Source organism: Rhinoraja longicauda, chromosome 24 (assembly GCF_053455715.1).
Source record: "Rhinoraja longicauda isolate Sanriku21f chromosome 24, sRhiLon1.1, whole genome shotgun sequence".
Classification (NCBI taxonomy): Eukaryota; Metazoa; Chordata; class Chondrichthyes; order Rajiformes; family Arhynchobatidae; genus Rhinoraja; species Rhinoraja longicauda.
The window spans coordinates 16,372,967-16,661,324 of NC_135976.1; the positions used below are offsets into that span (position 1 = coordinate 16,372,967).

The window sequence follows — 288,358 nt, forward strand, 5'->3', positions numbered from 1 at the left end:
GATTTAGAGAAATTATTTTTCAAAACTGTTATTTATTCTGATCTAAGATAGACACAAAATGCTGGAGTAACTCAGTGGGATAGGTAGCATCTCTGGAGATAAGGAATGGGTGGCGTTTCGGGTCTGAAGAAGTGTCTCGACCAGAAAATGTCACCCATTCCTTCTCTCCAGAGATGCTACGCGTCCCGATGAGCTACGCCAGCATTTTGTGTCTATTTCAGTGTTACCCAGCATCCACAGTTCCTTTAGTAGGAAAGAAAACTGCAGATGCTGGTTTAAATCGAAGGTAGACACAAAATGCTGGAGTAACTCAGCGGGCCAGGCAGCGTCTCTGGAGAGAAGGAATGGGTGACGTTTCGGGACGAGACCCTTCTTCAGACTGAACTTTTCCAGTTCATTCCTACACACTTATTCTGACTTGTTGATCGCAGTGTCCGGGAGTTTATATTTCAGGAAACCTTGATTGAATGGATAGGCTGTTGGCAAGTGGAGTTTAAGGTGAGTTTATGGACTTTGGGAGAAGGTTGTGACAGGTGGACATCTCAATGGAGAGCGATTAGAAATGAGAGCAATGCAGACAGATCGAGGTGGCTTTCTTATCTCTGGCCTTTGTTCCAAACGTCTGCCTGTCACAAAATCCCCCTCACCTGTGTCAACCTATTACCTGCCATGCCTTGTCCTGCCTCTCCCCTTTTCCAGCTTTCTTCTCCCCCCGTAAAACCACTGAAGAAAGGTCTCGAGCCGAAACGACCTATCCATGTTCTCCAGAGACGCTGCCTGACCCGCTAAGTGACTCCGGCACTTTGTGTTCTACATATACATTAAATCAAACAGCTTCAAAAATATTAAGTTAGTTAGTTTAGTCTATTGTCACGTGTACCGAGCGAGGTACAGTGACAAGCCTTTGTTGCGTGCTAACCAGTCAACAGAAAGACAATACATAATTGCAATCGAGCCATCCACAGTATACAGATACAGGATAAAGGGAATAATGTTTAGTGCAAGATAAAGTACAGTAAAGTCCAATCAAAGATAGTCTGACGGACTCCAGTGAGGTAGATAGTAGCTCAAGACTGCTCTCTAGTTGTTAGTAGCAGCAGTCCTGAGCTACTTTCTACTTCATTGGAGACCCTCAGTTAATGAACAATAATTTATTCAGAATAAAACATTTATACAAATCAGAAACTGTGCATAAAACGTTAGACATTTTCAGTGTCTGTACATTCCACAGAGTCATACTCAGTGGTGTTCACATCTAACTTTAAACAAAACACCCTTGCCACTCATGTGGCCCCCCTGGTTTGATATCCCCTCCCTTGTTTGAAGGGTGTCCCCACCGGACTCTGCCCCTCAATGTCCAGCAGTGGAAGGACCCGAGGCTGTGGTCTTCCCCCACAGAGCCTTGGCGTTGGCTGCGTCGAGCTTCAACGCGTTCCTCAGCACGTACTCCTGTAGTCCCACTGAGGAAGGGGATGGGAAAGTGGGATAACGTAGAGCCAGTGTGAACGGGTGATCGATGGTTGGCGTGTACTCGATGGGCCGAAGGACTTGTGTCTCCAAACTGAAAGGAAACTCAGCTGTTCATTTGACCATATCACATACAGCGAATTTATATAAGAGTCACCAAAGCTGTTTTAGAGTCATAGGGTCATAGAGTCACACAGCGTGGAAACTGGCCCTTCGGCCCAACTTGCCAACGTTGACCAGCATGTCCCATCTACACTAGTCCCACCTGCCTGCATTGGCCCATACCCCTCCAAACCTATCCCTTTCCATGTACCTTTTGCTATGTTTTCTAAACGTTGTGACTGTTCTGCTCAAGCATTCAGGTCCTGACACCTGCGGTGATTAATTCATGACCAGTTCCAGGCTAACATGCTGACACGATGACCAGTATTGATAATCCATCTGAAGAAGGGTCCCGACCCGAAACATCATCTGCCCAATCCCCTATGCAGATGTTTTTATTTTTTAATTTCAAAAATAAAACTTTATTCAGAATAAAAAATGTAAAAACTGGAAAAAAAGCAAAAACTGCAAAAAAAAATCAGACATTTTCAGTGTCTGTATATTTAACAGAGTTATACTCAGTAGTTTTCGCACCTAGCTTTAAACAAAACAAAACACCCTTGCCACTCTTGTGGCCCCTGGGGTGATATCCCCTCCCTTGTTTGAGGGGTGTCCCCAATGTCCCTCTAACCCTCAATGTCCAGCAGCAGAAGGACCCTAGACTGTGGTTCTCTGCCACATATCCTTGGCGTTGGCTGCACCAAGCTTCACTGTGTCTCTCAGCACGTACTCCTATAGTCCTACTGTGTTCCTCCAGCAAGTTGTGAGCGTTGGTGGCAGATAGTTGAGAGCGATGATTATTTTCTCTCCCTTCAGCTCAGGAATTTTGGTCACACAAAGTGCATTTCCCACCCAATACTCCGACAAGGACAATTCACCACTCATCAAGAGTCGAGTCTGAAGGAGGATCCCAACCCGAAACGTCACCTATCCATGTTCTCCAGTGATGCTGCCTGACCTGCTGAGTTCCTCCAGCACTTTGTCTTTCCTTGGTAAACCACCATCTGCAGTTCCTTGTTTCAGACATCAACCGTTGTTTGTTTCTGGTCTTCAGAATACATTTTAAAATATATAGAACAGCACTTCTAAGGACACTTTACAAGTAGATGGATAGGAGAGGTTTCGAAGGATATCATATCATATCATATCATATATATACAGCCGGAAACAGGCCTTTTCGGCCCACCAAGTCCGTGCCGCCCAGTGATCCCCGCACATTAACACTATCCTACACCCACTAGGGACAATTTTTACATTTACCCAGCCAATTATCCTACATACATGTACGTCTTTGGAGTGTGGGAGGAAACCGAAGATCTCGGAGAAAACCCACGCAGGTCACGGGGAGAACGTACAAACTCCTTACAGTGCAGCACCCGTAGTCAGGATCGAACCTGAGTCTCCGGCGCTGCATTCGCTGTAAAGCAGCAACTCTACCGCTGCGCTACCGTGCCGCCCAATATGGACCAAATGTGGGCAGGTGGGACTAGCACAGATCGAGCATTTTGGTCGAAATGAATGAGTTGGACCAAAAGACCTGTTTCTATGCTGTAAGACTCTATAACTTTACCAGACCCCATGCTCAAGGGCTGATCTAGCATATTATCCAATCTGATCATGACATCTTCTCCCAGTAACAAAATGGCCCGGTGTTTTAACAATTAATAAGTGATTTTGAATTGAGGATATAAGAAACAGCAGATGCTGGAATCGTAAAACAAAATACAAAGTGATATGTGAACTCAACAGGTCAGGCAGCATCTGTGGAAGGAATGGACAGATGACATTTCGGGTCGGGACCCTTCTTCAGACTGTATCGAATTAGTTGGACATGCTCAGCATTAAGTTTATGACAGAGTTCTTTGACAACTGTACTATATACACAACTTTCATAAGTTCATACTTTCATAAGTTCATAAGTTACAGGAGCAGAATTTGACCATTCGGCCCATTAAGTATACTCCGCCATTCAATCATGGCTGATCTCTCTTTCCCGCTCAACCCCATTCTCCTGCCTTCCCCCTAGATCCCCTCACACCCATACTAATCAAGGAATTAGAAATTTTCTATCAAGACACATCTGTCCTGTCATTTTTATGACCATTACATTTTATTGTACATTTGCATTTATTAAATGAATACACCTTACTGCTTTTCCAATGCAAGTATATTATTTAGATTTGTGAATTTGATTGATTGATTGAAAGATCCAGCATTGCAACAGGCCCTTTGCCCACTGAGTCCAGGCCAACCATCGATCATAGAACACGAGTTCTACGTTATCCCACTTTCATATCCACTCACTGCACTCTATGGGCAATTTTACAGAGGCTCAATTAACCTACAAACCCTCACGACTTTGAGGGATGTGGGAGGAAGCCGGAGCACCCGAAAGAAACCCACGTGGTCACAGGGAGAAGGTGCAAACTCCACACATAGACAGCAACCAAGGCCATGATCAAACCCGGGTGTCTGGCTCTGTGAGGCAGCAGCTCTACCAGCTGCGCCACTGTGCCACTCACATTTTAAAAAGATTTAACGGACGTCTGAAGAAGGGTCTCGACCCGAAACGTCACCCATTCCTTCTCTCCAGAGATGCTGCCTGACCTGCTGAGTTAATCCAGCTTTTTGTGTCTATCTTCGGAAGGTCTGACAGTTCTTGTCAGTATCTAAAGTTTTAGTAAATTTGTCGAATTTATTAAATTATTTTGACATCATGTGCGAGAAAATGGCTGGTACAATGTGTTAATAGTGTGCAATGTCGGACTGGTATGAAATGCCTGATCCTCGTGTAATTAATGGTGTGTATTTAAAATGCATTAACGTTGCATTGAATGTACATAACCACCAGATAGCAGCAGAGAGCAACTGGTCTGAAGAAGGGCGTCGACCCGAAACGTCGCCCATTCCTTCTCTCCTGAGATGCTGCCTGACCTGCTGAGTTACTCCAGCATTTTGTGAATAAACTGGTCAACATAAGTCAGGCAATCCAGATCAAAGGTTCTTAAACCTTTTGATGTGACCACGCAAAAGCAATGGGCCGAACGGCTCAGATCACAGTGACTGTCGGCACCCACCCTATGCTTGCATGAAACATTTGCAGCCAGTGTCACCCAGACAGTAAGAATGTGCAGGGAGGAACTGCAGATGCTGGTTTAAGCCGAAGATGGACACAAAAAGCTGGAGTAACTCAGCGAGTCAGGCAGAATCTCTGGAGAGAAGAAAATTCCTTTTCTCCAGAGATGTTGCCTGAGCCGCTGAATTACGCCAGCTTTTTGTGTCCAGACGGTAGGAGGTCAGCTAACTACTGTCTAGCTAACAGGAGGATATCTAACCAACAACTCTCCCCATCTCTCCCCCCCCCCCTTCTCTATGCCCCAGCTGGATATGCACTAATTTCTCCAACTATCCTGCCCTCCTTTTTGCTTTTACCCCATCTCCTTCCACCAGGGTTGCCAACTGTCCCGTATTAGCTGGGACATCCCGTATTTTGGGCTAAATTGGTTTGTCCCATGTTGGTAGGATTGTCAACTTCCTCACTCACAAATAAGGGACAAAGGGTGACGTCACCACCCAGCACCCCACGTGACCTCACCCAGCCAGCGGCCATGTGCGCCCGCAGTTGCAGTTGCCTATATAGAAGGGTTTCGACCTAAAACGCCACCTATCCATTCCCCCCACAGATGCTACCTGACCCTCTGAGTTCCTCCAGCACTTGGTGTTTTGCAAAACATGGTGAAAACTGGTTGCTCCTGTAGCTTTGGAAACAGAACATTTTGGAAATAATTCACATTTTAAAACTCTTTTGAACCCTGTTTTCCAGTTGCGCATTTCTTATCTACAATAATCAATTCTGAATATTTTTAAGATAAGAATCTGCACAGAGCAGCATATACAAGCAATGCACCTGTTTGTGTGATGTTATTTGCAACATAGATAAGTATTGGTAAAATATGTTGTCTTTATGTTGCCGTTACCTAACAAGATCGTTTGCTGAAGAGGTTCAAATTCAAAGTGTGTTTTGGAAGATTATGGATTCAAAATTGACGTGATGATCAACATTAAATCAACCAGAGAGTAGACACAAGGACCCGCAGATGCGGCAATCGTGCGTAGAACACAGTAACTCAGTAACTGGGTCAGGCAACATCTCTGGAGAACAAAGACAGGTGACGTTTCGGGTCAGGAAACTTTTTCAGACTCCAATTTTTCGGGTTGGAACCCTTATTCAGACAGAAGATGGGTCCCTATCAGAAGCAACGCCTACCTGTGTTCTCCAGAGATGCTGCCTGACCCCCTGAGTTACTCCAGCACTCTGTGTTCTACATATACATTAAATCAATCAGCTTCAAATAACATAAAAAACTTTCTGGGTGTGACCAAGCTTGAAACTAACAGTGACTGCAATTTTTCTTTCTTTTACTTGTTAGGACTTTAAAAATACATCAAAATCATGCCCTCCATAATTTGCACATGACAGTTGCTACTAAATTTGCATCAGTAACGCTTTTAGTTCTAGAAATAAATAAGCTATGTAAACCATGGCTTTTGTGAAGTAAATCAGCATAGAAACAGGCTCTACAGGGTAAAGGCATTCATTCAATGTGTAATTTCCAGTAAATTCCACTGGCCATTGTTTACTGACTGTGCTGATTAAGCTTAGTTTAGAGATACAGCATGGAAACAGGCCCATCGGCCCACCGAGACCATGCCGACCAATGATCAGCCTTTCACACTAGTTCTATGTTATCCCATTTTCTCATCCATTCCCTAAACACTAGGGGCAATTTACAGAGGCCAATTAACCTACAAACCTGCACGTCTTTTTGATGAGGGAGGAGACTGGAGCATGCAGAGAAAAACTACGCAGTCACAGGGAGAACGTGCAAACTCCACACAGACAGCGCCCAAGGTTGGGATCAAATCCAGGTTTCTGGTGCTGTGAGGAGTGGGAAGAAGAAGGAATGACAGGAGCGGGAGAAGTCTTTGATGAAGAAGAAACAACTTTTATAACTCCAGAGACTAAATCTTTGTCTACACTATAGTAATTTATTAACTTTATTTATATGCTGTAACTGTAATTCTTTTTTGTGCACAATCCGCAGGCATTGCCACTTTCATTTCACTACACATCGTGTATGTGTATGTGACAAATAAACTTGACTTGACTTGACTTGAGAAATAAGGAAGTGCAGATGATGGTTTAAAAAAGTAGACACAGAGTGCCGGAGCAACTCAGTGGGCCAGGCAGCATCTCCAGAGAACATGGATAGATGACGTTTTGGGTCAGAACCTTTCTTCAGACTGACAGTAGGGGTTGGGGGGAGCTGGAAGCAAGAAAAGGACAAAGGGCTGGCAACAGATGACCTCAGGCAGGGAGGTTCCCTGATGGGCCAATTGTTGGCTAGGGTCAGAGTGATCCAAAGAAGGATACATAATTGAAAAGCGCAACTACTGTAGTTAACGGAATCAGTGTAGGAAGAGGGGGCAAGGGAGGGGAAACCGGGGGGAAGGGGTGTATGTAGAAGTGACCTAAAATTAATGAATTCAACGTTCAGATATATCTCATTGAGGAACACAAGGTGCTGGAGTAACACAGCGGGTCAGGCTGTATCTCTGGAGAATGATGTTTCAGGTTAGAACCCTTCTTCAGACCTAAGTTTCTAAGTTGCTAAATATTTTTCATTGTTTTTTCCAAATCACGGACCTTGATTCTCACTGCCTCATACTGAGGATTAGTCATTTCATCTCCTGGTGGTTTTCAAACACTTACCTCCACATCTTTATACGAACTTCTGAACTTGCAGAATGAGTCACCATTTTGGCCCTCCGTACTCTAGTTTCCTCTTATCATTTCAACCGTTCAAACTTGCATTTCATCTAATGCACTGATAAATCTTTTTAACCTCAAGTTTTAAATGTTATTCGTTACTCTTTCTTTGACGGAGAACTTAAGTTCCAACGTAAATTTCCTTCTCTTTTGTTTAATTTAGTTTAGCTTTAGTTTAGAGATGCGGTGTGGAAACAGGCCCTTCGACCCACCAAGTCCGTGCTGACCTGCGATCACCCATACACTAGTTCTATCCTACACAATGGGGACAATTTGCAGAAGCAAATTAACCTACAAACATGCACGTCTTTTGGATGTGGAAGGAAAGCGGAGAACCCGGAGGAAACCCACGCGGTCCCAGAGGGAACATGCAAACTCCACACAGAATGGCACCCACAGTCAGGATTGAACCAGGGTCTCTAGCGCTGTGAGGCAACAACTCTACCGCTGTGTCACCTGTGTCTCCCCGATTTTATTGACCTGTTTACTTGCGGAATGCCACATATTCTCACTAGTACTTCTGGGTATCAGATGGAAAATGATTTCAGTGCTTATTCTTAACACTGGTTATATTCAGAAGGTTATATTCACGGTTACATTTATAATGATATCAAAGGTGGTGACAGTGTGAATGCTTTGTGGATGTGAATAGCACTCTTTGCATTAATATTAGTTAATTCCTTATGACAACAAAGTTTCTCTTTCTAAAGAGTCTCTCTCAAATTACACTGTCACAGAAAGATTAATTGATTTTGAAAAATATAGAAACTGCTAAAGCAGGTAAGATAGCTGATGCTGTATTTATCTATTGATCAAAGACAACAAACTCAGCCAGTCAGGCAGCATCTATGGAGAATATGGATATGCAACGTTTTGGGTTAAGACCCTTCTTCGGATGGGGAGAACATAAAAATTCTGTACAGACATCAAGTGAAGTCGGGATTGAACCCGGATCTCCGGCGCTGTAAATCAGCAGCTCCAACGCTGCGCTACCATGCCGCCCTAAGATGAAGTTTTCTTTCTCAGAGACTTTCAGGGTGTGCTCTGTCACTCTTGTAACAAAAACCCTTGTTCTCAACATGGGGAAGAACAGATGGTTCCAAAAGCAGAGTCAACTGTAGTTTGTAGGCCTGGGTAGAATTGTGGGCTTAGTAATTATACAAGTGCATTCTGTGAGCCTGTTGGACTCCCCGAACATTGGGAACATGTTTCCTGCCTCTAACATGTCCAACCCCTTAATAATCTTATACGTTTCGATAAGATCCCCTCTCATCCTTCTAAATTCCAGTGTTTACAAACCTAGTCGCTCTAGTCTTTCAACATATGACAGTCCCGCCATTCCGGGAATTAACCTAGTAAACCTACGCTGCATGCCCTCAATAGCAAGAATATCCTTCCTCAAATTTGGAGACCAAAACTGCACACAGTACTCCAGGTGCGGTCTCACTAGGGCCCTGTACAACTGCAGAAGGACCTCTTTGCTCCTATACTCAACTCCTCTTGTTATGAATGCCAACATTCCATTGGCTTTCTTCACTGCCTGCTGTACCTGCATGCTTCCTTTCAGTGACTGATGCACTAAGACACCCAGATCACGTTGTACGTCCCCTTTTCCCAACTTGACACCATTCAAATAATAATCTGCCTTCTTATTCTTACCACCAAAGTGGATAACCTCACACTTATCCACATTAAACTGTATCTGCCATGCATCCGCCCACTCACACAACCTGTCCAAGTCACCCTGCAACCTCATAGCATCTTCCTCACAGTTCACACTGCCACCCAGCTTTGTATCATCGGCAAATTTGCTAATGGTACTTTCAATCCCTTCATCCAAGTCATTGATGTATATTGTAAATAGCTGCGGTCCCAACACCGAGCCTTGCGGTACCCCACTAGTCACTGCCTGCCATTCTGAAAGGGACCCATTTATCCCCACACTTTGCTTTCTGTCTGTCAACCAACTTTCTATCCATGTCAGTACCCTACCTCCAATACCATGTGCTCTAATTTTGCCCACCAATCTCCTATGTGGGACCTTGTCGAAGGCTTTCTGAAAGTTGAGGTACACCACATCCACCGGCTCTCCCCTGTCAATTTTCCTAGTTACATCCTCAAAAAATTCCAGTATATTAGTCAAGCACGATTTCCCCTTCGTAAATCCATGCTGACTCGGAACGATCCTGTTACTGCGATCCAAATGCTCCGCAATTTCGTCTTTTATAATTGACTCCAGCATCTTCCCCACCACTGATGTCAGACTAACTGGTCTATAATCTCCCGTTTTCTCTCTCCCTCCTTTCTTGAAAAGTGGGATAACATTAGCTACCCTCCAATCCACAGGAACTGATCCTGAATCTATAGAACATTGAAAAATGATCACCAATGCGTCCACAACTCCCCTCAGTCGTTAAGAGAATGCTGCTATAGAAAGTAGTTCCTGACAAGTTGTTGTCACCTTTTAGAGTTGAAGTATGTGTGAGACTCAGTGTTTATATGTTGTTTGCTGCTGGTTATAGATTTAAGTGTGGTTTTACTGTGGTTTTACTGTTCAGTTAGTTTATTTTAGAGATAAAATGCGGAAACAGGCCCTTCGGCCCACTGAGTCCGCCCCGAGCAGCGATCATCCCATACTCTAGCACTATCCTGCACACTAGGGACAACTTACAATCTTTACCAAAGTCAATTAACCTACAAAGCTGTACATCTTTGGGATGTGGGAAGAAACTGGAGCACCTATGGAAAATCCGCGCGGTCACTGGGGAATGTATAAACTACGTACAGAAAGCATCCATAGTCAGGATCGAACCCGAGTCTCGGCGCTGTAAGGCTGCAACTATACTGCTGTGCCACTCTACCACCCCAATTGTTTTAATAAATGTGTCTTTCCTGTTCCTTTGATATTATCATATCATATATATACAGCCGGAAACAGGCCTTTTCGGCCCTCCAAGTCCGTGCCGCCCAGTGATCCCCGTGCATTAACACTATCCTACACCCACTAGGGACAATTTTTACATTTACCCAGCCAATTAACCTACATACCTGTACGTCTTTGGAGTGTGGGAGGAAACCGAAGATCTCGGAGAAAACCCACGCAGGTCACGGGGAGAACGTACAAACTCCTTACAGTGCAGCACCCGTAGTCAGGATCGAACCTGAGTCTCCGGCGCTGCATTCGCTGTAAAGCAGCAACTCTACCGCTGCGCTACCTACCACACCACACTCCATATTACTTGAGTGTTCTTCATCCATCACTGATCTGAATCCTTGAAACCTGCTTAAATCTCGTCTACCTCCACACCACACTCCATATGCCACCCAGCCTGCCTACCCTCCCCTGTGAACCCTCTTATCACTGGTTCATCTGATATGGTTTCAAGAGTGCCTGAGAAGTAGAAGAAAAAAAACAAGAAGAAAAAGCGGTTGTCTGATGAAAAAAATGTACTTTTATTTAATTCAGTTTAAAAGATAAATGACACATGGCAAGAAAGAAACTCCAATTTTAAATTCAACAAAGTAGTAGAATTACTTGCATTTATAGATTAGCAATCCAGGAGCTCAAATGTGACTCATAAGATCATTCAGACTAACCAAAGCTTTAGATATCTTCACGGTTGTATTCACAGTTAGAGAGTGGCATGAAGATACTTCAAATGTCTCTGCAAAAGTCACAAAGTACGGAGATTTATAGATTTTTTCTTAAGATGGCACCAAACAAGGCGACACTTTGTGTGCCAGTCTCAGAAGTGGATCTGCGATCATTCGTTTCAAAGGTCCACTCTTTTAAATCTTTATTTCAACAGCCCTTTATACCGTATCTGTGCACTGTGGACGGCTTAATTGTCATCATGTATCGTCTTTCCGCCGACTGGATAGCGCGCAACAAAAAGGCTTTTCACTGTGCCTCATTACACATGACGATAATAAACTAAACTAAACTAATCTTCGGCTTTGGTAAGTCTGCATGCTTTTTAACGAAAGGCTTTATTTGTGCATCTCCTCAGTTGATGCAGTAAGGCTTAGAGTTTGCACTTTCTGCAAAGGTGCTGCTTTCTGTGGGTATTGACTGGGAGCCAAAACTGTTACTTCTCTTCCTGAGGCTGCCAAAGACACAAGTAGACAGGCGGCTGGTTCTCAACCTGAAATTCTGGTCAAGAAGAGCGTAAATGATTGGGTTCATGCAGCTGTTAATGAAGGCCAAGCAAGAAGCGATGGCCAATCCACGTGAGATGATAGCCCGGCAAGATGGGTCTACCTCCTTGAATTGCAAGCTCAGATCGATAGCCTTGAAAATATTAAAGGGTAACCAAGACAGAACAAACCCAGACACGATGGCAAGGATGATTTTCCAGGAGTTCTCTCTTCTCTGGAGAGGTTTCTTGCTGTGAACATAATGGTCCCTTAGTCTGTCAAGTATGGAGCAGTAACAAAACAGGATGACAACAATAGGCAGTACGAACGTCAGGCAGATAACAATCAGGCTAAACCCTCGGTAGAAATGAGAAGTCGAGTCCTCCTTGCAGTAGGTTGCGTCCAGTTGATGAAGTTGTCTGAAGTAGGCGGAAGGAATGGCAAGCACCATGGACGTGACCCAGACCGCAACACTGATTTTCATGGAGTAGTTCTGAGTCCTGATGTGTTTGAAGTCCAACTGTTTAACGATAGACAGGTACCGGTCTATACTCAAGCAGGTGAGGAAAAAGATGTTGGAGTACTTGTTGACGGCAATGATGTAGCTGCTAAGTTTGCAGAGGTCTTTGCCAAAGCTCCACTGGTGACCGCGGGCAGCTGAGGCCCCCCATAGGGGCAAACTGAAGACGAATATCAGGTCTGCAATGGCCAAGTTGATCACGTAACTGTCCACCAATCTCCTCCGCCTCTTCTCTTTGAAGGACATGATCAGAATGACAAATACATTTCCCAACGAACCAACAATGAAGATCACATAGTAGAGGACTGAGATCCAGATATTTAGCAGAGGTAACTCCTCGTACAGACAGAAATGTCCATTTATGTCATCGACATAATCATAATCAGAATCAGTAGTTTCAAAAGATGGATAGGCATCGCTCTGGTTGAAATATTCTTCAGTGGGCATCTTCGTTCAATTTGTTGCAAGTTTACTCTCCACTTTGAGTGTAAGATTTCGATGAACAACGAATATCAGCGATTTCCTTGAATTCGCCCCACAGAGGTGAAACAGAACAGTTTTTTTGAAGTGCAGCGATCCTTTCAGAGCTACTATGTCAGGCTGATCTTGAGAAGTGAAGTAAAATCTAAAGGATCGAGCTGGCTTTTTAAAGTCGTTTCAATCTAACCACGCTGATGCTGTTTACACCACACATGTATCAGAAGAGGCTCGGCTATGCAGGATGTGTCAGTAAACCAAAGGGAAGGGGCACTTCAGCAATTAAGACACACACTTCATTACATTAATTTCTTTCACTTCTTTATAGATATTCAACTCAAAGCTAACTTTTGTTGAGCAATTGTTTATATGGGCCAAATTTAAAATGGGACTACAGATTTAACGAATTATTTTAAAAATAAACTAAAAGGAAATATTACATTTTGAAGGGTATGGAGGAATTGCTTCAGTCAGAGGACAGTGGTGACCCTGTGGAATTCATTACCACAGATGGCTGTGGAGTTAAAATCAATGGATATATTTTTAAGGTGGAGATTGATAATTTTTTGATTAGTACGGGGGTCATGAGTTTTGTGAAGTAGGCAAGAGAATGGAGTTAAGAGGGAATGATAGTTCAGCCATGATTTAATAGTAGAGAGACTTGATGGGTCAAATGGCCTAATTCTGCTCCTTTAATTTATGAACCTTATTATGCCCCCAACTTAAGCTGGAAAGAGGTGCAGGGAAGATTTACGAGGATGTTGCCAGGACACGAGGGACTGAACTATAGGGAGAGTGATCTTATGGAAGTGTATAAAATCATGAGGGGAATAGATCAGGTAAATGCACAATCTTTTACCCAGGGTAGGGGAATTAAGAATCAGAGGACGTAGGTTTACCGTGAGAGTGGAAAGATTTAACAGGAACCTTAAGGGCAAACATTTCACCTGAGTTATTAGGTGTATGGAATGAGCTGCTGGAGGAAGTAATTGTGGCAGGTACTATAACAGCATTTAAACAACATTGTGACAGGTAAATGGATAGGAAAGGTTTAGATGGATATGGGGCAAATGTGAGGAGGATCATACGAGGAATTTGATTTGCCATACCGTCATACCAAAAAAGCAACAAAACACGCAACCACATAAAAATTTAATATAAACATTCATCACAGTGGTTCTTCCGCATTCCTCACTGTGATGGAAGGCAATAAAGTCTTGTCTTCTTTCCTCCTTTTCTTCCGCAGTCGGGGGAGTCGAACCATCCACAGTCGGGGCGATTGAAGCTCCCACAGCCAGTGATCGATGCTCCCACGTCAGGGACCGCGAGAGGCCGCCAGCTCCACGATGTTAGGCCGCAGTGCAGACGGAGATACGATACGGAAAAAAGTCGCATCTCCGTCATGGGAAGAGATTTAAACAGTTCCCCCACCCCCCACATAATACAAAACTAAAGATACACTAAAACAACATTTAACTACAGACTAAAAAACAACAAAGAGAGAAAGGGACGAAACAGACTGTTGGCGAGGCAGCCATTGTACGGCACCACCCGATGGAGTGAGTCCCACCTGCCTGCCCCACCTGCATTAGTCCCACTACTTGTGTTTGGCCCATATCCCTCTAAACTCATCCTATCCATGTATCTGTCCAAATGTTTTTAAACATTGCGATAGTACCTGGCTCAACCACCTCCTCCAGCAGCTCGTTCCATACATCTACCACCCTTTGTGTAAAAAAAGATAAATCTTTCTCTATAAGACAGAGATAAATCTTTCTCCTATAAATCTTTCTCCTATAAATCTTTCTCCTATAAATCTTTCTCTCCTCACCTTAAACCTATGTCCTTGGTTCTTGATTCCCTTACTCTGGGTAAAAGACTCCGTGCATTCACCCTATGTATTCCTCTCTTGATCTCACAGACCTGTATAAGATCAGCCCTCATCCGCCTGCACTCCAAGGAATAAAGTCCTAGCCTGCTCAACCTCTCCCTACAGCTCAGGCCCCCAAGTCGTAGCAACATCCTCGTAAATCTTCTGTGTACCCTTTTCAGTTTAACGACATCTGTGCACAGACATGATTGGAATATGGCTGCAAATCTCAAGAAATGATACAAATAATTCTATAGTTATGCTATAGTTATTTACAGTGAAAAGTGACAGAATAAAACCTCATAACCACTGCACGCAGATAAGGTGCCAAGATGCAGTTATCTGTGGTCATGACTGCAGTTTGGTACTAACATTTAAATATTTGCACCATGCATTATTTTAACCCTTGACTTGTTGACTTGTTCACAAATAGTTTTGCTCATTCGGTAGAAATGACCTTATAAGCATTTATATGTCTTCAAGAAGGATCGCGACCCGAAAGGTCACCCATTCCTTCTCTCCAGTGATGCTGCCTGTCCCACTGAATTACTCCAGCATTTTGTGTCTATCTTCTGTCCTTATAAGCACATTGGTTAAATCTGTTTATTGTTGCCTTCTATCATATAAAATCAGTGTCTTATCTGCGTACATAATACTAAAAAAACAAAAAACTATTATTAATATTAGTATGCAAATTTTAAATGTATTTACTTGCTTATGAAGAACAACTCTGAATACTTGTGTAGGAACTGCAAATGCTGCTTTATACCGAAGACCGACAAAAAGTGCTGGAGACAAGGAATTGGTGACTTTTTGGGTCTGAAATGTCACCTATTCCTTTTCTCCAGAGATGCTGCCTGACCCGCTGAGTTACTGCAGCACTTTGTGTCTAACTCTGAATACTTTCTTAATGACATAAAACTAGAAGCCTGGTTCAGTTCAGTTCAGTTTAGTTTAGTTTAGTTTATTGTCAAATGTACCGAGGTACAGTGAAAAGCCATGTTTAGTTTTGAGATACAGCATGGAAGCAGGCCCTGACCCACTGAGTTACTTTGTGTCTTTTATTGTTCCAGATCTGACTATGCCTTCTTTCCCATCAGAACAGGAACATACTCATTAAGAAAGCACACTTCCAAAATCCTTTTTCTGCTCTGCTGTTAGGATCATTGGTTCCCTGATATCACTATTCTAATTTTTGTAGGTAATCTACTTTATATCCTTCCCACTAATTAAAACTGTGGGTCATTAAATTAGAAGCACATTTAGTCCATGAATTCAACTGCATCCAATAGGTAAAGTACTTGAACAAAGCAACAAAGATCCAAATTATGAAAAAATATTGCAAAAAGACTAAGCATCATAAAACTTAAAATTTAAATGCCAGTACCGAGTGAGATTTGAGTAATAGATATACAGTATGTCGATGCCTGAAAACCAGAGGCATTTTCCATGTCAGTTTTACATTTGTAGTACACTATTGCTTCTGTCAACATTTAACCACAGGTTGTCAAATAAGTAATTTTCATGTGATTGGAATACAATACACGGAAACGCTAATAAAACAAAGTTATTTTAATTCGTTAAAAGCATTGTACAAACAGCTAATTAAACAGCTTTACTTCTTTGCTCCAATAAACCCATTCAGGATCCGGTCACATTCAGTTAACTACAGTTTCTGTGCAAACAGTTATAAAATCATTGGGATATCGGGAAAGCGATATAGTTGTTTAGTAATAGGTATCCTGACCTGTCGTAGATTATAACCCACGATAAAATGGTTTATGTCTGGCAAAAATGACTGAAACAAAATTTTAAATAGTCTGCAGCTGTGGAGAAACGTACATGTAAAAGGTTGAGAACAACCAAATCGATGGAACAATTGCCAGATGATAAAAATGATTGATGCTCAATTTTGGGCACAGTTGTGTTTGAAGTGAAATGGGCCAAATGTTGACAGAGATCAGACAGTTCAATGTTGGAAGTGATGCTTCTTCTCTGCCATGACCCCATGGACTTGGATAGATAGCACTGAGGCACAGCACATGTTGATAATCATTTCATACTTGACTAGATCATCTGGCCATTCTCTGCACTTCCTTTCTTTGTTGGCCTCAATGTTTCTTTGATTTTGACAAACTCTGGCACGTTCTCTTGTTCTTCCAACTTTTGCTGTTCCTCTGCATACTGTCGATGAAAAGTGAAGCGATTTTCAAAAACAATGTGAATTTTAAACAGTTTAAAAGAATAATATGCATGACTGCAACCCCCCCACCCTCTATGTAAAGGTGAACGTGCAACTTATACTGAAGAGAAGCCGTGTACAAGTAACTCAAAGTGGAGTTGGACCTTTTACTGATGGGGAGAAATATTATTGTTTTGTTGCGTGCTATCTAGTCAACGGATAGACTTTACATGATTACAATCGAGCTATCCACAGTGTACAGATAGTGTAGTGGACTAGTGTAGATGGGAAACGTTGGTCGGCGTGGGCAAGTTGGGCCAAAGGGTCTATTTCCAAGCTGTATGACTCAATGACTCCAGTTCACTCCCTCTCCGCTTTTAGTAATTGTTCTTTCTTATCAGTCTTATGGGCTTTTGAAGCCATTCTTTATTAGTATATTGAGTGATTTTTTTTTGGTCTTATTTTCCAACTTGTGGACAAAACAAACTGAAGGATGTTTTGACCCCGAGCTGAGGATAGATTGTACTGATTGTGCAGGGCAAATCAGATTGTCCCTTCTAATATGGGGCCATTGGCAGTCCTGAGGTCATAGAATCCAATGCAGGAAAATTCAATAAAGCACCAGCATTGGTCACAGGAAACATGAGCGTTAAGAAATTTGGGGCACAGCTTACTGAGAATTCTGCAATCTTTGCATCAATTTAGACACTTTCATAATCATGGAAACAAGTGGAAAAATTATTCGGTGAACTTATATTGTGCATGTAGTTTAAAAGCTAAAAAAGCAGCAAAAACACAAGTGGAAATTGTCGTTGGTACTTTATTCATTTCTTAGAGAATGATAGTAGATTGCTAAGTATACAATTGAGAAGCACTGTGGGATTGAAAGTGAAGAATGGTTTACCCCAGTTAAAATTCATGTATAAATGTATACACATATGTATCAACACCTGTGTCTTATCAGTAACTTTTGTAGTATGAACTGTCATAGAAACTTTGAATAATTGAAACAGCATTATTGATTTCGGCTTTGGTGAAATGATGGAGTCAAAATATACCTGCTCCAGCTTCTGGTGTCTTTTGTTAAGTTCTTGCTCAAAATCTGTTTTGGGTCTCTGAGCTTTTTCCTGTTCCCTTAATAAATCATATTTTCTCTGTTCCATCACTCGTTGGAGTTCGGGTTTGTTCGGGAGTGCAAAGCCTCTGGGAGAGAGAATTTTAAAAGTTGTACTTCTTTATATAGCAGTTTCTAAAATACTTGAATTGACCCTTAAAGTATAAATTCAATGTTTGTTAAGTCAGCTTTAAGTTACACACTGAAGCTGCAAAGTTCTCGTTAGCATTTTAAAAGCAGCATTTAATTGCTGAGAAATAAAATAGAATTGACAGTTTATTTTTCAAGCAGATCCACCCCAACGAAAACAAAGCCACACCCTGCTGTATTAGATAATAGTTGAGATAGGTGCTGTTGTCCTGCAATCAATCACTCCCTTCCACATGTCATAATACCTCCAAAGCAAATTCCAGTATTAATCTTTTTTTTACTGCGATGAGTTATAAGCAACTGTGATGAGTTATAAGCAACATATTCCATGAATTTGATAAATGGGAAATATTTTCTACCCAGGCATCCATGTTCACACTAAGTCGTAGATGCATTTCTTCATCAAAGTCCCAAAGTCCGGCACTGGCATAACTTTAGAATACTGGCATTCTTCCCTTGCATTCCTTGTGTGGACTTCCCATTGAATCCAACCAGACAGCGGAAATATCCAAACATTTCCACACTTTCAGGCTGGGGAAATTCTGCACACTGAGTCTGTGTGTACATCTCCATCGAAATGAATGAGAAGAAATTACTACATTTTAAGTAGACATTTTTTTCCCATTTAATTCCATTAGTTGTAGACTAAGAGAATCATAGTTACCCAATGTGGAAACAGGTCTTTCTACCCAACTTGCCCATTCTGGGATAGTCCCATGTGTCTGCATTTGACCCATATTCATTTAAACTCTTCCCATCCATGTATCTGTCCAAAGGTTTTGAAGGTTGTAATTGTCTCCATTTCTATAGCTTCCTCTGGCAGCTGGTTCCAGGTACAGTCTACCCTCTGAGTGGAAAGGTTGCCTCTGAGGTCTCCCACTTCAAATAGAGATGGGGGCAGGACAAAATTTGACAAATGATAGGTGGATACAGGTGAGAGGGCATCTTGATAGGCAGATGGTTGGACAAAGGACAGAGATGAAAAAACAAAATGTGTGAGATCAGGATATAAGGATAGAAGAGATATGAAATCTGAAACCAGAGGAAGGAATGTTGATGGAGGGTATGGGGGATAGGGGAGGGGAGGGGGGGTGGAGGAGAGAGGAGGAGTGAGAAATGATTGTGCATCAACGTTGGGCACAGAGGAAGAGAGTGGGGTCAGAAAGTTGGGCGGAGGTGCTCATTGTAGGTTAGTTAGCTAAAATTAGAGAATTTTATGTTAAAATGTTATCGGTATTACCTAATTTAATGTTATCCACTGATTCCCCAAGTCTCTGGCATTTGTGTAAACAATGGCAAGAACTAAACGCAATGGTTTTGTCTTTGCAATGTTTAATTGAGAAACATTCACAGAACCAAAATAAACATCACAGCTCCAGTATACAAAATCATCCATTAAGTAGGACTCACCTCTTGTGGCTTAATACTAATTCACAATGAAGAGCCCGATAACTCTTGGAGTCTTTCACAGGATTATAGAGCTTCCTGGGTCTAATGAGCTCAGTATTGCCATCTGGCTGAGTTACATCAGCTTTGCTTAGTCCCAGTTCAATTTCTTTGTTACCATTCCAGGCATATCCTATAGTGAACAACTAGTGTTATGCAGGTGTTGAGAACCAGTGTCACGTACATGTTACTATTGAACATTGGCTGCGATAATTTGTTTGAGGTAAAATCATTAGGTGGAAGACTGCGTATCAATTCTGTGTATCAATAATTAAATTAAGCAATTTTAATTATTTGCTAAATTAAAATACAAGGTAAGCAACTCAACATCCGATGTATCAGAGAAAACAATCCAAGTCCAACCTCTCTCATTGCCAGGACTCGAGGGCCAGAGCTATAGGGAGAGAGTGAGCGGGCTAGAACTTTATTCCCTGTTGCACACAAGGATGAGAGGTGATCTTCTAGAGGTGTATAAGATCATGAGCGGAATAGACAGGGTAGATGCACAGTCTTTTACCCAGAGTAAGGGAATCAGGAACCAGAGCATATAAGTTTAACAAGGCACATTCCTTGTATATGCACATACTTGGCTAATAAACTTATTCATTCATTCATTAAGGTAAGAGGAGAAAGATTTAATACGAACCTGAGGGCTAAATTTTTCACATAGAGGATGTTGGGTACGAGGAACGAGCTGCCATAGGAGGTAGTTGAGGCAGGTACTGCAACAACATTTAAAAGACATATGGACAGGTATATGGATAGGAAAGGTTTAGAAGGAAATGGGCCAAATGCACGCTTGTGGGACTAATGTAGATGAGGCATCTTGGATGGCATGGGCAAGTTGGGCCAAAGAGCCTGTTTCCATGCTAATAAATCTATGATTCTCCTTAAGATCATTAATTGTGCATGCCAGTACATTTGTGTGTACAAAGAAAGCACTGCTTTTGGCTATTCTGATAGCCAAAGGTCTCAGCCTAGTGTCTATCCCCAAAATATTTTATGCTGATGTTGTCAGTTTGACAACATTACTTTTGACTCAAACAGAGAAGAATTAAAATAAAAAACAAAACTGAGGTCCCTATAAATCTGAAACAAAATTTCTGGAAACACTTCAGAACAGAGGAAAACCATGCGGGTGCAGGCATGAGGATATGAAGACATGTACACGCATGCACATATAACAACATGCAGACATGCACAGAGCTGAAGAAAGCAGGTTTTATAAATTGCTTTAGTTATAATCAGGGAATGTTTTAATTATAGATGTGACATTATTAGTGCCATTTTAGTGACATGTATAAAATCATGAGAGGAATAGATTGGGTAGATGCACAGAGTCTCTTGCCCAGAGAAGAGGAATTGAGAACCAGAGGGTGTAGGTGAAGGGGGAAAGATTTAAGAGGAATCTGAGGAGTAACTTTTCACACAAAGGGTGGTGGGTGTGTGGAACAAGCTGCTAGAGGAGGTAGTTGAGGCAGGGATTATTGCAACATTTAAGAAACAATTAGACAGTTACATAGATAGCATAGGTTTAGAGGGATATAGGCCAAATGCATGCAGGTGGGAGTAGTGTAGATGGGACATGTTGGGCGGCGTTGCCAAATTTGGCTGAAGGGCCTGTTTCTATGCTGTTTGACTCTATGACTCTATTAGCCATCCATAGCTGCACAAACAGATAAAGAAGGCATATGGTATGCTTGCCTTCAATGGTTAGGGCATTGAGTACAAGAGCCAGGAAGCCAATATGCACTTTATAGGACTTGGTTGGACCTCATTTGGAGTATTGTGTGCAGTTGTGATCCTCCATTGCAAGAAGAATTCAGTGGCTTAGGATAGAGGGCAGAAGAGGTCTGAAGAAAGGTCTCGACCCGAAACATGACCAATCCTTTTTCTACAGAGATGCGGCCTGACCCGCTGAGTTACTCCAGCACTTTGTGTCTATCTTTGGTACAAACCAGCATCTGCAGTTCTTTGTTTCTGCTTAATAGAATATATCTATATATATATTATTAAAACTCTCTGTCCATTTAAAAATTCACTTTCTAACCCATTTCCTGAAACTCATCAGCGTCTGACGTCACAATGCTCCACGTTCGACTTCATTTGCTCCTCACTCGCCAAAACAAGATGGCCGCCGGTAGCGCCACCGCCCACCCGGCCTCAGTCATTCCCTCTCCCCGCTCCCCTCTCCCCTCCCCCCTCTCCCCTCTCACCTCACCTCTCGCCTCTGGGTGGAGTGGGTGGAGGAGAGAGTGCGGGTGGGGGTCGGGGGACGGGGAGAGTGGGGGTGGGGGGAGGGGGAAAGAAAGAATGGGGTGGGGGGAAGGGGGACTGGGGGGCAGGAGAGAATGGAGGAAGGGAGAGTGGGGGTGGGGGAGGGAGGTGGGGGTCGGGGGAGGGGGGGAATAGGGGTGAGGAGAGGGGAATGGGGTGGAGGCAGGGCTGGGGGACTGGGGGTGGGGGCAGGGGAGGGGCAAGTTGGAGTGGGCTAGGGTAGATGGAGTGTGTCAGTGGGGGGAGGAGGGGGCATAAGAGGGATTGAGTGCGGGGGGGGGGAATTGAGGGTGCTACACCAATGCAGGAGAGACTTCGGGTCCAGGGCTCACCCTCTCAGTCACATCCTCTCCCCTTCCCTGCCCCCCCTCTATGAGGAATGGACTCAACGGGTCCACTTGGTCTAGTATGAATTAAAACTGCAAAAATAACTCTTTGGAGTCGCTCAACACTGAAAAGGATTGAAATGATTCTATTTGCTTTTAACTTGTTTTAAAATGTTACACATCGACTTTGTTTATCGTACAGCACTCTCACTCTACTTGCTTCTGAATATTATTTTGAATTTAATTGGTGTGGACGGCTGTTATTTCCTGAGGTGTACATAATCAAATGATTAAATCTGACCACAATAACACCATGAAAAATAAAGGTACAGGTTTCAATTCATACGAAATGTATGAGAGTAATCTGGGTTTTTTGCTGTTTGTGACATTTCTCTTTTAGGTTTAGGTTTAGGTCTTTTTATTCTCACGTTTACCAAGGTACAGTGAAAAGCTATGTTTTGCATGTTATTCAATCATATTAAATAATAGTATACATAAATACAATCAAGTCAAACTCAAGTACAGTGGGTAGAGCAAAGGGAAAGATACAGAATATTGTAGAATGCAGAATATTGTACAGTGCAGAATATTGTTCTCAGTACTATAGTGCACCAGTTCCATAGACAGAGTCAGATGTCTGCAATGGGACTGAAGTGAAGTGGGCAGTGTGCTAGCTTATCGAAGGACTGTTCAGAAGCCTGATAACTGAGGGGAAGAAGCTGTTTCTAAGTCCAGTGGTGCACGCATTCAAAGTTTCAATTCACAGAAACTCACATCCACTCATCACCTTTAATTCAGGGATTTGCATAGATAGAGCTCTTAAGGATAGCGGAGTCAGGGGGTATGGGGAGAAGGCAGGAACAGGGTACTGATTGAGAATGATCAGCCATGATCACATTGAATGGCGGTGCTGGCTCGAAGGGCCGAATGGCCTCCTCCTGCACCAATTGTCTATTGTCTATTGACATGTCATTCTGAGTACTCTGCTATATTCTGTCAGTCAAAGTGAGACAGCTATCATATGCAGAAGCTATAGATTAGCAGAGAATGGGTGTTACTAAACTGGGACTCTGCAGGTCTTTATATTTGCAAGCATTAAGAAATAAATGATCTCAATATTAGGGGGTAACTATGTGGACATACCTACATAACCACACATTACTCGGCCAGGCACACATGCATGATTACCAAAATATCGTGACCTATTTTCTCCGGGCAACAATCATTACAGAGAATTATGTTACTGAACAGGCATCTGATTAAAAAAATGGTGAATTTGCAAGAGCAAGAGATTTAATGTCTTAAGTTGTATTTTTGCTTTAGTGCAATATTTAAACACAAATTCTACTTCTGCTCCAAAGCATTATTTTTTTGCATGAAGTGCCTAAGCATTCATTGGAAAGCTGGGTTGTACAACATTGAGAATTTGCAATTTTCGGTTTAAAGGGTCCATGCATCCAGAAGCAACTGGTAAAGGACTGAGTCGCACTAGTTTCCTAACCTTTGCAATCTTACAAAGATGGGGCAGTACCTTCCCAGTGAATGACAAGGCCCTGGGGAGTGTTGCAGAGCAGAGGGATCCAGGAGTGAGGGTAAATAGCTCTTTGAATGTGGCATCACCGGTAGATAGGGTGGTCAAGAAGGTTTTTGGTACCTTGCCCTTCATCAGTCAGGTTATTGAGTCAGGTACTTGACCCTGAAGATGGTTATTGACCCAAAATGTCACCTACTCCTTTTCTCCATAGATGCTGCCTGATCCACTGAGTTACTCCAGCGTTTTGTGTCAATCTACTGAGTGTAGCAGTTAGGTTACAGTTGTAGTGCAGGTGGATGAGGGATGAGTCGTCCTTAAGTACAAGAGAGGTGCCGGAAGACAGGAGGGTCGCAAATGTTGTGCCTCTTTTTAAGAAGGGTTGCAGGGAAAATGCTGGGAACTATAGGCCGGTGAGCTTAACATCTGCAGTTGGTAATTTACTGGAGAGTATTCAGAGGGATAGGTCAAACAGGCATTTGGATGGGCAAGGGCTGATTAGGGATACAAACGTTAGTGGTTTTGATGAGGGCACAGCTGTAGATGTTGTGTACATGTACTTCAGTAAGGCATTCGACAAGGTTCCACATGGTAGACTGCTCTGGAAGGTTAGATCGCATGGAATCCAAGGAGAGTAGCTGAATGGATAGCAAATTGGCTCCATGGAAGGAAGCAGAGGGTGATGGAGGAAGGTTGCTTCTCAGACTGGATGCCTGTGACCAGTGGTGTGCCTCAGGGTTCAGTGTTGGGACCATTACTGTTTGTCATCTACATCAATGATTTGGATGAGAACATACAGGGCAGAATTAGCAAGTTTGTTGATGATACAAAAGTTAGTGGTTTTGAAGCTAGTGAAGATGGTTGTGAAAGATTGCAGCAGGATCTGGATCGGGTGGGTGGAGGAATGGTTGATTGAATTTAATATGGAAAAATGTGAGGTGTTGCATTTTGGGACGTTGAACAAGGGCAGGATCTACACAGTAAGTGGTAAGCATTCTGGTAGTGTTGTAGAGCAGAGAGATCTAGGAGTACAGGTGCATTGTTCCTTGAAGGTCGAGTCGCAGGTAGATAAGGTGGTCAAAAAGGCTTTTGACTCTTTGGCCTTCATCAGTCAGTGTATGGAGTATAGAAGTTGGGAGGTCATGTTGCAGTTGTATAAGACATTGGTGAGACTGCATTTAGAATATTGTGTTCAGTTCTGGGCACCATGTTATATGAATGATATTGTCAAGCTTGAAAGGGTTCAGAAAAAAATTACGAGGATGCTGCCAGGACTAGAGGGTGTGAGCAAAATGGAGAGGTTGAGAAGGCTGGATCTCTATTCCACGGAGCGCAAGAGAATGAGGGGAGATCTTACAGAGGTATACAAAATAATGAGAGGAATAGATTGGGTAGATGCACAGTCTTTTGCCCAGAGTAGGGGAATCGAGGACCAGAGGACATAGGTTCAAGATGAAGGGGAAAAGATTTACTAGGAATCCGAGGGGTAACTTTTTCACACAAAGGGTGGTGGGTGTATGGAACAAGTTGCCAGAGGATGTAGTTGAGGCTGAGAATATCCCATCATTTAAGAAACAGTTAGACAGATACATGGATAGGACAGGTTTGGTGGGATATGGACCAAGCGCAGGCAAGTGGGACTAGTGTAGCTGGGACATTGTTGGCCGGTGTAGGCGAGTTGGGCCGAAGGGCCTGTTACCACACTGTATCACTCTAAGACTCTATGACTAAGATGTTGGTGAGACCACATTTGGAATGTTGTGTTCAGTTTTTGTCACCCTGCTATAGGAAGGATGCTGTTAGGCTGCAAAGAGTGCAGAGGAGATTTACAAGGATATCACCAGGGCTCAGGCCTGATTTATAGGTAGAGGTTGGACAGGCTAGGATTTTATTCCTTGGAGTGCAGGTGGATGAGGGATGATCTTCTCGAGGTGTATAGGATCATGAGGGGAATTAATAGGGTAAATGCATAGGGTCTTTTACCCAGAATAGGGGAATCAAGAAACAGGGGATATAGGTTTAAGCTGAGAGTGGAAAGATTTAGGAACCTGAGATGCAACTTTTCCACACAAAGGGTGGTGGGTATATGGAACAAGTTGCCAAAGTAGGTAGTTGAGGCAGGTACTACAACAACATTTAAAAGATGTTTGAACAGCTACATGGATAGGAAGACTTTGGAGGGATATGGGTAAAATGCGGGCAGATAGATTAATATACATAGGACATCTTGGTCGGCATGGACAGGTTGGGCCAAAGGGCCTGTTTCCGTGCTGTATCACTATGACTCTCTGTACTTTTGATGTTTTCTTTTTCATGTTTCATTGATTACGATTAGAATGAATAAAATATCCATTATCCTATGTTAAGTTTTTTAGAAAGAAAATGAATTGAATTTTAACCTTGGAATTTGAATGAAAGTAAGAATCACTACTTTTGAACTGTATTAGTAAGAAACAATATTTCATGGAATTGGCTTTTAAACATAGGACAATTATTGCTTTAGCTTTTGACGCAAACTTTTTGAAAACATGAATTGTTGCTTACCAGATCTTGCCCCCTCTCTCATGCCTCTGAACCCAGTCTGTAGAAGTGGACAAACAAAAGAAGGACAATTAATTAGACTGATTCAAATGCTTTTAACTATATCTCAGAGCTACTGGTGATATCTTGTGAAGCTATCATATCATCAAAGGATTGTTGAATTTTGCATTCGTTACCTCTTGAGTAATTTTTTAATTCTTAAGAATCGTGTTTAATTGCCATATGTATTGACACCGAAATAATGAGATTCTTACCTGCAGCAGCACAACAGGGCTGCAAATACGATACACATAGATAATATATAACAAACAAAAAATCTAGTTTAGAAACATTGTGCTTATTGGTAAGGCTCACCATAAAATTGGCAAGTCCTATAAATCTGTATCATGAATGTGGCCAGTTTATACCGTTAAAATCCAGTTTGCTTCTGTTTGCAATTGATTGAGAAAGTTCTTTTAAGTTAAATTATTTCTTTTAGGTCGACACCCATTAATGGAAACATTTTGAAAATATTAAAATATATTTAATTCATTAATAAACTGGCTTATGTCCACTAGTACAATTTACAAAACAGGTTCAGATTTTTTTGTCATTTTCAGTATTGATAATAATTCAATAATAAACTAAACAAAACTATTTTAAATTAAGCTTTTTTTACAGTGAGGGGGCGTTTGGCTGTTTTAATAAAACAAGCTACCACTTGCAAACATGTGAAAACATATTGGTGAATGCAAGAAACAAAAACAATTAAGTGCAATCATGCAATTTGGGTAGCACAGTGGGCAGCTGGTAGACCTGCTGCCTCACAGTGCCAGAAACCCGGGCAGTGTTACAGTGCTAATTGTTTAGGTGCCGGAGCTGTCACTGCTGTTGGAGCAGCCGCTGTTAAATTCCCCGCTAGTTAAAATTCCCCGCTGTTTATTTGAGGGTTTTTTACAGAGGTGCCGGAGCGGCGCCCCGGTGAGCTCCGGCAGCACAGTACAATCCTGACCTCGAGTGCTGTCTGTGAGGAGTTTACATGTTCTCTTTGTGACCGCATGGGTTTCCTCCAGGTGCTCCACTTTCCTCCCACATGCCAAAGACATACAGGTTTGTAGGTTAAGTGGCCATTGTAAATTGCTCCTAGTGTGTAGAGAGAATGTGGGAAAGTGGGATTAGTGTGAACGGGTGATCATTGATTGGCGTGGACTCAGTGGACCGAAGGGCCTGTTTCCATGCTGTATCCACAAACTAAACCAAAGTCTATTCTTTTAATCTGTTGAGCTTGCTGTGATTAAGCAACTCAGTTGGGCTGGAAGTTAAACCAGAAATTTAATTCAGAAAAGTATGAAAAAAATATTTCAAGAGTCTTCATAGAGGACACCATTAAGAATTAAAGAATAATTACATCTCTAATAGTGTTTTATCCACCAGGCTAATTTCTGTATGGGCATTTATATTGCTGTCTTCAGCAAAGCACAATCTGTGATGAAATTAAAAGGAACAGTAGATGTTGGTTTATACCAAAGATAGACACAAAGTGCTGGGGTAACTGATCTTTGATGCAGACGTTTCAAGTCAAGACCCTTCTTCAGACCCACTACGTTAATAGTTTTAACAATGCATACCTCTTCAATCTGAGAAAATGTCCCGGCGCGAAACGTCACCTATCCATGTTCTCCAGAGGTGCTGTCTGACCTGCTGAGTTACCCAGCACTTTATGTCTTTTATTTCCAAACTTGCATCTGCAGTTGCTTGTGTCTCCATAACTTTTTTCAGTGCTTTTTAACCAGTAAATTGCCCACAGTCAGTGGGTAAACATTACTGTTATAAATGGAAGTTAAGCAACTTGCAGAAAGCTTAAATAGGTTTTATATCACCATCTACTGAGGAGAATGGATAATTACATTATTACAAAAAACTGAATAAGCAACCTGAAAGTTATGGTATCACATGGGGACTCAAGAACTACAGATGCTGGTATCTTATGGCCGACACACAGAGTGGAGAAGAGGGAATGATTGGCATGGAAATGGTCCTTGATTATCTTGGCGGCTTTAGCAGTGGAGAGTTAGGGCAAGGATTCTGTGAAGAATGGTCTAGGTGATGACAGGACAAGGATCACTTGGCTGACAGGACGGGGGAGGGATCAGCATTGAGTGATGTGTATGGATTGGAGAGAAATGGCACACATGCAGGCAGAGATTAGTTTAACGGCATCATGTTCGGCATGGGCGCGGTGGGCCGAATGGCCTGTTCCTGTGCTGTACTCTTCTATGTTAAGTGTTGCACAGACTCAGTTTATACACAAATGGTCAGTGGGGGACATGCTGGTGTGGATGAATATACTGAAAATGGGATACAACTGCTTGCCACTGAATGCCATCAAATATGTGAGGGCTCTTCCATTCATTTCCACATCATGGAAAACCATGAGCTTTGTGCCCTTTGCATACAGGCCCCAGTTTTCCATTTTATTTTTCATTGAAATTGAATTATGCAAAAAACAAGGCTCTGTGGCCAAAAAATACAGCAACTTGACATTGGACTGAATATGTCCTTGAATACAAGAAGTTTGGGAGATCTAATGGTTGGATAGGATTACCTGAAAATCAATTGTTAATTATCCATTAACAATTTAGTAAAATGGTGTTGGAGTAGTAAAAAGTTAATGGGATTTATAGATGTTGGAAAAGGGAACTAGGTCAAATCCTGACAACTATTGGTCAGCGGTTTAATGTTGATGGTAGAAACCTATATGTTAATGGAATCCTATATTTTAGTCACCTTGCTCGTTTCCCTTCCTTCATACATCATCTCCCATCCGTGAATTCCTCATTCACTTTTATCCCCCCCACCCCTCCCCTTGTCCCCTTCCACTGTATCCCTCCATGTGGCTTTACATTTCACTCCTTCTCTACTCTCCTCATCTGACCCCTTTTGTCCCCTTTTCTCCTCTAGCTTTCTCCTCAGGGGTGAGCTTTTTTGCGGTTGCAGCTCCTAGACTGTGGAACAGCATCCCTCTCCCCATCAGAACTGCCCCCTCCATCGACTCCTTTAAATCCAGGCTCAAAACCTATTTCTACTCCCTAGCGTTTGAGGCTCATTGAGGAGGCGCTGTGAACTGTTTGCGTGCTACTGTATGTTTCTTTTTTTTTTCCATTGGAACCTAATCAGATGTACAGCACTTTGGTCAACGTGGGTTGTTTTTAAATGTGCTATACAAATAAAATTGACTTGACTTGACTTGACTTACACCACCCATTTGCAAAGCCCCCGCACCTGTAACCACCGATCAATTGCTAGGCTTTTTCCTGCCCCCTTCTCTCTTTTTCAGCTTTCTCCTCCCTACTCCAATCAGTCTGAAGCTTACCAACCCTCTACATTGTCTGTCCATTTTGTATTTTGCCCTATATATTATACATTTATTTCAAGCAAACAGAAAATCAAATTTGATTTGGTTCACTTAATTTAAAGTTGTTCATTTCAGATTTTCTGATTAACATTTCAAGAGTGAATTTCTATTGCTTTGTTGGCTTGTTTCTAGTTAGAATGTTGAATATTTCTAGTGCCAAAACAAATATAAATTATTTGGGGCAGGTTGTAAATTAAATAAAACTTGCTTTGATCTGTGTAAGCAATTAGAAGCTTTTGGAAATGGCTATGAATCTCTTTAGGTCTGTTTCAGATTGATTGAGGGATAGAAACAGCCATTGAGACAGGTTATCAGGCTTCTGAACACTCCTTCCATAAGCTAGGGTACTGTCCAATTCACCTCCACCCCATTGATGACATTGGACTTTGTCTATAGAACTGGTGCACTACAATGCTGAAAACTATATTCTGCACTCTGTATCTTCCCCTTTGCTCTACCTATTGAACTTGAGTTTGAATTGATTGGATTTATGAATGGTACATCTGATCTGTTTGGATAGCGGGCAAACAAAACTTTTCACTGCACCTCGGTACACATGACAATAATAAACCTAAACATAAAAATCTAAACGAGACAGGAGAAAATTTCTGCAACATTGCAAATTAAGGGGTCATAAACTCAGCTGGGATCAAATAGAGTGCAGAATTTGCTAATTGGACATGTTCTCACTTGAAAATAAATTATTGTGCTTGAAATTCTAAAGAGATGAGATTGTGCAGACCATAAAAACTATTTCACCCTGTTCAGTACAGCTGAACCCAGGCATTGCCATGCTTCAAGGGATAAACTAATTTGCAGGAAAAAATGTGAAAGGAATTTTAATTACACAGATGGATTGGACAAATTGGATTCTGTGTTAAATTATTTAAAGTGAGAATCTCAACTTATGCAACTTTGAACATAATATCTCGAGTTTAATTGGGAAGAATTTGCAATTGGGTACTCAATGTTTTCTCAAAGGGTAACTTAAATAGCTGCCAAAATGTAAAAAACAAGGAACTGCAGATGCTGGTCTGAAGAAGGGTCCAGACCCAAAATGTCACCAACCCAGATATGCTGCCTGACCCGCTGAGTAACCCCAGCATTTTGTGTCTTTTTCAGATATCTGCCAAATAGACTGAACAGTCAAGGGGTGTCTTGGTTCCAGAATCCTGCTATCAGAAGGGACTCCACAATTACTGAATCCAAACGGGTATGTTCTTTGAAAGGAAAAATTCAGCTAACAAGCTTGGCTGTACCAATCAACCTTCTCCATGATTAAATGTCCTCCTTTTTTACCACAGTCAAACCTTCAACTCCTCCCAAGTCAAACTTCATAATCCATTTGAACTTCATTTTTCATGGTATCTGAACCTCACCATACTTGTGCATAATTGTACCTGTAGCACCCGAAACGTCACCCATTCCTTCTCTCCCGAGATGCTGCCTGACCTGCTGTGTTACTCCAGCATTTTGTGAATAAATCGATTTGTACCAGCATCTGCAGTTATTTTCTTATATTGCACCATTATTGCATATGTGTTTGTACCAACATTGTATCTGTACTTCTCCATACCTGTGCACAATGACAATGAAGTCAATTTGAACATAAACCAACCTCTAAGCTTTGTGTCCCTTCTCTCCAGAGATGCTGCCTGTCCTGCTGAGTTATTCCAGTCTTTTGTGTCTACCCTAAGCTTCCCCAGCCTTGTCCTCTCCTTCCTTGACCCTTCTGCTCTCAACATATCAAATGGTAAATAGAAAGACAATTTCAAAAGAGCTTGTGCTATTAAATGCAGTAAGTCAGTCATAATTTTCTCATTAAATTGGTCATACAAACATAAAAAGCAGGAGCAAAAACCAAATCTGCTCCACCGTCGATTAAGATGGGGTTTGACTCAAAACATTGTCTATCCATGTTCTCCTAAAGATAGACACAAAATGCTGGAGTAACTCGGCGGGTCAGGCAGCATCTCTGGAGAAAAGGCATAGGTGATGTTTCAGGTCGGAACCCTTCTTCAGACTGAAAGATAGAATGGGGGGTGGAGGGGAAAATGGAGGTAAGAAAAGGCCACAACAAATTGGGGTGGCAACAGATGACCTCAAGAAGGGTGGAGTCCATAATGGCCCATTGTTGGCTGGGGAAGATCTGCTGACAAGAGGAATACAGAGAAGGATACATGTTCTCCTGGGATGCTGCCTAACCCGCTGAGTTACTTCAGCACTTTGGGTCCACTATTCATTAAGATCGTGCTCTTGAACCTTTCCAACACATAGATGTTGGGACCGTATCTCAATGAGCAAATGGTTAACCCCTGTACCAAGCTTCCTATGGAGATGATGTAGCAGGGAGACTTGATCTATTCAAATATGAGGTGACTATCAGAAAATAATACATTGATAGAGTATATGAGTGTTTTGAGAAAATATCGTGTGCTTCAACGTTTGTTTCATGTATCTTGTGCGTTTCATGTATCTTGTGTTTTATGACTGTTGGCAGACCAATTTCCCTCCTGGGATAAATAAAATTCTATCGTATCTTAGATAGACACAAAATGCTGGAGTAACTCAGCGGGACAGGCAGCATCTCTGGAGAGAAGGAATGGGTGATGTTTCGGGTCAAGATCCTTCTTCAGACTGATGTCAGGGGAGTGGGCGAACGAGAACCTGGTGGGTCGTGTGTTTTTATTTTCTCTAGAAATGTCTATATTCTATATATGGTAGTTAGACAACTTTAAAAAAGCTTTCTGGGTACCCAAATAGAAATTTTAAAGTATGACTTAAATCCACTTATTTACATCTAAAGCCCAGGTTGTGTGAAACTGCCTCCTAGAATCAGTCTCACATTTTCCGAGATTATACTCCAACTTTGCTTGAATGCACACTGGTAATCTTTTTGCTTTTTCTCAAGAACGTAAGTACAAACTGTGGTGGTAACTACTTTATTCCATGTCTAAAATCATGTCAAACATGATGATACGTCAAGACATTTCCAAATTGATTAAAATTTGTACTTGTCAGCTTTTTAAAATTAAACTAATTAATAGGATGGATTATTTTAGCTTGAACGAGTTTAAAAAATACAGCAGATGTTTCTTGAGATTTTGATGATTGCCTTAAAGCAAATACCTTATCTATTCAATGTAATTGGAGTGTACAGTAAATTTACTTCCAGAAGAGGAGATTTCATGCTACATTTAATGCAACAATTTTTTCATTTGTAGAATTTATGCAGGGAATCTAGTACTCTGTAGAGAGGAATGCTGTATGATCCAATCATGTAGCATTAAACAGAAGTAAACATTAGTAGGTATTGATCTGGGAGACAATTTATCTTTGTACTCTGGCTTCAAGACAATAGTTTATACACTAGTCAACATTTCACTCACTTTTAGTTTCACTTAATGATGATCAAAGTTGATCAGGTAAAATCCAGGATTGGTTAAATGAATGCCCTTCAAACTGACACAACTGTAGAGTTACAAGAAGCAAAACACAGCCCGAAAACAAAAGTATATAAAAAGCTCAAAACACAAGGAACAGCAGATGCTGGTCTACAAAAACAGTACTGCAGAATGAAATGTTCGCGATAAGGCTGGAGTAACTCAGCGGGTCAGGCAACATCTCTGGAGAACAAGGAAATCTGAGGAAGGGTCCCAACCCAAAACGTCACTTATCTATGTCTCCTAAGATGCTGCCTGACCCTCTGAGTTACTCCAGCATATTGTTTTATAACATAAAAAACTTGTAAAATTCAGCAAATCAGGCAGGACATAAAAAATAGACTGCTTTACTCTCAGACTCTAGTTCCTGAGGAAGTGTTTCATACTGGAAAGGTTTTCACAAAGTAACTATGAACAAGTTGTTGCCATTGATAGAAATTTTGGGAACCTGAGGAAACAGATTTGTGGTGATTAATAAATCAAAAGGGTTAGGATGAAATTTGTTTAAATGGTTGAGGAATATTTTCTGAAATGCAAAGGGCTAGGCTGATTCTCAAAAAACTGGCATAGGCAGGATGGGCAGGATGGGCCAAAATAGACCTCATCATGCATGGATTCTCATCTCTGGTCCTGTAACATTATGATTCATAGAACATATAAAAAATAGAATAGTACAGCACAGGAACTGGCCCTTCGGCCCACAGCGTCCATGCCAAATATGATATTAAATTAAGCTAATCTCCTGTCTGCATTCTCTCCATTCCCTGCAAATCCATGTGATATTCAGGTAAAATTAAAAAATTTGAAACGTTAAATGCTGGAACTCTAAAATGTTAAAAGGACTGGAATGATAACACTATCGCAATGGCAAATTTATTTTAATAAACAATAGTTGAAAAAATATCAATGATTGTAAATATATCAGCAATATACAATTGGAAATACACTGACATAGACAAGTTTATTTATCAGTCTAGACTTCAGCAGATTCTAATGATATGTTTTAACTCAGTTAAAATAACCTATTATTAACGTGCTAAATAAACGTGCCAAACCTACCAATTTAAGTTTACTTTTTCTGTGTCCTGAACTGAATAAGCCATCAATGGATACAAAACAATGTTCTAATGGATTAATAAATGTGGCTAAAATATCACAAAGTGGGAATCTGTATATTGCTGAAATAATCATAATTGTGGATATTATAAAAATCTTTGTATACAGTACTAATGTGATTTTGCCAGGTGCTGCTGTTGAATCACAACACAACGCTTATCAGCATTCCAGAATAAGTCAACAGCTACTGTACTTACATTGTGTTTTAATAAAATGTATGTATACTAACAAGTAAGATCAAGATTTTGACTTACAAGTAAAATAGGCACAGGGAAAGTATGTTGAGGCAGGCCATATGAAGTGGACCTTCTGTGTTATGTTATTCCATAAAAGACCATGAAGCTAAAATGTAAAGAAATAAAAGGTAGATCCAGAGTATATTAGAGAATAGGGTAGAGAGCATGGGTGAGAGAGGCAATGTTTAAAGGAGATGCGCGGGGGACATTGTTTTTTACCAGAGGGTGGTAGGTGCCTGGACTGCGCTGTCATGAGTGGTAGTGAAGTCCGATACGACGGTGGCTTTTTAGAGACTTTTGGATAGGCAAGTGGATATGCAGGTAATGGAGGATATGGATTTTGGATATGGATTTTGATATGGATTTTGTGCTGGCAGATTAGAATTGGTCTTAGCATCATGTTCGGCACAGACATTGTGGGCCGAAGGGTCTGATCTTGTGCTGTACTGTTCTGTATTCTACAGGTAATGTGGATGACCAGAGTATTGACTGGTGGGTACAACTGTACAGAATGGGTGGAGGTAAGAGTTTTTGTTCCTCTACGATCTCGCCTGACCACATTTTTTTGTGTAGAAGCAAAGAACTGCAGATGCTGATTTAACAAGGAAAGGCTCAAAATGTTGGAGGAACACAGTGGGTCAGGCAGCATCCTTGGAGCGCATGGATATGTCACGTTTCAGGTCGGGCTGATTCTTTAGACTGATTGCAGGAGTAGGGAAAGGCTAGCTTTCTCCCCCAAACCCTGCAATCAGCCTGAAGAAGGATACTAACCTGAAATGTCACGTATCCATGTTCTCCAGAGATGCTGTCTGACCCGCTGAGTTACTTCAGCACTTTGTATCTTTCCACAAAAGTTTTTTGTTCACTTCATAGAAAACTATTGCATCTAGTATTTTGCAGATTAAAGGGATGAAGGATTAGTCTGGTGCAGAATTTCTTCACTGGTGACCTTAGCTCCATGACTTCTATTACTAATCCAAGCAAGTAGAGAAGGTTCCATCATGAACTCTGGGCTTACGCCTTGTATAAATGCTTTGGGATGTCAGGAAGTGAGTCTCGTATCTTCAATATTAGTCTCGCTGGTTCATTTCTGGTCAGTACCCAGGATCTTGATGGTGATAGTCTCAGCAATGGTAAACCCATTTAATGGCAATGGCAGTGGTTAGATTGTGTGAAGGACATGGACATTCCCCAGGGTTTTACTGGAGCAAATGCCATCTGCCACCTATCAGCCTATGCCTGAATGTTATCCAGGGTCTTATAATATGTGGACATGAACTTTATATGATTTGCTGAGGAGTTATGAATGGAATTGAATATTGTGCATTCGTCAGTAAAGATATTATTGAGGAAAAGTCTTTGGTGGAAATACCTGGAAATGGTTTGGCTGAGGAATATCTACAGCAATATGTTGGAATTAGGATTGTGGGCCTTCAACAATCACAACCATTGTTCTTTGTGTTACATATAACATCTACTGTTGTGGTCTTTATGCCCCTTGACTTTTTCCTAGGATTCTTCAAAGACAGTCTAGGTCAAATCCTGCCTTGATATCAAGGCCAATCATAGCTTCCTCACTGAGTCAGGGGAGTCAAGAGTCAAGGTGGTTTATTGTCATTTATTCCAACAGATCGCTAAACATATTACTCTGTTATTTCAATTGCAATGAGGTCTATAACTGAGTTGTCCTAGTAAAATAACATACTGGAACAGCTTAGAAAGAGATGTACCATGTTTGCATGTCGCCACAGTGGCGCAGCAGTAGAGCAGTAGAGCTGTAGCTTCACAGAACCAGAGACCCGGGTTCCATCCTGACCTCGGGTGCTGTCTGTACGGAGTTTGTATGTTCGCCCTGTGAACACGTGGGTTTTCTCCGGGTGCTCTGGTTTCCTCCCACATCCCAAAGACATGCAGGTTTGTAGGTTAATTGGCCATTGTAAATTGTCCCCAGTGTGTACGATAGAACTGAGGTATAGGGAGAGGATGAGCAGGCTAGCACTTTATTCCTTAGAGCGCAAGAGGATAAGGGGTGTACAAGATCATAAGAGGAAAAGATACGGAAAATGCAGAGTCTTTTACCCTGAGTAGGGAAATCTAGAATCAGAGGTCTTTGGTTTAAGGTGAGGTCAAAAAGATATAATAGGAACCCGAGTGGCAACTTTGTTACACAAAGGGTGGTGGGTGTATGGAACAAGCTGCTGGAGGAGGTAGTTGAGACAGATACTATCACAATGTTTAAAAAACATTTCGACAGGTACTTAGATAGGATAGGTTTAGAGGAATTGGATAGGTTTAGAGAGACATGGGCCAAACACAGGCAGATGTACTTGTGTGGCTGGGGCATGTTGGTTGGCACGAGAAAGTTTGGCCAAAGGGCCTGTTTTCAGACTCTTTCCAGGTGAGACAAAGATTCACCTGAACCTCCTCCAACCTCATCTATTGCATCCGCTGCTCTAGATGTCAACTTATTTACATCGGCGAAACGAAGCGCAGGCTCGGCGATCGCTTCGCTGAACACCTGCGCTCGGTCCGCATTAATCAAACTGATCTCCCGGTGGCCGAGCACTTCAACTCCCCCTCCCATTCCCAGTCTGACCTTTCTGTCATGGGCCTCCTCCAGTGCCATAGTGAGGCCCACCGGAAATTGGAGGAACAGCACCTCATATTTCGCCTGGGCAGTTTGTAGCCCAGTGGTATGAACATCGACTTCTCCAACTTTAGATAGTTCCTCTGTCCCTCCCGTCCCCTCCTCCTTCCCAGATCTCCCTCTATCTTCCTGTCTCCACCTATATCCTTCCTTTGTCCCGCCCCCCTGACATCAGTCTGAAGAAGGGTCTCGACCCGAAACGTCACCCATTCCTTTTCTCCCGAGATGCTGCCTGATCTGCTGAGTTACTCCAGCATTTTGTGGATGTATTTGTTATTTGTTCTGGAAATACAGCCAAAATGGTACATTATAGCGCGATCATTTTAGGCCCACCTTACTCACCATTGTCCTGGGGTTCAAATGTTTGTTATATTTTAAAGGTTTTTCACTTTTTAAACTTTAAAAATCCCTTTTTAAAGTTTAAAAAATCACTTTTCTGTTCCCCCTGGCCTTCAGTCATGTTCGACGTCACAATGGGAACCCAACGTGTCCGCGCCTGCCTCTGTTTTTGACGTCACAATGGGAGAAGGTCCGCGCATGCGCAGTTGGGAGCTCGGAGGGGGACGGGACCCGCCCGAGTGACGGGAGTGGCAGGAGAGCTCTCCTGCTGCTGGCCGCCCGGGGGGAGGGTTAGTGGTTCCCTCTCCCCTTTCCTTTCCCCCCTCGCCCGGCCCCGGGGGAGTTTTATGGGGGGTTGAGGGGGGATGGAGTGGGTGAGGGGGGGGGGGGGGGGTGGAAGAGAGGATCTATGGGGGCGGAATGGCAATCAGGAGATCTGGACACAATGCGCAGTTCCTCTCGCTCCGCCATTTTGTGCGCACCTCCCGCCGCCCGCCAGGTGTAGTCCCCACTCCCGCCCGGCCCAAGCGCCCCAGACCATCACCGGACTACAATCCCCAGTGGGCTGTGTGGCACACATACACACACACACTGAGGCCGCTCTCCTTCTTCTCCTCCTCCTCCTCCCGCTCTGCCATCTTGTGCGTGTCTCCTGCTGCTGTGCTGCCCGCCGGGAGGTGTAATCCCCGCTCCCACCTAGCCCCAGCGGTTGCCGCCCAGGGCCGTGGTGAGTGGCTCCCTCTCCCCTTTCCTCTCCCCCCTCGCCCGCTCCCTGGTCCCGGGGGAGTTTTAAGAGGGGTAGAGGGGGGATGGAGTGGGTGAGTGTCGTCAGTCGGGTGAGGGTTGCCGGGCTCACAGGAGAGGTTTGGACGGAGGGTTGCCGGGCCCGCAGATGTGGGCCCAGCCGTTCCACGCCCGTCTAGTGACTATAACTATGAGAAGCGTTATTGAATAAACATACAAAAGCAGTAGATACAAAATTGTGTCCTTATGTTTACTTATTGTAGAGTAAAATTTAGATTAGTTTAGTTTAGAGATACAGCGTGAAAACAGACCCTTCGGCCCCTGGGTCCACGCCAATCATCGAACACCCATTTCACACTAGTTCTATATTATCCCGTGTTCTCATCCACTCTCTTCACCTTGAAGGCATTTTACAGAGGCCAATTAACCTAAAACATTTTTTGCAAAAGACAAAAAAATATTTTTAAAAATGAAGAAATTATTTATTCTCTCAAGCTTTAACCAACTGCAATGAAAAGTTATTTTTTTAATAATATCCCAATAAAATAATAATAGCAAATAAAAATGAATTAAAAATGTAATCCTTAACATAATATATGTACTTGCATAAATAAATAAAGAAATAAAATCAGTTAATACATTATACAAAAAATAGTTAATACATTATACAACAGTAAAATGAATCAATGTACATCACAGATTTCTGGCATATTATATGCGTTAACTTACCCTTTTGCCTTGGGATCCTCCCATGCCTTGGAGTGAATCTGTATTTTTGCTTCTATGTTGGTACAAAATCCCCTCTGAAAAGATTTATTTAACGGTTTCTGATATATTTATCCTGAGCTGTCCCTGATCTGGTAACCAACCATGACTCGAGAAGACAAAATTTGAGGAGTAGGTTTTATCTGTAAGCAATAAATTATTTTAAAACCGTTTCTTCATCAAGTGCAGAGTGAGCTTTTATAACATGCTTGCACTGCGGACTAACAGTGATATGGGTCAGGCTTCCCAACAGTAAGTCCCTTCCTGTGATCAACATGTATTGTTGTGCAGATAGTTGTGTAATGACTGTAATCGCATTAGCTCAGCCACTTCATTCCAGTACATCTGTTCCAGGCAGTGGATGCACAAATACACTGGAATTATGTTAATTGTCCATGACAGTACAAGACATCACCATGGTGCATTGAAATGAACTGCAAGACTTCACAGGCCAGCCCCCAGTTCAGTGTTTCTGGATGAAATAGTCAGTCACAAATAAAACTCACAAAACTACATTTTTTTTAACATTCTTCTCATTTTCACTCATGAGAACATTTCTACCAGAAGCTAATTCATTCCATAAATAAGCAAAAATGTAAATTGATGTCAGATACAACTCTCATAATCTTGCTTGGAGCACAGGTTTGAGATTCATTTTTAATTGATCACAAATTCATTTAATTTAAATAATGGATTGAAAGTCGGATTAATTAACAGGTTTTTCAATATGTTTCTTCTCACATCCTAAAGACGTGCGGGTTTGTAGGTTAATTGGCCTCTGTAAAATTGGCCTAGTGTGCAGGGAGTGGATGCGAAAGTGGGATAACATAGAACTAGTGTGAATGGGTGATCAATGCTTGGGGTGAAGTCGGTAGGCAGAAAGGCTTGGTACCATGCTGTATCTTTCAACAATCAATGTTTCAGGTCGGGCCCCTTCTTCAGTCTAATGAAATGCCCCAAACTGAAATGTCACCTATCCATGTTCTCCAGAGATGCTGCCGGAACCACTGAGTTACTCCAGCACTTTGTGTCTTATTTTGTAAACCGGCATCTGTAGTTCCTTGTTTATCTATTAATCAATGTTTCAAACCACTCCTTGACAGTAATATACATGAATAAACCCTCGAAAATAAATGAATCTTTTTATTTGAAAAATATTAGCACCAGATTGGTGTTAATCATTAAATTTATGAATTTAAAATTATGAAGTAAATGATAAGGTTGTCAGAAGAAGCATATTGCCAGGAGTTAAGATATGTGTGAAGCACAATTGTTGAAATGGAAGTCATTTGGAACGTAAAGCTCCTTTATACAGAGAAGCTTCAGACTATAGATTTCACATTGAGAATTTGTGGTCAAAGTAAAAACTGTTTCATTCATGATTACAATGCAGGAAAATGGATTAAAGCCGGATATGTGCTAGCTGAATGGCTGTGTTCCTAGATGAGTAATCCAGAGAAAGGCCCTTCGGCCCAACTTGCCCACACCGGCCAACATGTCCCAGCTACACTAGTCCCACCTGTTCTTGTTTGCCCATATCCCTCCAAACCTGTCCTATCCATGTACCTGTCTAACTGTTTCATAAACGTTGGGATAGTCCCTGCCTCAACTGCTGCTCCTCTGGCAGCTCCATACCCCCACCACCCTTTGTGTGAAAATGGTACCCCTCAGATTCCTATTAAATCTTTTCCCCTAAACATGCCCTCTTGTCCTCGATTCGCCTACTCTGGGCAAGAGACTCTGTGCGTCTACCCAATCTATACCTCTCATGATTTTCTACACCTCTATAAGATCAACCCTCACCCTCCTGCACTCCAAGGAATAGAGTCGCTGTCTACTCAACCTCTCCCTGTCACTCAGCCTCTCTAGTCCTGGAAAAATGCTCATAAATCTTCTCTGTACCCTTTCCAGCTTAACAACATCTTTCCTATAATGTGGTACCCACAACTGAACACAATACTCTAAATGCGGCCTCACCAAAGTCTTATACAACTGCAACATGACTCCACACTTCTATACTCAATACTGACTGATGAAGGCCAATGTGCCAAATGTCTTTTTGACCACCCTATCTACCTCCGACTCCACCTTCAAGGAACCATGCACCTGCACTCCTCTACTCCACAACACTCCCCTGTACTGTAATCAAGAGATTTGAACGAAGGAACTCAAATAAGTGAATTTATAAAGTAATGAGGTGAAACTGCAGATGCTGGTTTCTACTAAAGATAGACACAAAATGCTGGAGTAACTCAACGGGTCAGGCAGCATCTCTAGAGAAAATGGATAGGTGATGTTTTGAGTCCGGACCCTTCTTTGGACTTCTTAAGAATGAATTTATAACCCACCGTCATTATTGAAGTTAAATTAATTTTATTAATGAAACCTTTAATGAAAATTTTTACTGGCATAAATCGTAATCACAGTACTTAAGTGAACCTCAATTTGACAGTGAGGAAAGTAATTTACCAGGAGATACGGATGAAAGGCTGGCTCCATTTTCCACCATTTCTAAAGTTTATTAGAGTTTTATTCATTCACATTCACAATGAGATCCATCTGTTGAAATTAGTCGCATTATAAGACATGCTTGTACCACACACCTCGACAAACCCTCAGTTTGACAGGAAGCTGTGTTTACACGGCAGATTTACACAGGCAGTTTTTGCCAGGTTTATTATGGAAAATGTTGGCAAGATGGTCAGACTTTTTGTACGTTATAAATACAATCAGGTGTTTCAATTGCAGGGCAAAACCCAAAGAATGGTAATGGAATGAACTAGAATGAACAACTCATTGTGATCTGCAAAGGCCATAATTTTGAGGCAGGGAGTGAGAGAGGAATGGTGGCCAGAACGCAATACAATCTTACACAAAATATATATTGCATTGGTTTCCATTTTACAAATTAGGTATGTGGTTAGTAATAATTAATTCAAGGCTGAAAGGTAGGAACTAAAACTGTGCATAACTATTAATATTAAACATGTGCAAAATGTTGCACTGATTTAAACCTAGCTAGTTATGCTTCAAAGAATTATATTGTGCAGTCTGTACTTGAGTTTGAATTGATTGTATTTATGTATAGTATATCTGATCTGTTTATATAGCATGCAAAACAAGGGTTTTCAGTGTACCTCGGTATATGTGACAATAATAAACGTAGACCTGGGGTACAAGGCTCTGACTGTCCAGCCTATCTATGCCTCTCATAATTATATAAACTTCTATCAGGTCTCCTGTCAACTTCTGACATTAGCGAGAAAACAATCCAAGTATGTCCAACCACTCCCTGTATACCTATTGGACAACGGTGCTGCCACTCGATCCCAGGAACCGCCTTATCCTTCAAGCAGGTTTACCAATTGGATGACATAGCTGCCACTCAATACAACAACCCGCCTTCTCCCACAATTACATTTACCTATTGGACGAGGAATCTGCCACAACCCTCGAACCATGGGCATTGCTTTCAAGACCACTGCATTGCTTATCCTAATTACCCTTGGAAAGATGAGCTGACCTTTCCAACTGCTGTTGCCATGCCTTGGTTTGATTTATTTATTGTCACGTGTACAGAGATACAGTGAAATGCTTGTTCTGCATGCCATCCAGTGACAATAAAGTATTATCGTATCGTATCGTATTAAATCATACCATACATGAGTACAATAGATCCTCTTCTGAAGCAGCACGCAGAGTCGGCATGTTCCAGTGCCTTCTTGCAACTCCCCCAAATGTCTGAAAAGTCTGATCTTGGCCCAAGGAGATGTGCAGCTCCTTCTACCGCCGCTTTATGCAGCTGCCGCAGGTTGCGCTCGATCCGCTCGCTCGCCCGGCTGCTGTAGGGCCTCCCGTGGCCGCCTCCACCAACACCATGAGTCGAGACCATCTTAACCACCCTGTCCGTTGTCTCCAGCAGCTGCCCCTCCACTTCCACATTCACAAGTTATAGGTGTAGATTTAGGCCGTTTGGCCCATCGAGTCTACGCCATCCAATCTCTGCCTGCTAATCCAATTTCCCTACCTTCTCCCCATAACCCTTGACACCCGTTCTAATCGAGAATTTGTCTATCTCTGCCTTAACAATATCCATTGACTTGGCCTCCACAGCCCTCTGTAGCAAAGAGTTCCTCAGATTAATCACCCTCTGACTAAAGAAGTTCCTCCTCACCTCCTTTCTAAAAGAGCACCCTTTAATTCTGAGGATATGACCTCTGGTCCTAGATTCTCCCACCAGTAGAAACATCCTTTCCACATCCACTCTATCTATGCCTTTCATTATTCTGTAAGTCTCAATGAGATCCCCCTCAACCTTCTAAACTCCAGTGAATAGAGGCCTAGTGCTGTCAAACCCGTGCTGTGGTTGTTGTGTGCCATTTACCGATCCAATCATGGAACGTCAGCACGTTTCTGAGAGCGTGGGTGGCGAGTTTGTGGACTGTTCACAGCCACGGAATTTTCCCTTAACATTCCACTGCTGCCATCTTAGAATCATCACATCAAATACCATCAACCTGACGATGGCAGTCATTTAGTGGCTGCTGTTTGGTTGGTCAATCAAAGTGATTCATCTCTCATGGATCATCTCACCCTCTTTGGTCAGTTTGTCTATACTCCCTTGAGGCAACCTTATAAGTTCCTCAATAATGACAATCCCACCAGGTCTGCTAGCATCAACAAACTTGAAAATATGTCATTTGGTCCCCTCAGCCAATGTCATGGATGTAGAATATTAATACTATTGGCACATATCCTGATCTCCATGATACTCCAGTAGTCTGTCACTCCAAGAATGAGGCGGCACAGTGGCGCAGCAGTAGAGTTGCTGCCTCACAGCACCAGAGACCCAGGTTCCATCCTGACCTCGGGTGCTGTCTGTATGGAGTTTGTACATTTTCCTGGGACTGGAGCCTGAAAACTGTAACTTCCAGGTTCAGGAACAGCTTCTTCCCTGCAGCCATTCGGCTATTAAACACTACAACCTCAAATAAGCTCTGAACTATATAGACTATTATTGTTTGTTATTGCAATTATTGATTGTTTTTTGTCTGTACATTTTTATAGAATGGATGTGGAAAAACGTGATTATATATATATATATATATGTGTGCATTGGTGAGTATGTGCATATACACACGCTGAACTTTTTTCTCTCTCGTTTATTATATTGTTTACAGTGTACTATGTTTACATAGTCTGGTGTGCTGCTGCAAGTATGAATTTCATTGGTCTATCTGGGACATATATGACAATAAAACACTCTTGACTTTCTTGTATGGGTTTTCTACAGGTGCTCCGGTTTCCTCTCACATTCCTAAGACATGCAGGTTTGTAGATGAATTGCCTTCTGAATATTGCCCTAAGTGTGTAGGATAGAGCATATATGTGTAATCGATGGATGGAGCAGACTTGATGGGCTAAAGGGCCTGCGTCCACACTGTATCTCTAAACTAAACTCTAAATATCTTTATTCTGACTCTTCGCTTTCTGTCCAATTGGTATTTCTCTTTGCATTAGACCGCCCCAATCCACGTACTCCAACCCTAACCAGCTCAGTTACTCCAGCGCTTTGTGTTTAACTCTTACCTTGTTGACCAATCTTCTTGGTGGAACCTGATCAAAATTCTAAGACAGCTACTTGTCTCCCTCCCCCCACCCTATTTATTCTACTTCTTATCCTCAAATATCTCCAAAAGATTAATCAAACATGATTTTCCTTTCATAATTCCATGCTGACACTCCTCAACTTATTAGTCTTTTCCAGATAAAGACACAAAGTGCTGGAGTAACTCAATGGGTCAGGCAGCATCTCTGGAGAACATTGACAGGTGACATTTTGGGACAGAACCCTTCTTCAGACTGGAAGTATATGTGTGTGTGTATATATATATATATATATATATATTTACACACATACACACGTGTGTGTGTGTGTGTTTTATTAGGTCATAAGTGATAGGAGCAGAATTAGGCCATTCGGCCCATCAAGTCTATGCCATTCAATCATGGCTGATATATCTCTCCCTCCTAACCCCATTCTCTTGCCTTCTCCTCATATCCCTTGATACACATTATACCTGTATGTGTGTGTGGGTGTGGGTGTATATAAGAACTTTTTTTTTCGTTTATTATATTGTTTACATGTTTTGTTGTGCTGCTGCAAGTAAGAATTCCACTGTTCTGTTTGGGACATATAACAATAAAACACCCTTGACGCTGCCAAAACTGTTCCTTGTTAAGATTTTTGCATTTCCTACGATTATTTCCCAGAGAGATGAGCAAATTCCCAGCAGTTCAGCGTTTGATCCTTGTCCTGAATAGCCCGTCTAAAAAGCCCGGCGCAGAAGGGGAGAGCAAGCGAGCGCGGAGCGAGGAGATCGATGCGGAGCGACGTGTGGGGGTGTGAGCGGGATTGACTGCTTGCGCCTGCCTGTCTGTTTACCGCGGGCGGGCGGGCGGCGGGGCGCGAGCGGGCGATGAGCGCGCGGTGAAGGAGCGCGAGGCGGACGCTTCCAACTGTCGCCATGACCAACGGTAATCCTCCCCCGTCGTCTGGCTGCGGCCTTCGCCCCCCCCTTCCCCCTCACCGCACCTGAGGGGAGCTGAGGACGTGGCCGCTCCCACACCGGCGTTAGGCCTCGGCGGCGGCCCGGTGCCGGACAGGCAGGCAGACAGAAGGTAACGGGCTCCGGGCCGTAGCGGCCCACAGTCCATCCCCAGCCGGACCTGGCGCCGCTCGCCTCGGCTTTGACCCGAGCTACAGAGCGCTGCCCGGTAAACCAAACTTAATCGGCCAGCTCCTTGTCAAACCAAACTGGATAGCGCGAGAGGGCGGGACGCGGGGCTGACTGACGGCTATGTCGTCCAATAGGGAGGTGTACTTGCGGTGGAAGGCGGGTCAACGGATAAGTGGCAGCGTCCTCAACCAATAGGCAAATGCATTTGAGGAGGAGGGCGGGTCGATGGGCGTTTTCTCGACCAATGGGCAAACGTAGCTGCGGGAGAGGGCGGGACGCGGGACTGAGTGGCAGCTGCCTCGTCCAATAGGCAAACTGGATTGAGGGCTAAGGCGGTTCCCGAACTTGAGTGGCAACCTCGTCGTTCAACAGGAGGACTGTATTGCGGAAGTGTTTTTTTCTAATGTCAGAGTTTGACAGGAGACCAAATGGAAGTTCATCAAATTATCAGAGGCATAGATACCGTAGACAGTCAGAACCTTTTTTTCCCAGGTTTAGGTTTATTATTGTCATGTGTACCAAGGTGCAGTGAAAAGCCTTGTTTTCCATACTGTCCATACAGATCGGATCAAGAGACAAGAGTGTTTTATTGTCATATTGTCCCAGATAGAACAATGAAATTCTTACTTGCAGCAGCACAACAGAATATGTGAGCATAGTATTCTGTATACAATATAATAAACGAGGGTTAAAAAGATAACACTATACATAAATACAAGCAGGTCAAACTCAAGAGCAATAGATAGAGAGAACTAGAAGATACAGAGTTCAGAGTATAGTTCTCAGCATTGTATCCAATCAGGGCAATGGTCGTAGCGGGATAGAGGTGAATCAGACAGTACTGTAGTTTTTGGAAGGACCATTCAGAAGCCTAATAACAGAGGCGAAGAAACTCCCTGAGTGGTGGTGTGCACTTTCAAGCTTCTGTATCTGTTTAATGGGAGTGGGGAGAAGAAGAAATAACCGGGGTGGAATAAGTCATTTATTATGTTGGGTGCTATTCTGAGGCAGCATAAAGTGTTGATGGTGTTAGTGGTGGGAGGTCTTGGTTGTGTAATGGACTGAGCTACATCTACATCTCTCTTCAGTTTCTTGTGGACTTGGGCAGAGCTGTTCCCAAACCAAACTGTGTTGATACCCGACAGTGTGCTTTCCAAGGCGCATCTGTAGAAGTTTGTAAGAATCTTTGGAGACATGCTGAATTTTCTCTGTCTCCTTGGGAAGCAGAAGCTTTGGTGTACCTTCTTGGCAGTCACATCATTGTGGTTCATCCATGTCAAATCATTGGTAATATTAACACCAAGGAACTTGAAGCTGTCAATCATTTCGACTTCTGCACCATTGATGTTGATTGGGGCGTATAAGCCACCATGTTGCACCAGGGTGGAAATATAATATACTAGAGGGCATAGCTTTAAGGAGAGAAGGACAATGTTTAAAAGAGATGTGCAGGGCAAGTTTCTTTTTTACACGAGAATGGTGAGTGCCTGGATCGCACTGCCAGATGTGGTGGTGGAGGCAGACATGATAATGGTGTTTAAGAGGCTTTTGGATTGGCACACGGATATGCAGGGGATGGAGAGACAAAACAAATCTAAGTTTTACATATTTGCTGTCAGTACAGGTACATTGTGTGTACATATTATTACAGTTGTGCATTGAACGATTTAATCGCTCTACTAAGTCAATGTTGTTTTTCCATGTTGGAGAGAGAGGTTTAGGTAGGTGTAACATTCCTCAATGGCGATTTGTTTATCTTAAGCTGAAAAGATTAATCAGATAAGACTTTTTAAAAATAATGGATTGTTCTTGGCCTGTGTGCCAATTCCTCATTATTCGGATGGCGTGGCACAGTGTTGAACACTCCTGAGCAATGGCTTTGTCAGCTCCCCAACCCCAGGCTCATTGTTTTGCAGCAAGACCAGTGAATTTGATTGTTTATGAATGCCAAAATCACTTTTACACAAAATAGCACTATTAAAATGTACTTGCAAATGATTATACTAGAAATGGAGGGATGTGGATCATGTGCGGGCAGATGAGATTAGTTTAGTTTCATACAGATATCCAGAGGGTCTGTTCCTGTTCTGTACTTTTCTATGTTTCATATGTTTAAACTATAAGTGAATCAAATAAAATAAGAAATTATTCTGAGCTTTGCTGTTGCAATTCAGCCATTTCCCCCCACTGATTTCATTGGAGCCACATGCCCTGCAGTAGGTCTGTCCTAGCGCAGTCTCTGGGAACCATTTTCCCTGGAAATCTGGAATATCTTGTGGTTGGGGTTTAGCCTGGAGGGAGGGCAGAATTCTGCCTGCATTCTGGGCCTCTGCTTAGTTAGATAAGACTGAAGCCAACATAATACCTCTACTGCACTGTTTTCATAAACTAATGTCTTGACAGATTTAATTCTGAAGTCAATAACTTCCTTTGTATCTTTATGTCAACTTCATATTTGAAATCAAGTGTAATATAGGAAATGGTAATCCTAAATATACCATTTTGGATTGTTGAAATATATTTCACTACGATCATAAATCTGATACCCAGTTCTTTCAGGTAAAAGCCTCAAATGCATCAATGTTTCTATTTGTAGAACAAGGAAATGCAGATGCTGGTTTACCAAGGAAAGACACAAAATGTGGATCAGGCAGCATCTCTGTAGACGATGGAATGTGATGTTTCTTTATTCTTCTTCAGAATAAAGATTGGGCCAAAACCCATGAATCAGTCTGAAGAAGTTTCCCGACCCGAAACGTCACCTATCCATGTTCTCAAGTGATGCTGCCTGACCCGCAGAGTTACATCAGCACTTTGTGTCTTTCTTCAATATTCCTGTTTGTTCACGATGAATTTGCACACGCACCTGCAATTTCAGTTACACTGAAGTTTGGAGCAATGTTGTCTGCCCAGTTTAACCAGAATATTCTTCCTTGGACTTCCCTTGTGCTGTTGTTTGTCAAAGTGTTAAGCCAATAAAATTAATCAAGTTAATTAATTTTGTGGGTTTAGTGCTGTGGCAGTTTTTTTCTTGGCACAATTGAGTGAATTATTGTGTAAACAATCTGCTTGTGCATGAGAATTTGTCGCACACACCTACAGAGAACAGCACAAGGGATGCTCGGATGAATATTTTGGTTACAAAATGATACACTAAACATTTAAGTGCCATTTTTGCTAAGTTCTGTATTAAAACTATTTAGTGTTAATCAATTTATTTTGTACAAATCAAGAAAGAACATAATTTAAAAAAAAATCTTTTAACTTCAATAATAAACTGCTGAGATTTGATTATTCTTTTGTTCAGCGATATTATGTATTTGATGACTGTAGGTTATCTTTTGTAATCATGTCTGTTGTATAAATTTTTGAACAAATGTATCATAAATACTTTATTTGATTCTACGGTTTTAACCAGACTTCTTGTTGTGTTTTACAGTATATTCTTTCGATGGGCTCCTGGTCTTTGGCTTGCTTTTTATATGCACTTGTGCATACTTAAAGAAAGTTCCACGGCTGAATAAATGGTTACTTTCTGAAAAGAAAGGGGTATGGGGTGTATTTTACAAAGGTAAACCTATTTGTGTACTAGATTTGATGAACTAAATCATATACGTATCATATTGGTAATAATGAACATGATAAAATATTATCCTTGGAGAAAAATAGAGTGGCACAGCAGTAGAGTTGCTACCTTACAGCGCCAGAGACCCGGGTTCGATCCTGACTACACATCCTGTATGTACGGAGTTTGTACATTCTTCCTGTGACCGCGTGGATTTTCACCGGGCTACAAAATTCCTATTGCAGCTCTCCCAAGCTAAGAAATGAGGGGTAAATAAGACATAAAGTTAGAATCATAGAGTCATACAGCGTGGAAACGGGCCCTTCAGCCCAACTTGCCCACGCTGACCAACATGTCCCATCTACACTAGTCCCACCTGCCTGCGTTTGGCCCATATCCGTCTAAATCTGTCGTATTCATGTACTTGTTGAAATGTTTCTGAAATGTTGCAATAGTACCAGCTACAACTACCTCCTCCGGCAGCTCATTCCATACACCACCACTCATTGTGTAAAAACAAAAAGGTAACCGTCACGTTCCTATTAAATCTTTTCTCCCCTCAGCTTAAATCTATTTAATCTGGTTCTCAATTCCCCCACTCAGGGCAAAAGACTGCGTTCACCCGATCTATTCCTCTCATTATTTTGCACATAAGATCACCCCTCATCCTCCTCTGCTCCAAGGAATAGAGTCCTCGCCTGTTCAACTTCTCCCTATAGCTCAGACCCTCGGGTCCTGGCAACATCCTCGTAAAAAAACTACACAAACTGCTGGAGTAGCTCGGCGGGTCAGGCTTACAATCACATTATTTCAAGCACTTCAGTGCCCCATGCACTGGTGTCCTGCTCTATCCTTAGTACAGCTGGGACTCCAGGATAGACAGTGCATTGTGTTAGATGCTTGCTGATCATGTTCTCAGCCCTCTCTTCCCTTGCTGTTTCCTTTACCTTCCCACTAGCCTTTTAAACAACTGATCTGCAACAGATGGGAGGGAGATCCTTTAAGCAACCATGGTCTTCCCAGTGCGGCAATGATACAGTAACTGCGCACTTGGTTTACAACTTCCTCTGAGACTTGCCATTTCCGTCTCAAGATGGGAAACAAAAGGAAATGATGAAACCATTGATTGCCTCAGTAAATGTGTAGCAACCCAAAACCCAGGAATCAATCTGAAGAAGGGTCCCGACCCAAAACAGTTTTATGCAACTTCTACTTACTCACCTCCTCCCTTGCCCCTAACTCCACCCAATTCATTTAACCAGTTCCACAGCTCTCCATTGCCAACAATGGGCCTACCAGGCATCGCCCTGCCTGAGGTCATTTGTTGCAGCCCCTGATTGATCCTGGTCTTTTCTCCCCTCCAACCCTTCACCCCCACACCCCCTCACCTCCTACTTTCAGTCTGAAGAAGGGTCCCGACCCGAAATGTCGTCCATCTTTTTTCTCTAGAAATGCTGCCTCACCCTCTGAGTTACTCCAGCACTTTGTGTCTATCGTTGATATAAACTAGCATCTGCAGTTCTTTGTTTCCCTATCAAGTTCTGAACACACATATTTTGAGATAATCCTGAACATAATTGCAGTTAGTTCAAAATTGCTGTGTTTGTAGACAATAATAAAAAAAGTTAACATCATTGCATAAATTACTAAATAAAACTTTTGTTTCCTTGCAGCTGCAGTAATAGGAACAAGGCTTCATGTACCTGTTGCATTCTCTTGCCTTGTCACGGGGGTTTACATTTTGTTTATTAAATGACACCGGTAGTCCAAAGTTGACCCTGACTCTGAGAGGAACAATACATTTTGAAGAACCGTTCAACAAGGAGTAAGATCAGAGAATGTTTTCTTTCTGCAAAAGAATCAAACACTATACCATTTACTCTTGTGCAATCCTGGAGGTGCTTGGATGGGATGCAAGCCGATGGGAAAAGTAGTTAAGAGCCGATGTATGTACATAGTCTGTGTTAAAGATGCAACAACCGTCAAATCTTCTATCTCACTTTAAAACATTGTGAAGGACGGGTCAGATAATTAAACAAGATATTTGATTATTTTAGTTTTAAAGGAAGTATTTATGTCGTTTGGTAACCGGGCTAAATTTATCTTTTTAATTGAAGTAACCAAAGTAATTTTAGTTTAGTTTCTAAGTTTATCAGTATACCAAGTTTCCATGTTTAATTAAATGTTTGTTTTTACTTTTTTTGTCTCAGATAATGAGATTGTTGTATCTTGTTCCAGTTGACTGCTTCTGTCTTCCTAAAATGATGTGCATTATAGGTTAATAATAAAGTTAATGCTCTATTCATAATTTAGTGCTGAAAACTTTTTAAATTTGGCAAACTTGAAGAGAGAATATAATTATTTTGGTTCCAGTGAAATCTGTAAATGACATTGAGGCTTAAAGAATATCCACCTGTCTTGAAATAATTAGTTATGCCAGGAGCATAGTGACTGCATCGGTTACTGAAAGTTAAAGTGGTGATTTTCTGAAAGTTGTCTCATTCAAGTTTCCTGTTCTTTCCTTTTAAATAGACGTGGAGTATATATTCAAGGAAAAGGTTAACTACACTTTGAGACATTATGATTTTGGACAGGGGAAAAAAAAAAAAAAACAACCATTACGTGGACAATTTGTTTTCAAATATTAATACCGATGGTCTTTTTCTTTGGCATTTCAAGAATAGTATCTTATTCTAATAGAATGTAGAACAGCACAAGAACAGGCCCCTTTGGCCCCAATGTATGTGCTGAGCATGATGCTGTCCATCTCTTATCTATCTGAACTTAATCTATATCCCTCCATTTCCAGCATATCCAATAGCCACTGAAATGCCACTATTGTATCTGCCTCCACCCACCACCCATGACAGCATGTTTCAGGTACCCACTACCCTCTATGAAAAAATTAAAACTTGACCTGCACGTCTGTTTTAAACTTTGCACCTTAAAACTATCCTATCTATACCACTTATCATTTTATATACCTCTATCAGGTCTCCCCACAACCTCGGATGTTCCAGAGAAAACAATCCAAGTCCATCCAACCTTTCTCTGTTGGTAATGCCACCTAATCCAGGTATCATTCTGCTAAACCACCTTTGTACCCTTTTCGAAGCCTCCACATCCTTTCTGTAATGGGGAGACCAGAACTACATGGAATATTCCAGGTGTGGCCACCCAAAATCTTATAAAGATGTAAAATGTTCTTTTCAAAATAAATTAATTGTTTATTTCTTCTCTGGTACAGCATTGGGTTTGTTGTTTCAAGTCTGATCCGAAAAAGCGTTTCTCTGTACTGCTAATATGTGAAAAAGACTGTTTCCACAATTTATTATTTTCAAATCCCTTTCTGAACTTGATTTTTTCTTTTGCAGCTCCCAAATTTTCTATAACTTTCCAGGAACAACAGAAGGACATTTATACCTCTAACACTTTGAATAATTATAGGAGGATATCTGTAGAATAAGGCAAAAATATGACTTGAATTTATATAGTGCCTTTCAGAAATTAGGAAAATTATATTTCAAATTTTAATACTGATGTATTTTGTTTGGCATTTTAAGAATGGCATCTGAATCTATATTATACATCATGCAAATTTCTTTGTTAATAATGGAAAATATTTTGAAAAGTATCACTGCCTCATAACGGAGGTGTTTGCATGCGAGAAGACTTCATTGACAGCAATGTGATAATGGCCGATTTTATTGCCTAAAGGTTGGGGGGGTGTAGTGCTTAATTATTTAGCAGTGCAGGATACAAAACATTTAACCAGAAATTATTATAATTTCTCCCAGAGATGAGTGTTGCTGCAATCTTTGCAAAATTGGTCCAGACTCTGGTCAGGATCCATCATACCATATCTGATCCATCATACAGCATTAGACATACTTGCAATGATACAAGACATTTGGAACTGTACCTTTCAACCTTACTATCCAAAATTGGAACTCCCTCATCGAGAGAATAGATGATTTTGATTTAACAATTACAAACATAGAGAATATAAATTCCTGAGATCACCAACACAGGGGGAACTCAAGGTTCACAGTGCTAGCATCAATATATTGAACAGAATGTCTGCCACTGTCCTCTTGCGATGTTCAATAAATTTGGAAACTGTCAGTGGTTAGTATCAGACGTCCATAGAGTGGATGTGGAGAGGATATTTCCACTAGTGGACGAACCAGGGGACACAGCCTCAGAATGAAAGGGCTTACCTTTAGACTGGAGATGAAGAATTTTAGCCAGACGCTGGTGAATCTGGAATTTGTTGCCACAGATGGTGGTGAAGACCTAGTCATTGACATTTTTAAAGGAGATTGATATGTTCTTCATTAGTAAGGGCATCAAAGGTTATGGGGAAGACAGAAGAATAGGGTTGAAAGGGAAAAATAGATCAACCATGATCAAATGGTGGAGCAGACTCAATGGGCCGAAGGCCTAATTCTGCTCCTATGCCTTATGATCTTATGGTTACAACTATTATTTTAAGCACTTCAGTGCCATATGCACAGGTGTCCTGTGCTGCCCTCAGAACAGCTGGGATTCTAGGACAAACAGAGCATCGCGTAGATGCTTGCTGACCATGTTCTCAGCCCTCTCTTGCCTTGCCATTTCCTTTACCTTCATGCTAGCCTTTGAAACAGCTGATCTACAACAGATCGGAGGGAGATCTTTAAGCTCCCGTGGTCTTCCCAGTGCGAATTGTGAAAGGCTTGGATAGTGGATGTGGAGAGGATGTTTCCAGAAATGGGAGAGACTAAGACTAGAGGTCAAAGCCTTAAAAGGAAAGGACATTCCTTTAGGAGGATTAGGGATTTCTTTAGTCAGAGGGTGGTGAACCTGTGGAATTCTTTGCCACAGAAGGCTGTGGAGGCCGTCAATGGATATGTTTAAGGCAGAGATAGATAGATTCTTGATTAGTACAGGTGTCAGGGTTACGTGGAAAAGGCAGGAGAATGGGGTTAGGAGGGAGAGATAGATCAGCTATGATTGAATGGCGAAGTAGACTTGATGGGTCGAATGGCCTAATTCTGCTCCTATTACTGATGACCTTATGACACAGCACCTGCATGTAGCTTCCGCTGATACTTGCCTTTTCTGTCTCAAGATGGGAACAAAAGGAAAGGATGAAACCATTGATTGCCTCAGTATATGTGTAGCAATTCCAAATTAAAAATGAGCCACAACCCAAAACCCAGGAATCAGTCTGAAGAAGGGTCACGACCTGAAAAGGTCACCTATCCGCGTTCTCCAGGGATGCTGCATGACCTGCTGGGTTACTCCTGGACTTCGACTTTTTTTTTGGTAAACCAACATGTGCAGTTCCTTGTTTCTCCCCCAAAATTTGCTTTAATTTAGGCAACGTTCTGTTCACATTAACAAGACGTTCCCACAAACATAAACTTTGATGACCTATGATACTGATTTTATGCACAAGGTGCACAGATTAAAATGTTGTGCAATCATCAATTGTTCTAGTACTGTATGGTGTGATTCATGGCCACTTTCTCTCAAAGCATCCAGGAACGAGAAATAATTGCAGCCTTTCCAACTCATTTTGTTCCCCAAGCAGTATTGTGTCATTTTACAACTCAAACTAAAGACACAAAAATTCCTTCAAAATTAATCCTTACGCTTCCATTTAAACATCACTGCAACAACTTGGCTGCCATTCCATAGCAACAGGATATGCAGGATACAATACACCTTACCATTGATACCAAACAGACAGAAAAGCTAATGGGAATTTAAAGCATATGCTCTATGGAAGTTCTTTTGATGTTGAGCCGTGTTAGAGTCATATAGCATGGAAACAGGCACAACTTGCCCATGCCGACTAACTTGCCTCATCTGCACTAATTCCATCTGCCTCTTCGCTGTACCCTTTCCAGTTTAACAATATTAAACAAACAATAACAACATGTTATACAAACAGCACAAATAAATTATGTTCAAAATCTATCAAAGAGATGTTCAACAAACTGTAACAAAAGTTATTACATCATTCTGTACTGATTCATTTCTCATTCTGTGATAATTTATCTTTTTTTGCGATAAGCCTTCTTACAATCAGGCAATCTTACAATCAGACAAGATTGTGCCAAAGTGTGGCAACTCTTTACAAGCTGATCACTGGATATACACTATCTTATAATACAACCGTGCCACTCTTTTAAATCTCTCTTGCATTTGGAAATCATCTGTCGTGGTGTATAGCTTGATTGTACTCATGCATAGTATTATCTGAGTTAATTCGCAGGAGAATGGGGTTGAGTGGGAAAGATTGATCAGCCATGATTGAAGGGCGCAGTAGACTCGATGGGCCAAATGGTGTACATCCGCTCCTATGATTTATGAATTTAGGAATTGGATAGTATGCAAACAAAATCTTTTTCACTATCTCTGTACATGTGGCAATAATAATCCAATAACTCAACAGTATAAAAAGACACAAAGTCTGAAGTAATTCAACGGGCCAGGCAGCATCCTTGGAGAACATGGATAGGTGACATTTTCGGTCGGGACCCTTCTTTGAAAACAGTTTGATGAAGGGTCCCAACCCGAAATGTCACCTTTCCATGTTCTCCAGAGATGCTGCCTGACCCACTGAGTTACTCCAGCATTTTGTGCTTTTATTTTATAAACCAGCATCTGTAGTTCTTTGTTTCTACAACTTTAACTGATATTTCAAAATCCGATACTTTTTATCAAGGTTATGAGTTTAGTCTTAGGTACACACAACCATTCAATGGTCAGCATGCTGATGATCTGCTGATATTTGTTCTCTGATGACTGACCAATTTCCCTCTTCATCGTGCAGTGTTTTTATATCTGTTTTTATATCTGTAGCCAAATGCCTGACTTGAACAATTTTTGATTTGACCTTTTGGTTGTGAGATTGAGCTGAGTCAGGGGTAATGGGGACAATGTAGGAGCATTGGTTTGAGAGGGAAAGATAGATCAGCCATGAATTAATGCTGGAGTAAACTTGATGGGCCGAATGGCCTAATTCTGACTTGAGAGAACTTTCCAACGATTGGGTGACACTCTGCCATCTAGTGGCCGACCAGATTAGCTTTGTAGCTGAGACCCATTCCTCTCAGGACAACACTTTCCCTTTGATCTCCACCCTCACATGAATGGCTGTTTTATAGCCATTGGATTTTATCATGCTTTAGGGGCTCCACAGTGGCACAGTGGTAGAGTTGCTGCCTTACAGCACCAGAGCCCTGGGTTCAATCCTGACCACGGGTGCTGTCTGTACGAAGTTTTTTATGTTCTCCCTATGACCGTGTGGGTTCCTCCGGGTGCTCCTGTTACCCATCCACATTCCAAAGACATGTAAGTTTGTAGGTAAATTGGTTTCTGTAGATTGTCCCGAGTGTGCAGGATAGAACTAGCGTACGGGTAATCACTGGTTGGCACGGACTCGTATGGCCGAAGGGCCTGTTTCCAAGCTTTATCTCTAAAACTAAAACTTATCAAATTTTCTTTTCATGCTCCAGCACATTGTATCTTCTTTTACAAAACCAGTATCTGCAGTTACGTATTTCCACATTCTTCCAAGTTGCACTATTTCTAAGTTGCATTATTTATCACACTTTGCATAAGAATTTCCCAGCACCAGTGAAAATATTAATCTTTGAGTGAGATTTGGGCAAACAATCATCTTCCCCAACAAACTCTATACTGAGGTTGAATTTATTCAGCCCTTTTACATTGACAAATGATTTAAAAACCAGTTAATCAGGCTTTGTTAATTTCTTTAGGTTGGGGAGTGTGTTCCTCCCAGACTAATTACATCATTTTCTTCCAACACATTTTCTACTTTTTAATTCACTTTCCCAGCAACATTACTTATAAGTTCCATACAAATAAATGGTTTGTCTGCATTTGGAGTATTGCATGCAGTTCTGATTGCGCCATTACATTAAGAATGTGGAGGTTTGGGAGAAGGTGCAGATGTCGCGTAGATTAGAGGGTATTAGCTACAGGGAGAGATTGGACAAAGTCCGATTATTTTCTCTGGGGCATCAGAGGTTGAGGGGAGACCTGATAGACATATATAAAATTGTGAGAGGCATGGATAATGTCGACAGAACCTTTCTTTCTTATCAGATTTCATCATCTGCAGCTCTTTGTTTTCTACACTTGACCTCCAGCCTTTGTGACTATCTCCACTCTTCTTTCCACCAGCCCCATCCTCCCCTTCCCTGAGACATCGAGTCATAAGCCTCCCCCTATCAACCCCTCCCTGCCTGGGTCCACCCATCATTTGCCAGCTCTTGCCCCAACCCTTCCCACTTCTATCTATCAGTCATCTGCAGGTCACCTCTTTCTACTAGGCATCTATGGATAGAAGTTTACAGGGATATGGGCCAAACATGGGAAAATGGGACGAGCTTAGAAAGGCAAGTTGGGCTGTGCTATTGACTATATGACTCTATCTCCACTCTAGTCCAGTCTTGAAGGAGTCCCCACCCATAATACATCTGTCCATTTCGCTCCACAGATGCTACCTAACCCGTTGAGTTCTTGCAGCAGTTTGTTTTCTACCGAGGAAGGTGGTAGAAACAGGTACGAGAGCAACATTTAAGAGACATTTAAACACATAAACAGGCAATGAATAATGGGATACGGACTATGTGTGTGGGCAGATGAGATTAGTTTAGATTGGGATCACACTAGGCTGAGACATGCAGGGCTAAAGGGCCTGTTCCTGTGCTGTGTTGTTCTATGGTTCTGTGTTCTCTATGTTAAAGCAGACAATGCGAGAACTGCGCAACAAGTCAGGCAGCATCTGTGAAGAGAGAAACAGAGTCATGGTTTCAAGTCAATGATCCTGTATGGGCACCTCATGGGTTACATGGTTGCACGCCTGAAAAGCAGCGCATGAATCAAAGATATGCCAGGCACCGCAAGTGACTACGCTGCCACACGATATCGGGCATCAATTCGAGTGCGTTACTCCCAAAATTGGAGCACTCAAATTAAACTTAAGTGACAATTAGACAAGCACGTTATTCTAAAAACACGTAAATCAAGCACATGTAAAACCCGGGGTGACTACATCCAAATTATTAATTTAAAAGTGTCGATATCGTATTGTTACCATTGCTTAGGGTAGGCAGATCCTTTTTCCAAGGGTGGAAATGTCAAAGGTCTACAGGGCATAGCTTTAAGGTGAGAGCGGCGAGGTTTAAAGATGTTTGGGGCAAGTTCTCTTTTACATCGAGTGGTTAGTACGAGCTATCGGGGGTAGTGATGGAGGCAGATACGATAGTGCCATTTAAAAGGCTTGTAGATAGGCATATGGATGCAGGGAATGGAGAGTATAGATCACATGCAGACAGAGGAGACTAGTTTTAACGACATTATGTTCGGCATGGACATTGTAGGCTGAAAGGCCTGTTCCTGTCCAATATTGTTCTATGTTCAACATTGGAAAATGTGCAGCCCCCTTTCCCCACATCAAAGGCTCCCCAGAGCAGCATGGCAATTGGGGAATTAAATTATTTAAATTATGAATATTGCTTGAGAACACCAGGAAATATCCCCTCTACTTCACAAAATAGTCCCAGTGATGTCTTAGTGAAGGTAGCAGCCACAATCTCCGCAGATGCGGCCTGACCCACAGAGTTACCCCGGCACTTTGTGTTTTGCTCAAGATTCCTGCATCTGCAGTCTCTTGTGTTTCTGCCATCTCTGTTTGTCAGTTGATCTAATCACGAAGCTTAGAACAGTGGAGCACTGCTTCAGTATTCCCCGGCACGTCATAAAGATTATAAAGCCACAGAGTCATACAGCATGGAAGCAGGCCATTCGGCCCAACCTGCCCACGCCGCTCAACATGCCTCTTCTACACCAGCCCTACATTTGGCCCATATCCCTCTAAACCTATCCTATCCATATATCTGCCTAAATGTTTCTTAAATATAAATAGACAATAAACAATAGACAATAGGTGCAGGAGGAGGCCATTCGGCCCTTCGAGCCAGCACCGCCATTCAATGTGATCATGGCTGATCATTCTCAATCAGTACCCCGTTCCTGCCTTCTCCCCATACCCCCTGACTCCGCTATCCTTAAGAGCTCTATCCAGCTCTCTCTTGAATGCATTCAGAGAATTGGCCTCCACTGCCTTCTGAGGCAGAGAATTCCACAGATTCACAACTCTCTGACTGAAAAAGTTTTTCCTCATCTCAGTTCTAAATGGCTTATGCCTTATTCTTAAACTGTGGCCCCTTGTTCTGGACTCCCCCAACATTGGGAACATGCTTCCTGCCTCTAATGTGTCCAACCCCTTAATAATCTTATACGTTTCGATAAGATCTCCTCTCATCCTTCTAAATTCCAGTAAATAGGTTGGGAAATTATAAATTGCATCCTTGTTTCAATTTATCTCAAAACTGAACTTGCACCATCTCCGCAAAGTCCTGCAGTGAGTTTTAATCTTCCTGTCTCTGATGCGAAAGCGTAACAATAGAGTTAAAGCTGACATACTTGGAAGGGAGTTTTCAGACTAACGCCCAAAGTTTTGTTGAATAATTCACTAGGAATCACGTGAGAAGATTGCATCTAGCTGTTGGCATGTAATGATGGCTGTGACAACTGTAAACCTCGTTCACATAACAGCGCTGAATCTCAGCCTCTTTTGTGCTTCGCTGAGAAAATAAGTTACAGGAGTTTTGATTGATTGAAAGATACAGCATGGAAACAGGCCCTTCAGCCCATCCAGTCCGCGCTGACCATCGACCGCCTGTTCACACCAGTTTTATGTTATCACAACTTCTCATCCACTTATTACACACTAGGGGCAATTTTACAGAGGTCAATTAATCCACAAAACCGCACGTCTTTGTGGTTTGGGAGGAAACTGGAGAAACCCCATGCAGTCACAGGGAGAATGTGCAAACTCCACCCAGAGAGCACCCAAGGTCAGGATCGAACCCGGGTCTCTGACGCTGTGAGGCAGCAGCTCTACCAGCTACACCACTGCTGGCGCTTGCCCTACAATAATAAAGTGGCTGAATTATGATTTATTTTGTTAGCTGTAATGCACGAAATATGCCACATTCACAGAGCTAAGCATAAAAGAAGATGTGAATTGGCAAATCCAGACTTGTGATGGAGCTTTCATTCCTATTGGATAGGACAAATGATCAACAGGTAATAATTATAGGCTTAAATCTGCCTCTGTTCTGTTTATGCACATGAAAAAAATTCAGAAGACACAAAGAACTGCAGATTCTGGAATCTTGAGCAAGACACAAAGTGAGTCAGTCTGAAGAAGGTCCCGACCCAAAACGTCACCTATCCATTACTCCACAGATGCAACCTGACCTGCTGAGTTACTCCAGCACTTGTGCTTTCAAAAACAATGCTCTGGGATTGCAAATGTGCACATTTTTGTAAATGCGCCATCACTGCGAGTTCGTTGAATTTAGATAAGAGGTCCCTGGTATTGTGAGACAGCAGCTCTACCAGCTGTGCCATTGTACAAATGTTTTTGTTAAATTTTCAGTGTGACATCTCTACCTAGGACCCATCAAGATGAGTGGCACAGTATGGCTCAGCGGTAGAGTTACTGCCTGACAGCAACCTGGGTTCAATCCTGACTTTGGGTGCTGTCCGTACGGAGTTTGCATGTTCTCCTTGTCACTGCGTGGGTTTTCTCCGGGTGCTCCGGTTTCCTCCCACATTCCAATGACATGCAGGTTTGTAGGTTAATTGGCTTCTGTAAATTGTAACCTGCGTTGGGTAGAGCAGAATGTATGGGGTGTTTGTTGGTCAGCATGGACTTGGTGAGTCGAAGGGCCTGTTTCCATGCTGTATCTCCAAACTTAACTAAACTATCAAGATGTATTCTATTTTGGAACAAAGGATACAAATGCTGAAAAATTGCAGCAATTTAATTGTACAAGCAGGAGAATGTTTCTATTTTAAAAATACGTAGCGATAAGGTTGAAAATGATGACATTACTGTTCTCAGCCAGAATACAGATGAGGGATAATTCATCTGTCAAGCACTGCTCCAAATGACTGGGATTGAATTTAAAGTACATAATTTGCATCTAATTATCCTTTACATTGCCTTTATCTGGAGAAATCTCTTTTAGTTTAGTTTAGAGATACAGCATGGTCTTTTGATCTTAATTTCCAGCAATAGTTCTCATTCACATTTCTCAGCTTTTACATGTTCCTTTGTTTATTTATTCTCTCTCTGCAACTGCCACCATCTATTAACAAGATGGCTTCATAAAGGTCACCATGGCAACTGTGATCTCTCCTGATCAGAGGTCTTCCCTCAGTCCTATCTACCATCTACCTAACCAACTAACCAGTGTGAGTTTAGATTGGAATGGAGTGGAAATGAAATACATCTGTTCACATTAGTTTCTGTGATCCCATTTTTGCATCCACTCCTTACATGCTTGGGGAAATTTACAGAGGCCAATTGACCTACAAACCCGCACTTCTTTGGGATGTGGGAGGAAACTGGAGCACTGGAGGAAGCCTACAGGGAGACTGTACAAACTCTACACAGACAACACCCACGGTCAAAGTTGAGGTCTATCGCTGTGTGCAGCAGCTCTACCTGCTGCACCACTGTGCCGCCTTGGATGTGGGAGAAACCAAGAGCATCGGGGGAAACACAGACACCTCTAACATCATGGCTGATTGAATTATTGTAAAAACTCATCTGATTCCCTCATGGTTCAATGGTCAAAGGTACTTTAAAGTAACATGTACTGAGGTATCTTTTTTGTTCCTTTTTTGTATACAGTTCAGTAAAAGTATTACTATACATAAGCTCAATCATAGTTAAGTACAAGTGTATAGGAATAGTAGATTACACTGAGACAGTATACAAGAGTCGCCATGTTTCTGGCAACATATTTCATGATTCAAGTTTAAAGTTGTGATAAATGTCGAGTCTGAACTTGGCCTTTAAAGGCCTGGTATCCTGGCTGTGTTGCACGATCAGCCTGGCCAAGTCAAGTGTTGGTGTCCTCCACCGCTACTCCACCACTCCATGGCCCTGCAGGCCACGTCCGATCCGTGTGCTTGAGCAACACATGATCTAAAGACCAGCACCTGATCTAAGTACCACACCCTGCAGTGGAGAAATCCTGTCATCCTTAACTGCTCCGGCACATGTGTGTCTCCAGATGCATGTAGGACATGGACTTCAGGTTCAAGGCTAATTAGAGATGGACAGTAAGATTCAGGTTTAGGTTTATTGTTGCCATGTGTACCAAGGTACAGCGAAAAGCTTTGTTTTGCATGCTATCCAAACAGATCAGGTATACCATACATAAATATAATCGTCTAACTCAACTAGAATTGGAGATAGAGCATAGGAGAACAGAGTACAGAATATAGTTCTCAGCATTGTAGCGCACCAGTTCCATGGACAAAGCCCAATGTCCGCAATAAGATAGAGGTGAATTGGACAGTACCCTTGCTTATGGAAGGACTGTTCAGGAAGCTTGATTTTGCCCGTTTTTCACTGCAAAACAGTTTAACCTCCAATTTAGTTTGAAATGCTCATTTCAGAAGTAATTAAATTAAATCTCTTTGGAAACTGCATCTGCTTCAGCCCAGAAAAACCTGCAGAGACATTTCAGATTAACTGTAATTGACTGGAAAAAAAATTAATAATGGTTCAGATTTGAAAACATTTTATTTTATGAGCATAAAGAACTGATTTATCACGTGATGGATTTTTAAACTCGTTCCTCCTTCCCTACCCCCTACAAAACAATCTCTGTTTTTTTAAAATCTAAAATAATATATTGACAAATTAGGCATGAGGCAAAAAATGTTGTTCCCCAAAGAAGACAAATCAAACATTTATGATAAAGACACAGGAGACTGCAGTTGCTAGAATCTGGGGCAACAAAGAATTAGGGTAGCACAGTGGTGCAGCAGTAAAACTGCTGCCTCACAATGCCAGAGATGAGGGCTCGATCCTGACCTCGGGTGGGTGCTGTCTGTGCAGAGTTTGCATGTTTCCCCCTGTGATCGCAAAGGTTTCCTCTGGGTGCTCCAGTTTCCTCCCACATCCTAAAGACGTGCGGGTTTGTACATTAATTGGCTTCCGTAAATTGCTCCGAGTGTGCAGGATGTGAAAGTGGGATAACACACAACTACTGTGCGGTGATTGATGGTCAGTGTGGACTGTAGGAAAATAACTGCAGATGCTGGTACAAATCCTTCTCCTGGACTGCAACCTTGACGTGGTGGAGAGGCTTGCGTACTCCAGCGACCCTGTGAGCTATGCTGGATGGGGTTTTATATTCCTGGCAGGTTCAACAAACCGGACAGGTCATGGGTGAGGAGGCAGACAAAGCAGTCCCTGGTCTTCCAAGTTGGGGGTTGGGCGTGAGGTTAACTACCCCACCCTGGAAAAAAGTGTGAGTTACAGAAACATTGACGAATGAAAACCAAATTACACACTTGGTTGAAGAAGGTGCCCCAGCGATGGGGAATATGACGCTTCCCAGCCAAACCCGCAAGGGCGCTGGGAAGCTGACACACCTTCTGACGCCAAAGAAATCCATCCTTGTGGGGACATGGAACATCCGAACCATGTTCCAGGCTGGCAAGGCTGCCACTGTTGCCAACGAAATGGTGCGCTACAATCTCTCAGTCCTGGGCTTGGCAGAAACAAGATGGACACAGTCAGGAGAGATCAAATTGGCCAGTGGGCAGTCCATTATCTACTCCGGCAAGGAAGATGAGAGCAAAGTAAGCAATGTGGACCTATGGAAAAGAACAAGCCAGGATCCCATTGACTTACAAATTCGAAAGAGAAAATGGAGTTGGATTGGACACACCCTCAGAAAACCTGCCACAAACATCACCCGGCAAGCCCTGAAATGGAACCCCCAAGGAAAAAGGAAAAGAGGTGCCCCATGAACAGCTGGAGAAGAGGTGTCCAGGCAGAAATGTCTGGGACTGGGCTCAACTGGGGAGATCTCGAAAGAACCGCCAACAACCGAGTGAGGTGGAGGACATTTGTCAATGGCCTATGCTCCCTAGAGGAGCCAAGGGCTTAAGAAGAAGAAGAAGAAGCTGGTACAAATCGAAGGTATCACAAAATGCTGGAGTAACTCAGCAGGTCAGGCAGCATCTCAGGAGAGAAGGAATGGGTAGCGTTTCGGGTCGAGACCCTTCTTCAACCAGTATGGACTGAGTGGGTTGAAGGGCCTGTTTCCATGACATATCTTTAAAACTGAAAACTAATATAAACTATCTGCTGGAGGAACTCAGCGGGTCAAGCAGCATCTGTGGAGGGAAAGGAATGATCAATGTTTTCCTTCTCTTCAAATATTGGCCAATAACCCATTCCTAAATATTTTCTGTACCTGCATGCTAACCTTTTTTGTGTTTCATGTACGAGGAATACCAGATCCTATAATATACCACATCGTTTTCTGGTCTCACTCTGTTTAACTAATAATTTTCTTTTTGGCGTGGACTCGGTAGGCCATAGGACATGTTTTTGTACTGTCTCTAATTAGTCCAAAGACTTATTGCTGAGGCTAATTGTACTACAGCTCCCTACTTTGCATCTTCCTCATGTCCTGAATAGTGATGTTATATTTATAGTTTTCCATTCCTTTGAGATGTTGCACAATCTCGGGCACCTTTCTCATTGGAATAAAACTCTGGTAATTTTCCACTGTGCATTTTGTTAATCCAAATATTACCCCAGAAAGTTTCTATTAGCAGAAAGGAAAATAAAATCACTGTGCCCAAATTTAAAAATTGCCAATAACAGGTCAGATATTAATGTGCAGGTTCAACTAATTTAAGTTCTCCTTTCAATAAAACATGATATATTTCCCAATAAAAAAATGGGCCAGAGATTCACTATGTAGTCCTTGGCCTTGAACATGTCCAAGGCATGTTGCTGTAGCTGAATGGACAAATCCATGTGCATTTGATACCAGGCTCTCAGATTTCATCACATTGGCACTGGCGAGTTGCAGCATGTTGTTTTTCATCCCCAGTTAGCTCGCTGGAGAAGAGGCCTCAAAGCTGGAGCTGCCACCTCATTGGCAGCTAACCCGTTCGAGTGCATTATGGAACAGGGGAGCGTGGCGGGTGTGAGAGCAACCGAACAATCTCCAGAACGGAATAGAGTAACTGAAAAAGGGTGATTGCAATGATATCTGGTGAATCTGTGGAATTCATTGCCACATACGGCTATGGAAGCCAAGTCATTGGGTATTTTTAAAGTGGAAATTGCTAGGTTCTTGATTAGTAAGGGTGTCAAGCGTTAAGGGGAGAAGACAGGAGAATGGGATTGAGAGGGAAAGACATATCAGCAATGATAGAATGCCAGATCTGGTTCGATGGGCCAAATGGCCTAATTCTGCTCCTATGACTTATGAACGTATAAGGATGGCAAAAAGGGACTGCAAATGCTGGAATTTTGAACAAAATCCAAAGTGCTGGTGGGTCAGGCAGTATCCGTGGAGGGAATGGATAGTCGATGTTTCAGGTCAGGACCCTTCTTTGGACTCAGATGACATATCGGATCGGGACCCTTGGATAGTGAAAATGCAGTTTCAAAATGCACGTTTCAAAAATGCAGATCAAATCTGTCATTCCCAATAAACTGAATTTTGAAATGTTTGATTTTTGAGTCATAGAGTCATAGAGCTATGCATCACAGAAATGGACTCTTCTGCCAAAATCAACAATGCTGAAAATGATGCCACTCTATGCTAACCACATTGCCTGCATTAAGCCAATGTTCCTCTATTCCTTTCCCATTGCAAATTCAAATGCCTTTTACACATTGATAAACTAAAACATAGCACAAAAAGTAAGGAAATTTGTGTTTGGTAGATTATTTCTTTGTTGTAACAATGCTTCTTGGCAATAAATCTTATACCGTTGGAAAGCCTGTTTATTTCCCTTTTAAATGGTGCCACATTTGTAAGGAACATGCATTTGTGGGATGAGCAGCAGAGCTGAGTATATGGGTTGCGCCCATGAAAAATTTGCCAAATCTTCTCTGCCAATGCCAAACAGCTTATTCTGCCATTGACACTTGTTCGGTGTTGTTTGGTGGATTGGATGATTGAAGTCTGAAGAAACAAGACATATTGGCAATTTAACAATTTATTCATTTAATAAACAGGAGCCACAGTAGCGTGTGGAAGAACCATACACAGCCATAACAGCCTGGCACCTCCTCCTCATGCTGGTCACCAGCCTGGTCACACACTGTTGTGGGATGGCATCCCATTCTTGTCAGCACCTGGGGGTACCAGAAGCTGAAAACAAGAGTCAATAGCAACAGCAGAATAAGCTGTTTGGCATTGGCAGAGAAGATTTGGCAAATTTTTCATGGGCGCAACCCATATACTCAGCTCTGCTGCTCATTCCACAAATGCATGTTCCTTACAAATGTGGCACCATTTAAAAGGGAAATAAACAGGCTTTCCAACGGTATAAGATTTATTGCCAAGAAGCATTGTTACAACAAAGAAATAATCTACCAAACACAAATTTCCTTACTTTTTGTGCTATGTTTATATCTAACTCTACCACCTCCTCTGACAGCTCATTCCATATCAGCACCGCGCTCAGACATTCCTCTAAAATCTCTTTAAAGTTTTCCCTTCAGCCCAACTCACTCATGCTGACCAAGATGCCCCATCTACGCCAGGCACGTTTTGCCCATATTCCTGTAAACCTTTCCTACCCATGTACCCGTCCCAAATGTCGATGTTACCTATCTCAACTACCTCCTCTGGCAGCTTGTTCCATACACCCACCAACCTTTGAGTGAAAAAGTTGACCCTCAGGTTCCTATTTAATCTTTCCAATGGAGCTTGCCAACCTCCCCTATAGCTCCCTACTTAACTTCTCTTCCTTATTCACAATGCACACATGGAAAATACCTCAAGGGAGGAATTTAAAAATCAACAGCGAACTTGGATTTTAAGTTCTAAAATCATATTGGCATTAAGGGGCAAGAATCTGTTATGAACCTTGAGCTCATTAAACCTTTGGGTCATGCACTCCCAGATGAAGCTTAAATCTCACTGCTAATTGGAATCACTGAACATAGTGAAAATCTTTGGATTTTCCAAGGAAAATATGGACACGGTTGTTCAATGGGAGTGATTTGTTTCTCATGTAATTTAGTATTTCTTGATGCTTTGAGTGGTAATGGCGCAGCGGTAGAGTGGCTGCCTTACAGTGCTAGAAACCAGTGCTGGGTGTTAGGGGTCGGGGAGAAGGCAGGAGAATGGGGTTAGGAGGGAGAGATAGATCAGCCATGATTGAATGGTGGAGTAGACTTGATGGGCCGAATGGCCTAATTCTGCACCTATCACATGACCTTATGACCCAGGTTCGATCCTGACTACCGATACACTCTGTACGGAGTTTATACGTTCTCCATGTGACCGTGTGGGTTTTCTCCAGGTTTCCCCTTGCAGAAGATTATAATGGACGATTATAATGCAAAATAGCATTTTAATTTAAAAACACATTGTTATGTCCTTCCAGTAGAAAACTAATTTAAAAATACATTTAAAAATAATTCTGGTTTACAATGGCCTACTAATTTGAACTATTTTAAAGGCTGATGTGTTTATATCGTTCAAAAAGGATTGACGATTTCTAAATTCTTTAATTGTTTTAATTACTCTTTCTGTGACCACTTCAGGCCATATTTGGGCAGGTCTGTCCAAGGATATTAAATTTTGTTTGTTATTTTTGTGGGCGAGGCTAGAATTGATCCATGCCATGTTGCATGTCTTAAAGACTTGAAATGGCATTGAAAAGCATACCACAGAAAAAATCGTGCAACACTCTGACCAAGTCCACATGGGAAGAGAATGTGTGCTTTAATCAAGTTCCTTCCTACCCTATCGAACTACAGATGCTGGTTTATACCAAAGATAGACACAAAGTGCTGGAGTAACTCAGCGGGTCAGGCAGCATCTCTGAAGAAAAATGAAGGGTAACCTTTCTCGCTCCTGACCAAAAACATCATCCATCCTTTTTCTCCAGAGTTGCTGCCTGACCCGTTGAGTTACTCCAACATTTAGTGTCTATACTTCCTACCCTGCATTGCTGTACATACATGGAGAAGATAGATGGTGTTGACTTTTAGTTGCACCCATTACTGTTTTCAATACGGAGTCACGGATTCATACAGCGCAGTCACATGCCCTTTGGCCCAACTCGCCCATGGCATCCATGCCCCATCCAAGCTAGCCGCATTTGTCCACGTTGGCCTTTATCCCTCTAAACCTTTCCTATCCATGCACCTGTCCAAATGTCCTTTAACTGGGTGGCACAGTGGTGCAGCGGTAGAGTTATTGCCTTACAATGCCAGAGACCCAGGTTCGATCCTGACTACGGGTGCTGTCTGTACGGAGTTTGTACGTTCTGCCTGTGACTGAGTGGGTTTTCTCCCACACTCGAAAGACGTACAGGTTTGTAGGTTATTTGGCTTCTGTAATTGTAAAACGTGTTCCTCGTGTGTAGGATCGTGCTAGTGTACCGGTGATCGCTGGTCAGCGCGGACGAAGGGCAGAGCGGCCTGTTTCCATGCTGTATGTCTAAAGTAACATTTAAAGTCTAAATTGTTTTTATAGTATCAGCCTGAACTACCTCATCTGGCAGCTCGTTCCATATACCCATCACCTTATATACCCATCACCCACAATCTAAATGAAGAATAATCTGATCCACGTCCAAAATCATGAAAGAGATATAATTGAGAATACTTGTTGCTTGGAAAACCTTTGCCCATTTCTTAAGTAAAACAGTTATTGGAATTTTTAAAGCATTATCACTTTCAGTCGTTACTGAACTGTGTTGAAGGAAACTTTCCCCCTTACTGGAATGTATTATTTGGCTATTTTGAAGGAAAACAAAAGCCAGCAAATGGGAACAAGATAATATCAGTTAAAGGTGCCACTACAACTGCTCTTGCACCATGATAGGTGGGGACACAAGCAGATGCTGAAATCTTGAGCAAAACACAAAATGCTGGAAGAACTCAGTGGGTCAGGCAGCATCTGTGGAAGGAATGGAGAGGCGATATTTCAGTTTTGGTTTCCCTTCCACAGATAGGCAGCATGGTGGAGTAGCTGGTAGACCTGCTGCTTCTCAGCACCAGAGATCTGGGTTCGATCCTGACCTCGGGTGCTGTCTGTGTGGAGTTTGCACGTTCTCCCTGTGACTGCATGGGTTTCCTCCCACATCCCAAAGCCACGCGGCTTTGTAGGTTAATTGTCCTCTGTAAATTGCTCCTAGTGAGAAGGGAAGAGATGAGAAAGTGGGATGACATAGAACTAGTGTGAATGGGTTATCGATAGTCGCTGTGGACTCAGTGGGATCAGGATTGAACCCGGGTCTCTGCCGCAGTGAGGCAATGGCTCTACCAACTCTGCCACTGTGCTGCCAAATCTTGACCCATATTAACACCACGGTGTCCTGCTGTGAAAGCTCATTGGTTGGTGTGGACTCGTTGGCCTGAAGGGCCTGTTTCCACATTGCATCTCGAAACTATCCTATCTCATGTACAGGCAAAACTACAGCAGAGGGGCATGGGGCCCATCCACATATGATATGTTCAACCTGGGCTTGACCTTGACTAGGATTGGAAGAAGGCACAAGTTGGCCCTATAGTTTTTCCACATAAGCCCCTTCTCTTATCATCTCCCCCACCTGACTCTTCTCACTCCACATCAGCAGTGTAATAATGGGTGATCAAAGAAAGGAAACAATATATTTGTCAGCGTGGATGGTGACGGTATAAGAAAATAAATCAGTATACTTGTCCAAATCTTGCAACACCCTCAAGCCAGATGGTGCATTGAATCGAACACCAATTAATTACAGCAACAACAACAAAAATCAGATTCTATACAAGTGCACAGCTATTGTAAGAATCCTACATATTTCAACTGTCCTTTGCTAATGATAGAAACATAGAAAAATAGGTGCAGGAGTAAGACATTTGGTCCTTCGAGCCAGCCCGCCATTCAATATGATCATGGCCAATCATCTAAAATCAGTAACCTGTTCCTGTTTTTTCCCCATATCCCTTGATTCCTTTAGCCCTAAGAGCTAAATCTAACTCTCTCTTAAAAACATCCAGTGAATTGGCCTCCACTGCCTTCTGTGGCAGAGAATTCCACAGATTCACAACTCTCTGGGTGAAAGTTTTTCCTCATCTCAGTCCTAAACGGCCTACCCATTCTTAAACTGTGACCCTTGGTTCTGGACTCCCCCAACATCGGGAACATTTTTTCCTGCATCTAGCCTGTCCAATCCTCCAATATTGAGATAACATGCATTCTTGCAAAGGAATGAAGTCCAACAGCTTCTAAGAAATTGCCCTAAGCAGAAAAACATTAAATCCTGCTTTTCACAAGAATGCTCGAATTTAGTTCACTCTTCCACAGAAAGCAGCCCAACAGTATCCTTGAAGGAATAGGATAAATTAAATAATCTCCATCTTATTACATAAGCCTGTAAAAGTCCAACACACTCTTGATTATCTATAAGTATGATGCAAGGTGTGAGATAGTGTTGATAAATTATTTTCATTTACAAAATGACTAATCATGTTGAATTTTAAACATTTCAGCATTAATTACAGTTCCTGTCCAATGATTGTGACCAATCAATTCCTTTGATGCATAAAGAGTAAAATATTAAAGCATTGCAGTTAGCAAGTTTGTTTAGTTTAGTTTGGTTTAGTTATAGTTTAGTTTATTGTCACGTGTACTGAGGTACAGTGAGAAACTTTTGTTGTGTGCTAACCAGACAGCAGAAAGACTACGCATGATTATAATCGAGCTATCCACAGTGTACAGATACAGGATAAAGGATATAATGTTTAATGCAAGATAAAATCCAGTCAAGTCTGATTACAGATAGTCTGACGGTCTCCAATGAGGTAGATGGTAGGTCAGGGCTACTACTCTAGCTGGCAAGAAACGGAGCATTACACACGTGACTCTGACTCTGCCTACTACAAAACTACAGACATTGTCTGTGCTTGTATCTGTCCTACTTTGGTTGGCTGATCTACATTACTTGCACAACATCCATTGTGAGAAAAGTTATTTCATGCAATTTCCCATTTCGGGAGCCGTTTAAATTGCAAAACTTTCAACATCTTGCGAATCCAATCATGACACTGGCAATGCAGACATTGTAAAGCCCTATCTGTTAAAATTGATTGTCTCAGCTAATACAATATTCTATATTGTGACAGTGGCACAGTGGGTAGAGCAGCTGCCTCACGGTGCCAGGGACCCGGGTTCAACCCTGACCTTGGGTGCTGCCTGTGCCTGGAATTTCCAAGTTCTCACTTTAACTGCATGGGTTTCCTCCAGGTGCTCCAGTTTCCTCCCACCTACCAAAGGAATACAGGTTTGCAGGTTAATTGGCCCTCTGGTAATTGCCCCCTAAGTAGGATATCTTAGAACTAGTGGGAATGGGTGATCGATGGTCAGCATGGACTCGGTGGGCCGAAGGCTTGTTTCAATGGTGTATATTTAAAATCAATTCAATTCAATTCGATTCAATTCCATTCCTTTTCATTCACTTCCATTTAATTCAATTCAATTCAAATTAACTTTAGTTTAGTTTAGTTTAAATTAGAGATACAGCTTGGAAACAGGTCCTTTGGCCCACGGTGTCTGGGCGGACCAACGATCACCCATATACTAGTTCTATCCTACACACTAGGGACAATTTACAGAAGCCAATTAACCTGCAAATCTGCACGTTTTTGGAATGTGGGAGAAACCCAGAGCGTCCGGAGAAAACCCACATGGTCACAGGGAAAACATGCAAACTTTGTACAGACAGCACCCATGGTCAGAATTGAACCTGGGTCTCTGGCGCTGTAAGGCAGCAACTCTACTGCTGCACTACTGTGCCACCCGATTCAATAATCATTCAAATCAGTTCTATAATAGCACATTCTTTTCAATTCCAAATATGAATTTCGAATTATTTTCCCTAATAATATTTTGGCTGCTGTGATCAATACCTCAAACATACAACATATTGTGACATGACATTGAAAGCAATGTGTACCTGCAGGAAGCTGCCAGAAACATACTTACACATTGACCTGTGAACCCGGGCCAGGTTCAGCTCAAACTCCATCATTAAGTTTGCTGATGACACTGTGGTGGTGGGCCGGATCTCCAACAACGATGAGAAGGCCTACCGGGAGGAGGTGGCTGATCTGGCACTCTGGTGTCAGGACAATAGCCTCCTCTTGAATGTCACTAAAACGAAGGAGCTGATTGTGGACTTCAGAAGGGCTAAACATCCAAGGACGTACACACCACTGAAGATAAATGGGTCTACTGTGGATAAGGTGAGCAGTTTTAAATACTTGGGAGTCCGCATCACAGAGGATCTGACATGGGCAATGCACATTGCCGCCCTGGTGGGTAAGGCAAAGCAGCGCCTTTACCACCTTAGACAGCTGAGGAAATTCAGAGTGTCTCTGAGGATCCTTCATTGCTTCTACTCTGGGGCTGTAGAGAGCATCCTGTCCGGCAACATTACAGTCTGGTTTGGGAACAGCTCTGCCCAGGACAGGATGGCCCTGCAGAGAGTAGTGCGTTCGGCAGAACGCACCATGGGAACTACACTCGTCCCCCTGCAGGACCTATACATCAGGAGGTGCAGATCCAGAGCAAGCAAGATCATGAGGGACCCCTGCCACCCCAGTAACGGACTGTTCCAGATGCTACGATCAGGCAAGCGCCTCCGCTGTCACGCTGTGAAAACGGAGAGGATGAGAAGGAGTTTCTTCCCACAGGCCATCAGGACTGTCAACTTTTATAACTCCAGAGACTAATTTTTTGCCTACACTATAGTAACTTATTAACTTTATATTTATGCTGTAACTGTAATTCTTTTTTGTGCATGATCCGCAGGCATTGCCACTTTCATTTCACTGCACATCTTGTATGTGTATGTGACAAATACATTTGACTTGACTTGACCTTGCATTCTCATAAAATACAAGGCACTGGAACATCCGTTGTGAAGTCTGGAACTCGTAGACCACCATTTATTTCCAAACAGAAATTTATGCATAGCGTCACCAAGTACTGGAGTATCTCAGCAGTACAGGCAGCGTTTCTGCAGAACATGGATAGTTAACATTTCAGGTTGGGACCCCTCTACAGACCTTCCTCAGTCTGAAAAAGGGTCCCGACATGAAACGTCACCTTTAAGTTCCTGAGTAATTTAAGTTCCTTGGCACCATCATTTCCAGGGACCTTAAATGGGGGGCCACCATCGACTCCACAGTCAAAAAGGCCCGACAGAGGATGTACTTCCTGCGGCAACTGAGGAAACACAATCCGCCACAGGCAATGATGGTCCAATTCTATACTGCTATCATTGAGTCCATCCTCACCTTCTCTATCATGGTCTGGTTTGGCTCAGTCACCAAGCACGACATCCGGAGGCTGCAACAGATCATTTGATCAGCTGAGAAGGTTGTTGGCTGCAACCTTCCCCCCATTGATGAACTGTACACTGCAAGGGCCAGGAAGCGAGCGGGCAAGATCATCTCTGACCCCTCTCACCCTGGCCACAAAATCTTTGAAGCACTTCCCTCTGGAAGGCGACTCCGGACTGTCAAAACAGCCACAGCCAGACATAAAAACAGCTTTTTTCCCACGAGTAGTAGTTCTACTCAATAACCAAAGTCTGTAGTCTCTTTTTTGCTCTGGTTTATTTTCACCCACATGTTTAGACCGTAATGTCGTATCCTTATTGTTTTGACGTGGTTATGCTTTATTCTTAATTGTTAACTGTATGTTTGTGTTGTCATTTGTAAGCGGAGTACCAAGGCACATTCCTTGTATATGCACATACTTGGCCAATAAACTTATTCATTCATTCATTCCAAGTTCTCTAGAGATCCTGCCTGACCCTCTGAGATACTCCAACATTTTGTGACCTTTTGTCCACACCAGCATCTGCAGATCCTTGTTTCTACATTTATGCATGAGGTGGCCGTTCCTGCATAATTCTGTCTTAGAGCAATAAAAATTAAAAGCCCCTTTCCTAAAATATGTAGCCTGTTAAACTGGATTTGAGCTTCTAGTATCCCCTGCATTTTCTCTTTCTTAGTTGCTTAGTTGACAAACGAAAACAATCCAATGGAATGCCGACTTGTGCTTCCACTTTATAGATCAAAATAGTTGCCTCAGTGCCAATGTTTTATTTGAACTTATTTGTCAACATCTTGCTATGCTATGGGCAAAGATTGTTTGCAAGCACTGTAATATTGTATTGATTACTGAGTAGGCAATTTTTAACAATATATTTAGAAATACAGCGTGGAAACAGGCCCTTCGCCGACTGAGCCCATGCCAACCAACATTCACCTGCTCACACTAGTTATATGTTATCACAGTTTCACATCCTAGACACTGGGGGCAATTTACAAAAGCCACTTACCTATAAACCTGCACATCTTTGGAGTGTGGGAGGAAACCCTTGGGGATCACAGGGTGAACGTGCAAACCCCACACACAGTATCTGACGCCAGGATCGACCCGGGTCTCAAGCACTGTGAGGCAGCAGCTCTACTACTGCACCACTGTGCTGCCCTTCGTGGGCATATTTCTGATGTATAGATGTATATTTCTGATAAGAATGTGTTGCTGTTGTTCTCGTTCATCACTCGTTCTCCATTAAAACCCAATGACATCCTGTCTAAAGTGTTGCAATGTGTTCAGAAGTGGCTGAAACCAATCTGTGCTTGCTAGATCCTTCCTCTCAGGGGATGTTTAGGGATGATATGTTATCACTAATGCTTGGTTCTTGAAATTCTCTTTTCCCATTGTTTCCTCATAGAACATCGAACAGTACAGCGCCGAACAGACGAACACGATGCCAAGTTAAACTAATCTCCTCTACTTGCACATGATCAATATCTCTCTATTCCCTGCAATCCATGCGCCTATCTGAAACCCCTTTAAACCCCACTTTAGTATCTGCCTCCACCACCAAGGCACTTATTCATTCAGCGCATGAATGAATGGCAGCCCGTTCCAGGCACTCACCACCCTCTGTGTACAAAGACTTGCCCTGCACATCTATATGTCTATCAAGTTTCCCCTCAGCCTCCAATGCTCCAGTGAAAAAAATCCAAGTGTGTCCAATGTCTCCTTATAGCTAATACCCTCTAATCCAAGGAGCATTCAGATAAACCCCCTTTGCACCCTCCCTAAAGCCTCCACATCCCTCCTGTAAAGTAGCAATCAGAACTGCATGTAATGCTCCAAATAATTCCATTCTACTCCTTTGTAGACTCCAAAAGGGAGCACAATTTTTTTAATGCAGGATGATCCTATACTTTGTTGTTCCTAATGGTGGTTGTCAATGTTGAAAGGCCTTCAGGAAGGTCTAAGAGATACTTTGAATCTCTTTGTCAACCACCTGATCATTCGCCCTTGGTCAGCTCTCCATGAAATACACCACTGATTATCCAGCACCCTTGATTCCAGAGCCTTTCTGGATTATCCACTTTGCTGGACCAACAGAGGTCACAGCCTCCGGGAGGAGTCCAGCGGTACCGGAATGGTTCGCCTTGGCAGCTAAGGAGCCACGATGCAAAGTTGGCCTCGGTAGTCGACCCGCCGTTCGGCTGCGGAAATCCCGATGAGGTGGAGGTCAGGCGCCTCACCCAGCCACATTTTCGGGTAGACTTTGGGGGAGTTGGGGAAGGGGGGGGGGGGCGGATTTTAAGCAAGCGTACTCTCCTAACTTTGTCCAGATTAAAAGAAGTGCCAGAGAGCACCAGTTGCCAAAAAATCGGTGGTGGAGCTATTGCTGCTTTGGTACTCAGTCACCCGACATTCTTTGTGCAAGTGCTGATTTACTAAAGAAAAACGCAATATGCTGGGGTAACTCAGCAGGTCAGGCCACATCAAGGGTGGCGCAGCGGTAGAGTTGCTGCCTTACAGCGAATGCAGCGCCGGAGACTCGGGTTCGATCCTGACTACGGGCGCCGTCTGTACGGAGTTTGTACGTTCTCCCCGTGACCTGCGTGGGTTTTCTCCGAGATCTTCGGTTTCCTCCCACACTCCAAAGACGTACAGGTTTGTAGGTTAATTGGCTGGGTAAATGTAAAAAAATGTTCCTAGTGTGTGTAGGATAGTGTTAATGTGCGGGGATCGCTGGGCGGCGCGGACTCGGTGGGCCGAAGGGCCTGTTTCCGCGCTGTATCTCTAAATCTGATCTAAAATATGGTCAACTGACATTTCAGGTCGGGACCCAAAACGTCACCTGGTCACGATCTCCAGAGTCGCTATCTGACCTGCTGAGTTACTCCAGCGCTTTGTATCATTCTTCGAACATACGATGCCCGCCTGCACTGTAATTCTTCCAGCAACGTGTAGATGGATGCTGGGGAGGTTTGTCCGGGGAAGTCTGTGTACCTGGAATCTTGATTTCCTACTTGATGTGAGGTATTCCAGCCTATTTTTGTGCTGTGTGACTCTATGAATACGTCTGTCTGGTATCTTGTCTTGTCGCTCAATGTGAATCTCCGCAGACAGGTCCTGTGGAAGTAATTAAACTGTCTGGTATGTCTGCTGTACACTGCCCATGTCTCACAAGCATAGAAGATATACATAAAGTGTCAGACTGAATCCAACTGATCCCAACCCAAAACATCACCCATCCTTTTTCTCCAGAGACTTGCTGAGTTACTCCAGACTTTGAAACATAGAAAATAGGTCCAGGAGTAGGCCATTCGGCCCTTTGAGCCAGCACCACCATTCAATATGATCATGGCTGATCATCCATAATCAGTCCCCCATTCCTGCTTTTCCCCCATATCCCTTGATTCCATTAGCCCTAAGAACTAAATCTAACTCTCTTTAAAACGTCCAGTGAATTGGCCTCCACTGCCTTTTGCAGCAGAAAGTTGGTGTTATTTTTAGTAAACCAACATCTACCGTTCCTTGTATTCACAATTGATTTTGTCTCCATTTAAATGGGTAGTAATTTGGGCAAACTACTACAATGGCACAAGGTCTGAAATCCTCTCGTTATGAAGGCCAACATGCCATTAGCTTTCTTCACTGCCTGCTGTACCTGCACGCCAATTTTCGGTGACTGGTGTACAAGGATACCCAGGTCTCGCTGCACTTCCCCCTAACCTAACCTGACACCATTGAGATAATACTCTGCCTCCTTGTTTTTGCCTCCAAAGTGGATAACCTCACATTTATCTATATTATACTGCATCTGCCACGCATCGGCCCACTCACTCAACCTGTCTTAAACTGTGCAGTTTAATGTAGATAAGTGTGAGGTTATTCACTTTGGAAGTAAGAATAGAAAGGCAGATTATTATCTGAATGGTGTCAAGTTAGGAGGAGGAGGAGTTCAACGAGATCTGGGTGTCCTAGTGCATCAGTCAATGAAAGGAAGCATGCAGGTACAGCAGGCAGTGAAGAAAGCCAATGGAATGTTGGCCTTCGTAACAAGAGGAGTTGAGTATGGGAGCAAAGAGATCCTTCTACAGTTGTACCGGGCCCTGGTGAGACCGCACCTGGAGTACTGTGTGCAGTTTTGGTCTCCAAATTTGAGGAAGGATATTCTTGCTATGGAGGGTGTGCAGCGTAGGTTCACTAGGTTAATTCCCGGAATGGCGGGACTGTCGTATGTTGAAAGGCTGGAGCGATTGGGCTTGTATACACTGGAATTTAGAAGGATGAGGGGGGATCTTATTGAAACATATAAGATAATTAGGGGATTGGACACATTAGAGGCAGATAACATGTTCCCAATGTTGGGGGAGTCCAGAACAAGGGGCCACAGTTTAAGAATAAGGGGTAGGCCATTTAGAACGGAGATGAGGAAGAACTTTTTCAGTCAGAGGGTGGTGAAGGTGTGGAATTCTCTGCCTCAGAAGGCAGTGGAGGCCAGTTCATTGGATGCTTTCAAGAGAGAGCTGGATAGAGCTCTTAAGGATAGCGGAGTGAGGGGGTATGGGGAGAAGGCAGGAACGGGGTACTGATTGAGTGATCAGCCATGATCGCATTGAATGACGGTGCTGGCTCGAAGGGCTGAATGGCCTACTCCTGCACCTATTGTCTATTGTCTATTGTCTATTGTCCAGGTCACCCTGCAACCTCCTAACATCTTCGCAGTTCACACTGCCACCCAGCTTTGTGTCATCCGCAAACTTGCTCGTGTCTACCTTTGGTATAAGGCAGCATCTGCAGTCCCTCTCTACACATTTTCTCAAGCATAGAGTGGGTTGGTAAGACAACAACACGATGCACCTTCAGCTTCGTCTTTCGACTAATTGCTCTTCATTCCCACACTTGACTTCAAAGTTTCCCAGAGCAGAGCTGCCTTTTGCTTTCCTGTTGTTGACTTTGTGTACTGAGGTACAGTGAAAAGCATTTGCTGCGTGCTATCCAGTCAGTGGTATGACTATACATGATTACCATCGAGCTTTTCGCAGTGTACAGATACAGGATATGGGGAATAACATATAATACAAGATAAAATCCAGTAAAGTTCGATTAAGTCTAGATGGTTTAATTGCCCGATGGCAGCTGGGAAGAAACTGTCCCTGAATCTGGAGGTATGCGTTTTCACACTTCTGTACCTCATGCTTGATGGGAGAGGGAAGAGGGAGTGACCGGGTGAGACTGGTCCTTGGTTACGCTGGTGGCCTTGCCCAGGGTTTACTTCTGTGAGTGGGGTGTTTGGTGCATAAATTTCTGTTTTCTTTCTGCTAATTGTGAGGCCAAAGCTGCCCCAGGTACTGCCAAAATTGAATGATGCTGGAATCTTGAACAAAACACAAGACACAACGAGCTCAGTGGGTCAGGCAACATCTGTGAAGGGAATGGGCAGGCGACGATTCAGGCCAGGACACTTCGGATCGAGATATAATTGAGGGGTCTACTCTGGTCGAGATGCAGCTGTCGTCCAGGTACAAAGAACGTATCTCAAATAATATTTGTATTTATGTAAAATACAACGCCAGAAAAGTCACGAGAAATGAGACGTATACATTTGTGTACTTTAAATAACACTAGAAGCAAACACATCGTCTGTAGACTTACGCAACCCAGCGTAATGCAACACCGTGACTTTCCACAGTGTGAGAGAGAAGACTGTTCTCACCAAATCAACAATCTGAAGGTAAAAGTTGAAAATTAAGGTGTGTATCATATACGCTTTGCAACTGATTCTGAACAGACACTGACTATCGACAGGTGCCGTGGGTTTGATTTCGGGCATTATCAATGCAACCCCTGCAATAAATCACATGCAACAATTGCAATTCAATACAATTCCTGCATCCGGTTTCCAAGCCTCTGGCTAGGATGACTATCGACAGGTGCCGTGGGGTCTTTTGAATGCATCCCTCCTGCAATAAATCACATGCAACGTGCAATTCAGTGCCATTCCTGCAGACAGTTTCCAAGCATCTGCCCGCAGCGTGGGAGAAAGGATGATTGACAGGTCCCCCGCGCCGGCGTCGCCTCCAGCATCAATGCCAGGAAGCATGACGTAATCCCCAGAACTGCACGCGGAGGGGGGGTGAACTGTCTGACGTCACTGCGGCGGAGGGAGGGTTACGGTCGATGGCGTGCGCGCAACCGCCTGACGTCACTGCGGCCGCAAGAAGAGGAAGGTGGGGAGGGCGGGAATACCGACGGTCGCGCATGCGCTGTTGGGGCTGGGGTTCTGGGTGGGCGTGGAATCGGTCACGCGGGCGCGCGCTGTCTGACGTCACGGGAGGGGGGAAGAGGGCAACGAGCTTGAGGCTGCAGGACCGGCGGCCGCCTGTCGGGGGCGCGCTCTGCTCGACGCGGGGACGCGCACCGCTTGACGTCACTGAGGGGGTGGGGAAGCTGGAGCGCGGGCGGGTTGCTGTCGTCGTCGCCGCTCCGGCGCGGCCGTCTCTCCGCCTCCCTCCCTCCCTCAGCAACCATGGCGGAGCTCGGCTGCAGGTCGTGACTGGCGGCGCGCACTTAGCACTTGTTTTAAACAAGGCGAAAGGAAAAAAAGAATAAGCAACCTTTTAATTTCCTCTCTCTTTACATTAATTATTTCGTTAACCTCCCTCCCTCCTTCCTTCGCTCGCTCGCTCGGCTGGGCCTGACCTCCGCCGCCCCGGGGCTCTGCACCATGTCAGGAGTCAGGCCGCACTTCTACCGGCAGGAGTTGAACAAAACCATCTGGGAAGTGCCGGAGCGATACCAGAATCTCTCGCCCGTCGGCTCCGGCGCCTATGGCACCGTCTGGTACGTGTCTTCGCTTGCTTGTTTTAAACATTTATTTACTTCTCGCACTAGTTGCACAAGGAAGAAAGTTAAAAAACACTTTTTTTTGGTAACAGTATAGCTTCTACTTTGCAACCTCGCTAGGCCCAGAAATGTGTCCTTAGTGTTTGCATTTTTGACCCCCGAAATATGTCCTTAGTGTCTGCATTCGCCCTCCGAAATGTCCTTCGTGTTTGCATTTTGGCCCCGAAATGTATCCTGTGCTTGTAATTTGCCCACCCGAAATATGTCCTCAGTGTTTGCATTTTTGCCAAGAAATGTGTCATTAGTCTTTGCATTTTGCGCCTCCCCCCCCCCGAAATATTTTGTATTGTATCCTCCGAAACGCCCCCGGTGTTTACATTTTGCCCCCGACACGCCCGCGGTTTTTGCATTTTTGGCCCCGAAATATTTCCTTAGTGTTTGCTTTTTTTGCGTGTTTAGGTTGGATTTGTGCATGCTTTACACCAATGACCATTTTGCAAACAGTCATTGCATTAAGCGAAGGTTGTTCTTATCCACTCCCTCCGCTCTAAATGGAAGAAGGTCGGAAGTAGGTTGCTCGGGAACATGTTACAAAGGAGATCGGGTTCTCCTGGTCTAATGACGGCCTCAAGTTATGTCGCAACAATAGTGTGAATTAACCAGAAGCTGGCCAAAGTATGCAGTTGTTTCTTTCGTGATTGAATCAGAGATATTGATCCAAACGCAGGTTAAACTTTCAAATACAGCACTACAAAGATTTGTAATGTTGCCCCGAACCCGGCTGCATTAATTTGGACAATCAAGCATTAAAGTGATTTTATTTTTCCTTGTTACTTATTGACACACTTGACTCTCAAGAATTTTGATCACATTATTTCTTAGTACAAGTGAATTGAATAACATTAACATTTTTTTTCTTGGGAATCAAATTGTAATCTGCTGGCTATTAATGATTTAGCTTATTAAAATGTTTCCCCTTTTTTTGGGGAACACCTGAATTGTTTGACGGTGGTTTGTAATTTGCTGAGTTTGGCAAGACTTGTTTTTGTACGTTTTGTTAATTACTTTGCTCATCCATGCCAAAAAAGTGCTCTAGTCTGAACTGTTGCAGGAACAAGACTGAAACTCGCTATATGATGGTACAGTAGATGGGTACTAATCTCAACAAATTTAAGTAAAAAACCTGGCTTGTGGATCTTGAATGTTAGGGTGGAGTAAGACTGCAGAGGAACCTGTAAATAAGATGGATGCTGTCTTTCGGGATATGGAGTTTATTTAAAGTGATGAAAGAAAAATGTAGATTTTATTCAGACCAGGTGGAGCACTGTTTTATCGTAGCTACTGTTTTCATTTATGTTTTGTGAAATTATCTGCAACGGTGTGCAGCAACTCAAATAGCTCAATAAATAGACAACACTGATGGGGAGAGGATCCCCCCCCCCCCCCCCCCCACGTTGTTGATCAGCTTCTGCCAGTTTGGTTGTGCTACCTCATAAATTGGACCTATGTTTTGAACAGGCAAATTCGCTTATAATTAAGTTTTACATTGAGAAATCCTGCTGGTGCCAAGGAATGCTGTGATTGATGACAAAGTTGCAAAAATATATAATTATTTGCAATAGTACACACCTTACAATTGGACAGTAATCAAAACTAAATAAAACAAAGGGAATGTGAAACAATGCTGGCAGTGCATCATAGGTGATGCAGCATCTGTGGAGATGGAAACTTTTGTGAATACTTCTAGGCTGCAAGCTGTCTTCGTTTTTTCAAAGATTTTGTCGGACCTGCTGAGTTTTATATAATTGGACACATTTGTTCATTACAGTAATCAGTCGAAACACTTTAACAGGCTGGGTAATAAAATAAGGTATGGAATGGCAATTGGGTGTGCTTTTAAAGCCTATGCTTTTTGAACTTTTCAACTACTATTTGGAGGTTATTCAACTTTTACCTGTAAAGTTAAGGTGAGAAGGTGCAAGTATGGGGAATAACCAATTAAGAAGATTTTTAAAATGTACACATCCAAGATCCTGTATCTAAGTTTTATCGATCTGGATATTTGAGTAAGTTCTTAACCTCTGCAACATTGCTAAATGTGAAATGTTGAATCATGAAACGTTTTAATTTATCAGTGCTGCAGGGTTTAAGAAGATCAAAATTAATAAAACTTAAAATTTATGATAAAATATTGGTGGACCATTCAAGCTGCTTTAATTTATGAACAAATTGTTTTGTGTGCAAATTAATTCATTTGTTTTGAATGCTTTTATCAAATGACTAAAGAAACGGATACCCTTTTCAATGATTACTGCTGTTTATCACAGTAAGTAAATATGCAGCAATTAATGTTCACTTTTTCACATAAGACGGTTGCAGTTTGTTTCCTGTGGCGTAATGTTAGTACACCTGATTTATATATTCGATTCCAAAACGTCACATGATCATGAGACAATCCACAGTAAGACCCTATTTAAAATTTTGCAGCTATTAGGTTATGCAATACATCTGCTCGTGTTAATTAATTTTCATACTTGCTAACAAGCTGATGCCAGTCATTTCATAAACAATATTGAGATTGAATCTTTTTTCAGATGCTGCTAAAAGTCTTCCCAATGAATGAATAGGTTTATTGGCCAAGTATGTACACATACAAGGAATGTGCCTTGGTGCTCCGCTCGCAAGTAACAACACAAACATACAGTAAAGTAAACAATTAGGAATAAAGTATAAAATATTAAAACATTAAGAATACAACATTACAGTTTAAACATGCAAGTGAAATAAACCAGAGCAAAAAGACTGCAGACTTTTGGTTATTGAGTAGAGCAACTACTCATGGAAAAAAGCTGTTTTTATGTCTGGCTGTGGCTGCTTTGACAGGCTGCTTTCCCACTTCCAGAGGGAAGTGCTTCAGTTTGTGGCTAGGGTGAGAGGGGTCAGAGATGATTTTGCCCGCTCGCTTCCTGGCCCTTACAGTGTACAGTTTGTCAGTGGGGGAAAGGTTGCAGCCAACAACCTCAGCTGATCAAACAATTCGTTGCAGCCTCCGGATGTTGTGCTTGGTGGCTGAGCCAAACCAGACCATGATGGAGAAGGAGAGGACAGACTCTACAATGGCAGTATAGAATTGGACCATCATTGCCTGTGGCAGATTGTGTTTCCTCAGCTGACGCAGGAAGTACATCCTCTGTTGGGCCTTTTTGACTGGAGTCGATGGTGGTCCCCCTTTTAAGGTCCTTGGAGATGATGGTTCCAAGGAGCTTAACTCCACAGATGTGACTGTGGTGTTGTTGATGATGAGTGGGGGAGGGGGGGCTCTCCTAAAGTCTACAATCGGTTCCACTGTCTTAAGAACATTGAGCTCCAGCTTTTTACGAAGACACCAGGATGCCAGCTGTGTCACTTCCTGTCTGTAGGCAGATTTCGCCCCATCCTGGATCAGTCCAATCACGGTTGTGTCGTCCACAAATTTGAGAAGCTTGACAGCAAAGTCTGTGGAGGTGCAGTCGTTGGTATAGAGAGAGTAAAGGAGAGGGGAGAGTACGCAGCCTTGCGGTGCTCCTATGCTGAGGGTCTGCAGGTCCGAGATGTGCTTTCCCAGCTTCACATGCTGCTTCCTGTCTGTCAGGAAGTTGATGATCCACTGACAGGGCTTCAGGCACAGTAGACTGGGAGAGTTTGGAGTGTAGAAGCTCTGGCACAATGGTGTTAAATGCAGAGCTAAAGTCCACAAACGAAATCCTTACATGGGTCTCCTTGTGGTCTAGGTGCTGGAGGATGAAGTGCAGGCCTAGGTTGATTGTGTCATCCACCGATCTTTTGCCAAACTGCAGAGGGTCCAGCAGGGGCTTTGTGATGTTTTTCAGCTGGGCCAGCACGTCTTTCAAAGTCATTAAGACCAGTGATACTTGTCTTTTTGGGTACAGGGACAATAGTGGAGACTTTGAAGCAGGCAGGGACAGTGCAGGTTTGCAGGGACTGGTTGAAAATGTCTGTGTAGACCGGTGCCAGTTGTTTGGCACAGACCTTGGGGGTAGAGGGGGAAACATTGTCCGGTCCTGGAGATTTCTAGCTTTTCTGCCCCCTGAAGATCCTTTCCACCTCCTCAATTTCTATTGTTGGAGATGGAGAAGTGGCCAGACTGATTTTGGTTTTGGGCAGCAAGGAGGAGGAGTCAGGCTGTAAGTGGGTGTGAAGTGGTGATTGCAGATGGGTTGAAGGGGGGAAGGGGCCAGTCTTTGCAGACTGGAGTCAGGCTGTGGGTAGGTGTGAAGTGGTGATTGGGGAGGAATGGGTGGGGAAGGGTCTACACTATGCAGAACGAAGTCGGGCTGTGAGTAGGTGTGAAGTGATGATTGGGAGGGGAAGGGCTTCCAGGGTTATGTTTCTGTTTCTCAAACCTGCAATGGAACTTGTTACTTGTTGTTGGTCAGCTGATGATTGTCCAAGGAGTTTATCCAATGTTATGACCAGTTAAAAAAAATTCTATAGTAAGAAAAAGTTATCTTAGTTTAAGCACCAATTTGCAATTTTTTTTCCTGATCTATATAATTGCTGTTATAAACCTCCAACGATAGTTCACGAGATACAAGGCAGTGAAGATGCTGGAATCTTAAGCAAAACACAAAGTGCTGGAGTAACTCAACAGATCAGTCAGCATCTGTGGAGGGAATGGAGAGGTGATGTTTCAGGCACCTTGTGTGATGCCAAACATGTTTACATTTACACAGTGTCATCATTATAGCAGGTGTTTCAATGTGTCATGTAAATAGAATACCAAGCCGCCGAGTAAATGGGGGCACTTGGAAAGATGAATTTTGGAGTGTATTTAAAAGTAAGGATGTGAATATACCTGGCAGAGTATGAATGGTTCAAGGACCATTACCTTTGAATGAGAAGCAAAGAACAATTGGGATAGTGCATGACAGAATGTAGAGTGCTGAGCTTTGGATGAGCTGGAAAAAAGTGGCATATCAGAGACCAATATCAAAAACGTTCTTGGGACCAAATCAAGAAATGCAAAAAGGATTTTTGGTAATGCCAATTGAAGAATGGCTGGAAATAAATGTGTTTTTGGTAGGATACAAACTTGCTTTTGTGAATGGCAAAGTCTGCTTTGAGCTGGGTGTTGCTGGTATATGAAACAAGCAAGTGAAATTTAGTTCAGTCTGAAGAAGGGTCTCGACCCGAAACGTCACCCATTCCTTCTCTCCCGAGATGCTGCCTGACCTGCTGAGTTACTCCAGCATTTTGTGAATAAAGTGAAATTTATGTTAGCTTGATTTTCTTTCATTTCCATCAATGTGCTAAAGGCACTTCTTGGACTATTTATTTAAAAAAAATATTTTCCTGTTTCATCTGTTCATCCACACATCGAAAAGGATAATGATGCATTGTGGTGCACAAAGTGATGGTCCTATTCCAGAGGGTGTCATAAATGAGGCAGTTGCATTAATGCAATGCAGGGTGAATGCAGTACTACATAGATGATTTGTTCAGGCTTAATGTGTGCTCGGCCTCTGCAGAACGATTTGGACAAAAGATGAGAGTTCTCCCGAGTGAGCCGGTGTTGCCAATAGATTCTCTGATCATCTCCTTTACATTGCGAACTCTGATGTGGAAATTTGCCATTACACTTCCTATATTGCATCAGTAATTATACTGCGGTTGTTGAGTGTAAAGTGATTTGTGATGTACTGACATCATGGAAAGTACAATAGAAGTGCAAGTACCTAATTAATTTAAATTATTCTTAAATGTATATATTTGGACTACTGAAAATCTGTTTATTCGTGTGGGGCTGATTTGATTCACCTTTTTACCAATAAGAACCTGCATGTTGTCTGTCAGACCAATGTAATCCTGTTCTAGGTCATATCTGCAAATGGGTTTAGTTTAGTTTTTAGTTTAGAGATACAGCGCGGAAACAGGCCCTTTGGCCCATGGAATCTGCACCAACCAGTGATCCCCGCACATTAACGCAAGCCGACACACACTAGGGACAATTTTTACATTTACACTTAGCCAATTAACCTACAAGCCTGTACGTCTTTGGAGTGTGGGAGGAAACCGAAGATGCCAGAGAAAATCCATGGGGTCACGGGGAGAACGTACAACTTCCATATAGACAGCACCCGTCGCCGAGATCGAACTCTGGTCTCTGGCATGACAAGCACTGTAAGGCAGCAGCTCTACATCTGTGCCACTGTGCTGTTCAGTTAAATCTAGAGAATTCAGTTAATAAAGATACTATTCAAAACCAGTTTTTTTTGGTTGAACATTACATACGTCAGCGACAACAGCTCGACGTTAAGCACCATTATACCCTCTAAACGTCGCAAATTCACGGAACTGAATCTTTGCTCATCCTTCCGCAATTGGATCCTCGACTTCCTCATCGGCAAACCTCAATCAGTGCACATCAGTACCATAACTTCCTCCTCATTGATTATCAGCAAAGGGGCATCTTAAAGCTGTGTGCTCAGCAAGCAGCTCTGCTTTCTTTGTACCCGTGACTGTAGCCAGACACTGCTCCAATGCCATCTTTCAGATCGTTGATGATGCCACTGTTAGAAGAGATAGAGGAGATTAATAATCTGATTGAATGGTACCAGAATCCCAGTCTTGCTTTCAATGTTAGCAAGACCAAGGAGCTGATGACTTCAGGAATCAAAAGCCGAGGATCCATGAACCTGTCTTCATTGATAGACAATTCTACTTCAAAGGCAGTTAATAACAGCATTTATATTTAACTGGGAGAAATGACCGACCTTGATTTAATTCTCATCTTTTATGTCATCTTAGATTCTTGTGTGTAATTGGTAGTGAATCCACTGTACCCTAATCTGGGTAGAGTGTCAACTGAAATCATATTTGACTCACATAATGGATATGGGGGCCATTTGTTTGTCCATTAGACCCTAGTCACATGCTGCTCTGCCATCCTCCAAACTGCAAGTGCTCCTGTTGCTACATTGAGTATCTGGAAATGAATGCCAAAGTTCATGGATTTATAGTGGGGGTAATATATAGTGGGGGTAATGGTAGCCCTGCTTTCACAACTGTGCTATTGTTATTTGTGTAATGTTGCTACAATGTGTTTCAGCTGCAGAATGGTCTGAGATAACACAATTTTTACCTTTTTGGAAAAATAATCCTGTGCTTAGTTGTGTACATTATAGTTGGTCCATTTTAGTAACACTACATGTAGAATTTAAACAAATCACATTTGTGCCTTTTAGCATCTTGCATTTGTTTATACTTTCAAAGCACATGATGTCTCTAGCTTGTATTTTATGTCTTCAGCATAATAATATATCCATAGTGCTTAGGTACGTTATCAAACATAATTTGCCTGTAAATCACACAATGATGTAGTAGGACAGGTGTGAGAGGCAAATTTAAAAACAGTGGCAACCAGATTTTGGCACCATATCAGCAGATAATTTGACTTTCAGTGGAACAGTAAAAATCCAGAAGAAATAAAGACTTGCACTTTTTTTTAAAAGCAGCATATGCTTTAAAAGGTTTCAGAGTCTTGAATCCATGGTATTCTTTGAAGTGGTCACTGTTGTAATGTAGGACTGAATATGGGCAATTTGTACACTGTAAGCAACCCTAACGAGTAAAATGATGATTTTTTCCAAGTCATTAAAAATTGTTTAGAGTAATTTTCCTGCTCTCCTGCAAAGTAGACTTTGGAATTTTTTTGTAAGCAGTTGAGAGAGCAGACAATACTTGTAATAAATGTCTTAAACTATATGACCGCATGTTTGATAGTGTAGCACTCATTCAGAATATGTTGGCATTTTTAGCAGTGTTTTGAGATGACATGGAGAACAGGAGTTGAATTCAGACTGTAATAAAGTGCTTAAGTACATGCTAAGATACAACGCATCATAGGACCTGCAGTACATTACAGCTACAGACCATGAGTTCAAAGATCTTTGGTGGGGAGCATTGTGGGTGGTTGTTAAACAGGAGTGGATTGAAAGTGTTGGGGATAAACTCGGGTTCGAAAATAAGTTGAAGAATTTTTAAATCAACTCATTGCTAGACTCTATTTGACAGCTGAAAATAGGCGAACAATACCGGCTGAAAGTCAGAATATATAGCAATTCTTGAACAAAAAAAACATATTATGAGAAGTACTAGGCAAGACAGTATCTATGGAGGGAAATGGACTGGTGACATTTGTGTTGGGGTCCCTTCAGTCTCAGTTACAGTGAGGTGGTAGCTGGCACAGGGAGGCAAAGGTGAACAGAGTGGGGTTTTACTTACGTGGTTGGCTGTGGGAGACACCTGCAGAGAATGAGGACTGAGTGATGGCCGGGTGAGGGATGAAGGTTCACGGGTCAATGATTGAGGGGTTGGTGGAGTAGGCCACTGGAGACCCTGGAGCAGCCTGTGGCTTGATTAGATTGTGCATCGCTCCAGGGGCCAAGCGCGGGGATCGGATGTAGCCTGTTAGAAGACGGACGGTGGATGATGCCAACAACCGCTTAGCCAGACTGAATCTGCAACACTGCCTGGACAACGGGCTCTTATGGCAAAGTCGAGTACTCGATATTTGTAATTATCTCTGGAGAAAAGGAATAGGTAATGTTTCAAGTCGAGACCCGAAACAAATTTTCTTGCAACTAAATCCACGTTCTGTACCCTAGTCAGGTCATCCAAGATATTAATACCCAGGAACTTGAAGCAGTTGCCTCTTTCTCACTGAGCCACCAATGAAAACTGTTTCAAGTCTCCTGACTTCCCCTTCTAAAGTCAATGGTTAGTTCCTTGGTCTCCTATGTATACTTTTTCCAGGTGAAGATTTTAGCAGAGGGGAGGGTGACTCATTGTTTAACGAAATGCATACAATTCTAGGTTTGGAAGAGTGAAGTAGGTTTCTTCCAAAGATATTCAAACACAAATGCCTTGGATGTAGGAGTTGAAATGCGGCTCATTATATCTTCACTCGGGTGAGGGAACTTGTTTTACTGAAGTTAATGAATTCAGAATTGGAGAATTTTTTATAAAACTTGTCTTTTATGTCTCACCCCATCTTTCTTTTTCAAAACCTCCGACAAGTTCACTCAAAAGCTTGTAAACCGCATGTGGTTAGTTGTTAATGAAGTGGCTGAGCATTTTTCTTTGACACTGACCACAAAAGTATCTATGGCTTAACTAGCTTTCTGATTGTGTGGGTGTGGTGAACAGAGAAGTTGTGAGCCTATGGAGTAGAAGGATAATCTTTGCTTACAAAACTGCTGTAAAAACTTTGGCAAACAGTCCAAATATTACCCTGTGCCCGAGATAGATTTCAAAGTTGTCGAGAAGCTGGAAGATTAGACTTTATTGCCTTCCATCACAGTGAGGAATGTGGGGAATCTGCTATGGTGGATATTTACGTTAACTTTTATGTAGTTTTGTGTCTTGTTGCTTTTTTTGTATGGCTCTATGGTAATTTGAGTTTCACTATAACTTAATTGGTACACATGACAATAAACTGACTGTTGAACCTTTATATTTAAAATATTCACATTCATTCAGATCTGTTTTGCGATTTCAGCTCCTAGACTGGAACAGCATCCCTCTCACCATCAGAACTGCCCCCTCTGTCGACTCCTTTAAGTCCAGGCTCAAAACCTATTTCTACTCCCTAGCGTTTGAGGCCCTCTGAGGGGGTGCTGTGAATTGTTTATGTATGTGCTGTTATGTTTGTGTGCCATTGTATGTTCGTTCTTAGTACCTGAACTGATGTACAGCACTTTGGTCAATGTGGGTTGTTTTTAAATGTGCTGTACAAATAAAATTGACTTGACTATTTAAATCAGGATATTTTAAAGATCAATTATTACTATTCAACAAGTAAAATATAAAATAAATGGGCGGACACAGTGGCACAGCGGTAGGGTTGCTGCCTTGCAGCGAATGCAGCGCCGGAGACCTGGGTTTGATCCCGACTACGGGTGCTGTCTGTGTGGAGTTTGAACGTCCTCCCCGTGAACTGCATGGGTTTTCTCGGTTTCCTCCCACACTCAAGATGTAAAGGTTTGTAGGTTAATTGGCTTGGTAAATGTAAAAACGGTCCCTAGTGGTGTTAATGTGCGGGGATCTCTGGTCGGCGCGGACCCGGTGGGCCTGTTTCCGCACTGTATCTCTAAACTAAACTAAACTAATTACAAACACTTAAAACATTTGGGGAAAAAAAGAAATAAAAATGTAAAATTGCACACTTGATATCTTGCAGCTGTTTTCATCCATTGAAATGTAAGGGGATTAACTTCCTGATTGAGTCAAAATGTTACCGGAATTCCCACTCGGTCTGCAAATTGAATGCAGAAACTAGTTTCTGTCAGTTACACCATGAAATGTTTTGTGATGATTTCTCTGCAAAATCTAGACTACCTAGAGAACAGTGTTACACCTGAAAGTCTGACCTCGTTCACATTTGAGTGGTAACCAGGACGTTACTTATCATAAAAGCAATATTTAGGGATTGAAATATCTGTAGTTTTTTTACCTTTTAATTCCTTAATCTATTAGCCTGGTTCATAAGTGTTGTGTGCCAATAAATCTAATCAGTGTGCTTTATTAGCCTTTGGTATTTCACCAAGAATCAAATCCTGACCAAAATAATACACAAGGCTACAAAGTAATAATTGTCAAGATATGTGTTACTGCTAATTAAGCAGCAAATATTTTATTTATTGCCTATCCTATTTATACTTAATAAATCCATAAGTGAACACTCCATTATTAAGAAACTATACAACATGGATAATAACTATTTTTGTAGTAATTTCTTTAATTTATTGCAGCCATTACTTTAGTTATTTCATTTGTTGAAACAATTCAGAATGATAGTTTGATAAGTTTTAAATGTTTTGGAATTGTAAAATTTCTCAATTTTGAGAATTTCATAATGTTTATTGGACAAAAAATAAAATAAATGTTAAAGAGTCCATCTGGCCATTAAGTTTATTTAATTACTTTGAGCTAAGGGTTGTACACTGTTACCCTGCGTATCGTTAATCGGCAGAATGTTCATTTGCTCTTGGTCTTACTCCGAACACACAGAATAATTTAACCTCTGCCCCTCCCTACCGGATCGCTCATTAAAGCAGACTTCCATACTGTCAGTGTGTGCTGCTTTGCAGGGAAACTGACGTGAAATATTGCCTTGATTTGTGTTCCCTCAGCAATGAAATGGTGACCTTATCGTCACGTGTCTTGATGACCACCAAGCTAGTGTGCAGAGCATGCTTATGCCAACTGCTGTTGGGACAAGTGGAACAGCTGTTCATCGCTTAGGTGTGATGCTCAGGGCTTAATCCTGGTCAATTTAGTAAGTAATGGCCATTGTTGGGGACTAGCATTGACTGTTCAATGAACTACCATGGTCTCTCACTGCTTCCTGATGGATATGATAGAAGCTATTGTCTACCTCTTTGTTTGGCTGCACAGCTCTCCTGAGCCTTGGTTTCTTGTTGGTGATATGCCTAGATGGGGAGATGGCGTTTTCCATCATATCTCATAAGGGGTGATAAAAGGGACCTTGGGACCGGACAGTCTGTCAGCACATGGAGCAGCCACTGCTAGTCCACAGCTAGTCTCTCTCTTCCTCTCCTTGCCACCTTCCCCTCTCCCTTGGATAATACAGATGGGGTTTCAAATTGCTATTACACAATTTATTTTGTGTACTGCATTAGGGGCTTGTTTCATAATTTGGAAGGCTTGTTTTAGAGACTTACGAGGAAATGTTAAGTAAAGACATTCAGATGACTAATCAATATTGATAGTCAATAAATGTACAGTAAAATCCTGATAATCTGTCTGTCCATTTTGGAAATTCAGATGATTAAGTATCTGGCTGTAAAGGTGGATGTTTCCTGCGCTCCCCTCCCATGCACTGTGGCCTTGGCTTATGTGCCTCCTTCATACAACCTGGTGTAATGTAAAACTATAATACTATGAAAAGAAGTGAATTGAATGCAGGTTGGAGCAGAGAAATAACATTCACAAATCCAGAACATCTACTGGTCTGGTCCTGTCAAAGTCCAGTGTGTGCTGCATTGAGTTTTACTTTAAAAGCATAAGTTTGGACAAATACTTTGTGTGCTTAGTTGTCTTTCTGTCACTGTCAGCTAAATCTTGGTTCTATTTCAAATTGTGTATCAAGCCACTAAAACTGCTTGAGCATATTGGGGTTTTGCAGATTTGTCAAAGTAATTTGTTCATGAATGTCTGTTTTACATTTCCAGAATTAAATTCTGTTTATTAGAGAGCACTAATGACCAATTACAAATTATTTTCTAATTTAAGTAGCTAACTGTTCAATTAAACACAGGTTTTTATGAGGAGAGAGATAAGGTATTCCCGCTATAAGCTAACCTCTTCTGGTTTACATGAAACCTTTTGTCGTTTACATTGTGTGGTTATTTCGAGTTACATGGACAAATCAATGTTATTTAGAACAAAGGTATATGACCAATCTTTTGGGGATACGAGCAATCTTGTGTGCTGTAATTTGCACCTTTCTACCCTTTGGTAGCAACTTGTATTTTAGTTTAGTTTAGAGATACAGGAAACAGGCCCTGCATCCAGAGTCCGCACTGACCAACGTTCCCCGCACATTAACACTACTATACATACACTAGGGACATTTTACATTTATACCAAGCCAATTAACCTTCAAACCTGTACGTCTTTGGAGTGTGGGAGGAAACTGATGATCTCGGAATAAACCCACGCAGCTCACGGGGAGAACGTACAAACTCCATACAGACAAGCACCCTTAGTCAGGATCGAACATGGGTCTCTGGCGCTGTAAGGCAGCAGCTCTACCGCTATGCCACTGTGCCACCCATATTGCTTTAAAATGTACTTGATCTGTCTTCATGCAATGTTGAAACCGAACTTTATTGGGGTTTCACCATCAGAAAGGGCATTATATTTAAACATACAATTCAATGCTAATGTCGATGTGAACTTGATGGGCTGAATGGCCTAATTCTGCTCCTATAACTTATAGGAACAGAATTAGGCCATTCGGCCTATCGTCTACTCCGCCATTCAATCATGACCGATCTGTCTTTCCCTCTCAACCCCCTCTCTCCCCATTCACCAGCCTTCTCCCCATGGCCCATGACACCGTTCTAATCAAGAACCTATCAATCGCCACCTTAAAAATATCCGTTGATTGCCTCCACGGCCTTCTGTGGCAATGAATTCTACAGACTTGCCACCCTCTGACTAAAGAAATTCCTCCCCATCTCCTTTCTAAAGGTATGTCCTTTTATTTTGCGATTATGTCCCTAGATTCTCCCACTAGTGGAAACATTCCCAATTCACTATATCCAGGTTTTTTTGCTCTTCTAGTAAGGAGTATGCATTTGAAATCTGAAGTAAGGTTGAATATGGGCCAAAGATTGTTGCAGTATGGGCACTATTTTATGCCACTAAGCCATTTAAAAAAAAAAAAATCAAAGTCAAACAGGTTTTGCCCAAACTTAATAGTAAAATTGTGGTTAATCTGCCTTTTGTTATTTTGTTATAAGCAAATTAATGCTGAGTACAGAATATTGTGCAGAGGTCTTAATGGTTAAATTGTTAATATTTTTGTATCGTATGGTTGTACAAATGGATTTTATTTGTATTTTTATAGTTCTGCTTTTGACACAAAAGTTGTTGGTCGAGTGGCAGTAAAAAAACTTTCCAGGCCATTTCAATCTATCATTCATGCAAAGCGAACGTACAGAGAGCTGCGTTTGTTGAAGCATATGAAACATGAAAATGTAAGTATTTACCGATATGCCGAATGTATCAAATTATATTCTGACATTTCAAAGTAATTGGAAAAGGAAACATTTATATTTGTGCATATGATCAAACCTCATGTTCATTGGTGCCATGGATACTGCAACTTCATTGTTAAATGTAACTTTGTAAAAATAGTATTTTTGAATTTTAAAATTTGTAGTCTTTAGTCAACTTTGTTCCAGTTAACTTATTGTGCCATAGTTTGTAATTGGGAGATTTGGGTGTTTACTGTTACATAGTGAAATTGTTTGCAGTCACTGTAATATGAAACTGATAAAACAACTGTAGTTAAATGCAGAAATCCAAGTGATTTCCTGCGCCTCCAAAGGTTCTGCTATTTCACAAAGTTCTCTGGTGTAATTTTGAGAAATCATAAACTGAAAATAAATTTATGAACAACATTTAGCCTAAAGTATCTTAAAAATTATGTTTTTAAAAATTAAATTATGTACAACTTTGTAATGATTTAACCTTAAAAAAAATAAAAAATTGTGTAGTCTATTATTTCGATAATTATTTAAAAAGTCCTAATCAAAATAAAACCCACAAGCAAAATGTTGCATGTGCCAAATAGAGCCTAAGATATTAACTTTCCCCTGCCAGACTTGCTGAATATTTTTTGCTTTTGGGTTTATTTTTAGCGTTTTAAATGTTTTCCCCACAGTTGATTTTCAGCTTTTACCTTTATTCATATCAATCTTTACTTCCCGCTTTGTAAAGTAATTCGTTAAATATTGTGCAATTTTCACTCTGTTTGCGTAATTCTTCATGGTGAATGACGGTTTAGCTTGTTTTGATTGGATCGTTATTTGAAACTAAAAGCGGTGCCTGACAGCCCCTGGCATTGGAAAATATTGAAATCCACACCAGAGGTCACTGGATCTATGCTTTTCAAGATCAACAGTGAACACTGCTGTGGATTACAAACTAAGGACTCATGGCATTGCTGAAATTAATTTAATACGGATCATTGGGGTTTAATTTAGTTGCTGCATAATTGAGAACTGCTAATTTTTAAATATTGTGACTGTTACATGTTTGTATCTGAATCTTCTTCCTTGCCCACCACCATCTACCCAAACTGTAACTTGATTAGCAAACTGTTATGGTGGCACCCTATTTCCATAGTACAGGTGGTTAACTTAATCAAATATTTATAGAATCAGATCATTTTGATCTTTGCTCTTTCAGAGCTCTTCAATTAATCCCACTGATGTACTCTTTCCCCAGAGAACAGTGGTTATTTCCTGCATGCACATATCAACTTCCCTTTTTATATTTGCAATGGAATCTTATTTTCAACCCATTCAGTGCATTTCTGATTTTAGCAAGTTTCTGCATTTAAAAAAAAAAGCCTTCTAATTCTTACCATTCACCTTAAATCTTAAATGTTTGGGTTACAAATTGTGCTCCCATCCATTGCTTCCCTTTCTCTGCTCCTTTGGTGTGGCACCCTTTCATCCCTACCTGTCCTCCACAGTTCCCACCATTTGGTAATGGTGTGCCTGAAATTTACCTGATAATCTGTAAACCAATGGTACCTAAAAATCCATACAACATATAATCGTACAGCCCAGGAGCAGGCCTTTCATCCCACAATGTTCGTGCTGAACATGATGCCAAGTTAAAATTATATCCTCTGCGTGCACCTGATCATTATCCCTCCCTTCCTTTCATATCCGTATATCTATTGCCTCGTGCATGCCCCTTTTGTATCTGCTTCCATCACCATTCCAGGCCATGCATTCCAGTCACTCACCACTATCCAAAGCACAATCTTGCCCTGCTCATCTCCTTTTCACTTAGCCCATCTCACTTTAAATCTATGCCCTCTGGTATTTGGCATTTCCACTATTGGAGAAAGGTTCTGACTACACCATCTATGCCTCATAATTCTATATACTTCTACCAGTTCTCCCCTCAGCCTCGGACGCTCCAGAGAAAACAATCCAAGTTTGTCCAACCCCTCCTTACAGATAATGCCCTCGAATCCAGGTCTTGCATATAATCCATGATTGAGCATGTACAATTTTCCATGGTCAGATATTCAAATAATTGTCTGTGCACTGAAATTGTTCATTACCTTGGTCTTAAATTTGGATAATTCTTCCTGATTGAAACATCCACATCTCGGGTTTATTCACTTGACCTAGTTTTATTTTTTTTAATATATAGGTGATCGGCCTGTTGGATGTGTTCACACCTGCTATGACTTTGGAAGAGTTTACAGATGTGTAATTATGCAACTTTATAAATTTGTTCGTTTGCATGGCTTTATACATTGTGAACGCTTTTACGTCATCTTCTTTTCCTGTTCTATCAGTTGACAAAAGATTAATATCCATTATTTAAGAGTTACCAGAACTGTAAATAGAAGCTATTTCCTGTGTGGAATTAGCTCTGAGTAATCATCTAACAAATGAACAATTTGAAATGATGGAAAACATTACTCAATTTTCCTTCTGATTTTATTTTGAGGGCGATTTGTATACGCCATTCTTATAACTAAGAACCACTGTAGTACTCTTGCAACAGAATTCTGTTCACTCTTAACATAATTGATTTCAGGATGACAATTGCTGGATCACAATAAAATGGTGGTTTGATCGCATTAGAATCAAGTGATAAATTGATTTTTGAATGTGGAAGCAGTGTAAAGCAGAGTGATCCATCAGGAGAAAAGTAACAAACCTGTAGTTTATTAAAATTGTTTTTCAAGCTGTCAAAACATTTGTTTAGATTATGAGCCGTGAAGCCTTGTTTCGGTGGGAAAAAAAATCACACCTGAAGTGTAATGAAAGGTGAAGTGGGGGAATTTGACCTGGAGTTTACAGACTAGCTTGCTCCCTGCATTCTTCACTCACACAGGTTCACTTTTATGAAGCTCAGAAGGCTACTAACACCAGCACTGACAATCTTAGAGACAAATGGCCAGGCCCATAGCGAGTGGGGACTGACCCATGTAATGGTGGCATGCAAGTTGGTCAAACGTTCCAGAAGGCTTTTGACAACAAGCAAAGCGCACTAAGAGTCTCAGTCTGAATAAGGGTCTCAACCCGAAACGTCACCCTTTCCTCCTCCCCAGAGATGCTGCTTGTCCTGCTGATTTACTCCAGCATTTTGTCTATCTACACAAAGTTCTTGAGTACCTCATAGGAAAATGCAGTACTGCAGGGGAAATAACTGTTGGCACTCAGCCATTAAGTTCAGGACCTATGCTTGGACATTCTTAAATGTATAGTGATTTAGGCAGAGAAACGTTGACAATTCTGCACCTTTTGCTCTTAACCAAAAACCAAAGATTATGGATAGTGAAGAAGAATCACTTTCATCTGAAGTAATCTGGACATGTGCTAACGGAAAAGAATAATGGAGCATGAGTGAGCACAAGATTCATTAAAAAGTTTTAAATTAAAATAATGTCTACCTGTTACATCTTCAGGCAGCCTTGCAGTATGAAAAATGTTACGTGCTTTCAATGGTGACAATTGATGTGACGTTTTGCCTATGATTTAAATTAATTTCCCTGTACCTGCCCTCACAACCCCTCCTCAGCCATTAATCAAAGTTCTATCGGGAATCGAACACACAATTCTTCATATTTGGCACCAGCGTCAAGTGAACTGTTTTGAAAAGGCATGAAGCATTGAAGAGACAAATATTCCAGGGCTGAGTGCTCCAGTGTAATTTTTATTTCCTTCATGCCAATCTTTTGACTAAGATTAAGACTTTAGTGCTGAATTATGAAGAGTTTTATGGAGTGATCCTGTGTCAATTAGAATCTGTAAAAACTCTAAAATTAATTCACCCCATGAGATTTGAGATAGGCAGATTTTATGGCCTGCCACTGTGGGCTAAATTTATGATTTCAGTGGTGGTCATAGGAGGGTTTTCCACCCATTCCAATCAGTTCCTCACATTACTCGCTTGCTTAGATTTAAATTCAAGTGTTATAAAGTGTTTTTGCTTTTGAAATAAATTACTCTTGAAATAGAGGAAAAATTAGGATGAAAATAAGGCCCGTTTAAATATATTTATGCTTCTATATCTTTTGAATGCTTAATTGCCAGTGGGGGTTTCTTTGTATGGTAGATCATAGCTTGAAATCTATTTTTATTGTTGTACTTTGACTTTGATGTTTTGTTCACAGGTATTTGGTAACACACCTAATGGGAGCAGATCTAAACAATATTGTTAAATGTCAGAAACTCACAGATGACCATGTACAGTTTCTAATATATCAGATACTACGGGGCCTTAAGGTGAGTTCATCTCCACAATTCTCTCTTTCTGGAAACAGTGACTTGCATGGTATGGGTTTGAGTTTAGTTTATCATCACATGTACCGATGTACAGTGAAAAGCTTTTGTTGTGTGCTAACGAGTCAGCGGAAAGACAAATCATGATTACAATCGGGCCATTCACAGTGTACAGGTAAAGGGTGGGCCTAAAATTGTAGTGCAATCGTGTACCGTTTTGGCTGTGTAGATGGCATGGTACACAAACAAACTAAGGGTTTTAATAGTATTATATATAATATATAGATATATGTTACGCCACTTAATACAGACAAAAAGTCTCAATGTCAGTTCTTGACATTCAGTGACATCACTAATGCTGGATCTCCAACTGTTGGAGATTTTGCAGCGTGATTTTTCTTCTGGTTTTTATCCTGTCTACGAAGTTTGAGTACAATGGAATACTGTTCACGTGCAAGGACAGTAGTATTTCCAATGTTATTAGAAATGGTGCAAGCAGTTCATTTCATTGATAGCCACCCTAAATATTCACATTCTTCATCTTTTGCTCAGGATTCCATTATCTGCAGTTTCTTGTCTCAGCCCTCATCACTATTCTGGATCAAAATCTTCAAACCCTCCCTTTCCAACATCATGATAAATGATGTTCACCATAAATTCTAGCTAGAAAGCACCTTCTCACTGTCGTTTGGGCACGAGTGTTAAATGTTGACCGTACCAGTTTCATCGACATCTCGAGTACGAAGTAATTTGGTTTAAAATTTTCAGTTGCATTACTTTCACATCCCCTGTTGACATCAGTCCCTTTGAGAAGAGAAGTAAAAGCAAATACTTACTTGCTGCCTTCAAAAATCATTATTATAAGTCTTCATTGTGAATAATATCTTGTATTTAATGTGTAAAACATAGTTTGACTTTAAAACTTAAACAATATCTAATTTTGCTTCTTTACAGTATATTCATTCTGCAGGAATCATACACAGAGTAAGTAGTTTGTATTTTGAATGGGAAGATTTGTGTTTACTGCATACTCTTTGGAAATACTATGAAAATAGAATCCTTAGTGCTTAAAGTTTGGGAGTTCAATAGACTTGGTATGCTGGCATTTACAGTGTTTAAGACACTGAAATTTCCAGTATAAAAAGTTGTTTAAATTTAAGATCTAATAAATATTTATCAGATTTACCAAAGAAATTCAAGGGATTGATAATTGTCATTTCATCCAACAATGCAGACACGTTCTTGTGGATTTTGTTGTTTTGCTTCCATGGAAAGTTGACGAGGGAAGAGTCACTCTGCCAATTAGCCTTTTGATTAAACAAAATAAATGCCCATTGTAATTATAAATCAGCCAAGGCATACTGAGAAGTTGTTTGAATAGCCACTATTAATCTAATTGTTGTGGCCACATTAACATCTATGAACCAAACCTGCTTGGAGGAGGGGGGGGGGATCTTTAGTTTTCCATCTCCTTACTGATGAACTAAACCAGAAACATTGCAGGCCTGCTCTTATTCTATCCTTGAGGTTGATATTCATTGCCATTTCCAAGATATCAGAAGCTTGCATAGTGTCGTAATTAATAGACGCTTCCTCCAAACCGGACATTATCCCACTATTAGGCCAGTTTGCCATTTATCAGTTGAAGCCCATTAATTAAGCTGCCCCAAAATCTATATCCACCGATATGTTTTCTGTGTATTCAGTTTGGAGTGCTTTCTTTTTTCCCCAATGGAGATGTCTGGAGAGCTTTAAGTAATCTCTCAAACTGTATGTTCAGTGCATGAATTCTGAATATTTTGAGCAATCTACTATGTAGCTATAATAGATTATTTGAAATTTGTTTTCTCTGATAGGATTTAAAACCCAGCAATCTAGCAGTGAATGAAGATTGTGAGCTGAAGGTAAAGAACTGCAATATTTAATGTATTTCAATTATTGGAATCATAATGTCGAGAATGTCTTTATCTGTTTCTAAATGGATAATTGGAGATAAGATTACTTGAGAAATGGAATTAAATTATTTTGATTCCCTTGACCATAGTGCAGAGAATATTTTTCTGTTTCCTTTATGGATAATTGGAGATGTAATTACATGAAAACTGAAATTAATTTTTTGTTTAAAGAAAAATTCTTTGTTTGGAATCTTTCTTGCATTTTTTAGTGGATTTCACTACAGAAGAATCATTTATGGAATAAATTGGTTTGATCAGCATGTGCTGCGAGATGCTTCTCCCACAACGAATGCTGCTGCAAGACTTTGTAGCAATGTTAAAACCTTTGCAATAAATCAACATATTAGTGATTTGGTTGTAATAGCTTACTGTATTATACAAGTCATGTTTTATTTTATCCTTTCCACTCTTCATCTTCCTGTCTATCCCACCCTTTCAACTAACTACAATCTCATTTGAAAATTAAAAAAAAAAAAATTGCCAGCCTCTGGTTTCTTTGGATTTGTACACCAAGAACTTGCTTAACACTTACCAGCCTCATTATCAACAATACCCACCAATTGAAGGCTCATCTGCAAACTTGCTGATCTTATAACATTAGGGTCACAGAAGCAACCCTCCACAATCCTCCACCAACTTGTTAACTTGACTTGATCACGTGGCTTCTAATGTTTTGGACACATTTTCCGCTTGTCGGGTCTTGTGAGAGGTCTACATTATGTACAAGTCTGCCCTTGTCTTTATTTCAAGAGAACTCTGTTAAATTAATCAGACAAAATCTCCCATAAATACTATCTCTGATCCATCGCTGCCTTTCCAACTGTAGATTAGTCCTGCTCTTCAGTATTTTTCTGTTTTCCTATGATTGGCACTAGACTGGCTAGCCTATATTTACCTAGCTTTTCTCTTCTTTCCCTCTTCAATTGGCAGTAAAAAAAATGTTTGGGCTTTTTACTCATTTATGGGTCTGCATAATCACATCAAATTGGTAGATTCTGTATTCGTCAGCCTCTAAGCAGGAACTAGCCAATCCTTTGGTTTAGTAGCTATGTATGATAGCTGCTCTCCATCCCTAGGCAGTATAACACAAGTTTGCCATTGTAGATGTATCAAATTACTACTCGAAACTTGAGATAAAGAATAAAATACATTCTTACAGAATTAGTGGTGCGGGGAAAAAAAGATAAATGAATACAGTTTATCCTTTCTGGACACACGTGCAAATGACATGGCTTCTGCATTACTGAAAATCACAATACAGATCAATCTCTATGATGGCAATCTCATGATTCGCCAAATGTTCCATATCATTAATATGAAGTATGACAAATCAGATTTTCTGAATGTCCTCTACCCTCTTCCTTGATCCTTTGAATGAAAACTTTAAATACACTTCAATCACTTTTTCGAGAGTTAAAGACTTTCAGTACTCTTAATGAGTATGCCAATTATATGACTCCTATTTCTGGCAATTTGGGTGTGAGCCTAATTTCTCCAATTTTCCAGCATATGTTAAACTAACTCAATGAAAGTGGGATAGTGATTATTGTAAGAAACGAAAATGTTTTTCCAGCAAAAGCATAGGTAGATGATAAAATAATTTTCTTTAAAATAAGTATTTTATTTATTTTGTGTTAGATCAATTCTTTTTACATAAGGTGCTCTCTAATAAAAAAACATAGTTCAATGCTAATTTAATGCTAGCATTTATTTCAAGAGGGCTTGTATACAAAAACAGGGATGTAATGTTGAGGCTCTAAGGTGCTGATAAGGCCACATTTGGAATATTGTGAGCAATTTTGGGCACCAAATCTGAGGAAAGAAACATCTTACCAGAATGATCCCAGGAATGAGGAGGTTAACCTGCGATGAGCATTTGTCAGCACTGGCCCTGTACTCTGGAATTTAGAAGAATGTGGGGGGGACCTCATTAAAACATACAGAATAGTGAAAGGCTTGGATAGAATGGATGTGGAGAAGATGTTTCCACTAGTGGGAAAGTCTAGGACTAGTCATAGCCTCAGAATTAAAGGACGGAGAGTCCTTTAGGAAGGAGATGAGGAGAGATTTCTTTGGTCACAGGGTTGTGAATCTGCGGAATTCTTTGCCACAGAAGGCTGTGGAGGCCAAGTCAGTGGATATTTTTACGGCAGAGATAGATAGATTCTTAATTAGTACAGGTGTCAGAGGTTATGGAGAGAAGGCAGGAGAGTGGGGTTGGGAGAGATAGATCAGCCATGATTGAATGGCATAGTAGACCTGATGGGCCGAATGGCCTAATTCTACTCCTATCATGATAGTTCGATCCGTTTTCCGGTTATTTTCGGATCTCCTTTACATTGATTTTTGACTCTTCAGTGATTACTTTCTAATGCTAAGATTTTTTCAACTTTTGATATGAAATGACATGAATCTCTATACGCAGTTTAGTTTTAGTTTAGAGATATAGTGTGGAAACAGGCCCTTCGGCCCACCGAGTCCCCACCAACCAGTGATCCCCGCACACTAACACTATCCTACACCCTAGGGACAATTTTACATTTATAACCAAGCAAATTAACCTACAAACCTGTGCGTCTTTGGAGTATTTTGATTTCCAGGAGTATTTTGATTTACAGTGTAGCTTCTTCGTGATTAATTCCCCCCCCCCCCTCCTTGTCCTTCTGCAAGTTTAATAAAAACATTCCTTTATTTTTGGTTCTTTAAAATTCTTATAAAATGTAATCATTTTATCACTGTAGATTTTGGACTTTGGATTGGCTCGTCATACAGATGATGAAATGACTGGATATGTAGCCACAAGGTGGTATAGAGCACCAGAGATCATGCTAAATTGGATGCATTACAATCAAACTGGTATGTTGTATCAGTCTTCTTGCCAATGGTTTCTATATTTTATTTTGTATTGTTTCTAATAAGTTGAAATTAGCGGACAGTGTTTTGCCTCTTTCTCACAAGGGAAGAGGACTTTGAATTATCCATCTCCCACTTCTCATTTATGTGAAACCACATTACCACTTTTTCCCAGACAAAAAAATAGTACTATTTGTGTTAATTTTTGAAACTGCTGGCATGGGGCTTCTGTCTACTTGTAAGATTAGTCTTTATTTTTGTAGAAGTATTTGGTTGCCAAACCAACCGAGTCATGTTTTAACAAGACGGTAACTGCGGTTTTCTCCAGTGTGTTCAACATAACTCTTTGGAGCAGTAACCGTGTATCTTTAAAAAAAAGTTTTACAATTTAGTCAATACATGCTGGTTTCAACCACATGGACCTGCATTGTAAGATGTTAAGTGTATTTTTAAACACTGAAAATCTGTTTAATATTTTCTATGTTGACTGATTTTTGCTGTCAGGTTTTTTTGATGAATTTTGTTGACTGCTGACACTTGTTTTAGTTCATTTGATAATTTTTCCACTCTTTGAAGCTTGTAACAGTGCTTTTTTTATTGTGCCAATTAAGATAAAACTTTATCAAATTCATTTAAATTGTCAGACTTATTAGCATTAGGCATGCCTGCCACAGTTCAGAATCTGCACCAGTGACAGAACTTTACGATTTCCAATGTAAAGAAAATACAAATTTAGAATATATTACACAATATAAAGAATGTTTCTGTATAAAATATTTCTATATAAGAACCATTAAACGTGGTTTCAAGTTGCATTTGTTGTACATGTAATCTAATATGGTAGAAGTTTGAAGAGGACTCGTGGATGGGCTGTGGATCAGGCAAAGGGGAATAGTGTGGGCCCCAAGGAGCATAAGTAGGATGGGGATGGGTTGGCCGGTACTAATTTTTTGCATTGACTTCAACCAACCAGTTTAATAACCTTTTATTTCCCTCCCCCCACTGAGTTGGAGGTGGATTAAAATGTGAAGTATGGTAAAATGTGTCCTTTTAATATGGTCTTGAATGGACCCAAATACTGAATGTCTTCTCTCTCGTCTCCAGTTGATATTTGGTCTGTTGGGTGCATTATGGCGGAGCTACTGACGGGGAAGACTCTATTTCCAGGCACTGACCGTATCCTTGTTTTATTTAAAAATACGCTTGATATTTTGTGTGGGCAGGGCAAAGATTTATGCTTTGTTTTCATAAGACACAGGAGCAGAATTAAGCCATTTGGCCTATCGAGTCATCGAGAAAATGTATGTTGTTCCCTCAGTAAGTGTTTTATTGAATATCTGCCCATTAAATTGTCTTAATATCTTTTCAATGTTGCATTTAATAATTGAACTATTTTCAAATGTAATCACTATTTAAATACTTTTATTTTACCATTGTAATCAAAGTTAATTGTAGCAAAAAAGATTTTTTTTTCATATTCCTCTGCATCTGAGTTTGAATCCAAACTCTGATTTTAAAACAGATGTTCCCATTTCAAAATATTTCATATCATCCCCATGAAATGAGTTTCAGGTGCAATATTTATTTTAAAAGGGATGTTTTGGGAACTAAGTTACATCGTTGCTAACCTTTTGGTAATTACTCTGCTGAAACTAATTCTATAAATGCCTTTTCATGTGTACAAAATTAATGTTGACCTGCTCCAACATGGAAAATACTATTGGAAAAGGTAAAAATCTTGTTGGAGACCCAACTGGCTAGTTGCACTCAAATTCCATCTAATCCAGAACTCAAATCATGTATAGAGTATCTGGTTCTTACCAGCTGTTAAAGGGCTGGTCATCAACACAAAATGTAATCTAGTATCCTCTGCCTTGTTTTCACATTCATTTGACTCTTCCCTGTTCCTTTTTCCACCTATAATTTCTGAAACAGTATTCGTTATCGAAAAATATCACACTCATTTGACAATTTGAAAACATTTTGGCTTCTATTGGCAAACAGTTTTTTGAAAATCTAATATGATAAATCTTCACTTTTTTGATTGAAAATTGGTTTGCAGTTTATTTTCTAAACAGGAATTTTAGTTAAGAATGGCATTAAGTTGCTACCTATTGCAAATATATCACCCTTATAATTGACTACTATCAAAACAAGCAATGCTTTCCTGAATATTAGTTACTCCACTGCTTTTTATAAAACCTGTTATCCATTTGTGCTAATGCCAAATGTTTGTTTTGAGCGAAGGTTGCTAGAAAGGAAACTAATTTTTTTTTTAACTTGTGCAATTTGGTCGTTTAAAAATGTGCAAAAATATTTAATTTTGACATGCACATTATCAAAAAATTAATTTTATTATGTTATAAGCAGTTCTATGTCAAAGTACTTGAAAAATATTTGAAATTATTTTAATTTTACTTTTACTTTGGTCCTTACGGTGGTATAAACCCCTTTCAATAAGGGTAGTTAAATGGTTAACCCATGTGATTTCTTTGCAAACAATGGTAATTAATTATAGTTGATCTGTTCCTAAAAAAAACTTCTGTTAATGCATATTATGTTTCAGATGGAAGTTTTTTATTTCCATGTTGTACAAGATTTTTCTCCAATCCAGACTCTGACCAGTAAAGCTTGCACAAATGCAATAAAAGAGCTGTTTGCCAAATGAAACTAATCATTGTTCAGTTGTGATACCTGAAATTATTTTAAAGAAAATGAAATTCCTTTTCTAAGATGATCCTTTGTCTTGGTTCTCCCTTCTTGTAACCACTCTCTGTCTACACCATTGGATTAAATTACAGGTCTCATATACTTTGGAGTGCAATAATAAACAAGTGACTTAAATTCTGATTTCTATTGGAAAAAGAAGTTTCTGTGGGCACGGTTTAATAATGAAAACGCTTTCATGCTTTCTTAAATCTGATTGCTTCTGAACTTTCAGCTTTTGACATTTTATGTTTGAATTTCTTTACACAAATGTAATATGTGGTATGTGTCTAGGAAATTGGTCAATTTGCCAGATTTTTTAAAGTGGGCAGTCATAATATAAGGGATATTTTTTTAACATTTTCTTGGTGTGATGGTGTGGTAATTACATTTGCATTTAATCATATTTATCTTGATTATTAAACGATTCTATAAATTGCTTATCGATTAAAAGATGTTAAATAACATGATTCTGATAACAATTATTCAAATGTTTGAATTTCCTTCTTATCAAATTGCTATATTTTTGTGTGCTGGAATTGTATTAAAATATTTTTCAGATGAGCTTTAATTTTTAAATGATTTAAAGGTTTGTTAACACTTTATGCATGAGTCCATGCTTTGTTGCTTTGGAATGTTTTGCATTTAACTATTTTCTCAATGCACATTCATTCTTGATTTAATCTTTATTTTGCTCAGAAGAAAGTTTGCATTTGCTACTTCACCTGTGCAAGTCACAGACTGTTAAAGGAAAGTGGCCTTGTATTATAACTCAATGGTTATTTAAACTTTGCATGAGCCCATAGTTTCATCTGTTCCCACTCATGCTTTGTGTTATGTCTTTACTAACCTCATCCTGCACAGACAAACATTTCAACTACTTGCTAGAACTCTTAATGCTTATACCCCAAGAAAATTAACAGCAGGTTACCTTTGAATGCAGTTATAATCAAACTTGCATGTTGAAAGTAGTATTGAAGGGCTGAATTCAGGTTTAAGGTTTTATGAAGCAAAAAATTAGGCAGGGTATGATAGTCTAACATAATTAAATTCACCAATAATGATCTTCAATTTTTTTGATAGTTCAATAAATTAGTTCACTTTTAAGATGTTAAGGTTTGGAATAATATTAAATAAGTTGACTGCAAAGATGTTGCAGAGCTTCCTGATAAGTTAATGAGTAAAGGCACTTTAATGACTAGGCAGCACAGGTTTTAAGGTGATTTATTTCCAAGTTCAGTTTTCAGTCTGTACACAGCTTTTCTCAGCAAGGGCAATAGATCAAGTAATGCTGATGTCTGGTTGGAGAGGAATGTTGGTTGGGGTTCTTGCTCTTCATCAAGTTGATATTGTAAATAGGTACATGGAAATTAGATGGCAAAGGTCAGGCTGCTTCTAATTGCACTAAAGATTGAAAAGAAGGCATGTTTAAAAACTACCAAAGAATGGGTAAGAGTGCAAGTTATGTAAGAGCTAATCATGCTGAATGGAACTGTACGCTAACCCGAATGAGCACATGAAACAGATTTTAGTGTGATTCTAACATTTAATTGAAGAAACAATTAATTCTGTAGTTCATAAAATAATACTAATAACAATTTTGAATTTTCTTGTCAAATCAAATGTGATTTAAAATTATGCATCACAGATGCTCTATTTTAAACTTTTTTATGGGACACTTTTTGATAATCTACTAGCACTCTGCTTCTGTTTAGTAAAAGTCTGGCTTGAATACTTGATACATTGATTAATATTATGACCTGGCTGCTTCACTAATGTGCACTTTCAATTCCTTTTCTGATGCTGCAGACTATAAGCCAATAAAATAATGTTTTTTGTTTCAAATATTCAAAGGAAATGTACAGCAGTTAACAGATTTATCTACAGATCATGAAGATTACTTCAAATAAATGTAATTGTAAATATGCCAAAGTGCACCTGACATCAATAGGATGTTTTGGAGTGCAAACCTTAAGCATTTATTTTTGATGATTTAATTCAGTTGTAAAATTCAAGGTAAACTGACTTTGTGCCTTAAACCATGTTTAATCTCATTTGAAACACCTGGAGAGTAATACTTAATAATTTCAACCATATCTCTGGAATGGATTTCCCAAAAGGCAAATATTAATAATATCTAGTTCTGTTAGCTTACTTTCCAGTAGTAAGATTTTACATTTATCTGATATTCAGTTTGTGATTGTTGCAAGAACATAAAGGTCCCCAGAAGGTAGGAAGGTGGAGAGAAATTTGAGACTGGAGTAAAGTGTGTCTGAACAGGATATTTTTATTTTGCCTCTGGTTTAGAGTTGTATCGGTGATATGAAAATAATTCTGTGATGAAATGGTCCTTCAAATCCTGCAAACATTTGTACAGGTTACACACATTGGCTGTCATTTCTAATCAATGTGGATAAATAAGGAAAAATATAGGTTTAAAGCCAAACTTCTACAAATAATTTAAAGCATTGGAAGAACCTGGAAATGCTATTCTCAGAGGGACACCTCTGTCGTCATTAATCAGATTGAAAATTTTCAGTGCATACTTTGAAGTAACTTCAGTGTTAAGCTGTATGCGTGTGAAACTTGTTGACAAAAAAAGGGGAAATTTTGGCGAATCCAAAATGAAGATCTCAATTGACTTTTCAGAGAGTCAGTTGCAGTAGATAATGCCAACTGTTAATTAAACTAATATGTTAATAACTATCATTTTTTTAAATTAAGTAGCTACTCCAGATGATGAGACTAAGTTCTACTCGTAATTGAATTGTGCTCCTGCCAATACAATTTAAGACAATCAAAACTTTCAAAAATTGACAAAGCATAAGCAAACAATTGTCACCTATGATGAGCAGGACATTGGCTGATGATGCCTTTAAACTCCATTATCGTTACAACTCTAAAGTACATGGGCCGTTTTTGTTATAACCTGTCCCCTATGTTTTCCTTTATGTTACAATGTTAGATATTGATCAGTTGAAGCTAATAATGCAGCTCGTCGGAACTCCAGGGCCAGAACTTTTGATGAAAATATCATCTGATTCTGTGAGTTGATGTATTGCCTGTACTTTCTGCTGGTGGTTATTGACCACTCCTGGTAAATGATTTCTTGCAGTGCTTCAAACTAAATCACCAAAGCACAGATTCACCAACATTGATTGGCACGGTTTGATTTACTTCGAGAGGTGTTTTTTTTGTTTGTTGATGTGAATTTAGTTAATGCAGAAATAGTTTTGAAGGTGATGTTTTAACATATTCTATAACAAGCCAAAATTAACAAAACTTTTTGATTAATCTTCACTTTTGCTAAATGTGAGATTTGGTGACTCGTAGATTGTTTGTAATTTGCTTATATTTGAAGTGCTCTTTACCCTTACAAAATATAGTAACATACATTCAACGCTAACAAATCTAATGCCATAGCATGCCTTGTGGATATCACTGCTATCACCCTTCAGCCTTGCATGTTTATGTTTTTTATTTTCCTCTGCAACCTTTGTACTTTTCTAATGTGGCAACCAGCAGCACATGAATTTTGCTAAAATTGTTATTTAAGTGGATGAAAACAGTTTTTCCAAACTTCTTGAGTATCCTTTTGACAAATGGATAAACGCCTTGACCTTGGCGTTTAAGATATTAATCAGCTTCAGCAGATCATGAGATTGACAGGAACGCCTCCAGCATCCTTAATTAACAGGATGCCCGGCTATGAGGTGAGACAGACAGGCTGTCAAATGAGCTCCTTACGGGGAGGCATATTGATGTCATGTACTTTCCATGTGTACAGATCAATGGAGCAATTATCTAATGGTGTCATTGTAGTGATGAATAGATGCCAGTTATTTGTGCCTGGAATGATGTCTATTTCCCTGCAAATTTGTGGGTTAAATGCAAAATATGACTGAAGATTTTAATGTATCAACTTGATGACAAGTTGTTTGTGGGCTAGAATGTCCATGTGGGTTTTCTACGGTCTAAGTGTTCTATTTGACCCGTGTTCATGGTAAAGCGACTCAGAGTAGCGTGGTGGTTAGGTTTGCAACAAACAAATAGGCGTTTTAAATTGCTATTTTTATTTCTAACATCTTGGGAACATGATTAGCTACAATTATACACGTTTGAACTTAATTTGTGATATATAGGAGGAGGGTTTTTTCCTGGCTGTTTTCAGTTCATTCAGGCATTTTGTTATTACAACCAAAAGTGTCGTTTGAAGGAAGTGATTTTTCTCTCGTTTGTTTCGTTGGGCATTGAGTATATCTTTTGCTGTGGAGGCAGTAGTAAATCATTTTGTTTGTGTAGTCTAGTCTGTGCCAGGCAGTTCGCGTCACCATTTTAAATGTCTTAGCATTTAGCCAGGGAAGTGCTTTGTATGAATATTTAAAATGTAACCCTTTTCAGAAACTGAACACAAGATATTTAATTTTAGAAAGACTATGTACATCCAAGAGTGAATGAAATAACCACCCACTATCCATAATTCCTTGTAAATTTAAATATCCCAGGGAATAAAATTGTACATTTTTATTTTTATGTAAGGTGTCAATGTATTTAAATTCCTCTGATTAATTGCAATCATTAATCTATTAAAGTTAGGCCCTACTCACTAGAATGCTGCTCTGGCTACCAGATCTGCCAAAGCTAATAGTAATTGTGATTCTGTCAAAAATAACCAAGAAGCGTTTTTGACCAATATGTACCATGATATTTATCAGCTCCTTTGTGCAGCATTAAAGGAGAAATGCTTTATTCCATTTATTTAAGAATGGGAGACCAAAATACATGTATGAAAGCAGGCATAATCTGGATTTGGTTTGATCAAGATGAATTAAAAGTTTGAGGAAATATTATTCAATTTTCCTTTGGTCTGATTTACCAACTTTCAGTTTGTTTTCTTTGTAGTCTAAAATCCATCAGCGATAGATTAATTAGATCACATTCGTGGAAATTCCTAAACTACCCGTGAGCCTTGTCCAGTTAGGAGCAGTAAAAGATCTGCTTATCCCTGATGATGGCTATCATTATGACTAGACACCTATAATCCTTCCCAATACGATATACTAGCACAGATGTAAAAATCCCATTGTTGATAAAGGGTGGAGGGGGTGAGTGGAATATATTGATGAACTTCTGATTAATTCTTGGGAGATTGAGACCATTTCAGAGAATCACCGTAACCAAGTGTAATCTAGAAAAGTGTTGCTTACTGTATTGTTGATCAGTTCTTGAACTGACCCAGTTTCCTTGTAGAAGCAGGCAGTTAAAGACTAATTGATGTTCTATTTCACTTTTTTAAAGATGGAACTAATTCAGTATGTAAATGTTGTGCATCTAGGTAATCGTAGCCAAATAAATAATCGCTCGGCATGGCTTTTGATCCAGCACTTTTACCTTGTTTTACTCCACCTCCAAGAATTTATCCTTAGTCCCCACTTGTTTATCGTCAAAAGATTGCTGCTTAAGACCACTATCCAAAATAGTGTCAGATCCCCCTTGTACATTGACACATCCAGCTCGCTTGATCCATCCGGCTCTAACTTGCCACATTACTTGTCTGGGAGAAAGTAATGAATGAGCAGAAATGACCTCTGGAATACATGGAATATTGGAATACAGACGCCATTTTCTTTAGTATGTTGATTGCATTCCTTAGCATATTCTCCCCGCCACTGCCCGAGGTTGAATGCAATCTTGCAGTCACATTTATGTGTAATGACGGTTCACACTATCACTAAATCCATTGCCATGCTAGGCATCAACACCTGACTGCATACCTAGTCCAGGTGTCACTGAAGCCCGAAGAAGTCACTTTGAAAAATTAAAACTCTGACTTGCTTTATTTTACTTTCTGTAAGCTCGTGTTTTTGCAAATCTCTGCTACTCAAGCCGTTTGGCTTGTTCCCATATTCTTACTGGGCAATTGGCCAAGAAAATGTTTTTTCTGTTTTAGAATTTTGGTCTTTAGTTTCTAATACATTTGTAGCCGTGCCCTTCCCTAATGTCATGTTGTGCTACAGTTCTCAGATATTTGTTCTTTTCCAGTTCAAGCATCTTGGGGATCCTTAATATTGATTCCCCATTGTGTGTGTGCCTTCAGTTTCCAAGGGCACAAGCTCTGGAATAATGAATTTAAACTTTTTTGCCTTGCTATCTTCCATTAAGGCAATCTTCAAAACCTAACTCTTTAACCAACTTTAGTCATCCCTCCTAAAGTCACGTTTAGTGCCTTGGTGTCCAATTTTGCTCCAACATCTTTGCACAGTCCTTTTATTTATTTTTTAATGTCCTCCAACACAGTAACTTGTTATATTAAAGATGAGCAGTGATTACGTTGAATGCATACACAAACTAAATGGAATGGCTTGTAAGGAGGTCCATTTAGTGTTAATTTTTAGGCCAAAAATCATCAAAAGATTCAACATTATTGTCCTGTTACCACCAAGGTAATTAAGCATTTTGCCCTTTGGCAATTGTAAATGCATTCGACTGGAACAAATTAGGCAAATATTAGCATAAAGATGTAATTCTCCTGGAAAGTCTTTGTTTGCCAATGGCAATTTCACTTTTAATATTAGTAGATTAAAACAATTTTCCCTTGTAGATTTGTCACAACTTTAAAGAGATAGTTGGGGTTAACAGCTGTTAATATGTCCCATGGTATATCTTAGTTGCATTATCAAACTGACACTGAGCCATTATGAGAAATTAGGGAAGATAACTGGGATCTTGGTATGAATTTAGTAGCTGAAAGTACAGCTGCTACTGTTGGAGCAATTTAATTTGTGGATGATCAAGAGACCAGAATTGGAGGAGCACAGTAAACTCCAATTCAATGTATCTGAAGGAGATTAATGTTAGAGGGGCAACATCTTGGAAGAATTTAAAAGCAGGTCTGGAAACAGTGACCCAAACTTTACTAAATGCAATGTAGGCCAGCAAGCACAATGGTGATAGATAAAAGGACCTTGAGTTATAGGATTTAGGTAGCAAAGTTTTGGAAGGCCCAGAAAATTGAGGCACGAAGGTTCAAAGGCGCCTGGCCTGGAAGATTAACACACAAAGGATCTGCGACTTGGTACCCGTTGCAATTTTACAAGGACGTGGCAAGAATAGAAAACTGATTGCAGTTTAAAAAAAAATGGGCAGCACTATCAACTACAGAAGGTTGGGTGATATTTTGGGGAGAAACAGAAGGTTGCAGATGGGAAAATAATGTCTATTGGCAGTTTTATGGAGATAGGTGGCAGTTAGTTTGTCGGACAAGAGACCAGTATTAGGGGGGGGGGGTTGTGGTGGAGGAGTTGGACTGCTTAAAGTGAGAATAGGCTTGAATAAATAGCATGCGAGTCTCGTGAGCAGATTAACCTCAAAGAGCATGAAAAAGATGAGGCATAATCTGACAGGTGCAGTTTGCCTAGGGCAGAGGAGAACTTCATAGTTTGGGCAAATGGATAAAGGCATGACTCCAGATGCTGAATCAAGACCTTTTTTGTGTATTTCACCTTTTCCCTTTGACTCAAATTGAATGGGTACTCTAATCTTTGTATGCATGGTCCCTTCTTGGCAGGCTCTGGTTATGGTTACCCATTTTACTTCTCTGCATAATCACCACCTTATCTCTTCAACTTTAAATTCCCAAACTTCCATATTGAGTTTTAAACTCGTCTCTGGATCGATTAACCCAGAACTCCAGCAGCTAGTCCACTAGTATGTTACTAAATTTAAATTTATTTACATATTTTGTGAAAAGTTGCTCCTTAAAGTTTATCTCTGGAGAGAAGGTATGTAGGTTAATTGGCTGGGTTAATGTAAAAATTTGTCCCTAGTGGGTGTAGGATAGTGATCGCTGGGCGGCGCGGACTTGGTGGGCCGAAAAGGCCTGTTTCCGCGCTGTATATATATGATATGATATATGATAAAATTGATTTTATCACAATTTTTTTTAGCATAGCAGCTGAAAGGTATTAACCTACTCTTGGGATGTGACCTTCATGTGGGCAGCTAAGAAAGAATTCTGAAATATAATCAAAGTGCTGGATCAAAGCACATGTTGATCTGCATACATACCGCTTCAAAAAGCTCTCCAAAACACTTCTAAAATTGTGTCTCAATCAGTCTTTAAAACTAAGATATTGCCAGTTAGCATTTGGGAAATTGCAATCCCCCTGTAAAATAATCCTATTTTTATGCAGTTCTCTGATGTAAGCTTATGTTCCTCGATTTCCTTTTGACTTGGGAGATCAATAAATTATCCATATCCATTTTGTCCTTAACAGATGAAGCATTATCTTTGGGAATAGAATCAAGAATTAACTTTTAAAAGTGTAATAAGCAAAATAGATTAATTCATTGATTTAACATGTGGTTCTACAATATTGTTGCTATCATTGAGATATGATTGAAGGACAGGCAGGTGTAGTAACTCGGTATCCCAAGATGTAGAATTATCAGGCGAGAGCGTGGAGTAAAAGGGAAGGAGGTATGGCACTGGCCGTTAAAGATGGCATTAATTGAGTAATGAGGGAAGCTATAAACTTTACTTTAGACTTTAGAGATACAGTGTGGAACCAGACCCTTCGGCCCCCAAGTCCATGCCAACCAGCGAACACCCCATACACTAGCACTATCCTACACACTCGGGACAATTTACAATTTTACTGAAGCCAATTGGCCTACAAACCTGCATGTCCCTTGAGTGTGTGAGGAAACTGAAGTACCCGGGGAAAACCCATGCGGTCACAGGGAGAACGTAGGTACACCAGACAGGCAGCACCCTTAGTCAGGATCAAACCCGGGTCTTTGTCGCTGCATCACTGCTGCTGAGAAGGCATTTCATGAGGCCATACAGATAACGTTTATGAACAAAAGGGATATTGTTGCTATATTTGGGGTGTGTTACTGATCTCCCAATAGTCAACAGGAGAGAGAGGAACAGATGTATAGGCTTATATCAGATAGCTGCATAAAAATAAGATTATTGTACTGGGGAATTTTAATTTTCCAAATGTCAACGGGGGTTATCTTGGTTTTAACGACTCGGAGAGGGGCGAAAATGTTTAGGTGTGTTTAGGAGAGCTTTTCGAAGCAGTATGTAGATAGACACAAAATGCTGGAGTAATTTAGCGGGCCACGCTGGAGAGAAGGAATGGGTAACGTTTCGGACCAAGACCCTTCCGACGCGAGTTTAGCAATATCCTCACTGCTCCCCCTCTGTGATTCCTCCTTCCCTCCGACTATGAAAATCTGACGATAGATCAACAGGAAAGGAGTATTACTGGGCCCTACCTTGGGGAATGTAGATGGCCAAGTGGAGGGAGGAGTGTTAGTTGAACTATGGTGTAACTGCTGGAAATTGGAGCATTCTAGATTTTCTTGATAAATAACCATTTTAAAGATTCCCTCCTAAATGTTTGAAATTTACTCTTCATGAATATGCAATGATTTTTCAAGTTTTAAGCATTTCACAAATTCAGAACAAAATTGAACAACATTGTAGTTTGACCTGCACAGATAGTTGTGATGGTAACATATTTGGTAGGTAACCATAACTAATTACTTTTCCTTTAATATAGAGTTTTGATTGTTTGCAAAGTGTGTGCAGTGCAGAAACTGTTCTGTCATTTTGTATGATCCCAGCATGATTTGTATGCCTGTAAAAGAACAGAGAAACTAATCTACAGTAGAAATGTATAGATTATTATTTATATTCACATTTTATGCCTTCAGGCAAGAAACTACATCCAATCTTTGCCACACATGCCAAAACAATGCTTTGAAGATGTATTCATTGGAGCTAATCCTCAAGGTACTTATATATTTTTAATATCCATATTGAATCATTTTTGGAGATCTGGGCAATATTGGCATTTATTGGCCATTGTAAATTGCCTCGGGAAGGTGTGTATGGTTGTAAGCTTCAATTACTGGAGTCTTTTTGATGATCCATCTATGATGCTGCCAGGGAGGGAGTTTTAAGAATTAGGCCCTGCAACTATAAAGGACCAATGACATAGGAGGGCTGCAGCCATTGAAGGCGGCAAGAAGAGACTCACTACGAACTCATGTAGGGCGATCAATAAAATCAGGATGCCATGCCGCTTGGAGGGGATACCTTATCTTGTACATCCACTGCACTTGCCCTTGAAGGTAGAGATTGAGTTTGGAAAATTCTGTTGGAAAAGCATAAGAGAGTAATTGCATTTTACAATGCTACACACTCGGCTATTGTCCACCAGTAATAGAGGGAATGCATGTTTATGTTGGGTGATGGCATGCCAATTCTCTTGTGGCTCACAGGTGTTGAAAAAGCTTTGGGCTGAGACAAGTGAACCAGAAGGCACCCAAGTACCTCTGACCTGCTCTTGTAATCATGGTATATATGTGCTTGGCCAGTTGAGTTTCTGGTGAATGGTAACCCTCAGGATGTTGATTATAAAAAAACATAGTCTGGTGCTGGAGTAACTCAGCGTGCCAGGCAGCATCTCTGGAGAACGTGGATAGGTTACATTTCAGGTCGGGACCCTTCTTCGGACTGATAGGATATTGATGGGAACACTTATTAATGCCATTGGACGTAAAGTTGGCTGACTAGATTCTCTCATGTTGCAAATGGTCAGCATATATTTTCATATCCTTATCAACAGGGTTCTTCATTCCAACATTTTAAAAGAAAATAATTCCTATTCTCCAGTGTTGTCACATTGGAGGTGTTGAGAGTAAGAGTAAGCTGGATCATCTAATTTCTTTTAGAAAATTACAACTGTTAGCGCTGCAGGTATAAGCTTCGTATCCCTCCATTTGATAGTGGTTTTGGACATGCTAATTATTTTCCCTCTTCATCTATCACTGCCATATGAACAAAACACAACCAATAGATTTTACTTCCAAAAAAGACGATGCTGGAGTAACTCAGCTGGCAAGGAGACCATGGAGATAGTCCCAACACTAAATGTCACATAGGTCCCAACCTGAAACATCACCTATCAATGTTCTCCAAAGATGCTGCCTGACCCGCTGAGTTACTCTAGCACTTTGTCTTTTAGGAAGCAGTGTTAATTTAATGAGTTTAGCACCTAATACCATTAACCACCAGTAGATGATGTAAATTACAAGGAGAGTATTTAGGATTTTTAAAAATTCTCCTTCACCTACATGGTTCATCTTTAAGGAGAAGGTGATGAGAAGGAACAAACGATGTTAATGTCTTTCACATGGATACTATTTCAAGGGTAACATTTATCTTGCTTTGGTTAAAAAAAATGTAGCCATAATTCAATGATTCTTCATTGTCACGTGTACCGAGGTGCAGTGAAATGCTTTATTTTGAATACAGCCCGGTAAAATCATACAGCAGTCATCACCTAGGCTACGTTCCACTTATCATGCTACGTTTCTGGCACTGACTAGCATGAAGTGTGAATAGTTAATTAAAATAACATGCCTGTAATGCTGCAAAAGTGTCTTTTTCATATGTTTTGCCTATGTAGCTGTGGACCTTTTGGAGAAAATGCTTGTGCTGGACACAGATAAGAGAATCACAGCAGCAGAAGCCTTGGCTCATTCTTATTTCTCTCAGTATCATGACCCGGATGATGAGCCAGAAGCAGATCCTTACGATCAGTCTTTTGAAAGCCGAGAACTTGAAATAGAAGAATGGAAAAGTAAGTGCAGCAGTTATTTTTTATGAAGTGTTGCGTGAAACATTGTGCTATACACTGAACATTTTTTCTCGTTTATTATATAGGGTACAAGGTATTATGTTCACATTTTCTGTTGAGCTGCTGCAAGTAACAATTTTATTGTTCTGGCTGGGGCATATTACAATAAAATACTCTTGAGATCATCAACTTTTAGGAACAAAACCGTGCTGGAGTAGCACAGCGGTCAGGTGTCATCTATGGAGAGAAGGGATAGGTGTCATTTTAGGTTGAGTGCCTTGAGATCAAAAGGTCCTGACCTGAAACGTTGCCTATTCATTCCCTTCACAGATGCTGCCTGACCCATCGGGTTACTCCAGCACTTTGTGCTTTGGTCAATATTCCTGCAGTTCCTCATGACAACTTCCTCCAGAAGTTTGTTTTTTGCTCTGCAGTCTCTTGTCAGAACCTTTATGCTGTCATTGCTTCTTTTAGTCTTTGCTTGTTAATTGGACTGATGGAAATCTGACTTTATTTTGAATTGGATTGCATCCAATAATGTAAAACCACATTGATCAATAAGCTCAAAACAAGTAGAATCGGTAGGCCTTCGGGCCCAGTGATCCTGTGCCATCGTTCAAGATAATGACCGACGTACCATATTATGTCATTTTCCTGGAGAATCTTTAGAGGCCAATCTTGGCCATGAAGAGAATTGTGCTGAGAGATTCTAAGTTGTTGCAGGACTTGTGTACCTATGCATAACACAAAATGCTGGTGGTACTCAGCAGGTCAGGTATCTGAAGGAAATCGACCCAGCGTCGCCTGTCCATTTCCCTCCAAGAACTGCTGAGTTTCACTGACACTGTTTTGCTCAATACCCCAGCATCTGTAGTGTCTTGTTTACATGTGGCCAGTTTCAGAAAATGCAGACATGTTTCAAAGAAGGTATTGGGAAACTAAAAAAATTATAATGCAAGTTTAAAATCTGCAACCAATCAAAGGCTTCACATGAGTGGAATAATATTTTCCTGGCATAAATTACCAAAATGTTGTTGGATCGGTTGTCACCCCTGAACTGCACTATTTGGTCCTGATATTTATCTAACAATGACGTTCTTCCATGCTAACTGAATTGTCCAAAAATCCCTTAAATTATTTGTCATCAAGATGCTGGCCCGCAAAGTTGGCCGTGGAAGTCAGCCATGGGGATGTGTCTGTCGGCTCCGGCCGGGCTGGAGTTCCAGAGTCCTGGCTGCAGGGGACAAATTTGACCCGCCGATCGGTGCAGAAGTCCTGATTAGGTCGAGATCTAGGCGCCACATTTGTGGGGGTCCTCGGGGGGGGGGATTTTGTTTGGATTAAACAGAGATCCAGACCACCAGTTGCTGCACAAATCAATGGTGTGCCTGTATACCACATAAATATCCATTATTTCCTTTGAATGGAGGTTTTACAATCTAGGATCTGAATTCACACTCGTGTCTGTTCAACTGGATAGTACAAAATATGAATCTTCATTATGACGCAGTTCATTCTGTTTTTGTTTGTGCTTCAAATTAATCTCAAGATATTTAAGATAATGCTCTTTCCTGTTCAGGACTAACCCACGAAGAAGTGATGAGCTTTGTGCCGCCGGAGCTAGTCTCTGAGAGTATGGAGTTGGAATCATGAAAACCTTTTACTACCACATAGATTTTTTTTATCGCATCACTGTGAGGACTTGACCAGTTTGACTGATGGTCCTTTCCAATATTATCAAGTGCCTATCAGGGTCTTGATGACAGATAGTGTATGGGTGAGGGCAAAAATGAAACTTTCATAACAATTATTCTACATCCTGCATGTTTTGCTAAATCCTGGGCGACTGCCAACTGTTTGTATATTGCCATTTTCATCCACTGTGAACTCTGCTTACAAGAACTTTTGCAAGCGCGTATTCGAACTGGTAAAATTTTGTGTATTTGTATGCCTTATTTTTAGAATTGCATACTATTTTAAATGTTTAATTATATGTACAAAAGCCACACATACACACACCCAAAAACATGCAAGCAGTAATTGTTACATTTATATAAAGTACAAATGGGATGTACATTAATTTATAGATGTATTTGCTGTTAACAGCATAAAAGAGGCAATTGTTTTTATTGTAATTTCATTTTTGAAACCTACTTGACTGTTCAGCAATACTACTACATACTAAAAAAGTGCATGTTTCACTGTTTATAAGGGATTTGGAATGGGAATGTCATGGCACAAATTCAACGGTGTAGGTAAATATACATATTTGTATTAATATTCTCGCCACTCTTGTGCTAGGTTCAGTAGAATTATATGAAAAATATTTTCATAATTACTCCAGTTGAACTGTTCTATGTACCTTTAGAGTTCTTGTTGTGATTGGACGTGACTTACCATGTGTGATATTGTAGTGAGACCATACAATAAACTATTCTGAAATAAATTCAATGCTTTTTCAAAAATAAGTAGTTATTGTGTCTTGGAAACTGTAAAAACGTTTTCTTCATCCAAAGCAATGTAGTTTTGATGAAAAAGAAATGTGATTATTGCTTCTGTCATTTCATGGATGATGTAAGTTTTGATTAATATTGCTTAATATCATATGTTCATTATTGATGACAGCATTAGTGATTCCTTTTTTAATGATGTTCAGAATGTGTACAATACAAAGGTAAATTATGAGTAGTCTTTCCACACCTAGTTATAATTTTAACATTACCTCCTTTTAACTAATAATTCTCTTCTCCCTGACGAAACATCACCTAATCCTTTTCTCCAGAGATACTGCCTGACCCGCTGAATGCTCCAGCATTTTGTATCTATCTAAACCCACCATCGAAGGGATCTATGGGAACAGCTGCCTCAAAAGGCAGCTGATATATTCAAAGACTAACCACTTTGGCCACACTCATCTTGGTCCTACCATCAGGGAGAAAGTAGAGGAGCCAAAGAACAGTTACCTTCAGATTCAAGAACAACTTCTTCCCATCTACTAGCAGGCTCTGGAACCACTACGCAATGTTACCTCGGCACTAAACTACCATGGACTTTGTATGAGGTTATACTTATACAAAGTCCAGGGTAGACTATGTACTTCGGCTTGCATTATTATGGGCTAGTTACCTAGTATAACTGGAAATTTATTGAACTGTTCATTGCATATTTATTTGTTGCTTTCAATTGTACTTTATTGTCACATGTACCTAGGTACAGTGAAATTATTTGTTTCTGCATGCAATCTGGTAAAATCATACAGCAGACTTCACTTAGGCAGTACACATAGTCACCACTTTTCTGGCACTGACAAAGTTACAAAAGGTTTTTCAAATAGTCTTGCCTCACAGCAGGACAACGGGTCCTTTGATCTCTGTCCGTCCCCGCCCCAGATCCCTCCTTGATCTCAGCGGCTTGGGTCCCTTGCTGTTGGTGACCTGCCCGTTGGGTCGTTCGACTCCATGGCGCATCTTGGGAGCCTTCTGCTGTGCACCGCATCTCTCATTCTGTGGTGCAAGAGCCAGACCTGCCATTGGGAAGGTCTGTGGCTCGCTGGGATCTCTTTGGCAGCACATGGCTTGACGGGATCTGTAAAGCTGCAGAGGTAAGAATTTCATTGTTCCACACCAGGTGCATATGACGATGGAACATTCTTGACAGTCGATTTCAAAATCTTCCTTTGTTCTTGAATCACCTGCCAATGTACACAGTTCCCTGCTGTCTAATCTGACTGAGTTTGTATAACACTACTAAATGTTCTCTCAATATTTGATCCAAGGGGAACAATCTGTTCTGTCTAATCATGTTGCTGAAATCCCTCCTGCCTGGAACTAGTCAAGTAAATTTATTTTCATTCTCTCCATGGCCTTCCCTGTTTTTTATTCTCCACGTTTATTTATAAATTCCACGTTTAGCTAATGCAGTCAATCTGCCTTGCAGATTGCAGGGTTTTCTCCGGGTGCTCCGGTTTCGTCTCTCACTCAATAGATGTGAGGGTTTGTAGGTTAACTGGCTTTGGTAAAATTGTCCCTAGTGTGTAGGATAATGCTAGTGTACAGGGTGATCGCTGGTCGGCATGGACTCCATGGGCCGAAGGGCCTGTTTCCATGCTGAACGTCTTAAAGTCAAAGTAAAGTCTAGATCACTTCTGGCTGCACTGTATTAAACTTCATTTATCACTTACTCATTCTGCGAGCATATCTCTGCCACTTGCACTCTGTTGCCATTCTCTTTCTTGTTTACCACATTTCCTGCTATTTTCCACAAATTTGGAAAATGCTATCTCACATTGCCATCTCCCAAGTCATAAATGTAATCAATTCAAAGGACTAACCCCTTGGGAACATCATATTCCAGTCTGCGAAAACGAATGTTTATGATTTAGTTTCTGCCTTCAAGCCAATTCCACATCCATGTCGCTGTTGACCTTTTAATTCCATGCAGCTGAATATACAAGGAAGATGAAGAATTTAGCTTTAGGGCACAAGATGCGGATATTTGAACTGCAGTGGTGAGACTTGGGTGCCATGTCAGCAAAAAATAGGCCGCTTTGGCAAAAGTGAAAAATGGGTATAAGCTGTGTAACCACTTGATGTGTAAGTAATGTGGTGCTGAAGCCGTAAATGGATGATGGAGACACAAGGAAATGTAGATGCAGAAGCTGGGGTGCACAATAGATTTTGCCTCCAAGATTGGCCAGAGCTCTTTAACTTTGGATTCTACTGAATGTAAAGACACAAAGAACTGAAGATGCTGGTTTAACAAAAAGGACAGAGTGCTGGAGTAATGCAGTGGGTTGGGCAGCATCTCTGTAGAGGGTGTGGATAGATGTTCCGGTTCGGGGCCCTTCAGATAGTGGAAATGCAACATGTTCATCATTCAGTTGAAATCGAGGTTTTACTTGCCTTTAAGTGAACAGCCAAGGCACGCAATATTTGTTGCATTTGGCATTGGAGCGGAGCGTTTGCATGGTGTAGGCTGCATGGGTTGCTCACACAGTTTTTGCTGTAGTGAATGGAGCCTCTCTTAAATATATATTGCAAATATCTGAAATGCCAGGATAACAATGACATGTCATTTCTCTTTTTCAAGAAGATCCAATTACATGTTTCTCATCAGCCATTGGGGAAACAGCCTTGATCTAAAATATCAAGTTAACCAAAAATGCAAGATTATCCAGGTTCTCTTGACTAATGCCAACATTTAAGGTTAGTTAGTTTAGTTTATTGTCACGTGTACTGAGGTACAGTGAAAAGCTTTTGTTGCGTGCTAATCAGTCAGCGGAAAGACATTACATGATTACAATTGAGCCGTCCACAGTGTACAGATATAGGGAAAGGAGCACTAGGTCAGTGCACTCGATGACCTCCCCATCACAATTCTCCGACACAGACGGTTCCAAAGATTCATGACCAAGAGAATGTTTTCCTCAACTCCATCTGTAATGGATGATCATTTATTCTGAAACACTTTAACTGGTGAATGAGCACCTGAGAGGAGGAGCAGCAATGGAGACTCAAATATGAATCATTAATGTTTGGGAGTGACTGCTCCTAGCGGGTATGATAGGAAGGCGGGCATGAGTGGGGCGGTGGTTTTAGGAGAAGCTGTGAGGTGAAGTACTCTGAGGGCAAGTGTTAAGGCTTTGACTTGAGAAGCTTTGATGAGGTGGATGTGTGGAGGTAGAAGGTAAGATAAGGAAATGTCTATTTTTCCCACTGGTTCTTTAGTTTTGGTCCAGTTGGAATTGCATGGCATTGGTATGCTCCTGCAGGATGTGGTGGATCAGGGAAACTTTCAGTGTCCTTGAGGACTACCCACATCTATGGATGCATCCAGCTGCAGCTCCTGACTGACTGTACAAGACATTGGTGAGGCCACACTTGGATTATAGTGTTCAGTTTTAGCCACCCTGCTGTATAAAGGATATAATTAAGTTGGAAAGAGTACAGAGGATTTACGAGAATATTGCCAAGACTTGAGGGCCTGATCTAGAGGAAAAGCTTGGGAAGGCTAGGACTCTATTCCTTGGAGCGCAGGAAGATGAGGGGTGATTTTAAAGAGGAGTGTAAAATCATCAAGGGAATGGATAGGGTGAATGCAGTCTTTTACCCGGGGTAGGGGAATCAAGAACCAGAGGACATGGGTTTAAGGTGAGGCGGCAAGATTTATAGGACACTGAGGGACAACGTTTTTACTCAGGGTGATGGATGTATGGAATGAGCTGTCAGAGGAGGTAGTTGAGGCAGGTACTATAACAACATTTAAAAGATACTTGGGACAGGTACATGGATAGGAAAGGTTTAGAGCTTAAATGGGGCATCTTGGTCGGCATAGACGATTTGGGCTGAAGGGCCTGATTCTGTGCTGCGTAACTATAACCTCTGAGATATAGGCAGACTGGAGGAGGCTATAAAGGATGGTGTAAGGAAAATTATTCCAGGTTGTATGTAATCAAAACAGTTCAAGACAGAAGTTAGTTATTTATCACATTTAAGGGCGTTTAGACAGCTTTACAGCCCTTGTTTTTACAAGTGTTGATGTAGATCATGCCAGCCAGCTGCACAGAGGAGCCCACAAAAAGCAACGAGGTATTGGTATATTATTGTCACATATACTCAGATATAGTGAAAAACTTTGCGTGCTATCCAGGCAAATACCACCATATAATGAATTCCTATGACAATTGTGCAAAAAGGGTAAAATAATGTGTGTAGCAGAGTGTTTTCGCTAGAGAAAATGCAGACTTTTAAAAAGTGCTAAGTCTGCAGCAATGGAAATTGGGAGATCGAGAGGTCATCCTTGGTTTGAGAGGTTTAGTTTAAAGACTAGACCAAGTGGACCCGTTGGACCCAAACTTCTCCTGCATTGGTGCAGCACCCGGTCCTCTTCCTTCCCCCCCCCCCCTCTCCTCAACTCCCCTCTGCCTTCTCCCCCACTCCCTCCCCCCTCCCCTCCTTTAAACTTTAAAATGTGAGTAACTTAAAAAATATAACACCTATTTCAATAAAACTACTTGCATTATCACTAAAGTGACAATGGTGAGTAAGGTGAGCCTAAAATTGTTGCGCTATCGTGTACCGTTTTGGCTGAAGTTCAGTCACAAACAAGATAACAAACAAGAGTTTTAGTAAACATAGCACAAAAAGTAAGGAAATTTGTGTTTGGTAGATTATTTCTTTGTTGTAACAATGCTTCTTGGCAATAAATCTTATACCGTTGGAAAGCCTGTTTATTTCCCTTTTAAATGGTGCCACATTTGTAAGGAACATGCATTTGTGGGATGAGCAGCAGAGCTATGTGGGTTGCGCCCATCAAAAAATTGCCAAATCTTCTCTGCCAATGCCAAACAGCTTATTCTGCTGTTGCCGAGCCAGCACTGCCACTCAATATGATCATGGCTGATCATCCAAAATCAGTACCCAGTATTCAAGAGTTAGATACAGCTCTTAGGGCTAACCAGCTCTTAGGGCTAACGGAATCAAGGGATATGGGGGAAAAAAGCAGGAACTGGGTACTGATTTTGGATGATCAGCCATGATCATATTGAGTGGTGGTGCAACTCTACCACTGTGTCACCTGTTCAAAAGTCTGACAACAGCAGGGAAGAAGCAGTTCTTGACGGTTTGTGCTTTCAGGCTTTTGTATTTTTTTGCCTTATAGAAGAAGGTATGACTGGTGTGAGTAAAACCTTGTTCATTTTGTGTGCTTTCCTATAACAGCATGAAACGGAGGTGGAGTCGATGAGCGAGAGGCTGGTTTGTGTGGATGGACTGGGCCGTTTTCATACCTTTGCACTTTCTTGCAGTCTTGGGCCAGGCAGTTGTCGTGCAGGCTGTGATTCATCTGATTGGTTGCTTTCTACACTGTCTCTAGAAATTGCTCTGAGTCATTCGAAACGCCAAATTTTCTTTATCTTTTGAGGGAGTAGAGGTGTTGGCGTGCTCTTTGGCTTTAGCGTCAGGGGAAATTGTTGGTGACATTTACGCCAAGGAACTTGAGGTTCTCGCTCATCTCCATTTCAGCACCATTGATGCACTTAGGGTCATTGTCTCTATGCTATTTCTTGAAGAAAAAAAATAATGTGTTTTAGTAATTCTGGCTAAGAGATCTGCGTTTTAGGTAGGTGTGGCAGTGTAGCACCACCATGTGTATTTGAAATTCAACCAAGACTTTGTCCTTGTTTCGGGAGTGGGTGTTGAACCTTGAACCCTCTCACTCAGAGGTGAGAGGTCCACCAGCTCACCACAGTTGGTTTGTGTGTTTCAGAGAAGAAGCACACCCTAGACCATACCACACAAACCAACCCCTCTTGCATTGACTCCATCTACATTTCACGCTGCCTCGGCAAGGCCAGCAGCACAATCAAGGACCAGTCTCACCCGGTCACTCCCCATTTCCCATCAGGCAAGAGGTGTAGAAGTTTGAAAATGCACATCTCCAGATTTGAGGATAGTTTGTTCCCATCTGTTATCAGACAGCTGAACCATCCTCTCGTGAGCTGGAGAGTGGTCCTGACCTCCCATTGACCTCATTGGAGAGTTTTGGTCCATTTTTAATTGGACTTTATCTTGCACTAAACATTTATACCATCTATCCTGTATCTGTACTGTGGATGGCTTGATTGTAATCGTGTATAGTCTTTTCACTGACTGGATAGCTCACAGCAAGAAGCTTTTCACTGTACCTCAGTACACGTGACAATAATAAACTAAAACAGGAATTGGATGTGTGGAATAGTGTCCTCATAGGCTATGAGATACGGGAGTTTATTGCCCCTGAACCAAATCATTTCAGAGGGAAATTAGTCATCAGCCACACAGCTCCAGTCCACAGCCCAGACCGCGCATGTTTGACAAATGGCGATGAAGGACATAACTGAATCGCATTAGGGACAACATTACAACTTGCAGAAGCCAACTAATCTACAAACTTGCACATCTTTGGAGTGTGGGGAAGAAACCAGAGCTCCTGGTGAAAACCCACACAGGTCTGGGAGAACGTACAAGCTCCGTACAGACAGCTCCCATAGCCAGGATCAAACCCGGTTACAAAATTGAGGCCCATGCAATGGTAGTTTAATTTTCCAGACTCAATCTGGTCTGAATCTGTCTAATTTAATTCAGGAGAGATTTTTAAGGATTTACATCTCAAAATAAAGCAGAAAATATGCAGAATACACTAACATTCAAAGGACTTGGCAAGTTCATAAACTGTCCAAGAAACCCAGTTGGGCCATATTGTACCTGACTATGCAATGGATTGGTGTCTCACTCCACCTGGTGGGGAGGCCAAGGATTCGGGGATGGCTTCTTCCAACGCAAGTTACCATGTGGCTTCAACTTAAGGAACTGCCATGGTGAGGTGAGTGGGGGGAGGAGTGAATGGGGTGTGGGTGGCTCATGCTAAATTCTGTGGTTTAAATTTTTTTTAAAATTCAAAGTAGAAATTAATGTGCTTACAAAGCATAACTAGAGAAGAGTTCAGTTGAAGTTTCAGACCGGCCGGCACACAGTGGCACGATGCCAGAGACCTGGGTTTGATCCTGACTACGGGTGCTGTCTGTACGGAGTTTGCACGTTCTCCCTGTGATCACGTGGGTTTTCTATAGGTGTTCCAGTTTCCTCCCACATCCCAAGGATGTGCAGGTTTGTGGGTTAATTGGCTTCTGTAAATCGTCCCTAGTGTGTTATATACTGTATAGAACTAGTGAACGGGTGATCGATGGTAGGTGTGGGCCGAAGGACCGGTTTCCTTCCACGCTCCATCTCTAAGCTAAGCTAACCACGCATGTTCTTTCAGAATGTTAATATATATTACAAAGAACAGAAATTCCTGCTCTAATCTTTGTAGAACACCACTGGACACAGACCTCCAGTCAAAAAAACATCACTCTAACACTACTCACCGTCTTCTATAACCAAGACAAACAATGTTGGCTGCAATTCATCAACTCACTAAAAGTCCTTGTCACTTAATCTGGATCGGTCCGCCATGAGAGACCCTGTCAAATGCCTCACTAAAGTCTACAGTATATGGACGACAGCTACTACCTTGCCCTCATCAATCATCTTCGTCACTTCCTCACTAAACTATCATAAAATGGTGCTTTGTTGCAAATGGTTTTATTCAAGGCTGTAATGGCAGTTTCTATACCATCTCGAAATCCCACTTCGATAGCCATTACTTCTCGGGGATGAAATGTAGTTATAGTTTACGCACACATCGCACCCTGATATGACAAAACGAATCTTCCAAACTCCTTTTCTTCATTAATTGGTTTTATTAAAGCAGCACAAATCATAGAGTAATTCATCAGTTTCCGTACTTTATCAACTGTTTCTTCTTCAAACAATATCTAGAAATTCTTGCAGTTATTACCGTATGGTTCTTACAAATATAGCTGGTGCGGGCGCATGGTAAAGAACTATGCTCACCATCCTCCGAGTCTAAACTGACCCACAACCTCTGTCGACACACTCGCCACCTCCCATCTAGACACTCCCCATTACTCATTAAGTCATACCCACAAGCAGGCAAAATAGACATAAACTAGAAATATTAAAACATAGCTGTACCACAATGGCAATAACTGAATTAAGCATAAATGGCTCCTACAAAGGCATTGATTGTGGATTTCTGAATCCAGGTGAGATGGTTCATTGCCCAGTGCACATGTCAAAGGTAATGGGCTCTAATAGTTTTATAGTAGTAGAAAGTAGTATTATAAGTCCCGCCAATATATTGTGGCAGCACAAGTCTTAAAATTAATGTCTAACTAAAGCTATGAAACAACCAGACAGTAGAAACTAAGAACTGCTGATGCTGGTTTATACCAAAGATAAACTCAAAATGCTGCGTAACTCAGCAGGTCAGGCGGCATCTCTGGAGAAAAAGGATGGGTGATGTTTCTGGTGGGGACCCTTCTTCAGACCCTCCTTCACCCACTACTTTCAGTCTGAAGAAGGGTCCCGATCTGAAACGCCACCCATCCTTTTTTCTCCAGAGATGCTGCCTAACCCACTGAGTTACTCACACACACACACACAAGTCTTCTGAACCTTTTCACTAAAAGGGATATGATATTAAAGTCAAGCCCAAGCACGATGAGGTAGGTGGAGTGGCTGAGGTTAGCAACTAAATGATTGTGTGTTTGGTGATGGCGAAACAAAAGCCAAACCCTGCAGGGCGGCGAACCAAGAGAAATAAAGTTACACAGATGGGATTGATGCTGGTTAAGAGGGCTTGTGTTTTGCAGCTCAGCTCTGGAGGAGGTATAAATGTAGGGAGACAGGAGAAAATGAGAGAGAGAAAAGAGTGTTGGATCTGTTTTAAAAAAATCCGTTTTAGATTAGAGACGCATCATGGAAACGAGCCCTTCGGCCCACAGAGCCCTCGCTGGTCATCAAGCACATGTTTGCACTAGTTCTATCTTATCCCGCTTTCTCATCTACTCATCAACCTGCAATTTTCACTGTATTTCACTCTCCACAGACACTGCCTGATCTATTTATTGTTTTCAGTGTGCACATTTGTTTCTCTTGGTTCGCCGCCCTGCAAGGTTTGGCTTTCGTTTCACCATCACCAAACACACAATAATTTAGTTGCTTACCTCAGTCACTGCACCTACCTGCCTATTCATCGTGCTTGGGCTTGACTTTAATATCTTTCCCTTTTTAATGAAACGGTTCAGAAGACTGTGTGTATATAAAGGGTTTGACATGTGGAACCGGTCAGTTATTGCACAAACTAGGAAGTTGATCAACTTAAATTAACAAATTCAGTATTGTGCCATTTCAAGGGGTCCTGGTTAAGCATGTTTAATTGTCATATGCCTCTGAACTGGAAGAATGAAATTCTTGTAAATTGACTAAATGAAATTTACTCCAGATTATCTCTGGGGTTTTTTTTTTGGAGGGGGGGAGGGGTTATTATCACTATTCGTTCGTCATTATCACAGAATTAAATTCTTCCTTGTTGCAGCTTTACAGGCACAGAAAATGCAAAAACACAACAGATAAATATACATTAAATTATCAGTTCTCCAAGATAAACCAGCCAAAGTACACAGTGCACCTTAGTGCAAAGTCCATGGTAGATCATTACTGAAGTAGGGTTGTGGTTAGTGTTGTGCAGGGCGATTAAATAGCTCGATAGTTGAGGGGAAGACGTCCTTGAACTTAAAGAGTTCACATTTCTCGGGCTCCTGTACCACCTTTTTGATGGTAACAGTGGGATGAATGTGTGGCCGGCGTGCCGCGGTTTGATGACTGCCTTCCTCAGACAGCGCTGCCTGAAGATCCCTTCAATGGCGGGGAGGTCGATACCTGTGATGGTCCAGGCAACGTCTGACACTTTCTGTACTTTAGAGATACAGCGCTGAAAGACTTGAGTCTGCACCAACCATTGATCGCTCAGATTAACACCATCCTACACACTGGGGACAATTGACAATTTTTTCCCGAAGCCAATTAAACTACAAACCTGCACGTCTTTGGAGTGTGGCGGGGAAACCAGAGCACTCGGAGAAAACCCACGCGGTCACAGGGAGAAAGTACAAACTCCATACAGACAGTACCCGTAGTCTGGATCGAACCCGGTTCTCTTGCGCTGTCAGGCAGTAGCTCCACCGCTGCGCCCCCGTGCCACCCCACCAGCTGCCTGCGAATATTCAATGCAATAGAGTAACATGGAAGATAGTACCAGGGGTCACAGCTTAAGGATAAGGGGGAAGTCTTTTAGGACCGACATGAGAAAACATTTCTTCACACAGAGAGTGGTGAGTCTGTGGAATTCTCTGCCACAGAAGGTAGTTGAGGCCAGTTCATTGGCTATATTTAAGAGGGAGTTAGATGTGGCCCTTGTGGCTAAAGGGATCAGGGGGTATGGAGAGAAGGCAGGTACAGGCTACTGAGCTGGATGATCAGCCATGATCATATTGAATGGCGGTGCAGGCTCGAAGGGCCGAATGGCCTACTCCTGCACCTATTTTCTATGTTTCTATGTAAGTGATTGGTACTTCACGTGGAAGGTGTTTGGGTATCTGAGGGGTGAAAGGGCAGGTGTTGGATCTTTATATAGAAACAATGAACTGTCGATGCTAGTTTATACCAAAGAGGGACACAACGTGCTGGAGTAACACAGCGGGGCAGGCAACATCTCTGGAGAGAAAGGATACGTGACGTTTTCGGTCCGAAATGTCACCCATCATTTTCCTCCAGAGATGCTGTCTGACCTGGTGGATCTTTATAGTTTGATTGAAAAATAAAGCATGGAAAAATTGTCCACGCCGACCATTTATCACCCGTTCACAGTAGTTCTATGTTATCCCACTTTCTCATCCACTCCCAACAAACCAGGAGCAATTTACAGAGGCCAATTAACCTCCGAACCTGCACACCTTTGGGATGTGGGAGGAAATGAAAGCACTCAGGGCAAACCCATGCAGTCACCGAGAACGGACAGACCACACAGACAGCACCTGAGGTCTGGATCGAACCTAGGTCTGTAGTGCTGTGAGTCAGCAGCCGCCTCACATGGAAAGTGCTGTGATAATGGGCGCTTGTTGGAATGGTGTTCCAATGGTGGAATAATGTACACTGTGGACGGCTTGATTATAATCATGTACAGTCTTTCCGTTGACTGGATAGCACGCAACAAAAAGCTTTGCAATAATAAACAGCCACTCCCTCTTCTCTCCCCCCCCCCCCCCCCCCATCAGGCAAGAGGTACAGAAGTGTGAAAGCACACACCTCCAGATACAGGGACAGTTTCTTCCCAGCTGTTATCAGGCAACTGAACCATCCTATCACCAGCGAGGATATGGGAGCAGTCCTGACCTCCGATATACCTCACTGGAGTCGTTGGAACAATCTTGAATTGGACTTTATCTTGCACTAAACGCCATTCCCTTTACCCTGCATCTGTACACTGGGTGGATTGAAAGCCATCCAGTGTACGGATGCATGTACAGTGTGCAGATCATGTAAAGTCTTTCCGCTGACTGGATACCATGCAACAACAAAAAAAGCTTTTCACTGTTCCTCGGTACACGTGACAGTAATAAACTAAACTCTGAGATGGAGGGATGTCTAGAAAAGGGGTTAGTAGAGGATGAGGAGGGCAGACTGAACATTGGCAGCAGAGGTACAGTTCTGTACCAATATCGTGTATAAGGAAATAACTGCAGATGCTGGTACAAATGGAAGGTATTTATTCACAAAATGCTGGAGTAACTCAGCAGGTCAGGCAGCATCTCGGGAGGGAAGGAATGGGTGACGTTTCGGGTCGAGACCCTTCTTCAGACTCGAGATGACACTGTACCAATATCAGTTGATTCGCTGTGAATATGAACCAGTTACTGAACAATCAAGGCGACTGGATAATGAATAATGATTCCCTTCGCCAGGCTGTGATGTTGATTTGCCTCCTAACCTGTAGAGCCTTGTCTTCGGTGTGTGCTAGCTCCAAACATGTTCTTTCAAATGCTTGCCTTGTCTTGTGACACACACAACACAACACACACACACACACACACCCACACCCAACCCCCGGGGGCGGTTCACATCTTCAGAGGCAGGAAGCGTTTGTTCCCATTGCTTTACCATCTCCCTGGACTGGATTGCCACTCCGCTGCTCAAGGAGGTGTCGGAGAGTTTGGTGGCTTTGCAAACATGTGTGCTGCCAGTTATAACATCGAGAACACGCTGTGGGAAGTGCGGGAGCGCTATGCGAACCTCTCTCCCATCGGATCTGGAGCCTACGGGACCGTGTGGTAAGTGAGTCCAGTCCAAGGTGTGTGGAACATGTGAAGACTTGGCCACTTTGTGAGCAATGCAGGGGGGAAAAATAAACTCGAGCTAGTGTCCTCTCTCTCTCTCTCCCTCCGTGCAAATGAAAGGCCAAGTATCAACACACAGGGGGAAATATCAATATTTATTTCAATTTACATTTTAACTTCAACAGCTCGGCGACTGACAGGCGGACGGGACTGAAGGTCGCGATTAAGAAACTCTACCGCCCCTTCCAGAGCGAGACTTTCGCCAAAAGAGCTTACAGGGAGCTCAAACTGCTCAAACACATGAAGCACGAAAACGTAAGTCTGGCAGCGACCCGCCTGGCCCTTCAGGAACCCCCCATCTGCTCGGCATTCCTAAAATAACAAGTAAAGTTACATGGGGGCGGTAAAAAAAACCCATTGAAGCCAAAACGAGTTTTAAACATCAACAGAGTCTCTGAAAACAGATCCTAGATTACATTTGTTCATCCGTGTCCCGCCTACTGAGGCACAATGAAGAGCTTTTTGTTTGGTGCTCTGCGGTTAAATCAGATCATGTTGGACAACCAAGTCATATACAAGTCCAAAAGAGTGCAATACCAGAGCACAGAATGTAGTTTTATAGCTTTCTAGCGTTACAGCTACAGGGGAAAAAGTCCAATGTCAGGAATGGGGTAGGTTGGAAGATCGGGACCACATCCTGACTTGTTAGAGGGCCTTCGGTGGTCTTTGGGGATGGCACAGTGTTGCTGGCATATGGTGGCGGAGACCTGGGTTTGATCCTGACTACGGGTGCTGTCTGTTCAGAGTTTATCCGTTCCCCCTGTGACCACGTGGGTTTTTTCCGGGTGCTCCAGTTTCCTCCCACATTCCAAAGACATGCAGGTTAATTGGCTTCTGTAAATTGGCCCTGAAGTGTAGGGAGTGGGTGAGAATGTGGGATAACATAGAACTAGTGTAGACGGATTAATATTGTTGGCGTGTGGGCCGAAATGCCTTTTTCCAAGCTGTATCTCCAAACTAGTAGATGCACATAACCAGCTCACTACATAAAGATCAGCCCTGCTCAGTTAATTTCTGATCTAGGTACACCTACTGCTTTAGATTTCCCACAGCTCAGGGTGGCAGTCTGAAGAAGAGTTCCGACCTGAAACATCGCCTATTCCTTTTCTCCAGAGATGCTGTCTGACCTGCTGAGTTACTCCAGCACTCTGTGTCCATGTGTGGGATTTCTCTGCTGAGCCTGTACTGAAACCTGCCATTGTGTTTACAGGCCTACTACCACGGTTCTGTTGTCAGAACATATGACAATTAGACACTCTTGACTAGTGAGAGAGAAATGGGCACAAAGGTATATTATTGTCACGTGCATGGTGGTACAGTGAACAGCTTTGTTTTGCATGCTATCCAATCAGATGAGATAATAGGTTAGTTTAGTTTATCATCACGCGTACTAAGGTAGAGTGACAAGCTTTTGTTGCGCGCTAACCAGTCAGTGGAAAGACAATGCATGATTACTATCAACCCATTCGCAGTGTACAGATGCATGATAGAGGGAATAACGGGAATAACGCATAGTGTAAGATAAAACCAGTACAGTCTGATCAAAGATAGACCGAGGGTCTCCAATGAGGTAGATAGTAGTTCAGGCCTACTCTCTAGTTGTGGTAGGATGGTTCAGTTGCCTGATTACAACTGGGAAGAAACTATGCCTGACACAGGAGGTGCGCACTTTTGCTCTTCTATACCTTCTTCCTGATGGGAGAGTGGAGAAGAGGGAGTGGCCATGGTGCGACTCGTCCTTGATTAAACACTATCAATACAATCATGTCAAAGGGGAAGATACAGAGTGCAGAATATAGACACAAAGTGCAGGCGTAACTCAGTGGGTCAGGCAGCATCTCTGCGGAAAAGGAATATGCGACGTTTCGCGATGAATGAATGAATGAGTAAGTTTATTGGCCAAGTATGTGCATATACAAGGAATGTGCCTTGGTGCTCCGCTCTCAAATGACAACACAAACATACAGTTACCATTCTTCAGACTGAAAGCCTTGGAACCCTTGGAACCCTTCTTCAGACTGAATGCAGAGGAAGGATTGGGGGACTGTCGGGGTTTATGGGGAGAAGGCAAGAGAATGGGTGACGATTCGGGTCGAGACCCTTCTTCAGACTGATGTCGGGGGGGTGGCGGGACAAAGAAAGGATGTAGTTGGAGACAGGAAGACAGTGGGAGAACTGGGAAGGAGGAGGGGAAAGAGAGGGACAAAGGAGCTATCTGAAGTTAGAGAAATAGCGTGGTCGTAGGGTAGGAGGGCAGGAGGAATCACAGAGGGGGAGCAGTGAGAGAGCATGTTGCTAAACTCTCGTCGAAGAGAGGAGGAGAACTTCAAAGTAGACATACCTTGAGGAGAAATCGCAGTGGAACGGCAAGTTGTGTAGGAAAATAACTGCAGATGCTGGTGCAAATTGAAGGTATCGCAAAATGCTGGAGTAACTCAGCGGGTCAGGCAGCATCTCAGGAGAGAAGGAATGGGTGACGTTTCGGGTCGAGACCCTTCTTCAGACTGATGTCAGGGGAGGGGGCGGGACAAAGAATAGATGTAGTTACAAAATGCTGGAGTAACTCAGCGGGTAATGCAGCATTTACAGGAGTTACAAAATGCTGGAGTAACTCAGCAGGTCAGGCAGCATCTCAGGAGTTACAAAATGCACTCGGGAAGTGAGTTTCAGTCACGTATGTCACCTCCTGTCAGCTCATTAGCTCAATAAAATGGTTCACTTACTAATGTGGTTTTTGTTCACTCCCTTAATTGGCTTGTGTTAGAAATCTGGTGCATTCGGAGTCATCTGCATCAGATAATGTGTGGTAATGACCTACTTGCTCGAGAAAAGTGCAAATAATATATAACCTGTGCAGCACAGGAACGGGCCTTTCGGCCCACAATGTTTGTGCCAAACCTGATGCCAGGTTAAACTGATCTCATCTGCCTGTACACAATCCATATTCCTCTATTCCCTGCACACCCATGTGCCTATCTAAAAGCCTCTTACACATCACTATCATATCTAACTCCACCATCACCCTTGACAATGCGTTCCAGGCCCAAACCACTCTGTGTGAAAAAAAAACAAGTCCCGCACATCTCCATTAAACCTTCCCCCTCTCACATTCAAGCTATGCCCCCTAGTGTTGGACATTTCCACCCTGGGGGGGGAAAGGTTCTGACTGTCTACCCTATCTATGCCTCTCATAATTTTATCTGCCTCTATCCTCAACCTCCGACATTCCAGAGGAAACAGTCCAAGTCTATCCAAACTCTCCCTGGAGCTGAAACCCTCTAGTTCAGGCATTATTCTGGTAAAGCCCCTCTGCACCCTTTCCAAAGCCTGCACATCTTAGCTGTAATGGGGTGACCAGAACTGCACGGAATACTCTAATGCGGCCTAACCAACGTCCTATGAAGCTGGATCATGATTTCCTGACTCTTCTATTCAGTGCCCCTCGCAGTGCCAGCACGGCATATGCTGCCTTTACCATCCTATCTGTCTCCCCTTTGATGCCTGGTCTGGTTTGCTAATCGGGGATGATGGACACAAGGTGCCGCAGCAACTCAGCGGGTCAGGCAGCATCTCCGCAGAACATGGATAGGTGACATTCAGTTTAGTTTATTGCCACATGCACCAAGGTACAGTGGAAAGCTAACTTTGTGTGCTAACCAGTCAGTGGAAAGACAGTGGGTGATTACAATCATGCCATCCACTGTGTACAGGTACACGATAAAGGGATTAATGCGAATAACGTTTAGTGCAAGATGAAGTCCAGAAAAGTCCGATTAAAGATGGGCTGGATGAGGTACTCCAAGAGGTCTCGGGGGGGGAGGGGTCGATAGGCTGCAGGACTCGACGGTTGCAGTAGGCCTCGCTGGTCGGGCCAAGAATTGTGTTGGGGCCCTTCTTCAGACTGATTGTAGTGGTGGGGTGGGGGGGGGGGGGGGGGGGGGGGGTGGGGTGGGGGGGAAGGGGGGGGGGAGAAAGCTGGAAAAGACGTTCCTTGTGGCTGCAATTTGGATGGTTGAGAACCAAGTGCCCTGACATCGGGTGCACGCTGACTGAAAGAAACAGCTGAGGTGAGGATTTTGAAATGGATTTTCACAGGCAACAAAACACTCAAGTGGTGAGCGTCAGAATATCGATATTCATGGTGAAAGATATATGCCCTACATTGTCTGTTTATAAACAACGGTCTCTGATCTCCTAGTAACCTCCTGTTTTTTTCCACACACTTTGCCAATCTCTTTCTTTAGCATCAAGCACAAACTCCATTTCCGTTCCCTGGGACTGTGCTTAAACATAAGGCAGAATAATAGTTATCCGTGAGAACAATGAAATTATTTGGGCGCAATGTCGCTTTGTCAAAAATTGCAGCAGGATGTTGACCAGGTGGGCTGAGGAATCTGGAGCTGACCACATCCGGAGTGTTGTGTGCAGTTTTGGTCTCCTGATTTGTGGAAGGACATCCTTGCTATTCAGGCAGTGCAGCGTAGGTTCACGAGGTTAATCCCCGGGATGGCGGAACTGTCGTATGTGGAAAGATTGTAAAGACATGGCTTGTATTCACTAGAATTTAGAAGGATGAAAGGGGATCTTATAGAAACGTATACAATTATAAAAGGACTGGACAAGCTAGATGCAGGAAAAATGTTCCCAATGTTGGGGGAGTCCAGAACCAGGGACCACAGTCTAAGAATAAAGGGGAGGCCATTTAAAACTGAGATGAGAAAAAACCTTTTCTCCAAGAGAGTTGTGAATTTGTGGAATTCTCTGCCACAGAAGGCAGTGGAGGCCAATTCATTGGATGAATTTAAAAGAGAGTTAGATAGAGCTCTTGGGGCTACCGGAATCAAGGGATATGGGGAGAAGGCAGGCACGGGTTACTGATTGTGGATGATCAGCCATGATCACAATGAATGGCTCGAAGGGGCCAAATGGCCTCCCCCTGCACCTATTTTCTATGTTTCTATGAATGGTTGAAGGAATCTAATAGAGAGAAATGTGAGATGTTGCATTTTGGAAAGTCTAACATGGGCAGGACTTACACTGTGAATGGTAGGGCTCTGGGGAGTGTTCTGGAGTAGAGGGATTGAGGAGTGCAGGTACATAGTTCCTTGAAGATGGCGTTACAGGTAGATAGGGTGGTCATAAAGTATTGGCCTTCATCAGTCAGAGTATTGTGTATAGAAGTTGGAAGGTCATGTAACAGTTCTCATAAACTGGTAGTCTAACAGAGGGGAGGAAGCTCTTACAGTTGCTAATTGAAATGCACTACATTTTTGATTTAAAAATGAAAAAGAAAAACACCAGATCCCTGGGGCACAGCAACATTCCACATCCAGCCCAAAGCACTGACATCTATTCATTCCAGCTCCATCTATTTCAAGACTTTACTGACTTCACTCCCTCATCTTTACTACTTCACCTCCATCCCCCACCAGGAAGGCCTCCATTTCTTCCTCGACCGCAGAACCATCCAATTTCCCTCTGCTAACACTCTACTCCGCCTAGCGGAGCTAGTCCTCACCCTTAACAATTTCTCCTTCGACTCCTCCCACTTCCTCCAAGTCCAAGGCGTAGCTATGGGCACCCGTATGGGCCCCAGCTATGCCTGCCTCTTTGTAGGATACGTTGAACAATCCCTGTTCTCGGTGTACACTGGCCCTATCCCTGAACTCTATCTCCGTTACATTGACGATTACATCGTTGCTACCTCCTGCACCCATGCAGAACTCATGGACTTCATCAACTTCACCACCAATTTCCATCCTGCACTCAAATTTACTTGGACCATCTCAGACTCCTCCCTCCACCTTCTTGATCTCACAATCTCCATCACAAGTCAAGTCAAGTCAAGTCAAATTTATTTGTCACATACACATACACGATGTGCAGTGAAATGAAAGTGGCAATGCCTGCGGGTTGTGCACAAAAAGAATTACAGTTACAGCATATAAATAAAGTTAATAAGTTACTATTAGTGTCGACAAAAATTTAGTCTCTGGGGTTATAAAAGTTGACAGTCCTGATGGCCTGTGGGAAGAAGCTCCGTCTCATCCTCTCCGTTTTCACAGCGTGACAGCGGAGGCGTTTGCCTGATCGTAGCATCTGGAACAGTCCGTTACTGGGGTGGCAGGGGTCCCTCATGATCTTGCTTGCTCTGGATCTGCACCTCCTGATGTATAGGTCCTGCAGGGGGACGAGTGTAGTTCCCATGGTGCGTTCTGCCGAACGCACTACTCTCTGCAGGGCCATCCTGTCCTGGGCAGAGCTGTTCCCAAACCAGACTGTAATGTTGCCGGACAGGATGCTCTCTACAGCCCCAGAGTAGAAGCAATGAAGGATCCTCAGAGACACTCTGAATTTCCTCAGCTGTCTAAGGTGGTAAAGGTGCTGCTTAGCCTTACCCACCAGTGCGGCAATGTGCGTTGCCCATCACAGGAAATAGACTATCGGCTAGCGTCTATTACAAACCCACTGATTCCCATATCTATCTCGACTACACTTCTTCCCACCCTGCTTCCTGCAAAGACTCTATCCACTACTCCCAATTTCTCCGTCTATCCCGCATCTGTGCCCAAGATGAGGTGTTCCATACTAGGACATCCGAGATATCCTCATTCTTTAGGGAACAGGAGGTCCCCTCATCCATCAGAGGTGAGGCCCTCACTCGTGTCTCCTCAGTACCCTGCAGCTCTGCCCTTGCTCCCCCTCCCTCTAGTCGCAACAGAGACAGAGTCCCCCTAGTCGTTACCTTCACCCCATCAGCCGTCGCATACAACACATAATCCTCTGAAATTTCCACCACCTCCAATGGGATCCCACCACTAGCCACATTTTCCCATCTCCACCCATTTCCACCGACCGCAGAGACCGTTCCCTCTGCAACTCCCTGGTTAACTCATCCCTTCCCACCCAAACCACCCCCTCCCCAGGTACCTTCCCCAGCAACCGCAGAAGATGCAACACCTGTCCCTATACGTCCTTCCTCGACTCTGTCCAGGGACCCTGACAGTTTTTTCAAGTTCGGCAGAGGTTCACTTGCACCTCCTCCAACCTCATCTACTGTATCCGTTGTTCAAGATGTGGACTCTTATACATCGCCGAGACCAAACGCAGACTGGGTGATCGTTTCGTTGAACACCTTTGCTCAGTCCGCCTGAACCTACTTGATCTCCCAGTTGCTAAACACTTTAATTCTCCTTCCCATTCCCACACAGACCTTTCTGTCCTCGGTCTCCTCCATTGTCAGAGTGAGGCTAAATGCAAATTGGAGGAACAGCATCTCATATTTCGCTTGGGCAGCTTACAGCCCAGTGGTATGTGTAGTGATTTCTCTAACTTCAGATAGCCGCCACATTTCCTCTCTCTCTCTCTCCCTCCCCCACCCAAGACACAGTAGCTTCTCGTTTTCACCCAACAAACAGCTAACAATGGTTTGTTTCCTTTATCATCTTTACTTTTTTGCATATCTTTCATTCATTGTTCTTTATCTCTCTACATCATTGTCTATATCTCCCGTTTCCCATTATCCCTAACCAGTTTGAAGAAGGGTCTCGACCCGAAACGTCACCCATTCCTTCTCTTCAGAGATGCTGCCTGTCCCACTGAGTTACTCCAGCTTTTTATGTCTGTTTTCCATCTATTTCAAGACTGCTTTTGGTTACATTCTCAGGGTTTTGCAATTTTCTCACAAGCCCCTTCTCTGGCACTTCATCAAACTTCTAAAAATACTTCAACAAACATTCCATTATTTTTCTCTGTATACACTGCTGCAGCTTCAAGAAAATTGCTCTTGGTCAACCATGATCTCCTTCAGATGGAGGTTATTGCCAATTAATTTAGCTGTTTACAAATGTTATTACAGATTATGAATTCTAGCAACTTGTCCAATATTTCCTTGTTAACTTGTTTCCTTGTTAACATCTTCCCTTTCCACAACTGTAGCATTTGCAGTCACTCAGTTCTTTGGCACAATTGCTATTTCCAAAGATTTGGAGAATTTTCTGCTTTCATCCTTGTTAAGTATTTCCATTTTTATACATGTCTGTTTTTTCCCCCTGTATTACCCAAAGACTTCTCTCCACTCCATTTCCCATGTTAAACTGAGATCATTTATTGGGTATTTCTAGGCTTCACAGTACGGGTTAATTTGTCCCAGTAAATTGCCCCTGGTGTGCAGGGAGTGGATGAGAATGTGGGATAACATAGAACTAGTGTGAATGGGTGACCGATGGTCGGTGTGGACTCAGTGGGCTGACGGGCCTGTTTCCTTGCTGTATCTCTAAACTACACTTGAAATTAAAGCTTAGTTGGGCAGCAGAGTGGCGTTGCTGCCCTACAAAGCCAGAGACCTGTGTTCGATCCTAACTGTCGGTGCTGTCTGTGCGGAGTTTGTATGTTCTCGCCGTGACCACACAGGTTTTCTCTGGGTGCTCGGATTTCCTCCCACGCTCCAAAGATGTGCAGGGTAGATGAGTAGATTAATTGGAGTCAGTAAAATTGTCCCTAGTGTGTAGGATAGTGCTAGTATACGGGGTGTTCGCTGGTGGGCGTGGACTCGGTGGGCTGAAGGGCCTGTTTCTGCACTGTACCTCTAAAGTCTAAAGTAAAGTCTAAAGTTATGTTTGAATAATTTGCAGAATTGGCGACATTCCAGAGTGAAATCTCTGCCCTCCTTGTGAACGCAGGGGGGGGGGGGGGGGGTTGATAACTTGGAGTCCAGGTTGTCCACACCAGGAGAGTCCTGTGGTCATGCAGAATTCACTTACACTATGCTTTGCTATTACTGTACATTAGATTCCACTGAAATAAATGTTCACAGCACCTCATTTATTTTAGTTGCAATGTACATACATACACAAGGGGCCCTGTTTCTAAATATCTGTCTGATAACAATCGACAGAGAAAGTTTTACTTTGCATGAAATACTTAAGAGAATTTTTTTTTTCCCTAACGCTTGCAGTAAGAGTGTTTTATCTGTCCAGGTGTCATGGAAAGGAAATGTTCGGTGAATGCATTTATTGAGAAATATTTGGCAACGACAAAGAAAGTTTATCCTGGTTTGGTTTCTCGGGTTTCATCAACTTCTATCCATTAGCCAAGAAAAAAGGACAGGGTTCATAAGTTCATAAGTTCTCTAGGAGCAGAATTAGGCCCATCAAGTCTACTCTGCCATTCAATCATGGCTGATCTATCGTTCCCTCTCGACCCCATTCTCCTGCCTTCTCCCCATAACCCCTGACACCCGTACTAATCAAGAATCTGTCAATCTCTGCCTTAAAAATATCCATTGACTTTGCTGCCACAGCCGTCTGTGGCAATGAATTGCACAGATTCACCACCCTCTGACTAAAGAAATTCCTCCTTTTAGCGTTCTGAGAAACCTAACAATACATTCTGTCAAGCTGTAATCTTTTTCCTCCCTCCTCCTTGATATGGAACATAGGATTGAAGTGGAGTTGGCGTACGTGCTTGCATCTGAAATATTTCACCTCTTGCAGGTAAATCAAGCCTGTTGTCTAATCTCTTCTGCCTTCTGCATTGTTGCTGCCTTGCCAGTGTGTGCTCCCCTCAGTCTCTCTGCACCCTGAGGCCTGCATGGATGTAGCCTTCTCCATTCCGATGAGAAGCCGTAGAACTGAAGCATTGTGTCGATCTCCATGGATACTGCCTGACTCGCTGTACACCCCCAATGTCTTGTGTGTTTCTTTCAGATCTCCAGTGGCCTGAGAAGTTTATTTCATTAAACCAGTTCCTTGGGATTGAATGTGTAGGAAGGAACTGTAGACGCTGGTTTTAAATCGAAGACAAATACAAAAAGCTGGAGTAACTCAGCGGCTCAGACAGTTGCCTGACCTGCTGAGTTACTCCAGCTTTTTGTGTCTATCCTTGGGATTGAAGGTGACTTGTTCTGTGTGTACTGAAGTGGCTGTTGAAATGTAGAACATCGAACAGTACAGCACAGAAACAGGCCCTTCGGCCCACGATGACCGTGCCGGACATGGTGCCTGATCTCCTCTGCCTGACATGATCCATATCCCTCCATTTCCCTGCCTATCCAAAGCCTCTTAAGCGCCACTATGGTATCTGCCTCCACCACCATCCCCGGCAGCAAGTTTCACGCATCCACTACTCTCTGTGTAAAATAAACTTGCCCCACACATCTCCTTTAAACATTGATTGATTAATACTTTATTATCACGTGACATGTCACAGTGAAATTCGTTGATTTGCATACCCTCCACAAGGTATGCAAAGAGTGGCCACGTAAAGGGCGCGGGCAAAGTTACAAACCATTCATTATAGTCCCCAATGGTCCCTCTCTGTTCTCAGTGCCCCCCCCCCCCCCTCACGCCAGGTCAGAGCGGTGGCCTCGAGTTGAAGCCAATGTAAATTGAACAAGGTTTGACACAGGGGGGTGGGCAGAAGGTGCTTGATGTGAGGGAGAGAGGGGGTCGCAATGGGAGGTGTGGGGATCTTGGGGCTTCTGTGTATCATGGAGTCAAGATTCCCAGTACAGGTCCACCACTGATTTCCCGGCATGCTTGGATTTTCCGTTTTGCTGGACGAACAGAGGTCACGGCCTCCGAGAGGAGTCCAGTGGTACCGGAATGTTCCGCCTAGGCTGCCGAGGGGCCGAGAAACCGGCCAGCCAAGTCGGCCTCAAAACTTGGCCATGAGAACGGATCTGCCGGCTCTGGCTGGGACGGAGTTCCAGAGTCCCGGCCGCAGGGGGCAAAGTCGACCAGCCGATCAGCGTGGAAGTCCTGATGAGGTTGTGATCGGATGCCTCACCCGGCCTAGGTGTCACATTTTCGGAGGGATGCGGGGGAGGAGATTTCATATACGCACTTTTTTATTTATTTTATTTTTATATTTTTAAATTTTATTTAAATTTTAACAAAACAAATACATGTATGAACTCATAGTACGCGATGGTACCTACATTATAAATTCGATTATACATTTAAATTCGATTATACCTGTATTGTTCTGTATTATCTCCCCACCCACAACCCCCCTCCCCCCACCCCCCAGTTAGAAAAAAGAGGAAAAAGGAGAAGAAGAAAGATAAAGAAATAAAAATTTTAAAAAAGGAAAGAAAGAAAGAAAGAAGAAAGAAGGGAACCTGGAGACAAGAAGGAAACACTTCCGGCTAATTTCTTATTAAATTCTTTTTAGGGGTATCAAAACAATCCTGAAATTAAATATTTCCAATTCTTAATCCTAGTAATTGTAATTTTGTCCGGATTAAAGGAGGTACCGGACCACCAGTAGCCGGTAAATCGGTGGTGGACCTGTGGTATCTTGATACGACTTCTCCATTGAATGTGGTCACAAACTATCGATTTCCATAGGGATTTTGCACCTTTTCACAAGAGGGGCTTTGAGAACATTTCGGGACGTACGGTGGCACAGTGGTAGACTTGCCGCCTTACACGCCAGAGACCCAGGTCTAATCCTGACTACGGGTGCTGTCTGTACGGAGTTTCTACGTTCATCCTGTGACCGCATGGGTTTTCCCAGGTTCTCCAGTTTTCTCCCACAAACACCGCCAGGTGGAACTGGTGTAGCTGGGACATGTTGATCGGCGTGGGCAAGTTGGGCTAAGGGCCTGTTTCTATGCTGTTGACTCTATGACTCTCGGCTATTTTGACCTTGTTGTTGTATCTATCATTACTATAGAGAAACAGAAAATAGGAGCAGGTGTAGGCCATTCGGCCCTTTGACCATTTGGTCATTCAATATGATCATGGCTGATCATCCAAAATCAGTACCCTGTTCTGGCTTTTTCCCCCATATCCTTTGATTCCCTTGCCCCTTAGAGCTAAATCTAACTATGTACAGTTTACTCTGAGCTTCACACAAATAAGGAACTTCATTGCATCCTTGTGTATAAGACAGTCAATTGATCTAAATGTCCAGCAATGTCTTTGAGTCTGATTGCCATTATTATCACTATTATTATTACTATGAAGGAAATGGCTGATCCCAATGCAGCAATTGTGGTGAGTGTCTGCCCTCTTGTGGCAACACACGTTAGTGCCGATTGATAATGTTTTACCCATCAATGAAAGCATTACTCCTGTCATCTAAGTATTTCCTAAACAATACATCTCAAAGTGGACTCAAAGAACTGCAGATTAAAAAAGCTTACAAACAAAAAAAGGCGCAATGTGCTGGAGTAACTCAGCGGGTCAGGCAGCATCCCTGGAGAACATGGATAGATGACGTTTCGTGTCGGGACCCTCTTCAGACTGATCTTTTTGAAGGGCATGCAAAACGCCTGGTACATGCGACAATAATAATTTTAAACCTTCCTGCTTCTGTTTTTTAGTCCACAGGTCAACTTGCAGGTCAGTGAGTTTGTAGGTTTTTCCTCAAGTTTACAAAATGTGCCTTTCCCCTCCCCACTCATAACTTCATCGTGCGCGAAAGAGATGTAAATAGGTTTTTAGAAACAACAATTGAACTCATTCCTAATACAGAATTAATGTTGGTCTTTACAAGAAGTTGGTAGAAGCTGGTTATTGTGATGTCGAACTTGGCTGAACAATTTATCATTCACTTGCAGGTCATCGGTCTCATTGATGTTTTCACGCCCGCTGTCACATTGGATGAATTTCATGATTTGTAAGTGTTCTGGAAATATATAAAGAGCACAATATAGTGATCAAAACTATAAAGAACTTGGTGTTACATAAAATCCGGTAACAAAGAAAGATCATGGAAACAGAATCATAGAGTCAAACAGCATGGAACTTCAGCCCAGGTTGCCCATGCCGACCAATATGCCCCACCTGCTCGTGTTTGGCCCATTTCCCTCTAAACCAGAGCAAATGTTACCAGTTGAGATGGGGCATGTGGGTCAGCATGGACAGCTGGGCTGAAGTGCCTGTTTCCGCGCTGTATGACTCTGACTCTGTGACTCTAAGAGCTTGTCATAAAGCTTAGCTTCTAAGTTATGGAGAGTGTTGCAGTGCAGTGATGTCCTAACTGGAGTTTCTAACTATCTGTGTGATCCGGCGGCACGGTGGCGCAGCGGTAGCGTTGCTGCCTTACAGCGAATGCAGCGCCGGAGACTCAGGTTCGATCCTGAATACGGTCGCCGTCTGTACGGAGTTTGTACGTTCTCCCCGTGACCTGTGTGGGTTTTCTCCGAGATCTTCGGTTTCCTCCCACACTCCAAAGACGTACAGGTATGTAGGTTAATTGACTTGGTAAATGTTTTTAAAAAATTGTCCCTAGTTTGTGTAGGATAGTGTTAATGTGCGGGGATCGCTGGGCGGCGCGGACTCGGTGGGCCGAAGGGCCTGTTTCCGCGCTGTATCTCTAAAAAAAACCTAATTGACAGAGAAAGTTTGTGAAACTCTATTGTATGAAATAATCAAGAGAACAAAGAAGATTTTTTTCTAACACTTGCATTAAAAAATCGTCCAAGTGTTGTGGAAAGGAAATGCTTAAGTGCTTTAAAAGCCTCACTTTCCCATCCATCTACCTGTCCAAATGTCTTTTAAAAGCTGCCTCCTCTGGCACCTCGTGCCATTCACCCACCACCCTCTGTGTGAAAAGGTCACCCTTTGGGTTCCTATTACATTTCCCCCCCCCCTCGCCTGAAACCTATTCCCTCTGGTTCTTGATTCTCCGACCCTCGGTAAAAGGCTCTGTGCATTCACGCTATCCATTCCCTTCATGATCTTATACACCTCTGTACGATCACCCCTCAGCTTCCTGTGCTCCAAGATCTACATTCCTAGCCTAGCCAACCTCTCCCGAAAACTCGGGCCCTTGAATTACGGCAAAATCCTTGTAAAAAATCAGTTACACTGTCAACATCAACTGTGAGAGTGTATTTGGTATTGTTTGTGTAGTAACATTTGAGAAAATGTTAGGCCCTCACAATTCTGCTCAATTTGCCATTCCATCCCCCCCCCACCCCCGGACTGTGTACAAAGTGTTTTCTCCTTTAGATGTCTAGACAAGTTATTGTTCTGGCACCAATTTAACATTCATTGCCTGGAATCAATCCAGGCACTTGATTAACAATAGCATGTATTCTAAGAGGTAAAGCCACCAATCTCCCCACAAACTATCATCCGCAGAGGGATCTTGGGGTCCAAATCCACTGATCCGTGAAAGTAGCAACACAAGTAGATCGAGTGGTAAAGGGGGCAGATGGTATGCTTGCCTTCATTGGTTGGAGCACTGCTTGTGAGAGTCAGGAAGTCATATTGCAGCTTCATAAAACTTTGAGCCAAACACAAAGTGTTGATCAGCGGGTCAGGCAGCATCTTTGGAGGGAAATGACAGTTGACGTTTCAGGTCGGGACTCTTCCTCAGACTGATCGTAGACGGGGGGAAGAAAGCACCTCTGTGCGAATCTGGTTGTCCCATTACAGAAAGGATATGGAAGCTTTGGAGGGTTATGGGGGATGCTGGGAATGGAGGGAAGTGCAGGTAGTTTAACTTGGAATCATGTTCGGCACGGCATTGTGGGCTGAAGAGGCTGTTTCTGGGCGGCACTGTTCTGTGTTCTTAAATTCAGTAACTTGTTTCTGCAGTCGAGCGGGTAGTAGGAACAACAAATTTAGAATGAGACTGTTTTTGATCTTTAAAGTTCACTTGAAGCAGGTAGAACTCATTGGACATCTGGCCTTCAGGCTGAGGTTCTGGGAATTCCAATTCAGAATCGCATGGGAACGATGTGACTGTCCAGCGGAGGTTGCAAAGGAGATTCTCCAGAATGTAAAACAAAAGACCAAGTGCTAGAGTTACTCAGCGGGTCAGGCATGCTGGAGAACATGAAGAGGTGACGCTTCTGGTCGAGACTTTTCTTCAGCGATTGTGTGGGGGTGGGGTGGGGGGGGGGAGGGGGGAGAGAATAAGGCTGGAAGAGAGGTTGGGCAGGACAAACCTGTCAAGTAATAGGTAGATGCAAATGAAGGCAGATGGTTGTGCAAAGGCCCGAGCTGAAAAGACAGAAGTTGAGAGACAAAAAGATTGAAGAATCGCAAGTTGGGAAGCTAGAGGAAGGAATATAGGGGGAAGGGGAGGAGTGGAGAGAAATAAGTGTGAGTTCAGGTGGGGCACAGGGAAGTGAGAGGGGGGGGGGGGTTAAGGGGAAGAATCTCTGGTGAATATCGATCATAGGAGCACATAGGTGACACTTCGGGTCGTTTCTGAAGAAGGGTCTAGTTCCGAAAAAAATCACCTATCTATTTTCTCCAGAGATGCTGCCTGATGCACTCAGTTACTCCAGCACTTCGTGCCCTTTTTTGTAAACCAGCATCTGTAGTTGCTTGTTCCTCCAGGATGCAGCCTAGACTGGTGCACTTTAGTTCCGAGGAGATTCTGGTTCGGCTGGGTTAGTTGCCCTGGAGTGGAGAAGGCAGAGTGGCAAACTAATATAAAATTCCGATGGTGATACATAGGAGAGATAGTAAAAATCCTTTCCCCAAGGTTGGGGTTATGGTGTCACAGAGTCTTACAGCACGGAAACAGGCCCTTCAGCCCAACTCATCTATTCTGACCAACATTTATGCTAGTCCCATCAGCCCATTCTTTGACCCAAACGCCTCCCAACTATTCTCTATCCCGAGGACAAGGGCAAGATATCATAGGATTGAGAAAGGAGGTTTAGAGGGAATCTGAGAGACATTTAATTCACAAAGGATCGTTGGAGTCTGGAGTCTGGAACGTTCTGCCTGAAGAGACGATGGAGGCAGATACCCTCAACATTAAGGAGCCATCTAAACAAGTACTTGAATGGTGAAGGTGTGGAAGGATACGGAGCTGATATGGGTGGAAAGGCAGTGGAAACGTGGTAATTGTGCACTGTTTCAGCCTAATCCACTGTTTCCACACTCTTGCACTTAAGTATGGTGGAAGCTTTAGACAGAGCTGTATGCAACAAAGTAACTTTACTGCTACAGGTGCTGTCTGTATGGAGTTTGTACGTTCTCCCCGTGACCACACTCCAAAGACGTACAAGTTTGTAGGTTAATTGGCTTGGAAATTGTCCCGAGTGTGTGTAGGATAGTGTTAATGTGCAGGGATCACTGGTCGGTGCAGACTCGGTAGGCCGAAGGGCCTGTTTCGGTGCTTTATTTCTAAGCTAAACTGTACCTAGGCACATGTGACAATAAAGTACCATTGAACTATTGGTACACAAGGGGTCGTATGGACAATGTGGTGTGAAGGGCCTGTTCCAGTGCTGTCAGACTGTGACTCACATCTCAACCAGATAAACTGTGGAGAATGAGAACCACACCCATTCGTGTTGCTAAGGGATGAGTTGTCTCTCGGTAAGTTTTAGAACTTGTTTTCAAGCTGTTGTGGCGCGTCGATAAAGGCCCGAAATAAAGGCAAGGAATTTTGGAACCTGCTACAGTGGAAGGAAAATATTGAATTGAGAGCCGGTTTTGGCCCGTCTAGCTGCTTTCTCAGTGGTCACCATTGCTCAGAACTTTCTGATCAATGATAGAAACTGGTGCTTAACACCTGAAACCCCAAAGAATTGGAGTGAATTAACATTAGCAGAAAACAAAGTGTTAGAGGAACTCAGCAGGTCAGGTAGCATCTCTAGAGGGAATGGGCAGATGGTGTTTTGGGTCGGGGCCATCGTCAGATTCATGAAGGACCCTCCCCAGATGATGCCTCACACACTGAATTCCTCCGGCACTTTGGGTTTTGTTCAAGATTCCAGCATCTACAGTTCCTTGCGTCTCCTTTTAACATTACAACGCTATGACATAGAGTCCCTGCATCATACAGGCCCTTCGGCCCAACTTGCCCACACCGGCCAACATGTCCCAGCTACACCAGCCCCATCTGCCCATGTTTGGCCCATATCCCTCCAAACCTGTCTTGTCCATGTACCTGTCTAACTGTTTCTTAAATGGGATAGTCCCTGCCTCAAGTACATCCTCTGGCAGCTTGTTCCATACACCCACCACCCTTTGTGTGAAAAGGTTACCTCTCAGATTCCTATTAAATCTTTTCCCCTTCACCTTACACCTATGTGCTCTGGTCTTTGATTCACCAACTCTGGGCAAGAGACTCTGTGTATCGATGTGCCCTGTAGGTATGTAGAAAATAGATCAGCACTGCACAGTAACAGGCCCTTTAGCCCCACGATGTATGTGCCGAACATGATGCAAAGTTAAACTAATCTCCTCAGCCTGGACATGATCCATATACCTCTATTCCCTGCATACCCATGTGTACATCTAAACCCCTCTTAAATGCTCCTGTCATATCTCCCGAACAGCAATTCTTTTATGACCAGGAGTTGGCACAATAGATCTCCACAACTGCATACAAGCTAATATTCCCAAAGATACTTTGGTTTCAACTGTGCAGTGAAGGCTCAATGTACTTATCCCACACTATTTTATTTTTAGCTACCTAGTTATGCCATTCATGGATGCAGATTTGAGTAAAATCATGGGAAAACTGACAGACGACAGAATTCAATATCTTTTATATCAGATGTTACAAGGCCTTAAGGTAGGTAACAAAAGGTAAAGTTAACATGTTAGAATTTTTGGAAAATTTATGTGGAAGCAGTGTGATAAATACGGTGGCGCAGCGGTAGAGTTGCTGCTTTACAGCGAATGCAGCGCCGGAGACTCAGGTTCGATCCTGACTACGGGTGCTGCACTGTAAGGAGTTTGTACGTTCTCCCCGTGACCTGCGTGGGTTTTCTCCGAGAACTTCGGTTTCCTCCCACACTCCAAAGACGTACAGGTATGTAGGTTAATTGGCTGGGTAAATGTAAAAATTGTCCCTAGTGGGTGTAGGATAGTGTTAATATACGGGGATCACTGGGCGGCATGGACTTGGTGGGCCGAGAAGGCCTGTTTCCGGCTGTATATATATGATATGATATGATATTAAATGTTTGGACTCTTGAGTATTTTGCTGAAAACCTAAACCATGTAATTGTCAGAGTCCATTAGCGGTGGATTGTGAATCTTATGGGTGGTTGTCATTGCCACCAGTGTGATGTCATCATTGCCACCAGTGTGATGTCATTATTGCCACCAGTGTGATGTCATCATTACCACCGGTGTGATGTCATCATTGTCACCAGTGTGATGTCATCATTGCCACTAGTATGATGTAATCATCGACACCAGTGTGATGTCATCATTACCGCCGGTGTGATGTCATCATTGCCACCAGTATGATGTCATTGTTGCCACCTGTATGACGTAACCGTCGCCACATGTATGATGTCGTCATTGCCACCAATGTGATGTCGTCATTGCCACCAATGTGATGTCGCCATTGCCACCAGTGTGATGTCACTGCTGCCACCAGTATGGCATCCTAATTTCCGCCAGTATGGTGTCACCATGATGTCATCTGCCCGGTGTCACCATGATGTCATCTTCCCGGTGTCACTCTGATGTCATCTGCCCCGTGACACCTCGATGTCATCAGGCTGAGTAGGCCACTTATAATAGATTCTTTATTCATATCAGTAAGGAAATTGCTCAATATTTAGCTAATATGTTAAACCCTTTACAGAAAATGATATAATGCTTGGAATATCTCATGAGTAAGGTCAGAGTGACACGGCACAAATAAACATTTTATAAATATGAAATCTGTTATTTTAAAAAATATCAATGTACTTGTATAAAATTATTTTCTGTAGGTTGGGGAGTTTACTGTGCAGGATTATTACACCATTTAACATCCCACTTAGACCTACAACACAGGGAAACATTTTGCCAAGGAATTTTGTGGAGCTGCAAATGTATAAATACCTGTGTTCTGATCATTTCAATGATGGACTGTGATGATAATTGCCACAAGGCAGTTTTTGAAGAGGAGCTGAATCACTGACTTCAGGATTTTGGCACTAAATTATGTGGAAATGGGCACGAGTGCCAATAGTCATATGTCATCCATACAATTGCAACACCGAGGAAATTCGTTTTCCAGGCAATGCAAACCATGACCTATGATCATGAGAAAATATATTCTACTTATGGTCTTGATGTGTTGATTCCTAGTGGAAATCAATTAGTTAAATATTTTTAATAATGTTTTTAATTAGTTAAACGGCAAACCATTCTGGCCATGAAAGCAAATTTCTTACCTTTGGTATAGAAACATAGACAATAGGTGCAGAAGTTGGCCATTCGGCCCTTTGAACCAGCACCAAAATTCAATATGATCATGGCTGATCATCCAAAATCAGTACCCCGTTCCTGTTTTTCCCCATATCCCTTGATTCCATTAGTCCTATGAACTAAATCTAACTCTCTTGAAAACGTCCAGTGAATTGGCCTTCACTGCCTTCTGTGGCAGAGAATTCCACAGATTCACAACTCTTTGGGTGTAAAAGTTTTTCCTCATCTCAGTCCTACCCTTTATTCTTAAACTGTGACCCCTGGTTCTGGACTCCCCCACCATCGGGAACATTTTTCCTGCATCTAGCCTGTCCAATCCCTTGAGAATTTTATATGTTTCTATAAGATCCCCTCTCATCTTTCTAAATTCCAGTGAGTACAAGCCCAGTCGACGCATTCTTTCATCATATGTCAGTCCCACTATCCCAGATGTGGATTGATTAACAGTTATTACAGAAACGAAAAGAAAATAAACATCTGAGAAACACACAATGAAATTTTGGTTTAAACACACTTTGTAACATCTTATTTGTTTTGAGTATTTGGCTGAAGGGAAATCTTGCGTTCTTCCACTAGCCATTTAGATTCGGGAAGAGCGATGGGAAGAATTTCTTACCAGAATGCCTGCAGGGAAGTTTATAGATTATATCCCTCTTCCAAGTACAGTCTGTTAATTGTATTGGTGTGATTAAATGATACCTATTTCACCTCTCCTCCTCATTAGAGGCTTCTACAATATTCATTTCGACAAAAGACTTAAAAATTCCAATCACACTTTTTTTTAGTTTAGTGTAGAGATACAGCGCGGAAACAGGCCCTTCGGCCCACCGAGTCCTCACCGACCAGCGATCCCCACATATTTGTACTACCCTACACACACTAGGGACATTTTACCATTTACCAATCCAATTAACTTGCAAGCCTGTATGTCTTTGGAGTGTGGGAGGAAATCGAAGATCTCAGAGAAAGCCCAAACTCCGTACAGACAGCACCCGTAGCCGGGATCAAACCCTGGTCTCTAGCGCTGTAAGGCATCAACTCTGCCACTGCGCCACCGTGCTGCCCACCGTGTGCTCTTTAGAAAAGAACAAAATGCTATAACTGTAGCAAAGGTCTGATTACTCTATTGCTCTCTCCCTTCTAAAAGACTGAAGGAACGAGGAGTTCACAACATATCGGATTGGGATTATGTAATTACTATGTGACAGAGCATGTTATTGTATCAAAGCATCATATCGCATGTCAGATCGAATGAACCCTTTCATTATGCCTATTTTAATACTACATGTGCTCCAATTTCACAGTTGTCATTTCTCAGTTAATGAACTCGTTATAAATAAATGACAAAAAAAAATTAAATGTTATAACAATATTTATGATAAATACTACTCATTTTGTTGCAGTATCTTCATTCAACTGGAATTATCCACAGGGTAAGTCTTTTTTAACAGCCTGATATGGCTGTTCAGAATGCTATTCAGAAGAATGTGGAGAAGGGTGGGAAGGGGCTACATTTATGCGCGTTTTCTATGAAGTTGAATCCACACGCCTATATGGGTTATATATTCCCGCTTCAGTACTGGAGGTGAAATGAGGTGACGTCTTGATTATATTGGTGCTGAATGTACTGGAAAGTATAAAGCCCACTTTACTGATGTTAATATGTTATTGAGCCAGTAATTGCCTGTGTCGAGACCATAAAAGTCGTTTTCTGACTAGGGGGGTCTTGCATAAAGAGCTCCTGTGATTTTTATTCAACCCGAGTGTGTTTGTGGTTTTCTGAAATCAGAAAACTGAGAGTATCTTAAAATACGTTGACCTAGAAATGTTCTTATGCCTGGAAAGTGCATTGAATTGGTGTTGTGAAAGGGAAACTACGGATGCTGGAATCTTGAACAAAATTTGCTGGAGGAACCCAGTGGGTCAGGCAGAAGGAAGGAATGGACATTTGTATTTTCAACAGATTAACTTAACGTACAAACGTACAAATTAGAGGCAGGAACAGGGCACGAAGATACGGGCATTTATTTATTTTGCTGCCAGTAGGTGTGGCCTTGCCAAAGCTGGCTGCACACAGAAGTGGTTCCTTCACTGTGCAGCGCTTGGACATGCTGGAAATATAGTTCTATATCATCCCACTTTCGCATCCATTCCCTACACGCTAAAAAGCAATTTTACAGAGGCCAATTAACCTACAAACCCGCACGTCTTTGGGATGTGGGAGGAAACCGGAGCACCCGGATGAAAACCACGCGACCACAGGGAGAACTTGCAAACTCCAAAAGGACTGCACCGGAAGTCAGCATCGAACCTGGGTCTCTGCTCCTGGATGTTTCCACTATCGGGAGAGTCTAGTACCAGAGAACACAGCCTCAGAATAAAAGAACGTACCTTTAGAAAGGAGATGAGGAGTAATTTCCTTCGCCAGAGGGTGGTGAATCTGTGGGATTCATTGCCACAGACGGCTGTGGAAGCCGACATTGGGTACTTTTTCAGATGGAAATTGACAGATTCTTGATTCGTAAGGGCGTCAAAGGTTACGGGGTCAAGGTAGGAGAACTGGATTGGGAGGGAAAGATAGATCAGCCATAATTGAATGGCGGAGTAGATTTGATGGGCCGAACGGCCTAATTCGGTTCCTATGACTTATGAATTTCTGAACGTTGGACAGGCAGAGACAAAACCCTGACAGTGAAATGCCCCCAAAAAAGCTTTTGATCAGCTAATTCCAAACCAAGATGTGTAGCAAATTTTAAAATTTTGCAGACTGCGATTGAAAGTAGGATTCACACTGTCTGACATTGGCCTTGTGCAGCAACAAAACATCAATGTGACATTTGCCTGCTGGTGACCGGAACAGCGGGGACAGTTTCCAATAGCAACAGCCTTATGGGTTCCGAAGCACACAAGCAGAATCGTGCACTGATTAAGATTTAGTACAAATTGGACCTGCCTGTAAGATTTTACCATTAAAATGATTTGCTTGCAAAAAATTATCAACAACACAGAAAATGGTGGCACGGTGGCGCAGCGGTAGAGTTGCTGCCTTACAGCGCTTGCAGCACCAGAGACCCAGGTTCGATCCCGACTAGGGGTACCATCTATACGGAGTTTGTATGTTCTCCCCGTGACCGCGTGGGTTTTCTCCGAGTGCTCCGGTTTCCTCCCACACTCCAGAGACGTACAGGTTGTAGTTTAATTGGCCTGGTATAAGTGTAAATTGTCCCTAGTGTGTGTAGGACAGTGTTAATGTGCGGGGATCGCTGATCGGTGCAGACAGGGTGGGCAGAAGGACCTGTTTCCACGCTGTATCTCTAAACTAAACTAAACTAACATAATAAATTCAATTTATCACAGCAACTTTACTAAATAGAAGGGTCCCCATGCAAAACATGTCTGTTCATTCCTTCACAGATGCTGCCTGACCCATTGAGTTCCTCCAGCAATTTGTGTTTAGTTAAATATGATTCTTCCAAATATATTTAATTTTGCTGAGTACACATTGAAAATGATTACTTATGAGGTTTGGAAAACGATAAATCAGTAAAAAAAATTATTAGATGGAGTTTAAAAAAAAAAAGCCCAATATATTAAACTTGAAATTATCGAATGTAATGAATAGCACTGTAAATGGCCTCCGTCTGGACTGTGCTGATTTGAAGCTCCTGTTCTGCAGCAATCCGAAGTAATTTGAATTGAATTTTTTTTACGTGACATTTTCTTTAGTTTTTGACATTTCCATCTGAAAATAGTACATCTGGTTTGAATGTTCAGGTATTTGCAGTTACATTTTCATCGCCGATTTAAATTCAAGAGGGTTCATGTTAGTGAAGAGCAAAAGCACCATTCAGCTTGTCAAAGCTTCCGAGAATGGCTTTCCAGTTATTATATTGATCTTTTGATGTTAATTACATCCCAAGGGCAAAATACACTTCACAGAGAATAATTTACAACAGTCAAACTGAAAAGGGCTTTTTTGTATTAAGCACTACATTTAACATTTCTACATAATTGATCATAGTTTAAAATTGCATCACCGTTAAATGTTAACCTAATACAAAGTAAAGGTTGTAATTATTATAAGTATTGGTTAATTTATTTGATGTCTAGAATTAATGCTCTTTTTTTTTGGTCTCTTAGGATTTAAAACCTGGCAATTTGGCCATAAATAAAAATTGTGAATTGAAGGTAATGCACCTATTTTTATTTAAATAGGTAACTGGACAGGTGGGAGAGGGATTAGATTAGATTTAAATACCAATGCATTTAATCTCAAAGTATTATAGTCGTATTTTAGACAGGATAATCAAACATCAACTATAAGGTGAAAACGAGCTATTATGATAATTCAGTCCATGCTGTTGTTGTTGTTGTTGTTCTACCAACATGTAGCAAACCAAAGATAGACACAAAATGCTGGAGTAACTCAGTGGGACAGGCAGCATCTCTGGAGAGAAAGAATGGGTGACATTTCGGGTCGAGACACTTCTTCAGAAGAATCACCCATTCCTTCTCTCCAGGGATGCTGCCTGTCCCGCTGAGTTACTCCAGCATTTTGTGTCTATCTTCGGTTTAAACCAGCATCTGCAGTTCCTTCCTACACAGGTAGCAAACCAAATACTGTTTCCTGTATTTTCCATACCATACCATTCTCATTCCCTCAATGACTTGTCTCACCTATTTTTAATTGTTGACATAGTTAGTCTCTGTTCAGTCATTAATTCTGCAACCGCATTCCATAGTTAGTTTAATTTATTGTCATGTGTACCGAGGTACAGTGAAAAGCTTTTGTTGCGTGCTGACCAGTCAGCAGAAATATAACATATAACATATAACAACTACAGCATGGAAACAGGCCTGTCCGGCCCTACCAGTCCACGCCGACCATTCTCCCTGACCTAGTCTCATCTACCTGCACTCAGACCATAACCCTCCAATCCCCTCCTATCCATATACCTATCCAATTTACTCTTAAATAATAAAATTGAGCCAGCCTCCACCACTTCCACCGGAAGCCCATTCCATACAGCCACAACCCTCTGAGTAAAGAAGTTCCCCCTCATGTTACCCCTAAACCTTTGTCCCTCAATTCTGAAGCTATGTCCCCTTGTTGGAATCTTCCCCACTCTCAAAGGGAAAAGCCTACCCACGTCAACTCTGTCCGTCCCTCTCAAAATTTTAAAAACCTCTATCAAGTCCCCCCTCAACCTTCTACGCTCCAAAGAATAAAGACCCAACCTGTTCAACCTCTCTCTGTAGCCTAAGTGCTGAAACCCAGGCAACATTCTAGTAAATCTCCTCTGTACCCTCTCCATTTTGTCGACATCCTTCCTATAATTTGGCGACCAGAACTGCACACCATACTCCAGATTTGGCCTCACCAATGCCCTGTACAATTTCAACATTACATCCCAACTTCTATACTCGATGCTCTGATTTATAAAGGCAAGCATACCAAACGCCTTCTTCACCACCCTATCCACATGAGATTCCACCTTCAGGGAACAATGCACAGTTATTCCCAGATCCCTCTGTTCCACTGCATTCCTCAATTCCCTACCATTTACCCTGTACGTCCTATTTTGATTTGTCCTACCAAAATGCAGCACCTCACACTTATCAGCATTAAACTCCATCTGCCATCTTTCAGCCCACCCTTCCAAAAGGCCCAAGTCTCTCTGTAGACTTTGAAAATCTACCTCACTATCAACTACTCCACCTATCTTAGTATCATCTGCATATTTACTAATCCAATTTGCCACACCATCATCCAGATCATTAATGTAAATGACAAACAACAGTGGACCCAAATACATTACATGATTACAATTGAGCCATCCACAGTCTCAAACTTCTGTGCGCAACAAAGTTTTTTCTGCTTTCTACCCAATACCTCTTCAGTACAGCTTACATCCATATTCTTGATTGATACGTCACTGGGAAATAGCTTTCTTCAAAAATCTGGGAGGGTATGTACGACTGTTGGTCTGACTTTAGGCACAAAATGCCAGACTAATTCAGCGGGACAGGCAGCATCTCTGGACAGAAGGAATGGGTGCCTTCAGACAGAAGAAGGTCTCGACCTGAAGAGTCACCCATTTCCTCTATCCAGAGATGCTGCCTGTCCCACTGAGTTACTCCAGTATTTTGTGTCTATCTTCGGTGTAAATCAACATCTGCAGTTCCTTCCTACACATGTTGGTGGCTAGGGGGTGACTGTGGAATATGGGTGCTGGGGAGCAAAGATACTAGAGGAACAAGATGGACCACTCCGTTGAAATTGCCTATACTGAAGTGTAGTACGCAAAGGAGCCATTTTAGTAGGCAAAACCCGCCGTCTGTTATGCCTCTCGCAGTGTAATCAGTGTTTTGGGGAACAGTATGTGTGATGATACCATTAAAATGTAGAATATATCTCATCTATCAATTCACAGATTTTAGTTATTTTTCTTTTAAAATGTTTCTGCAAGTTTTTGCCTACTAAAATGGCGTCATGACGTACTACGGTTTTTAGGGTCGAGTGGTCTACCTTGTTCCTCTAGTATCGTTTGCTGGGGAGTGCAGGGAACCGGGAAGGTCGAGGAGATGGAAGAACTATCAGATTTAACGCGGAGAAAGTCATATTTGTTTCTCTGTTTTCCACAAGTTAATTAGCCGCTGGATGGAATAAATTAGCAACATTAGCCCACAGCTGTGGTCTAAAAAGGTCATGACAATGAGGGCAGGTGGTTTAAGATTAGGAACTTGAAAGGTGCAACTATTGGAGAAGGGGGAGCAGAGGGAAGATGGGTGGGGGGGAAAAAGTGGAGATGGGCAATGATTGAAGCTGAGGGAGAGGGGATTTCAATGGCAGGAGTTAAGCTAAGTGAAGCATTCTGCTTCACCTGGTGCTATTGTTAAACATAGGCATTCTCTCCTAGAGGGCCAATGTCAACCTCCACTATCTGTTGTGCACCTGCCTTTCATATTCACCAAATCCAAAGAAACGAGAAGGGCAGAAATCTTAGAATAAATTGTTCACACTCCTATTCTGCCCCAGGGAAGCTTCTTGCTGTCATTATCACATACGATGCAATCAAAAATTATAGTCCTTGCAGACGTAGTTTGGAAATCTTGATGCCTGCCACTGTCAGTCACTTGTAGAAAGCATCTTATTGGGATGCATCACAGCCTGGTTCGGGACAGCTCCATCCGAGATTAAGAAATTGCAGAGAGTTGTGGACACAGCCCAGACCATCACGCAAACCAACCTCCCTTCGATGGACTCTATCTACACTTCACACTGCCTCTGCAAGTCCACCAGCGTAACCAAGGACCAGTCTCACCCCAGTCACTCCCTCTTCTCCCCTCTCCTATCAGGCACCATGAATGTGAAAACACATACCTCCAGATTGCGGAGACAGATTCTTCCCAGCTGTGAACCATCCTACCAATAACTAGAGTGGTCCCGATCTACTACCTATCTCATTGTGGACCATTGAACTATCTTTAATTGGACTTTGCTGGACTTTATCTTGCACCAAACATTATTCCCGTTATCCTGTATCTGTACACTGTGGACGACTTGATTGCAATCATGTATTATCTTTCAGCTGACTGGTTAGCATGCAGCAAGATGCTTTTCACTGTACCTCAGTGCATGTGGCAATAAACAAAACTAAACAACGTATTGCAAGCTGGTGGAAAAGCAACTGACATTTGTGGAACTCGCACAGAGATTTGTGGAAAGTATCACTCAACCTACTGGGAAATTGAACTGTCAGTCCCAGAACACAGATTGATGGAAAATTGACAAAAATTTCATCTGTGCTAAACAGGTGCTGTACAATTGACCAGACATATCACTGTCCAGGTATTTATTCCAAGTCAATGAATATGTTTTCAGGAGGGTATTTAACCTTTCGAATCCAAGACTTTTACAGAAGCCTGCACTCTTTAGATTTCTATCTTTTGAGGATTTGCAGATATGATTCACTTCCAGATCTTTGACAGTCTAATCTGATTCTTCTCATTAAACTTATTTTCATTAGTATTTCATGTATTGCACTTATTACTACAATGGAATTCAATTTTTTTTAACGGGGAGTTTTCATGCAACAGCAGAACTCAGTTTTTTGACATAATATTTTAAAGTTATATTGCAAAATGACCTGATCATACTGAATTGATATCAGCTGGTATATTTGCTACTTGCACTTTATCACAATCTGGATAAAACAACTATTTTGCTGTATCCATTAAATTTTAACTACTTCTCAATATTTCTGTAAACGGTTCGTACATTAGACTTGCAATTTTGTTATTTATTAATTTTGCAAGGAGTTAATAAGATAATAAAATACCAAAAATCGTTGACATTTTGGATGTTGATTCATTGCACAAAATTGCACATCTCACCAACTCCACTCTTTTTTTCTAACCTCTTGTTATGAAAGTAATGAATCAGGTTTCAAAGATGCCAATAATCCACACTCTCCATATATCATTCATCCAATGAGCCTAAGCCTGGTCCTTATTGTCTTATCTTACTTGGTTTTCATCACAGACTTTGAATGGGAGGAAATGTTGGCTGGAAGGAATTTACTTTAATAGACTTAAGGAATTTACTTTGACTTGAATTGACTTGAATTTAATAGACTTAAGGAATTGGAAGGAATAAGGGCTTATTCTGTGTCACTATTGACGTGTGGGTGGTTCAGCATGTGTGTATCTCGAGGCTGGTCTTGTATCTCAATTGCAATTAAACTGATACTTGCTGCACCATTCAACTAAACCTTTTGGCTTCTTCTGCTGGCCAAAAAAGTTGGAGGACTTCCTTGCTTATTATTTATAAAATGTGATGCTGGTGTATAGGAACCTGAGGGGCAACCTTTTCACTCAGACGACATTGGGAATATGGAATATGCTACCAGAGGAGGTAGTTGAGGCAGGTATGGCAATGTAGCAACTTTAATGCACTGCAACCAAATGTCAGCTTCGTTCATTATTGTCACATGTACCGAGGGTACATTGAAAAGCTTTTTATGTTGTGTGCTACCCAGTGAAGGAAAATACTATACATGATTACAATCAAGCGTCCACAATGTACAGATACAGGATAAATGGAATGGGTTTAGTGCAAGATAAAGGTAGTCTGAGGGTCTCCAGTGAGGTAGATGGTAGGTCAGGATTGTTCTCTAGGTGGTGATAGGATGGTTTAGTTGCCTGTTAACAGCTGGGAAGAAACTGTAGATAGACACAAAGGTGCTGGTTTATCTCAGCTGATCAGACAGCATCTCTAGAGAAAAAGGATGGGTGATGTTTCTGGTCAGGACCCTTCTTTAGACTAAAGGTAGGGTTGGGGGAGGTGGGGTGGAGTGAAGAGCCGGAGGTAATAAAAGACCAGGACTAACCAGGGCTGGCCATAAATGACCTCAGGCAGGGAGGGGCCCTGGTGGGCCCATTGTTGGTTTGGGGAGGTGTGATCTCAAGACGGATGCAACCTGGAGCTGGTTAAATGACAAGGGTGGAGGAAGAAACTATCCCTGAATCTTGATAGACACAAGTTGCAGGAGTAATTCAACGGGTCAGGCAGCATCTCTGGAGATAAAAGACGAGTGGCGCTTCGGGTTGGGACCTTTCTTAAGGCTCAGTCTGGACCGAAAGCCCACCCATCCTTTTTCTTTAGAGATGCTGCCTGACCTGCTGAGTTACTCCAGCACTTTGTGTCTATCTTTGGTATAAACCAGCATCTACAGTTCTTTGCTTTTACCTGAATCTTGATGCTTGACGTCCAGTTTATCAATGTTTAAAAGAAATTGTCCAAGGATTATCCAGAAAGAAACGTTTCAAATTGGATCTGCATATTTGTAGATCATCGACTTTGGTCTTGCCAGACACACTGATTCGGAAATGACCGGCTATGTGGTTACAAGGTGGTACCGTGCACCTGAAGTCATCTTGAATTGGAGGCATTACACTCAGACTGGTGAGTCCCCATCACATCTGATCACACAAATTATTTGTTCTCGGGCAAAAATGTTTGTATCACAACACGATTAAATATTTATACTAAATCAATGCTCCTTGCATTAATATATGGGAACTAAAAATGTAAACTGCTGATAATACAGAAGTAAGCCAATATCTAGAGGAACAGTAAGCCTATATCTCAAAGAACAGTCAAAGTTTAGATATTAAACTCTTCGCTTTACAGATAATGTATTTTTTACAGACAGTGTTTTTGGTTTCAGAATTCGAGTGTTGGTAGATTTTGTTACATGATAGTAAAAGCTACTTGAAATGGTTACTGAATATTGTTATCCTTTAGTTTATAATTATTGTCACATGCTACAGTGAAAAGCTTTATGTTGTGTGCAATCCAGTCAGCGAAAAGACTATACATGATTACAACACAAGCCGTCCACAGTGTACAGGATAAAGGGTATAGCGTTTAATGCAAGATAAAGTCCAATATTATTGTGTTCAGTAATGGTACTAAAATGGTTTGAAAATGCTGCTTGGTCAGCTATTGCTGACTGAGCAAAGCAATTTATTAGCAAATGAAGCCAATCCCAGTGAATACAAGGCATGGTTTAGGTGAGATTTCAAGCGTCCTACTAATAAAAATATTTTACGAGAACAGGCCGTTAAACTGAGATTCAGCGGCTCAGTGAATTGATTTGCAGCTCTTCAGTGTTTCTCACTTACTGGAATCCTCAGGCACTTTTACTCTCATCAACATTGAACATTGAGTCAGTTTGTTTTACAGATATGTTGTCTATCTTCATTGGACCTTCTTTTAAAATCCATTTTAACCCATACCCTCTTCGATGGCTGGGTAACATTCATTGCAATGACAGGACTCCAAGTCATTAGTGTAATGCAGAACTTTTATATGCACGAGACCAATAATAAACTACTTGAGTAAGTGCTTTTGTTAATCTGCTGCTCAAATCATAAATGGCCAATCCATTTGGGTGGCACAGTGGTAGAATTGGTGCCTCACAACGCCAGAGACCCCGGTTCGACCCTGACCATGGGTTCTGTCCTTTCGGAGTTTGCACGTTCTCCCTGGTACCGCGTGGGTTTCTTCCAGGTGCTCCGCTTTCCTCCCACATCCCAAAGACGTGCAAGTTTGCGGGTTGATTGGCTTCTGTAAATTACCCTTAGTGCGAAACTGGGATAACATAGAACCTGCGTACGGGTGAATAATGGTCAGGGTGGACTCGGTGGGCTGAAGGGCCTGTTTCCACACTGTATCTCTAAACTAAACTACCTCTAAACTAAATGCTGTTGATATGGATATCAAGATATTTTATATTCATTTTTAAAAGTCTGATAGGAAGATTAAATAAACTAATGCACAATTGCTACATTCTAGCTCTCTCTCTCTAAGTATCCTCTGGATGTAAGAGACACTAACAAGGCTGCTTTTATTACACATCTCTTCTTGTGATGGGAATAGGCCAATTCTGAGGGGATTTATTTTTATAACTGAACCGGACAATTTCCTATCTCTCCAGAGGCAGCCGGTTCATGAAGGAACCAAAGGGGGATGGACCACACTGTGAGTGGATGGTGTGATTTTCCGAAGGAAAATCGACCGATGGAAATAATTCACCTCAGAGAGGCAAAGTAACCGAGCCTGAATCTGTTCACAACAGAGATCTTTTCGTTATGTATGAATTAACAACACACAACATCTGGTTCAAAATTCAACACAACAATTTTGTCAATTTTACAATAATTTAACAGCTCTCTCTATTGGTTTTCAATTTCAGTTGATATTTGGTCCGTTGGTTGCATTTTTGCTGAAATGATGAACGGCAGGATTTTGTTCAAAGGAAAAGACTGTATCCTTTTATCCAGTGTCGCTGAAGTAGTTCACGATTACTTGACTAAAGCCTCACCCATTAATACTGGTATCTTAACTATCATAAGAAGCAATTATGTGACTTAAATTGTGGTAGGTTATTTATTAATCTCATACATCACAAGTGATAAAGATAGAATCTACAATGTAAGCTTGTTTTTGTCAGCAATATTCATTAAATGTTATTTACAGAAGTATCATCTTGTTAAGTATATATGAATGGTGAGGAAGGGTTGGTAATGTAATAGAGTTGAACAGATCAGAAAGGAAACCAGGTTCAAATCTCTTGTAGTGCAATCTGAAGTATTGCAAACAAGAAAAAGAGAGTAGTAGTGGGATATCTAATAATATTGTATAAGAGTATGTGGCAGCACCTCAAGGAAGGGAGTGTGAAAGGTGCTGGCTGGAAGGGCTGAATGGCCTACTCCTGCACCTATTGTCTATTGTCTATTGTCTATTGAAAGAGGCGATTGGTTCAGGAGTCTGATAGCAGTAGGGAAGAAGTTGTTTTTGAAGTATTTTTGTCCAGGCTTGCAAACTCCTCTATGCTCTCCCGGAAGAGAGAAGCAGGAAAAGGGAAAGGCGAGGGTGGCTGGCATCTTTGAAGATACTTCCAAACTTCCTGATGCAACACCCTGGATGGAAGGAAGTGACAAGCCTGTGATGGACGAGGTTGTGTTCGCCACTCTCTGGAGGTTCAGGCAGCCAGAAGCACAACTGTTGCCATAGCAGGCTGAGATGCATTGTGTCGGAATAGTTTCAGTAACGCATCTGCAGAAGTTTGAGAGAATCCTTGTGGACATGCTGAATCTGAACTCTGAAGAAAGAAAATATGCTGTTGTGCTTTCTTGATCACCTCATCAGTGTGAAGGGACCAGGTTAGGTTGCTGGTGAAAAGGATGCTGAGGAACTTGAAGGGGTCAACCATCTTTACAGCAGGAGGGCAGGGTTGTGTTGACCTGGTTCTTTAGGTTAATAACCAACTGTCTTGTTGCGACAAGGGTCTCAATCTCTTTCCTGTACTTTGTCCCATAATTGTTGTAGATTTATCCGACAACAATGGTATCTTTGACAAATTAAAGGAAGAATTGGTGTGATCCTTGGCCTTACAGTCATGGGTGTACAGGGAATGCACAAACCTGAGGAGCACCAGTGTTGATGGTCAGGGTGGAGGAAATGTTATGGGCAATTCCAGAGTTCTGCCGGTCAAGAAGTCTAGAAGTCTGTTGCAAATGCACGCCCCAAGGTCTAGGTCCATAGGTTTAGGTCGGAGGTTCTTTGGTATTATCGTATTGAAAGCTGAGCTGTAGCAATGAATGGCATCCTGCCATAAGTGTTCTTATTGTGAAGGAGATCTGGAGCTGGTTGTAGTTCAAAGGAAATGGTGTCCTCTGTGGACCAATTCTACCTGTACACAAATTGTAGATCTAGAGATCTAGATTGTCCAGGAGACTGGCATTGATATACACCATGACCAATCTCTCAAAATACTACCTTATGGTCCATGTTAGAGCAATTAAGTGTTAGTTATTGACACAGATCACTTTACTCAGTCTAACTGTGGCTACTGTGCTGAATTACCACCGTGTATTCACTGACTGCTGGAAATTGGGATATTACAGTTTTACCTAATTTTATTACTAATTGTGGCCAAACATTTTAATGGCAATAATTGATTCTTGACCAAAAGAACCAGACCTAGATCAGCTAGCACAGATTATGAAGATTACGGGCACTCCTGGGACTGAATTCATTCAAAAATTAGAAAGCATTGAGGTAATGCAGCATTTCAGACTTTGCATGGTTTACACTGCTCTCACTTTAATACCTTCTGCAATACTTCATCTTATTGCTAGCCTTTAAAAATGTTGGATCTTTGTAAGAGTGCACGGTATTATTCATTAAGTGTAATGCGTAAAAGTCCTTAACAGATGCTAGGATTTTCAGTGTACTTACGTTAATGTTGAGTGCTATTGCAAGGCCAACCATTGCAAGGCTACACCCTACATTTCTAAACATTCCCTGATTTGAGTTGATAAAAACCATGATAAAATATACTTGGATAATGTGGAACATTGAAGATACCATCTGTAAATGGACTGCACACTCACAATACCAGTACAATTCACTCAAAATCAGTTAACCCATCTCCAAACTCAGTAAAACTCTGTTACTTCACCTGTTCGGCACTTTGATCTTGGACTGGCAGATTGTCAGCACAATTGCATATAACTCCCACTAATATCATAACATAGAGTCACAGGAAACTGCAGATGCTGGAATCTTGAGCAAAACCCAAGTGCTGGAGAAGCTCAGTGGGTCAGCCAGCAGGACTTTATGCATTGGAGAGCAGGAGGATGTGAGGTGATCTTACAGAGGTGTATAAGCTCATGAGAGGAATAGATAGGGTAAATGCACAGTCTTTTACTCAGAGTAGAGGAGTCATACTTGGGTGCACTGATGAGGTTAAAGTTTTTTAAGTTTTAGCTTCAGAGATACAGCATGGAAACAGGCCTTTCGAGTCCACGCTGACCATCGATCACCGATTCACACCAGTTCTATGTTATCCCACTTTCACATCCACTCCCTACACACGAGAGACAATTTTACAGTGGCCTATAATCCTACAAATCCGCACTTCTTTGGGATGTGGGAGGAAACTGGAGCACCCAGCGGAAACCCGTGGGGTCACAGGCAGAACGTGCAATCGGCACAGAAACAGCACCCGAAGTCATGATCGAACCTGGGTCTCTGCCGCTGTGAGGCAGCCGTTCCACCACCTGATCCATGGAGTGTAGGAGACGTGACCTGGTGAGCCAGATGTCGACCCATCGAGATTTATAATGGAAGAGCAGATTATCAGAATTTTATTGTGTTGGAAAATTTTGAGTGCCAATTGCATTCAGGGTAATTCTGTCATCTTTTACACAGAAAGGAAGCACTGCTTGCAAAATTGGCCTGATTGTTCATTGCTCTGGATTGCAGCAGCATCTTGTGACTGTAGCTATTATTAGCACTTGGTCTGCATCCATGCCTGTATGGCTTCGTTGAGCATTTCTGTGTAACATTTTAAATACTTTTCTCAGAGATTTTAAAATGAGACCACCCATCACAATACTTTCCCATCCCATCACAATACTTTCGACAGTACATCTATAGATGTTTGAGAGAATCCTCTTGGACATGTCGAATCTTCTCCTATGACAAAGTAAATAAATACGTTGATGCTGTTTCCTGATCACCCCTTTGTTATGAAGGGACCAGATGACAGTCTCACAGCCATCGATTTCCAACTGGCTCCAGAATAACATAAAATTGCTAACTTATTAGGTTTTCCAACATTATTTAAGATGTTTGCTTTCATTTTTAGGCTCGAGAATATATTAGAACTCTCCCCTATATCAAGAAAACAGACTTTTCTTCCCTATTTCCCAACACCAAATCTTTAGGTAAGTTAATATTTTTTCTTTCATGAGTGATGTTTGTTTAATTCCACAAATTGATTTTTCCGTTTGACTGAGACTAACCACTTGAAATTGTTTTTTAAAAGGTTTAAAGTTTTATGCTTTGGTGAAACTTTTATGGTCAAAAGGGGAACAAAAGCAGTGCAGGGCTTTTTACATTTGTAGTCTTGCAGCCTATATATTCACAGTGTCAGTGGTGAATGGTGTTAGCACATTTTTGTGTACATGGTACTCGCGTGGCTCCCTGGGGTGATACAAACTTTAGGTGTTTGAGGGTCCTCGGTGTCCAGTGGCTGGAGGCCCCTGGACTGTAGTCCTTTCCCACAAACCCTTTGCTTAGGCTGCATCAGTGCCAGCATTCTCTTATGGATGTCTCATTGTACTGGAAGATTCAGGCAGACCAAAGAGTATCTTTCACTGAGTTAATGATCTTGCAGCAGGAATTGTTTTAGAGTGAACGGGTGATTTATGGTCAGATTGGACTCGGTGGGCAGATCCCATGCCATATCTTTCAATGGATTAATCAATCAATCAATGATAACATGGGTGGCGCAGCGGTAGAGTTGCTGCCTTACAGCGAATGCAGCGCCGGAGACTCAGGTTCGATCCTGATTACGGGCGCCATCTGTACGGAGTTTGTACGTTCTCCCCGTGACCTGTGTGGGTTTTCTCCGAGATCTTCGGTTTCCTCCCACACTCCAAAGACGTACAGGTATGTAAGTTAATTGGCTGGGCAAATGTAAAAATTGTCCCTAGTGGGTGTAGGATAGTGTTAGTGTGCGGGGATCGCTGGGCGGCGCGGACAACGGTGGGCCGAAGGGCCTGTTTCTGCGCTGTATCTCTAAATCTAAATCTAAAAAAAAATAACATGGCTAGCGAAAATATTAAGAATGTGTGTTAAACATGCATCTTAGTGAAACATATTCAAAATAATTATACACATTATTTTATCAGCAGAATTGTTTTAGAATTGCTGTTCAATCCTGTATTGCATGCAAGATTGCAAAATACGTATATTTAAAGGTACAGTTATACATTTTCTCAGTCACATTTATTAGTGAAAGTATTTGCAGTGGATGCATGCCATTCTTGGTCGCAAGGGACTGCCTCAGAAGAGAGGAAAAAGATACTACATCAGCAATTTGAGATCACTTGCTTCCGCATATATCACTGTAGAATATGAATCACATCTAATGATAAATTGTGGCACTCTGTCTGTAAACCAGGATATGGGAACAGTGTACAACATAATTATGCAGAGATTAAGAATGGATGCTTTGTTGTTCCATCGGCTATTTTTTCCTATTGGGACCGAATGAAGAGAAAGGGCATCAGCTTATAAAAATTACACATTCCACCTTTGCCCTCCTGCCCCTGTACTCTACTTTTCTCATCAGTTGTGTATTAGTTCGACTATCTGGATTTCCAGCCCGGACTAAATCACCAGTGGTGCGCAATAATGTTTTAGAAGAAATTGCAGTTTTTTCAACTCGTTAAAATTAGTCACTCAACTTGCAATAAAGCAGTTTTATTCTCTTGTTGTGCATCATTAAAGATTACTAATAGTAATTACTTCTTTGCACTTAAGTGCAATGTTGTGGATTGATAGAATCCTGAAAATTCAAAGATTTTATAAATGTTCTAATTTAATCCAAATCTGTCAACATTAACATTGCAAACAATCTAAACGATTTTAAGCTTGCAGTCACAAAACGGTCCAGGTTATATTAGTTACTGGGCCTTTCTATAATTCTCATTGGCAGGTTTTCCATTGGGAGCTCTGAGCCAAACAGAAATCAACTCCCACATTCCAGAAGCATTTTCTGGCCAGCTGGCCAAAGGCATACTTAAAGTTGTTTTAGACCTCTCAGAGCAAGGTTACTTATCATCCTTTAATTTCCAGGGCGTTGGATGAAGCAATATGTAACGTATGAGCGAGACAAGGCTGCATATTGCCAAGGCAAATGGAAGAGGTGTGGTGTGGTGGCACATTGGTACCGTTGCTGCCTTACAGTGTCAGTGACCCGGGTTTGATCCTGACTACGGATGCTTGTTTGTATGGAGTTTGTACGTTCTCCCCGTGACTTGCGTGGGTTTTCTCTGGGAAGCTCCAGTTTTCTCCCACAATCCAAAGATGTGCAGGATTGTAGGCTAATTGGCTTGAAATTGTCTCTCTGATGTGTAGGATAGTGTTAGTGTACAGAGATCGCTGGTCGGCGCAGACTCGGTGGGCCGAAGGGCTTGTTTCCGCCCTGAATCTCTAAACTAAAGGTGAGGTCAGGGTGGAAACTCATGACAGTAGTACTTTAAACCTTTCCTACCTTCTCAAATACCCTTTAAGATTTCCCCCCTCTTGCCTTAAATCACTGCCCTCTCGTTTTAGTTCTCTGCCCACAGGAAAAAGACTGTGACTACTTATCCTATCTACACCCATGTAATGTTAAGATCACCAATGCGCCTCTTATGTGCCAGAGGGAACAAACCCAGTCTATCCAGTATCTCTTTCTAACTGACGTCTGCCATCCTGATGAATATTGCCACTTTCTTCCTGTAGTGGGGTGACCAGAACTGTATAAAATGCTTGGTGTGTCCAAAAAATAAGTGTGGCCTAACCAATGTTTTGTGCAGCTGCAACATGATGTTCAAACTCTTATGTTTAGTGTCTTAGCTTCTGAAGGCAAGTATGCCCTATGTGTTCTATACTGGCCTTTCCATCTGTGTCACCATTTTCAGGGAACATTAAACTGGAAATGCCAATATTTTTATGTACACCAGAACTCTCAAGGTCTCTGCCATTTACTGTATATGTCCTGTCAGATTTGATATCTCAAAATACATTACCTCATAAATGTCTGCATTAAATTCCATCTGCCAACAATTCATCTAACTTTCCAGCTTATCTATGCCCGACTGTATCCTTAGCCAACCTTTTCTGCTGTCTAGGATTCCACTAATTTTCACGTTGTTTGCTTATTTACTCATTTTAGTTTCAGTTTTAAAGATACAGCGTGGAAACAGGCTCTTCAACCCATCGAGTCCGTGGCGACCAATAATCACCTTATACCCTAGTTCTGTCCAACACACCAGGAACAATTTACAGAAGCCAATTAACCTACAAACCTGCACATCTTTGGAGAGTGAAAGGAAACCGGAGCACTCAGAGAAAACCCATGCATCACAGGGAGAACGTACAAACTCCATACAAACAGCACTCGTAGTCAGGATTGAACCCAGATCTCTGGAGCCGTAAGGTTGTGCAACTGTGCCGCCATACAATTTGACCTCCTAATTTCCATCCAAATAATTTATGTATAGATGTTGCAAACAGCAAAGGTCAGCACCAATCCTTGTGGTACACCAATGGTTATAAACTTCCAATCAAAGAAACTCTTCCCCACGACCCTCTGTTTTCCTGGTACCAAGTCAATTTTGGATTAAGTTTGTCAACACACCTCGGGTCCCATGTGGTTTAATCTTCTGATTAATCTGTTGCGTTGGACCTTGTCACAATCCTTGCTTGTATATCATGTCTGCCAACTCACCATCAAAAAACTCGGTTGGACATGCGAGGATTTCCCCTGCACAAACGATGCTGACTCTTCCCAATCAATCCCTGCCTTTCCAACAGAACATAATTTCTTTCCCTTAGAATTTTCTCCAGTAACTTCCCTACTACTGCTGTAAGATTCTTTGGCCAGTAGTTTCATAGTTCATCCATACTACCCCTTTTGGAATAAGGAGACAACATAGCAACAAGGGAGAAAAATCTGCAGATATACCTTAAACTTAAACAATTAGCTCAGTTTTACTATTATAAACAAAACAATTAAAAACAAAACAGTCAGCCGGAGCATCCAATGTGGATCATCTTACAAAAAGCATTATCCATCGAGTGCTTTTGAGAATTCACAATTTCCTTGAAGACACTGAAAGATTTGAACTTTGAGATGAAAAAAAACCCAAGCTTTTCATTAATCTGCCAGTTATTCATCGTTGACATCAATCTAACTCATGGGAGTGCGATCTGCATATTTCAATTATCCCTGTAACCACTGTGACCTCGGGCAGCTCCTGTGAGCATTCCTGACATTCTTAACAGTGCAGTACCGCAACTGCAGAGAAATTGTTTATCGGAGAATCACCAAACTTTACTGAAGTTTGTTCTTTGTCAGAAAAAAATAGAAAGAAAGAAAGACGAAACTATTTTAAATATTTTAATAGAAAGAGTTATTTACTTGTGTTTTGCATTTCAACTATTGCTTAATCAGAACAAAGCTATACGTTTCAGATCAAATGGAAGCTCTGAATTACACTTTCATATGGAGTATGGCCACTGGCATGTGTCCATTTGGACCAAGAATGGGAGAGTATTTGACATGCACATACAGTACCATAGTTTGCAGCATTTATTTAACTATTTGAAAGAGTTGCTTTATAAGAGTTAGCGCCAAGTGTCATTGGTTTGATTTCATTCAGCTATTGAATGGGATAGATTTGCCATCATGATGTTTTAAGACCAGGTAAATGTTCATGAGAATAAGATTAGTTTAGTGAAACAATCTCTTTATATGTGGTATCTCTTTCCTTACTGGCAAATTATTCATTGCTAGTGCTTGTGGAGGAACAGGGCACAATGAGAAATTTGCACTCATTGGTCCTGAATACAAATTGAGTAGAAATCCAGTTCATTCACTAACTCAGCATTGAGCAATAGAATTGACAACTTAAGAGTGACAAGATTTAAAAAAATGTCATTATCAAGCAGGTAGTTCAAGATCAAGCGTGTTTATTTATCGTAAGCACAGGATATGAATGGGAACAATGAGATTCTTACTTGCTGTAGCTTTAAAGGCTTATTAAATGCAACACCATCAAAAATAAACATACAATAAATTATTTGTTACTCCATATAAACTAGACTAATATAGTGCAAAAAACTAAGTTTGTAGAGCAGTCATAGTGTAATGACCACAGTGATTTGGTGCTGAGGTAGGTTGGCGTTTAGGTTAGAGTTGTGCAGATTGGTTCAAGAATTATGGCGATGGGAAGAAGCTTGAACGTGAATGCTGAATCTCCTCAAACATTTGAGGAAGTAGACAGTAGAAAATCTTTCTATTTTGATGGCATCATTGTGTTGAACCCATGACAGATCTTCAGAAATGTGCACACCCAGGAACTTGAAGTTGTTGACTCTCTCCACCACCATCCCACCAATAAAGAAAGGCACGTGGCCCCTTGATTTTCCTTTCCTGAAGTCAACTATCGGCTCCTTGGTCTTGCTAATGTTAAGAGCAAGATTGCTGTGCTGGCACCTCCCAACCAAATTATTGATCTCCCATGTTGGACATAAGCTAATCACAAATCAGGAACTCTATCACATTTAAAATATCAATTACTCTGGGAATATATTGCACAGCAGTAAATGAAGCTGTTTATCCTTGGGAGCATTCTGGATTAAATTGTTCAATTATTATCAGTTTCAGCTTAATGCTGAAACTAGTACTGGTATTAGGTTGTCTAACTGTAACTATACTAAAAGTACTGGTATTAGGTTGTCTAACTGTACTAATTTTCAACATTGGTAGCCTGGATAGGATTTAATTTAAAATTATGTTTTCCTATTGCACGGAACTTGTTCTGATGAAGAGATCTGCACCCAAAATGTTAACTGTTACTCTTTCTACAGATAGTGTCTGACCTCCTGAGTGTTTCCAGCATTTTTTGCTTCCAGTACCTGTAGCTTTTATTTGATACCACTTGTCGCAGTATTCCTTTTCTACAGCATGCTTTCTATTTGCTTTTCCCTTAAAGAAAATCTAAGTTTGTCCAAATAATTCAAATGTTGTGGTGAGGTTGTGTTCCATGTCACTTAAGTGGATGGTATTGTAGACAGTGAAGATGGTTGTCAAAAATTGCAGCAGGATCTTCATCGGTTGGGCAGGTGGCCTGAGGAATGGTTAACGGAGTTTAATATAGAGAAGTGAGAGGCATTACATTTTGGGAAGTCAAACCAGGGCAGGACATACACAGTGAATGGTAAGGCTCTGGAGTGTATTGTCGAGCAGAGGGATCTAGGAGTGCAGGTAGATGGTGTGGTCAGGAAGTATTTCGGCACATTGGCCTTCATCAGTCAGAGTATTGAGTATAGAAGTTGGGGGATCATGTTACAGTTGTACAAGACATTGGTGAGGTCACATTTAGAGTATTGTGTTCAGTTTTGGTCACCCTGTTATAGGAAAGATGTTAAGCTGGAAAAGGTGCAGAAAAGATTCCGATGTTGTTGCCAGGACTCAAGGGCCTGAGCTATAGGATGAGGTTGAGCAGGCTAGGACATTATTCTTTGGAGCGCAGGAGGATGAGGAGTGATCTTAGAGAGGCGTACAAGATCATGAGAGGAATAGACAGGGTAAACTCACAGTCATTTACCTAGAGTAGGTCAAACTAGAGCAAATAGGTTTGTGAGGGGCAACAGTCTTTACACAAATAGTGGTAAGTGTATGGAACGAGCTGCCGGAGGAGATAGTTGAGGCAGGAACTAGCACGTTTAAGAAACATTTAGACAGTTACATGGATAGGACAGATTTAGAGGGACATGGGTCAAACGCAGGCAGGTGGAACTAGTGTAGATGGGGCATGTTGGTCGGCATCGGCAAGTTGAGCCGAAGGGCCTCTTTCAGTGCTGCATAAAGACCCTGTCTAGCATCAAACCAGTCTTCCAATTGCAGGCTGGATTGCCTGGGCAGATCTTGCACCCCTCCAACATCAAGAGAGGATCTAAAGCAAAATATTGGAGAGATATTAACCAACTTCCACTCTGAAAGTACTACTCCTGTGGCTGAAGATGATGCAAATACACTATCCTACACCCACTAGGGACAATTTTTACCTTTACCCAGCCAATTAACCTACATACCTGTATGTCTATGGAGGCAATTTCACAGAAATATTTGTAGCATGCTGTACAGATATTTCTGATGGTAACTTTTGGATGAAGAAGAGTTGAAAGTTCTCCCTTATTTAAAAATATCAATGATTTCTCTTAGCATTGGACCTCCTGGAGAAAATTTTGGTGTTGGATGCTGACAAACGGTTATCAGCGACTGAAGCTCTGAGTCATCCTTACTTTGAACCATTCAGAGACTCAGAGGATGAGACCAAACCTGAGCCATTTGATGATTCTTTGGACCAGTTGAAATTGACAGTTGATATGTGGAAAAGTAAGTGATTGTTGAATAGTTGGTAATGAAGCTGCATCACTTCATTTCACGTTAGAAAGTATTTTATTTTCTAAAACAAATGCTGAAATATTACTAGATTTCCAGATTAACAAAAACGAAGGACTATTTGTGGATCTGTTCATATGCTTATTAATTTATGGGATACTAACAACCTTAAAAAATATCAAGGAATTATTCACATGATACACAGAATTGCTTTAAGCTTGTTACTAATTTTAAAATTTAGTAACTTTAATGAAGACTTTGCAAATATATAAATAAATCAAAAGGCTTGGACATAACATGTTAAATATCTGTATGTAAACCAGAAAGACATTTAATTTATTACTGTTATTTTCAGGACATGCATTTCAGGAGGTGATGAGATTTGTTCCGTTATCAAGTCTAAACAGGATTCCTAAGGAAACATCATTGTAGCTCTCTGACCACCACTGACCCATGCAGTCCAACTCGTATGTGTTGAATTGAAAATCCTAAATAGTACATGCATGTTTATAAATTACAGAATTTCATCCATTTTATCTTTTGAACATTTAAATCACATGTATATGTTAATAGTAACTTCAGTTGAACATTCTGTACAATCACTGACATTCAGAGTAATTGATAGGAAAACTAGATGTGAATATAATTATTTCTATAATGTCGCCAAGATGTCCAATAAACAATGTTCAATGTATGTTCAATGGAATATGCTTTTGTTTCCTTTGAACTTAGGCTAATTTTCTGTGATGACTATGGATAAGTTGCTCACAAATTTACATCTCCACCATCAACCACAATAAACTGTCATTTCCTCCAATATTCTAGGTTGGGTCAAATGTGGGAATAACTGTTCTTGGCATATTCTGCACTTCCCTACCTTTCTCTTTGCTTTAACTGTTGCACTTAAGTCTGAACTGATTGTATCTATGTATGGTATGTTTGATCTGTTTAGATAACACACAAAACAAAGCTTTTCACCCTACCTCAGTACATGTGACAATAATAAACCTAAAACTTAATCCCGGTTTAGATTAGCCACAATGTGTAAGAAGGAACTGCAGATGCTGGTTTAAACCAAAGATAGACACAAAAAGCTGGAGTAACTCAGCAGGACCGGCAGCGTCTCTGGAGGGAAGGAATGGGTGATGTTTCGGGTCTCGACCCAAAACGTCACCCATTCCTTCTCTCCAGAGATGCTGCCTGTCCCGCTGAGTTAATCCAGCTTTTTGTGTCTATCTTAGATTAGCCACAATTGGGTCAATTTATTCCAAGCAAACCCCTCTGCTTTTGAAGCAGATATCGTGTCAGATGCATACCTTCAGGTCCCATTTAAATTTCAGCAGTGTCCTACATATCATATCATATCATATATATACAGCCGGAAACAGGCCTTTTCGGCCCTCCAAGTCCGTGCCGCCCAGCGATCCCCATACATTAACACTATCCTACACCCACTAGGGACAAATTTTTTTTTTAAAACATTTACCCAGCCAATTAACCTACATACCTGTACGTCTTTGGAGTGTGGGAGGAAACCGAAGATCTCGGAGAAAACCCACGCAGGTCACGGGGAGAACGTACAAACTCCTTACAGTGCAGCACCCGTAGTCAGGATCGAACCTGAGTCTCCGGCGCTGCATTCGCTGTAAAGCAGCAACTCTACCGCTGCGCTACCGTGCCGCATGATTCAGAGATGGTCATAAATAAATCAAAAATGCTGAAAACAACTTGGCAATATACAATTTAATTTGTAGGCGTTTTTAAGTAGAATTTATTAATTGTCGATCTTCTGAGAAATTTGAGGTTATCACAAAATGCTGGAGTAAATCAGCAGGTCAGGCAGCATCTCAGGAGAGAAAGAATGGATGACATTTCGGGTCGAGACCCTTCTTCAGACTGATGTCAGGGGGGCGGGACAAAGAAAGGATATAGGTGGAGACAGGAAGACAGAGGGAGAATTGGGAAGGGGAAGAAAGGGACAGAGGAACTATCTAAAGTTGGAGAATTCAATGTTCATACCGCTGGGATGGAAGCTGCCCAAGCGAAATATGAGGTGCTTTCGCTTGGGCAGTTTGCAGCCCAGCTGTATAAACATTGACTTCTCCAACTTTAGATAGTTCCTCTGTCCCTCTCTTCCCCTACCCCTTCCCAGTTCTCCCTCTGTCTTCCTGCTTCCACCTATATTCTTTCTTTGTCCCGCACCCCTGACATCAGTCTGAAGAAGGGTCTCGACCCGAAACGTCACCCATTCCTTCTCTCCTGAGATGCTGCCTGACCTGCTGAGTTACTCCAGCGTTTTGTGATACCTTTGATTTGTACCAGCATCTGCAGTTATTTTCCTTCAGAGAAATTTGGGTGGCTTCCTAAATCAATCAGAAAGTTTATAAGTAAAAGCAGCAAGCAGTTAGGAAGACGAGCTCTACATTGCCCTTTATTGCAAGAGTGAAGAAGAGCCCATCCTACACATCATTGTCTAATTCTCCCCACAGATGTTGGCTTGCCTCCTGAGTTGCTCCAACTGAGTTGATATTAGTTTTGAATAAACTCAATGAGTGTTTCCACAGTCCTACGAGGTAGATTTCCAAAGATTCACCACCATATGAGGTAAGAAATTGTTCCTTTTCTCAGTTATAATTAGATTGCACCTTATTCTCAATATGTCCCCCTGTACTAGAGTCTTCAGTAAAAGGATACATCCTCTCTTCATCGTCCACTAAATCAATAGGTCTTGCCTCATACTTCTGAACTCCATAGAAAAGGTTAATTTATTATTGTCAGATATATAAAGAGATAGGGAAAAAAATTGGTTTGCATGCTATTGTGTCAAAGAAAATACTGTACATGAGTATAATCAAGTCGAATGGATGAATACTTTATTGTCACATGTGACAAGTCACAGTGAAGGGCACTTACGAGGTTACAAAGTACCCCCGTGCCAGGTTCCCCTTTGTCCCCCCACGCCGGATCCTCCATTGTCCATTGTTCTTCCCCCTCCCACACTAGGTTCCCATTGTTCTTCCCCCTCCCTCACAGTGGCACCCCCACACAGGGTCCTCCATTGTTCTTCTCCCTCCCTCACAGTGGTCCCCCTACACCAGGTCCCCATTGTTCTCCCCCCTCTCTCACAGCAGTCCCCCCCCCCATGGCGGGAACTCCTTTGTACCTTCCCCCGGCAGTGGCGTCCTCACTTCTACATCGTCAAATGTGGACATTGGCCAACTTCCACATGGCCAAAGGTACAACATTTAGTACAACGATAACATTGAAGTTCGACAAAGTTCGATATCCCACTCTACTTGCTCTCACCTTGTACGGTAAACCCACCACTTCTGGATTCAGTCCTGTGAATCTTTACTGCACGCAAGGAGACAAGAAAGTGAAGTGGTTTTACCAAGGCTCTATGGAATTGTTATAAATTTTCCTGTCTGCTGTAATCCTATACTCTCGCTAAGAATACCATTTGTTTTCCTAATCACCTGCTGGTTTTCAGTTACTTGTGTACAAGCACACCTACCTCCCAACATGTAGTTAAGGCAAACAGCATTTCACCCTTTATTGTGAATGAGTTAGAGTTTAAAAATAGGAGGGGTTTGTTACATTATGTAGGGTATTAGTGATGCCATACTAAAAATATGCTGCAGATTTGGGCTCCTTACTAAAAAAGTACAAAAATTCAACTGGGATTAGAGTTGTCCTATCAAGAGACTAGTCAAGTCAGTCAAGTCAAGTCAATTTTATTTGTATAGCACATTTAAAAACAACCCACGATGACCAAAGTGCTGTACATCAGTGCAGGTACTAAAAAAGAACATACAATGGCACACAAACATAACACATACATAAACAGTTCACAGTGCCCCCTCAGAGGGCCTCAAACGCTAGGAAGTAGAAATAGGTTTTGAGCCTGGACTTAAAGGAGTCGATGGAGGGGGCAGTTCTGATGGGGAGAGGGATGCTGTTCCACAGTCGAGGTGCTGCAACCGCAAAAGCGCAATCACCCCTGCGCTTAAGCCTAGACCGTGGGATAGTCAGTAGCCCCAAGTCGGCTGACCGGAGGGACCTGGAGATAGAGTTGTGGGTTAGAAGATTTTTGATATGGGGGGGGAGGCAAGCTCATTTTGGGCTTTGTATGCGAATAGGGGGAGCTTGAAGTTGATTCTGTACTGTGCTGGGAGTCAGTGGAGAGAGGCCAGAATCGGGGTGATGTGGTCCCTTTTACAGGTACCCGTCAGGAGTCTCGCTGCGGCCTTTTGGACCAATTGCAGGCGAGACAGGGATGATTGGCTGATCCCAGTGTTTAGGGAGTTGCAGTAGTCTAGGTGGGAGGAAATGAATGCGTGGATGATTTTTTCAAGGTCGTCAAATTGGAGGAATGGTTTGATTTTAGTTATGGTATGAAGCTGGATTTTACCACAGCGTTGACTTGCTTGTCAAACATTAATGCAGAGTCAGATATCACGCGAAGGTTTTTGACATGCGGTTTGACTAGGAAGGATGGGCTTCCAAGGCTGCCTGTTATCGTTTTGATGGAGTCGGGGGGGGGGGGGGGGGGGGGGGTGGGAGCTAATAGGATGACCTCAGACTTGCTCTCGTTTAGTTGAAGGAAGTTCTGTGCCATCCAACATTTTATGTCCTCAAGGCAGTGCATGAGGCTGATTAAATTTGACCGGTTATTGGGTTTTAGGGGGAAATAAAGCTGTGTGTCATCCGCATAGCAGTGGAAAGAAATGCCGTGCCTTTGAATGATTTGGCCGAGGGGGAGCATGTACAGAGAGAAGAGAATGGGGCCTAGGATGGAGCCTTGTGGAACACAGCAGGAGAGGCTAGCTGGGGAAGAGGCAGTGCCATCAACGCCAACCCCGTACCGGAGATGGTCCATTAGGATGGTGTGGTCCACTGTACCGAACGCTGCGCTGAGGTCGAGAAGGAGCAAGATTGCAGTCGCTGGTGTCGATGGCGAGAAGCAGCTCGTTGTGTACCTTCAACAAGGCAGACTCTGTGCTGTGGTGGGCCCTGAAACTTGACTGGAAACTTTCCAGGATGGTATTTTGGTGTAGGTAAGGCAGTAGTTGATTTAGAATTACCTTGTCAAGGACTTTTGACAGGAATAGCAGTTTGGACAGTTTGCGACTGTGTTACTTGGAGTTTGGAACAATGAGGTGTGATCTTATTCAAACATGTTGACAGAGTAGATTAAAAAAAAGGACACAAAGTACTGGAGTACCTCAGCAGGTAAGGCAGCATCTCTGGATGGATAGAAGACGATTCGGGTTGAGAACCTTCTTTGATAGATGTTGAGAGATTCTCATCGACAATCATGAACACAGGGTCAGAGTTGCAAAATAAAGGGCCAGTGATGCATAAGGATGTCTTCACTCAGCGAGCAGTGAATCTCGGGAATCCTCTGCCCCAAAGAAAGGTGGCCAGATCATTAGAAATATTTAAGGTGGAGATAGATAAATATTTGAAAGATCAAGAAATCATGCATTATGAGGAACTGGTGCACAAGAGGCAAGGCCAGCATAGATATCAATCTGGCGGCCTACTCAAGTATTGCTATTTTCTTGTGATTTTGTGTATTGTTTGCACATCACTGTCCAATCTCACATCTTTTAATAAATAATTAGCTTTTTTGTTGTTCATCAAAGTGGAGGATTCCCTCAGTTTTCTGCATTATACCCCATGTGCCAGGTTCCGGTCCATTTATTTAGCCTAAATGCCTCATGTCCATGTGAAAACATCCCTGTCCTATTCGCATCAATTACCTTCTTGATAAACTCAATCAAGTTTGTAAGACACGGACTAAGCCATGTCCTAATTATTCCTTTCCTAATTATCCCATTAATTTCCAAATCTATCTTGGTATTTTTGTTTTTGTTACTGTTGACATTAAATCCGGAAAACATCACAGCTGATTAACTAATTGTATTTCTTAATTATCTATTTGAGCAAAATGCAAGAGTTTGTGGAAATATGTAAACTGAAGCTTGTAATGTTTGTAAGTGCCCGAGGCAAAGGGAATCTCATGAAAGGATTACAACTCAAATTGTAAACAAGCAAAATGAGAAACTTAAAAAAATGTAATCCCTCTGTTTACAATATGAAACTTAAACTATACTGACAAGACTGTACAGTGGGTCTTTTACTTCAGCAGTTAATTAAATCTACACCATAATAATTATTAATCTGACTTAATGTGGATTGTAGGATGGAATTTGGTAGAACTAATTTTCCTTACGCTAATAACATTTCAAGCTGTGCGGTGCCAATGTGTTGACATGCCAGCCAGCTGAGCACACTTTCAGTGAAGTGGGGTCAAAATAACATTCTTAATAATTGTTTAGCACCAACCATTCGATGTGATAGTTTGAAAATCCAATTGACTCTGAAGTTTTCTGCAACTGGGTATATAGACACATCGAATTTGGATTTTTACACCTTTTAAATTGACATTTTATAATCGGCTTAATAGCCAAAGGACCGAATTTTCACTTAAAAACGCAATTAGGCGGTGTGTGTCCCGTTTTATCAGTTTACAGATCTGGATCAGTGCCGGGTAATTTGATATTATGCAATACGAATTATGCAAAGCGAAATGTGTTAACGGAACACAATAAGCGCTATTTCTTTCCGTTTTATTTTCAGTGAGACTGGCAAAAGAACAGGTGACATCACGTTTTAAAGTTTCACACCTTTTCCATGACATATTTTGAATATTTATTTTCATCGAATAATAGCAATGAGTGAATACATTTAAACAAACGAAATCCTTGAGCGGAAAAGCACGTGACATAAACATTTGAAGGCCAAAGACAAAATCTGGATTCGAGTTGTGAATGTTTTGATTGAGATACGAGTCTGAAGAAGCTGGAACCTGGAGCAAAAGATAAACTACAAGAAGAACTCAGAGGGTCAAGCACCATCTGTGGAGGCAAAAAGGGAGTATTGATGTTTCGGGTCCAGACCCTGCCTGACCCGCAGAGCTCTTCCAGCAGTTTTTTTGTGTTGTGATGCTTTCTTGCAAGTTACTAAGTTGCATCCTTGTGGAAGGATCCGGAGATGCGTAGCAATTTACTCCTCTAAATACAATTTATTTAGAACCTATCTCATTGGATTGAACTTTTGAATTCGCAATTATCGCTGCCAGCGGCGTTGCGTTAATATTGAGTGCAATCAGTACCTCTGGTTTGAGTGGAGATGTAGTTGCTGGAATCTCGAGGGAAACACAAAGTGCTGGTTGAACTCAGCGGGCCAGGTATCATCAGTGGAAGGAATCGAGACAGCGTTTCAGGTCCAGACTTTTCTGCAGATTACGAAGTCCGGAGTTTGAAGAAGGGTCCCGACCCAAAACGTCCCCTACCCATATATAACTTTTTGTTTTGTTTTATGATCCACTGAGTTCTTCCAGCACTTTGTGTGTTCCTTAGATTTGATAGGACAGTCAGCCCAAGCTGAAAGCAGAGGAGCTGTTGCAGTGTTCCAAACGTCTTTTTAAAGTTCTTAACGGCCGTGCATTGATGTGACTAAAACACAGTGTTGGAAGAATTCAGCGAGTCGGGCAGCATATGTGGAGGGAATGGACAGACCGGTCTCTACTTTGCATTGAGTGTTCAGGCCGGCGGACAATTAAAACCACTCCTTTACAGGAGTAATATTATTGTAGCCCGCCCAGCTCGTCTCCTCCGCTCAAAGGAATCCCGAGGTTCGGTGCAAGGGAAGCGATTCTTGCCCAGGAAGAGCGGACTGGCGCCGTGGCTCAGGCAACGTTCGCCTTTCGCCACCCTCCCCAGCCACGCTTCGCCATTGCTCCCTCGCCGTTCACTCGCCCCCGTCCTCCGTTGTCCCTCGCCGTTTGTCACTGTTGTCCGCCGTTCGCTATCATTGTCCCATCTTGTCGCTGCCCTGCCCTACACTCGTCCCTGCCGTTCACCCCAAACCGTGCGGTTGCTGCCGCCCTCCCCACCGTCGGCCGTTGATCTCCCCGCCAGTCCCCCTCCACTGCCCCCCCTCCTCCTCGTTGCTGTCCCCTCCAATGCCCCCTCTCCTCGTTGTTCTCCCCTCGACTACCCCCTCTCCCCTCCACTGCCACTCTCCCCGTTGCTGTCCCCACCATTGCCCCCCCCCATCCTCGTTGCTGTCCCCACCACTGCCCCCCTCCTCGTTGCTCTCCTCCGCTGCCCCCTCCCAGTTGCTCTCCCCTCCACTACCTCCGCTGCCCCCTCCACTACCCCCTCTCCCCCTCCACTACCCCCTGTTCCCCTCTCCACTACCCCTCTCCCTTCCGCTGCCCCCTCTCCCCCCCCGCTGCCCCCTCTTCCCCCCTACTGCCCCCTCTCCCCTCCGCTGCCCCCTCTCCCCGGCCGGCGCACGGGGTTTCCCGTTCGCTCGGGTCATGCGCAGGGGCGTGTCGGGCCTGTGATTGAAAAGATCTTCCCCCTCCCCCACCCCTCCCCCCGCCAGCAGCGCCCAGCGCTCGCCTTCCCTACCGCTATCTGACGCACTCAAATCTCCATTAAAGTCCGTCTTTTGTTGACGCCGGGCTCCCGCCGAACACCCTCGGGCGCACCATGAAGCGCCCCGGCCGCAGTGGACGACATACGAGGCGGTGAACGACGGCGGGGAGCAGGCGCTGCCGCTGCCATTAATAATTATTGCGGCCCGCAGGAGGATTTCTTTGCTCCCCTCCCCCTCCCCTTCAGCACAAAGGTAAATGGCGTTTGTTGTGCGCGGTTGTTTGCCTGTGGTTTGGGAAGGGGAGCTGCGAGGCTTTGTGACGGGCTCGGGTCGGCCGTTAGAGGTCTGTAATTAATATGCGTTGGGGGTCGCTTGTTGTGGAAAGAGCCGCCATCTTGTTCCACTGTACATTCTCTCCATGCAACCCAACTTGCTGGCCGTTGGTCCCGCCTCCGCCTCACGCTCATTGGTTGCCAGGGGAGGACGCTCGCCCCTGATTCGGGCATTTCAGGCCGCCCACTGGGTCCGCTCCGCCGCCCATTGGTCGGCGCGGCTGCTCGTAAACCGTCCCCCGGCTCCCATTGGTCCGCAGCGCTGACCATCTCGCGTCCGTCCGCCAGCAAGGTTGGTGGCGCGCTGGGGGAGGGGAGGGGAGGTTGTTGGCTGAAGAGGATAAATTCCTCCTCAGATTAGGCCGGGGTGCCTCCTGTAAGTATTCCAATGGCGAATTATGGATCGTGCTGTGTGTGCGGGGGGGGGCAGTCAATATGGATTTCGTGCCGATATTTGGACGGCTGCTTGCACCGGCAGCGGTTAAATTCAAATGCGCCCGGGAAAATGGTTTGCTGCAGTGACGTCAGCCACCTTTTGACCCCCCGGTGGCCTCTACGTCATGGATCGGCTGAGCTTGCCTTGGTGTGGATGCAAATGGGAAGCAGATGAAGCCAATACCATGGTGCTAAAGCACTGAGCAAGTCAAATAGTAAACAAAAGGCTGAGCAGGGAGCTGGAGCCACCTCAGAAATCTCCTACATAATTGCACACATTGGTGTGCGTGTTTGTTAGTCTGGTTTATTGTCACGTGTAACGAGGTACAGTGAAAGGCTTTTTGTTGCATGCTATCCAGACAGCGGTAAGACTATACATGTGTAGGAAGGAACTGCCGATGCTCGTTTACACTGAAGATAGACCCAAAAGGTTGCAGTAACTCAGCAGGACAGACAGCATCTCTGGAGAGAAGGAATGGGCGACGTTTCGTGTCGAGACTATACATGATCACAATCGAACCATCCAGAGTGTACAGATACATGGTGGTGTTATTTTTAGAGATACAGTATGGAAACCTGCCCTTTTGACCCATTCACACTAGTTCCATGTTATCCCATTCTCTCATCTGCTCCCTGCTCAGTAGGGGCGATTTACAGAGGCCAAATAACCTACAAACTTGCACGTCTCTGAGATTGATTGAAAGATAAACATGGAAACGCCCTTTGGCCCATCGAGTCCATGTCAACCATTGATCACCCTTTCACTCTAGTTCTATGTTATGTTACTTTCTTATCCACTGCACACTCAGGGAAATTTAAATAGGGCAATTAACCTACAAACCTGCACATCTTTGAGATTGATTGATTGAAATGCACAACATGGAAACATTGAATAGATTTCACAAAGACGCAAGTTTAACCCAAGTTCTTAATATTTTTGCCAGACAGCGAAAAAGCCGGAACGGGGTATTGATTTTGGATGATCAGCCATGATCATATTGAATAGTGGTGCTGGCTCAAAGGGCCGAATGGCCTACTCCTGCACCAATTTTCTGTGTTTCTATGACCTTAATCCACTCCGACTATTGATCACCTGTTCACAGTAGTTCGATGTTATAATAATAATAATAATGCATTACATTTATATAGCGCTTTACAGAGATTTAGAGAACATAGGGAAATGAATAAATAGATAAATAAGTAAATAAGTAAACGAACAGAGAAAGGAGACAGAAGGTGAGGTGACCTTCAGTGGTTGAAGGCAGTACTGAACAGGTGAGACTTCAGCGATGTTTTGAATGTGGTGAGTGTGGAGGAGTCTCTAACGGTTTGGGGTAGTGAGTTCCATAGGGTGGGAGCAGCGATGGAGAAAGCCCTGTCCCCCCAGGATCTGAGTTTGGTCCGGATGTGGGGGGATAGGAGATTGGCAGCAGCAGAGCGGAGGGTGCAGGTGGGAGTGTGCCTGTGGAGGAGGTCGTTCAGGTAGGATGGGGCCAGGTTATGGAGTGCTTTGTAGGTTATGAGGAGGATTTTGTACTGGATTCTCTGGGGGATGGGGAGCCAGTGGAGTTTGTAAAGGTCGGGGGTGATATGGTCACGGATCAGGGTGTGGGTGAGTAGACGGGCAGCGGAGTTTTGAATGTATTGAAGTTTACTGATGGTTTTTGAGGGTGAGACAGGCGTGGATGAGGGTTTCTGCAGCTGTGGAGGAGAGGGATGGACGGAGACGGGCAATGTTTTTGAGGTGGAAGAAGGCTGTCTTTGTGCCATTTTTCAGAAGCCAATGCACCTGCCTGTCTCAGAAATTGATTGAAAGATACAGCATGGATAGAAAATTGGTTGACAGACAGAAAGCAAAGAGTGGGGATAAATGGGTCGCTTTCAGAATGGCAGGCAGTGACTAGTGGGGTACTGCAAGGCTCGGTGCTGGGACCGTAGCTATTCACAATATACATCAATGACTTGGATGAAGGGATTAAAAGTATCATTAGCAAATTTGCAGATGATATAAAGCTGGGTGGCAGTGTGAACTGAGGAAGATGCTATGAGGTTGCAGGGTGACTTGGACAGGTTATGTGAGTGGGCGGATGCATGGCAGATGCAGTTTAATGTGGATAGGTGTGAGGTTATACACTTTGATGGTAAGAATAGGAAGGCAGATTATTATCTGAATGGTGTCAAATTAGTTAAAGGGAACGTACAACAAGATCTGGGTGTCCTAGTGCATCAGTCACTGAAAGGAAGCATGCAGGTACAGCAGGCAGTGAAGAAAGCCAATGGAATGTTGGCCTTCATAACAAGAGGAGTTGAGTATAGGAGCAAAGAGGTCCTTCTGCAGTTGTACAGGGCCCTAGTGAGGCCGCACCTGGAATACTGTGTGCAGTTTTGATCTCCAAATTTGAGGAAGGATATTCTTGCTATTGAGGGCGTGCAGCGTAGGTTTGCTAGGTTAATTCCCGGAATGGCGGGACTGTCATATGTTGAAAGACTGGAGTGACTAGGCTTGTATACACTGGAATTTAAAAGGATGAGAGGGGATCTTATCGAAACGTATAAGATTATTAAGGGGTTGGACACGTTAGAGGCAGGAAACATGTTCCCACTGTTGGGGGAGTCCAGAACCAGGGGCCACAGTTTAAGAATAAGGGGTAGGCCATTTAGAACGGAGATGAGGAAAAACTTTTTCAGTCCGAGAGTTGTGAATCTGTGGAATTCTCTGCCTCAGAAGGCAGTGGAGGCCAATGAATGCATTCAAGAGAGAGCTAGATAGAGCTCTTAAGGATAGCGGAGCCAGAGGGTATGGGGAGAAGGCAGGAACGGGGTACTGATTGAGAATGATCAGCCATGATCACATTGAATGGTGGTGCTGGCTCGAAGGGCCGAATGGCCTACTCCTGCACCTATTGTCTATTGCATGGCAGCAGGCCCTTTGGCCTACTGAGTCCACGTTGACTATCACACTAGTTCTGTGTTATCTTACTTTTGCATTCACTCCCGAGACACTTGGGGCAATTTGCAGAACTCAATTAACCTACGAAAATACGTCTTTGAAATTGATTGAAAGATATGCATGGAAACAGGCCCTTGGGCCCACTGAGTCTATGCTGACTATTGATCATTCATTCATATATGTTCTGTGTTATTCCACTTTCTCATCTGCTTTCTACACATTAGGAGCAAATTTACAGAGGCCAATTAACCTACAAACCCACACACCTTGTTGTTATGGGAAGAAGGTGGAACATTTGGAGGAAACCCACACCATCATAGAGAGAATGTACAAAATCTATAGGCAACACCCAAGGTCAGGACTGAATGGGTCTCTGGTGCAATGAGGCAGCAGCTCTACCAATTGCACCAATGTGCGCCCTGTTTGGACAAGCCTCGAAAACTAGACCAACTGAATTATGTACATGTCCTGTAAGGCAGGGAATGTTTTATTCCTACCTTCATGGATAGTTAGTGAGCGCATTATAATTTTGGCAAGTGTGGATTTAGTGTCCAACTTTCTGAGCAAAATGCACGTTTATGCACAATACATTGTCGCAGCTTTCATTTATTTGTGGCCTTTCTGGGTGGAAAAAGAACCAAAATGCTTCACAGGGACATTGTCAAGCGTACTAAATGAATGAGGTTGAGGATATTTATGAACCTAACAACTGATTTAATTCTGGTGTCCGTTTTGGTATGCAGTATATTTTACTCTGTTTAAACATTTCTGAGTTGGCAATTCATTGTACCCAACATTTTATTTCTATGTGGAAGTTTATGCAGGATGTAAATAACTATTCTTGTTGTAATAATAACTTTCTAGCATTAAACCTAAATAATTTGTAACAATGTAAATGGGATCTTTTGAAGAAAACCTTTGAACTGCAATCATCATAGATTGCTAGTGTTTCCTATGGGGAAAACAGAATATTATCCAAGGAATTTCAAACAGTATATACATTTAGTAGACGGTTTATAATTTGGAAGCCTTCTCAACCATCTGTCTTCATTGAAGTTGCCTGTGATGATAATATAATGGTGCCATTAACTTCCAGATACAGATTTCTTTTGATCCGATGTAATACACATTGATAATGATCCAATATTAGTGTGTGTTTGTCAGTATGCAAGAACTGAAATTCAAATATGTAAGGCCACCCATTGGGAAATGTTTTGTCAAAGCAGAGATGTTTTAATTTTTGCTTTTTAGATAGTTTGGAGTAAAAATATTTTAATTTTCACATGTGGATTTAGTGTTCCTTCTGGAGCAGGGAGTCAGAGCAGAGATGCACTTTTCACACAGCGGTGTAAAATTAACATCCCATTCTGATCCCCTGTCAATATTTTCAATGTTCCACTGACTTGATGTACTTCTGATTCAAAACTTTATTTGAGGAAGATCACGCTTTAAAATAATACAATTTATATGCGTTTCCATATGTTTTCTTCGGAGCAGCGAATCAAGAGTGTTTAATTGTCATATGTACCGAACTCGGAACAATAAAATTATTCCTTGCTGCAGCTTTAATGCTTGTAAACTCAATAACACACAGAAAATATAATCCCAAAACAATAACCTAATGACAATAATACTGGTTAGCCGTAATGGTGAAAAGCTCCATGGTGCAACCAAAACCAAATCTCCAAGTTCTAGTTTTGTCTTAATGTGAGCTATTGAAACCAAACGAATTTGCAAGTCAATTGTATCTTTTAATAATTTTTAAAATGAGAAGAGTTTTATGCTCTTACCAAAGCAGAAGTCATGCAGTCACTGAAAAGTTCCCCTCTTTCTAAGCCAATTAACCTATAAACCTGTACGTCTTTAGAGTGTGGGAGGAAACCGAAAATCTCGGAGAAAACCCACGCAGGTCACGGGGAGAACGTACAAACTTTGTACAGACAGCACCCGTAGTCAGGATCGAACCCGAGTCTCCGGTGCTCAAGTTGTTTGACAATTTTGCACATAGTTGTTAATAGGGAGAGAAATGTAAATGCAAACCTTTATCTAGAAAATGTATATTTACTGTATCATAAATTTCTTGAGAAAACTTCAACCTGCTCGAGTGCTCGGTCAAAATTAATTTTGCTTTCCAAAATCAATTACTTTAAAAATAAAAATCACATTTATTGAATGGATTGAAAGTTGGATAGAGAAAATACCTTTACATGTTGCAATTCTTTTTATCAATTTCTAATTCTTGCATTGGTAAATATCTTCCCTGATAGTTATTATTGTTGAGTCACTTTTATTTTAGAAAATAAATTGGTCAAGTAAATTAAAGTAGTAGTTGAGAAGAGCATGCTGAAGTGAAAATAATTGCAGCTTAAAGAGCTGTAAATAGAATTAAAATGTGTATACACCAATGCAGGTTACAGCTAATATACAGTCTGAAGTCACCACATTATTTATGTCAGTTTTCTTGCCTTAAATATTTAATTTTATTCCGTTTATAAAGGTTTATTTCATTTTAACTATTTCATTTGTAATTGCCACCTTTCAGTATGGTGAAACCTTCAGTAGACACAAGGAACGGCAAATGCTGGTTTATATTTAAAAAATCGACACACATTGAAGTAACTCAGCGGGCCAGGCAGCATCTCTGGAGAACATGGATAGGTGATGCTTGGGGTCTACGCCATTCCATGTTCGCCAAAGATGCTGCCTGAGCTGCAGAGTTACACCAGCACTTTGTGCCTTAAGAGTAATATCCGTCATAACTTGAAAAGGAAAAGAAATGCATATGTCTTCTTTGTTAATGTTTCAGCCTGAAACATTATTAATGTTGTTATATTTCTTGTTTATATTTCTTATATCCGTCAACCTTCTTGTACATGTCTTTTAGTTCTTTTTTGCCATTTTTCTGTACTCAAATTATTTAAAATTAGACAAATGTGACATTGTTTAATGGTGCTATAATCCACTGAGATCTGTTTGTAATTAAAATAAATATCCATATATTTTGGTTCACCCAACACTTGGTGTTATTGAATTAATAGCATAAACATATACTTGAAGAAAGTGTGAAGTTTGATCTCCAGTTTGTTGCAGTTAGTCAGAAGTTAGTTGTAAGTGCCTAAGAATTGTCTCCAGTTTCCTGGATTAGCATGCGAAAGAGTGGTCAGGATTTTAATTCCTTGAACCAACACCGTGCCTCTGTGGATGCCAAAATAAGGATGGAACTTGGCTACTTGTTGAATAACTTTTTGGTGCTTACTGGGGAAGTCTATTTTTGCATTAATACTTACCATTGAAGTCTAAACAAATAATCGATTTTTAGTTGAGGAACAATAGCATGCTGGAATTTCTGAATCAATAAATGCTGGAGACATTGAGAAAGTTGGCAAGATGTGACAATGTGGTGCTGGAAGTATTTTCTGTAGGTAGGCAACAAAAGACCCTGCCACTTTCATGTTGGTGTAAATGCATTGCTAACGTTAGTATAATTGTGACTTAACTATCTTAGGCCAGTTTACTATAAGGAGCGATGACTAATGCATATGAGGAAAGAGATACTTTGCAGTTGCAAATACAATGCTGCTGTCAATACTTACCTTGTTTGTCAACATTTTGTTGTTTGGCAACATTATGTATTCTTGAAATCCATTATCTATTTTTAAATTTTAAACACCTACATCATAATCAAAGAAAAGTTGAATGCTTGGAGCAGTAAACTTTGAATGAACATCTGTAGTTTCTTGTATCCAGATTAATTTGATACAAAATACAAGAAACTACAGATGCTCTAATCTTGAGCAAAAAAACAAAGTGACCATAAGACATAGGAGCAGAATTGGCCATTCGGCCTATCAAGTCTGCTCTGCCATGCCATCATGGCTGATTTTTACCTCTCAACTCTATTCTCCTGCCTTCTCCCCATAACCTTTGACACCCTTAATAATCAAGAACATATGATCTTGAATATATGTTCTTGATTATTGACAACAAGAATCTCTGTTTCAAAAAATACCCAATGACTTGCCCTCCACCGCCATCTGTGGCAGACAATTTACAGATTCACCTCCCTCTGACTAACGAAGTTCGTCCTCATCTCCATTCTAAAGATACTTCCTTTTATTCTGAGGTGCTGGAGGGACTCTGTGGATCAATGCTGCCTGACTCGCTGAGTTCCTCCAGCAATTTGTTTTTTAAAATTTGAAGCAAGTTTTGTAACTTGATACATGTAGGGTATTGGATAAGATGCACTGGTTTGATTATATCTGACTCCGGTGTACTAGCGTAGATTGGGCATCTTGGTCAACATGGACAAGTTGGGCCATAGGACCTGTTTCTGTCCTGTATGACTATGAGGTTTATTCAATGCATGCTCCCTTATTGACTATTATTTTGGCATAATGAGTTTCTATCAAACATTTTGTTCACAGATTGCATGTGATGATGAAGGGTTACTGGGTGAAGTCTAATTCTCGCTGTAAATTTACAGGCCGTGCTATTTTCAAACAGGACTTTTTAACCACTGAGATGATTAAAAAAAATATTCTCATCTGTTTTCAAAAGCTAAATCAAACAAACTAGCAAATAACAAATGCAAATGATAATAGGCTAGCTTAGCATGACAGGGAAGGAGTTAATTTAGATATTGGGGTGAAGAGAGAATTATTTTTTTCCTGCCTTTTTTCCTTGATTTACAAATTTAGTTTTGTTTTTTCTTTCCTTTGGTATTACAAATATTCTGTTTTATCATGATCCTCACACTCTTCAACCTACTCCCTATTGGTATCAAAATTGTACTGTTCATTGATAGTTGTCTGTTATTCAGTGAAGAAAAATGTGGATTAGAAATCTTAAGGTGTCTGATATCATATTACATGTCAAAATTCTTTTGATTTATCATATCATATCATATCATATATCTACAGCCGGAAACAGGCCTTTTCGGCCCTCCAAGTCCGTGCCGCCCAGTGATCCCCGTACATTAACACTATCCTACACCCACTAGGGACAATTTTTACATTTACCCAGCCAATTAACCTACATACCTGTACGTCTTTGGAGTGTGATCAGTGATAAGGGATAACATTTCAAAATCTGTAAATATTAACAAGTCTTCTCTACATTTTGAAAGTAATATAAAGTCATCAAGGCTTTTCACAGCCATGTGGCTAGTCCCTAACTTCCTAATTTATATAGTTACATATACTGCTTGGTTGAAGTTCTAATTGTCCAGCTATTACACATTGCAACAGGCTCTTCGGCTCTCTTGAGTCCATGACATCCATCGATTACTCATACACTAGTTCCATGTTATCCCACTTTCTCATCCACTCTCTACAAATTAGGGGCAATTTACAGGGGCCAATTAATCTACAAACCCGCACGTCTTTGGGATATGGGAAGAAACCGGAGCACCCAGAGGAAACTGGGAGAATGTGCAAACTCCATACAGACAGCGCCTGAGGTTAGGATTGCACCGGCTCTCTGAGGCAGTTGCTCCACCACCCGTGCCATTGTGCTGTCCCAAACTTAGTCGAGAGTTTTGAATTCAGCAATAACCTAATTGCGGATTCATTGAATTTATCCACTTCACATTTCCTCCAAAGCTATCAATCTGGATCAGGGAAGACTTGAATGAGTGGATATTATTAGTAAAACTGGATAGACTGCATGAACTTGCCACAACTGTTATAATACAGTTATTATCTAATTTCCCTTTTTTAAAAAGTTTGTAACAGTTTTAGGGATACAATGCAAAAACAGGCCCTTTGACTCACCGAGTCCGAACCGACTGGCCATCCCTGCTCGCCAACACCATCCTACACATGCTAGGGACAATTGACGATTTTACCAAGCCAATCAGCCTACAAATCTGTACGTCTTTGGAGTATAGGAGGCAAACGGAGATCCAGGAGAAAACCCACACATGTCACGGGGAGAATGTACAAGCGACCGTACAGACCCAGCCGTAGTCAGGATCGAACCTGGGTCTCTGGCGCTGTGAGGCGGCAAATCACACACAGCGAATAAGATCAAATTTTGTGTTGATTGCCTGCCATTTGTTACAGCCACTATCTTTGCTTTTGGCATTACATCATGAACCGTCAATGGAGGGAAGGCCACTGTGAAAACTTGCAAATGTATATGTTGAATGTGTTACATTTGTGCCTCTGTTTAATAAACCTACATCATTTCATGTTTAAGTTTACATGAAATGATGCAAGATATAGAACACCCCAGTGCCTGCTCCAATATATGTGTCGCTCGATACTCCCACACCCTTTCTTGTCTAATTCTGTTAGCACCACCTTCCCCTTCCTTATCCCTTATGCTGACTTGATTTCCCGTTAATGTATTTATGTATTGATACTATTTGCTTCAATTGTTCCTCTATTTCTTGGAGACTACATTCATGCTGTTTAATTTGGTTATCCTTTTGCAAAAATGTTTTGCTTCAAAATGTAATAATTTTAAGGACATCTGGCAATTGTCCATTCCGTCAGTGGTGATTTTCTGACAGGAACAGGTTAGCAGTTTAAAAAAATATTTTTAAAGATTGTTATGGATAGAGTTAAAATCGAGTTAAGTTTGAGTTCAAATTCTAAATTGGGGCAAGGCCAACTTTGAAGGTATTAGACAGGAACTCGCTCAAAGTGATTGGAGCAGGTTGTTTGAAGGAAACGGGACGAATGAGGAAAATAGGATGTTTTAAAAAGTGTTCTGACAAGAGTCCAAAACATGCATGTTCTTGTTAGAGTGAAGGGCAGGGTAGGTGGGTGTAAGGAAGCTAAGAGGATGAGAGAAATTGAGGCTGTGGTCAAGATTAAGGAGGAGGTATGTGGCAGGTGTGGGCAGCTGGGATCAAGCCAGGAGGAGTTTCGGGAACTGAGGAGCTAGCTGAAAAAGGAAACCAGAAGGGAAAAAAGAGAGGGGACAGGAAATTGCTCTAGCAGATAATAAGGATAATCCCAAGAGATTTTATACAGGCAATAGAGTAACCAGAGAGAGAATAGGATCCCTCGGGAATCAAAGCAGTCAACTCTGTGTAGAGCCACAGGAGATGGGCAAGGTCCTTAATGTGTATTTTTCCTCTGCTTTTACAGTGGAGAAAGACTTGAGGACCGGGGAACTTGGGGCAGTCAATGGAAGTGTCAATAGACAATAGGTGCAAGGGTAGGCCATTTGGCCCTTCGAGCCAGCACCACCATTCAATGTGATCATGGCTGATCATTCTCAATCAGTACCCCGTTCCTGCCTTCTCCCCATACCCCCTGACTCCGCTATCTTTAAGAGCTCTATCTAGCTCTCTCTTGAAAGCATCCAGAGAATTGGCCTCCACTGCCTTCTGAGGCAGAGAATTCCATGTCTTGAGGGCAGTCAGTGTATGGTCGAGGAGGTGCTGTTCCGATATATCGGAGGACATTGTGGGATGCTAGAGAGGAAATTGCAGGTGATTTGGCTACAATTTATGAGTAGTCATTAAATGCGGGTAAGGTGCCGGAAGACTGGAGTGTGGCAATTGTTGTACCTGCATTTAAGAAGGGCTGTAGGGAAAAGCCTAGGAACAACAGGATAGTGAGCCTAACATCTGTGGTCGGAAAGTTACTGGAAAGTATTGTGAGGGACAAGATATCCATGCATTTAGATGGACAAGGGCTGATTAGAGATAGTCAACATGGTTTTGTACTGGGGAGATAATGTCTCACAAATCTGAGTTTTTTTTGAAGAGGTGACCAAAAAGGTTGATGAGGGCAGAGCTGTAGACATTGTTTATATGGATTTCAGCAAGGCATTTGACAAGGTTCCGTATGGTAGGTTGCTCTGGAAGGTTAGATTGCTTGGGATCCAAGGACAGATAGCTGACTGGATAGAAAAATTGGCTTCATGGATGGAAGCAGCGTGTGATGGTGGAAGGTTACTTTTCCGACTGGAGGCCTCGTGGTGTGCCTCAGGGTTGTGTGCTGGGCCCATTGTTGTTTGTCATTTGTACCAATGATTTGGATGTGAGCATACAAGGCATGATTAGCAAATCTGCAGGTGACACGACAGTGGGTAGTATTATAGATGGTGAAGATGGTTGTCAAATTTTGCAGCAAGACCTTCATCGGTTGAGCAAGTGGGCTGAGGAATGGTTGATGGAATTTAATACTGAGAAGTGCGAGGTGTTGCATTTTGGGCAGTTTAACAAGGGCAGGACCCACATAATGAATGGCAGGGCTCTGGGGAGTGTTGTAGAGCAGGAGTGCAGGTAGATAGTTCCTTGAAAGTGGCATCATGGGCAGATAGAGTTGTCAAGAAGGCTTTCAGCACATTGGCTTTCATCAGTATTGGGTAGGGAAGTTGGGAGGTCATGTTACAGTAGTATAAGACATTGATGAGGCCATGTTTAGAGCATTGCATTCAGTTTTGGTTACTATGTTATAGGAAAGATGTGAGGATGAGCTATAGAGAGAAGTTGAGCAGGCTAGGACTTTACTCGTTGGAGCACAGGAGGATGAGGGGTGATCTTATGGTGCCCAAGATCATGAGAGGAATAGATCAGGTAAATGCACAAAGTCTTTTGCCTAGAGTAGGGGAATCGAGAACAAGAGGACATGGGTTTAAGGTGAAGGAGGAAAGATTTAATAGGAACCCGAGGGGCAACTTTTTTGTACACAAAGGGTGGTGAGTAAACAGAATGAGCTGCTGGAGCAGGTAGTTGAGGCAGGTACTATCATAACATTTAAGTGATATTTGGGCAGATACATAGGTAGGATAGGTTTAGAGGTTATGGGCCAAGCACGAGCAGGTGGGACCAGTGTAGATGGGGCATGTTGGCTGGCATGAGCAAGTTAGGCTGAAGGGCCTGTTTTCATGCTGTATCTTCCTCATGATCACTTTGCTTTCCATCCATTTAGATTCTTAATTTCCTGTCAAATAAAGTATGCCCTACTTTTTATTAAATAAATACATTACCTTGTATGTTGCTAAATTTAAAATTAATTTGTAATTTCTTGCCCTTTCAAACGTTATTTTTAATATCCTCATGTACCTGGTTGTGACCCTCCTCGAATCATTAATCCTTCCAATTTTGGTGTTGCCCAAGAGGTAGTCAAGATGAAAAACTTGATTGTACCCTAACCATTTGCCAGTTTTTGTTCCTGATTTCTAATTGAATTAGATTAAAAAATATAAAAGGAAGAAATATCCAATGGGAAATGGTACACAAAGGTGACAAATGTTGAACTTTTTCTGTATTAACTAATGTAGCATAAATGCACCTATTCGTTCATGCCACAAGCAATAAAATAAATGCAGATCTAGTCTCTAGGGTGGTTTGAAAGCAAGTGAAATGAGTAATAGAAATCTGATCTATACAACACACTTATTGTTTGTGAAACTGATGTTTATATTTGCAAATGAACCATGCTGAAATTCAAGCAAGTTAGTGGATTAAATTACCCAGCTACCTAAAATTCATTAGTCATACAGCACGGCCCTTTGGCCCAACTTGCCCATGCTAGCCAAGTTGCCCCATCTACACTAGTCCCACCTGCCCGTGTTTGGTCTATATCCCTGTAAGCCATTTCTATCCATGTACCTGTCCAAATGTATTTTAAATGTTTTGGTATCTACCTCAACTACCTCATATACCCATCACCATATATATGTGAATATGTTTGCCGTCTGGACAATGCTTGGGTTAATAGTTTCCAAAAACTCACAGTTGGAGAGTGAGTAGATTTTACCGCAACAAAAAACAAAGTGCTGGTGGAACTCAATCGGTCAGGCAGCATCTGTCGAGAGAAACGGACAGTTAACAATTTGGGTAAAGGCTTTTCATCTGGTCTGAACGAGTAGAGGGAAGAGGGCAAGTGTAAGGAGGTGAAGAAGAATGGTGGGGCCAGAGCTGGCAAATAATAGGCGCTTCTAGGTGAGGAGGGGTTGATGGACAGTCAGGAAAGGGTGGAGAAGGTGACTGAGGGTGGGAGGTGATAAGTGGACATGGTAAAGTGGTGCAGTTTATGGAATATGATAAGTAAGGGCGAGTGGAGCCAAGTAAGGGTGGGGCAGAGAGAGGGAATGGAGGACCCAGTGGGAAGAGTATGAGGGGATGGGCAGGTGCTACAATAAATAAAAAATGATAGGAGATTTCATGTAATTTTTTTCACCTGACCCACACTAATCTCCTTTTGTGTAGTGTAAAGAGTGAGGAGGAATGGTGGGTTGCAGCAGAAGAATTGGGATGTAAAGTGTTCCCATTGTCACTCCCACCGTCCCAGTATTATAAATTCCGTCCCGGAATTATAAATGGTTGGATGTTGAAATAAATATAGACGGTGTTGAAAAATACGCTTAACAAGGCTTTTCCTGGGCTCGGAAAGACACCATTAAGAAGAGGCAAAAGGACACTAAATGCCGGAGTAACTTAGCAGGTCAGGTAACCTCTATGGAGAGCATGGATGGGTGACGATTTGGATTGGGACCCTTCTTCAGACTACTATCCATGTTCTCCACAGATGCTGCCTGACCTGCACTTTGTACTCTTTTGTGTAAACTAGCATCTGTAGATACTTATTTCTACATTTAGAAAAGACAAAGTAGCCAGTACATTTTCTTGTAAACTAATAAGTACTAATAAACATGGCTCCCAATAAATAAATTATTGTCTATATATTCAAGTGCATTTAATAGTTTGGGTTCTGATGTTATATTTTTGGGTGAACGGTCTGTTTCTCTTTAATTGAAATAATAGGGGAATGGTGAACTTGTAGAGGAGTGGACTTTTTATTCTTTTGGACACATACTTTAGAATACGGGTGACTGGACTTGACAGTAAGTTCATGATAAGTGTATTAAAGTACTACCTTTTCTATTTGGATCTGGCTACCAGTTTCAAGAACAGCTTCATCCCAACACCCACGAGGCTCTTGAACACTACACCAACTAATCTATGAACTGCCAACTGTTTGATTCCACTAAGGACTAATTATTTTGTTTAATATTGAGGTTCTAACTTTATTGATTTTTTTTGCGAGTACTATGTTTACAAATCTGTTGTGCTGCTGCAAGTAAGAATGTAATTGCTCTGTTTTTTGGTACATATGACAATGAAACATCCTTGTCTTGACTCCTGGAGGTCAATCAAAATGAGATGCTTCTTGTTTGCAAATAGTCATGCAAGATGGAAGGAATCTATGCATGTTTGGCCAGGTACATTCGTCAGATAAGTGTGTTAGTGACGGCTGTAGTCTGGACTTGTGTGTCTTTCATTTCAATCTGTCATAGTTTTTTGTTATGAGAGAATGAAAATCCATCCAACGATATGATCAGAGAAATACTGAATTCTATCTGACTGGTTTCAATAAAACTATGGCAAACTTTAAAAAACAATTGGGTATCTACATTCATTATTAAAATTATACGGCTTTATATAAATCAAGGTCACGAATGAAATTGGAGGATTTGGACTTTAGAGATACAGCATGGAAACAGGCCCTTCGGCCTACCGAGTCCATGCCAACCAGTGATCACCCCATATAACTTAAACACACTCGGGACAATTTTACAACTTACAGAAACCAATTAACCTACAAACATGTACATCTTTGGAGAACCTACGTAGGGAGAACATACAAATTCCATGCAGGCAGCACCCGTAGTTGGGATCGAACCCGGGTCTCTGGTGCTGTATGGTAGCAACTCTACCACTGCTCCACTGTGGCGTTGTTTCTCCAACACAATGCCTAGCATTCTTGTTTACATTTTGTACTTTTTTAAAACTCAAATTAAATTTATCATTTCAGTAAACAGAATGGTGGAGATGAAACCTGTAATGTCTACATAAACATTTTGTTTATGGAGTACATGGATAAGAAAGGTTTAGACGGAAATGGGCCAAACACAGGCAGGTGGGATTGGGGCATCTTGGTTGGCATGGGCAGGTTGGGCTGAAGGACCTGTCTCCGTGCTGTATGATTCTATGACTCTAAACCAGAATATGGATATTTGAGTAATTATATTATTCCTTCATACTAGTTTGTTTAATTTAGTTTAGTTTATTGTCACATGCACCGTAGGTGCAGTGAAAAGCTTTTGTGACATGCTAACCAGTCAGTGGAAAGAATCATGATTACAATCGAGCCAGCCACAATGTATAGAGATATGATTAAGGGAATAACATTTAATGCAAGATAAAGTCCAGTAAACAACACCCAATTAAAGGTAGTCCGGGGGTCTCCGACGAGGTAAATAGTAGCCCAGGACTGCTCTCTAGTTGTTGATGGTTTATGCTTGGGTGAAAATGTATTTTTCTTTTGTAGAAGCATTATAAAGGAGAGTTCTCCAGTGATAATTTTGTTCTTCATGCAATGTAATGTTCTTGCTTCACAGGTTGTCTATAGATGATGCGAAATTCACGGCGAACGATGAGAAATAATTGTGGAAGTCGTCGTTCTCCATCTCCCTACGGACTTAAATGTTCACCAAGCAGAGAAACATTGACATACGCTCAAGCACAACGGATGGTGGAGGTGGACATTGATGGCAGGCTGCACAGGATTAGCATATTTGATACCTTAAAGATTATCGCTGAGGATGATTTGACTGCTCAAGAGATTACAGAATGTAACAGTAATAAAGAAAACAGTGAACAACCTCTCTTTCCTTCCAAGTCCAAAAGAACAGTTTGCAAAGACAAGAGGAAGGAGACCACCTCAAAGCATTCAGCTGGAGCCAGCACTGAATTACCTCAACCGTCTTTTAGGATTATTGATTACAAGCTCCCCAACGCCTCTCCCCTGCCATCCGCATATTACAGGTACATTGAAAAATCAGTGGAGGAACTGGATGGCGAGGTTGAGTATGACATGGATGAGGAGGATTATGCGTGGCTAGAAATGATCAATGAAAAGCGTAAGAGTGATGTGATTGGCATAGTGTCTCAAGAGATATTTGAGTGCCTCATGGACAAACTGGAAAAGGAATCCTACTTTGAAAGCCGGAATAAAGGTGATCCTCAGTCTCTAATTGATGAAGATGCAGTTTGTTGCATTTGTATGGATGGTGAGTGTCAGAATAGCAATGTGATCTTATTTTGTGATATCTGCAATCTTGCTGTACATCAGGAATGCTACGGAGTACCGTATATTCCAGAGGGACAATGGCTCTGCCGCTGCTGTCTTCAATCTCCTTCTAGACCTGTGGATTGTGCTTTGTGTCCAAATAATGGTGGTGCGTTTAAACAGACAGACGATGGGCGATGGGCCCATGTGGTTTGTGCACTTTGGATACCAGAAGTTTGTTTTGCTAATACAGTGTTCCTGGAGCCAATAGACAGCATTGAAAACATTCCTTCTGCTAGGTGGAAGTTAGTATGCTATATTTGCAAACAAAAGGGTGCTGGTGCCTCTATTCAGTGTCACAAGGCCAATTGCTACACTGCCTTCCATGTGACCTGTGCTCAGCGGGCTGGATTATACATGAAGATGGAACCCATACGAGAAACTAGTGCCAACGGGATGACTTTCAGCGTCCGAAAGACTGCTTATTGCGACGTTCACTCCCCGCCGGGGTCGGTGAAAAAGATCCTCGCGTTAGATGAGAACGAGGTGGAGGAAGACGAGGAAGAAAAAGTAGGTGATGTAGAGGGTGGAGAGAGTCCAAAGAAAGTGTCACCTAAAAAGACCAAAGCCAAATCGAAACAGAAAACGAAAAAAATAAAAAATTTCCTCGAAGAGCGACGAGCTGCAGTACCTGTGGTTACCGTGCCACAGATACCTACTCACAGGTAAGGCTTTTCAAAGTTGGCCACAGCATTGTTTTTGGCTAGCCATATCAGACATGGTGATCTATCTTCACGTCTTCTTCTGAGGCTGTGACCAGAGGGCACACCTTTAGAATAAAAGGACATACATTTTTAGAATAGAGATGAGGGATTTCTTTAGCCAGAGGGTTGGTGAATCTGTTGAATTAATTGCCACAGATGGAGGCCAAGCCATTGGGTATTTTTAAAGTGGAGATGTGATGGGTATTTGGTTAAGAAGGGTGTCAAAGGTTATGGGGAAAAGGAAGGAGAATGGGGCTGAGGGAAAAATAGATCGGTCACAATTGAACAGCAGAGTAGACTCGATGGGACGAATGGCCTAATTCTGCTCCTATGTCATATGAACTTTATTGTAGTGTTTAGAAATAGCTTTCTGCTGTAGAACTGCAACTGATTTAACTTGCAAAATAAATGCCTAGGGCATATCATAGCTCTCTTGGTGTGTGTCTCCTTTGTTGGGCTTATGCAATAAACAAATGTGAAAATGCCCCATGCCTTTTTTGTATGAGCCTTGTTTTGACGTTCAGTCCTCTTAAAGTCCCAAAATGCATTTTTTAAACTAATTCCTTGTTTTCCTTTTATTCATTTTTTTTCAAGGCATACCCTTCAGAAATTGCTTTAAAATTTTGGAGTTTTAAAGTTTTTTATTGCTCAAAATGATTTAACCCCATAGAGGTGTGTTATAATTACTTTGGATAGGCTCAGATGTATGTGTTATGTATGATGTATGGGTTATTGAAAAATATGGAACTCAAATGCCAGAGTTCATGATCGTATGAGTTGTATACAGGTCAAGTAAAAAGGCAAGGACTTTCTAGATGGATAGGACAAACTAAGTCATTTTGGTTTGTAGCAGGCCCAAGTGATCTCAATGTAGAGCTGTCTGTTCAATACTGGATGGAGAATGATGTGTAGCTGGAGAAAGGGGCGAGAGTTGTTGGAGCTCAAAATTTGACTACTTCTGAGACTTTTGGGGGTTTATGAATACACCTTTCACAAATGGGCTGAATAATCTTTGCCCTCCACACCAGGTATAAGTATTTGTTCCAATTGTCTTTTCTGAACTGATCCTTGTTGATGTCACAATTGAATTCTGGCCAGTCACTTTAAGGAAACATCCGTGAGGTTTACAACAATGAAATTTGATTCCTTGCAAACAGTTGCTTTGTAGAGCAAAAACTTTTTTGACCATATTTTAAACATATTGAACAATACTTTTGCACCAAATAAACAAAAGATCCATCCCCATCAGATTCAAATGATGAAGGTGCAATATAATTTGTATTGCAACTTGCATGGCTAGGATCTTGCTCTTACAATTTTTTACGACGCTCTAAGTGTATTTTAAGCTATAAGATGTTATAAGGTGTACCACGGGAGTAATTTTAGAATATCCCACGCAGTGCAAATTTTGAAGTCTGCTGGTTTCATTTCCTCTTTTCCACAAAGTTGTAAATAATGTATCGAACCTATTGGCAATTCCTCTTCTGCCATGTACAATTTCCTTGTAAATATTTCAGTAGTACTTCTCTGTCAAAAACCTACTGTTCCACTGTGTCAACAGTCCAAAAGCAAACTAGTGCAGATGCTGGAAAACTAAAATAAATAGCAGTCTTGCATCACCTGTAGCAAAAGTAGTGGAATTGGTGTTTTTGGTCAGCGAGATTGTCAACCTGAAATTGGCAGAGTTGACAGGAAGAGCTGGTGGAGTCACTGCAACAAACATTGGCACTTGCATTTTGAGTAATGCCAATGTGAAACGTGGACCCAGTTCTGCATACTGTTTGCCGTTCTAATTGTACAGCATCAATCCTTAATCTTCTGCGACATGTATATATTTGGGGTATTAATTAGCTTTTGGTTTCTGACTGGAGCCAAATTTCTTCAGTTTTGTTCCCAGGCCTTTCTAAATGAGGTCCAGCTTTTTATGATGTACATTGGGGACTAGATTGTAGTCACCTCGCGTTTTATGCGTATTTGATTTACACATTTTTAGAATAATGCACTTGTCTAATTACTACCGAAGTTTACATGCTCCTATTTTTGGAATAACACGCTAAAATCTATGCCTGGTAAACTTGCACATCAGCTTTCAAAGTTATCATGTAAGTTCAGTTTTGCTTAACAGAAAGAAAACTCAAATTGTAATAGCCTGCAGCTATTAAGTTATATGTTTAAATGTATCTGCCTTTGTAATATATTTTTCTAATGTTCAGTGTCTGGCTTATGTTTGATTTACGCTCTGTTTATTAAGCCTGTAACCCCCGTGTAAAATGTGAGTTGCCTGTGTTAATATTTGCTACTTGAACAAATCTCGGTGGAAAAATGATTTGCAAGGAAGATGTGAATGGAATGCAAAGTGGAAATGGCTTCTGTAAGTGGGCAAGAAATGGAAGATGGAATATTATAAGAATGTTATGATTATTTACTTTCATAAGAATGAACAGAATACTTTGTAAATGGAGTGTTCTTAGATGCATGAATCGTATGAAGTATGCAACTACAGCCAACAAATATGAAGGCAAATTGCATGTTGCCCGATATTGGGTTTCAGTGTTTCGGAGATCTTTTTAGAATTACTCAAATCTTTGTTTTCAGGTTTGGTCTTTTACAGAAAGTCTATTTATTCCTTGGAAGCAGGAGAGTGAAGTTTAATATGTTTCCTGGAGTAAGATAAATGAGGAAAAAATAAGCATAACCGATCCAGGCGCTCTGAAATTTTAGAGAAAATAAATCATCTTTTGAAACATTCTCGCTGATGAAACTTACACCTATGCCTTCTTTTGAAACATTCTGGAGAGACTCGAGGATGCTGAGAAGTTTTCAACGGTCAAAGTCTAAAATTAGGGATGATGGTCTAAGAACACGTTTAGGAAGAATTTATTTGCTTGGTGCATTGAGCCTTAGGAATTCCGTATCCCTGAGATTCAAAGATATGTCATTAATATTATTTACAATATTCTATTAATTATTATTATTATTTTATTCCAAAGGTCTTTCAAATATTAACCTTTGGAATCCACAAGGGTACAAGAATTGGATAGGAAAATGGATTGAGGTGGTTTAGTCATAGTCAAATTGAATGATGGAACAATTTTTATTAATGGGAACACTATCTCAATATGGGATGGGAATGTTATTCTACGTGAGAGATTCTGCTCTGCCTCCACCACCACTCCTGGCAATGTGTTCCAGTCCCCCACCACATCTCTATTAAACTTTCCTCCTCTCACCTGATAGCTATGCCCTTTAGTACTGGACATTTCCAATCTGGGGAATAAGGTTTTGGCTGTCTATCTATGCCTTCCATAATTTTATATATTCCCTATAGATCTTTATTCTAATTTGTTCTAATTAATCTAATTCTGTCCCTTAATTTTTCCTCCTAAACTGTCTGGTTTATATTAACCAGGCTTAACGCAAAGTGCTTTTTAAGCAGTGATGGAAAAAAAGAAACTTCCCACTTATTGAGCACCATCCCTGAATTGGTTGACATTTGGAAGATTATGGGTAGACCTATACTATTTCCCCCCAAAAATGCATCCATCAATACAAAATTATTGTACCTTTCTAATACATTTTCTTTACCATTTCCATGGTTCACCTAGAATTTCAATTGCATCCTTTGTGGAGACTCTGGCTGGATTTACCTCCTACATGAAGCCTCATCTCTTCTCTTGTAGTTCTTTTCCATGTTCACTTGCCCGTAGAATATTTTGGGATTCCTTTTCATGATTACTGTCTCAATTATCCCATGCTCTTGCTTTGCCGGCTTTTTTTTTGTGTTTTTTTTTAAACTTCACCGAATCCGCCTAGTTCTCACTTGTGTTAACAATTTGGCATTTACTAGTTGTATTTTCAGTCAGTTTTTTTCCCCCGCTCTTATTCATGAAGTTCTGGCCTTACTTTTCCTGTCCTTCTCCCACAGTAGTAGGCTGTAACTGAAACATTTCTACTTTAAAAGCCTTTTCTTTAATTACAGTTTTGTGTGCCAGACTTTGATTCCAGTTTGCATCTGTTTTCGTCCCATTAAAACTGGCTCTTCTCCAAATGATTATTTTTATCTTGGAGTAGTTCTGTGTCTTTTTCCATGCCTATTCAAAAACTTGTATGTAACAGGAAATGCTGAGGCACTGAGCAGCTCAGTACACATCTGTGGAAAGAAAAGCAGTGCTAACATTTCAGTCATGTGGCATGGAAACGGGGCTTTTGTACCACCTTCATGCCAACCAAGATGCCCCATCTAAGCCAGTCCCACTTGCCTGAGTTTGACCCAAATCTCTCAAACCCTTCCTATCCTTGTACTTGTCCAAATGTCTTATAAATCCTGTTATTTTACCTGCCTCAACCACTTTGTCTGGCAGCTCGTTCCATTTACCCACCACCCTCTGTTAAAAATGTTGCTGCTCAGATTCCTATTAAATCTTTCCCCCTTCACCTTACACCTATGCATTCTAGTTCTTGATTCCCCACCCTGGGAAAAAAAACTGCATTCACCCCATCTATGCCTCTCATGAATTTATACACCTCAATAAGATCATCCCTCAGGCGCTTGTGCTCCAAGGAATAAAGTCTTGGCTTGCCCAATCTCTCTACAATTCAGATCCTTGAGTCCTGGCAACATTCTCGTAAAATTTTCTGCACTCTTTCCAGCTTAATGGCATCTTTCCAATGGCAAGCTGGGTGGCCAAAACTGAACACAATCTTGGAACTGCAGCTCACCAACTGTAACATAACATCTCAACTCCTGTACTCGGTGCCTTGTCCAATTAAGGCCTTCATGTTCTTGACACCCTTTCTTTCCAGCATTGCAATATTCTTCCTCAGCCTTCCATTTCCTTCCTTACCGTCCTATCTTTCCTGAGCACCTTGCACTCAGGAATATTCTGTACCTATTCCCGCTCTTCCTTTAGACAGATGTCTGTTATTATCACCACATTGTAGTCACACACGGTTAATTGCATCAGTATCTCGCTAACCAGGTGTCATATGCTCCTTGCAATAAAGTTACCTTAAACTTCCTAGTTCTGTCTAAAAACCTTCTATTTTATATTCTGGTGGAATATTTGTTATCCAATCCTGTGCTTTTGTTTTTCTTTTAACAATCATCGTTCTATCAAATTAATTTCAACTACTTCCCAAATCACGTGAATCTTATGAGTACACGGCCTACATCTCCTGAGGTCACAATCTGCAACTCTTCAAATCTAGCTCACACGTACTGTTCTTATCTCTGGTGCAGGAAGGAACTGCAGATGCTCCGAAGATAGACACTAAATGCTGGAGTAACTCAGTGGGACAGGCAGCATCTCTGGCCTTTGTTTCAACCATTTGCTTGTCATAAAAAAAACCCCTCGCCTGTGTCGACCTATTTATCTGAGCTATCCACCTATTTCTACACGGCCTGACATGTGGCAGGTAGGAAGGAAATGGCTAGACTTTTGTCTTATGATAAACCAGGAGAATTTGTGCTGTTCTACTCCAAGGCTATGTATTCTGATTTATTCATTCAATCTCCACTCTAAAAATGCCCGATGACGAGCCTCCGACAGGGTCTGTGCAATCAGTTCCACAGATTCACCACCCTCTGGCTCAAGAAATTCCTCATTTCCATTTTGAAGGTACGTCCTTTTATTCTGAGGCTGTGCCTTCTGGTCCTAGACTCCTACTACTGGCAAAAAGGATAATCCAGAAAGGCTCTGAAACTGAGGGTGCCGGAAAATCTATGGTGGACCTATATTTTCAAACCTTAAAAACAGATAATAAGCATTGCACTAAATTTGTATCTGGACCTAAGCTTTTAATGAGAAGAATGTTTATTTTGTTTATTCCAATATTGAATGTAAACCAGTTTGTCTGTGTAGTGTATGGCTTCCAAAATCATTTTCATGACCTAGATTATTTGTTGAAATTAATTTAAGAATTTTGCACTTGATTCTTAATACTTGTTTTTCAGCAGTTATGTATTATGCAGAGATGCTCTCACTAGGTTAATAAGTATGTGTAAAATCATGTACAGTGCTTTCCCCTCTCGTGATACAGTAGTTCGGGTAACAGAAATTTGCCTTCACAGAATTCACAAATTATCACCCAAAATGTGAGACTAAATAAAAAAGAAATGTTGCTCCTATTGAATTTATGTGAAAACACAATGTATAATGTAACTTTGTTGTTATCAAATGGAGCCCATTCATCACCACGATATACACGATCAACAGTTCTTTGAGGGTTGAAGCCATTTACGAGGGAAACTGGATGCTGGGATCGAGAATGTAAAACGCACAGTTGGAGGAACTCAGTGGGCCAGGCAGCATCTGCAGAGCAAAATTTACAGACGATATTTTGGATCTGAAGAAAGGATCAGACCCGAAATTTTGCCTGTCCATTTCCCTCCACAGATACTGTGCGACCCATTGAGTTCCTCCAACAGTGTGCTCTTTTTTTCGGCCACCCGAGCGAATTGCTTTGGAAGCTGAGAAAGCAATTTGTTCTATTGATGCTTTCGATATAATTAAAACAACAACCTTTCTCTTCTGCCTACATTCAATTTAAATTTCCTGTGATTTGTTCAAGCTGTTTAACTTAAATATTTGATATAGTTGTATCGTTTTAGCTTCCTTGAAAATGTAGGTTGAGACTTTTAATGAGAATTATTAAAGTGATATGTGAACTCCAGTTTGTTTTAATCCAGCATTAGTGAGTTGCTGCATTTTTGATCAGTATATATATTGTTTTAGGAATTAGCGTAGTATAATTTAGTTATACAGTGCGGAAACAGGCCCTCCGGCTCACCAATCACCGTACACTATTCACACACATTAGGGCCAATTTACAATCTTTACTGAAGCCGATTAACCTACAAACCAGTACGTCTTTGAAGTATGGGATGAAACCGCAGCATCTGGAGAAAACCCATGCAGTCATTGGGAGAAGGTACAAATTCTCCCCATTTTTGGGGACATAGAAACATAGAAAATAGGTGCAGGAGTAGGCCATTCGACCCTTCGAGCCTGTACCGCCATTCAATATGATCATGCCTGATCATCCAACTCAGTATCCCATACCTGCCTTCTCTCCATACCCCCTGATCCCTTTAGCCACAAGGGCCACATCTAACTCCCTCTTAAATATAGCCAATGAACTGGCCTCAACTACCTTCTGTGGCAGAGAATTCCACAGATTCACCACTCTCTGTGTGGAAAAAAAACCTTTCTCATCTCGGTCCTAAAAGACTTCCCCCTTATCCTTAAACTGTGACCCCTTGTTCTGGACTTCCCCAACATCGGGAACAATCTTCCTGCATCTAGCCTGTCCAACCCCTTAAGAATTTTGTAAGTTTCTATAAGATCCAGCACCCATAATCAGGATCGAACCTGATCTCTGGCGCTTTTAAGGCAGCAACTCTATCGCTGTGCCAAAGTGCCGTCCCTGGCGTTGATTTACTAATCTAGATAAATCTTGTGTTTCGGTAACACGAGACGTTCAATCTGCTTGTTTATAAACATCTGATCCGGAATTCAGATTTTTCTCATATTTGTGCTTTTTTTCCCCATTTCCTTCCTACCACTTTCCCTGTAGATATTGCCATGGGAGTGTGATGTATTTTACAGAATAAAATACATTTCAATAAATTAATTTGAAACTGCGATTTCTGCACAGGTGGTCTTGTTGTGTGTCCATTCTTTAACCAGAACAACACCTGGCTTTTTTTTTTTATTGTAACAAGATACTTGTAACAAGTGTACATGTTGAAATATAAATTTCCCATTCGCTTGGCTGAACATGTTGAGGAAAATAAAATCAATCCAAGTGTCTCGTTTCATAATTCCCTTGCCTATAGACCGCACATTTTACTGTTGAGAGAAAAAATATCCTTTAGGAATGCATCGCTAGTGAAAAAAACGTGTGATCAATGGGATTCATATTATGGAAAGTCGCAATACGGATGGATTTCTAGGAACGTTGCCACTCAGCTTAAAGCAGGGGCCACCTGTACTTGGCTCTTTATGTAGAATGCTTGTACTTTTTTTTTCATTATTTAAGTTGAATGTGGTTTGGTTAAACTTTAACTCTCGATAAGATCTAATTTTTTATCTTTGGAAGTGAAATTGGTGTTGCAACTGAATGGAATATTAATTCATAATTACAGTACAAATCATTTTTGATTTGCTCTCCATAAAAAAAGTAGGATAATGTTTATCTGCTAAAGAAGTATAAAGATATATTCAAGCTGGATGGATTTCTAGGAACGTTTCCACTCAGCTTAAAGCAGGGGCCACCTGTAATTGGCACTTTATGTTGAATGCTTGTACTTTGTTTTCATTATTTAGGTTGAATGCAGTTTGGTTAAACTTTAACTCTGGATAAGATCTAATTTGTTATCTTTGGAAGTGAAATTGGCGTTGCAACTGAACGGAATATTAATTCATAATTACAGTACAAATCATTTTTGATTTGCTCTCCATAAGAAAACAGGATAATGTTTATCTGCTAAAGTATAAAGATATATTCAAGCTAGTGCCAAGTAGTATCAGCAAATCTAACAAATCATGTAAATTGTTTAGTTTAGTTTATTGTCACGTGTACCAAGGTACAATGAAAAGCTTTTGAGTGCTAATCAGTCAGCGGAAAGACTATATATGATTACAATTGAGCCGTCCACAGTATACATGATACATGATAAAGAGAATAACGTTTAGTGCAAGATAAAGTCCTGTAAAGTCTGATTAACGATAGTCCGAGGGTCTCCAATGATGTTGATAGTAGCTCAGCACCGCTCTGTATTTGTTGATAAGATGGTCAAGTTGCCTGATAACAGCTGGGAAGAAACTGTCCCTGAATCTGGAGGTGTGCGTTTTCACTCCTCTTGCCTGATGGGAGCGAGGAGACGAGGAAGTGACTGGGGTGAAACCCATCCTTGATTATGCTGGTGGCCTTGCCAAGACAGCGTGAAGTGTAGATGGAGTCAATGGAAGGGAGGTCGGTTTGTGTGATGGTCTGAGTTGCATCCACAATGCTCTGTGATTTCCTGTGGTCTTGGATGGAGCAGTTTCCAACCATGCTGTGATGCGTCTATAGAATGCTTTCTATGGCGTATCTGTAGAGTTGATGACCTGCTGTGTAGGGGAAGGGCTGCAGAAGTTTGGGGGCAATTTCTAGTATAATTTGGACATTTTGAGAAGAGAATAAAATCCTATAGACAGAATTTGGGTTGTGTCATGGGAGTCTCATGCAGGGAGAATGGGTAAGAATCCAGGAGTGTCTGAGGTTAGGGTTCATTTAATAAAGTGGGAAAGGCTTTTGAGAGAGGATGGTCAGTTACTGTGAAGAGAACACTGCAAGCCTTAGGAAAGAAAATTGTAGGAAAAATGGGCGAGTTGCTTTTGGTCTTCATTTAGACCATCTAGACATTACCTGGTGTGTTGGTGAGAATTAATGAGGAGTTAATGGGAGTGTAGGAAGGTTAAAATAGGATGCTTGATGGACAGCAAAAGACAGTGCTGGAGGAACACAGCAGGGTCAGGCAGCATCAGCGGAGGGAATAGACAATTGACTGGTAGCTCTGACATTCACCATCATTTGAGAGGTGGGTCATGGCAAACATCAACTCCAGCCTCCCAGATGGCCTTGTTCCACTGCAGCTCACCTACTGCCACGACAGGTCCACAGCAGGTGCTCTATCCTCATCCCTGGAACATCTGGATAACAAAGCCAACTGTATCAGTCTCTTATTTATTGACTACAGCTTTGTCTTCAACTCCTTAGTTCCAGCCCAACTCATCTCTAAACTCCTGGAGGAAAGGTATGTGAGATGCTGCCTGACCCGCTGAGTTACTCCAGCGTTAAACTCTTGGATCTCAGTCGCAGCATCCACCTCGGCAACTGTATCCTTGACTTCCTGACCTATAAGCCTAATCAGCAAGGACAGTCAACCAAACTTTCTCCCCGATAATTCTCAGCATTGGTGACCCACAATGCTGCGTTCTCACCCCATTACGATACTTCCTATGCGCTCAAGACTGTGTGGCCATATTCAAACTCCAGCTTAATTTACAAGTTTGCAGAGGACACCATCTCAAACAATGGCGAGATGGAGTTCAGGAAGACGATAGAGAGTTCTAGCACGGTGTCCAGACAACAACCTCTCCCTGAATGTTAGCAAAATAAAGGAGCTGGTCAGGAAGCAGTGGAAATGATCGAGTAGTTAACATTTGTGGTCATGAATAGCACTGAGAATTTGTCCTTATCCACTCACGGCAAAGCCATAGCCAGGAAGGCGCACCAACTTTTTCTGAAGGCTAAGGAAATTTGGAATGTCTCCAACGTCTCTTGCCAATTTCCACAGATGCACCATAGAAAGCATCCAATGCTAATGCGTCACAGCTTTTTTAAAATCTGTGCTTGCTCTGTAGCTGTAACACTCTTGTCTGTTTATTTTCTCTTTTGCACTTGTGTACAGTATGATTTGCCTGGATAACAAGCAAAACAAAGTTTTTTCACTGTATCATGGTATGTGTGGCAATAATAAACCAATACTAATAACACAGCTTATGGAAAAAGAGCCAAAACATGTTGAAAAATTGTTAAATATTAAAAATGTGAATTGTGCAGTATGAAATTTAGGGAATTTGAATGTCTGTGGGGCGCAGGGGAAATAAACATCCTCACAAAAAAAGGGTGATTGTCACCTACTTCTGTACTGCAAGACCCGACTTGTGCTGGGAAACTGAAAATTGAATTCCCACTTGAAAATAAAAGCGTAATTTGTATCTTCTTCATCCCATCAAGTTTTTGAGATAGCTGATACCATTAAAGAACATGTATTATTGATGTATATGTATAATATAACCCATTAATTGACATGGTGTGTTTCGTTTGATTCTCTCCATCCCTAGTTTAGTTTAGAGATACAGTATATAGTGTGGAAATAGGCCCTTCAGCCCACCGAGTCTGCGCCGACCAGCGATCCCTGTACACTAGCACTATTCTGAGGACAATTTGCAATCTTTACTGAAGCTAATTAACCTACAAACCTGTACGTCTTTGGAGTGTGGGAGGAATCCAGAGCACCTGGGGAAAACCCACGCGGTCACAGGGGAACGTACAAACTCCATACAGACAGCACCCGTAGTCTGAAGAAGGGCCTCGACCCAAAACGTCACCCATTCTTTCTCTCCCGAGATGCTGCCTGACCCGCTGAGTTACTCCAGCATTTTGTGGCACCCATAGTTAAGATTGAAACCGGGTCTCTGGCGCTGTAAGGCAGCAACTCTACTGCTCAGCTACTGTGCCCCCCATGAAAATTTGGATATTTTGAAAAAATTTACAAAGAGGGAAAAAAATGGTAGATATATTTTCCCCAAAAGCTTTTCGAGCTATTTCATTTAAATTACTTTCCTTTGATTAAATTGACATCAGGCAATGAATCTAGGGCAGTTGATAACTTTGATGGTCATGGGAATGTGTTGCATATTTAACAGCTGACATATGACGCTATGATGAATACCAAGCAAAGAAATGAAATACAGGTTGGTGAGGCCAAGGAGGAGCTCTGAATAGAAATGCAGCATGGAAACAGACTCTTCGGCCCACTGCGTGCGGTGTGAATAGCAATCACCCATACACCAGCACTATCCAACACACTAGGGACAATTTATAGAAGGCAATTAACCTACAAACCTGCACGTCTCTGGAATGTGGGAGGAAAGTGGAGCACCCAGAGAAATCCCAAGCGGTCACAGGCAGGACATACAAAGTCTATAAACAGCACCCATAGTCAGGATCGAACCCAAATCACTAGCACTATAAGTACAGAACGGCAAAAAATTAGTGCAAGAATACTTCACCGAGGCAGTACACAAAGGGTCGCCACCTTTCTGGCTCCATATTGTACTCTTCAAGATTCCAGTTCTGAAAAGTATAGAGTCTTATCTTGGTCTTGAAGACCCGTTGTCCTGGCGGTGGCACTGGGTTGGTGTTGTAGCGGTCGGCTTGGCGTGTTGTCCGTGTCTTCCACTGTTGTTCCACCATTCCATGTCACTGCAGGCCGTGATGGATCCATGTGCTCGTCTGACCTCTGTGGGGTCTCTAGCGGTGTTACAGATGCTGTGTTGCACCGAAGACTGAATCAAAATGCTGGAGTAACAAACACAGTGGGCCAGGCAGCCTCTCTGGAGAAAAGGAATAGGTGATGTAGAAGGGTCTCGAACCAAAATGTCACCTATTCCTTTTCTCCAGAGATGACCCACTGAGTTACTCCAGTAGTTTGTGTCCATCTTTGCAAGAATCAGTAATACTAGTTAACCAGATGTGTCCATCTTTGCAAAACCAAAATTCATAGTTCAAAGTCTGTGGTAGGTCATTGTTGCTGAGATAGGGCTGCGGGTAGTGTTGAGAGGTTTCACAACATGTCTCTTGTTGAGAAGCCAGCCTCCTCTGGCCCATTCAGTATCTGGAGAAAATGGATAGGTGACATTTCAGGTGGGGACCCTTCAGGCGGTAACAAAACCTCGCCTATCTATTTTCTACAGCGATGCTGCCTGACCCACTGAGTTACTCCAGCATGTTGTCTTTTTTAAAAATAAACCAGCATCTGCAGTTCTTTTCACCACCGTGCGGTCTCCACATTTATGGAACTTTGCACTTGTGCCCTTTGGTCTCTCTGTTCTACAACACTTCCCAGCACTCTGCCATTTACTGTGGAAATCTTGCCCTGGTGTGTCTGACAAAAATGTGATACCTTGCATTTAGCAGAATTAAAGTCCAGGGTATAAAGAAGGTATTTAAATAGCAAACATTTGTTACCCCTTGGAAGTATCCTGCACAATATGTTTTGGAGATATTGCTGGAAGAATCTTTTACAGGACCAATGTTTGCTTGGAGTTGCAGGCTGGTTATTTTGGCTCTCAGGAATACAGTTGGCATTGTGATGGTCAACATTCCTCGTGTAAACATTATGCCTTACTGAACTGTGAGAAGAACTGCTGGTTGCAGAGACACATTGGCAGCACTATTAATTATGATGCCTAACCATGACTATTAACCGAAGCTACTATTAACTATGCTTGGGTGACTTGCATGTGTGAACCTTGCCCCCAACACACAACAAATCTATTCTGGTCTTCATAGTAATTCTGTTGTCAAATGCAAGTAAAACAATTGGGGTTCCAACAAAGAATTAAGTCCAACACGGCAGATGCATGGCTTTCTTAAAATCTGTAAATATTAATATGTCAATATATTTTTTTATGTTCTCATTATGCATGTTAATCTTAAGGTCGTAGCACAACTGTTCTCTTCATAATTTCATATTTTCACTACAGAAAAGATACTAAAATACTTTCAATGTTATGTTTGTAACATTATTGGAATTATGTGTCTTGGTGCCCAGTGAATGGATTTTTCTTTGTATTAATTAACACAAATGTCCTCTTCCACCAATGTCCCCTCCGCCAGCTTTACAATTCACTCCTCTTCTCACCTTTTCTAACACCCTTGTATCTCCTTATTTAGCACTGGTCTTTGTCCAACCCCTCTCTCACCTATATCCATCTTGCCAGGCTTTGTCCTGCCCCCACTTCTTTTCTAGCTTTCTTCTCCCCCCTACTATAATCAGTCTGAAGAAGGGTCTCGACCTCAAACATTAACTATCCATGTCCTCCAGAGATGCTGCCTGACCTGCTGAATTACTCCAACCCTTTGTGTTTTTTTTTGTTAACCAGCATCTGTAGTTCCTTGTGTCAACAAAAATATGTATTATGTTATAATATGGTGGACCCGACATTGTTTATATTTGCTTGACAGACTTCAGTCTTTCCTTTTTACCATCTTTATGAAAATTGGTGTACTTTCAGCAGTTCCTGCAATTCGCATGCATTTTCAAATTTATATGAACTCTTTGGATTATTATTGACAGAATATTTTAATGTCGAGAAGTTCCTAATTATTTGAATAATGTAAAGATTGGGTTGATTATTTTGATACTCTGTTGGAATCTATCACTAATGTGAATTGAACTAATCTTGAAGGGCATACGATACGATACGATAGAACTTTATTTATCCCAGGAGGGAAATTGATCTGCCAACAGTCATAAAACACAAAATACATGAAACATGAAATTAAAATGAAGTAATCAAAATAGCATATAAGCTATTTTGAAAGATGCTCCATTTGATCAGATGTGTAGATCATCAATTCAGTGCTTTATTTGTTGCTTATTATTTACTGTCAGAAATCCCTTGATATTTGGATATTTGAAATGGTCTTTCCTTAAATTTTCTGCACAGTAATCATGTATAAAGCTAGCATTTGATTGCAGTTTGTGCAAGTATCTGTCTCTTGCATCATATTCTAAAGAAGGGACCTGACCCGAAACATCACCTATCCATGTTTTCCAGAGATGCTGCCTTTTTTGGTAAACCATCATCTACAAGTTCCTTGTATCTCATCATATTTTATGTGGTATGTGTACAGCAAGTTTTGTATCAAATGAATCTTTTTTCGCTCAAACTCAATTGCCAAGGCACTGAGTTCACCTAGAACGATTCCAAATGTTTCATTATTGAAATATAATTGGCCAAGTTAAATAGTCAGCATTTGCATTCGCAGTTGTACTCTTCTCTCTGCTGGTGGAATTTGGCAAGACCAAATTTTTATAAACATGTGCAAGATCAGTAATTCCTGCCAATCTGTGCAGCAGTTTCATCTGATTGAGAGAAAAACATAACACCAGGTTGATTACAGAGTAAAACATTGGGTAATCTTCATGATACGGCTGCTATTGATTATCAAGGAAGTCAATTTTGAATTGAACTGAATTGAAAGATACAGCATGGAAACAGGCCCTGACGAGTCCACCCTGACGAGTCCACGCTGACCACCGATAACCCGTTCACACTAATTCTGTGTAATCCCACTTTCTCTGTCCGACTGTGCTGTGTATATAGTTTATTCTAACACTTTACTCCGTGATTGCATCGTAGTTTTTGCTTTAGAGATGGAAACAGGCCCTCCACACCAACCATCTATCACCCATCACACTAGTTCTGTGTTATCCCACTTTCTTATCCACTTACTACACACTCTGAAAATTTACAGTGGACTAGTTAACCTACAAATCCACATGTGTTTGGGATGTGGGAGGAAACCCACGCGGGCACACAGAACGTGCAAACTCCACACACAGACATGATTGAATGGCGGAGTAGACTTGATAAGCTGAATGGCCTAATTCTGCTCCTAGAATTTATGAACACAGACAAAGAATGTTATAAAGTAAAGTAGTAATAAAATGATTGTAACATTTTTAGGCTCCAATTGGTAATTCTGAGAATTCCTGTTTTAAGGTTAAGTAAACTATGCAGCCGGTTGTCAATCCAGAGGAAAACCCAGTTCATGCAAAGGCTGCATAATTACTGGATGTTGAAAAGGCAGTCACGGAACGGTGTGCCGTTACTTCGGCGATTGCATTCACATTTACAAACTCAAAGAAACGCGGAACAGGTAAAGCATTCTTTAACTCACTTACTGATATAATAGCTTTTGCTTATATGTTGGAAACTTTTTGAAAAATGCTGAGAAACTCTACCTTAGAAATAAGTGCATATAACATATACACGCACACACACACTATTTAAATATATATATATATATATATAAATGTTTGGGACAAAGACCCATTATTTATTTATTTGCCTCTGTACTCCACAATTTGAGATTTGTAAAGGAAACAAAATCACATGTGGTTAAAGTGCACATTGTCAGATTTTATTAAAGGGTATTTTTGTACATTTTGGTTTCACCATGTAGAAATTACAGCTGTGTTTATACACAGTCCCCCCATTTCAGGGCACCATAATGTTTGGGACACATGGCTTTACAGGTGTTTGTAATTGCTCAGATGTGTTTAAATGCCTCCTTAATGCAGGTATAAGAGAGCTCTCGGCACCTAGTCTTTCCTCCAGTCTTTCCATCACCTTTGGAAACTTTTATTGCTGTTTATTAACACGAGGACCAAAGTTGTGCCAATGAAAGTCAAAGAAAAATGTTCCCAATATTGGGGGAGTCCCGAACCGGGGGTCACAGTCTAAGAAAAAAGGGGAGACCATTTAAAACTGAGATGAGAAAGAACCTTTTCACCCAGAGAGTTGTGAATTTGTGGAATTCTCTGCCACAGAAGGCAGTGGAGGCCAATTCACTGCATGACTTTAAAAGAGAGTTAGATAGAGCTCTAGGGGCAAGCGGAATAAAGGAATATGGGGAGAAGGCAGGCACGGGTTACTGATTGTGGATGATCAGCCATGAATGGCGGTGCTGGCTCGAAGGGCCAAATGGCCTCCTCCTGCACCTGTTTCTGTTTCTAAGCCAATACAAGTTCAAACAAATGCCTCAAAACTCATTGGCCGGCGGTTCATTCTGCAGCAAGCCAATGATATCAAACATACTGCTAAAGCAACAAAGGAGTTTTTCAAAGCGAAGAAATGGTCAATTCTTGAGTGGCCGTCAATCACCCAATCTGAACCCAATTGAGCATGTCTTTTATATGCTGAAGAGAACCCTGAAGGGGACTAGCCCCCAAAACAAGCAAAAGCTAAAGATTGCTGCATTACAGGCCTGGCAGAACATCACCAGAGAAGACACCCAGCAACTGGTGATATCCATGAATCGCAGGCTTCAAGCCGTCATTGCATGCAAAGGATATGCAACAAAATACTAAACATGACTACTTTCACTTACATAACATTGCTGTGTCCCAAACATTATGGTGCCCTGAAATGGGGGGACTATGTATAAACACTGCTGTAATTCCTACATGGTGAAACCAAAATGTATAAAAATAGCCTTTGTTAAAATCTGACAATGTGCACTTTAACCACATGTGATTTTTTTCTATTACAAATCTCAAATTGTGGACAACAGAGGCAAATAAATAAATGATGGGTCTTTGTCCCAAACATTATGGAGGGCACTGTATATTCCTTGCATCTATATATTTTACTTTTACTGTCTGCATATAACGAGAGTATTCAGGTTTCCTTGGTTTAAAAAAAAAAATTAATGTTACTATAAAGTTCAAGTTATTAATGTAAATTGTCAACTCCTAAACAAAATGCTCATATTTTATTATTTTGGATTGTTTTGATGGTTCCTCAACATATTCTTCAGAATATATATATACACATACATACATACATACATACATACATACATACATACATACATACATACATACATACATACATACATACATACATACATACATACATACATACATACATACATACATACATACATACATACAAACAAACATACATACATACATACATACATACATACATACATACATACATACATACATACATACATACATGCATACATACATACATACATACATACATACATACATACATACATACACAGGTCCACTAGATTTTCTAGCAACAGGTGGTCTGGCCTCCCCATTAACCCGGCCAAAATCCCCATCCGGAAGTCCCCCTGAAAATGTGGTGCCTGGGCCGGGTGAAGCAGCCGATCTCAACCTCATTGGGACTTCTGTGCCAATTGGCGGGTTAAACTTGCCACCTGCGGCTGGAGTTCCGGAAATCTAGGCCGGATGCAGATCCGTTCCCATAGCTGACTTCCATGGCCGACTTTACGGGCTGGTAGCTTGGCCTCCCCAAGGCCGTGACCTCTGTTGGTCCTGCAAAACAGATAATACGGCACGGCCCTGGAACCAAGGGTGCCGGAAAATTGGTGGTGAACCTGTATCTGCAATTTTAACACAATATTAAATACATTTGTATTTGTGATGAACTTTTGGTGGTTTCTGCTTTGCAGATTCCCTCACAGTTTCTTGCACTGACCCGCCATTTAACCACTTGCATTTCATAATAGTGATGATCAATTGTTGGCTTTACCAAAGTGCACATGCATTTTGTTCACTTTGCAGAAAGAACAGGATGAAAAAACCAGTGCAGTAAAAGAGCAATTGAAATACTGGCAGAAACTGCGACATGATTTGGAAAGGGCTCGTCTGCTTGTCGAACTGATTCGCAAAAGAGAGAAGCTCAAGAGAGAAGAGGTGATTGATTTATTGTTAATACTGGGACACTGAAAAGAACTAGTGGGCATAATAGGTAATTAATGTAGTGGATAGGTTTTCACTGTGACTTTATTTACAACTATAATTATGGGATTGGTTCTTGGGTCCCAGCTATTCGCAATGGATGTCGACATTTTTGCCGAGGGACTTGAATTTCATATTTCCAAGTTTGCTGGTTGGTTTGGTTTACTATTATTGCCTCATGTACTGAGTTAGTGAAAAGCTTTGTTTGCGTGCTATCCAGGCAAATAACACATAAGTACATCAAGGTAATGAAAAAGAGAAATAGAAACAAGAATGCAGAATGTAGTGTTACAGCTGCAGAGGAAGAACACGTAAAAAAATGTTCAAGGGCGTAACGAGATCAGAGGTTCATCCTTGACATTTAAGGGTCTGATAACAGTGTGAAAGAAGCTGTTCATCAATAGGGTGGAAGGCGTTCTCAACCTTTTGTATCTTCCGTCCGATGGGAGAGGGGAGAAGAGAGAATGACCAGAGTGTGTGGTTCTTGATTGTATTGGCTGTTATGCCGAGACAGCGTGAAGTGCAGATGGAGCCAATTAGGGAGAGTCTGGTTTGCGTAGTGGACTGGGTTATGTTCACAACTGAAATCTCTTTCGGTCTTGGCTAGAGCCATTGCCAAACCAAGCTCTGATGCATCCCAAAAGGATACTTTGTATCGGGCATAATAAAAATTGGTATGAGTCATTGGAGACATGCTAAATTTCCTTAGCTCTCTGAGGAAGTAGTGTGAGCGAGCTTTCTTGATCGCAGCGTTAATGTGGTTGGACCAGGACAAATTGCCAGTACAGGTCCACCACTCATTTTCTAGCAACTGGTGGCTCGGCCCCCCTCTTTAATCCAGACAAATTCCCCACCCTGCCCCCAAGAAGACCCCCGAAAATGTGGCACCTAGACCGGGTGAGGCAGCCAATCTCAACCTCATTGAGGCTTCCTTGCGGATCAGCGGGTTGAATTTGCCCCCCGACAGATCTGGTCCCATAGTTGACTTCCGCGGTTGACTTTGTGGGCTGGTATCTCGGCTCCACCAAGGCCGTGACCTCTGTTGGTCCGGCAAAACGGATAATCCAGCAAGGCTCTGGAATCATGGGTGCCGGAAAATCTGTGGTGGACCTCTAATATTTGCACCGAGGAATGAGAAACTCTTCACCATCTCCACATCAGCACCATTGATAAAGACTGTACTCTACCTTTGTTCCTGAAGTCAGTGACCAGCTCCTTCAGTTTGCGGTCATTAAGGGAGAGGCTATTGCCTTTGACCACACAACTAAGCTTCCTATCTCCTTCCTGTATGTCGTTATTTGAGATCCGGGCCACTAGGATGACGCCATCTGCAAACTATTAAATCCCAGTTACCAAACAACAACTTGTCCAGATTCCTTTATATTTCAGTTGCTCATTTCCGAATTTTTCAATTTCTTTCCATGTTCTCTTTTATCCTCAGCTCTAAATCGCTCACATGGAAATTTCTCCCCTCCATTTGAACCAAACGATAACTAGCTGGCGATCATTTGCCGTGTCAGCACAATTTAGTTTGCAGTCAACTTTTGCCGCTGCTGACTTAGCAATTTTTAACGCACTTCAGAAGTTTGCCTTTTGTTCCACACCTTCCTGCCTCGGTGAGCCATTTGTTTGTGTACCACATTATTAGTAACTTTCTGATACAGAAAGTATGTTGTTGTTAAGTTACGCAATGAGTTGGCTTTAGTTGCGGTGCAGATTATTTTTTAGTCAAGTGCTTCTGAACCACGAGAATGATGGAATCCAGACTCCATTTAACATCCATTTGTTCAGAATAACTGCCTTTGAAATGCAGTTTTCTTCTTTACGTGAGAAAACACCATATTCTGACGTTATAAACAACGGGTGCCAATTAACTCTTTCCTCATTTTGACAAAGACTGGATTAACTTATCGGTTGACATTCCACAGGTCAAAGTTCAGCAAGTTGCGTTGGAATTACAACTTACACCATTTATTGTCTTCTTAAGACAAATTTTGGATCAACTTCAAGAAAGAGATCAAGCAAATATATTTGCACAACCTGTAAGCCTCAAAGAGGTAAGGCTTTGCCTGCCAGTATATGGATCGCATAATCTAATTACCTGAATAATTACCTGAATAAATATCTATTCCTTGGAGCACAGGAGGATGGTGTTCTAATAGAGTTGTACAAAATCAAGAGAGGAATAGATTGGGTAAACCCACAGTCTCTTGCCCAGAGTAGGGGAATCGAGAACCAGTGGACGTAGGTTTAAAGTGAGGGGGGAACGATTTAATAGGATCCTGAGGGGTAGCTTTTTCACACAAAGGGTGGTGAGTGTATGGAACTAGCTGCCAGAGGAGGTAGTTAAGGCAGGTACTATTACAACATATAAGAAATATTTAGACAGGTACATGGTTGGGATCGGTTTAGAGGGATCTGGGCCAAATGCAGGTAGGTGGGAATAATGTAGATTGGGCCAAAGGGCCTGTTTCCACGTCTATGACACTATGACTCTAAATATATTGAATAACTTCCAAATAAGAGCAATTAATTTGCATTTTGTACATTTAAATTCTGCTTAATAATTTTGAATTAAATAAACTTAGATTGTGCTTAAGTAACAAATGAAGTATAAGAAAATAACTGCAGATGCTGGTACAAATCGAAGGTATTTATTCACAAAATGCTGGAGTAACTCAGCAGGTCAGGCAGCATCTCAGGAGAGAAGGAATGGGTGACGATTCGGGTCGAGACCCGTCTTCAGACTGATGATGCCTCAACATCTCCTCAATATTGACCTCTGGCACCATGCACCAAATTGACAGTGCTTGTTGAATGTAGCTTTAGCTGAATGGTGTAGCCCTTTTGCATTGGTGGAATCTAGATTTTGTTTTGTGGTTGAACTGATATCCCTGAGAAAATTGCAGCAGGACCATTGTAAGTTTTTCTGATCAAGTTATTTGTATGGGGGCGGCAAAGTGGCACAGCGGTAGAGCTGTTGCCTCACAGCGCCAGAGATACGGATTCAATCCTGCCCAAGGGTGCTATCTGTGCGAAGTTTGTACGATCTTCCTGTGACCGCGTGGGTTTTCTCCGGGTGCTCCACTTTCCTCCCATATTCCAAAGCCATGCAGATTTGTCAGGTAATAGGCTTGTGTAAAATGCTCCTGGTGTATAGGATGAGAAAGTGGGATAACGTAGTACTAGTGTACGGGTGATCAGTGGCAGGTGTGGACTCAGTGAGGTAAAGGCCCTGTTTCCGTGTTGCATCTTTAAACTAAACTAAACTAAACTGTCTGTTGAAAATGAACAAAAGCATAACGCCCAGAGTCTAAAGCAAATCTTTGTAAGTTGGGGAAATAGAAAGGAAAGAACGGATAGCAAATTTCACCAAGGGAATGTGGAAGAAACATGCAGCGAATGTCAAAATCAACAAAAATACTTAATTGTTTTATTTTGTCAGCAGATCATTGCAAGGAGTAAGGTGTCCCTTTAAAATAGATAACAATATGTTAAATCAGAAAAGGCCCGAAGAGCTAAAGCACTGAATAAGTCCATGGGGGGTGGGGGTGGCAAGAGTCAAATTTGTGGTCATTGATGCTTCATTTAAAATGTAGAGGTGAGATAGCGAGATGTGAAATGGTGGAGAGAACTCGGAATGTCTGTGATAGTGCAGACCAAAGTTGTCATGGTAACGGTTATTATTAAAAACTGACAAGTGAAGGTAAAAGAAAAAAAAATCTCTCCCCTGCAAGTTAAACATGGTTATTTCCTGACTTTTCCAGTCTTGATGGTCAGTCTTTGACCCGAAACACCAACTCTGTTTCTCCTCACAGATGTTGCCTGACTTGCTGAGTGCTGACACCATTTTCTACTTTAGTCCTGCACAAACCAGTGCTGCTTACCTTCGAGCTCACAATGTTTGCGGTTACTTAAAATTTCAAATTATTAAAGGCAACCAATGGGGTAGGGATATAGCCTATAACTAGATTTCTACTCCCATTTAGAAAACTATTTCAATTACACTTTATATAGATGTTCCTTTGACAAAATGAAGGAGTTTGCAGGTTTTCTGTGTTTTAACAAAAAAGGTAGTGTGGACACATTTGGTATCTGTTCTCAGGTAGCTCTGAGTCGAGATATTCAGTTCCTGAGCTACAGGGGCTGTTAGTGATTGGAGATAGATCCTCAACTTTGTTCCATCTGAAATAGTCATCAAACAAAATAGTAATCTCCTTGTTAGAGAACATAGATCAGCACAGCACAGCACAGGAACATGCCCCTTGGCCCATCATCTCCATGCCAAGATAAACTAATCCCATCTGCCGGTACATGTACCATTGTAACCATCCCTTCACTCCATGCATATCCATGTGCCTATGTAAAATCCTCCTCTTTGCCACGATCGCATGTAAATGTTATTCTGTTCATTCATTATAATCCGTGTCAATGAAGTAACTAATAATAATGAATGTATGGAACTTTGGGTCTATTCATTTTTAAGATCTTTCACCTGGTAATGAATTTCAGTCTGAAGAAGGGTCCCGCCTGAAACATCACCCATTCTTTTTCTCCAGAGGTGCTGCCTGACCCGCTGAGTTACTCCAGCACTTTGTGTCTATCTTCGGTATAAACCAGCATCTGCAGTTCCTTTCTACACAATAAATTTAACTTCATCTGATCAAGTTCACAAGTTGACCAGAAAGAATTTCGTTATTAAGTGACTGTAAAGGGTCAGACTCTATAATTTACAGTATTGTTTTGGGAGTGGTGAACAAGATGTTATCCTTCCCTTTATTAAGGTTAATGAGATGTTAACTTATTATTGATTCTTTTGTTTCATAAGGTTCCAGATTATTTAGAGTTTATTGCACATCCTATGGACTTTTCCACCATGAGGAGAAAACTCGAAACTCACTGTTACAAAACCCTTGATGAGTTTGAAAAGGATTTCAATCTGGTCATAAACAATTGTATGAAGTATAATGCCACGGAAACCATATTCTACCGGGCAGCAGTGAGATTGAGAGACATTGGAAGCTCCATATTAAGATGTGCACGTCGGCAAGCTGATAACATTGAATATGACCATGACACTGGAATGCATCTACCCGAATCACCAAGTCTGGCAAACTTCTACCGCTTTTCCTGGGAGGATGGTAGGTCATGACAGCAGGGGTTGGTGTGGGAACCTTTTATATTGCACGATGTATTTCACTCCGAATACCAAGATTATTTTAATGAATTTTTTAAAATAGAAAATTGTTCCACTGTGCCATACTGATTATGCATTTGTTTATAGCAATAAGCCATACATTATATTGAGTTTAGTTTATTTATTATTGTCACATGTACCAAGGTACAGGGGTACCTTTCAGTGAAGCGCATACCTCCCAGCTAATCAGAGGAAGGCAGGATAGTGCGGGGATTGGCTGATCAATTAAATTAGAAGTCTGGTAAATTGGTCAATTAGTCAATAGCAGGGATTTAGCAGGGATTTAGATTTCTAGACCACTGGGATCTCTTCGGGGGTAGGGGTGACCTGTACAAAAAGGACGGGTTGCACCTTAACAGCAGGGGGACCAACATTCTGGCAGGCAGGTTTGCTAGTGCTACAAGTGTGGTTTTGGGGGGGGGGGGGGGGTTGACAAATTGGGAATATGAAGATGGAGTTAAAGGGGAAGCGAATACAGGACAAATTGCAAAGGACTCTCGAATAAATGGGAAGGAAAGTTCTAGATGGGATAAGAGAGTAAGGTCAGGGCAATGGTGTGAGAAGGGAGGTGAATACCGAAGTTAAAGTGTTGTATTTAAATGCGCGAAGTATAAGAAATAAAGTGGATGAGCTTGAGGCTCAGTTAGACATTGGCAAGAATGATGTTGTGGGAATTACACAGACATGGCTGCAAGAGGACCAGGGCTGGGAACTGAATATTCAGGAGTACACAACGTATAGAAAAGACAGACAGGTGGGCAGAGGGGGTGGAGTCGCTCTGTTGGTAAGGAATGATATTCACTCCCTTGCAAGGGCTGACATGGAATCAGGAGATGTAGAATCAGTATTGATAGAAATGAGGAATTGTAAGGGTAAAAAGACCCTAATGGGAGTTATCTACAGGCCCCCAAACAGTAGCCTCGACAAAGGGTGCAAGTTGAATCAAGAGCTAAAATTGGCATGTCGCAAATGTAATGCTACGATGGTTATGGGAGATTTCAACATGCAGGTAGACTGGGAAAATCAGGTTGGTACTGGACCCCAGGAAAGGGAGTTTGTGGAATGCCTCCGAGATGGATTCTGAGAACAGCTTGTACTGGAGCCTACCAGGGAGAAGGCAATTCTGGATTTAGTGTTGTATAATGAACCTGATCTGATAAGGGAACTCAAGGTAAAAGAGCCATTATGAGGCAGTGATCATAATGTGATAAGTTTTACTCTACAAATTGAGAGGGAGAAGGGAAAATCAGAAGTGTCAGTATTACAGTATAGCAAAGGGAATTACAGAGGCATGAGGCAGGAGCTGGCCAGAATTGACTGGAAGGAGGCCCTAGCAGGGAAGACGGTGGAACAGCAATGGCCGGTATTCCTGGGAATAATGCAGAAGTTGCAAGATCAATTTATCCCAAAGAGGACGAAAGATTCTAAGAGGAGTAAGAGGCACCCGTGGCTGACAAGCATAAAAATAAAAGAGAAGAAGTATAACATAGCTAAGAAGAGTGGAAGCCAGAGGATTGTGACTCTTTTAAAGAGCAACAGAAGATAACTAAAAAGGCAATACGGGGAGAAACGATGAGGTACGAGGGTAAGCTAGCCAATAATATAAAGGAGGATAGTAAAAGCTTTTTTAGGTATGTGAAGAGGAAAAAAATAGTCAAGGCAAATGTGGGCCTCTTGAAGACAAAAGCAGGGAAATTTATTACGGAGAACAAGGAAATGGCAGATGGGTTGAACCGGTACTTTGGATCTGTCTTCACTAAGGAAGATACAAACAATCTCCCAGATGTTCTGGTGGCCAGAGATCCTAGGGTGACGGAGGAACTGAAGGAAATTCACATTAGGCAGGAAATGGTGTTGGGTAGACTGATGGGACTGAAGGCTGATAAATCCCCAGGGCCTGATGGTCTGCATCTCAGGGTACTTAAGGAGATGGCACTAGAAATCGTGGACGCATTGCTGATCATTTTCCAATGTTCTATAGATTCAGGATCAGTTCCTGTGTATTGGAAGGTAGCTAATGTTATCCTACTTTTTAAGAAAGGAGGGAGAGAGAAAACAGGAAATTATAGACCAGTTAGTCTGACATCAGTGGTGGGGAAGATGCTGGAGTCAATTATAAAAGACAAAATTACGGAGCATTTGGATAGCAGTTACAGGATCGTTCCGAGTCAGCATGGATTTATGAAGGGGAAATCATGCTTGACTAATCTTCTGGAATTCTTTGAGGATGTAACTAGGAAAATTGACAGGTGAGAGCCGGTGGATGTAGTGTACCTTGACTTCGACAAGGTTCCACATAGGAGATTAGTGGGCAAAATTAGAGCACATGGTATTGGGAGTAGGGTCCTGACATGGATAGAAAATGTATTCATAAAATGCTGGAGTAACTCAGCAGGTCAGGCAGCATCTCAGGAGAGAAGGAATGGGTGACGTTTCGCGTCGAGACCCTTCTTCAGACTGATGTCAGGGGGGCGGGACAAAGGAAGGATATAGGTGGAGACAGGAAGATAGAGGGAGAACTGGGAAGGGGAGGGGAAGAGAGGGACAGAGGAACTATCTAAAGTTGGAGAAGTCAATGTTCATACCGCTGGGCTGCAAGCTGCCCAAGCGGAATATGAGGCGCTTTTCCTCCAATTTCCGGTTGGCCTCACTATGGCACTGGAGGTGGCCCATGACAGAAAGGTCAGACTGGGAGTGGGAGGGGGAGTTGAAGTGCTCAGCCACCGGGAGATCAGGTTGGTTAAGGCGGACTGAGCGAAGGTGTTGAGCGAAACGATCGTCGAGCCTGCGTTTGGTTTCGCCGATGTAAAGAAGTTGACATCTAGAGCAGCGGATGCAATAGATGAGGTTGGAGGAGGTGCAGGTGAACCTCTGTCTCACCTGGAAAGACTTTGGGTCCTTGGATGGAGTTGAAGGGGGAGGTAAAGGGACAGGTGTTGCATCTCGTGCGGTTGCAGGGGAAAGTGCCCGGGGATGGGATTGGTTTGGTAGGTAGGGCCGAGTGGACCAGGGAGCTACGGAGGGAACGGTCTCTGCGGAACGCAGAAAGGGGAGGGGATGGGAAGATGTGGCCAATGGTGGGGTCCCGTTGTAGGTGACGGAAATGTTGGCGGATGATTTGTTGGATATGCTGGCTGGTGGGGTGGAAGGTGAGAACGAGGGGGATTCTGTCCTTGTTACAAACGAGGGGGATTCTGTCCTTGTTACAAAAACGAGGGGGATTCTGTCCTTGTTATGCATATGGATAGAAAATTGGTTGGCAGACAGAAAGCAAAGAGTGGGGATAAATGGGTCCCTTTCAGAATGGCAGGCAGTGACCAGGGGGGTACCGCAAGGCTCGGTGCTGGGACCGCAGCTATTTACAATGTACATTAATGACTTGGATGAAGGGATTAAAAGTACCATTAGCAAATTTGCAGATGATACAAAGCTGGGTGGCAGTGTGAACTGTGAGGAATATGCTATGAGGTTGCAGGGTGACTTGGACAGGTTGTGTGAATGGGCGGATGCATGGCAGATGCAGTTTAATGTGTGAGGTTATCCACTTTGGTGGTAAGAATAGGAAGGCAGATTATTATCTGAATGGTGTTAAGTTAGGAAAAGGGGACGTACAACGAGATCTGGGTGTCGTAGTGCAACAGTCACTGAAAGGAAGCATGCAGGTACAGCAGGCAGTGAAGAAAGCCAATGGAATGTTGGCCTTCATAACAAGAGGAGTTGAGTATAGGAGCAAAGAGGCCCTTCTGCAGTTGTACAGGGCCCTAGTGAGACCGCACCTGGAGTACTGTGTAGTTTTGGTCTCCAAATTTGAGGAAGGATATTCTTGATATTGAGGGCGTGCAGCGTAGGTTTACTAGGTTAAGTCCCGGAATTGCAGGACTGCCATATGTTGAAAGACTGGAGCGACAAGGCTTGTATACACTGGAATTTAGAAGGATGAGAGAGGATCTTATCGAAACGTATAAGATTATTAAGGGGTTGGACACGTTAGAGGCAGGAAGCATGTTCCCAATGTTGGGGGAGTCCAGAACCAGGGGCCACAGTTTAAGAATAAGGGGTAGGCCATTTGGAACGGAGATGAGGAAAAACTTTTTCAGTCAGAGAGTTGTAAATCTGTGGAATTCTCTGCCTCAGAAGGCAGTGGAGGCCAATTCTCTGAATGCATTCAAGAGAGAGCTAGATAGAGCTCTTAAGGATAGCGGAGTCAGGGGGTATGGGGAGAAGGCAGGAACGGGGTACTGATTGAGAATGATCAGCCATGATCACATTGAATGGTGGTGCTGGCTCAAAGGGCCGAATGGCCTACCCCAGCACCTATTGTCTATTGTAAGGTTTTGTTTGTGTGCTATCAAGTCAAAGAAAATATTATACATGAATAGCAATAATCCATAACTGAATGGTTCCTTCAACAAGATGGCAGGAGCCCCAGATAAGAATCACAAAAAGTAATTGTTTAGAAATTTCCATGAGCAATTAAATATGAGATATGAGAGTTTTGGGGTACAGCAGTTGACATAGCAAAGACAGAAAAAATAATATTTTGGGTTGCATGTAAAATAATTCTCTATTGAGATAACTTAATTGAAGGGATCTATTTCTATTTTTTTAAGCAGCACAGTGGCACAGCTAGTAGAGCTGCTGCCTCACATCACCAGAGACCCAGGTTTGATCCTGACCTTGGGTGCTGTCTGTGTGGAGTTTGCATGCTCTCCCTGTGACCTTGTGGGTTTCCACTGGGTGCTCCAGTTTTCCCCCCACATCCCAAAGACTTACCTCTTTGTAGGTTAATTTGCCTCATAAAATTGCCCCATGTGTGTGTAAGAAGTGGATGAGAAAGTGGAATAACATAGAACTAGTGTGAACGGGTGATTGATGATCATCGTGGACTCGGTGGGCCGAAGGGTCTGATTCCATGCTGGATCTTTAAACTCTAAACTCAGTGAAGAAGTGTCCCAAAATGTCACATATCCATGACTTCCAGAGATGGTGCCTGACCCACTGAGTTACTCCAGCACTTTGTGTCTTTTTTTGTAAACCAGCACCTAAAGTTTCTTTTGAAACTAAGTGCATTGGAGCAAGATGAGATAGGCTTTCACTTCATTTATGTATCAGTCATAGGGTAAATATCACTTAGTCATGCAAATGTATATGAAGGGAAGAGGTTGAGTCAGAAACAAAAACAGGCCCTTTGGTCCACCATGTCCATGCCGACCATAAAGAACTCATCTATATTATTCCCATTTGCCAGCACTTGGTAATATTATATTTTAAAATACTAATTCAGACCATCTTTTAAATTTTCATGAAAATGCCAAGTTTGAGTCTGAAGTGAATTTACATCAATGATAAATATTGTGTATAACGCTGTTAAATATTTATGTTACATGACGTTTCAACAGTAGGTTATTTTTTGTAATATTCATTCATTTAATCGGATTTGAAATTGCTAATTGCATTAAGTCTACACGGGGTAGAATTCTACTTTTTTCCAATATTTAATTAATCTTTATTTAATAGCACATTACTGCTTTTTCAAATTGGTAAATGCTCACAAAATATGAATTTTATGAATTATTTTCATAGTTATAGTGGCTTTAATGTGATGCTTAAAGTAGTTTAATTTTATGTTAAATTCTTAACTCAAACCAAACAATATCTACCGTTGATCGCCAGAAATTGTGGGATCATTTTTGGTGTGGTATGTTTTTCAGTGGACAACATGCTGATACCGGAGAACAGAGCCCACTTGTCACTAGAGGACCAGCTGAAGGGGTTGCTGGATAAGCTGGACATAACATGCACCATGAAGTCGAGTGGAGCGCGATCAAAACGAGTGAGATTGCTGAGGAGAGAGATCAACAGCATCAGGCATAAACTGGCCCAGCAGCGACATCTGCATAACAGCAACTGCTCTGAGTTTTCGAAGGAGGATAATGAGAAGCCACTGGTTGAAGGCCATGAGGAAAGCACTGAAAGAGGTGTGGTACATTCTCTTTACATACGTAAAATTGGCTCTTTTTAAGTCAGACTTGCCAAAAGCTCACATGCACACCAATGCCAAGAATTATATTCTGCACTCTATGTTCCCCATTGCTCTATCCATTATACTTGAGTTTGGCTTGATTGTATTTATGTACGGTATATTTATATCTACTATCATCCAATACAATCACTCTTTTAAATCTGTCTTCAACCTGTAAGTATAGAACCCCCTATGCTCTTTCTAATGTAGCTGAGTTTGGCTTGATTGTTTTTTTATATATGGTGTATCTGATCGAATTGGTTAGCATGCAAAACAAAGCTTTTCACTGTACCCCAGTACACATGACAATGATGAATGTAAACCTAAGCATAAAGTATAACATTTTCAGGGATTCTCTTGAACATCTAGACGGCAAATAACTTAGATTTTCGTCAGTACTGACTTCCTTTGATTGAAGTGGAGAAGGTTGCAGGGTCGGTGGAGATACTGAAACACTGCTTGTTTGTTTGGGATTTCTGTAACAAGCCTCCCATGCACAGAAATTCTGAAATCCCTTTCAGAATATAAGGAGGGAAAATTCAGAAAGCAATTGCAGAATCCTACCGAAGATAGACACAAAGTGCTGGAGTAACTCAGCGGCTCAGGCAGCATCTCTGGAGAAAAAGGATGGCTGTAGTTTCCGCTCAGAACCCGTCCTCGGACTGAGTCTGAAGAAGAGTCCCGATCCAAAACGTCATCTATCCCTTTTCTCCTGAGATGCTGCCTGATCTGCTGAGATATTTCAGCACTTTGTGTCTATCTTTGGTATAAACCAGCATCTGCAGTTCTTTGTTTCTACATTGCTTCTGTAGAATACCACCCAATGCCTGGAATTGACTTTGGAGTAAGCCCATTGAAACAATAGTTCTGGAGTAATGTTTGAAACAAAAACTTAGTCCTTTCATTTTCGATTCCTTCTTTGCAGTGGAACTAGGTAGGGTTAGGTTTAGGTTTAGTATTGTCACATGTACCAGGTTCAGTGAAAAGCTCTGTTTTGCATGCTATCCAAACAGATCAGATAATACAATACATAAATACAATCAAGTCAAACTCGAGTACAATAGGTAGAGCAAAGAGGAAGATGCACAATGCATTTTTCATCGACAAATGAGTAGAGTATTCAATCACTATACCGAGATTTCTGGATCTATAGGTGCTTAAAGTTTACTTGTTGAACAGCTTTGGAATAGAGGCAATGTGATCTGTGCTTTTGATTCATGTTGGAGGAACAAATAGTTCTTAATCATTATTAGTAGATGCACTTACAAATGATACTTTACTAAATATGTATTAAAGACCAGCTCTTTAATGTCAGTAACATTAATAGTGATGGGTAAGAAATAACTAACACCTAACCTAAGTCATCGGGTATTTTTAAAGCGGTGATTGACATGTTCTTGATTAGTAAGGGTGTCAAGGATTATGGGGAGAAGGCAGGACAATGGAGCTGAGAGGGAAAGATAGATCAACCATGATTGAATGGCATAGACTTGATGGGCCGAATTGCCTAATTCTGCTCCTATAACATGATTTGATTTGATGTCAAGATGTAACTTTCAATAGATAGGATAGGAAATATCTTAAGAGTTAAGTAAGGAAAGAAAGAAGAATGAGTATACCTACTCATAAATATACCTACCATAAATTGTTAGAAGCAAGAGCTTTGTGGATTTTAAATTGTAGATAGCCTGCAAGTAAAAAGAAGCCTCTGTTTTTCATTTCTACCTTCTGTAATGAGCAAACTACCATGGTTGTTAGGCATTTCAAGTGTCAAGTTAAACATATTTTTATGATACAGGAGAGACATGATTATATTTTGAAGTTTGCAATGCGTATAAACAGCAGCGTGGCATATGCATGGTTGTCTTTTCTGCGCATATTATAGAAAATACTATGTCCGAAAGGAAAAATTCTGAATTTTAAGCATTGCTAGATATATATTTTTCAGTCCACTATTGTATTTTTTTCTTTGATTCTTGTTACTGATATCTGGGTTATTTTGATAATATTTGGAAAATATCCCTGATAATATAGACAAATACAAATATTTAGAGATTGACTAAACCTGAGTGTATATATTTTACAAAGTTGACGTAAGCAACTACAGATGCTGATTTCACAAAAAGAGACAAAGTGCTGGATTGACTCAGCAGATCAGGCAGCGTCTCTGGAAGACATGCGTAGGTGACGATTTGGGTGGTGACCATTCTTCAGACTGATTGTAGATGGGGGAGAAAGCTGGGAGAGAGGTGTGGGGGTGGGACATGGTCTTGCAAGTGGTAGGTGGATACAGGTAAGGGACATTTTTTATTAAATGGTTGTACAAAGTCCAGATATGCAAAGACAAAAGATATTTGCATAAGTCATAAGAGTAGAATTAGGCCATTCGACCCTTGAGTCAACTCCACCATTCAAACATGGTTGATTAATCTTTTCCTCTCAACTTCACTCTCCCGTCCACTCCCCAGAAAGAAGGAGAGAAGATGGGTGAAATGTGAAGCCAGAGGAAGGAATATAGGTGGGAGGGGACTGGGTGAAGAGGAAGCTGAAGGGGAGAAATGGGACACGGAGGAAAAGGGGGAAAAAAAAGTAGGGGGAGGGATGTGTTTGTAGAGAGTTACCTAAAATTGGAGAATTCAATGTTCTCAGTTGGGTTATAAACTGGAGAAATCTACACGGTCACAGGGAGAATGTATAAACCCCCCGTGATCGCGTGGGTTTTACCCGGGTCCAGACAGCTCCCATAGTCACTTCAGCACCTCTCTGCCGCCCTGTTTTTTTTCAGTTTGTGTGTTTATACTCTTATTCTTCTCCTTCCTACAGAGGATTTGAAATCATCACTCCCACCAACATTGGAGCCTACAGGGCCAGCACCTTTACCCTCAGACTCTGAAACCCACACGGACCCTCCTACCCTCAAACCCGTGAGCGAGAGCAGGGTACATAGCAGACTGCACAAACGGATTAAATCCGACAGTGACGTTCTGAGCAGAAAAACACTACAAAACGAATCCCTTGGTGCTCACACTCTGCAGCGGCTGCTGAGTGATAGCGGAGTGAACGGTCTCGCTCTCCCTACCTCAGACACTTCGGCGCAGTCCGTCAACGAAGTGGGCAGGCGCACGTCCGTCCTCTTCCGGAAGGCCAAAAACGGAGCGAAGTTACAGAAGGGCTGCGGCCAACCCTTGGAGAATGGAGACAGCCAGCACCAAGCAGAACAATTGGCACTGAATACTTCACCGGGGACACTATCAAAACTGCAGAGTTTGCGCAAGTCAAGAAAACGACCCCAAAGCTTGAGCTGCAGTTCGGACAGTGAGAGTGAGAAATCTCCCTGCACTCCTGCAGAGCTAGGTAAAACCTTCTTCATGGTCTTGTACACGATCAACGTTCTTTGTCAACAGATCATAAGATATAGGAGCAGAATTAGCCATTTGACCCATCGGGTCTGCTCCGCCATTCACTCACGACTGATCCATTTTTTTCTCTCAAACTCATTCTCACGCCTTCATCCTGTAACCTTGGACACCCTTACTAGTCAAGAACCTATCAATCTGCGTTAAAATGTCCATTGACTTGGCCTCCACAGCCGTCTGCGGCAATGAATTCCACAGATTCACCACCCTCTAGCTAAAGAAATTCCTCCTCATCCCCATTCTAAAGGAACATCTTTTTATTCTGCTTGATACGACATTGGCGTTTAAGACGCTTTCAAATAGGTACTTGGAAATCCAGGGAATAGAAGGATATGGATCATGAACAGGCAGATGAGATCAGTACTTGGCATCAGGTTTTTGGCACAGACATTGTGGGCCAAAGGAACCATTCCTGTGCTGTACAGTTCAAAGGTTCTCGGAGCAGAATTAGGCCATTCGGCCCATCAAGTCTACTCTGCCATTCAATCAGGACTGATCTATCTTTCCTACATATCTTTCCCTCTTAACCCCATTCTCCCCATAACCCCTGACACCTATACTAATCTGACAATTTAACAATCTCTGCCGTTAAAAAATCCATTGACTAGGCCTCCACAGCCTTCTGTGGCAATGAATTTCACAGATTCACCACCCTAAAGAAATTACTTTCACGACTAAAGAAATTCCTCCTCACCTCCTTTCTAAAGGTATACCCTTTTATTCTGTGGCTATGGCTTCTGGTCCTGGACTCTCCCACTCCTGAAAAAACCCTCTCCACATCCATGCTATCTAGGCCTTTCATTATCCGGTAGGTTTCAATGAGACATTCCCTCATCGTTCTAAACTCCAGTGTGCAGAGGCCCACAGCTAAACCTCTTGATGGTGACTGCCTGATTTCTTTGTAGCCATGATCGATGTTGGCCTGCGGTCAGTCAAAAGCTGCTCTTTAACAGGGGGAAGTCAGTCTGAAGAGTTCCTATTTGTTTCAAAATAAATGTTTTGCACAGGGGACTGTTTGGTTGAAACTTTGTATGTTTTGTGCACAGGGCTTTCTAATGGTTTCGGAAAACACACTCAATTGTCAAATGCAGAGAGCTACTCGGATTCAGAATGTGGTTCCAGTCTTGGAAGTAATGGGGCATTTGATAGTAACAGGTACTTATTAAAATTTTAAAGTCCTGTAGAGTTATCCTGTCTTTTGTGCATGTAATGAACTGTAGAGTCTACAAACTATTTAAGTTGTAGATCAATGAGCTAGAAGGCGTTCTTTCCATATCACAAATTGAAATCTCTCTATAAAGCATTTGTTCCCCCCTTGATGTGATATAATTGTTAAATTTAAATTGGCTTTCAGAAATTGTAAGAATTGCTGATGCAGGAAATGAAAATGCTACTCTTGTACAATTTTTGCTGGAAAACATATTGGGACATTGAACAGGGCACCTAAATCGTGGTTTTATTGGAGAGAGACTAATGTTGAAGATAAACTGCCACATGTGTAAGAAGGAACTGCAGATGCTGGTTTAAACCAAAGATAGACATAAAAAGCTGGAGCAACTCAGCGGGACAGGCAGCATCTCTGGAGAGGATGAGTGACGTTTCGGGTTTGAAGAAGGGTCTCAATCTGAAACGCCACCCATTCCTTCTCTCCAGAGATGCTGCCTGTCCTGCTGAGTTACTCCAGCTTTTTGCGTCTATAAACTGTGCTACATCTTGTGTTGCCAAAACTAGTTGTAGCATGTTCGAAAAATCTTTTGTCATCCCAACCACAATATTACTGACTAAATAAGAGTATTAAAGACAACTCACAGCACAGTGGCACAGCGTAGAGTTGCTGCGTTACAGTGCCAAAGACCTGTGTTTGATCCTAACTATGGGTGCTGTCTGTACGCTCTCCCTGTGACCACGTGGTTTTCCCCGGGTTGTAGGTTAATTGGCTTCTGTAAATTGTAAATTGTCCCCAGTGTTTAGGATAGTGCTAGTGTACGGGGTGATCAGTGCCATCTCCGTGGGTCGATCTCTAAAGTCTAAAGTTAATAATGTATATTAAAATAATATAGCACGTGTGTATATACTTCTGACACAGGAGGCAATTCTCACCAGCCTATTCTGCACCTGTCTTTTGCATAGAGTGGTCCACAAATATAAATATGCTTCATTTCTTATATTTTCCTATTCCCAGCTGAGTAACACCGAGAATCTGACACCCCATAATGACAAAATCAGAAACTCTTTTTGATAAAGGACAGATATGGCATCGTATTCTTATACTGAAGTTGTTTCTACAGTTTCAACAGTAGGCAGTCAGATATTCTGCAGTAAACACTTCACAGCAGTTTCGTTTTGATCTGCGTACTGAAAATATTTTATTAACTTTCAACTTTCGAACTTGATTGAATAGAAAGTTGTTTTATAAAGCACCGATAATTTGAAAATGACATTCAGTGCTTTAAAAATGGAAGAAGACCATAGACATTTAAATAATAATGTGTTGCATAAGTGGTGGTGCAGCGATAGAGTTGCTGCCTCACAGCGCCAGAGAACCGGGTTCGATCCTGACTACGGGTGCTGTCTGTATGGAGTATGTGCTTTCTCTCCGTGACCGCCTGGGTTTTCTCCAGGTGCTCCGGCGGTCTCCTCCCACATTCAAAAGGCATACAGGTTTGTAAGCTAATTGGCATTGGTAAAGATTGTAAATTGGCCCTAATGTATAGGATTGTCAGCATGGAGTCATTGGGCCGAAGGGCCTGTTCCACACTGTATCTAAAACTAAGTGGCTTAGTGGATTCCAACTTTGATAAAACATAATATCCTTCACTGCTTATTTTGAATAAACCCTCTATTAATACACTTTTGCATTTGAAACAATCAAATTTGCATCGCCCATTTCTTAAGCAAATTACATTTAATTAAATTTAATAAATCCAACCTTTAGATCAGGTTTCGACAAAGGCTGCAGTAAATTCAATGCACCCAGATTAAGATGAATTTTGTCAATTTACTTAAACCTCGTCCCTTATTTTAGTTTTTGTTTTATTTTCTCGTGCATATAAGGCAAAGCAACTTTCTGCTTATACAATAGAGAAAATTTAAGAATATTAATTCTCCCAGTTTACTGATCCAATGTCATGAAACAATAGGTTAATAAATAAGCAATGTACTAGAACATATTAATACACTAATATATTAATGAACCAGTGGGATGCTTTATGCTTTCTTAAACACAAAGTTCCTTAAACTGAAATACTACAAAATTATCTATGGGTATAGAGCTTGTCAAAAAATTTTAGTTTATTGATGTTAATTTTCAAGTTTTGAGCTAGTATCCGAAAGCAAAATATTATATGAAGAGTAAAAAGAGACACAAAGTGCTGGAGTAACTGAGCAGGTCTGACAGCATCTCTGGAGAACATGGATAGGGACAGAAAACATTTCTGAGTAATTCCTGAGTAATGTAAGTACATTTTCTGAGTGTTGTGACAACTATGATAACCCAGAGTACTGTACATCAGTCAGAGGAAGGGTCCCAACCTGAATCGTCGCATATTCATGTTCTCCGGAGATGCCGCCTGACCCTCTGTGTTATTCCAGTACTTTGTGTCCTCAAGGTAGGCTTCTGTCCATTATCTTCATAATTGATCAATGTTGCTTTTCCTCTTTTAGTGGCTTGTTTCCACCCAAACGTAGCCGAGGGAAGCCAGCTCTTGCACGAGCCCATTGCCTTGATAATGGCAATGGGGATGTGTCCTGTGGAGATTACAGTACATCAGGTATAGTGCATAGCAATAAGTACTTTAAGCTAAGAATTAATTGACTGTAAGAATAAAGTTGTAAGAAATAGGTGGCTGTGAAATTACTGTTGCTAATGAGGCATTGCAAAGCATGCAAGAAGAATAAGTGGAGCTTGCTTTTATAATTCTCCCACATTCAGCTCTTCGTGTTAGAATTCTTGGCAAGGCATCTCAATGAGGAAAAAAAAGAGATTTGGGAAAGACAGAAAGACCATATTTAATTTTCTTAATATTTCATTCATGATGTTCGATGAAGTGTTTTAATGTGATTCACATCACCGATTGTGGAATTTGCAAAATATAGGTTTTCATGAAAATGATTGTGGCTGTATGGAATTAATGAATTTTCTTCTGGAAATATTTTCTCCGTTGTATGGTCCCTTTACTTAGCTTTTATGAAGAAAATGTTAAAAGGTCCAAAACATTCAACTGGTTTATTTAATGGATATCCGATTGTACATATTTCTTGTCATGATTATTCTGTCAACGGAACTTATTTTTGGTAGAAAAAAAGATTCTAAGCACAGGAATCGCTCAACGGGTCAGACAGCATCTCTGGTGTGCATGGATAGGTGACGTTTCAGGTTGGGAACCTTCTTCGGACGTCTCAACCTGAAACGTCACCTATCCATGTTCTCCAGAGATGTTGCTTGACTCGCTGAGTTACTCCGACATTAGTTCCTCCAGTGTCTTATTTTTGGTAGATTTAAAATACAGTAAAAACAAATGCAGTTTTATTTAAAACAGGGATGTTCAGACCTCGTATTACAAAAGAGCAGTGGAAATAAATGAAATTAATGCCAATGTCAGTTGTTTTTCTCGAAGGGGAAGGTATATCAAAATTTATCTGGGAAGCTTTGTATTGTTGTGACGTGTGTTAATCCAACCTAAAATATGTGAAATTGTAAGATAATATATGCTACTGTTGTTTTTGTCCTTTCACATTTATAGGGAGGGGAGTCTGGACACCTTTTGAAAATGATGCTATATTAGAACCTCTGGAACTAGTTTGGGCCAAATGTAGAGGGTACCCGTCTTATCCAGCACTGGTAAGTCAAAATCTGTCTTTTCATTAAAATATATTACCCCACATGAAGCAATATTGCTACTAATGTGCGGCAGACAAAAATAACAAGCCCAGAATGAATATAGAAGTTGAGAATAACGGGTGGAATGTTATGTTACAGTCGTACAAGATATAGGTGAGGCCACATTTGGAGTATTGTGTTCCATTTTGGTCACCCTGCTACAGTAAAGATGTTGTTAAGGTGGAAAGAGTGCTGAGACGATTCACGAGGATGTTGCCAGGACTTGAGTGTTCCAGTTACAGGGAGAGGATGGGCAGGACAGGACTTTATTCCTGGGAGCACAGGAGGATAAGGGGTGATCTTATACATGTATATAAGATCACGAGGGGAATACATAGGGTTGTTGCACAGGATCTTTTATCCACAGTAGGGGAATCAAGAACCTCTGGGCACAGGTTTAAGGTGAGAGAGTACATTCTTGTTGTATTGACTGCTGGAAGTGCTGTATTTCAGATGTGACTTTGGACTTGGGCACTGTGCACTCTCCAGTGGGTGTAAAAAAGATCGACAAGGCAGCACAGTGGCGCAGCAGGTAGAGATGATACCTCGCCATGCCAAAGACCAGAGTTCGATCCTATCCTTGGGTGCTGTCTGTGGAGTTTGCACGTTCTTCCTGTGACCATGTGGGTTTCCTCCGGGTGCTCCAGTCTCCTCCCACATTCCATAGACATGCGAGTTTTTCTAAGTTAATCGGCCTCTAAATTATCCTGACTGTGGGAAGTGGATACAAATGTGGGTTAACATAGAACCAGTGTGAATGGGTGATCAATGGTTGGCGTTGACTCGGTGGGCTAAAAGGCCTGTTTCCATGCTGTATCTACTAAAACAGTAGTTTCAAAGAAGACTACAAGATATCTGTTTGCCAGCATTGTGAAAAGAATATGAATTGGCGATTGATTTAATTTGTCGTACTAGGCCATGTATATACTATTCATATAATGATACGGCATGGAAATAGGTCCTTCGGCCCAACGAGTCCATGCCAACCATAGATTACCTATTGACACTAGTTCTATGATATCACACTTTCTCATCCACTCCCTTCACACTAACTGCAATTTACAGAGGCCAATTAACTTACAAACCCGCACATCTTTGGAACGTGGGAGGAAACCGGAGCACCCAGAGAAAACCCACGCGGTCATAGGGAGAACGTGCATACTCCACACAGACAGCATAGGTAGTCAGGATTGAACTCGGGTCTCTGACGCTGTGAGGCAGCAGCTCTACCCGCTGTGCACTGTGTCGCCCTCTGAAGTATTGATTGGGTATGAAGAGACTGGCCCAGAGCTCATGTACAAATACAAAATATTTTTTCCTTATATTCTGTAATGTTTTACTTTGTAGATCATAGATCCAAATATGCCTCGAGATGGTTTATATCACAACGGCGTCCCCATACCTGTACCTCCACTGGATGTCATCAAACTAGGAGAACAAATGCACGCTGAAGCTGGAGAAAAATTATATCTAGTTTTATTTTTTGACAACAAAAGAACATGGTAAGTTAAACTGTATTTTTAGATTTGATTCCAGAAGCAATGACTCCATCTGAGTCTGAAGAAGGGTCCCGACCTGAAATGTCACCTATCCATGTTCTGCAGAGATGCTGCCTGACCAGCTGAGGCACTTTGTATCGTTTTCTGACAAATAAAGACTTCATTCTTTCAGCGGGACAACATCTTTTCTTAAGATATTCAGTTGTTTCAATGACTTTTGTAATCATGAAAGTAGAAATTAATCATGAAAGTAGAAATTAAGAAACAAGGAACTGCAGATGCTGGTTTATATTTTTTTTAAAAGACGCAGAGTGCCTTTATAAGTCAGCAGGTCAGACAGCATCTTGAAGAATATGGAAAGGTGACTTTTCAGGTCTGAAAAAGGGTACCGACACGAAACGCCATCTTATCCATTTCAGTCCAGAGGTGCTGAGTTCCACTGTCACTTTGTTTTTTGCTCAAGATTTCGGCATTTGCAGTCTCTTGCATATGATGTCAAAGGTTGCAGCTTTGGCAACCTTCTAAACCTTCTCATAGGGTCCTGATTTAATATGATATAAAATAGATGTATCTGGCGTCTATTGCTCTGTTATGAAGTGCCCCCAACTCCATTCTATACCCTTGCGTTAAGACCAGCCTCCACAAGACACACTCCCCGGCTAATGATGAACAATGACGTAGAAGATCAAAACCAAATCTGGTCAATTACCGGTCCACCATCGATTTTCGGGCAACTGGTGGTCTGGCACCTCCTTTAATCTGGACAAAATTATGAGAGTGCACTTGAGTTCCCCCGACATGTGGCGGCCAATTTCTACCTCATCGGGACTTACGTGCTGATCGCCGGGTCGAATTAGCCCCCTGCGGCCGGAGCTGTGTAACTCTGGCCTGGCCAGAGCTGGCAGATCCGTTCCCATAGCTGATCTCCAGGGATGCTTCCTGACCCGCTGAGTTTCTCCAGCACTTTGTGTCGTTTTCATTTATTGCTGTCCAATTTGTTTGGAACCCTTCTAATCTCCCGTTGTCTCTATTAACAGGCAGTGGCTTCCTCGATCAAAGTTGCTTCCTCTTGGTATTGACGACACAGTGGACAAATTGAAAATGATGGAAGGGCGTAAATCAAGCATCCGAAAGTCTGTTCAAATTGCATACGACCGAGCTATGATCCATTTGAGCAGAGTACGCGGGGATAACGGGTTCCTCACCTCAAACTACATGTGACTGTGATAAAAACATAACCAAAGTTGCAAAAGGAGATTGTACGATGTGACATCAGGCATCAAAGACCTTAATTTCTGCTCATTTGTAAAAACTAAATACACTTTCTTTATTTTTTCATACTGTTAAGCAGATCGACACAGAGCCTCTGGCACTGCCAATTCTTATATGACCTTTCTTTGACTTGTTCTTGTCACGTTTACTTCATTTAAACATAAATCATGCTTTAAACTTACGAATACAGATCCTGTTGATAGTGTTTATAATGCCTTTGTGTCGACGTCGAGGGGAAGAGAAAACATGTACATAATTGTATTATATTGTTATACACTAAATTATTCAAGGCTGCAAATATGAATCTTTTGCTTCTCTGTGATGGTAATGGGTTTTGTACGCACACACTGTAATTTATTTGAGAAACAATACCATTTGACGTTTGAAAGTATTTGTTCTGTTAAATGCAGTGGACTTGTGACCTGTGTATACTGTGTAGTACAACTTTAAAACACTTTTTATTGCATTTTTGATTTTGGTTTTTAATGTATTCGGGCTATTATATCAATGACGTTGACATATCTAGGGACCTAAAATTAGCTGCGTGTCCACTGTGCTACACAGGATGTTCATGTATTTATTGTAGAAAGTAAGATTATTTGCTTTCTAGTACTGTTTATAAGAGCTGTAATGGTTCAGGAAAAAAAAAGAGAATTGACACTTGCAAAAACTGTACTTTTACCTCTGATCTATTACAATCCAACTGTCTGAGGCTATATTTTCTCTTGAGAATTAAATGTGGTGATCTAGAAATGAAGACGTTCTAATTTTAATGGCTCCGCTCAGTATGTCAGTGTTCAAAATAGGCCACTCTCATTGCTGCCCCTCTTTGGTTGCGCAGATGAATTGCAGTGCATTTAAAGTCATCGAGGAGAATATGGTGAAATTTATTTAAAAGTCAACTTAGGCCTATACCTGCATTTTCATGAAGAAATATCTAGGTAAGTCAAGAGACCAGACAGTTTAATTGTCATATGTACTGGTAATAGAACCAATAAATTCTTCGATGCTAAGGACACACAGTGCTGGAGTAACTCAGCAGATCAGACAGCATCCCTGGAGAACATGGATAAGTGGCATTTGGGTTGGTACCCATCTTCGCTAGCTTAGCTAGCCCATTAACACAATAATACCCAAATGAATGTATGATAATAAAATATATGCTGGACCGTAATACTAGGTATCCATGATTCAAGTATGTAGTGCATCTAAAGACACAGTCCATAGAAGTTCATCATTGCTGAAGTGGTGACGAGTGTTTAGACTTTAGAGACACAGCGCAGAAACAGTCCCTTTGGCCCAACGAGTCCACGCCGACCATCGATCACCTCGTACACGAGCACTATCCTACACACTCGGGATTATAATTTTTACCGAGGCCAATTAACCTACAAACCTGTATGTCTTTGGCGTGTGGAAGGAAACCGGAGCACCTGGAGAAAACCCATGCAGTCACAGGGAGAACTTCCAAACAACGTATAGACAGCACCTGTATTCAGGATCGAATCGCGGTCTCTGGCACTGAAAGCCAGCAATTCTACCACTGTGCCGCCCCTAATCCTTGGGAAAATAATCCCTTTCCTTCACTTTAGCCTGAGAGCTGAAACATAATTCAAGACCCTCCCGCCAGAAGAAACATCACCACAGAATATTAGCTGTTTTAATGCGATCATTTATCATTGTGATGAACCTAACAGAATCCTCTGCTCAATCTTTTCTGAGGACAACTCCATCATCTCAGTAATGTGTCTCGTTAATATTTTCTGCACTGACTTGAAGACAAACATGTTCCTTAAATGAGATCAAAAGAGCTTACGAGGCCAAATTGGGTTTCTTCAAATTGTACACAGTTTTAACCAGGCGCGGCAAAGTAGTTGGTTTTGGGTGTAGTGTTTAGTTTAGAGATACAGCACGGAAACAGGCGCTTTGGACCACTGAGTGCTCACTGACCATCACTCACCTGTTCACATGAATTCTATGTGTAGAAAGCAACTGCAGATGCTGGTTTATTCCAAAGGTAAATACAGTCTGAAGAAGGGTCTCGACCTGAAACGTCACCCATCCGTTTTCTCCTGAGATGCTGCCTGACCCGCTGAGTTACTCCAGCACTTTGTGTCTTATCCACATTAATTCTATGTTATCGCACATTCTCCTCCACTCCTTGCACGTTAGGGGCAATTTAGAGGCCGATTCACCTACAAAGCTTTACGTCTCTGCGACGTGGGAGGAAGCACCCGGAGGAAACCCACGCGGTTACAGGGAGAATGCGTAAACTCCACACTCACAGGCAGCACCTGAGGTCAGGATCGAACCCGCTGTGAGGCAGCAGGTCCACCAGCTACACCACTGTGCCACCCAGTGGCGGGAAAAGGTGGTGACGAGGGTGTGGTAGAGGTAAGTGTGTTATGAGGTGTGAGCTGCAACTGGTAAGGTACTGTCCAATTCATCCCTACCCAACCGCAGACATTGAATTTGGTCTCTGGAACGGGTGCATTATAATGCTGAGAACTATATTCTGCACACTGTATCTTCCCCTTTGCCCCACCCATTGTCCTTGAGTTTTGACTTGTATTGATCTGATCTGATTGTATAACATGCAAAGCAAAGCTTTTCACTGTTTTGTTTATTATTGTCTACCTCTAACGTCAATGCCTGAAATTCGGTACACGTGACAATAATAAACTACCTAAATCTTAAACCAAGGATGGACACAAAGTGCTGAAGTAACTCAGCGGGTCAGGCTGCAACTCTGGAGAAAAGGAACAGGTCATGTTTCGGGTTGGAACCCTTTTTCAGCCGCCACCTTGCGAACACTTCTTAAACCAAGGCATGTGATCACAAGATAGACTTGGAGGAATGCTCAGAACCTTTTTCCCTTGGTGGAAATGTTAAAGACTAGAGGGCACAGCTTTAAGGTGAATGGGACAAAATTGAAAGGAGATGTGCAGGGAAAGTTTATTTTATTCAGAGTGGTGAAATCCTGGCACGTGCTACCAGGGGTGGTTATTGGGGGAGATATGATAGTGGTGTTTAAAAGGCTTTTAGATGGGCACATGGGTATGCAGGAAATAGAAGGATATGGATCATCTTGGCACCATGATCGACATGAACCTTGTCGGCCACAGCCCCTGTTCCTGTGCTGTAGTCCGTGTTCTAGATGAGTTTAATTTGATGACATCATACCCTGATACTGGGTTAAATTGATTGGCTTGGAAGCTTCAGTTTTTAAAACACAATTTCGATAAATACCATACAAAACATTATTCCAGGTGAGGGGGGCAAGATTTAATAGGAACCTGAGGGGCAACCTTTTCACTCAGAGCGTGGTGGATATATGGAACGAGTTGCCAGAGGAGGTAGTTAAGGCAGGTAATGTAACAGTATTTTAAAGACCCTTGGACAGGTTCATGTATAGGAAAGGTTTCGATGGATATGGGCCAAATGCCAGCAAATGGGACCAGCTTAGATGGGGCATCTTGGTCGGCATGGATGAGTTGGGCCGAGGGGCCTGTTTCCATGCTGTATGACACTAAGAATAGCTATGATTAAGTGTTTGTACCTCTTGGAAATACTGAGGGCAACTATGGATAAATCAGGACAAATTAGTCCACAGCAAGGCATCCTTAAAACATGAAGAAGGGTCAGGACCTGAAACGTCGCTTGTCCATTCCCTCTCCAGATGCTGCCTGACATGTTTCCCCGTTTTCACCCCTTTCCCCACTCCCCCTTCAATTGTTCCATCTTGTTTGGTCCATAATTTTCTCATCTTATTGAACATGTACATCTTTCTCCCAGTGTTCATAAGTTCATAAGTCATAGTAGAAGTAGACCATTTGGCTCATTTAGCCTATTCCGCCATTCAATCATGGCTGATCTATCTTTCCCTCCCAATGCTACTCTCCTGCCTTCTCCCCATAACCCTTGACACCTCAAGTATATGCCAGTCTTCATCATAAAAATTCCTAATGACGGCCTCCACAGCCGTATACGGAAAATAATTTCACAGATTCACCACAACTCATCTCCTTTCTAAAGGTCTCTCCCCTCTCCCCCCACACCGACCCACCACAATCTGTCTGAAGAAGGGTCACAAACGAGACTCCAGGATGGTATGTTGCCTCCCTGGTGCAAGGGTCAGGGATGTCTCGGAGCAGCTGCAGAACATTCTGGAGGGGGAGGGTGAACAGCCAGTTGTCGTGGTGCACATTGGCACCAATGATATAGGTACAAAACGGGATGAGGTCCCACAAGGTGAATTTAGGGAGCTAGGAGATAAACTTAAAAGTAGGACCTCAAAGGTAATAATCTCTGGATTACTACCAGTGCCACGTGCTAGTCAGAGTAGAAATAGGAGGATATTACAGATGAATACGTGGCTTGAAAAATGGTGCAGGGGGAGGGATTCAAATTTCTAGGACATTGGGGGAGGTGGGACCAGTACAAACAGGACGGTCTGCACCTGGGCTGGAATGGAACCAATGTCCTTGGGGGAGTGTTTGCTAGTGCTGTCGGGGAGGATTTAAACTAATATGGCAGGGGGATGGGAACAAGAGCAGAGAGACAGAGGGGTATAAAGTGAGGGTAGAAACAATAGGTAGCAAGGTGAAAAGTAAAAGTGGCAGGCAGACAAATCCAGGGCAAAAATCAAAAAGGACCACTTTGCAACATAATTATATAAGGGGCAAGAGAGTTATAAAAACAAGCCTGAAGGCTTTGTGTCTCAATGCAAGGAGTATTCGGAATAAGGTGGATGAATTAAATGTGGAGATAGTTATTAATGATTATGATATAGTTGGGATTACGGAGACATGGCTCCAGGGTCACCAAGGCTGGGAGTTCAACATCCAGGGATATTCTATATTCAGGCGGGATAGACAGAAAGGAAAAGGAGGTGGGGTAGCGTTGCTGGTTAGAGAGGAGATTAACGCAATGGAAAGGAAGGTCATTAGCTCGGAGGATGTGGAATCGATATGGGTAGAGCTGCGAAACATTAAGGGGCAGAAAACGCTAGTGGGAGTTGTGTACAGGCCACCTAACAGCAGTAGTGAGGTTGGGGATGGCATCAAGCAGGAAATTAGAAATGCATGCACCAAAGGTGCAGCAGTTATAATGGGTGACTTCAATCTACATATAGATTGGGTGAACCAAACTGGCAGGGGTGCTGAGGAAGAGGATTTCTTGGAATGTTTGCGAGATGGTTTTCTAAACCAACATGTCGAGGAACCAACGAGAGAGCAGGCCATTCTAGACTGGGTATTGAGTAATGAGGAAGGGTTAGTTAGCAGTCTTGTTGTGCGAGGCCCCTTGGGCAAGAGTGATCATAATATGGTGGAGTTCTTCATTAGGATGGAGAGTGACAAAGTCAATACAGAAACAAGTGTTCTGAACTTAAAGAAAGGTAACTTTGAGGGTATGAGGCGTGAATTGTCCAAGATAGACTGGCAATTGATGCTGAAAGGGTTGACGGTGGACATGCAATGGAAGGCATTTAAAGGTCGCATGGATGAACTACAACAAGTGTTCATCCCAGTTTGGCAAAAGAACAAACCAGGAAAGGTAGTGCATCCGTGGCTAACAAGGGAAATCAAGGATAGTATTAAAACAAAAGATGAAGCATACAGATTAGCCAGAAAAAGTAGCATACCAGAGGACTGGGAGAAATTCAGAGTCCAGCAGAGGAGGACAAAGGGCTTAATTAGGAAAGGGAAAATAGATTATGAGGGAAAACTGGCAAGGGACATAAAAACTGACTGCAAAGGCTTTTATAGATATGTGAAGAGATAAAGATTAGTTAAGACAAATGTAGGTCCCTTGCAGTCGGAAACAGGTGAATTGATCATAGGGAACAAGGAGATGGCAGACCAATTGAACAAATACTTTGGTTCTGTCTTCACTAAGGAAGACATAAACCATCTGCCGGAAATAGCGGGGGACCGGGGGTCTAATGAGATGGAGGAACTGAGGGAAATCCAGGTTAGTCGGGAAGTGGTGTTAGGTAAATTAAATGGATTAAAGGCAGATAAATCCCCAGGGCCAGATAGGCTGCATCCCAGAGTGCTTAAGGAAGTAACCTCAGAAATAGTGGATGCATTAGTGATAATTTTTCAAAACTCCTTAGATTCTGGAGTAGTTCCTGAGGACTGGAGGGTAGGTAATGTAACCCCACTTTTTAAAAAGGGAGGGAGAGAGAAAACGGGGAATTATAGACCAGTTAGCCTAACATCGGTAGTGGGGAAAATGCTAGTCAGTTATTAAAGATGTGATAACATCACATTTGGAAAGTGGTGAAATCATCGGACAAAGTCAGCATGGATTTACAAAAGGCAAATCATGTCTGACGAATCTTATAGAATTTTTCGAGGATGTAACTAGTAGAGTGGATAAGGGAGAACCAGTCGATGTGTTATATCTGGACTTTCAGAAGGCCTTCGACAAGGTCCCACATAGGAGATTGGTGTACAAACTTAAAGCACATGGTATTGAGGGTTCAGTGTTAAGGTGGATAGAAAATTGGTTGGCGGACAGGAAGCAAAGAGTAGGAATAAACGGGTCCTTTTCGGAATGGCAGGCAGTGACTAATGGGGTACCGCAAGGCTCAGTGCTGGGACCCCAGTTATTTACAGTGTATATTAATGATTTGGACGAGGGAATTGAATGCAACATCTCTAAGTTTGCGGATGACACGAAGCTGGGTGGCAGTGTTAGCTGCGAGGAGGATGCTAGGAGGCTGCAGAGTGACTTGGATAGATAGGCGAGTGGGCAAATGCATGGCAGATGCAATATAATGTGGATAAATGTGAGGTTATCCACTTTGGCGGCAAGAACAGGAAAGCAGAGTATTACCTGAATGGTGAACGATTAGGAGAAGGGGAGATGCAACGTGACCTGGGTGTCATGGTGCACCAGTCATTGAAAACAAGCGTGCAGGTGCAGCAGGCAGTGAAGAAAGCGAATGGTATGTTGGCATTCATAGCAAGAGGATTTGAGTTTAGGTGCAGGGAGGTTCTGCTGCAGTTGTACAGGGCCTTGGTGAGACCGCACCTGGAGTATCATGTGCAGTTTTGGTTTCCTAATCTGAGGAAAGATGTTCTTGCCTTAGAGGGAGTACAGAGAAGGTTCACTAGATTGATCCCTGGGATGGCGGGACTTTCATATGAAGAAAGACTGGATAGACTAGGCTTGTACTCGCTGGAATTTAGAAGACTGAGGGGGGATCTTATAGAAACATATAAAATTCTTAAGGGGTTGGAGAGGCTAGATGCGGGAAGATTGTTCCCGATGTTGGGGGAGTCCAGAACCAGGGGTCACAGCTTAAGGATAAGGGGGAAGTCTTTTAGGACCGAGATGAGAAAACATTTCTTCACACAGAGAGTGGTGAGTCTGTGGAATTCTCTGCCACAGAAGGTAGTTGAGGCCAGTTCATTGGCTATATTTAAGAGGGAGTTAGATGTGGCCCTTATTTGCTAAAGGGATCAGGGGGTATGGAGAGAAGGCAGGTACAGTTTACTGAGCTGGATGATCAGCCATGATCATATTAAATGGCAGTGCAGGCTCGAAGGGCCGAATGGCCTACTCCTGCACCTATTTTCTATGTTTCTAAAACGTTGCCTATCCATGTTCTCCAGGGATGCTGCCTGACCTGTTGAGTTACTCCAGCACTTTGTGTGTTTGCTCACGTGTTTGTTCCAGCGTCTCATGTGTCTACCTCTGAAACCATTGGTTCTCAGGATGATGCGTTCCTGGAATAGTTTTAAATATAGTTTAGTTCAGTTTAGTTTATTGTCACGTGTTCTGAGGTTCAATGAAAAGCATTTATTGTTGCATGCCATCCAGTCAGCGGTATGACCAGTGCATGATTACATTTGAGCCGTCCACAGTGTACAGATACAGGATAAAGGGAGTAACGTTTAGTGCAAGATAAAGTCCAGTAAAGTCTAATTAAAGATAGTCCGAGGGTCTCCAATGAGGAATATGGGAGGTTAGGACTGCTCTTTAGTTGTTGATAGGGCAGTTTATTGTCTGATAACAATTGGGAAGACATTGTCCCTGAATCTGGAGGTGTGCGTTTCCACACTTCTGTACCTCTTGCCTGACAGGAGAGAGGAGAAGAGTATGTAACCAGATAATCTTAATTATCTGATAACTTCTAACTTAAAATCTAACCTGCTTACACATGGTTTTCTTGGACAGTAAGTTGATGGATGCTGATGTTTGATTCCTGGTGATTGAATACCTCAGCCCTTCCTGATCCCACTGTCTCTGTAGCCGGGCGTCTGTTCATTTAAGGTCATGTTGTCACCTTCCGCTCAACTCACAACCATTCTACATTTCTTTATCATCATTGGCTTTGACCTGTCGTTTTCACACCTTACGCTTCCATATCTCTGGACTCCCACTTCCCTGACTCTCAAATCTGAAGACGGGTCTTGACCCGAAACGTCACCCATTTCTTTTCTCCAGAGATGCTGCCTGGCCCATTGAGTTACTCCTGCATTTTGTGTTTATCCAAGATCAATCTCTGTTGGCCAAAATCGTTTGCCTCCTGATCTTCCTTTTGTTTTCCACTCTCATTAATCTGGCCTTGCAGATACATTGTGCGCTGCCATCTCAGCAACCGGCTGCATATCCTCTGACAACCTGGTCTTCAGTAGGCAAGAATTCAGCTTGAACAATTTTATTTATGTGTTTGACTCACATTTGCCTTGCTACAATTTTGATTGATCACAAACCCACAATAAAGTTACATTTCATGTTTAGTTTAGTTTATTGTCATGTGTGCTGATGTGCAGTGGAAAGTTTTTGTTGCATGGTGACCAGTCAGCGGAAAGACAATACATAATTACAATTGTGCTGTCCACAGGTACAACAGATACATGATAAAGGGAATAACGTTAGCACAGTTAAAGTAAGAAATGCTGCTGTTGGAGTAACGATTTAAAAGAGTGGAGCGATTGTAAAGCATGATTGCAGATCCACTTCTGTGACCAGCATACAAAGAGTCGGCTGGTTTGGACTCCATCTTTCCATGTTACAAAATACAATCGGTAACTCCACATGGCTTCCTGCATGCAACATTTTCAACTCTTTCCCCATTCTCCTTTCAATGAGCTGTTCCAACTTGTTTGTTTTAATTTGGTCATCTTAATGAAACAGTGCATCTCCTGAGTTTGAGCCGAGTTTATTGTCACGTGTGTCGGGATACAGTGAAAAGCTTTTGTTGCGCGCTGTCCAGTCAGCAGAAAGACAATACATGATTACAAATACATGTATGCATGCACAAATATAACCCTCAACAAAAATCCAAGCAGACAAAAATATATTCCTCTTTTCAAGCTTCCTCGCCCCACCACAATTAGTCCGAAGAAGCTCCCTGACCCAAAACATCAGAGACTGGGGTTCGATGCTGACTATGGGTGCTGTCTGTGTGGTTTGTACATTCTCCCTATGACCGCATGTGTTTTTCCCATGGTGTATCTCTAAAGTCTAAAGACACGCATCTCAGTCATTCCACACTCTACTATTCACATACTCCAAATATATCTCCCAAGTTTCTATGCACCCCACGGATGAACCCAGAGTATAAAATAGAACAAAAGAGAAATTAATGGTGCAAATTTTGAAACATCAATTTTCCTTTCAATTGGAAGTGCTTTGTGTAAAAGCTACTTATTAAAAGATTACAGATGGCAGAACGAATGATCTCTGAAGCAAATAGAATACCAAGAGTATAAAGGTCAAAATAATATTATTAATAATATTTCTAAGATCCTTAAATGAACGTCTTGCAGTCTGAAGAAGGGTCTCGACCCGAAACATCACCCATTCCTTCTCTCCAAGGTGCTGCCTGACCTGAGTTACTCCAGCATTTTGTGATACCTTCGTCTTGCAGTTAGCTTTCAGTTCACAGTGTTATTCCGATTTAACATTAATATCGTGATTTGGATTTTCCTTCCACCATTATTTATATACACTTCATGAACACTGGAGTATTACAAAGCAAAATCTATATCTAATCGCTTTTCTAGTGCATAAGCCGAGAAATTCAGCGAGCAAAATATTACTATTTAACGAGCAGTTAGTTTGAACTATTGACCAATTTGTCAGAAAGAAAAGACATCTTTGATAAGATCCTCAACAAACTATAAATGTTGCTTCTATTGAAACAACATTTTCCTTTTCATTTAGTGGGGTGTTTCGTTGTCAGTCTACTAAAATGTTAATCTGCACAGCTAATCTTATTTCTCCTCACAGTCAACTTAGAAGGCTTAGGAAGTTTGGCATGCCCCCAACAACTTTCACAAACTTCTACATATGAGCCCTTGAAGGCATTTTATCGGGATGCATCGCAGCATGGTTTGGGAACAGCTCCATCCAAGACCGCAAGAAATCGCAGATAATTGTGAACGCAGCCCAGACCAGCACACAATCCAACCTCCCGTCCTTTGACTCCATCTACACTTCACATTGCCTCGGCAAGGCCGCCAGCATAATCAAGGACCAGTCTCACCCCGGTCACTCCCTCTTCTCCCCTCTCCCATCGGGCAAGAGGTACAGAAGTGCGAAAACACATACCTCCAGATTCAGGGACAGTTTCTTCCCAGCTGTTATCAGGCAATGGAACCATCCTACCAACAACTAGAGAGCAGTCCTGAATGGCTATTTACCTTGCTGGAGACCCTCGGATTATCGTTGATCGGACTTTACTGGAATTTATCTTGCACTAAATGTTATTTGCGTTATTCCCTTTATCATGTATCTGCATACTGTGGATGGCTCGAATGTAATCATGTATTGTCTTTCCATTGACTGGTTAATACACAACAAAGGTTTTTCACTGTACCTTGGTACTCGTGACAATAAACTAAATTCAAACAAACTCAAAAGTGACTGGTATATATTACCATAATTTTCTGTATCACAGAAATATTTCCATTTGCTAAAAAATATATATTATGCTGTCTTTGTTATCAATCAGTCATGGAATCCTAAAGCATAGAACATTAAATATTTGGATGTTAATGTTATCCTCCTCACATTCCCATTGACCTCTTCCAGAATCTTCAAATTTACTACAAACTAGAGACAAATAATACTGTAGATACAAGGAACTGCTGATACTGGTTTACAACACAATGGAGCTGGAAATGAAGAAGGGCCCTGACCCGAAACAACACTTATCCCTGTTCTCCATTGACGCTGCCTGACCTGCTGAGTTACTCCTGCACTTTTGGCTTGTTAACCAACCAAACAGTGCATTTCTGGGATGTAGGAGGAATCCGGAGCATCCAGTTGAAATTCATGTGGCCAACAGTGAGAACATATAAACTCACAATAGACTGTGTTAAAAGTCAGGCTAACACTCAACCTGGATACACTAGAGTGTTGGATGACTGGTGATCCTATTTGTCACCAGAAGATGGCTATGTTGTCCTGTGACAAGCATAATGAAATAATTCAAGATTTCAACACTATATTATTCATTTACAAAATACACAATACGTTTTGCCCAAGTAAAGTGAATACCGAATGGACATCTCAATTTAAGAAAATATAGAATAGATTGCCATTGACAATGAGTAGAGTGAGTTTTTCAGTTTTTATTTTTGATTCCAGTCAGTTGTGTTCTTCCAATATTACTAACGTTTGGAGAGCTACTGCCTCACAGCGCCAGAGACCCGGGTTCAATCCTTTGCACGTTCTCCTTGAGACCACGTAGGTTTCCTCCAGGTGCTCCGGTTTCTTCCCACATCCCAAAGATGTGCGGGTTTGTAGGTGAATTGGTCTCTACACTTCATGCTGCCTCAGCAAGGCCTCCAGCATAATCAAGGACCAGTCTCACCCTGGTCACTCCCTCTTCTCCCCTCTCCCATCAGGCAAGAGGTCCAGAAATTTGAAAATGTATACCTCCAGATTCAGGGACAGTTTATTCCCAGCTGTTATCAGGCAACTGAACCATCTTGGGAGTGGTCCCGACCTCCCATCTACCTCATTGGAGACTTTTGTATTATTTTTAATTGGACTTTATCTTGCATTAAACATTATATCTTTTATCCTTTATCTGTATGCTATAAATGGCTTGATTGTAATCATGTGTAGTCTTTTCACAGGCTGGTTAGCACAGAACAAAAAGCTTTTCACTGTACCTCGGTACACGTGACAATAATAAACTAAACTGAACTGAACTCCAGTGCTGCCAGAGCTCACTGGAGCGCTGTTCCAGCACCTCTGTAAAACAAAGCCAAAATAAACAGCGGGGAATTTAACAGGGTTGTTCCGGCACCAGTGACAGCTCCGGTACCTAAACAATTTCCACTGCAACACTGCCCCTAGTGTGTAGCGAGTGGATGAGAAAGTGGGATCACAGAGAACTAGTTGAACAGGTGATCGATGGTCGGCATGGGCAGAAAGGCTTATTTCCATGCTGTATCTTTAAACTAAATTAGATTAGATTGCTAACAAATTGATCATCATTGCTTCCAGCTGTGTCAAATCCCTTAGAACATGTGGATGACCATAATTTCAAGATTCCACCTGCAAAAGTGAAGTAAAATTTAACTGTATAATATACTGCATATTCTGAACAGTGAAATTAGCTGATTAGCTGCAGAGCCTCTCCATTTAGCAGTGGAAGAGAATAACATTGCAATGGACAATGTTAGAATGTTTTGCTTAATTAACAGTCACATGAGGATTCTTTTCTTTCTGCTCTGCAAAAATGTCTGTGTCCTCAAATGACTTATGTGGGTCTACACATTTTTTTGATGATTAGCTTTTTAGATTGTAATGTTGTAATGGTTTTGATTAAAATTAACTGCCATCTTAATCCTGCAGACACAAGGAACTGCAGATGCCGATTTATTTTTTTAAAAGACACAATGTGCTGGGGTAACTTTGGAGGACATGAATGGGTGACGTTTCGTGTCGGGATCCTTCTTCAGGCTGGTGGGCTGTTTCCCTCCCATTGCCCTGGAAGCAGGTAAAGTCTGATAATGTGGATTAAGTTGTGAAATTACTTTTTGAATATGTGACTGCTTGTATTTTACGTAAACCACAATCTGGATAAAACTGGAAGAATCGACCTTCTGTAAAGGGACATAATGGGGCAAGGCCAGACAGTGGGTTAAAGTGGTGAGTGGGCCAAGGCTAGACACAGAGTGCTGGAGTAACTCAACAGGTCAGGCAGTGTCTATGGAGAATAAGGACGTTTAGGGTCAGGACCCTTCCTCACACTGAAAGTAATAATATATTCCTTTATTCATCCCACACCGGGGAAATTTACAGTGTTACAGCAGCAAAGTGGATAGCAAGAGATCATTCATTATAAATAAAGGTAAAGACAAGGATAAATTGTCATCAGTTTACTGTGAATTCCTTAACTGTTACTGTTGACTCATCTGCCGGGAGCAGTGCTGGTTGTGCAGTCTCACAGCAGCGGGAAGGAAGGACCTCCTATATCTCTCCTTCACGCACTTGGGGTGAAGGAGTCTGTCACTGAAGGAGCTACTCAGTGCAGTGACAGTGTCCTGCATAGGGTGGGAGTCATTGTCCAGCAGCGATGTTAACTTTGCCATCATCCTCCTCTCTCCCACTGCCTGCACTGAGTCGAGGGGGCAACCCAGGACAGAGCTGGCCTTCCTGACCAGCTTGTCAAGTCTCTTCCCTTCCACCGCTGAGATGCTGCTGCTCCAGCAGACCACTCCATAGAAAATGGCTGATGCAACCACCGTGTTGTAGAAGGTCCTTAGGAGTGCCCCCTGCACTCCAAAGGACCTGAGTCTCCTCAGCAGATAAAGTCTGCTCTGGCCCTTTCTGTATAGCGCATTGGTGTTTTCAGTCCAGTCCAATTTATTATTGAGGTAAACACCCAGGTACTTATAAGAGTCCACACTCCTGATGTCCATTCCCTGGATGTTCACCAGTGTCGGGGGGACCTGGCTGCATCTGTGGAAATCTACCACCATCTCCTTGGTTTTCCCTGCGTTGATCCGGAGGCGGTTCCGCTGGCACCAGTCCACAAACTCCTTGATCAGTTCTCTGTACGCCCTGTCCTCGTCGCCTGTGATGAGGCCGACGATGGCAGAGTCGTCAGAGAACTTCTGTAGATAGGAGTTTGCAGAGCTGTGCCTTTAGTCCGCAGTGTACAGGGTGAACAAGACTGTTACCGATTTAAAAGTAACGTAGGGAAGGGAAGGGTTGGTGAAGAGCTGAAGGTGAAAAAAGAGTGGGTGTTACAAAACTCCTGTTGGAGAGAGGAGAACTTCTTCAAAGGAGGCATGCCTTAGGGAGATATAGCAGTGGAGCAGACAAATTGGAGAAACAGAACAGCAGATACTGGTTTACACCAAAGAAAGACACAAAATGTTGGAGTAACTTAACGGGTCAGGCAGCATCTCTGGAGGATGTGGATCAGTGAAGTTTCGAGTTGGGACCCTTCTTCTTACTCTGTAATTTGTCTGTTATTTGGACAAGATGGGATTAGAATAGATGGTTCAGTTTAGTTTATTGTCACATATACAAGGTATAGTGAAAAGGTTTTTGTTGCGCGCTAATCAGTCAGCAGAAAGACTATACATTAGTACAATCGAGCCATCCACAATGTACAGATACATGTTAAAGAGAATAATGTTTAAAGCAAGGTAAAGTCCAATTAAAGATAGTCCAAGGATCACCAATGAGTTAGACGGTAGTTCAGGACCGTTATCTAGTTGTCGATTGGATGGGGTATTGTTGTCTGTTGATAGTAGATGGGGCATTTTGGTCGGCATGGACAGGTTGGGCCGAAGGGCCTGTTTCCGTGTTGTATGAGTCCGACGTTATGACATCATACTGAGCCTAAACTAAATTTATTTTATGTGATTAATCATTAATAATCAAAAGTAGAATGCAAATATTTGCTTTGTTCAGTGCTGGGTAGTATTTTATCTTGCACTTTAGGCACTATCAGAATGGGCTGTTTATTGGTTTGTGAATTTGAAAAAAAGTGCAAATCAGTTACGTCACTGATATGTACGTATGATTATATCATTATGTTCCTTCTCCAACTCAACGGACGCTTTTAAATCAGTGTAAACATATGGTGTTTACACAGTACTATGTTTACATATTTCTGTAATGCTGCTGCAAGTAAGAATCTCATTGTTCTATTTTTAGAACATATGACAATAAAATACTCTTGATAATCCTGACTCCTTTTAAAGTGGATTTAACTGAGCAGGTAATTATTAAAAAATAAATGTTGAAATCCAGGGTACCTTTTTAAGCAGTGCAGTAAACCTCAATATTACGGACCATGGCTGGGGGGTGTGGGGTGTGGGGGGCAATTGTGTCCATTATTACCAATTGTCTGCTATTTACTCCCGAGTAAAGGTCATTGTATAAGTAGTAGAAACCAACATCTGCAGTTGATGGTTATTACACAAAAGGACACAAAGTGCTGGAGTAACTCAGCGGTTTAGGCAGTATCTCTGGAGAAACATGGATGGGTGACACTTTGAGTGGAGACCCTTCTTCAGGCTCTTGGATCCGGACCTTGGCCTGGAATCCAGGTGAGTAGATGGCCCTGGTCGGCTGGCGGCCGGGGGGAGAGGCGTGGATCGGCGGAGTCAATGGTCGTGACCCACGGGCGGCAGGAGTGCGGGTGAGGGTCGGCCATGGTGGTGACGGTGGCAGGTCCGGCCTGGAAGAGACCGGGAAAGCCAGCGGTGGCATCAGCGGTCGACAGTAGATCCATCCACTGTAGCCAAAATCAATTATAAAGAGATCCGTTAAAACAAGCGTTTACTGTACTTCTATTCTTCCTGTGACATCCATTTTAAACAAGTTTATTGTATCTAACCTATTTTTTTATCATTATTGAACAATCTCAATTTTCTTTTCTTGAACTGTTTTTATACTTTTTGAGGAACTCCTTTGATAATAATGCAGTTATTAAATGCAGTCCACGTGGTCAAGTGAAGAATGGGAATTTTGGCACAGCATCAGTAGTGTAAAGTGTCTTTAAATCAATCTTATTGCATTTGGTTACGAGGGAACATTACAGCTTTCAAATTAATTTCTTTTTTGACTTCCTCCATTTAACTTCAATACGCAGCTTAAGAGACACAGGATACAGAACAGATGTAGCACATCAGACAGAAGGGATATAGTACATTGTCCCATGAGTTCCAAACTTGATGGCTCTTTAATGATTCGTTGACAAGCAATGGTGGGGAAACCAAACCAATAATTTCAGGCAATGTTGAAACTAGACTGGAAAAAAAGACACAAAGTGCTGGGGTCGCTCAGCGCGTCAGGCAGCATCTCTGGAGAACGTGGATAGGAGACGTTTTGGGTCGGAATTGCAGAGGGTCTCACAAAATTCCTGTCGGAGAGAGGAGGAGAACTTCTTCAAAGTAGGCAAACCTTGAGAAGATCTCGCAGTAGAGCAGTCAAAATGTAGAAACAAGGAACAGCAGATGCTAATTTACACAAAAAGGACACAAAGTGCTGGAGCTACTCTGCAGCTCAGGCAGCAATTCTGGAGAACGTGGATCGGTGACATTTTTGGGACTGAAGAAGGTTCCCAATCTGAAACATCACCTATCCATGTTCTGTCGGGATGCTGCCTGGCCTGTTGAGTTACACCAGCCCTTTGGGTCTTTTTTTGTTGTTGTAATCCAGCATCTGCAATTCCTTGTTTCCACATAGAATGTAAACGCTTTTGCTTTAGACTTTCCAATTAGAGATACCTCAAAAATTTCAGGGATTTAAAAAAAATATTTAAAATGTTCATTGTCTGTTTGGTAATAATCATTTGTATATAATAAAACGCAAAGTGCTGGAAGAACTCAGCAGGTCAGGCAGCATCTGTGGAGGGAATGGGCAGGTGACGTTTTGGGTCGGGACACTTCCTTTTCTACATTTGAGTGTTCTTAGTCTTCACAGCCATTTGGGATTTACGAAGGATCCCAACCCGAAATGTCACCTGTGCATCAGTCTGAGGAAGGGTCCCAACCTATCCATTTCCCTCCCCAGATGCTGCCTGACCCACTGAGTTCCTCCAGCACTTTATGTTTTGCTCAAGATTCCAGCATCTGCAGTTCCTTTGTGTTTTGCTTGGGTCTCTTTAAGGTTTGGAGAGACAGCTTTTTATCTTCTGGCTTTTTCTCAGTATGCATAACTTACAGGAATAAAATATAAAATGTCCCATGGTAAGAAGATCTCGTGGCAAGGCAAAATTACCAGTGATTATAAAAGACAGGATTAATTGGATATCCATGACCTCCGACCGTGGAAGGGAAAAGGTTTATCTCTTAATCAGCTTTTCCGCATAATGAAAGCTTTGGGAACCTAAACAAGTCAATTCATGTAATCTGAAGCACACTGTTAAAGATTTTCCCCTGCTTAACACAGTGGGGTGTAATCCTGCAGTAAGGTGCTTTTGAAAGGAAACAGGTCATAAAAGTTCTGTGGAAACATGATTTAATTCAATACTGCCTTTACTGTTTGCATTATGCAAGAGGAAGTGTGTTTAAAAATCAAAATCAAAACTTTGAATAATGTTTAGTTCAGTTTAGAGATACATCGTAGAAACAGGCCCTGCGGGCAAAGATACAATAATAACATTTAAGAGGCTTTTGGACAGACACGTGGATACGGTTTATGTGCAAGCAGATGCGGCAGTTTATCTGTGCCCATCATGTTCGGCACAGTCATTGTGGGCAGAATGGCTTGTTCCTATGCTGCACTTCTCTATACACCCATACATGATCCGTTATTGTGTCTGTGCTCTGTAGTACTTGTGTTTTAGTTTAAACTATTCCTTGTCATTCTCTCTGAGTGCTTGGCTCATAATTGAACTTTTTCTATTTCCTGGCAGATTCAATGAGATAGGCACATAGAGTCGGTCATACAGCGTGGAAACAGGCCCAACTTGCCCACGCCGCCCAACATACCCCATCTACACTTGTCCCACCTGCCTGCGTTTGACCCATATCCCTCTAGACCTATCCTATCCATGTACCTGTTGAAATGCTTCTTAGATGTGATAGTACTTGCCCCAACATCCCCCTCCAGGTAGTTTGTTTGTTCCCTACACCCACCACCCTTTGTTTGTTTAAAAAAAAGTTGCTCCTTGGGTTCCTATTAAATAATTCCCCCCCCCCCCCCCCCCACCCCCACCTTAAGCCCATGTCCTTGGCTTCTTGATTCCCCTACTCTGGGTAAAATACTGTGTAGTCACCCTCTCTATTCCCCTCATGAATTTATACACCACTGTGCATTTACCTTATCTATTCCCCTCATGATCATGTACACCTCTATAAGATCGCTCCTCATTCTCCTGCACTCCAAGGAATAAAGTCCTACCTGCTCAACCTCCCCCTGCAGCTCAGGCCCTCGAGTACTGGCAAGATCCTCGTAAATCTTCTCTGCACCCTTTCCAGCTTGATTTGGATTCATGTTGGATTTTGCAGACTTGTGCACACAGGCCTTCTCCACTTATACCCTGTGAGCATTGTCTTTAAGAGGTTCAGTTCTTCCTACGTTCTCTGTGATTATTGAATCACTGGACCTGCACTGACTTCCTATGGTACAAATTGGCATTTAAGTGGCACTTGCTAATCGCCTTTGAGGGTTTGCATTGCGTTCCGTGATTGTGAGAGGAGGAGATGAAAGACCCCCACCAAATTAGTTCTGTTCCCTGTGTTTTATTTCAAAAGATGAAAATCCAAACAGCTATTCCTTAAGTGAAATAAACATGCTTAGCCTGATTTTGAGGTCATTTAATGCACTTTTAGCCAACGAGACAGAAGCAAATTGATTGGCTTGCCAGTTGTAATATAGCCCAACGATTAAATGTGGAGATTCACTCGAGCTTTCACACAAAAGTTAATCGAGGTCGGGCTAAATTACCACTGCAAAATAAAACCAGGGAGCACATGGATACTTCTGGAAAATAACTTTACTTCACAAAACAATCTGTTCAATCAGGAATTCATTTTGATTAATCTACCTGTGGAATTCTTTGTCACGGACGGCTGTGAAGGCCAAGTCAATAGATATTTTTAAGGCAGAGATAGATAGATTCTTGATTAGTATGGGTGTCAGGGGTTATGGGGAGGTGGCAGGAGAATGGGGTTAGGAGGGAGAGATAGAGCAGCCATGATTGAATGGCGGAGTAGACATTATGGGCTGAATGACCTAATTCTGCTCCTGTGACTTATGACATGACCTGCCCAATAGGGAAACAGAAACAACAATTTCAGGGATCACAAAATATCAAGAATCACGCATGTTGAATTATTTTCTGCAGCGACTACAGAAACAATGGAAGTTTTACTTGCTGTAGCTTAACAGGCCTATTAACGCAACAACACATGGATAATATATAATCAAAAATTCAATAAACTAGTAACTAAAATGAGGTGCATAATAGTGCAAAAAAAACCCCCGAAGTCCAGTCGGAGCCAGAGTCCATGAAGATCATAGTTGCTGAGGTTGGTGTTGTGAAATGTCGCGTTCACGAGCCTAATGAATGTTGTGAAGAAGCTGTTCTTGAACCTGGAGATCATGGTTTTCAGACTCCTGTATCTTCTTCCCAACTCAAACACCCAGGAACATTACAAGAAGTGATGGACACTGCCCGCCCGGTTCATCGCGGGTATTGACCTCCCTCCCCACCATCTAAAGGATCTCCAGGAGTCACAGCCTCAAAAAGACAGCCAGCACCATCAAGGACCCACACCACCCTGGCCACCCTCTCATTTCACACCTGCCATCGGGCAGAATGTACAGGAGTCTGAAAACTGTAACATCCAGGTTTCAGGAACAGGTTCTTCCCTTCATTAGTGATCAGGCTCTTGAACACCACAAACACCAATTAAAATATGAACTGCAAACTGTCCTGGTTACACAAGGGACTTTTGGCTCTTTTTCTCCACTAATGTTGGATTTTTAAATGCATCTAACTTTTTGGTTGATTGTCTTGTGCTGCTGCAAGTAAGAATATGATTATTATATGCAAAGGAAATGTCGGACTGGCAGTGGGAGGATATGAACCCACGACTCTGAATCCAGTGCCTTAGACCATTCGGCCACACTACCAAGACACTCTCAGTATCTCTTTATTGAATGATATCTAGTCATTGAATGTAAAATTGCAGGGAAAATGAAGGCCTCGTCCGTGGCTCTTTGGCAAAACATCTGAGATCTGACACACAAATGGAGTTTGTTGTTACCATTAAAAGTCCTTTAGATTTCAGTTGGGACACTTTGTGCAAAACAGTATCTCCCACCCATGAATCTAGTTCAATCCTGAGCTCGGGTGCTGCCCGTGTGGAGTTTGCACTGTTCTCCCTCTGACCGCATGGGTTTCCTCCAGGTGGTCCAGCTTACTCCCACATCCCAAAGGCGTGCAGGTTTGGGGGTTAATTGGCCTCTCTAAATTCCCCCGAGCGTGCAGGGTGGATGAGAAAGTGGGATTACATAGAACTAGTGTGAACGGGCGGTTGATGGTCGGCATGGACACAGTGGGCCGAAGGGCCTGCTTCTTTGCTGTATCTCTAAATTAATCTAATCAATGGCCACTCTCTTATTAAATGTGATAAGTGGCAAAGGAGTAGAAATCTTGATAGGGGCCACCTTTGTAGTAACTCAAAGATTCCCTAACATGTGAACACAGGGAGATATGGGATATAACTCCAGAAAGCTTTAGAAATAAGTAACCAATTGGTTGGGAGGAACTTCTGATTGATCCAGAACAGAAGGGACCTTACTGCAGTGGGAGATATTAAAGAAGGGCGGCACAGGAGTGGTAGAGTTGCTGCCTTGACCTAGGTTCAATCCTAACTATGGGTACTATCTGTACGGAGTTTGTACATTCTCCCTTTGACTGCATGGGTTTTCTCCAGGTGCTCTGGTTTCCTCCCACACTCCAAAGACATACAGATTTGTAGGTTAATTGGCTTTGATTGAAAATTATAAATTGTCCTTTGTGTGTAGGGCAGTGCTAATGCGCGGGGTAATCGTTGGTCGGTGTTGATTCGGTGGGCTGAAGGGCCTCTTTCTGTGCTGTATCTCTAAAAGTAGAACATTGTGTTTTCTGAAATATACACTGAGGAAAGAATCTGCAGAGGGGTCCTGACCCTAAACATTACCTAACCACGTTCTCCAGAGATGCTGCTTGATCTGCTGAGTTACTCCAGAACTTTGTGTCTTTCCTTGGTAAGCCAGCATCTGCAGTTCCTTGTTTTTGCAGAAATAAATGCTGCTAATATAGTTAGGTTCATGAGAAGTCAGGAATTCAAACCTCGCTGTATTAACTATGTGAAATGTTTCCACTTAATATGACATCAACTTCAAAACTTCACTAAAATGATACAGATCAACAGGTCATTTTTCATACAACTGTATTTCTTTGCTGTTTGACACGAGCAGGCAGCAGGCTTTCTGAATTTAATGGAATTCAATCTTTGGAGATAGAGGGCAGAGCACTCTTTAATGCAACTGCCTTGTTATTTTTGACACTGAAACTGCTGAATTTGAACTTTGTTGTCCAGCCCAGAATTTGATTGTGTCTTTACCAGTTTTTTTTTCCAGAGATCATGGCTGCTGAATATAGAATTAGGAAAAATACGAAAGTAACAAGAAAAATCCAATGATGACAAAGTTTGTGTTCAATTATGAAAGGCAGCGTGCTGAACCCATTGGTTAGCTTACTACCCGATGGAATTAATGTTGAATTCTCCAATTTTAGGTAACTCACCATCTATCTCCGGACTCTCTTTAATTGGACTTTACTGGACTTTATCTTGCACTAAGCGCTATTCCCTTTACCCTGTATCCATACACTATGGACAACTTGATTGTAATCATGGAGAAGGCAACACATGGTGCAGTGGTAGAGTTGCTGCCTTACAGCACCAGAGACCCTGGTTTGATCCTGACTGAGGGGGCTGTCTGCATAGAGTTTGTGACTATGTGGATTTTCACCGGGTGCTCTGGTTTCCTCCCACATCCCAAAGACGAGTAGATTAATTGGCTGTTGTAAACTGTCCCTCGTGTGTAGGATAGAACTAATGTATGGGTGATCGCTGGTCAGTGTGGACTTGGTGGGCTGAAGGACCTGCTTCCATGTTGTATAACTAAAACAAAACTGAAACAATTGATTTAGGTCAATTCTAAAATATGCATTGTAAACATAGAAACATAGAAAATAGGTGCTGGAGTAGGACATTTGGCCCTTCAAGCCAGCACCGCCATTCATTATGACCATGGCTGATCATCCAAAACCAGTACCCCGTCCCTGCTTTCCTCCCATATCCCTTGGGAATAGGTTTTAATGAACTCCCCTTCCTGCAAAGAAGATTTGTCCTCCACTCCCCTGAAACCTTCCACCTACATCCCTCCCTCTGGCTTTACATTTCTCTCTCTTCCTCTCCTTATCTAACACCCATTTGTCTTCTTTTCATCTCTAGCTTTTGTCCACCCATCAGCCAATCAAAGTCCCCTCATCTGTATCCACCTATCACTTGCCAAGGTGGGTCCCGGCCCCACATTTTTTCCTGCTTCCCTCCCCCCCCCCTTCTTCCTCGCACTACAATCAGTGTGAAGAAGGGTCTCGACACAAAACATCATCTATCCATCTTCTCCACCGGCTGAGTTACTCCACCACGTTTTGTAAACCAGCATCTGCAGTTTCTTTTGTATAAACTAAGTGCATTGGAGCAAGATGAGCAAGGCTTTCATTTCATTTATATATCAGTCAGAGGTATTTTTTATTACCAGTTAATTAGTAGGAACGGAGGTCACATTAGAACGAGGCCACGGGAGGGGAGGCTGAATCAATCTACTTAACTTTAAATTAATTTTGTTTTATATTAACTCAAAGACTAGGGATATTATTATTAAATTCAGCTCTCTAATAGAACTAGCTAAGCTGGCAAAATATAAATTTCTAATGTGGTGTGACAAAATCATGTATTTCAAAAAGCAAAGGTCTACTTTAGAGATACAACGTGGAAGAGGCTCTTCAGCCCACCGAGTCCACACCGACCAGCGATCAATCTGTACATTAGCACTGTCCTCCTATACACTACAATTTACAATTTTAATCAAAGCCAATTAACCTACAAACCTGCACGTCTTTGGAGTGTGGGAGGAAACCGGAGCACCTGGAGAAAGCCCATGCAGGTCACGGTGAGCACGTACATACTCTGAGCAGACAGCACCCGTAGTCGGGATCGAACCAGGGTCTCGGGCACTGTAAAGCAACAACTCTACCGCTGTGCCACTGTGCTACCGTGTCTGGAAGGAGATGTTTTGGGTCATGACCCTTTCTCAGAGCAGAATGATCATTTACTTTGCAATATTTATTGAACTTTCAAACTGCTTTGATTGGGGATTTGTTTTTAAAATAAACGGAGAATTTTTTTCTGAAATACCTGTGACAGAAATAATGATGACAATCGAACTTTTAAGTGCTTGTTTGAACTTATGGATTAGAGTTGAGAGATACAGCACAGAAACAGGCCCTTCGGCCCACCGAGTCCGCACCAATGTATTCACTGGAGTTTAGAAGGATGAGAGGGGATCTTATAGAAACATATAAAATTATAAAAGCACCAGACAAGCTAGATGCAGGAAAAATGTTTCCAATGTTGGGCGAGTCCAGAACCAAGGGCCACAGTCTTAGAATAAAGGGGAGGCCATTTAAAACCGAGGTGAGAAAAAACTTTTTCACCCAGAGAGTTGTGAATTTGTGGAATTCTCTGCCACAGAGGGCAGTGGAGGCCAAATCACTGGATGGATTTAAGAGAGAGTTAGATAGAGCTCTAGGAGCTAGTGGAATCGAGGGATATGGGGAGAAGGCAGGCACGGGGTTATTGATTGGGGACGATCAGCCATGATCACAATGAATGGCGGTGCAGGCTCGAAGGGCTGAACGGCCTCCTCCTGCACCTATTTTCTATGTTTCTATGTTTCAACCAGTGATCCGCACACACTTACACTATCCTACACACACACACTAGGGACAATTTACAATGATACCAAATCAATTAGCCTACGAACTTGTACGTCTTTGGAGTGTGTGTGGAATCCGGAGAAAACCTACGCGGTAAACAGGGCGAATGTACAAACTCCGTACAGGCAGCACTCGTAGTCAGGACCAAACGTGAGTCTCAGACGCAGTAAGGCAGTAGCTCTACCGCTGCACCACCAGGCATGCTGCCCCTTACCGTGCAAGCTAATAGGTCTCTGTTTCAAGCCGTGAAATTTAATTGCATTTAAACCACCTATGAAGTAAGACATGGAAAATAAACCTATAATGCGACTGAATTAGATAGAAAGAACCAACCTGACTGATAAGTAATGATTACTGTTTAAGAGTAAATAAGAAATCATTAACCATCTGGGATCCTGTAGTTTGAGCAGCTGGAGTGAGTAATTATCTGCACATAATTAGATCCGCCAACTTCCATGGAGTTCTCTTTTTGTCTTCTCCTGAACTTTCATAACTGGAGCTCATCAATAATGGCGTGATCTGTATAAAATACTGTTGTGGTATTTACTTCACGGGATAAGTGCCTTTTAGTCTGTCCTGCATCGCTGTAAACCTACCAGCCATTGTCAGGCAATACTTTTGTCATCTTTAGACTTTAGAGATACAGCACAGAAACAAACCCTTCGGCCCACCGGGTCTGTGCCGACCACCCTGTACACTAGCACTATCCTCCATGCTAGGGACAATTTACAACTTCTACCCGAGAGTGTGGGAAGTGTGGTTGGAGTGTGGGAAGAAACCAGAGCACCCAGAGAAAGCCCACGCGGTCTCAGGGAGAACATACAAACTCCGTACAGACAGCACCCGTAGTCAGGATCGAACCCTGGTCTCTGGCGCTGTGAGGTAGCAACTCTACTGTTGCACCACTGTGCTGCCCTCTGTTACACAAAATAGAAAACAATTGTAAATGAATCTAATCACTGAATGCTGGACGTTAATATCAGTTGTCTCCTTGCATCTTTCAAGCCTTTAAATATACAATTTGAAATATTTTCAAATGAACCATATTTTCATTTCTCCGTAAGATAGCCCCATCACCCACCCACCTCTTACAGACTTAATTTAGTTTACAGATACTGCATGAACACATGCCCTTCAGCCCACCGAGTCCATGCTGGACCATCGATCACCCGTTCACACTAGTTCTCTGTTATCTCACTTTTTCATCCTCTCCTTACACACGGAGCGATTTAGAGGCCAATTCACCCACAAATCTGCACAAAATCACAAGAAAAATTCCTCCCACGTCTTTGGGATGTGGGAGGAAATCGGAGCACCCGGAGGATTCTCACGCAGTCACAGGGAGAACTTTCAAATTCAAGTTGATGATCTGTTGTACGGGAAAGAATAGTTAGGGTTAACAACTAGTAAATAGGGATGTGGATTGTGCTGATGTGGTGACAAGGAACCGCCAACAAAGCCTAAAAGTAGAGACATGGAATGCAGCAGTGATGACACCCAAGTTTCAGGAGCTTAATTGATTATGTTCCAGCTTCACCCATCGTTGTAACAGAAAATTGGGTCGGCTGTCATCTAAGTGGATAACTCTAACTTAGACTTGTGGATAATCATTTTATTCTGCTTGTTACTTAATTAAATCTTTCTGTAACCTCCTTTCTGTAATCAAGACCTGAGTCAAGTTTCTGCATAATCTTGTCAGCTGAGCATGTAAAAGCTGTAGCAAAGTCGTGCTCAGGGGATCAGCTTTGACTGGTCCTGGTGAACCAGATGTAATAAATTGCCCATTGCTTGGAACACCAACTCCATGTGGCCCTTCCATTTTGTTCCAACAGGATCAAACCTGGGCCTCTGGTGCTGTGAGGCAGCAGCTCTACTAGTTGCGCCAAAGTTGTTTTTTGCACTGGTTGGCTTTTATAAATCTTGACCTTGGGAGCTGTCTGTGTGGAGTTTGCACGTTCTCCCTGTGACCATGTAACTATCCTCAGGGGTGCTCCGTTTTCCTCCCACATCCCAAAGGCGTGCAGGTTTGTAGGTTAATTGGCCCTCTATAAATTATAAATTATAATTCCTGCTTTGAATTTGTTGATTAGTATGAATGCAATCCATTGGTCAGCAGAACTGTGTTTCAAGTATAGCATTTCTTGGAAAAGATGTTTCTAAGACTTCAACTATATCTTGAAAAGGAGTCACTGTGTGTAACTGATATGCTTAATTTTGTGGAATAGGGAATGAGCAAAAAAATATTAATAGAAAAGTAAATGATGAACACGTCCAGCAAGTTCAGCAGAAGAGATAATTACTGCATTTGCTCACAATCTAAACTATAATCAGCGGATCATAAGGCCGTAGATTCTTCCAGCACAATTATATCTCAGAAGCAGAGGTTTGTACTCAAAGGTTTGTCATATATCTCTCTCAATGTTGGATTCTCTGCTTTGTTGTTGTTTATTTAAATACAATACTGACAACACCTGAGAAAACCTAGATAGACTGGATGTGGAGAGGATGCTTCCACTAGTGAGAGAGTCTAGGGCCAGAGGGCATAGGCTTAAAATAAAAGAACGTACCTTTAGAATAGAGATGAGGAAGAATTTATTTAGCCAGAGGGTGGTGCATCTGTGGAATTCATTGCCACAGAAGGCAGTTGAGGGCAAGTCATTGGGTATTTTTAAAGCGGAGATTGATAGGTTCTTGATTAGTAATGGTGTCAAAGGTTATGGCGAGAAGGAAGGAGAATGTGGTTGAGCGAGAAGAAAAGATCAGCCCCAATCGAATGGCGGAGCCAACTCGATGGGCCGAATGGCCTAATTCTGCTCCATGTCTATTGAACGTTTCCATAAAGGATCATAAAAAGTATTAAATAAAAGACAAGTTCTTTCTGTCTGAACAATTTTGTAGTCACAGTTAAGTTCCATATCACTGCAGCTTTCAGCAATCTCAAAGATGTGCGGGTTTGTAGGTTAATTGGCCTCTAATGTGTCGGGAGTGGTTGAGGAAGTGGGATAGCAGAGCTACTGTGACTGGGTGATTGATGGTCGGTGTGGACTTGGTTGGTCAAAGGGTCTTTTCCCATGCTGTACTTTCGTACAAGAATATTTAGATACCTCCTGTTATATTGAGTTATGGCATCAAAAAACTATTTTAGCTTCTGCACTGTTGAGACTATTATGGAGATAGCAGATCATACCCAGTTGCTCTAATATGATTTCTCTTCATACGATTAAAAAGGTAAATGCACAGAGTATTTAGCCCAGGCAAGGCGAATCAAGAGCGAGAGGGCATAGATTTGAGGGACACTTTTAATTCAAATCCAATAACACTTTTAATTCAAATTGAATAATTTTTATTTCTAGTTCTAAAAGGTTTGATTCAGTCCTGGCATTGGTCCCACCCCTGGCAGCCACCACCCTCTGTTACCTGTCTAAAGGGGCAACGTTTAAAGATGATATACGAAGCACGCTTTCTTTACACTGAGGGTGGTGGGTGCCTGGAACGCGCTGCCAGGGGTGGTAATGGTGGCTGATGAGTTAGTGGCATTTCAGCAGGTTTTAGATTAACGTGGACATGGAGGGACTTGGATCACGTGCAGGCAGAGGGGAGGGGGTGGAGAGAAATAGTCGCAAGTCCCAATGGTGCACATGGTGGGGGGAAGGAAGAAGGGGGGCTGTGGGGAATTCTGTGGGTTGAATGTTTTATTCCTACACAGAACAGCGTTGTAAATGTCTTGAATATTAGGCTCATGTTCTATGAGATTTTCTGAGTATCACCTGACTTTACCTAGATGTTTGTGCAAGGGAATTAGGCAAATCCATAATAAAATGAAGGCATTTAAACAGAGCAGTGGCGATGTGCTACAACCAAAGATCTGATTATCTCAGTAGGCTAAAGGAAAACGATACCAGCATAAAGATTTGCAGCAATCTATTTATTGATCTTTGCTGATTTGCCATTCTGGTTTGATTTACTAAAAGGGTTAATAGTTTATTTTATTGTCGTGTACATGGTGAAAAACGTTACCACCCGTGATCATATGTTAACTCCAATGGACATACTTTTTTCATGTCTTTGTTTGTCCTGCCTTTTAGTTTAGTTTAGAGATACAGCGAGGAAACAGGCCCTTTGGCCCACCGATGCCCCGCCGACAGGTGATCACCTCGTACACTAGCACTATCCTACACACCAGGGACAATTTACAATCTTCACCAAAGCCAATTAACCTACAAACCTGTTCGTCTTTGGAGTGTGGGAGGAAACTGGAGCACTTGGGGAAAACCCGTGTGGTCACATGGAGAATGTACAAACTCTGCACAGACAGCACCTGTAGTTGGGGTCGAACCCGGGTCTCTGGCGCTGTTAAGGCAGCAACTCTACTACTACGCCACTGTGCCGGCCATCTGCCTCTCCAATGTACTGCTAGTGACAGATTATACCAGCCAAAACAGTTGCACAATAGAAATTGAAACGGATGTGGTATTTTAATACTTTTGCAATTAACAGTTTTGTTTCCCTTTCCCCTCTCTGCTTCCTGATTGGTGTCTATAGCATTATCTCTCTCATAATAGGAAGACACAAAGCGCTGGAGTAACTCAGTGGGTCAGGGAGCATCTCTGGAGAACATGGGATAGGTGACGTTTCGGGTCGGGACCCTTCTTCTGACATGAAACGTCACCTATCCATGTTCTCCAGAGATGCAACCTGACCCGTCGAGTCACTCCAGCACTTTGTGTCCTTTTTTTTAATTGTAAAACAGCATCTGCAGTTCCTTGTGTCTCTGACCGACTTGATATTTAATTACACGGGTGAGGTGAAGACTTTGGTTGCTGGTCGACTAAGCAAGGTGATGGCGAGAGGCCCACAGGAGCCTGGACCTTGCCTGAATCGGGCACCGCTGGAGCGCGGACTGGCCTTGGAAAAGGGCGCCAAAACATGGGGCCTCTTGCATGTGGGCTCAGTGGACTACTTCTATACAATTGCTCATCGGGGATGTACTTGGATATGGCAATACTCTACTGGATTGGAATACTGGAATAGAATGTATACTTTAGTGACAAGGTACAGTGAAATTCTTTGCTTGCATACCAAAGGTGCAAAGCTCCTCTGTCCCTCCCTTCCCCTCCTTCCCAGATCTCCCTCTATCTTCCTGTCTCCACCTATATCCTTCCTTTGTCCCACCCCTGACATCAGTCTGAAGAAGGGTCTCGACCCGAAACGTCACCCATTCCTTCTCTCCCGAGATGCTGCCTGACCTGCTGAGTTACTCCAGCTTTTTGTGAATAAAAAAATTAGTATGAAAATAGTCATCATGTACACAGCACCGAGAAAGTTACAAAGTATCCCGTGCCGGCTCCTCCTTTGTTCTCGCCCCCTCCTTCCCTCCCCTCCCCCACCTCACGGTGACCCCCCACTCCGTCCTCCATTGTACTTCCCCCTCCCTCACAGCGGTGCCCCCATGGCAGGTCCTCCTTTGTCCCCCTTCATGGCGGTTCCCCCACTGCACCGCTGGTTGACCCACGAGGCCCCACCGACAACGAAGCTCCACCGACCCAGGCAGGCTTTGCCACCCGGCTTCTCTGCCGCCTCCAGGGATGTGTCTCCAGGGACATGGCAGGCGGGAGGACTGTTCACAAGAAAAGAATTTCACTGTGCATTTGCACTTTGCACATTTGGCAATGCGAGACGATAGAACGTTATTTATCCCAGGAGGGAAAATTGATCTGCCAACAGTCATAAAACACAAGATACATGAAACGTGACAAGTGGAAAGGATTGGGGATGTGCAAAGATTGGGGAGGGAGGAGGGGAGAGAGGAGTCAGTCTACGCCACTACAGAAGGGGGATGAGTTGTGCAGTTTAATAGCCACAGGGAAGAAGGACCTCCTGTGGCGTTCTGTAATGCAAAGCACCATTGAACCATGGCAGTCGATTCTAATTGTATTCTTTGTTGTGTGTGCACGTGTAGAGGGACAGACACGTGATTGAAGTCACAAGGCCTGATATTTTTTCCCCCTTTCTGTACAGCGTTACCGAGGGTGATTGTAGCTCTTATCCCATCTCCATGGCAACAATCAGCCAACATGTCATGGCCCGACCATTGAAGCTTAGGCCTTCCTGATGTGTGTGGGTTGGCTGCTGACTGATATGTCTGTTCAAACCAGTGGGACGCAATTTTTTTCTATTATTCTTGTAATCTCGCTGCAAATACCCTGAGGTCAATTTTAAGGCCGTCAGTGCATTTCCTGTTAATCAGGCTCATGGGTAACACGTTTATCCCTGTGGTAAAACTGTCAGAATTTTCTATGATCATGCCTGTTTATGATTGACAGTCAAGTGCTCATTTACGCTTGGAACTGAGCCCTGGATGCGTCTGAGGTTTAACATGTGGTTGAAAATGTATTCAGTTTTTCACTTCTTGCCTTTTTCCTCCCAACGTATGTCATTTTCAGCACCCAAATGGCCAGCACACTCTTAACACGGAGAAAACATCCAGCCTTCACAGTGGCGCCGATACGCTTGCTGCCTCACAGCGTCAGAGACCTGGGTTTGATCCTGACTACGGGTGCTGTCTGCACAAAGTTTGTCCGTTCTCCCCGTGACCACCTGGGTTTTCTCCAGGTGCTCTGGTTTCCTCGCACATTGCCCTAGAGCAGGGGTCCCCAACCTTTTTCGTCCCGTTTACCCCTTTAGAGCTTTTCGAAAGTAAATTTACCCCCACCCTATTTTGTTCAGTAATTTGAGTTTACACTTTTACCATAATAAAGCAACCGACAAAGGGGAAATATTAAAATACTGTTTTTAACTTTATTATTTTAAGTTTAAATAACAATAATAATAGCACATAACAATGTTATTTCACTTATTTATGAATAATGATGAACAGATATCGGTATACCAGAACCAAATATGGTCAGTCAATATGTACCAATCCAGAATCAACAAATTTAATTGGCGAAATTTACCCCCTGGGGGTAAATCTACCCCAGGTTGGGAACCCTTGCCCTGGTGTCTTGGATAGAACTGGTGTACGGGTGATCGCAGGCCAGCATGGTCTCGGTGGGCCAAAGGGCCTGTTTCCATGCTGTATCTGTAAACTAAGCTTCCAGTGGTCAGAAATAATGAAGGTTTGGGCCATTGCTATTCTCTGCAATTCTTGCTAACTTTTGTTCGAATGTTAGTGAAATGAGACCAGAGCACTGTCAGCTGGGCATTAGTAGAAAGAAATACACCCAGCCATGTTTCCACATTGTTCCATTAAACCTTTCAGTTAGCCACAGGGTGATATGTTCATAATGCCCTCGATAAGCATTTTAAATGCAGTTCAGTAGGGAAGTCAAGAGAGAATTGACAGCCCTTTTTAGAATTTGATGGAATGCAAGGTTGAGTTTGACTTTTTTCTGCAGAACAAGTCAACCCTCATGTTCCTGCCTCCAGCAGTTGACTCTTATGGATTTATGGGTCACTTGTGAATTAGTACATAAGATCAATATTCTGTATAGCAGAAAATTAAGAGCTGAAATTTGCCGAAGGCATATAAGTGAGGTTGCACAAAAGAGAAAGAAGACCTTGTGTTCTAGCAAGTTGCTGGCTGCGTGCAGCTTGTTAACTTGCAAGGCTTCATCACGCATCTAACGGCAACGCATAAAAGGACGTAACTAATTACTTGTGGGTTTGTAGGGACGTTGGCCTTGGTAAGGTAATACCTCACCGTAATAGGCTACTACCAAATGAATGTGATGAGTCATGTTCATAAGTTATAGGAGCAGAATGAGGCCATTTGGCCCATCAAGTCTACTCCGCCATTCAATCGTGGCTGACCTATCTTTCCCTCTCAACCCCATTCTCCTGCCTTTTCCCATTACCCGACACCCCAACTGATCAAGAATCTGTCAACCTCCGCCTTTCAAATATCCAGAAAAATGAGCTGTTTCCATTTCCGCAGACGCTGCTTGACCTGCTGAGCAGTCAAAATCCAGAACTTTGTGATTTTTATCTCAGATTTGCAGCATCTGCAGGTTTTTGATTTTGTTTGACCAGATCATCAATCAACCCTCTCTCAATGCAAAAGACTAGATTTAAAATAACTTTCCTCATTGTTTATTCAACACATTGATATCGAAAGCCATCTCTTATCTTCCACAAATTTAATATCGCGATTAATAATCCTGCTAATTTAATTCGCCCAGTTTCTATGGAGATCGAAATTAACCCATGATTATCTGTGGCGACCCAAGGAACTGCTGATGCTGGAATCTTGAGCAAAACACAACCCACTCAGCGGGTCAGGCAGCACCTGTGGACCTGAAACTTTGCCTGTCCATTTCCCTCCACGTTAGGGCGGCACAGGCAATGGTTCAGTAGAAGAGTTGCTGCCTTACAGTCCCGGAGACACAGGTTCGATCCGGGTCTCTGGCACTGTAAGGCTGCAACTCTGTGTGGATTGTTGGACAACCAGTGTTGCGGTACGGATTTGGTACTTTCTCACTGTGACCGCGTGGGTTTTCTCCGCATGTTCCGGTTTCCTCCCACACTCCAAGATGTACAGGTTGGTAGATTAATTGGCTTCACAAAAGTTGTAAATTGTCCCTAGGTGTGGGAGAGTGCTAGTGTATGGGGTGATCACTGGTTGGTGCGGACTCAGTGATCCGAAGAGCCTGATTCCGTGCTGTATGCCCCTCAGAAGAAGCAGCATGACCCGCTGCGTTACTCCAACACCTTGGGTTCTTTGCCTGTCTGGAGATTTTCAATAACAAAACCTCCCTCCTCCTTATTTTTGGTTCTGCAAGCAAGATATCTTCACAGTCCAGACCTTTGCACCTCAAAACACCCAGCCGCCTTCTGCTGGGCTCAGCTTTCCTTTAAAACTTGAACTCAACAACATTTCTAACTTCAAAAACATTTTTATAATCCTGTTTATTAGGTTGCAATCTTATTTCCAGTCCATTAATGAATAATAACTGAATTCCTATAGATTATCTTGAGCTGGCCCAGGACTTTGGTATCTTGTGTTTATTGGATTTGAGGATTAAATACATGGGATCAGCAATGGAATGGAGCCACGGTCTAGAAGTTAAATGGTTAGTCCCTGTTGGGGGAGTGCTTGCAATGAAAGACAAATACAGGACAAGTAGAGTTGCTGCCTTACAGCGCCAGAGACCTGGGTTCGATCCTGACTACGGGTGCTGTCTGTACGGAGTTTGTACTTTCTCCCCATGACCATGTAGGTTTTCTCCAGGTGCTCCGGTTTCCTCACACATTCCAAAGACGCAAAGGTTTGCAGGTTAATTTGCTTCGGTAATTTGGATAATGTTAGTATCTGGGATAATTGCTGGTTGGCGTGGACTAGATGGGCCGAAGGGGCTGTTTCCATGCTGTATCTCTAAACTATAAATCAGTAGGAAGGAAGGTAAATTAAATGCTAGCATTTATATCATGAGGATTGGAATACAAAAACAGAGATGTAATGCCGAGGCTCCATAAGGCGCTGGTCAGACCACATTTGGAGTACTGTGAGCAAATCTGGGCCCCATATCTGAGGAAGGATGTGCTGGCTCTGGAGAGGGTCCAGAGGAGGTTTACAAGAATGATTCCAGGGATGAGTGGGTTAGCATATGATGAGTGTTTGACAGCACTGGGCTTGTACTCGCTGGAGTTTAGAAGGTTGAGGGGGGACCCCATTGAAACTTACAGAATAATGAAAGGCATAGATAGAGTGGATGTGGAAAGGCTGTTCCCACTGTTGGGAGAGTTTAGGACCAGAGGTCATAGCCTCAGAATTAAAAGTGCGCTCTTTTAGAACGGAGGTGAAGAGGAGCTTCTTCAGTCAATTGGTGGAACTCATTGCCACAGAGGGCTGTGGAGGCCAAGTCAGTGGATATTTTTAAGGCAGAGATAGACAAATTCTTGATTAGAATGGGTGTCAAGGATTATGGGAAGAAGGCAGGAAAATGGCATTAGGAGGCAGAGATCATCCATGATTGAATGGCGGAGTAGAGTCAATGGACCGAATGGCCTAATTCTACTCCTATAACTTGTGAACTTGTGAACTATCAAGGTGGTCAAACATGAGCTGGCAAATTCTGACACATGAGCGGAAGATTCCGGTTAATATCTGCAATAGTTGTGGAGATAGGCAGAGAATCCAGAAGTGACGCCTGGTGTGGTTGAGACAGCTACGATTGCGACATTTAGGAGCGTTTTCATGGACACATGGAACTGCTGAGAATGGAGGGGCATGGATCACATGCAGGCAGAGGAGATTAGTTTTTCTTGGCATCATGTTCGGCACAAGCATTGTGGGCCGAAGGGTCTGTTCTTGCACTGTACTGTTCTATGTTCAGTGTGGTTCTCAAGTCTGTTGAAGAGTCCCGACCCGAAACGTCGTCTATCCATTCCCTCCACAGATGCTGCCTGACTCTCTGAGTTACTCCAGCACTTTGTGTTTTGCTCAAGATTTCAGCATCTGTAGTTCCTTGTTACCATCATTAAGGATAATGACAGCAAAACCAAATTACACATGGATACAATGATGCATGGAAAGTTATACACAAAATGCTGGAGTAACTCAGTCACTTAGTCCGTGCTGACTAGTGATCACCCTGTGTACTAACACTATCCTACACACAAGGGACAAATTTTCAATTTTATCAAAGCCAATTAACCGACAAACCTGCACGTCTTTGGAGTGTGGGAGAAAACCGGAGCACCTGGAGAAAACCCACGCATTCACAGGGGGAACGTACAAAGTCTTACCACCAAAGTGGATAACCTCACACTTATCCACATTAAACTGCATCTGCCTTGCATCCGCCCACTCACACAACCTGTCCAAGTCACCCTGCAACCTCATAGCATCTCAATAGTCAATAGTCAATAGTCGTTTATTTGTCACATACACATAAATGTGTAGTGAAATGAAACATTACCCGCAGTTCAACAATAAGACCAATAAGAATAATCAATAAAAATGCAATAACACATACAATCACAACCTAACACCAAACAAAAAGAAACATCCATCACAGTGAGTCTCCTCCAGTCCCTCCTCACTGTGATGGAAGGCCAGAATGTATTTTTCACTTCCCTACCTTCTTCTCCCGCGGTCAGGCTGTTGGAGTTGCCACATCGGGGCGGTCGGGGCTCCCGACATTGAAGCCCCCGCCGGATGGTGAAAGGTCCGCGGCGGGCCGACCCAAGCCCCGCGATTCAGGGCGGGCGAAGACGCTGCCGCTGCTGGAGCTCCCGATGTCGGCCCCCACCCAGGGGCCTGCGGGCTTCCGACGTCCACGCGGCCCACGCCGGAGCCTCCGGAGACGAGTCGCAGCCGCTCCCGCAGCGTCCGAAGGCAGCCAGCGCCGCAGGTGGTGAGTCCGGGCCGCGGGCTCTGCAAACCAGAGCCCCAGGTGGTCCCAGGTGCGTGGCCGGTCGTAGGCCGCAGCGGGAACGGAGACACGACACAGAAACACAGCTCACAGCTCACACTACCACTCAGCTTTGTATCATCTGCAAATTTGCTAATGGTACTTTTTTAATCCCTTCATCCAAGTCATTAATGTGTATTGTAAATAGCTGCGGTCCCAGCACCGAGCCTTGCGGTACCCCACTAGTCACTGCCTGCCGTTCTGAAAGGGACCCATTTATCCCCACTCTTTGCTTTCTGTCTGTCAACCAATTTTCTATCCATGTCAGTACCTTGTAAGTGTACTTCCTTGTAAAATGCACTGAGGTATCATCGTGTACGGTAGAAGATGAAAAGGAGTTGTGCAACTGTGGTAGTTGACCTGCATCAGTGAGTGATTTCTGAGTGTTAGAGGCTGCATATTAATCCCAAATGCACACACAAACACAAGATCCATACGGTTAGCTGCCAGCTTATTTAGAGTTACATTTGTTCTCGTAATTTGATAGCTTTCTCGGCCTGTTAAAACAGAATATTTTAATCAGAACAAATGTTATCTTGATGTGACCCATTTGCAGGGGTCACCGTATAATAGTTATGGTTAGTTTAAAGCGCATGTTATGGCGAGTCCGAAACTTGTTAGTTGTAGACGAAGTTTATTGCAGCCGCAATACACGAATACAGAGTTAAACAACAAGGTACAGGACAACCAATACAAACTTACTGTCTTCCTTGAAGACTTCGCCGAACTGACTAAAACGGGCGCCAAACGCGCACCTGACATCGCTGGCCAATCAGCGATGTCGTTCCCTGGACCAATCCCCATGGTCGCGTTCCCACGTGACCTCGCTGGCCAATCCGAGGGTTCGACGACCTGGACCATTCTCTATGGTCGCTACATGACCCCCCCCAGAACCCGAGGTGCGGAACCTAGCTGGGAGCCGGATTTCGCGACCATAACGAGTACGGAGAGGGACAGCCTGAACCACAGGAGCCGGAGGTTCCGGACTTGGAGGAACAGCCGGAACGAGAGGTTCTGGAGGAACTACCGGCATGGGGGGTTCTGGAGGAACTGCCGAAACGGGGGGTCCTGGAGGAACTGTCGGAACGGGGGTTTCTGGACTGGGCGGAACTAACGGAGGTCGGCCTCTCCTAGGGGTTTGACCGACCAGGACTGGTTGATCCGGGTCCAAATGGGCAGGTTTGAGCCGGGACACCGAGACGAGTTCACTCTTGCCGCCCATGTCTAAGGTGAAAGTAGCCGTTCCCTTACGTAAAACCCGGAACGGCCCTTGATAGACCTTCTGCAACGGGGCGCGATGGGCATCTTTACGCAGAAAAACAAACTCACAGTCCTTCAGGGAAGACGGTTCATGTACCATGGGACACCCATGACGTGAAGTCGGCACTGGAGCCAGGGAGCCCACCCGTTCCCGGAGAGATGCTAACGCTGATGGGACTGTAGGGAGCAGGGCTGAAGGGTCCGGAAACAGATCTCCGGGTACTCGAAGTGTCGAGCCATATACTAGCTCTGCGGACGACGCACCGAGATCTGGCTTAGGAGCAGTCCGGATGCCCAAAAGAACCCAAGGGAGTTGGTCTACCCAGTCCGGGCCTTCAAGCCTTGCACTGAGGGACGCCTTAAGTTGGCGGTGGAACCTTTCTACGAGTCCATTTGCCTGGGGGTGATATGCAGTTGTGGGTTGTAACTTGGACCCGTACAGTTCCGCCAGCGCGGCCCAGAGGGACGAAGTGAACTGTGGCCCTCTGTCAGTTGTAATAACTGCCGGGACCCCGAAACGAGCTACCCAATGAAGGGCCAAAGTCCTAGCACAAGACGCTGACGAGATATCAAACAATGGGAAAGCCTCTGGCCACCGGGTGAACCGATCCACCACCGTGAGGAGGTGGGTGTAGCCCCGGGAGGAAGGCAAAGGCCCGACCAAATCCACGTGGATGTGGAAAAAACGAAAAGCCGGGACCTCGAAATTCTGTACGGGGGGCTGGACGTGGCGCTGGACTTTAGCGGTCTGACAGGGCACGCAGGAACGTGCCCACCCCGCTACCTGTTTCCGCAGGCCATGCCAGACAAACCTCGCTGCTACCAAGGCAGAGGTGGAGCGGATGGACGGGTGCGCCAGCCCATGAATGGCATCGAAAACCCGGCGCTGAAGGGAGGGCGGTACTACCGGCCTGGGACGAGGAAGAGAAACATCGCACCAGACTTTCGTGCCCTCCGACCCACAAGCTACCTGGGCCAACTTCAATCCCGAAGTGGTGGACTGGTAAGCCGAAACGGTATCCGCTAGGAGCTGTGCCTCCGCGAGCTCCTGGGGATCCACTTCGCAGTCCACCGCCGAAATAGGGGGAAAAGCAGGTCTAGACAGGGCGTCAGCAACGGCATTAAGCTTACCCGCGATATGACGGACATCTGTGGTAAATTCGGAGATAGCAGTCAGGTGCCGCTGCTGGCGGGCCGACCATGGGTCAGACAATTTCAAAAAAGCAAATGTTAATGGCTTGTGGTCCGTAAATGCCACGAATGGGCGGCCCTTGAGGAAATACCTGAAATGACGGACAGCTAAATAGAGAGCTAGAAGCTCTCGGTCAAATGCGCTATATTTCAGCTCGGCCGAATTTAGTTGCCGGCTGAAAAATGCTAAAGGCTGCCAACGGCCACCGACCTGCTGCTCCAGAACCCCACCCACCGCCACGTCAGAGGCGTCAACCGTCAGGGCCGTGGGGGCGGAGGGGCTCGGATGGACCAACATGGTGGCGTCTGCCAAGGCTGCCTTAGCTGCCGTAAAAGCCGACTCTGCGGTCGGGGACCACAACAACTCTACCGGATTCCCTGCAAGGCATTGGAAAAGCGGGCGCAGGACTCGCGCCGCTGCCGGAACGAATCTATGGTAGAAATTAACCATGCCTACGAACTCTTGCAGCCCTTTTACTGTGGTGGGCCTGGGAAAAGCCCGGATAGCTTCCACCTTCTCGGGCAAAGGGGCGGCGCCGGCAGGAGTAATTCTGTGCCCTAGAAAATCGAGGGCAGGCAGGCCGAATTGACATTTGGAGGGTTGGATAATGAGCCCGTGGTCTTGGAGCCGCTGGAACACGGTCCGCAAATGGGCCTGGTGTTCCTGCACTGAGGGGCTGGCTACCAGGATGTCGTCTAAATAAATAAACAAAAAGGGTAAACCCCGGCCCACGCGGTCCATCAGTCGCTGGAAAGCCTGTGCCGCGTTCTTTAAACCGAAAGGCATACGCAACCATTCAAACAACCCGAACGGAGTAATAGTTGCAGTTTTTTGTATGTCCTCCGGTCGCACCGGAATCTGATGGTATCCTCGCACCAAATCGATTTTGGAAAACACCACCGCTCCTTCCAGCCCAGATGAAAAGTCCTGTAGGTGCGGTATGGGGTAGCGATCAGCCGTGGTGACAGCATTGAGACGCCGATAATCGCCACATGGCCTCCACCCCCCAGATGCCTTGGAGACCATGTGTAACAGCGAGGCCCACGGGCTGTCAGACTGACGGACAATTCCCATTTCCTCCATCTTCCTGAACTCCGCTCTTGCAACCACCAGTTTGTCTGGCGGTAGTCTCCTGGCCCGAGCGAAAACGGGAGGGCCTTCGGTGCGGATGTGATGGACCACACCGTGCTTAGCCGAAGGTGCGTCAAAACGTTGGACGAGCAGCTCTGGGAACTCTGCCAGAATAGCAGCATACGAGTCGGGGGCCGCGACGACGGCCTGGACAGTTGGGCTGGGCGAGGAGGCGATTGTCGGAGCGACGTGCTCATCTTCGGCGGAGGGTCGGAGGTCGTTACCGCGGACATCAGGAACCAGTGAAAAAGCCCAGAGAAAATCTGCGCCCAGGATCGCTTGTTTGACGTCGGCTATGATGAATGGCCATTCGTACGTGCGGAGGCCTAACACAAGGGACATCTTCCGTGTACCGAAAGTGCGAATTGGGCTGCCATTAACCGCGATGAGGGTGGGACCTGTCTTACCCGATCTGGTTTCGAGGTCGGTCGGCGGCACTATGCTGACGATGGCTCCCGTGTCTACCAAAAATTCTGTGTCCGTGAATCGATCATGGACATAGAGGCGCCGGTTCTGGCCAATCGTAACTGCCCCTATGTACGATCGGCCGAGGCATTTCCCGCGAAGGTACAAGGCAAACGACAGTTGCGGGATTCGTTACCCCATCGTAGGTGATAATAGCACCAGCCGCGCTTGTGCGGATCTTTTTGGCGGGCTTTCGGAGAATTGGCGGGAGACGTGGCGCCATCTTGCCCTCGCTGTGGCGTGGTCACCGATGTCGAGACTTTGTTGATTGAACCACTTGCCTTGTTTTTTGCCGCTATGAGCGCGTCCGCTTTCGCTGCATATGCTTCGGGGTCCTTAAAAGAACAATCCGTAAGCAGCAGTCAGACAGACTCGGGAAGTTTCTCGCGGAATGCCTGTTCAAACATCGGGCAATCCGTATGCTCACCGGCTAGCATCATCATTTCGGCCATGAGGACGGAAGGCAGTTGGTCTCCAAGATCCGGTAGGTGCAGAAGTTTTGCCGCACCACCATGCTTATTCAACCCGAAGGTTCGCAGTAATACCTTCTTCATGGCCTCGTACTTGTCTTCCGCAGGTGAATTTACGATGAACCGCATCACGCGCTTGGTTGTGTCCGGCGATAGAGCGCTGACGAGGTAGAAGTACTTCGTGGATTCGTCCGACACCTTCTTTATATGGAATTGAGCCTCGGCGTGGATAAACCAAGCTTGCGGTGCGTACGTCCAAAATAACGGAAGATGAACGCCTGCCGCGCTTGACTCCGGTGTGCCCTGCTCGGTCATCGTCAATGAGGCGTCGGGTTCCTGCTCAGTCGGTGATCGTCCAGATCACGTCGGGGTCACCAATATGGCGAGTCCGAAACTTGTTAGTTGTAGACGAAGTTTATTGCAGCCGCAATACACGAATACAGAGTTAAACAACAAGGTACAGGACAACCAATACAAACTTACTGTCTTCCTTGAAGACTTCGCCGAACTGACTAAAACGGGCGCCAAACGCGCACCTGACATCGCTGGCCAATCAGCGATGTCGTTCCCTGGACCAATCCCCATGGTCACGTTCCCACGAGGGTCAATCCGAGGGTTCGACGACCTGGACCATTCTCTATGGTCGTTACAATGTAATCATTTTAATTAGCGGCAGTTCAGTAAGTGCCTTCTCTCTGGTCTTATGATTTATGGTTTCTTTACCAAACAAGTTGTGTTTGTGGAAGATTAAGTATTTGCCAATGACATTGCAGACAGATTTCAGCTCATAACATTTTACCTTGAAAAAGGTAGACAAAAATAATGAGTCAGCTAGGTATGAATTCTGCTTAATCGTCTGAGTGCTGGACAGACATTTATCAGGCCTTGTTGCTAAATGGACAAAATTAATTTAGTGCCTGTAAGTGTGCTGTGCTTGGATAAACAAATATCAGATGGACAACTATTAATAAAACAGCCATTATTGAAGTAACAAGGAAATACAGATGCTGGTTTATCAACAAAAGACAAAGTGCTGGAGTAATTCTTCGGGTCAGGCAGCATCTCTGGAGAACGTGGATTGATGATGTTTCAGGTCAGGATATTTCTTTTCTTGCATTATTTCCTGAATGAATCATGACATATATTAAATAAATTTAAGAAGGGCCCCGACACAAAACGTCACCTACCCATGCTCTCCAGAGATGCTGCCTGACCTGTTGGGTTACTCCAGCACTTTGTCTTTCTTTTATCCATTATTGAAGGCAGTAACTTGCAACTACATCAGTGTCTGGTACAACAAAATACTCAAGTGATATCATGTTGTGCACTTGATTCATATACGTTACTTTCCCCTTTTTATATTGCAGAGTAGATTGCTTTAGTCAGAGGGTGGTGAATCTGTGGAATACATTGCTGCAGATGGCAATGGAGGCCAAGTCCATGGATATTTTGAAGGCAGGGATTGACAGATTCTTGATTAGTACAGGTGTCAGGGGATATGGGGAGAAGGCAGCAGAATGGGGTTGAGAGGGAAAGATAGATCAGCTATGATTGAATCGCTGAGTAGACATGATGGGCTGAATGGCCTAATTCTGTTCCTATAACTTATGAACTTATGACTCATCACATTTAACTGGTAGTAGACTATTACGGTGAGGTATTACCTTACCAAGGCCAACGTCCCTAATTCTGCTCCTAGAATTTATTGGATTACTAGACCAATTTGGGCCCAAACCTCTCCTGCATTGGTGCAGCACCCTCTCCTCCCCCTCTCCCTCCCTCCCCTCCCCTCCCCTCTCCCTCCTCCCCCCATTCCCCCCGCCCCCTCCCCCTCCTTCCCTCCTCCCCTACCTTCCTCCTTCCCCTCCCTCCCTCCTCTCCCTCCACCCCCTCCCCTTCCCCTCACCCTTTCCCCTCCTCTCCACTCCATCCCCCTCAAGCCCTCTTATTCCCCCTCCCCATTCCCCCCCTCCCTCCCTCCCTCCTCTCCTCTCCTCTCCCCCCCTCCCTCCTCCCCCTCCCCTTCCTCCACCCCCTCCAGTCCCCCTCCCCCTTCCCTTCCCCTCCCCCTCCCCCTCACTCAATCCTCCTCAACCCCCCTTATCCTTCCATCCTCCCTCCACCTCCCTCCCTAGGAGATAGAATAACTTTAAAAATATAACACAGATTTCACTGAAATTTCTTCCATTAGCACCAAAGGAATGACGGTGAGTAAGGTGGGCCTAAAATTGTCATGCTATTGTTTACTGTTTTGGCTGTAGTTCAGGAACAAACAAATAAACAAATGAGAGTTTTAGTATATAGATTAGCTCTGGGGATATGTATGTGGAGTGTGTGTTGTATGTGACCATTTCCCTCTCCTTCTGGGAGAAGATACAGATGCTTGAAAGCGTAGACATCCAAATTTAAGAACAGCTCCTTCCCCACAGCTATCTGACTCCTGAACCAATCACCTCTTTCTTGTCCCACTCCCAGAACTGGTGCCACATTCTCTTACTCTCAACTCCAACTCATTTGGTTATTTTGTTATGGTACAGGTCCACCACCAATTTTCCGGCACCCTTGGTGGATTATCCAGCCTTGCTGGATTATCCATTTTGCCAGACCGACAGAGGTCACGGCTTCCGGGAGCAGTCCAATGGTACCAGAACAGTCCGCCTAGGCCGCCGGTGGGGCCGTGATACCGGCCCGCGAAGTCGGCCTTGGAAGTCGGCCATGGGAACGGATCTGCCGGCTCCAGCCGGGCCGGAGTTCCAGAACCCTGGCCGCAGCAGGGAAATCTGACCCGCCAATTGGCGCAGAAGTCCCAATGAGGTTGAGATCGGCCGTCTCACCTGGCCCACGTACCACATGTTCGGGGGGACTTACTGAGGTGGGGGGGGGGGGGGGGGGGGTGTTTAAGTGCGCTCCCGTGATTATATCCGAAAATCGGTGTTGGACCTGTACTGTAATAATCTTTTGCACAACTCAGATTTTGCACTACAATCTTGCACCCTTCTGCTGTTTCATCGTTGTCATATTTTTACATTATGGTGTCTCTGAGCGCTTCATGTAAATAAGGAATGTGAACAAGGGTGGCACTATGGTGCAGCGGTAGAGTTGCTGCCATACTGCACCAGTTCCTGACTACGAGCGATGTCTGTACGGAGTTTGTACGTTCTCCCTATGACCTGCGTGTGCTTTCTCCGGGGACCCCGGTTTCATCCCCCACTCCAAAGTCGTAGGTTAATCGATTTGGTAAAATTATAAATTTCCCCTAATGTGTGTAGGATAGTACTAGTCAACAGGGATCGCTGGTCAGTGCAGACTCGGTGGGCTCTTGTTAGGCCCCCTCAGTCATGGCTGACCATGGGTGATGCATCCTAGTTGGCTGCTTGCTCCACACCTCGGCTAGAGCAGCGTCGCTTGTGGCTGAAGAGACCAATGCGGGAGTGACAGTCTCTGTCGCAAAGGTCACATTTGTGTGTGGTCTCTGGTCTGTTGAAGTTGCTGCGCTCCTTTCTGCGTGCCCGCTTTTCTGCCACTGCGTTCATCAGTTTCTCTTCCCCCGTTTTGAGATGTTGGTTCAGGGTACCTCTCCACCTCGTACGGTCAGCTGCAAGGCTCTCCCAGGGCTCCACATCGATGTCGACCGCCTTCAAATCTCTCTTGCAGACATCCTTGTAACGTAGCTGGGGGCAGCCGATGGTTCTCCTCCCAGATGTTAGCTCTCCATAGAGGATGTCTTTTGGAATACGGCCATCCTCCATGCGGTGGACATGGCCCAGCCACCGCAGCCTGTGCTGCCTGAGTAGAGTGTACATACTCGGAAGGCCAGCGCGAGACAGAATCTCAGCGTTGGACACTCTGTCTTGCCAGGATATACCCAGGATACGGCGGATGCTTCTAAGGTGGAAGGTGTTGAGTCTTCTCTCCAGCCTGGCATATGTAGTCCATGTCTCACTGCCGTACGGCAGCGTGCTGTTGACACAGGCGTTGTAGACTGCTATCTTTGTTTTCACTGTCAGCTTTGGATTGGTCCACACTTGAGTTGTGAGGCGAGCGAGAGTTGTAGCTGCCTTCCCGATCCTCTTTGTGATGTATATGTAATATAAATGCCAGTGCCCCCTTGAGGCCAAGAGCAGAAGCTGGCCAATGGGCTTGTGCCTTGTGACTGAGGTCAGGTGACCTTCTAGGGCCAATGGGCTTGTGCCTTGTGACTGAGGTCAGGTGAGCTTCTGAGTAAGGAGGTCTTGCAGTGCTTGATCAGGTCAGGGGGAATCCCGTCGCTGCCTGGGGCCTTGCCTGAGGCCAGGCTGTCAATGGCCTTGCTGAGCTCTTCTACCGTCGGCTCTCCATCTAACTCATCCATGGTCGCCAGGCACTCGATGGCATCTAGGGCTGAGGGGGACACAGTGTTCTCTCTCGAGTAGAGGTCGGAGTAGTGTTCCACCCATCTCTCCATCTGCTGGCATTTGTCTGTGATTACTTCCCCAGTGGAGGATTTGAGGGGGGCTGTCTAGTTCTGGACTGGTCCTAGTGCCTTCTTAATACCATCGTACATTCCCCTGATGTTCCCTGTTATGGCGGCCGTCTGGATGTCCTCACTAAGCTGTGTCCAGTACTCATTGGCGCAACACCTGGCAGTCTGCTGAGCCTTGTTCCTGGCAGCCCTGAGGATCTGCAGGTTCTTCTCGTTGACTGACCGCTTGTACTCGGCTAGGGCGGCGCGCTTGGCTTCGATGACGGGAGTCATCTCGGTCGACTTGGCCTCAAACCAGTCGTGTGTCTTTGAGATCTACTTCCCAAAGCTAGCCAAGGCTGTGTGGTGCATGGTGTCCCGCAGAGTTTCCCACTTCTCTGTTGCAGAGTCTCCAGGACGCGAGGTGCCAAGTTCTCTCTCAAAAGCCTCTGCAAACTGTTGCACGAGGTCTGGGTGGGGCATCTTGCTGACATCGATGCGGGGTTTCCCCTGCTTCTTGGTACAGTAGAACCTCTTTGGTTGCAGCCTGATCTTGCAACACACCAAGGAGTGGTCTGTGTGGCAGTCCGCACTGTGGTAGGAGCGTGTGTGGAGAACGTTCTTGAGGGCGGCACGTCTGACTAGGATCAGATCCAGTTGATGCCAGTGCTTTGAGCATGGATGCCTCCAGGAAACCTTGTGCTGGGGCTTTGTCTGGAAGTACGAGTTGGCAATGCACAGGTCATGGTAAGTGCACAGCTCGAGCAGTCGCTGTCCGTTCTCATTCACTTTGCCCACACCAAACTGCCCATGATTCGTGGTCTGCACCCACTCTGGCGTTGAAGCCACCCAAGAGAACAAGTTCTTCCTTGCTGGGGATGCTGCTGATGGATGCAAGGTTCTCGTAAAACTAATCCTTTGTGTCTGAGTGTCTCAGTGCAGACTCGGTGGGCCAAAGGGCCTGTTTCCGCGCTGTATCTCTAAACTAAACTAAAGAAATTTCACTGGCCCCTGGAGTATCTGACAATAAAACCAATCTAATCAAATCTATTGATCACTGTCCTGAGGAAATGCATGAAAGCTCGCTGTTGGTGATGTCGGCATTGCCTGAGGCTCTGCTTCCTCCCACTGAAATAAAATGCAATCTAGATCTGATGGATGAATATTGATGCTGAAGTGTGTCTGAAAAGAACTCCCTAGGGAAGTTGTTAAGGGTCTTTGCACTCCTGCCTCAGGTTAAGTGGCATTTTATGGAGTCTCACCCCTAATATGAGATTCATGATGGTTCTGTCAAAACAGGATTTATCAAAGAGTATGTTCTGAGTTCGGTCTTTTGCCAGTAAATACAGTTTCGTTTAGGGAAACAGTCCCTTCGGCCCACTGAGTCCGTGCTGACCAGCGATCCCCACACACGAGCACTATCCTGCATTCTAGGGACAATTTACAATTTTACTGAAGCCAATTATCCAACAAACCTGTGTCTTTGGAGTGTGGGAGGAAACCGGATTCGCCCAAACAAATCCCACGTGATCGCAGGGAGAACGTACAAACTCTGTACAGACAGCTCCTGTTATTAATTTCCCTCATGTTTTAATTTTCAAATATATCGACTTGAGAAGCATTGCCTTCAGTAGTAAGGGTTGGCATGTGCAGTCCAGCCTGGCTTTCTCCAGAACTGCACGTTCAGGCAAATCAGTCTCCCATGTTTAAAAATCCATGCCATGCAAAAGTATAGACATTTGTTCCTTTTTGTACATTCTGTCCCTTAAATGTGTTTAGTTGATTTTCTTTGTGTCACTTTGTCCATCGTGACCAGCAATCCTGATCATATCGCATCATGTTGAATCATAAAAAGGTACAGGATTGAAACAGCCCTTCGGCCCATTGGGTCCACGCTGACCATCGATCATCCGTTCACACGAATTCTATATTATCCCACCTTCTCACTCACCCATTCATGCACTGGGGGCATTTCCAACGACTGTTTAACCTAGAAACCCGCACTTCATTGGGACGTGGGAGGAACCCGGAGAAAATTCACGCGGTCACAGGGAGAACGTGTAAACTCCACACAGACAGCACACAAAGTCAGGGTTGCACCTGGTGCCCTGGTGCTGTGAGGCAGCAGCTCTGCCCACTGCGCCACTGTGTCACATTACAAGATGCATACTTGTAATGTGATACACATCTGCATCAAGGTTCAAAGCTGATGTTGTTTGATTACTTTTGTGAAGGAATAGGACACAAAAGAAAATCTTGCTGGAAAATTGATTTCTGGTTGCATTTCTATTTTCATAAGCCTATAAGTTATAGGAGCAGAATTAGGCCATTCGGCCCATCAAGTCTATGGCACCATTCGATCATGGCAGATCTATCTTTCCCTCTCATCCCCATTCTCCTGCCTTCTCCCCATAATCCCTGACACCCATACGAATAAAGAATCTGTCAATCTCTGCCTTAAATAAAATATCCATTGACTTGGCCTCCACAGATGTCTGCAGCAATGAATTCAACAGATTCAGCATTTAGGGTAAAATCAGTCAAATTATAGAGAGCTCTTAAGAATATTTAAACAATGATTCATTTGAATTAAAAAATCATATAATCCGTAGCATATCAAAAGAAGATGAAACTTTTTGGGGAGTAGACACAAGGGAATGCAGATGCTGTTTTCCAAAAAAAGACACAAAGTGCTGGAGTAACTCGGTGGGTTTGGCAGCACCGGTGGAGTGGCCCTGTATCTCGAAAACTCTTATTTACAGAAGGACGTCTAAAGCTTTCTAAATTGGCGCATCAGGTCAGATCCAAAATAAATGAAAGAAATCCTGTGACATTTTGCCCATCTCCTGTCAGGAAACTGATGGGATAGCAGTAGTGGAGCAAGTAAAATGAATAAGTGATGAGAAAATAAATCAGCTATGTTTTAGGAAACCAGAGCAAACAACTAATCTCTGGAGATGTGAGTACACGAGGAAAGTGTCCAGTCTGTGCTCTTTGTATATTTAGAGTGTAAAAAAATGATACTTAGCCAAACATGATCTTTCTGTCATGGGGACAGGACTCGTTTAGTGTAGAAGTACAAATCATCGTCACAAGGGCTGATCACGCATACCTGGATAGTTCAATACAAAGCAGCTCTTGCACAAATGTTCTCCTTTCCTTTGATATTGAAACTGGGTTTTGGAGCTGTGTAAATAATCACTTGATTTCAACAGGTTTCTCTCGGTAGTGAACTCTATTGCCGAAGATTGATTGGATCAAAGCCTGTTTTTGCACCAGGGCCGATGATTCTGTTCATGCCAAGAAAATGAGATCCCTTCCAACCGACAGCTGTTTCCCCTTATCTGCAAATGAACGTTGGTGCTGATTTTAGTTTAGTTTAGAGATACAGCAAGGAAACAGGCCCTTCGGCCCACCGGGTCTGTGATGACCAGCGATCCCCGCACACTAACACTATCCATCACACACTATGGACAATTTACAATTATACCAAGCCAATTAGTTTCGTTTAGAGATACAGCGCGGAAACGGGCCCTTCGGCTGACCGGGTTC

General features: G+C 42.4%; 5 protein-coding genes across 8 annotated transcripts; 3 read left to right on the forward strand and 2 right to left on the reverse strand.

Annotated features, from left to right (window-relative positions):
* Positions 1 to 11,405: 11,405 nt before the first annotated feature.
* LOC144605388 (putative G-protein coupled receptor 25) lies at positions 11,406 to 12,503 on the reverse strand. The gene has a single exon (XM_078420558.1). The coding sequence runs from the start codon at positions 12,501 to 12,503 to the stop codon at positions 11,406 to 11,408; it is 1,098 nt and encodes a 365-aa protein (XP_078276684.1).
* A 3,487-nt stretch (positions 12,504 to 15,990) lies between these two features.
* LOC144605280 (protein FAM107B-like) lies at positions 15,991 to 38,954 on the reverse strand. The gene is made up of 5 exons (XM_078420380.1): positions 38,619 to 38,954; positions 25,974 to 26,010; positions 19,260 to 19,428; positions 17,644 to 17,788; positions 15,991 to 16,587 (listed from the first exon to the last, which is right to left on the reverse strand). Exons 1-5 carry the CDS (start codon positions 38,640 to 38,642, stop codon positions 16,471 to 16,473), a joined length of 492 nt encoding a protein of 163 aa, XP_078276506.1. The 5' UTR covers positions 38,643 to 38,954; the 3' UTR covers positions 15,991 to 16,470.
* Positions 38,955 to 45,062: 6,108 nt separating this feature from the next.
* Positions 45,063 to 52,192, forward strand: tmem167b (transmembrane protein 167B). Its single transcript, XM_078420717.1, has 3 exons — positions 45,063 to 45,191; positions 48,834 to 48,965; positions 50,633 to 52,192. The coding sequence occupies exons 1-3, from the start codon at positions 45,182 to 45,184 to the stop codon at positions 50,713 to 50,715; spliced, it is 225 nt and encodes a 74-aa protein (XP_078276843.1). The 5' UTR covers positions 45,063 to 45,181; the 3' UTR covers positions 50,716 to 52,192.
* A 27,689-nt stretch (positions 52,193 to 79,881) lies between these two features.
* Positions 79,882 to 174,715, forward strand: mapk14b (mitogen-activated protein kinase 14b). 4 transcript variants are annotated; one of them, XM_078420716.1, is made up of 12 exons: positions 79,882 to 80,290; positions 132,497 to 132,626; positions 144,940 to 144,998; positions 149,768 to 149,873; positions 152,914 to 152,943; positions 155,651 to 155,698; positions 161,363 to 161,477; positions 163,273 to 163,344; positions 165,061 to 165,140; positions 166,735 to 166,813; positions 173,872 to 174,045; positions 174,407 to 174,715. In XM_078420716.1, the coding sequence occupies exons 1-12, from the start codon at positions 80,175 to 80,177 to the stop codon at positions 174,481 to 174,483; spliced, it is 1,086 nt and encodes a 361-aa protein (XP_078276842.1). In that variant the 5' UTR covers positions 79,882 to 80,174; the 3' UTR covers positions 174,484 to 174,715. The 4 variants fall into 4 exon arrangements, with proteins under 4 accessions (XP_078276842.1, XP_078276840.1, XP_078276839.1 ...); XM_078420714.1 differs by lacking the exons at positions 132,497 to 132,626; positions 144,940 to 144,998; positions 149,768 to 149,873; ... (6 more) ...; positions 173,872 to 174,045; positions 174,407 to 174,715 and adding exons at positions 93,951 to 94,080; positions 96,281 to 96,339; positions 98,256 to 98,367; ... (6 more) ...; positions 117,365 to 117,538; positions 119,115 to 119,777; XM_078420713.1 differs by lacking the exons at positions 132,497 to 132,626; positions 144,940 to 144,998; positions 149,768 to 149,873; ... (6 more) ...; positions 173,872 to 174,045; positions 174,407 to 174,715 and adding exons at positions 93,951 to 94,080; positions 96,281 to 96,339; positions 98,256 to 98,367; ... (6 more) ...; positions 117,365 to 117,538; positions 119,115 to 119,777.
* A 7,793-nt stretch (positions 174,716 to 182,508) lies between these two features.
* Positions 182,509 to 241,171, forward strand: LOC144605449 (bromodomain and PHD finger-containing protein 3-like). The gene is made up of 13 exons (XM_078420718.1): positions 182,509 to 182,757; positions 198,589 to 199,984; positions 215,368 to 215,524; positions 217,971 to 218,102; positions 220,076 to 220,204; positions 222,976 to 223,288; positions 229,056 to 229,322; positions 232,190 to 232,720; positions 233,829 to 233,937; positions 236,446 to 236,552; positions 237,525 to 237,622; positions 239,009 to 239,163; positions 240,198 to 241,171. The coding sequence occupies exons 2-13, from the start codon at positions 198,600 to 198,602 to the stop codon at positions 240,379 to 240,381; spliced, it is 3,567 nt and encodes a 1,188-aa protein (XP_078276844.1). The 5' UTR covers positions 182,509 to 182,757; positions 198,589 to 198,599; the 3' UTR covers positions 240,382 to 241,171.
* Positions 241,172 to 288,358: the final 47,187 nt, after the last annotated feature.

Bases quoted from the DNA above. Each gene is read 5' to 3' on its own strand.
- LOC144605449 (XM_078420718.1), top strand. From the start codon at position 198,600: ATGATGCGAAATTCACGGCGAACGATGAGAAATAATTGTGGAAGTCGT. The intron at 220,205-222,975 runs GTAAGGCTTTGC...TTGTTTCATAAG, and splicing joins AACCTGTAAGCCTCAAAGAG to GTTCCAGATTATTTAGAGTT. The intron at 237,623-239,008 runs GTAAGTCAAAAT...TTTACTTTGTAG, and splicing joins ACCCGTCTTATCCAGCACTG to ATCATAGATCCAAATATGCC.
- tmem167b (XM_078420717.1), top strand. The intron at 48,966-50,632 runs GTAAACCTATTT...GTTTCCTTGCAG, and splicing joins ATGGGGTGTATTTTACAAAG to CTGCAGTAATAGGAACAAGG.
- mapk14b (XM_078420714.1), top strand. From the start codon at position 80,175: ATGTCAGGAGTCAGGCCGCACTTCTACCGGCAGGAGTTGAACAAAACC. The intron at 100,269-103,060 runs GTAAAGAACTGC...TTATCACTGTAG, and splicing joins ATGAAGATTGTGAGCTGAAG to ATTTTGGACTTTGGATTGGC. The intron at 108,924-115,604 runs GTGAGTTGATGT...TTATGCCTTCAG, and splicing joins TGAAAATATCATCTGATTCT to GCAAGAAACTACATCCAATC.
- LOC144605280 (XM_078420380.1), bottom strand. From the start codon at position 38,642: ATGGGAGGATCCCAAGGCAAAAGG. The intron at 17,789-19,259 runs GTGAGTCCTACT...TCTCTCTCCCAG, and splicing joins TTAGTATTAAGCCACAAGAG to AGGCTTTGCACTCCCGAACA. The intron at 16,588-17,643 runs GTATATTTTGAC...TTTCATCGACAG, and splicing joins GACACCAGAAGCTGGAGCAG to TATGCAGAGGAACAGCAAAA.
- LOC144605388 (XM_078420558.1), bottom strand. From the start codon at position 12,503: ATGCCCACTGAAGAATATTTCAACCAGAGCGATGCCTATCCATCTTTT.